The sequence below is a fragment of the Rhinolophus hipposideros genome (genome assembly GCF_964194185.1).
Source record: "Rhinolophus hipposideros genome assembly, chromosome: X".
Classification (NCBI taxonomy): Eukaryota; Metazoa; Chordata; class Mammalia; order Chiroptera; family Rhinolophidae; genus Rhinolophus; species Rhinolophus hipposideros.
In genome coordinates this window covers 118,301,000-118,589,357 of record NC_138046.1, presented here as the reverse complement: position 1 = coordinate 118,589,357, position 288,358 = coordinate 118,301,000, and the positions used below count along the sequence as shown (strand labels likewise).

The 288,358-nt window shown below is 38.7% G+C and overlaps 1 protein-coding gene across 4 annotated transcripts; it reads left to right on the top strand.

Annotated features, from left to right (window-relative positions):
• The first annotated feature begins 54,472 nt into the window (after nt 1-54,472).
• On the top strand, nt 54,473-248,357 carry GLRA2 (glycine receptor alpha 2). Of its 4 annotated transcripts, none has more exons than XM_081043156.1 (9): nt 54,473-55,267; nt 57,437-57,570; nt 98,813-98,880; nt 107,188-107,411; nt 125,927-126,009; nt 129,094-129,231; nt 130,902-131,116; nt 214,321-214,470; nt 246,819-248,357. In XM_081043156.1, the coding sequence occupies exons 1-9, from the start codon at nt 55,200-55,202 to the stop codon at nt 247,095-247,097; spliced, it is 1,359 nt and encodes a 452-aa protein (XP_080899282.1). In that variant the 5' UTR covers nt 54,473-55,199; the 3' UTR covers nt 247,098-248,357. The 4 variants fall into 4 exon arrangements, with proteins under 4 accessions (XP_080899282.1, XP_080899283.1, XP_080899284.1 ...); XM_081043157.1 differs by lacking the exon at nt 98,813-98,880 and adding an exon at nt 98,976-99,043 and having other exon boundaries at nt 246,819-248,349; XM_081043158.1 differs by lacking the exon at nt 98,813-98,880 and having other exon boundaries at nt 246,819-248,349.
• Nucleotides 248,358-288,358: the final 40,001 nt, after the last annotated feature.

Sequence of the window (288,358 nt, the reverse complement as noted above, 5' to 3'; positions counted from 1 at the left end):
CGAATATACGAGGTAAGACAATTAAGTTCGCGAACTCATCCTAGAAAAAGTGCTACATGCCTCATTGCTGAATATCACTACAGTCACCTTCGAAGTACTCCCCTTGGGAAGCTGTGCACCAAGGCCAGCGCCTAGTCCACCCTTGAAAGCAACTTTGGAACTCTTTTTCTGGAATGGCCATAAGAGCTGTCGTCAAATTACCCTTGATGTCCTGAATGTCATCAAAATGTCTTCCTTTCAATATTTCCTTTCTCTTCAGGTAAAGAAAGAAGTCATTGGGGGCCCGATCAGGGGAGTAGGGAGGATGTTCCAATATAGTTATTTGTTTCCTGGCTAAAAACTCCCTCACAGACAGTGCCGTGTGAGCTGGTGCATTGTCGTGATGCAAGAGCCATAAATTGTTGGGGAAAAGTTCAGGTAGTTTTCCTCTAATTTTTTCACGCAGCCTTTTCAGCACTTCCAAATAGTAAACTTGGTTAACTGTCCAGTTGGTACAGATTCATAATGAATAATCCCTCTGAAAACAAAAAAGTTTAGCAACATCGTTGCAACAAATTTGTGAACGTAATTGTCAGAGCTTGTATGGCTTGTGTGGGAGAAGGAAGAATTTTCACAATTTTTAGAAATTGATTTTATAGTCTATTCAGTCTTTTAAACTCTACTTGGGTCAGATTTAGTAATTTTTATTTTCTTTGAAAAATGTTCCAATGGTGTGTGTTTTCAAAGCTATTGGCATACAACTGTGGAATTCTCTTGCAAGCTTTTGAATACCTTGGGCAAAGCATGATTTGAAAATACTTCTTTATACCAGCCATTATATCAAAAACTATCTGGATTTAGGGAGACTAACATCTTTACCTAGAAATAGGAAAATTAGGTCTCAGTCTTTAAAGTGTCATCTACTTTCAGTAAGTCTTGCCTTAAACAGAATTGGCAGTTTCCTAGATGACATGTATCGAAGGGAATCAAAGGCCTCTTTGCCCCCAATTCTTTATTACTTTTTGATTTACAATAAGGAGGAATTCCACCAGTTAGTCACTTCTCTAGATTAAGACTTTCGAGGTCCCATTTAAGTAAAAATATGCTCTATGGAAGGAGTGTCACATTCTCCACTTTACCTTATGACAATTTTGTTCAGCCCTAACAGATCCTTGGACATCCTGTTGGGATGTATGCCCATGGTTTTCAAATTCAAATATAAATGGCCCCAAGCGCTTGCCCTGGAGAAATATATCAGTGCTTATTGTTTTATTCCAGACTTTGTATTCTAGATTTTATTCCATGCCAGGCAACCTCCACCTAATTTCCACTTCAGATGTGCTTGCCTGTTTAATTTTGGGTGTTTAACCCTATGATTAAACAGGGCTGTGGTCTTTGGTTAATAACTAAGGCACAATCCCTCTGTAGCAAAAGTCAGAATCCCCACACTAGCTGCAGATTTGAGGATGCATGGAGGTGCAGTGACCACAGATGCACTGCTGAAAAGTTAACAATTAACAGCCAAATCAGGGCCATCCGCATGCATGGAAGCAATAGCTTGGAAACTCAGTTATTCATTACCCTTGAAATTTGTATCGACTAAGATGCATCTTCCCGGCTTCTTGGCATTCATCTACTGCTATATTATAAACTAAGAGGATGGTTAGGACAACCTAATAGTAAACCTAATAAAACTAAGAAGTTGGTTTTCCTTAATTCTAACAATGGAGTCTGGGGACACCACTACCTATGAGTAGGGTATTTAGCTAAGAGCTAGTAGTCTGAAATTCAGCTTACCATGTTTAGTTCTCTCCATGCATTGTCTCCATCTGCTCTAAGACTGAGCATAATAAATATTGATCCCTTTACCTCACAGGGATTTTTTTTTGCAGTATAATGAGCTGCTTGTGTAAAGCTCCTTAGAGAAAGCTACTGCTAAGATACAGCACTTCAAAATGCATGAAAAAAGAAATCAATCACAGCCTTATCAAATGAGATGAGTACACAGTCACACACACCACCTCTTAGTATCCTGAAGAAAGTCACACTTTTTATGGGGGGGGGGGTTAGTGTAAATCAAGGAAGCGTTAAAGACTTGATTCCCTTTCTCCATTAGTCCCAAGAAGTTAGCTGCAGGGAAATAACAGAGTGGAAGTGCCCAGATAGAATAAAGCCAGAAACTGATTATATCTCTGAGTTGCATGCTAATGCCTCACCAGGGTGGTTCCACATGGGGAAGTGAGGGGGCTGCATTCATTCCATTAATACCCCTCTACAGCTCTAGCTGATGCTGGGCTGTACTGTCCAGTTCCAGTTATCAGTTCCTAGAGGGAAGAAGGCTGCCTGCTAGCTTGCTTTCTATGAATAAAATCAAGGTGACTAAATTAGTACGTGGGCTATATTTGATGTTCTCTTTCAAATGTTTCAGAAAGTCTCCAGGCCTGTTTCCTTTTCACAAAATTCAAAGCTCGTACACCTAATACTTAGCTTTGGTGTGTATTTCAGAACAAAAAAGAATGCTTGAGTTCAGAAGGAGTTAGCTAGCAAATATAATTCTTTTCGGCTTCTGCCTCACAAACGAAATCCTTGCTTTGTAACATACCCTCGACCAATGTTTCCCCGGTTTAGAGTGTACACAATCCCATGAGGATCATGTTAAAATGCAGAACCTGACTCAGCAGGTCTGGGTGGGGCCTGAGATTCCGCATTTCTAAACAACTCCCCAAATGACCAAACTGCTAGTCTACAGATCACAGTATGAGGAATGGAGCTATATTGTCATACAGATGTGATAACAATTCTTTAAATGTCTTAGAATATTAAAAAAGAAAGAAAAATATAAGAAAAAGAGAAAGAAACCAGGTAATAAAGAAAATATGGGAAGGTCAGGATTTTCAGACAATAAGTGAACAATTTCCTACCATTGGGCAAAACACTCCAAAATGGAGGTGTGGTGATGTGATAGGCCTGCATGCCTAATCATTTAGCTACGTACAAACAGAAAATGGAACTAGTGGAGATAAGCAGAAACTGTCCTGAACATGTATTCCACTTCAGTCCCCAGATGGATAGAGTTTTACTCTCTCATGATTCCTAATGAGAAAATGAGAAAAACCTCCTGAAGTGTGACATAAATGGCCTTCAAGAAGCATCAGTGTTTAAAGAAAAAAAAATCTTTTCCTTCAAGGTTACTGGGAGAAAAGGAGCATTTCAAATTAGCAGAAATGGGTCTAACAAGTGGTGAGGCAGAATTTTCCTTAAGTGCATCAGTTAATGAACTATTCAAGTCTGTTTATAATCATCCAAATATTCTAAGGCATGAAGGTGTATCGCAGTGTTGAGTTGACTTGAATCTTGGGAAGAAATGTCAGATAGAACCTGCCCTGCTCTGTTTCCTTGAGGTGAGAAAAGGACTGTTGGAAGGATATGGAAGGCGAACTTGGCACTTCTTCATCTTTGCGGAAAGGTGTTGAACATTTGGCTATAATAAAAACAAGCACTAGGCAGGGAGTCAGAATATCCGAGTTCCAGTGCCAATGCTGCCATTAACTAGCTGTTGGACCTTGGGCAACAACTCTCTGAATAAATTTCCTTCTTGAGAGATTTCATCTAAATTTGCATTTTCCAAAGTGCGACAGGATGCTAACTGGAGTTATGTGGAAAAATGCTATCTGTGTTCAAATGAGGTTGATATTGGGTTCAATACAGATTCCATTAGAGGCAAGCTTCCTGGATTCTTTACGTGGAGCCTCTGAATATGGAAAGCAGTATTTCCCAAACTTATTTGATTGTGGAACCCTTTTTACAAGGATTATCTGACAGGATTAATATTCCATGGAACTTCTTTTGGGAAATGTAGATGTTTTTTAAGGCTACTTCCACTTTTAGTACAATAGCATCCTACTGCCAAAGTTCAATCAGGAATATCCAGAAGTCTACCTATTAGTTTTTATGTACAAACTTAAATTAAAAAACAATGAGGTTCATACTATTTGTAATTTGTTGCTGTTTTAACTTGATAAAATCTGTTTCTAAAAATAATCTCTTGATCTTATTTCAAGGTCAGTCAGTAAACTGTTATTGTAGAATTTGATACAAAAACTAGAGAAGTGCACAAAAATTTATACTCATTAAAAGTCACAACCATTGATATTTCCACAGAGAGCCTTCTAAAAATCAAAGTATTTTCTAAATTAACTTTATTGTTTTCATCCTTAAGTCAAGGTTTTTATCTCCCATTTAGCAGGTCGCATGTTCAAGTTTGCATATGGCCATGCCACTTTCACATTTGACCCATTTTTTAAAAAAAGAACCTTAAAATATAAAAATTTTCTGATACAAGGTGGAACATGGAAGCTTAAAAATATCTTCAAAATGGAAGAGTAACAAATTGCAAAGTAGAAAAGTAGCTTCATTATTATAGTCAGGTACATTATTCTCATTACAATATTCTAAGGCTGTATACTTGTTATATCTGAATATTACCTGACAGTGGTATATTTATACCCTACCTTGTTGCAAACATAATTTATGATGACTAGTGTCTTTAAATTGACTCCAAGAATTAAAACTCACTGGCTTTAAGATACTAGGAACTCAGAGCCTCTCAAATATCTCTGAGGGTAGGAGATGACGATCTTCATTTTATAGATTCATCAGAAGAGCAGGATTAATCATAATACTTGACTAATAGTCTTCACATTGGCTGCTTTTGTTGAAGAGGCAAGAGCAAATTCTAGACTTCATTTATAACTCTGCCTGGAAAAATGAGGGATACACAAAATGACCTCTGAGGTTGCCTTCCAATTGTTATGAATCTTTCCATTAGAAAAACAAGTTATTCAAGAAAGAAATAATGAAAAACTTTTCCCTTAAAATGTGTTTTCTCCTTAAAATTATGCAGTCATTTTTTTTCTGAGAAGCCTATCTTACAATGTCATATTACTGATATTTAAGGGACAAATCACAGGCTTTTAACTAGAGAGTTTTATTGACTTTCTATGATTCAGGGATAAAGAAAAGATTGTGCAATGCCAGCCTTCCTTTGCCAGCTGCTGGTATTTTGATTGTAAATATCAATATATTACCCTTAAGTACTCTTTAAAAAATAACAGTGAATCTAAGAATTAGAGCTAGTAATAGTTCAGATGATTTGCCACCAGCTGACACCCCCAGATGGCTTAAGGGTGAATGATCAGGCTTTCTCCTAAGAACTTTTACTTTTAATAACTGACACCAAGTATGTGTTGCTGCCACTGTTCCCCACTTAATTTCTTTTTGATCAAATACATTAATGAAGAGACCTAATAAGTCATGTGCAAAAACAGTAAAGAGCTTAATTAACATGTGTTTCTCTGATTGATGGTGATAGAAAGCCATAGCAGTACTGAATAGGCTCACAAGGTCACCTTCAACTGACGTGGTATCTTGAAAAAACACGAGGCTGAGGGCATAACACATGAACTCCATTCTCACTTAAGAACTAGCCGTGACAAGTACAGGTCACAAAGTGATTACAATCCTCCTTCTTTTTGACTCAGAGGCTCTGTGCTCCTGGCCTGGGGGATGTAAACAGTATTTGAGAAACAAAACCAACGAACGCTGGGATAAGCTATTTCTAATACTAACGGCCATTATTTATCGAACACTTACTATTCTAGGTACTGTGCTATGTGTTTTAAAAGATTGTCTTATTTAACTCTTCAACATAGAATTTAGCTAGTGATCATTACTATTTTCATTTATAAGAAAAAAACGGATACATATAAATGGTAAGCAATGGTCCAAAATGCATGGCTAGTATGCAAGGTAGCACAGTCAATTTTACCCCATAGCCTCATTTGATTGGCTGGGAATGTTTTCCCATGTGTTTCCAGTTAATTGAAACTCTTTACCAACTACCGTAGATGTCCCCAGAATGGAATCACCTGAGAACCAACAAGGGTTGAAATAACTGGATTTTATCTATCTACAATAAAAAAAGTAGACTACATTGCATGATTAGAACACAGCAACATCTTAATTTTGGCTGTGTGAGAATACTAGATCGGGGTGGAGCTGGGCTTTTTAGTTTCTTCTTTATCTTATGTTCCAATTTGTGTGTGTGTGTGTGTGTGTGTGATGTGGTTTTGATGTTTTTTGTTTTGTTTTGGTTTTTTAAATGAGAAGCAAAGGAAGCCAACAAATAAATCCCTCTTCTACCTCCATCAAAAGTGGACAGGTCCCACCTCACCTTGATCTGAAGTTTCCCAGGAATGGATGACCAAACCAGCTTTACTGTGAAAATAGGTTGTCTATGTTCAAATCAGCTTTGGACTCTGCAATCCAGTTTGCTGATGGCTGAACAACAATGCCCACCTCCTACTGAGGTTCCCGCACTGGCCAGTCTGTCACTGAAAGATATTCATGACGGCTTTCATCATCCCCTGCTTCCAGATCCTCTCCAAGCACGTCGGGGATGGTAAGATAGAAAACCTTTCAACGTCCTGCATAGCAGCTCTTTTGTGACGGGTTGCTGGGTGCATTTGGTCAAATGACACAAGTAGGCATTGTCCTGAACTCACAGAGATTCAGATGAAGAAGGGGACTGGTTCTTTCTCTGTACCATCACCCCTCACACTTGAGAACCTTCACATCAGGTCAGTATAGCTTGAGATACTTTACAGCTCAGGCTGCCTGGTGCAATAGTGCAGCTTGTGCCCTGAGCAGATGGTTGGGCTCAGGGGACTTGAATAAAGACAATTCGAATCAGAGCTTACTGGTTAAGTGTCTCATTGGCCTTCACTAAATACTCAAATACTTAATGACTTAAAAGAATAACTCTTTTTTTTGCTCATGGGTATTATAGGTTGGTAATCTGGGTTGGGCTCAGCATGGTGGTTCTTCTAGGCGTGGCTGACCTCGGCTAGCTTGCTTTTTCATCTATAGTCAGCGGGTTGGTGGGCTGGAGCTGGCTGGTCTAGGATGGCCTCGGCTGGGATGACTGAGATCTCTCCCCTTACAGACTCTCATCCTCCATCTGGCTAACCGGGGCTTGTTTGCATAGTAATAAAGATTACTGAGAGCCACAAGAGGGCAAACCTTATGTATAAATCTTTTTCAACTCTCTGTTTGCATCATGTTTGTTGATGTCCTCTTGGCCAAATCAAGTCTTAATGGCAGTCCAGAATTAGTGTGGGAGGGCAGAGAGTATGGCTAGGAGAGAATCATTTGTGGCCCTTGTAATTTGTGGCCTGAGCCTACAAAAGTGTGGAGGAAGAGGCAAAGTTTTCTAGATGGTCTGCCTATTAGCTGTGTCTTTTCCTAATTCATTTTCTGAGAGTGGGTACCACTTTTCAGTACTCACAAATGCAACACATGTGCTAGCAGAGACTCCGATTGCCCCAATGTATGTTTTGTCTTACTAACTAGATTATAAGTGACAAATAACATCCCCAGGGATATTTTACCCTTTATCTGTTTTGCACACTTTCCACATCAGCCAGGCCCAGCAATAAAGACTGCTTCTTCAAATGTTTTACATCTTTGAGGGAAGGATTCATGTTCACTTCAACTTTGTAAACCCCACAGCCGTTAGCCTGGCATTCATTTGGGCTCGAAAATATTGAATCTGAATTGCTAAACTTTTATCATTAAGACCAGTTACAATCTCTACCCTAGAAACATACTGCTTGGGGTGGATCAGAATCACCTGGAGGGCTTGTTAAAATGCAGATTTCTGGGTCCCTCCTCAGGTCTAATATACCAAAATCTCTGCTTGGGGCCTGGAAATTTATCTTTAACCCACCTGGGTACTTCCTGTGTATATTAAAGTTTTAGAATCATGGTCTTAGAGTAGTGGCTTTTGCAACATTTCTATTTATTAGAAAAATTATTTATTAGAATAAATAATTTCTACATCTCAATCTCACACACACACATACACAAAAAGACAGACGACAGAAAAAAAAGATTTTGAGAAAAGAATACACTAAGTACAATAAATATTTTCTAATCATTTCAGTTTTCTAAATGGAGATCAGTGACTTGGATGTATTTCATGACCCAATAATGTGTTGTCATGCAGGGTGTCATGCAGGGTGTCAGCTCCTGCTCCCCACATAAGAACGTAGGACATGGTGAGGCCAAAAAGGAACACCCACGGAGCCATAGATAGGGGAGTCATACCACTATATTCTCGCTGGCGGCTGGGTTGGAGACACAGGAAGCAGGAGCCACACTATCCGCAACCTGCTGTCTGCTTCTCTGCCAACCAACCCCACTTGCTAGCTGCAATCTGCCATGCTAACTGCAATCCATTCTTGCTAGCTCAGCCACCATCTTTTTGCTAGCCCCCATTTTTCTGCTAGCGTAGTCACGGCAGTTATATTACTGGCCAATGGCTCACTGGTTAAAGCTGACGGCCAACTAGCCACAGCTGATGGCCATGCAATCACAGTTGATGGCCATTTACTACCCAAGTGAGCACCTTTCCACGTGAGGGTGAAAGCTTGGAAACTGCACTCCTGCCTCTGTCCCCACATGTGTCATGACCTGGCTTTTGAAAAGCAGTTCTAGTAAATATGTTCATAGTACATTTATTTAAACATATTTTTGTCTCCCATCTATACACCGCAAATATATAATGCTTTGCCCTGTATACTTAATAAATGCCTCTTAATATCCAGTTTCTGATTTATTAAGACTAGGGTGAGGCTGAAAATCTGCATTTCTAACAAATTCCCAGACAGACTAATGCCACTCCTCTGGGGTCTAACTTTGAGAACCACTGCCATATATATTCCAGTTTCTTTTACTTGGTCCACAAATCCGAAGAAATCGCGAAGTTTCCTGACTGATTTTTATTACTGTTTTCTAAGCACATTTGCACCATTTCCTGATTTTTTTTATTACTGCTTTCCAACTACATTTGCTTCAGCTGGGTTTCCACTCACTCAGACTTAGCTTTGCATTGTGTAATGAACATATTGCATTCAGCTGGCATGTCCCTAATGCCTGCCAAGTGCACTCTAGCCATTGTCTTACTGGCATGTTTCCTGACTAAGATTCTAAAGCTGTTCTTTTAGTTCCTCCGTTTCTTCGGAACGCACTAAGGTGGCTCAGGTCCCAGTCTAGCAGTGCTGTTTGTTCTGTAATGTTAGATTATTGTCATCTCAGAGAGAGCAAATCAGTCCCTTGAGGACGGCATTCTAATACTATTAATCATTTCCTCCCCCAAGGGTCTGTCTGATAGTCTCAGCCTGAGTCTGCTGGCCCGTGCTTATTACCGTGCCTCATGCTACTGGAAATTCGCTACAACAAGCAGACAGTGAAATATTTCTGGATATTTTATACATTTGCTGGGAATTGAACAAAGTATCCAGTTATTATATTGTCTTCTCTTCTCCTAACATAAGAACATAAATGTGACTTATGTTCTAGCCATTCTATCCAGTTTGTTTTGGCTGTGAAGAAAGAGGAAGGAAGACACAGGTAAGTCTAGACCTCCCGGGAAATTCTGTTACCTATGATAAGAATGGACCACCTTTGAGTGTTTCAGAACAGGGACTAAGGGGCTCATTCCCATCCTGTGAACGCTGCGTGCTAGCCCCATGGTAGGCAACTGTCTGCACTTAGTCCCGATAAGCAAATAAACACAATGTCATCATGAAAGCTCTCAAGAGAAAACCATTTGGGAATCTAATGTCATTACGTGTTTTCTCTCCCTCACTTGTGACTCAGATATTCTGCAGGGCCTGGATGGTGTTATGGTGCTCATGGCAGTTGACCCTACAACATCCCTATAAAATGTCCAAGGTCAAAATGACCTTGTCATTCAGGATGTCATGTGGGGTCTCTGGTCCCGCTCTCCACATAAGAACGCAGGACATGGTGAGGCCAAAAAGGAACACCCACGGAGCCACAGATAGGGGAGTCATACCACTATATTCTCACTGGCGGCCTGGTTGGAGACGCAGGAAGCAGGAGCCACACAATCCGCAACCCGTCGTCTGCTTCTCCGCCAACCAACCAATCCCACTTGCTAACTGCAATCCATGCTTGCTAGCTCAGCCACCATCTTCTTGCTAGCCCCCATTTACTGCTAGCGTAGCCACTGCAGTTATATTAGTGGCCAATAGCTCACTGGTTATAGCTGACGGCCAACTAGTCATAGCTGATGGCCATCCAGTCAGTTGATGACCATTTACTACCTGAGCCAGCATCTTTCCACATGAGGCCGAGAGCCTGGAAACTGCACTCCTGGCTCTGTCCCCACAGACCTCTTCTATATCCTATGGTCTGTTTATGTGGGGAACAGGGTGGGACACATGCAGGATTTTGGGAAGGCTTTAAGTTCTTTTCTGAGGACAATTTGGACTCTGTGCTCAGGTCTATCTGAGGCCCTATTCCATTTAAAGATAGGCTGACTTTTTACCTAAGTGAAAATACAAATCAGGTTCTTTAATTTTCAGAAAAAGGATGTTTATTGAACCTCACCACATAGTCATCTGAAAGTAAAAGCAGATGGGTCTCATTTAATTCAACAACACAAAACATACATATCAGGCACTTATTGGAAAGCTTATTTTTGGACTGATATGTGGCTTTGGACAAAGTCAAGGTTGGGAAGGGTTATACTTGCAAGAGATGGTCTAGGTTACCCAGCAATGATTCTAGGATGTCTTACTTCCAGCTTTGTGTTAAGTGTTAGATTTCCTGAAAGCAATGCATTATAATACTATTACTATTACTAATACTAATACTATTACAGTATTACATTATAATACTGCAGTAGAATCCTCTCCAGGACATTACCCCACTAGCACCTAAAGGTAACAGCAGCCCCCTGGCCACCAGTTTCTGTGACACGGACTTGACTTTCTATGCACAGCTGACTGGTCCAGGCTTGAATGTGTGACCCAGACTAGACAAAAGAGAGGGCCTTCCCTGACACTTAGGAATTAGGATTGAGGTTGCAGTTTCCATCAGGACCGCTTATTAAAAAGGAGGCGCTAAAGATCTGTGGGTAGTGGTGTGATCCTGCTTTTCCCATGAGGACTGGAGAGCAGAGAAGCCCAGGAGAAGGAGAGACAGAAACCTAGAGAAAAGAGTGAAAGAAATGAGGAAGATCTGTAGAGTGATGCAGAGAAGTGAAATGGAGAGAGTGCAGATGGTATCTTAAGCCCTCCTTCTAGTCTATTTCCAAGGCCTTTGGTATCCATGTTGTTATATCTTAATAATAAATGGCGGCGTTTTTGCTTACACTCGTTTGGGTCCCCTTGAGTCTATGTCTGTTATATGCAGCCAAAGGAGTTTTAAGTAGGATCTCTATCTTCTATGAACTACTGTCTAACGTTATCTCTCAGCTTGTACTGGAATCCTTACAGAAAAGACGTCTGTGTTTTACACAGAGACATGGTTGAAGCAGCCCCTTTTGTACTGCTAGTTGGCTGAAAAATACACACAGACTTAGGTCTTCTTTTTGTGTGTTTCTGTGTGCATATAATGTTACATTTTCTCTATGAAAATGTTTACCTTCTTGTAGTCATTTGACAAATGTTTATTGAGCACCTAGTATGTGTCTAACATTATGATAAGACCTGGTTTTAAAACAATGGCAATTTCTGCACATCACATCCCCATGACTTATTTATTTTATAACTGGAAATTTGAACCTCTTATTCCTCTTCACCTCCCCCCCTTTTTTAAATTTTCAATTACAGTTGACATTTAATATTATTTTACATTAGTTTCAGGTGCACAGCATAGTGGTTAGACATTTATATACTCTACAAAGTGATCAACCCAATAAGTCTAGTACCTACCTGGCTCCATATTTATTACCATATTATTGACTATATTCCCTATGCTGTACATCCCTGTGACTATTTTGTAATTTGTACTTCTTAATCCTTTCACCTTTTCCACTCAACTTCCTTCCCATCTGGCAACCACCTGAAACTAATATGATATTGTATGTTAGCTATATTTTAATAAAATATTTTTTAAAGAAAAAATAAAACAATGGCAATTTCTTCTATTAGGTAGTGACAGTTTTACGATTTATAATGTTTCTCTAGATATCTTGCCTGCCAGGAAGCTCCCAGCTCAATTTACATGCCAGCTAAGGTGACTATTTCATTTGATTATTTTATTGCTGTTATACCTACAGTCTCACTTTCTTTATATGATCCCTGACCACAATTTAAATTCAGTTTGACTAGTCTGGGTTCACATGTCTATACATTTTTATTTTAAGTTGACTTCAATACTTTTGTGAGAAGGTATGCACAGATTATGTGGAAATTGTACTAATGAAATTTGAGTCCATTTGGGTTGATCCTTGGAATAAAGATGATATTATCTCAGGAGTCCAGTCATGATATCACCATTGTTTTGTGTCACATGGATGGAGGAGGGGAGGTTATCAGTCGAGAGAGAGGAGAGAGAGAGAGAGAGAGAGAGAGAGAGAGAGAGAATGCACGAGAGAGAAAAGATAGAAGTAGGCATGCAGGAGATCAGAGAGGCCAAGTGGAGAATTAACACTAAACTGGGCTTTCAACATTCACATTCATTCTTTCATTTATTCTCCAGAGCTTTATTGGGTGCTTAAAATAAAGGGTGCTGAGTACTGAATATCAGAGACAGAGTTCACTAGCAGTTTTTACACCATATCTGAGGGATCATCATTTAAAACCTCCTTTAACTGAGTCAGATTTCATATTGCTGACCCAGGATTTTTCCTTTTTTTCCTTTTGCTTCCAGACTAGTTTTCAGTGGCCCTTCTGGCTTTACTTCTGATCTGTGTTGCTGAATTCCAATTTTCACTTACTGGCCTAATTAATACTTGGGTGGCCTCTCCCAGCCTTCACTAAGGCCTTGGTATTTACTGCATACCCCAAAGCTAGGGATAAGTCAGTATTCGGCTCGCACCCAATGGTTCATCTCAGGGGTCAACTGCGAATCATGAGATGGGGATGAGCACTTGATATTGGCAGTTGGCAATGCATGCAAGCTAGCAATTTAGAGTGAAAATCCAGCTGCCCGTCCCTTGAGCTCTTTCACATTTTAACAATGGATGTTTACTGGCAGGGGAAGTGAGGCCTGTGCAGAAAGAAAGAATGGAAGATAGAAAATCACACAATCTTCATTACTAAAATTAGAGCTTTGTGACTTCTTTTTACTAGATATTCTAATATTTTGATCTGGAGATTTTTCCCCCTTCACTGTGTGACTATAAATGAATTCCATGAGATCTAATACTCTTATCATTTCAGAGCCTGAAGGGTGATTACAATGCATGGGATTAAAAACAGCACACACGCATACTCACCCTCTTAATAGTGAAATTTTCTTCCAATTTAATGAAATTTGGTTCTATTTAGAAGTCTGTGTTTTAGCCCACTCTCACATCTAAGAATACACTGTAAATATTGCTTTAGAAAGCTGAAAAAAAATCAACTAAATGTTTCTATTTTGTGGAATTGAGTACAGTTAAAATGCATACACACACACACACACACACACACACACACAAGAGCAAGCAGGACTAACCATTTGAGTTCATTATACATTCCAGAGTTTTTAAAATGTGCTTTCACTCCCAACTGGTGTTCTAAAATCTGAGAGGAAACTTCTCGAAGAAGCCTTTCATGATGTCTCATCATTGATCACAAAGAACACATATACTCAGTGAACACAATTAGAAATTAATTTAGATAAAGAATGTCCAAGGAATTATTTATTGAAATTCAATGTGACTTGTTAAATGGACTCTGTATTGGAAGTATATGTATGCATAGTATGTATAATGAATTAGGTGAGATATTCCATTTACAGGTAACATCATCACACTATTTCTTTCATCTCCGGGAATGCTCTAATCTGTTCACAAGATTATTCAGAATCATATTCTGCAAATTCTAAAGCTTGAGTAATTTTTGCTTTTATCTAAGCAAAACTCCTCACCCAATTTTGTCCAAGTCAACTCTGGTTATAGGGCAACTGGTAAATTTTTCTTTCAAATGCTCTTATAAGGTCTCCGAGAGATGGCAAAGATAAAGCACGTAAAAGCCAGTAATGAACTACAGAAAAGCTCATTGAGAAATGTTTCTAATGCTAAATATCATATTCATAAGTATAAAACATAGAGCATCTTAGCCTAGCATCCTAAAATTGAAGGTTCTAAAATTAAGCATGCCAACAGCAGAGTTCTTATCATCATCACCACCATCACCATCCCCATCACCATCATCATCGCCACCACCATCATCATCATCGTCATTATCATGGAGTTTTCTTTTTTTATGTGCCAGGCACAACTTTAAGTATGTTACTCTCAATAGCTCTTTTAACCTTCACACAGACCCTATAAAGTAGATATTATAAGCCTTTTACCGGGGAGCAAAGTAAGTCTTACAGCAGCTAAGTATATATCACTGAAGTTCAAATTCTGCTGTTCATTCAGTTATTTGCCACTATAGAGTCAGCAACCCTGTGTTTTTGATTTGATATTCTTAAGGTAACACATTTAAAGTCTGAACTATAAACATTTGCTAGACTGAAGGGCAACCCTTTTCCAACGTAGAGCGTGAACAAGATATCTGAATGTGATTTAAAGATCCTTTACTAGATCTGACCAGTCAATAAGCAGCTATTTAAATATTATCATGACTTCTGCTTTCCAAATTTGTAAAAGTTTTGCACAGATAGACCAGGGCATAAAATCACAAGCTCTCGGTTTTCACTCAACTTTTGTTACAATGGTAAGTGGTAGAGCCGATTTTCCCATCCAGACATCAGAATGGCAGAACAACACAGAGGTTGTGACACAGATTCTGGAGCAGGACTGCCTGGATTCTTCCAGATTCTGGCTGTATCACTTGCTACCTGTGTGACTTGGGGAACCTCCTAACCTGACTATAACTCAATGTCCTTGTCTGCAAAATGGTGATAATAAAAAATAAATCTTACTTCATAGGTTGTAATAAAGCTTAAATGAGATGATACATGTAACACTCTTAAAACTACCCATATGAGATGAATGTTAATAGCATTCATCTCTTACTCACTACTAAACTGTCCCCTAGAAGTGATCATTGGGCTTTTGCTATCTCGAAAACCATTGGCTTCTAACTCTGTCTTCCCACAATAATCTACTCCTTCATGGTGGGGACATTTGTTATCTCTTTACATCTCCTGGTGCCTAGGACAATTGCTGTTTTGTGTGTGAGAACTTCATAGTGTCTCACTGCATTAAAAAAGTGTGGGTGACAGAGAAAACCTTTTGTTTTGTACTCTGGCCCATTTTTACACTACTTTTACAGATTTCAAAAGCTACAGTCATGATTATATAAAAATAACTGCTGTACTTGACTAATGATGCAAATGGAAAGGATCTTCAAGTCACGTTAAAGCATCTCTTAACATTCTTTGCATTACTTTAAAGGAAGGGTTTTGCTTCCACCCAGTCAATGTTTACTCTTGGTTAGTACCCTGGAGTTTCCTTTTTATCTTAAAAAGAACACCAAGTCAAGAACATGTAATGCTGCTGACCTTACATTTGCAATTAACCCACATGGATGGATAGTAGAATATGAGCATAATCGTCTGAGTCCTTAGGGATCTGAGGGATGTTAAGTACAGAAGGCATGAGAGTGACACAGGAGCATGTAGTTGTTGGCCAACTCTTTTGGTTAGACATCTATTATAAACCCATGGAAGGAGAAAGCACAGCTTCTGTAGCAAACACACAGATTAATTTGGTGTTGATAATGTTAACCTGAATAACAAGTGCCTGGTCCTGGCTTTGCAGATGGAGATGTATGTAGAGACACTATGTCATGTTGATGGGGTCTGTCATTTCTGAAGGTCACATAGTCAATCAGGTCATATCAAGCCATCCATCTTAAAGGACTGAAGCAATTAGAACAGCATTTGGAAAACATTGCACTGGTCATGAGCAGCAGAAAATGATGGTCATCTTGGCAAATGCATAAGCTTTCTTCCAAGGGGCTCAAATGTTCTATTTATACCTAGGAGACACAGGAATCTCAAAACTCTAGGCCCACATTAAAATAGCACTTGATCTTAAAAACATTGTCCTCTTGGAAGCAACATCATCACAGCTCTCTCGTTTACTCTGGCTATTTCCCAAGGTGGGCAGTGGAGTTACTGCCTATCAGTTGCCTAATCAAGGTTTACAGATATTACTCTTTCATCTCCACTTCATTATCTGGCAAACATAACCCAAGGTCACCACTTGAATGGGAGGGTAGCTCTAGCTTTAAGGAACTATAGGATATTAAAGTCTGAACTAGGTTGTTCTTTATATTTATGCCCCATGAGGGATAGAGAGGGACTACTTCTTAAAGTCATATCCATACCATCTTCTAAATCTCTACTGGGCACTATGTATGTATGTGTAGTTTACATATATTCCAGCCCCAAATCTTTTTTTTTTTGGGCAATTCTAATATTTTAAATGTAGATTCAAATATAGATATAGATATATAAATATAGACATATATAGATATGGGAGGTATGATCACAAAATATGGTGAATGTTTAAATTTAAAAAATTATTATTACAGCAAAAGACACATTGCCACCAATCCCCCCCAAAATACCCCCCTCGCCTCCAACACACCCACCCCATCACCCCTGCCACCCCCCGAAGCAGTGCCGGAAGTCCCCCTTCGAGAATGCTCCTAGTTACGCCGTCGTGGCCGCCTCCACGCCGCGAATCGATTCAAAATGTTTATCTTTCATGGTCATTTTGACCTTGGGGAAGAACCAGAAGCCACACAGCGCCAGATCCGCTGAACAAGGTGGATGAGGACACACAGCGTGCCTCCATCCGACAGAAATTGCCACACCAGAAGCGATGCGCAACACACCAGCCCCAAATCTTAATGTGTCACACTTGATACCTCTATTCATCTTTCGATGCCTCTCTTCTCTTAAGCCTCACAATGGATTCATCAGCAAATATGATCAGCTTTACGTTCATAATATACCTGGAATCTGACCACATGTCACTACCTCTAGTGCCACCACGATGGTCCCATGTGCCATCTTGTCTCACCTGGATTATTGCACTGGCCTGGTAGCTGGTATCCCTGCTTCCACTACTGCCTCACAGAGATCTATTCTCAACTAGGCTCCAGAGTGATACTTTGAAGACCTAAGCCAGGTCATGTCAGTTTTCAGCTGCAAACCTTCCAGTGGCTTCCATCTTTCTCTATGATCTGTTTCACCTACTACATTTCTGATATTATCTCTTTCCCTTCTCTATGCCTCACTGGACATAATGCGGAGCATTCTGTTTTGAGTTTTATATAAATGCAAGCACAGACTATTGTTTTGTGTCTGGCTCCTTTCTTTTAATATTATAGTAATTAAGAAATTGTGGTATCATATCAGGGTTATACAAACAGACTAACAGAACAGATAGGAAGGTCTGGAATTGTGCCCACGTATACATGAGAGAGCTGAAAAGAGCTCAAAGATACACGAAAAGAGAGGTCCTCGAATTAACCTACATATATACAAGAGCTGGTATGGGAAATCAGTGAGTAAATAACCCATCTATTCAATAACTAAAACTGGAATGAATAGTTATCCCTATGGAAAGAAATGAACTTGTATCCCCATTTTATGTGATAATGAAAATTAATTACAGTTGGATAAAAGACTCAAAGGCAAGTGAAAAATAAAAACTAAAAGAAGAACATATCAGAGAATAGTGTTATAACCTCTGGATGGGGAGGATTTCTTTAAAAAGATGACAAATTCACAAGCATAGGAAATACTGCTAAACTTAAGTACATAAAAACTAAGAATTCATGTTCAATAAATAGATGACAACAAGTAAAATACAAACCACAGATAAGGAGAAGATATTTTCAGTACATATGACTGGCAAAGGATTAACATCAGAATATTTTTAAAAATCCCACAAATCAATGAAAGAAAAAAAATAAAAACAAGCAGGTATTTCAAAAGAAAAGATAAATGAATGAAGATATCCTTGATTCCATTAATAATCTGGGGATGCTAAGGAAGGAAAAATGCGATGGCATTTTATGCCTACCAGATAAGCAAAAATTAATATGTCTGACAAAGATGATTATTGCCAGAATGCGGAGAACCAAACATTTCTTGAATTATTGGTGGGTATATAAATTGGTATAACCACTTTGGAAAACAACTCGGCCTCACCTCATAAAGTAAAAATATGTGTACTGTTATTACCTAGCAGCTTGACTCCCAGACATGTACTTAGGAGAGACTCTTCCTTATCTGACCCTAGAAACATGTGAAAACTATTCTGAGTGTTTGTAACAGCAAGAGAATAGAAACAACACTGTATTATCATTGACTGGAGAATGGATAAAAAAAAACTATAGTACATTAATGCACTGGAGCAGGGCACAAAAGAATGCCTAATGTGTGCTTCCATTTAAGTAAAGCATATCAGTATATTAATAAGAGCAGTGAGAATGAAACACAGCTATATCCATCAATAATGGGTGACTGTTAAACAGAATATTGAGTACGAAAGCAAGTCACCAAAGAATGGACACAGTACAATTCTGTTTATCAAATGTCCAAAAACATGTGAAGTGAAATACAATTTTGTTTAGGAATGAATAAAATTTTTGGTAAAAACGAAGTAAGGGAATGATAAACACAAAATTCAGGATAGTTACCTCTAGGAGTAGGGCAAGATATAAAGCGATCAGGCAGGGGTACTTGGGGAACTTCAGAGGTTTGGGAAATATTCTCTATCTTAAGAAATGTTAAAGGGTATGTGGATTATTTTATTATTTCAACTATATACTCGTATGTAATATACTCTTTTGTGTCTATGGTATATTTAATAAAATATAGTACCCATGAATGGAAACAGTTCTTCTAGAACTGTGCTTTCCAATATGGTAGTCCTTAGGCACATGTGGCTACTTAAGATCAAATTATTTAAAATTAACTTAAATATTCAATTCCTCAGTCATACTGTCACACTTTAAATGCTCAATAATTATATGTGGCTGCTGGCTATCATATTTGACAGTGCAAATTATTGGGCGGCACCATTCTAGAACATTCTTATCTCCTTAGAGTTAGATACTGTTTTTATCCACTTTTTATAAAATCAAGCAATTCATTGGCTTGCTGCAAATATATATATATATATATATATATATATATATATATATATATATATATATATATATATATATCTCCATAATTCTGTCAATAACAGCAGCAGGAGATGAAGCAAAGATTTACTTCCTATGGATTTTGTTGATCCTCTTGGTTAAAGGAAATTCCATTAACAAATTTGTCAGACTTCATATTTCAGTTCACTTAACTCATCAAATGCCAGCATGAGCCTGATTATTCTTCTGCTTCAGAAAGTCAAAGACTGTTTCCATGCATCTTCTTGTGCCAAAAAGGTTGTGGGCAGAATTTCATCTACCAAAAAATTTCATTGTGTGAAGATTTCCAGAGTTATATATCTTCCAAGGTAGAATTCATAAGTGGACAATGGTATTCTAGAATGAGAGCCATAGGTACTACAGAGAAAAAAGAGGATCTCTGCCTTTCCCACCTGCTTTCTAAAGCAGCTGTTGGTAATCCGAGTGGTTCAGATTCTAGTACTCTAGTGTGTGTTTGACCCTGTGTGTTAGAGGGTCAAGTATATGGGTGTATGTCTCTGTTTCTCTTGCCCGTGTGGAGTAGAATCTGTCTTTGGGCTCTGACTTCCTTCCCTTCTTTCCTCTCATATACACTTGGAGGTTCTAAACCATGGCCTCATATGCCTAATACAGTTTCCATAAAGGTGGTAAAATTTTGAAGGTGGGGCTTGGGATGAAGGGAAAGATGAACTCTCCCTCCCTCCTTGGGTCTAAGCCATGGATTTTAGTCCAGTTGCCTAGAAAACTCCGCATCGGAGTTTCAGGCCCAGGCTCACTGAAAAGAAATGATGTCATTCTTCCCTGGTCATTGTCCTCTGTGGGTACAGTGACTGTGGGGACTTGAAAAAGAAGAGAGGGGCTGAACCAAGATAGGATTCAGGTGATGCTTTATCCTTTGCTCAAAATTCCATTTAATGGCAACTTGAGTCCCCATCATCACCCCCAGAGATCCTAGGTAGGGATTTGTGCTTCAGAGTTGAATGGGAAGTTAGAAAAATAGTAGTCCACAAGCCTGTTCTTAGCTATAGCATGGCTCTGCTAGGACCCAACATCCCTCTTTAAACGGCTGTTTCCCTCACTTTATGAGTGGTCATCATCCCATCAGCACCAGAGGCGGTATGGTAGGAGGCATCCAATTACCTTCCATCCTCGCTCAGGGCACTTAGGACATGTGTATCCATCCTGGCAACGTTACATCTCAAAGCCCTAAATGTTTGCGTGATCTGCATTCCTGAATACCTAAAGAGAGAAAAAAATCTTCAGAATCACCATTTTCATAGCTAAAATTTACTTCTACAGAAGACTTATTTCATCTCATTGCTCTACTAATACAGTTTGTTGACCCAAAAGCAAAGAGTGCCCCTAAATTCATCACAGAAGTTCATAGTAGTAACATGCATTATCACAAAATAATTAACCAACCAAAATTACTGTAATTCCAGACTCAGTGAGGAGGTCTACTTCCTTTTGTTTTACTAATCAGTCCACATTTGTTTTTCCCCCTATTTATTTATTTCGTATTTATTCATTCATTTATTTGATAACATTCATTGTCTTAAGTCACTGGTTTCAAATCCATGCTTTGTGGACACTCAGGAACTCTACGTGCTATGCAAAGGGACTCTCTATCCCCTCTACTCACTAAGTATCAGCTGCATAACGAATAAAAATAGGTCTTTTTACATATGGACTGCTATTTTCAAATGTCTGCAGGTGTTATGATGAATCAAATACAAAATCATTTTAAATTGTTTTTGAAACTAGTGTCATTTTTTTGTCCTAGTACAGATATTCTCTCAATCAACAAATACTAGGAACAGGTAAAATCGTACAGTGATTTAGAGGTATTTCTGATGGTACAAGGGGTCCTCAAACCCGAAAGGCTTAGGAAAGTCTCATCTGAGTCATACAGAGCTGGGCCCTCTCCCGTTGTGAATTAATATCTGCCAATGGACTCTCCAAATCCTTGAGCAACAGGAGCCACTGCTGATCGGTGACGCCATTGGAATAAAGCTGGAACAGACGCCTGGGCAAGTAAACAAAGCCCTCTCACGACCAAAGAGAAATCCCTTTTGCTTATTGAAGGTGATTGTTTCCATCCCCTTTTTCTGAAAAAAGTCCTATAGCACCGCCATTTCTTTCCAAACGTAAGGAAATTATCAGAGGGAGCAAGATGAGATGTCAAGAGATCCCAGGCATGTAGCCACCCAGCCTTTCATCCAAGCATTCCCTTTTCCGGCTTATAAGTTCCTCTGGCGTTCCTGAATGGAGACAGTGCCCAGTTGATCTGTTCGTCAGCACTGTCACCTTGTAAATAATCCTCTCCCTCTTCTCAGCTGCTCATCTGCCTGAGATTCAAGCCCGAGGAAGATGGGTAGGCAGCTATGATTCCTCCAGGGGCTGCATGTGCAATGTGACAAATATCTGTGCGGTTCCAGTTTCAGAGCCAACATTGTCCATCCTTCTTCAATAAGCAGCAATTGAAGTCTGGGGGGCAGAGTGGGGACTAAAACTGGTGATGCACCTGGGCTCCAGTCCCAAGTACAAGATGTGATGACTCATTCATTGCTGATGAATTTTTCATAGAGAAATTAATCGGGAAAACAGTTAAAACTATTATATGATATGTAACTGGTGCTTACAGTTTGAACAGCAGAGACAGACAATTCTCCCCAAAATAAATTCCTTCTGTATAATAATCTCTTTAGTTAGTTCCACGTCCACACTTTGCACCTCAGATTTCAATTCATCAGCTTGCAAAATGCATGCTGTTGGTAATAACTGGGAGTGGGGAGGGTGAATCAGAGTCTCCATGGCTGGATGAAACAAAGAAACAATGAAAATTCTGTGGCCCTGATGCTAAATCAGTAGTATCAGCTTCCTGTGGGAAAAAACACACGTTGGTAAAGAGTGGGAGATGGGAGTGAAGTTGGAAGTATCACCTTTTATCGCCTACATGGGTTTTGGTGGACATTTTATAAGGTGACTTATCATACTTCCAAATTGGTATAATGATGGTCAGCTTCAGTGCAAAGCACACTCTGCACATAATTAAGTACTCAATAAATATTTATTAACAGCATCTGACCAATTCGAGACCAATTTAGAAGACAGCTTCTGTCTATTTTGCCAGTTTGCCAGTTGACTTGATTTCAGTTCTCAGAATGCCTTTAACTAGGCTCAAGACTGAGATTATAGTGAGAATTAGTACAGAACTTGCTCACTTTGCTATGGCATTATGCTCAGAAAACAATATCTTTCCTGAGGGAAATACACCACAGATAGCTTTGCTTGTTTTGTCCTCATGTTTTGTGAATATTATTTTTTAAAACATCAATTATAAGGAAAATAAGTAATTGTCTTCATTTAAAAATTACTTTATTGCGTGCATTTCCTTTAAGATAGTTTGAAAATAGAGTTGTATTTTTCCTGACTCTGCACAATAACATTTTACCACCTATGAATGGAAAACGAGTTCCACACTCTCCTGGAAGATGGGAGTCTTGTTCACTGTTGTTACTGAAGCCATTTTAGTTCTTCTTTATTTAGGTATAGGTTTAGGGACGTCTGGTCCTCAAAGAGTAATAGATCAACACTCAGTAGAAATTTGAAAATATTGGGAGAGGCAGCTCATTTCCTCTTCCTGACTTCGAAATTCAGTTTCGTGATAAGTATGTTCCAAATCAGTGGTTCTGCAACTTCAGAATGCATAAGAATTCCTTGGAAAGCTCAGTGAGATACAGATTTCTGTGCCCACCCCCAGAGGTCTGATTCAGAAGGAGTTGCATAAGCATCGGGATTTCTCACAAGCTTCCAGGTGATGGTGATGCTGCCATGTTCAGGCCACATTTTGAGTAGTGCTACTCTAATGACCTGATGAATTGATGGAGCCATTCCAAATACCAGACATCCTCCTAGAATAGTACTTGCGGGTTCAAGTAATCCTGCCTGATAAGTGAGGATGGATGACAAGACTTGGGCATCTTTTTAAAATTAAATTTATTAGGGTGACATTGGTTAGCAAAATTATATATGTTTCAAGTGTACATTTATATAAAGCATCATCTATATATTGCATTGTGTGTTCACCACCCAGAGTCAGTTCTCCTTCCATCACCACATATTTGACCCCTTTTTCCTTCTTCTTCTTGGGCATCTTAAGAATTCAGCTCTGGCTACACCAGAGATAGTACATTTTGAGACCAGCTCCAGTTTGGCAAATGTATTGTCATAGCTGATCATTATGACCCATGCCTACCCATTCTGTTCTTAAGGCAGCCTGAGAAGCCTAAGTACTTTAGAGAAAGCCTGTTTCCCTACCCCGAGAACTACTAGGTCAAATCAAACTTGATGTCCTTCCAGTAGAATTATGCAAAAGGACAAAGCACAAAAGCAAACCCAAGTACTTTCTATGGTATTTTAAAATACCATCATCTAAGGGGAATGGGTGAATTTGTGTCCTTAGAAAGCAAAATGGATTGATAATCAGAAAGCAGGTGTGGGGTGCATTTTTCATTAACTCACACAAGTTATTTTGCCCATTTGAAGTTTGTAGGGGCTTATCACATAAAATACAGGTTCTCAGTGAACTGGGAGACATGATTGAAAGAAGAGGTGTCCTTGAGATGCATTCATCTGATCTGGAGTTCTCATGCTGTCAATGTCCCATTTGGTTGCTGTGCTGTCTAAAGCATGTCCTCCGAGGAATATACTAAAATTCAATTCCATAGGTATTGCGGACTTCCAGGTCTGGCTGAGATGGAGTAAGTACACTTTACACTATCCTGCCACGAATTGCAACTAAAACCCTGGATAGAATACATAAAGGAATTATCTGAGGACAGCAAATAAGCACATGAAAATATGTTCAACATGATAGTCATTAAGGAAATGTGAATGAAAACCACAATCAGATATCACTGCACAACTATCAAAATGGCTTATAAAATAAGCTGACCATACCAAGTGCTGGTGAGGACGCAGAGCAACTGCAGCTCTCATATACCGTGTTTCCCTAAAAATAAGACCTAGCCGGACAATCAGCTCAAATGCATCTTTTGGAGCAAAAATTAGTATAAGACCTGGTCTTATTTTACTATAGACTGGGCTAATATAATATAATATAATATAATATAATATATAATAAATACAACTAATATAATTAATATAATATAATGTACATAATAAATATAATTAATATAATGTAATATAATATAACATAACATAACATAACATAACATAACATAACATAATATAATATAATATAATATAATATATATACCAAGTCTTATTAATTTTTGCTCCAAAGGACGCATTAGAGCTGATTGTCCGGCTAGGTCTTATTTTCAGGGAAACAGGTTATTACTGATGGGAAGTCGAAATGGGACAGTCATTCTGGAAAACAATTTTGCAGTTTCTTATAAAGGTAAACAAAACACCAAACACACCAACATTCCTCAGTGATTATCCTAGAGAAATGAAAAATTACCTTCACACACAAACCTGTACGTTTATAGAAGCCTTAAAGGAAAAAAGGAATGCCTTTCAACAGATACATGAATTAACAAACTGTGATCCATACCATGGAATGCTACTAAGTAATAAAAAGGAATGAATTAAGTACACAGAAACAACAAAAACGAATCTGAAATATACTGTGCTAAATGAAGGGAAGCAGTCTAACAGAGGTTACACACTGTATAATTCCATTTACATGACATTCTGAAAAAAGCAAAACTAGAGAGAGTGATCAGTGGTTTGTCAGGGCAAAGGGTGGGTGAGGGGTTGAGTATAAAGGGGCAAGATGAGGAAACTTGGCGGAATTTTTGTTTAATCCTGATGTCGTAGTGGTTACATGACTCAGTGCATTTGTCAAAACTCACAGAACTTTACACCAAAACAAAATTTACTCTATGTAAATTAAAAAATAAATGAAATAAAAACCAATATCTGCTAAGGCTGAACATATGCATATTCTAGGATCCAGCCATTCCACTTTTTTTGTTTATAGCCAACAGAAATGCATACAGTTATTCACTAAAAAACATGCATGAAAATGTTTGTAGCAATAGTATTCACAATAATCCAAATCTAAAAACTACCCAAATGTCCATCAATAATAGAATGGAGAAATAAAATGTGGTATGTTAATATAATAGAATACACATGGGAATTAATGCAATGCAACTACACATAATTTAGTCTACTCTCACAAACATAGTATTGAATTTTTAAAAGCCAATATAAAAGTGTACATACTAGATGATTTCATTTATATGAAATTCAAAACCAGGCAAAAATTAATTAAGGTATTAGAAGTTGGGGTAGCACTTATCCCTGGTGGGCTTGTAGTGACTGAGAGGGGAACGAGAGGCCTGACGGGAAGCTGGCAATGTCCTATTTTTGATTTGAGTACTCTTGATCTGGGTATGTTTGGTTTGGGAAAATTTATCAAGTTGTAACCTTTTGATTAATACACTTTGTGTGTGTTATACTTCAATACAATATGAATATGCATACATTTTCTTTCTAGGAAGAGGTTCCACAACTTTCATCAGTTTCTCAAAGGAGTTCCTGCCTCAAAAATAATTGTAACCACTGAATTGGAGAAGAGCAGATCTGGAATAGCATTAGGATTGTGGGTTTATCAGAAAACTGTTTTTTTCTGGATTTTTCTAAAGTGAACGAATCAAGGTCTTATACTATTAGGTGAGTGCAAAAGTAATTGCGGTTTAAAAGCTTAAAATTGCAAAGACCGCAATTACTTTTGCACAGACCTAATATTTAAAGAAGTTGGTGGTCATGTGACATTCCCCACCCCTGGCTATATGTATAAGGAAGCTGTTCTGTGTTTTCCCAGGACTGCAGGGTTTTCCAGGACTAGGGGATGCTAAAGCCAGAAAAGTCCTGGGCAAACCGGAAGGAAAGAGACCCTGTTATGCTGATTATTTTAAATAGAAAAAGAAAAGAGCAAATCTTCAAAGTCTCATTCCACTGGAGTTAGTGGACTATGGGAATCACCTGCCCCCATAGCAGCACACAGGTGGGTTTTGTGGGGCAAGACAATGAAATTTCCAGCAGTTCCTGTATTTGAAGAAAACTCATGTGGGTCAGGGCAGTGTTTAGAAATTCCCTGGTGTTCTGAGGGTGAGTGCACCACAGTACTTGTCCTGCAATCAACACTGTCTGATTCCTCCTTTCATCTTCCATGCTAAGTGCAGGGACTTGGTTTCCTACCTCACTTCAAGTGGCTGCAATTTCAGCAGCGGTTTCAGGCCAAGTGATTAAATGAATGTCTTTCTGAGTCCTTGCTGGTGGATCAGATTTAGCCAAGGCAGTCGTGTCTCTGTACAATGAGCTCCCTGATGTCCAGAGAGAAAGCTCAAATGGCCCAGGAACCCTGGAGAGTTTTGTGTGTAAAGTGGTCTGTCTCTCTAGGATTGTGGCTTTTCATGTTTTTCTCTTATAATAAGTGAACACTACATAAAAATATTCAATATAAGACAATTAAAACTTGTCCCCTTAAGAAAGAACCAAGGCATTCTTTCCCCTCAAATGCAGAATGTTTCTTTGCCTTATTTCATAATGTTTGCACTTGCGATTAACAAATGATCTCAGCAAGGAGTAAAGAAACAGAGTGGCTGGATTCTCTAAATATTGTACAAAATTGTAATGCAGCTAGTAGATGATATGTTTTACTTTTTAACCTGATTTCAAATCCTCCCCAAAGGAATACATCCGCATATATATTTTGTTAGGTGATAGTCCCATTGTAGCCTCTCCAAAAGCTGTCCTGATTGGCATAAGAGCTAGAAAAGGGGGAGAGGAGGGACGGAGGGAAGAAAGGAGAGAGGGGGGGCTTACGCATGTGCTTGAGTGCTATCAATATAAAGCTTGAGCACTGAGTATTTATGGAATTTCTGTATATATATATATATATATATATGTATACATATGACCATCTATATCTATGTCTATACTTACATGTAAAGATATATGTGTATACGTGTACATATCCATTTATTATACATATATATCCTTATTTAATCTCAAAAACCTTTGAGTGTGTCATTATCTGTTCTACAGTTGAGCATCTAAGATTGAGAAAGATGAAATAATTGGCCTTAAATATACGCAGAAAACAGCAGAGAAAAAAATTCAACCTTCTTGATGCCTGGTGACATTTCAGGGGCTTTATGACCACTGTGGGCCTGAGAAATAAAACAGTCCATTTTACAAAGAAGGAGCTGAGCTGGGACTTTTCAGTATCATTTTGTTTCTGATCATCCAAGAGAACTATGAAAAAAAGGCAAAAACAGAAGTTTGTGAGCCTTCACGTTTGCAGATGTGAAGAGTTCAGCGTATTTGGGGAGAGGAGAAACAAACCAGCATGAAGGAAATGCAAGGTCTGCATGGGAAAATGGGGAGAAGGAAAAAAGGATACTCAGGTTGCAGGGGGACGAGAGGGGCTTGATCCCTAGGTAAGGTATGTTGGCTCAAATGACCCCAAATTCCACCTCGGCATCGACAGAGGTGACTGAAAACCAAATGAAGCCATTTTTATATTGTGTTCATGGCACTATACACCTTGTACATGAGTTTCTACTCCTTCAAGGGACAGACTTCTCTCAAAAAGATTAGTCAGATTCACAGTGAGTAAATTCCACATGCGTGGATTGGCCTCACACTATAACTCAGATTGTCTTTGAATATCTTGATACATTTTCCCTCAGTTTTCAATGCATTTATCACTATTTTCTGTCTTTGAGGTGATTATAGAAACACAGTTATTTCATCTATAAGGCAAGCAGGAAAGCTGACATGACTGTATTTGCCTTAGAATCTCGAAGTTGGCAATTTAGCTGATCCAATTTTCCAACATTATCTTTGTGCTAGCACCAAATTATTATAAATCCAATATATTTCCCTTGTGCATTTATTCTGAAGGATTCAGACTGTTTTCTGGATGCTTTATTAACCCTCACAGTACGTGTGAGAGGGACCCACTGTCAAATGTCAGACCCATTTTACAGATGGAGGATTTGAGCAGCTTAACAAAAGATGTGTCAGTCACATCCTCAGAGGAGTGTGGATCCAGCCCATCTGTGACTGTACACCTGCTAGCTCCTGGCTGCTACTTTCTTTATTAAGGAACGTGGCTTCTCTAGGTTCCACTCTGGCGCTGGTCTTCAGCTGGTTACTAGGCAACTCGAGCTATCACAGCCAGCTGGTTGAAAATACCAGAGCATCAGAGTCCCAGAAAAATGAGGCGAAATCTTTTCATTGTACACATGTTAAATTTAGTTTAGTGCCATGCCATTCTAGCCAGGATCAGCCCGGAGAAAACAAAAAATTCTGAAGGGCGACCTAACACTGTGCATCTGATGGATTGGGTTAATTTTAGGCTGATAATTATTACAGGTGTCTCAGAGCACAGCAGAGGAAAAATAAAGTACAGCTTCTTGCTCTACACAGCTTAGAGCCCAAAGCACTCAAATAAATACTTGTATCACATGCAAAAATGATGTAAAGGAGATGGTGTGCGGTCAAGATAGAAGAGAGAACTCATCTGATAACTAGGGCGACTTGACCTTGCTTCTCTGAGCTTAAATGGTGATTTCAAAACAGGAAAGGTGAAGGGAGAGGGAGCAAATTGCCCTCGCCACTTATTTCTAAAGCATCAAAAGAAATTCCTCATAAGAGTAAGAGGAGGTAAACAAGCTCTGTGTTATCATTGATAAACTTTGGTGTGTGGATCCACGTGGGCCTGGTTATGTGAAGCGGGTTTTGTCATTGAGGACAGAGACATGTGCGACATGTGATCCTCGGCTTTGCAAACAACAGCAGGGCCACGGGCCTACCACACAGTCCTGAGACACAGTGAGGGAGTGGCAGACTGAGCCTCCAGCTTCCCATCGGGCACAGGATACGTTGTGGGCAGCATTTCACTCCACTCTGCTTAATGAGGAGACATTCTAACCAGACCTAAAAAGTGAAAAACTCATATTTTCTTTGTTTCCAAAAATTCTCCTACAATTACTAAAAATTGTGAAGGGCAGCTGACCCCTGGGAAGTACTTCACACCCTGCTGGGCTTGCTTGCTTCCTTTCTCCCCTTCCCCCATCAACCTCACAGCTGGGCAGAACAACTGTGAAAACATGTCCCTAAAAACCCTCTGACTGCATGTGGCTCTGCTCAGGGAGGTGCCCTGATCCAACAATATCATCCTGAATAGGACAGGTAGCAGGAGGGATTACATGTGAAAAACCTAGTCACAATTACAACTCTAACAGTAAACACTAGCCGACAGCTTATACTCTCTCAAGGAAGAGATCTATTTTCATTTCTTCCGCGTTCTAGTTAATGCCGTAAGCCTTAAAAACTAAAGAAGCATGTAAATATTGCAACTGAGTGGCAAATTATATGATGGTTTCCTAGGAAATCTAACGTGCACAATTAAAAGTGAACTACTGGATCACAAGTAAAATAATTTAGTAAGCTACTGGTTACCAGGAAATATATTTTAACAATCAATTCATTTACTAGTAGAAACCAAATAGAAATGAAGATGGGACAAAAAATCACACACACACATCCCGTTAACAATAAACACAAAAACTATAACATACATACTCTATTTCCCCGAAAATAAGACCTAGCCGGACAATCAGCTCTAATGCGCATTTTGGAGCAAAAATTAATATAAGACCCGGTATTATATTATATTATATTATATTATATTATATTATATTATATTATATTATATTATATTATATTATACTATATACCCAGTCTTATAGTAAAATAAGACTGGGTCTTATATTAATTTTTGCTCCAAAGATGCATTAGAGCTGATTGTCCAGCTAGGTCTTATTTTCGGGGAAACATGGTAGGAAAAAATTTAACAAAGAAAATACAAGATTTATTTGAGAGAGCTATAAATTTTGAAGGATGTGAAAAAAGACCCGAGTAAATGTACAGACATACCAAGCTCCTGGATTGAAAGTCTTGATATGACAAAAATGTTAATCATTTCCAAATAAATATATAAATTTCACACAATTTCACTCAGAAGCATAACAAGCTTTCTTTTTAAATGGAAAATAATGTTTTAAGAGTGTATATAAGAAAACAAAATATGCAAAATGACCAAAAATGCTTTTGAAAAGATAGAAAATAAGGAGGGATTTGTCTTCCCTGCTATTAAAATTATAAACTACTGTATGCCACAATCTTCCTCTCAGCGTCTGCTGTTGGGGAACCCAACAGGACACAGTTATGATCTGTTTGCCACTCAACCATAGTTGCTCTACACAGCTTGGTAGAGCTGTGGGGAGGTCAGAATTTAATTTGAATGTAATCGTTTTTATCCAGACAAAGGAATGTGAAAGGGAAGTGGGTTTAAGCTTTTTAAAGCTGGACATTCCTGCCAACTGGGTCTCAGGTGGGCTATGATTCCAGAAAGCAGTCCTCATGATCCCTTTCCCATTGCCTTATGCCTTTGGGCTTTGCTTTTTAAACCTTTGCCTTTGTGACCTGGTCCTTCTTGACTGGGTCATTTGGCTTGTTTCTCATCCAGCACAACTCCTCCGTGTTTTGCTTGTAATTATATGACTTGGCAGCCCTCCTGCTGCTTTGTTCTGGTTTTGCCACCTTTACGCTCCACTTGGCTTTGGCCCAATATCCAGCACTTTTTCTCGCTTGCTCCATTCTTGCAGGTAGTTAAGAAATACAGATTTATGCACAGCCTCATTCACAATTATACTGTTCCTTCTCTGGGGAAAAGTGATTCAAGAGGGTCATAACAAATGGCTATACTCTGAGCCATTTGGAGTCTGGGGCCATGTCTTATTTATCAGCCAGGCATTGAAGATTGTAGTTATGGGCTAGGGCTTCCATAACAAAATACAATAGTCTAAGTAGCTTAAGCAACATAAATGTCCTCACAGTTCTGAAAGCTACAAGTCTAAGACAAAGGTGGTGGCAGGGTTGATTTGTTCTGAGGGCCTCTCTCCTTGACTTGTAAAAGGTCATCTTCTCCCTGTGCCTTCACATGGTCTTTCCTCTCTGCATTTCAGTGTCTGAATCTCCCCTTCTTAGAAGGACACCAGTCATAATGGGACTGCAGCCAATCCCAATGACCTCATTTAACAGAATTACCTCTTTAAAGACTCTATCTCCAAATATAGGCACACTTTGAGGTACTGGGGAGGACTTCAACATGTGAATTTTGGGGGGACACAATTCAGCCCATAATAGTGGTAAAGCTACCTGGGTTCAAATGTGTATTTACCTCTTTCTAACAGAGAGACTTTGGGTAAGTTCCTTCATTTCTTTGGGTCTCAGTTACCATCTCTGTAGAATGAAGAAGATAAGTGTTTGCTTCCTAGGACCGCTAAAAAGATTAAATAAAATAATGTATATATGAGGTGTGATCAAAGACTATGGTGAATGTTTAAATAAAAAAATTATTACAGTAAAAGACACATTGCCATTAATTCCCCTCAAAATACTCCCCTTCACTTCGAGCACACTTATCCCATCATTCTTGCCACTTTCTGAAGCAGTTCTGGAAGTCCTCTTTCGTGAGTGTCTTTAGTTGCACTGTTGTGGCTGCCTCGATGTCCTGAATCGATTCAAACATCTTCCTTTCATGGTCATTTTGACTTTGGGGAAGAGCCAGAAGTTGCACGGTGCCAGATCCAGTGAATAAGGTGGATGAGGACACCCATAATGCTTTTATTTGACAGAAATTGCTGTATCAGAAGAGATGTGTGACACGGACCATTGTCATGATGGAGGATGACTTACAGCACACTGTAACACACACCTTCTCTCAACTGCAGCTAACATCTGACTGACTGCACCAAACAAGTTGAAACTTGTCACACACTGTTACTAAGGTTTGACACACCTACTTCCCATATTGAAGATTCCTGCCTTTCCATTGCATAGCACTCGGCAGCAGCATTCACCATATTCTTTGATCACAACAGAAAGGCTCCATGTCACACATCGCTTCTGGTATGGTAATTTCTGTCAAATAAAAACATTGTGGTGTGTCCTCATCCACCTTATTCACCGGATCTGGAACTGTGCGACTTCTGGCTCTTCCCCAAAGTCAAAATGACCATGAAAGGTAAACGTTTTGAATCAATTCAGGACATCGAGGCAGCCATGACAGTGCAACTAAAGACACTCAGGAAAGAGGACTTCCAGAACTGCTTCAGAAAGTGGCAGGAATGATGGGATAAGTGTGTTTGAAGCTAGGGGGAGTGTTTTGAGGGGAATTAATGGCAATGTGTCCTTTACTGTAATATTTTTTTTAAAGTTTAAACATTCACCGTAGTTGTTGAACATACCTCATATATATAAAGTGCCTGATTCATAGTCAGTGCTCAATAAAGGTTAGCTATTTTTGGTGTCATTGAGGCCCCAAGACCAACAGTGACTCAAATACAGATACACAACATAAAAACTTTTATACACATAAAAACATGCAAATGTGAGATTTTTATTTAGTTTCTCATTTGCCTAACAAATATTTACTGAGCACATACCAGATGCAGTCATTTGTCATTATTTGCAATAGTTATGTTCGATAAAGTCACCATGAACACTGAATCAGCAAATATGAAAACATTGCTCCTAGGGGAAGTGCAAGGTTAGGTTCCTGAGAGTCTCTGGTAACACTGTTATCAACTAATGAAGACATAACCTTGTTTCATGTGCACTTCTGTTGAAGATACCTTATTGAATACATATTGTTGGTTCATTAACACGGACCTCACGGCCAGTACCATCATAACGCATGCGTGAACAAAGATGATGTAACATGTGCTTTCTCCAGAAAGCAAACCACAACCTTTTTATGTTTGGCAACACTAGACAGCACCTCAGTATTACACTTGGGAGCCATTTTAAACAGCGAAATTACCAACAAAAAGCACAGAAAAACTTTAAAACACGGCACTAAATTGACTCGGAAAAGAATACTTGTTTACAGAGTGAGAGCTAAAACAAGTAGATAGACTTTTGTCTGGTTCAAACTCAGCTGCATGCACACGTGTGCTACGGGAGGTTACGTTTCTTTTATTGTCCTGCGTATACCCACCAATGACCTTGAAAGCACTGCAGCTATTGATGGGGGGGATAAATTTTAATGAATTGATGAATTCACAAATATGGAACCAGCAAATAATGAGGATGGACTATATGTCAAGCACTGTATTAGCTTCTAGAGCACACCGTAGAGCAAGGCAGATTCTGTGTAGCAGGGGACAAGATGGTAAGGTGGCAAAGGAGGGCCTTACCAAATGACATACTGACTTGGGAGAATGACCTGCCTCCTACAGAAGCTCCATCATCACCCCCTTTGCTGAATGATTACTACCTCTTTACAGAGGGGACCACAATAGGGTAAGACCCTACTGAAGTCCAAGCTGAGTTATATAATATATCAGCATGTCCTTGTGTGTCCTGTGTATCCTGGAAAATGCTTGTACTTGACTTACAGGGGACTAGCATTCTGCCTCTTCCTCAAATCGTCCCTGGCCTCAACATGTTCCATTTCCAGTGTGGCCGGAGCTCACCTCCTTTCAGTGCTCTCTGTAATGCCTGCAGCCAGCATTCTGCAAGATGGGCACCTCTCTGATCTGGGACACACATAGCATTGTTCTACTTCCCAATCTGCCACTGAGGTTTAAAATGGGGATTCTGGACTTTGGTTGTGTATGAGAACCGCCTGAGGGTGGCTTTTAAAAAACCATCAATGCCAGGCTCCATCCCTGACCAATAAGATCAGCTCTGGAGGTGGGGCCCAGGCATCCCTGGTTTCTAAAGCTCCCAAGTGGAGTTAATGTGCAGTCAGAGGGGAGAACCACCACTTAGATCTCTTTGAATCTCACTTTCCTCATCTGTACAAATAGATGCTGGTATCTGATGAGTCCCAAGGTAACACACTATGAGCTACAATCTTAAATTCTATTTCAAGCTTACTGGACACTTCCCCCTCCAGGCCTTCTTCCACTGACGTAGCTTCTATAGGAAATCTGTTAATTAACAGATTTTCTTCCCTGTAGCATGTTTACAACATAATTGGTGTCTGTCTCCTTATTTATAACTTTGGAAAGAAGTAAAGTGATTTTCCCCTCCAAAGCAACAAAAAACCAAAGTGGCAAAAGTGTAACTCAGTGTTTACTGAACAGAAAGAAAAGTACCATGATCTTTCACATGCTAGCTGAGCTAGAATGCTCTATGGTGTGGATTTTGATGCCATTTCACATCTTTAATAGCATCTCTTGAACACGTAGGTCTGAGTGCCATCAGTGTAGCTGGAAAGAGCAGGAGAGACACAGAAATGAGCCAAACTGGTTTTTTGTTTTGTTTTGTTTTTGAAAAAGAACATGTCTGGGACTCTGAAAAGCAGTTCAGATCAGAACCACAAAGTAAGCCTAAAATAGATTTGAGTGGGCAGGTGAGCAGAGCTGAGGCCACAAGCTCTCCCCACAGGCCTAATGCTGAGTGAAGTAACAGGGGCGCTTGGGCAGAGTGCTCACCAAATCACACACTAAAATGCCATGCTTGAGTTACTTAAACCCTCCTTGGAGGAGACATAGCAAGTATTAAGGTAAAACTAGGTGGTGAGAACAATTTAGATATACTGATCAGCAGTGGTCCAAAGAGACTCTTTCTAGCTGTTTGATAAATGGATTTTTAAAAACATCATCCCCTGCTAATCTGATAGGTCTGGGCATTCAGTTAACAGGCTGCACAGGGGGATAACACGTAGTTAACTCCACCAGCCAAGATACAATGTTTTCCAAAGCTGTCAGCAGTGAAGAGAAAAGAAGATAGAAAGAAGTTCTACAAAAGTCTGAATTTGGGTCCAGTGGCTTCCAGAATGTACCAGAAGTCTGGCAGGATTGATTAAGAAAGTAGCCAGCAGTTATTACATTTTACATGGACAGCAAGTGACACCCAGTGACATCTTCTTCAGTGACTACATGTAATCAGACCCCGGGGGGGTGGGAAGAAGGCTGGAGAGAGGGTGTTGTTCGTGATGGAGAGAAGTAAGCAGTAGAATGTATCCACACAGGTGTGAATCAGAAATCAGGGGTCAGGAAGCAGAAATGAGGAAGCTAGGCTCCAAAATTGGGTTCCAAAGAGTGAATGATTCTGTGAGACTCTAAAGAGAGACAGAAACTTACTGCAGCTTCCAGCAACGAAAACAGAGTGGTGAGTAAGGAAAGATCTGGCAATTAAGGCCTTCTTAATTGGGTGACCGACTGTTTGTCTGGGACTTTCTTCGTTTCAGCACTCCAAGTCCTGCACCCAGGGCAACCTCACAGACTTGGGAAAGCACGGATGGTTGATTACCTTATTCCTGTAGAATCCTGAGCCAAGACCAGATGTTTTTTGAGTAAAAGGAGGCCTGTTATAAAGAAGACTACAAAAGGATATAGCTGATTTGAGGGGGAATGGCAGAGAAGGGCTTGGGAATGAAGAATGCTCCTTTTAGCCAGCATACCTGGCCACAGGATCTTGTAACTGTCCTTTCATCTCTTGGGACTTTAGTTTCCTTAATCAGTATTAGAACAATGGCTTTTAATCGTTTTTATTTTCCTTTTTGAAAAGCAGCAGAATCCTTTCTTCAAATGAAATCTTACCCAGACAGGAATACATACACAAAATAAAGCAGAGCCTCTGGGTTGAAGCCAGGTTGGGGGACTTATAACCTTGACCACTTTGCTGTACACTCAACCCTCCCCTATGCTGCCGGCCAGACAACCCCTGAGGTCTCTGTGTTAAACCTATATATCTCAGAAGAACAGAATTTTAAAATCACCAGCTGGACGGTCTTCAAGTTCTCTCTGGGTCAGAAATCCATGATGCGTTGGCCATCTGTAACATTATCACTAGTTTTCAGGACTGGCTTAGCTGCCCCTCTTTCAGACTCCTGGCCTTGATAGCGCTCCCTCTCTCCAACAACACACGACTCACAATGCAGTCAGGGAACCCGCTTGGTTGGGCTTTGCTTACTTTCAAAACAATGTAAAGAAAACATACTGAAATGGTCATCTCTGGGGTGTTGGAATATGGGTGACTAATATCCTGTAGTCTGTGTGTGTCTGGGAGTGCTTTTCTGTATTCCCTACAATTTGGATGAAATACATATTTGATCTTGTGCCAAACCCTGGGGCTTGGACACGCTCTGGCCTTGTCTGCCATATTTGACCCACTACCTCCCCTGCACAGAATCTTCTTGCTTAGTTCCCCCCCCTTTCGCCTTGCATCCCTGCTTTGACAGTGCACTTTTTTCAGTTTCTCCTGTATCACTTTCCACCTTGTATCTCTTCCTCCTACTTTAGCTTTCAACGTGAGTTTCTAATATTAGGTTTAATGTCCCCTGCTCCCAAGAGACTGATCCAGCCCTAAGACGCCACACTTCATTTCCAGTGGGTCTCCTAGGAGCTAATTCCCTGTTTCCCAGCAAAGAGCTCAGTAATCACCCTGTGCCCGCCTCCCAGCCTTAGGGACTGATGTAGCACTCTTCCCTGGAAAATGCTAATGCTTTCTTTCGACTACAGCCACTATACCTTAACATGAAAAGAATTAAAATTTCCCCTCTGACTTTTAATTATCCAGGTTCTGTTGGCTTCACAGGACATGCCTCCCTGTGAAGAGAATGTTCTGACAAAGAGGAGACAAGTCCTTGAATCTGATGACTCTGGATGGTATACCGTTTGGTCTGAGGATAAAGGCTCTCCAATTGAGCCTCAAAGAGGGCCAAAGGACGTGTTCCTCCCTTTGCCATGTACAGTAAAGCTTTATGGACAGAAACTGATGACTCTATCATCTTAAAAAGATCAGGACCACTGAGTTATAGTGAGACACAGACAGACAGTACATTGAAAGGTGATGGCAGAATCAAGGTGACATCTATTAATAAGAATATCTTTGGTTACTTTAGGAAAAAAGGGATGCCTAACAAAAGCAAAATCCTTTATTCAGTGTTTTTTTTTCCCCCATTGGGGTAGTTGCTTACAAGGAACACTCCACAGTCCAGCAGCCAATGCAGTGTCAACCATCCTTATCTTCCATTACCTAGGCCCCTGACATCGCTTCTGGTACTGTGATTTCTGTCAAATAAACACATTACAGTGTGTTCTCATCTACCTTATTCACCGGATCTGCACTGTGTGACTTCTGGCTCTTCCCCAAAGTCAAAATGACCATGAAAGGTAAACATTTTGAATTGATTCAAGCCATCAAGGCAGCCACAAACAGCGCAACTAAAGACACTCAGGAAAGAGGACTTCCAGAACTGATTCAGAAAGTGGTAGGAACAATGGGATAAGTGTGTTTGAAGTGAGGGGGAGTGTTTTGAGGGGGATTAATGGCAATGTGTCTTTTACTGAAATAAGTTTTTAAAAAATTAAACATTCACCGTATTTTTTTATCACACCACTTGTCACCTACAAAGACATTCTTAAGAAATATTCCAAGTGGCTACCAGATGATAAGAGGGTCAAGGGATGGATCAAGAAGGTAAAGGGGGTCAAATACAAGGTGACAGAAGGAGACTAGACTTTGGGTAGTGAACACACAATAGAATAGTGCGATGTTATATTATAAAGTTGTACATGTCAAATTTATATAATGTTCTTGACCAATGTTACACCAATAAATGTAATTGAAAAAAGAAAAGCAAATATCCCGTGACCTCTCCCTGTTCTGCTGGCCAATTACCTTCATGGTATTGTTAATCCTTGCAAGTCCTCCCATCACACCATCATATTCGTGAAGGGCTTATTTCCCTTTTCTGCTCATCTGTTGGTGTCTGTTAAGGAAACACAAATTAACCTTAATATTCATTGAAAACATAACTCAGAAGATCTGTTTCAAAAGCATGCAGGATGCATTCCAAAGCCAACTGGCATTTTTGATTTGTGTTACCCATGCCATTTCCCAAAGCTGTCAGGGGATAATTAAAAATCAGAGAGAAAATTTAATTCTTTTCATGTTAAGGTATAGCGGCTGTAATAGAAAGAAAGCATTAACATTTTCAGGGAGGAGGGAAGAGTACTTGATTAAATCTAAAGAAAAACGATCAATTCTAGGCATATGCTGTGGTCACTTTATCCATTAGCTGCAGGACAAGAGCGGCATTTGGAGCGCAGTCTTTTCAAGGCACTGGCACCAGGCCATTCCTGAAGCACAGTCATTATGGAGACATTTAATTAGTGCATTTTGCATGATTGCCTATGGACACAAGAGGGGCAATGTGCCATCTAGCCCTTTTAGGGTCAATTTATGGCTGGAGAGAAGGCCAGTCTTTGCAAAGTCATGATAAATCCTATGAGGTTAGAGACTTCAAATTACTTCCATTTTTAATATCTCCCCATGTTCAGAATAGGGCCCCGAACATAGTAGGCACTCAATAAAATATGTGTTGAATGAATAAATGATTTTAAGGTCACCAAAGCTAAAATCTCTCTAGAAACTTATTTCCATCACTGGTTTAGTCCAGTACGTCCTGGTTCTAGTAAATGACAGAACCAGGATTCAAACACAGAGCTGTCCAACTTCAGAGTTCAATGCTCATTCTACAACAGCATGCTGCAGGGATGACTTCAGAAACAAACGCCATACCCTCCACCATTGGGGTGGCTCCAGAATGTTTGATCTGGATCTCCTGTTTCACACACTCCATTACCCAGAGTGAATTACCCCTCACTTATCTCACTCCTCTCTAAAGAGTGGTACCTCTTAAGCTTATTACCAGGAAAATAAAATGGACCCTTCTACTGTGGGCAAAAACTCCTCTCTCTATATATCTTCATCTACAGAGTGTGTTCTGGCCCTGTCTTGAAGAAACCAAGCTGGTCCGTGGGGGTACAAAAAGAGACTGTAATAGATTGAAGCATAAAGCCAAAGTGGAATCTGGTTCCAAAATTCCATTCCAGTCTCGTCTTTATTTATCCTCCCTGGTCCAACAGCCTCTTGACAACACACTATATGACCCTTGAGCTTCCTTTACTTGATTTTTTTAAAATAAACTAAAAGAACTAGCAACAGTGTTTAGTTTAAGTAAACAGGATAGCATTTCCAAGTAAATTGACCTCCTTTCTTTGATCAGACAAAAACCATTTTAAGATGAACTCTGTATTGTGCCTTGAAGGGTGGAAAATACACACTATTATATTAAGAGAGCAGAGGACTTTCAGACTCACAGACTCAGAGTCCTTTGATTTGTCATCAATAATCTAATTTAGTGGCTTTATAAAGGGGGCCTCTGGACTTATACTGTTATAAGAATTGAGTTCAGGAAAAAAATAGGGATGAAGGTGTTAGTTAAGATTGAAAGAAAATAAGAAAGGCTAGAAAGGAGATGAAGCAAAGCAAGAAATAATGACTTAAAATTTCAACCCAGCTCCTCACTAGTGCCTCTTCCAAGACTGAAAGCTATGAGAAGTATGAAGAATGGATTTCTGTGTGATTTTTAGGGAAAATATGTCTTACTCTTAACTAAGTTATTATATTTGAACTTAAAACAAAGTACAAAGTCAAAATAGAGCACAGGAAATGTGTGCTAGAGGTGGTATGGAAGAAGAGACAGGAATGATGAACCACGGCTTGCAACCAGGGAATTCAAGGTTAGACAGATGGGTTTGGACATGTTCTCATGAGCAGTGGTGGCTTGTATGGGAAAGGGTCCTGGCTGGGAACAGAGGGTGTACTCAAATGGATTACTTGAGGGGTGTTTAGTAAAAAGATTATTTATGAAAATCTGTGCTCAGGATTAAATGAAGCCAACTAGGGATAGTTGGAACCCACAACAGCTGGGAGCTGTTACCATCCTAGGCCTGAAGGCACAAGAGTGGAGCCATTACTGGAAACTGGAAAAAGCTGTAGCTGTAAGAGACAGCCACCTTCCGGGAACTGTGGATCTTTCTTCTTCTCTCTCTCTCTCTTCGCCCCCCACCCTGTCTATTTATATTAATTGACATAAATGATATATTTTTCTTGGTTCGTATTTTTATGTTATGATTTCAGTTTTTAGTGTGTCTTTTAAAAAATTATCCATATTTTCTTTGATTTGTACTACAAAAGTTGGACTTGAAACTTTTCTATTCATTTTTTATTGAGGTATAATTGACTACAACACATTAGTCACATTAGTTTCAGGTTTACAACATAATGATTTGATACTTTTATATACATATTGCAAAATGATCACTACAACAAGTCTAGTTAACATCCAACACCACACAGTTACAAATTTTTTTTCTTGTGAGAAGCACTTTTAGGATCTACTCTATTAGCAACTTTCAAATATACAATATTACTATTGAGTATAGTCGCCACATTGTACATTATATCCCAAGGACTTATTTATTTTGTATCTGGAGGTTTATATCTTTTGACTCCCTTCACCCAATTCATCCACCCCCTATGCTCTTTGCCTCTGGCAACCACCAGTTGTTCTCTGTATCTATGAGCTTCGGTGTTTTTTTTCTTTAATTCTACATATAAGTGAGATAATGTGGTATTTGTCCTTGTCTGTCTAATTTTTTTCACTTAGCATAATGCCTTACAGTCCATTTGTGTTGTTGTAAATAGTAAGATTTCATTCTTTTTATGGCTGAAACATATTCCATTGTATATTTCCTATCAATTTTTAATTGAGATATTATTCACACATCATAAAATTCACCATTTTAATATGCACAATTGAATGGTCTTAGTATATTTGCAAACTTTTGCAAGCATCACCACTATCTAATTCGAGAATACTTTTAACACCCACCAAAACCCCATATCCATTAGCAATCAGTCCCTATTTTCACCTCCCCCAAGTCTCTGAAAACCACCAACCTACTTTTTGTCTCTTTGAATCTGGCTTTCAACAGAAAAAGCAACTATTAATACCAAATTTCTGCTTAGCTGGGAGGGAGCTGAAGGAAAGAGGGAGCTCCTTCCCAACTCTGATCTCCTGCTGGTGCCTCCTATTGGCTGAAATCAACTGGAAGCCAGATGTCAAGAAAGCCTAATTTGTGCAGTGCCTTGATGTCAGCCTCCAGACACATACAGCAGGATGAAGGGTGGTGAGGGAATCTGTAGGGACATACAGGGAAAACCAAGTGCCCAAGGGCACTATAGATTCTTGATAAGAAGACACTAGGAAGAGAATGGATTGCCAGAGAGAACTACAAAGTAGAAGGGGTGTATAATCCTGGTGGAAGGAGCTGTGACTCCATGATGAAATGACATACCCCTGGGGATAATGGGTCTACTCAAAATAATGGAATCAAAGGGTCTGATGTCCACAATAATATTGTTTTCAACGTCCTTATGTAACAAAAGATTAATCATGGCATCCTTTCATTTTAATTTTTAAGTGGCTTCTGGAAATGCGAGAAAATGATTCATCATACATTATTCATATTTCATTTTCATTCTTATCTGTATCAATGTGATTTTGTATAGATGAAATTGAGAATTGCATTTATCCTTCCTTTATGGTACCCTACAAATAAATAGAAAAGCTTATTTTCTAATTATATGATGGAAACCTGTTCAACTAGATTTGTCTCATATATTTACTTAAAAACTGATTTAGTTTTGCAAATTAATTTGGCCTTAGCTTCAAGACATTGCAAGTCATAATAAAAATAGTTGTCCTTAAAAGGAGAAAGATGAATGGTTACTCAATTGTTTCATTCTCTTTAGCTGAATACATTTCTTGGTGTCCTGGTCAAAAAGCAAACACAACTCAATATTTTCCAGAAGTCTTATGGTTACATTAAATTACCTCCACCTCCCTTCAAAATTTTTTCTCTGAAATCTATGTAAATTTACTAACAATTGTCACCCCAATAAATTTAATTAAAAAAAATTTTTTTTTCTCTGACAAAAAGACCTTTCCTTTGCATCAGTTGAATTCTCTCCCCATTCACATTTAGCAATTTATCTAAGTCATTTGGCATGATTATTAGATATACTTTTTACTGCTGAAGTTAGTAACTTAAAAGTTGAATTAGGTATTCTTTCCAGAAACTCATATAATTGTCCACCTGAAAAATAACATGATCATGTTTTCTTCACATATATTTTGCATACATAATTCCTCATCATTGAAAAACACATCTTTTTTCATATTTTCCTAAATTAATGTGAAATGTTGAATATAAATTATAAACCTCTCAGAATTAAGGAAATCATTAAAGGGGCTATTACATAAATAGCCTCATATGATTGTGAGAATGAAAGCATTTATTCAAAAATAACAACAACGCACTGCACTGTACAACTGAAGCTGAAGCTGAACAATGAATGCCAACTAAAATTTTATACACACACACACACACACACACACACACACATAGTTACAAGAAGCGGAGTACAGCATTAGGAATAGAGACAGTGGAAATGTAATGGCTCTGTGCGATGTCAGAGGGGTAGTGGATGGGGAGAGTGGGGTGTCACTGTCTGAGGGATATAAATGATAAATGTCTAACTAGTACATTGTTTTGTGCACCTGAAACTAATTTTTAAAAATGTTAAAAAAAATAATAACAACAAAGTATATTTATTGGAGTCCTTGAAGTTTATATAGCCCTGTAACCCATGTCATTGGATCCTTGTTCCAAGCAGGGGTGACAGACAAGGAAGGTGATTTTATCTCCCATTTTACTGAAAGGGAAATTGGAGCTCAGAGAGTTACTAATTTGTCTAGGATTGTAGAGGTAGCAAACAGGGGAGCTAGAACTTGGATGTATTAGGTTGGTGCAAAAGTAATTGCAGTTTCTGAAATTATTAACCTTTTAAACTGCAACTACTTTTGCACCGACCTAATGCATCTTCTAAATTTTCAATTAATATTATGTGCCATAGATGCATAAGCCTGGAGTGGAGCAAGTGGGTTTATGATAGACTCACATGTTTTTTAAACAGCTTGGTTGATGGAGATTCCACTCATTTCTTCCTTGCCTGGTCCAATAGTCAAACATTTAGCAGAAATTCCCATCATTTACATATTGTAGATGCATGGCCCTTGTATATGGCTGTCCAGAAAGGAGATGGGTTTATGCTAGTTTGGTGTATTTTATAAAATGGACTTTATATTCTTGAATGCAACAATTAAATTGTCCTGTAACATTCCCATATAAAGTGAACTAATTCCAGCATCTTGGTTTCTGAGGAGAGGCGGGGGGGGGGGGGGGTTAAGTGAGTGAGAGAGAGAGAGAGAGAGAGAGAGAGAGAGAGAGAGAGAGAGGTCATATTTAACTTTTTCTTCAGCATTTAAAAACTTCTCAGGATGCCCCTCTGGCCTTCTCCTTCCTCTATTGTTCTCTGTGCTCATCTTCATCTATCTTCCTTGATTTTTCTTTCTGCTCTATTCCAATGAGGTATCAAAGTATAGCTTTAATTAGATTGATCTGGGTACTATCCCTGACTCTCCCTAGTAAGATTCTTTTTTGGCCTTAAACGTACTTTTGTCTGAAATTAATACATATTGTTATTATTTATTCATATTTACCCATTTGTATAACACTTTCTATGTTCACTACCTTCCTTCTGGAAGTCATTTTATACCTTCCTTCTGGACTCATTTCCCTTTTTCCTGAAATAGTCTTTCACTCTAAGTTTTATTTTTCTTTTATTCCTTTCTTGATGTTCCATTGTTAATAAACACTCTGTTTTGTTTGCCTGGAAAATATATATATTTTTTCTTTTGAAGAACTTTGCAGGTATATAACCCTAGGTTGACAGTTATATTCTGTCAGTATATTGAATAGTAATTTATTTCATTATCTTCTTGTGCTTTCATTATTGCTGAGAATTCAGCTGTTCATGTAACTGTTGTCACCTAGTAATTTTAAAAATCAATTCTGATTGATCTCAAGGTATTTTCCTTGTCTTTAGGTTTTTAGTTACACTGTCAGTACAATTTATTTAAGTGTGATAATCTTTTCATTTATTCCTGCTTGAATTTCATTGGAATTTATGATTCTGATGATTCAAATTTTTTCATCAATTCTAAAAAAATTTAGCCATTGCCTCTTCAAAAATCACTGCTCCTGAAATCTATTATGTCTTTGAAACTTCTATTTGACATGCGTTAGATCTCCTCTCTTTATCTTCCGTGTTTCTTAACCTCTTTTTCATGTTATCAAATTCTTTGTCTGCGTGTTCTTTTCTGAATAATACTTTTGGTCTATCTTCCAGTTCAACAGTTATCTCATAAGTTATATCCAATGCAATATTTAACTAGCTCACTGACTTGTAAATGTAAATTATGATGCTCTTCATTTTTAGATATTCTATTTGGTTATTTTTGAGTCACCTATTTCTTACTCATTCTTTGATTCTGTAATTGCTAAACACAATTAATGCATTTGTTCTAAGTCTGATAATTTTAATATCTGAAGTGCTGGAGTGTCTTACTCTATTACTCATTGCTTCTTCAGGCTCTTACATATGGGGCCTTTCTTTGTCATATGTTCTGTGATTTGTGTTTACAAATCATATCCACTATAACTTTAGCTGAAGGAAAGCTTTGAGGTATATGTTGAAATTTGTTTCACCCAAGTGGATTAGTATGGCTTCCACCAGAGATACTTGACGTTACCAATTTAGAACAACTTTAAATACATTCTTGGTTTGAGGTGTTCGCATTATATAGTTAGGATCACAGGTCCATATATGTTTTCCTGTGGTTACACATTCTCAGGTTTGTTTTAGTTCCATTTAGAGTCAAGTTTTGGGTAGGCAAATGCTTCCATGCTATCTCTCCTTTTGTATGGTTCACACAGAGAGTCTCCAAATAGACCATCCACCTTGCCTGGGCTCTACGCTTTCTCTCCCATTCTCCCTGCACCCCCCACCCCAAGATGCCATTAAAACTGATGTCCTGTCTTGGAAATCTAAAGATACTCTAGGGTACTACTTGTCTTTAGCATTTGAATTTTACTCTGGATTCATATTCTCTTGTTTGGGGTCTCTGAGAATTTCTCTTAGTTATGGCCAGTTCAACTTTGCTTTTAAAAACATATTCTAATCTACAAATTTTGGGTGTTTTGTATTGAGAGGTTTTATAGTCTATCTGATCTCCTTTGTTGACTGAATTAGAAGATGACACAGCACTCTCTGTGAGTGTAATAGTGGAAATCCTTTGACATGGCTGTTGTAGTTAATCTTCAAAGAGGACTGCCCAATGAACCATACTCTCTAGTATTCACACCCTAGAGAAATCCCTTTTTATATTGAAACTGAACTGACCATGTGCACCCAGTAAAATGCAGCAGAAGTGACACAGCATGACTCCCAACACTATGTCATAAGAATCCTTGCAGCAGCATCTGACTTGTTCTCTTGGAATGCTCACTCTTAGGATATACCTTCTCAGAACCAAGGCACCATGGTGTAAGAAGCCTGAGCCCCAGGGAAAGACTGTGTGGCTCATTAGCCCAGCTGAGTTCCCATCCAGTATTTACAACCAATATCAAATACCAATCACGTAAGCAAACCATCTTGGAAATCTGACCCAATTACGCCCTCAAATGACCCAAGCCTTCCATATAACAGCTTGAGAGATCCCAAACAAGAATGTCCAGATGAACCCACTCAGCCTACAGAAACTTGAGAGATGGTAACAAATTCTTGTTTTACACCATAAAGGTTTTTGAATAGTTTATAATATAGCCCTACATTATCGGAGCTACAGTCAAGTCTTTTTAGATTAGAAGTCATTTTATCACTTTGAAGTGACTTAGCAAATCTATGCTATAATATGCTATATTGATATTATAGGGCATTTTAATTTCCAAACCCTTAGAAGGAAAGCAACTAATTGCTGTTTTCATATATGATCTACACACATCAATTAACAATTCTAGGTGTATGACAGTCACGTAAGTAATTAAAATAGACAATATTTACTCTAGGTATTAATTATTTAAGTGTGAGTGATACTTTAAAAGCCTTAGAAGATAATGTAGAAACACATCTTCATAATCTCAATATTGACATTTACAAGACAAAAATAACAAAAACCATGAGGAGCAAAATTAATAAATGTTATATTAAAAATACGATCAAGAAAGTGAAAAGCCACGAACTAGGAAAAGATATTTGTAAAACACAACTAGCAAAGGATTGCTATAAATAGCTTTTACACATAAATAAGAAAAAGGAATCAACCTAATTGAACAGTTTCAAAAGAAATAAACAGGTATTTCACAGATAAAACATAATGGCCAGTAAACATACTGAAATGGTACTCAAGCTCATTAGTAATTAGATAAATGCAATCAAAAACAACAATGAGATGCTATTTAACATTTTCCAGATTGGCAAAATTTAGAAGTCTGACAACACCAAGTGTTGATGAGGAAATAAATTAGAACTTTTCTACATTACAGTAAGAGTATAAATTATTACAACATGGTAGGAAACAACTTGGCATTCGCTAATAAAATTGAAGCTGGGCATACCTTAGGATTCAATAATTCTCCCTCTAAATATGCACATGTACCACAAAAGAAACATACAAGAATATTTTGCAGCATTATTTATCATAGCAAAAAAACGGGAAACAACCCAAAAGTCCATCAGCAGTGGAATGGATGAATAAATGGCAGAATTCTCATAGAACGGAGCAATATAGTCTGAAAATGAATGAATACTTGCTATGTGCAATAACGTAATATTCACCAAACAAAGCAAGCCACAGAAAAATATAAATAATCTCATTCAATTTATGTACAGTTTAAAACATGAGAAACTAAACAATAAATGTGTGTGTTTTAGAATAATAAAGCAAAGCAAGAAAATGATAACAAAATATTCAGGATTAGAAGTTAACCTAAGAGATACATTCAGGGGTTTCAGAGGTGTTGGTGATTTTCCACGTTTTACGCTATATGTGGTTGCATAGAAATTTGTTTTATTATTATTATGCATACTTTACATATATTCCATATATATATTTTTATAAGTATGCAATATTTCATAATATACCATTTTCAAAAAGCAATGAATATGTCAATTAGCAGTGGAGTTGATTAGAACTAGAGCATAAATAAGACTGAGAGGTAAACCAAATCCCAATCCAAGAAATGAGTAATGAGAACGCATAATACAAATATTCAGTTTCAAGAATGGGTATTCTGAAGTTGGAGATGTTTCTGTCAGTCTATTTGAGAGAGATTCTACTCAACTTTCTTACATTTCAACCAGAGTCAAGTCCTAAAAACTGTACCTGAAGCTTATATGTTATTAACCAATGTTACCGCAATAAATTTAATTTAAAAGTTTTAAAAATTTGAAAAAAAATTAAATCCTATTATTCTAATTTCATGTTAATCATGGGATCTTTCCAGGCAGTGAGCAGCCAAGGAACTTATATGATGCTGAGCCTACGTGGGTTACTTGCCAGCCTGAGAGCTCTATTTTCATTCTGGTTTCTATGTCAGGCTTGTAGGTAGTATTGGGTCAGTATGTCACATCCCTGACTAGTAACATCTTTGAGACACTGACAAGATCAATTTTGTGAACCTGCCAAGCTAAGAATGAAAGTCTAGACTGTGAAGGCTACATAGGTGAAATGTCACATTTTTTTTTTAATTTTTTTTTTTTAATTTATTGGGGTGACAATTGTTAGTGAAATTACATAGATTTCAGGTGTACAATTCTGTATTACATCATCTATAAATCCCATTGTGTGTTCACCCCCCAGAGTCAGTTCTCCTTCCATCACCATATATTTGATCCCCCTTACCCTCATCTTCCACCCCCCACCCCCCTTACCCTCTGGTAACCACTAAACTATTGTCTGTGTCTATGAGCTTTTGTTTCTCGAAATGTCACATTTTGAAGCCTTGAGTGTCAGGAGGCCAATCTCCCTAGATAATGCCCTGACCTAGAACCCCACTTCTTTAATATTTTTCTTGTCTTAATAAATAGATAATAAGTCCCTAGAAGGCAGAAATAATGGCTTATGTTACTTTGCGTCATCTTCAGAGGAATACACACTACTTTGTATACAGTAAATGTTCAATTAATATTGGAAGACTGGTTGATTGGCAGGACTGTTGATTACATATGCATCCATACTATGCTTTAGAACAATAAGCAAAATGCCATCATTGAATACAATGAATAGAATTCCGCTTCAACTACCAAGGACTAACTTACTTGCAAATGTAAAAACTATTGCTATTTTTCAAATTAAAATAATTCGCACTTTCAAAATCAGCTTCTTTGAAGACTTCTGTGAACAAAGAAAAGGAATTTTAGGGGAAGGAGGGGGATAAACATTATTTTTTTAAGTCAATAACAAAACATTAAAATGTGAGAATTCCCCAAAATAAATTTTCAGCAAGAGTATTATGATAATGAAGGTGATGTCAAGACAGCTTTCCCATCATTTGCAACACCAAAGTTTGGAGATTCTAAGACAAGAGATACACAACCACCAATCTTTTGTTATTCATTATTTTCAACTTTAGAATTGTAGCAAAGGAAGAACATTTTTAATACATTCAAGTGGTATTACACTTGATTTACCCTTCAAATTAACGTTTGCCCACTTGATGTTTATGAAAAGAAATGCTGCATTTCTCACATTAGCCAACAGAGAAGCAATCACTTATATGAATCATTGCTGGAAACAGACATTTTTTCAAGTGCTGGACAACATATGTGGTCTGTGAACACTGAACACTAATAAACAAAAGAGTTGCAATCCTAAAATGAATTTTCTGACTTTGAAGTAATTTAATCCAGAAATGCTCTGGACAGACCTCCAGTTATCTGCATGGAACCTAGGAGAGCAGTGATTTCACAACTTAGACTTCATGGCCTGGAAGCTCGCTTCTCTGCATGCTGAGCATCTTTATTCATTCCACAAGATAAAGAAGAGAGAAGCAAACTGGATTTTTAAAAATGAAAAGGAATAAATGGGGGGTGAGATCAGCTCTTTAGGCATCCTTGCTCTGTGGACAACGCTGGCCATTGAAAATAGCTGGTTTTTTTTAATTGTTGAATAATAAGTTTATTATTTATTTAGTTTTTAAATTAAATGTATTGGGGTGACATTTGTTAGTAAAATTATTATATAGGTTTCAAGTGTACATTTCTATAATACATCTCTAATTTCATTAGTAGTAGTGCTTGCAGCTGCCTGCACAAATCAACATGCAGGAACTATACTTCATTTTTCATCCTCCTTTTTAAATCTCTGTCTTCCTGACAACTTATTTAATCCAACAGAGTGGGCTCTATAGTGTATCTTTCATTACTAATACAACCATTGCAAGGAGATAAAGGATATGTGGGCCAGTGAGTGGCCATGAAAGTTGGGTCATTTGTTGGTTCTGCAGTGGTAGCTTAGAGATCTCAGATTTAAGAGACAGGCTCTGTACCTGATCTCTGAGATACTATATATAGTCATATAATGGCCAGCACTAATCGTGAATCTCACGAGCCGCATGTGTTAACCAATATCATAATGACCACACATCCTCATGTCAGAGGGTTTTCTGACCCAGAAATCCATTCCAACCTTGGGCTCTAAAGGAGAAGAAGGTCTGTGTGAGAATGGAGACTCTCTCCTAAAATTCAGAAAGTACATTTTATCAAGATGAACTTTGCTTTATTGTTCTCTGTGAGGAAGTAACTAAAGATTTGGTAAAACAACGTCTTGCCCTGTCTAATTTGCCTCAACCTTCTACTTCTTGGCTGGTATGAACTGTAAATTAATAAGTCCTTTCTTAATCTTTATTTTTTCAAGTGGAAGCAAGAATGTCCATATTTTAGGAGGGCCATCTCTCCGTAGGACGACCCATTAAGACTTCACAAGGAGACCTGATAAAGAATGTTGATATATTAGACATCTTTCAACTCTTTCCCTAAGGAAATTGACTTTGAGACTCTTAATAATGGGCTTTCCATTTATGATTTGTGTATATGTGGATCGCAATTTAATGGAGACCAAAATGCCATCAAGAAAAAGGCACTTACTGCACTGGAATCATAAATACAGTTATTTTAAAAAAGTTGTGGGTATAGTAGATTTTCAGTGACTTAAAAATAACATCAATCATACATATGATGAGAAATGTTATTTACTTAGGTAGTAAATATAAAAAGTATGACTTTGTCGGTTAATACTCATGTGGACTTGGGAAAATTGATCAACTTACATGAACTTTAGATTCCTCATTGGAAAAAAAGATGGCAGTTAATCATTGCTCTGCCTACCAAATCGTGTGGGTATTTTGAAAACTGTAAAGCATTATGTATATGTTAGAGGTTTATCAGTGTCAGTAAATGATACTGACATTCAAATGATACTTATATTCATATGAAATGTCTCTATTTGTTTATATCTATTTAGAATTTTTAATATGTAGCATCATCTACACCAAATATTGTGTATTGACCCTTATGATATCATAGCATGGGTCAGAATCTTCTTATTTCTCTGATAAGAGGCGTACAAAATGAGGGTACCACATGCCTCAACAAGTTGTAATTTAGTGAATTAGAAGATTAGGTGTTTTCAACTTCAGTATTCTATTACATTGCAAATAAGACCTTTCCAAGCTCCTGAGACTTACTGTACTTGCAAGTGGAATTGCCCAAGGGATAAAATCAAAACATGAATTTTAGTAGTCAATAGATGTTAAGAGCTGATTTTAAGAACCTAAAACATATCCTCAGCTATGATTTCATATGACTTCCAAGATTATTCCATATAGAAGTAATTTATGTAGCAATATTATCAACTGTATTTTACATATTATTAAAATAAGGCTCAATGGGATAAAATAACTTGCCTAAGGTCACATAATTGATTAGTGTTAGAAGTGGAACCTGAGTCAAGGACATCAGATTCATAGTTTCCTACTTGTATTTTCCTTTTATGCTGAAGACTCGCCACTGAGCTTGATTTTCTTCCAAATAATCATAGATCTTAAATTGTTAATTTCCCTAACAAGTAATTTTTGACAGAAATACACATATTCAATCATACTGTTTTGTTTAGGCAGCACTTCTGGGTGCATTTAAAAAATTGTACCTTAATCAACATCAATGACATTATGATTATTTCCATTATTACTGAATGTATGGAGATACAATTACGGACCAAAATAGATGCTGTTCCTGTGCATTACAAAGCTCATTAGCTAAGCAATTCATCATACACATGTATACATACCATAACGACAAGCTCTTTGAATAGGAGTTGCTGCGTGTCAAGGGGATGTGTGATAGGGGGAGTTGATATTGTTATGCAGGTCGGGGAAGGCCTTCTTGAGGAAATAACCCATGAGCAGAGATTTGAAAAATAAGCTAAAGTGAAGAAGACAAAATGGGAGGTATGAGCATGCCATGAGATTACACAACATGGTAAGCATGAGAGGCTAAAAAGAGACCCATATGGCTAGAGGGGAAGGAATGAGATGAGTAGAGGATGAGATGAAGGACAATGTAGTCAAGGGCCAGACCATGTGGAACTTTTAGGTCAAGCTAAATAGTTTTCTTGTTCTATGCAAAGATCAATGGAGAGTCATAGTGTTAATCAGGGGGTGTGACATAATCAAGTTTGGATTTTTGGACAATCATTCTGGCTGCAATGTAGAGAATGAGGTAGAGGATGATCAGCTAGGGACAGAGGAGAGGGAGAAATGGGGAGTTATTAATCAATCAGTATAAAATTTCAGTGATGCAAGGTGAGTACATTCTAGAGATCCACTGTACAATATTGTACCTATAGTTAACAACACTGTACACTTAAAAATCTGTTGAAAGAGTAGATCTCATGTTAAGGGTTCTTATCACAATAAAATAAAATTTTGTAAAAAAGGGAAAAGAGACCGATGATGTTCAGTGTCATGGAACTGTCAAGTAAGACGACAACAAAAAATATCCTTAAGTCTTAGTTACAAGGAATTCACTGGCAGACTTAGTGAGAGCTACTTCTGTGGATCGACAGAGCTGGAATCCAAATTGAGGAGAACTGAGAAGTAAATGAGGAGGCTAGACTAGATCCCCTCTGAAGACCCTTCCAACTCCAAAATAATAAATGCTATGAGTTCATGCTCTAGCCAGAGTCTCCCTTTGTCACAGGTCTCCCTACACACTCTACTCCTGGTTAATAACAAGACTGCTGTTGAAAGAAATGATTTGTAAAGACTGTAGTACTTTAAGCAACAGTGTATCCTCAAACTAATTTGGGACAAATCCATCTCTTCTACTTTCACATATATATGTTATCTTTTCGAAAGAATCTTGAGCACAAAAGAATCTTGTATGATTTTTCCATAGCACCAACTGAAGAAATATATTTCCAGGAATTGATTTTATTTTTTGGGTCAGGAGTGCAGGGATAAAACCAGGTTTACAGTTTCCATGTGGATGAATTAGGAAGTGAGCGGATTCAAAGCTGCAGTCCAGGGATGTCTTACACTACACTACACTACACTACACTACACTACACTACACTGTCTTCCTTTTAAATTGAATCACTTTTTCTGGGCTTTGAAAGTTAAGAGAACACATCCAAAGAATTGATTTTGTATGTAAGCAGAATGCTTGGGCACTGCTGCTTTTCATTAAAGAGAAGTTCCTGTATTCTCACTGTCTTGGTGGAATAGAAATCCGATAAGAGGGCGTACAGACCATTGCTGCTCAAAATGTGATCAGTGGGTCAGCAGCATCAACCTCCACTAGGAACTTGTTAGAAATGCAGCATCTCAAGCACCACCTCAGACCTACTAGATCAGAAACTGCATTTCAACAAGATTCTCAGGTGATTTATATTAACATTAAACGGTGAAAAGAACTCCCAATTTTTTTTCTCAGAAAAATTTTTTTCTATTTAAAAAATAGAACTCTTTGTTATTCTGTTATGATATTTAAACTGATCCAAGGGCAGATTCGTCATTTATGCACTAAAAAATTAATCACATTACTTTGTTTTAAAATTAAGACCTGCAGTGGAGTGCCAAGGTGACTACCAAGCTATATTTCACAGACAATAGGTTACTCACCCAGCTTGTGGTCAAACGTGTTTCTCATTTCCCCTTACCAGAAGCCACTAATTACTTGCATTGAACTATGTACCCTTCCTCTTTTATTATAAAAATTTATAAATTTAATTTGAAAGAGTGACATTATTTGTCATGCTTTTGTACAGGATTTATAAACTTTCACTAGTTTGTCTCTTTAGCCAATTTAGGAGAACATCTACACTTTATTACATGACCCTCCCTGGTGATTAGCATCTGGAATGGGCAGATGAAACACAAGCAGCAGTCTCACCCTTTCTTGCTCCATTTTTTTTTATTAGTTTCAGGTGTACAAAACAATGTACTAGTTAGACATTGATCATTTATACCCCTCACACAGTGATAACTCCCCTCCCCCATCTTCTATCCCTCTGACATCGCACAGAGCCATTACATTTCTACTGGCTCTATTCCTAATGCTGTACTCCACTCCACTTCTTGTGAATATATATATATATATATATATATATATATATATATATATATATATATAGTTATATATAGTTATATATAGTTATATATAGTTATATATAGTTATATATAGTTATATATAGTTATATATATACACATATATAACTATATATATTTATATATACACACATATATGTATAATTATAGTTGACATTCATTATTATTTATCTTTCTCCATTTTTCACATGGGGCCCTACTCTAACCTTTAACCAGGGCAGAAAAAGATTGCTACTGCCCCCTTCTGGCCCATTTCTTCTCCTCTGCAAATGTGCGACTTGAAGAGGATGCCCAGGGATTTTGAGCCACTGAAGAAAGCTCAGCGGAAGGGGCTTTCCCTAGCAGAGAGATCCTTTGGAAACAGGCGGCGAAAATCAAAGGAAAACACTCAAGGAGTGAGGAAGGCATGAAGGGCTTCTAAACTAATTTATCGATACTCATGAACCTTCCTTCCCCCTCTCTCCGCACGCGGGCTTCTCTATGCCACAGAAATGTCCCCTCTTATTTAGCACAGGACTCCGCTTTTGCCTCCAGGTTTCACTGACAAGGAGTAAACTTCCCACTCCCCTATTATAATTTTAGTACTCCAGATCCTGTGCTGCTCTGCTTCCCCCAATTTCCTGTTCTCACACCTAGACTTTATTCCCTTCGCTTTTCTGCTTCAAACTCCCGTCCCGCCCACCCACCGACAGACTTGCATTTCCAGGAGTTCAGACTCTAGCCTCCTTCACCCTCTCCGTCTACCCTGACCTCTGCTCTGCCCTGGTTGTCATCGCACCCCCTTCAGGACCCGTTCGCTGAACGGCCTGTCAACTCTTTGCCTTTGAATGGCAGGCATGTCCCTTCTTGAATGCCTCTCCCCGACCCCCGCCCCAAGCTACTGAAAAAGGAAACATGCGCACTTCAGAGCTAGGAGCTGTCCGAGTGCTGAAATTTATAGGCTGGGTAAGATCACGTCTCCGTCTCTTTCTGTAGCCCTCATTCCAGCACAGGATCTTAGTATTTCTGCCCTCTTCTCCCTACCCACTCCAGCGCACAAAGTCCTTTCTCATTTACAACTTCTTTTTTAAAAGACAACATTTTCTAGAGAAAAGGGATTTGCTAAACAGAAAGGACATAAAACAAAAGCCACAGCAACCCGAATTCCAGCATGGCATTGTCACCAGCCCCCTTTGCATGGTGATGCGATTAAGGTAGCAGCGTTTTTTTCTTATTCAGGAAAAGCAGCTGGAGGATCCCTCAGTTCTAAGGCTTTGTCTTTCCTGGGTTAACTGATGGTCCTGAGCCCCAGTTTGACCTGACCATGATGCCTAGGACTGGCACTTTTTGTTTTTTCTCAGCAAACTGTACAAACCCAAATCTCTTTTTGATTTTCAAGGAAATTAGATTTCTGCCAGGTTTTGAATCTGGACAATAGATAGATACTTTGTCCTAGCTTCTTTCTGGAATCATTTCGGGGATATCTTCTACAAGCATCACAGAAACAGGAATGAACCGGCAGCTAGTGAACATTTTGACAGCCTTGTTTGCATTTTTCTTAGAGACCAACCACTTCAGGTAGGTGAAAAGACTTTGCATGCTGATATTTTTCACATGAAAACTGAAAGAGAACGTGTCATGCAATTTTTATCTATTTTCTATGCCATGGACCACATTATTTTAATTTTATGTAGGACAATTAGATTTCTTTTGTTCTTTTAAAAAGCTTAATTATGGTGGGAGGGTGGTAAATTTTCAAAAGGCAAGTTTTATGATGCAGAAGCCCACTCTATGCATTTCAACACAGCTCACAGCCAATGTGGTATTAAAGTAGTCTGATGAGTTGCATGCTCTTTACATTTCTATATAATGGTGAGTTTTGGTTTTTGTTTTTCTTTGTTTTTTGCTTTTAAATTCTTCTGGGAGTCATTTAAAGGGATTATTGGATACAATGCTTTTCATATGGTGGAAGTGATTGGATTAATTTACCAGGATCATGCTCATTTTATAAAAAAAATATGAAAGAGCCCTAATTCTTAGCCAACTTGGGACTTCTTATTATATCTCAGCAACTAGATGCACACTATGAGGACTAGAATTCAGGAAATTTCTTGAAAGATCAGAAACATTTGAAATCTCATTTTGTCACTACATTCTACTGTTCAGTGTATTTGGAAATTGATTGTCTACTAAATGTAATTAATGTGATATCTTTGTATGCATGAGAAATGGACTATGCATAATTAAAGTAAGTGAGAAATCATTATTTGTATGCTGGCATTTTCTACCTAATTTACAAATTGTCAAATCAATTGATACTTCAAACTATCAGATTATTACCAGTAAGTAAAATAGCCATCCTAATGGAAGAGTTTCTAAGACAAGATAGAGATAGGAGATGTTCATACAACAAACTGTAGGACTCTTCATTTAATTTTAACCAAATTTTATGGTATTTTTTTCACAGAACCAAGAGAAATGGAACATATAGCAGCAATGCTATGAGTACTGGGAAACCCCACTATGTTCCTTTCAGGTTCACACCTCCTACTATGATTAAGAAAAATTGTAGGCTGGGTGTTATTAAAATTAGAATCATCATCATCATCATCATCATCATCATCATCATCTTCACCACCACTACCACCATCATCACCGTCATCCTAATCAAATAATACTTGATTAATCAGATGATTCTGCATATGGGAATGTGAGTATTTCTAGATGATTACATCAATTTTGACTCCTACCAAATATTTACATTATCTTTGCACTTATATTTAATACTTCTTCTTTGAAAAACTGGCAAGAATGTGGTATTTTCTTAGTTATAGAATGAACAGGTTTATTTGTTAAAAACAAAGCTTGTAAAATGTATACTTTAGGGAATAAATCAACATTCAGTCACCACTACGTATTGTGAAAATTCATTTTCACTACAAACTAAATATGCTCTTTTTATAAGCCCTTTAATGAAAATAAAAATCTGAAAATTTTTCTAATCAACATTTAGAGTTTTTGATAATGCTAAATAATATAATTTAGAAGTTCTTTTCTATGAATACTTTATTGGAGTCCACTATTTAAATGCTAATATAGAAACAACTGATAATAGAAGTACAGACATGCTCATTGTTGACCTATTTTAGAATGAAGTTAAATTTCCAAGTGAAGATTTTCTTTTAGACAATACAGTGAAAAGTATTAACAGTTGACAGTTGGAATAGAATCTAGTGGGTGAGAAAATAAGCGATGAGATAATTAGTTCATGTTTACTTTGTTCTTCCCAACTTATTACAGATTTCTTATAAAAAGTAGAGGACTTACATTAACGTCTGAGATGCTGGAAGAATTTTTTTGAAATTCATGGGGAAATTATTTTAAGACAATCATAAATTTTAGAAATTGTCATCTTCATTTTTCTGATAACTCTAGAAATAAATAGCTTTAACTATCTATCCATAAAATCTACAATCTAAAATTATGCATGTTGTGTCATCTTAAGTATCTTATGTATGGCTAAAGTTTGGAGACTTAGGAGATATGATTCAGGATTTATAGCTCTTATTATTTAAAGTTAATTCTAGACCATGCACAACTTCAGAAGTTGACCAAAGAGTTTGTAATTTTCTTTTTCTTCTTACTGACATAGCAAATATATTTATAAAACACGAGGTCAAACACCTGCGCATTAGTTCTCGGTGAGAAGAATAGAATTGTTGCTAAAAGAGTTAATGTTGTGTTTAGGACGGCACTGTGCAAAGACCATGACTCCAGGTCTGGAAAACAACCTTCGCAGACCCTGTCTCCTTCAGATTTCTTGGATAAATTAATGGGAAGGACATCAGGATACGATGCAAGAATCAGGCCAAATTTTAAAGGTAGGTTTCACTTAAACTTATATTAAGTCTGTGGGAAATCTTCTAGACATTTAAATACTCTGAAAAAAGTTTTCAAGGCTTTTTATTATAAAATGGAAACAAGTATGGTATTCATTTTGGCACTCTTTTGAACTAGTAAATTTAAAAACTTAAATGTTATGTGTTGCTTGCCACTTCTGAAAACTTTCCTCATTTGTGTTCTATTCTACAAAGAAAACTAATGTCAGATGTTATTGCCACATTCCCTATTTTATCTTAAGTGAGAGTGTGATTGGAAATAAATGAGAGCAACTGATGGGCTTCACTTGTATGAATGTCTATCAAGCCTCATACTAAGATTCAATAGTTACACCAAAAGGCTTGGTTTGGATTTTAAATACCCACTCCCAAAGGGAAGATTAAATCTCAATATAAAACATTCCATTTTACAGAGATTCAGGCCTCTCTCATTTTTAAATACTGTGAGAAGAGGCTCCAATAATACATCAGAAATTTTTGGTTTCCTCTTGCTTATTCTATTTATTTATTTGAAGTTATTTATCTGAAATTAACAAATATAATAGAATTATTAAGTGCACATGTCAAAGATGGTGGATACTTTCTTTGTTCAATTAGAAATAAACCAAAATTTTGGTGCTTTCATTTGTTTTGTTAACATTACAAAAATGTAATTAACAGTCTGTAGAAATTAATTTTTAACTATTTGCTTTATTTTTATTCTAAATCAGAAAAATACAGTAACAACAAGCAATTATTAATAACTGAATTACTTTAATGCTTTAATTTTTAAATACACATTAATATTTTAAATGACAATTGCATTTTATTTTGCAATTTAATTTGATATAATGCATTGTGAAGTATTTATAATACTTTGTAAGAGGAGAAACATGTCATATTCTAGATGTCATATCATAATTCATGCATTGCTTTGGTTTTGCTTATTAGCAATTTAATTGGATTGCTTTCCTTGAGGTTTGATTAATTTTTATTATTGGCAAATAAGAGCAGAAAAACTAAATTCTAAATTCATTTCTTCTTTAAATGCCATACCTCTGAATATACCCAGCTAAGGGAATATTTCATAAAGAAATACATCAGAATTTTGGCAAAACAAATGTTTTTGATTTATAGAGTATTTTCCAATAAGACAACGGAACCAAGTTCAAAGCTCAATTTTCCTAAAAACAATTTTCATGTTCATCCCATTTCATATTAATTTTGTGATCATTGCTTTGCAAGTCCATATTTGAAACAAAATCCTAAGAGTAATAATTCGAGAATCAACTTTCAATGGGAATACTCATTCATACATTTACTCACTTAGCCATTCAATAACTTTGGAATCTGAACTATATGCAAAATATTAACTACTGCATACATTAAGAAGTTGAAAGATGAAACAAGTTTGAGTGCAACCATCAAAAATTTCAGTGGGGAGAGTAGATGTTACATGAATACTTACAAAATAATATGAAATATATATTATTAGATAGCAGTAGTTAAAATTAAGTAACATAAGGAAGTACAGATAAAACACTACAGGATTCCAATAAATGGAGAGATGGTTTCCTGTTAAGCTATTCATGGAAAGCTTCATAGAGAAGGTCCAGAGATGGAAAATTATTTCAAGTTTATCAGCATCTTGTTTAATAGTAGTTATTATTCATTATTTTCTAGCTACAATTTTTCAAAAGGGCATAAAAATGAAAAGAGTAATAAAACATCCATGCTGCCATTGCTACTTTAAGTGACCTCATAGAATGGGCAATTATTTCCACTCACAGCTTTTTTTTCTGGTTCTTCTGGGGATGTCACTCTTTGGAAATGACATTCCTCATGATTCTAAAGGATACATAAATGAGGAGAATATCAAGTGTAGCAAAGTATGGCCATGTATTTGAGATCTATGAGCACAGGATGTTTTAAAGACTTACAAAAGGGAAATGGGATGGACATCATTTAAGACTCTAACATTAATGGACTTCACTGAGTTTTGTCTTCCTCACCCTTTAACTCTCCACTTCAATGAACACTGGTACTTTTTTTGTAAATTTTATTTACACAGACCATTTATATGAATTACCTAACAGCTACCACAATTTTCTTTACTCTGAGAATCTTGGCTTTTCCTGGATATAAAACAGTCCCCATTATTTTAGACTAAAACAATTTTCCCTCCTTGGTGTTCCTGTGAAACTTTATATGTCTAATATGGTAGTTTTGCATATTTATGTGTTATCAACCCACCTCCCCACACCACATCTGAGTGGGCAATGAGTTACCTTATTATTCATATATATCACATTCATATATATCACTTTTCATATATATCACATATATATATATATATATATGTGATATATATGAAAAGAAGTTATCCTTTCTTCCAGAATGAGGAAATAAGAACCAAGAAAGGAACATGCAGATCAGCTGTTAAGATTAGTGTGTCCAATCAGTGGTAGTAGAAGTTGAGGGAGGGAACTTTTGAGGAATCACCAGTGGTCACAGTGGCTAGCAAAGGTGATTTTGTTGAGCTGAGGAGAAAGAAATAAAGAGATAACAGGGAACTTGTAACAGTGAGAAGGCTAGGAAGAACACTATAGTGCTTACTATAGTCAATTAGCAATGTATCAATGACAGATTTTATATAGGAGGTAGAAATGAAGGGTGATTAGGAAATGTGATCGTATCTGGAATAGTGACAGGTTCCCTGTCAATGCCAAAAAACAAACTGACTGTGATAACAACAAACATGATGACAAAGATGGTGATGTTGAAAATGACAATAATAGTGATTAATAAGAAGACAGAAGGGCAAGATTCTACTACAAGAATAAAAGCAAGAGCCAAATATGGGCTGTTGAGGTAGAGGGAATGGCTTTTCTAGAAGTCTTACTAAATATTAGCATATTTCTCTGTTTCCTTGCTGCCATGCATTGGCAAGGGAAAAAGAAATGCACATCCATAATTTTTCTTATCAGAAGGAATTTTTCCTGCATACTTTCAAGTCAGTAAAATATTTCACGTCAATTCCATGTCTGTAATAGACTCTGAAAGATGTCATAATGGGCACATATACAAGAAGGAAGATGGATGTAAGCTAGAAAAGGGAACCAGAAATGATTCAGAGTTAGGTCTGTAATTGAGAGCCATTCTTAGAAACTACAGGAAAAAATAACTTTTCTAATGTGCTGAAGCACAAGTATATAAACAAAGTCATGAGTCAGAGTTGCCAATTGCATTCCATCTATATGATCCATAGAGACCTGGGTCAGATCTTGTCAAAACATAAATTTTCAAAATCCTCAGTCGCATAAAAACAGAAGCTATGTCCATTCACCATTACCTGGTTTTGAAACTATGGTAAATGTCAAGTGTATGTCAACAGAGGAGGCTCTTTCCCCACTTGGGTGTTTTGTCTCATTGTCAGCTGATTTATCATGGTATTATTTCATCATTCTATCAGATATTCCTTTGTCAGTATTAGTGTATCTTGAAAATGCCACTTTAAACATTAAGCTTTTAAAGAAGCCAAATGAAATGTTCAAACCTGGGCAAAATGCATTAGTTCTAATTTTCTCTCTTTGAAACAAAGCCTTTATCTATTGTAATGAAATTGTCTTTGAACATAAAATTAATTTAGAGTTATATCCTAAGTTTCATCCCAATGTGAGTATATACATTTCACCATAACATTTATTTTGGGATAGGATCTGGAATAGATATTTCCAGGAGATAATTATTCACTCCATTTTTTTGTGCATGCTATGCACACTAGTTTTTTTCCACGTCTGGAGACCTAAATTTGAAAGTGTGATGTGTGACATTAAAACCTACATTTGCATGCAATATGGCTTCCTTCATTTTCCAAAAAGTTATCAGCTCAAGAGGTGTTTCAGATATAAGTAGAACTAGATTCACTTCCAAAAAACTAGAGGTCTTCAGGTTTCTCCACTTGGAAATTCTCTTGTCTGTAGACTGTGGAGCTCAAGCTCAAATGTTGTACATACAAATCCCTACAGGGATTGGCTTGAGCACAAATGTCCAGCAGGGACACGTGGAAAGTGTGATTTTCTCAGTTAGTGATAATGCAGCCTCAGCATGGTCACTTATTTGATCACCCTGGTGGATGTGGAAATCAGATATTACTGTGGACCCTGAGAAAAACAGTAGAATGCTTGCAAGCATAACAAGTATTTGACATGAGTACAGAAAGCAGCAGAAGCCTCCAGGCACATGAAAGGGTACAGCCATTTTAGAACAAGACAATAGGTGATAAAAGGGGGGGAAAGGCTATTGAAAGAAGAGGTTGGGGGTAACAAGGGGAAATTTATATCTGACAGTTTTGTTCATAGATGATATAGAGGAAGATTTTTGAACACCTGAAATCCATGTCACAATTTATTTTAGCTTTTGTGTGCTGTATGGACACCAATCAACACATCTGTATATACTAGGCTGCTACTATGGGCCTACAAGGTACTTGTCAGGGATTTGAGCTGACATCAAGAAATAGGTATCTACAGCATTCTAGTGCACTCTGGTATATTCCAATAAGTTCACCTTCCTGGAATGTCTTCCATTCCATGGTGACAGAGTAGTATAGTGGAAAGAGCCCTGGGTTTAGAGTCAAAGAACTGAGGTTCATGCCCTGGTTCAGCCACTTTTAAGATAAGGTATTTTCACCTCTCCATGCCTCAGGTTTTCTTCTGCCTTTCTCACCTCATTTGGATTGTTTTGAGCATCAAGGAAGATCATGCATCTGAATGATTTATTTTCAACTATGAAGATTATTACAAATAATTTGAATATTACTAGTCCCTCATTTCTCTTTCACAGATGACACTAGTCAAAGCTTACCCTTCATGATGATTAGGTCCTTATAGTTGTTTGATTCTTTTTTATAATAATAATAAAAAACAAGTCAAAGAAGTTCCAACATCTCAGAAGTTCTAGCATCTTAAACAGAATGTAGATGCCATGTGTCTCTGCTGGTTCTCCTTTTATTAGTTTGGGGAGAAGATTTCCAACCTGAAAGGGCTATTTCTATTCCTAAATATGAAACAAAGAGGGAGTCATTTGTGGGAAACAATTTTCTTTATCCATTTAAATTCCGTCCTTGATTATTTTCTTGGACTGTTTTTCAATGAACCAAGTAAAAGACATAGAACCAATTTCACTTGGTCCTAGAAAGGGCCCTAAATTTAACTGAAGATATATGACTATCATTTCTTATGTACTTTCTTGTCCAGTTACTGCAGTTGCAAGGGTCGCTGCGCAAATGCGCTGAATTGATTTCCTGTTTTAGAATAAGTATTTCTGAAAGAACATTTGGTCACTATAAACATGGCAGGCTAAGAGCACTGGAAATGGAAGCCCATGATTTAGTTTTTGAGAATATATTGCACTGCTCCTTAGCTGGTTCTGGGTGACTTCATATCTTTAATTTTCATTATTGAAAGAGCCTAAACATTTTATCCCGAATTCTATAGTGCTTGCTGTTCCTCCCCTTCAAAAAAGACAATTCAGCCCATTTTGCTGATAATCTGAGACTTAATTTTTTATAAAAGATAATGGCACAGTGATCAGGGTATCTCAGTACTTAATGACTGGACATTAATTATAATGTGTCCAGTTGGGGTGATCAGGTTTAGGATGACAAAACAATAGTCATTAGTTTGTTCTCTGTGGTGTTAGACATGTTTCTTGGTGTATTGATCAGGCCCATTTGTAATAGGGTCCTAAAATGGAACTATAATTGATCAAGCCTCATAACAACAAGGTCATCAGAAGCATTCTGGGTTCTTCTTGGAGTTAACACATAAGAGGCTGTCCTGACTGTGGCATGTTCATTGACTTCTTTCTTGAGAGAGCTACTCTGGAGACTTGTGACTGATTGCAGACACTTTTATCCATGTGAAATCCACTAAAGGAAGGACACGAACAAAAGGAATAGATCTCTAAGTGCTATTCTTAAGTGTACAAGACGTTTAAGAATAAAGTCCCTAGGTCACGCCTTGGAGCCTAGTCTTGCTAGCCAGCCAAGTGTGGTCATGGGGAAAACAGAAGAGTGAGTTTGGGCACTCTTTCTGACTCATGCCTTGGGCTGGATACTCACCGTTCCCTTATGAGTATGAGTATACCGAATGGTGGCTCTGTTTTATTCACACATTCATCCAAGAAGGCAGAAGAAAATCCTGAATTGAGTCCAAAGTGAGTCAATTTATTGAATCGATAATTTGCAATTATCTTGTTTTCTATTTCTTCTTTTTCTCTGATGGGAAGGGGGTCAAATTTTCTTGAGAAAACTAAGCTATAGTTGCCCATGCATTGTCAAAGCACGGAATAAATTTGTGACAAGGGAGCACATACGTGGGTACAAAAGTTACATGTAAAGATTTTACATCTTTATAATGGAGTCTAAATATACAATTCATTTGTTTATTCTTTTAATAAAAAATAGTGAAAAATTACTATGTGCCAAGCGCCATGTTACTTGCTAAGTATATAGTGGTAAACAGAAATTTAAGCTTTTAAATGTCAGTTCTCATTTCAGTAAAAACTGGAATAGAATTTGTAAGTTGAATGCTGTATCATCCGGGATGTTTGCAGGTAAGAAATGGCATACTCCAATGGGGTGTGAGAGGGATGGAAAACCAATCTCTGGAGGGAAAGTATAGCACTCTGGGACTATCAACAGTGGGCCTGATGAAGCGAAGGATGGGATGGTTACCTGAACTGAACCTGGAGAAGGTGGCTATTTAGAGAAGCCATCTAATGAGACCTGGGGGACAATGTATTCAATCTGTGCTGTCCTAGCAGGGAAGAAGCTAGGGAATAAATAGCCTGACTTCACTCTCCTCCTGCTTTGCATTTTCTTGTGGGAGCCTCTCATTGGCCAAATCCCACTAGAAGTCAGAGGGTAAGTCAGAGGGCAAGTCAGAGGGCAAGCTCAGTGATTCAAACCTACAAGGTTAGCTTCCTAGGGTACAATGAAGAACAGAAAAGAGAAGAGAGTGTCTCTGGAGGGAAATGGAAGATAATCAACACAAAATCAACTAACCTATGAGCAAAGCCACCCCTTAATCCTCAGGTGTTCGAGCAGACATCGCCAAAACTGATGATCAGTTCAGTGAGCCTTCCTTGATGATCAGTTTTGGGAAACAATGAATGGGGGTGGGGGGTTAGAAGAGCATCAAGACCAGAACAGAAAGGAAACAGCAAGTCTGAGAGACAGTTGCTTGTTTTCCACTCTTGCCTGCTTTGGTTACTGAACCTGAAATACAGCTGCTTATGGCAATTCTGCTACTTGAGGAAAACCTCAGAACCAGTTTACCACATAATTTTTCTTTTATTTTTAAAATCCAAGTGCAAAGGAGAACTGATTCCGGGTGGTGAACATGCAATGCAACATATAAATGATGCATTATAGAAATGTACACTTGAAACCTATATATGTGTATATATATATATATATATATATATATATATATATATATATATGTGTGTGTATATATATATATGTGTATATATATATATATATATATATATATATAGTTAACCAATGTCACCCCAATTAGTTTAATAAAAAACCCAAGTGTACATAGAACATAATATAATTAATCTTCTTTTGATTTATTTACATTTAAATACTCCAAGATGCTGATTTCTAGAACCACTTCATTTACAACAAGGTGGTTGAGATTTCTCTCATCAGGCTTTCTCTTAGAAAAAAAAAGCATTCTTTGCCTCCCCCCAAAAAATGTATTAAGAAAACAAGGGGTCTGTTTATTAAGCTTTGAACCTTGAAGTCTCTGAAAAGTGAATGATGCTCACATTTGACAAACCACACTGTTGGATGATGTGATTCAGGATAATTTATACATATTCTGTGCAATGTCCACAATGGATTTCTTATATTCTACTTTTTCCTTTGCATTAACTCTGGTTTTAGTACTTGAGTACTGTATAGAGTACGGCAAATCAAAAGACTTAGGATTTAATACTAAACCAAATTAGCAACCAGATGTGCTTCTCAAGCCACGTTTTTCAGAACACCTGCTTCAGAGCCATTTGAGAGTCCTGTGAAAAGGGCACATATCTGGGCCCCACACTTCTCCAGCTCTACATCCCCAGAATCACTGAATGATGGGATCCTGAAATAGCCACTTTAACAAATTCATTACTCCTTGTAGTTTAAGCACTACTGGACTAGAATGAGAAAATGTTGCTCCTGTATCTGAAGGATAATACCTTCAAGGTATTTTACCAAGATACTGCGTACTGATATTGCCTTACCAAATAAAGGGGGGAGGATTCCACAAGAGATATGTAAATCTAAACTGAGACTCATGAGACCTGGTTTGGACTCCAGTTTTGCCGCCTGAGACCTGGAGCACGTCACCTCACCTCTCTGGGATTCATTCGCGTCATCTCCAAAATAAAGGACTTGAACCAAGATGTCTCGCTCTGTCATTTCCAACTTTGATAGTCCCTGTCTTTATAATCTAAATTAACATCTTTGGGTATGTTCTTTTGTCAATTATTGATTCACGCACAGAAGAATTTGGATGCATACAATCTTCCTAGAGAATTGGTCTATCCTCTGAGCAATGCTTATTTCTGTCCAGAATTTGTTTGCAGTTGTTCATAATTTATTTTAACTCCCAATATTTCAAGGATGATCAATATTCTCTGGGAAGACTCTGGAAACTTATGAGTGGATTACTGAAGAAATCAGCCACTTACAATTTTTGCCTTGCTTTTGGTCTGGAGATAGCAAATTTCTATACAGTGGCTGTCTGGGAAAAGCAGCTAACATACTTTTTTAGTTCAGCATCTGGCCAAAGATGTTTCTCGAAACACCAGTCCCATGAAATGTTCTCAGATGTAAGGTTTAAAATGGAAAATAAGAATGGGAAATTCTGCAAAACTTCCCCTGTGATAGTTCCAATATTCATTAACAGATTAAAAGGTTTTGAGAAAACTTGCAGTAAAAATACATGAATAAATATTTTAAAAATGTTTTTACACAGGAGCTTACCCTGTACTTATTTGATCATAGATTCTTTAAATAACATGCTGGGGAACTGGCATTTTATTTACACTTTGGAAAATATGGTCTTGGTAAAATCCATAAATCTAAAAAGATATTTTGCCATAAAAATATGATGACGATGGGAAACCTAAATATATATAAAATATGATGATTTGCTAGAAAGATAATATTCACAATAGAAGCCCCCTGCATTCAGCAAATGTGGCTTTCATATTGATACATGGTCAACATTAGCATTCCAATGCCACAAGAAAATTACTCTACAAGTTAGATTATCATTGCAGGTTATTTATCTCCTGCTTCATTTACATAAATAAATAAGCAAATGGTGGTTTGAAAAAACAAACATTGAAGACAAAAGAAAAATTAGTCAAACTACTTTGATCTGATAATTACCTTCTGTTTTACTCTTTATGATTCTTGAAGGCTGAGTAGCAAATGCACATTTAAAGAAGTGAGCTTTAACCTTGAACAAAAGACATATCTTCAGCAGGATGTGACAGTTTCATGACTGTATGAAGAATTTCCTTTTATATTGCCATCTTCTTTTTCAGGCAGTTTTCCAAGATGGATAAATATTGTGGTTGTACAATTTCCATTCAAATGTTTGTCAAAAAATTTTTCCCATCCTTGAAATCCAACTTCCTTGAAAGTTTTAAAATTTGAATCCATATTTTAAAAAATCCCTTATTTTAAAATTGAGATTATGCAACACTGTGTTTCCCCGAAAATAGACTGGGTCTTATATTAATTTTTGCTCCAAAAGACACATTAGGGCGTATTTTCAGGTGATGTCTTATTTTTTCATGTACAACAATTTACATTTATTCAAATACAGTCATGTCATCTTCTGGAACATCGTCATAATGTACTAAATGTGTCCGTCTGGCTGACGATCTTCACTGGGGTTTATTTTCGGGGTAGGTCTTATTTTCGGGGAAACATGGTATTTATCTTAAGAAATTTGTTTAGATTTAAGATTAAGGTCTTCCTTTATTAATATTAAAATATATTCCAAGTTAATCTGCTCAAAATTGATCATGTTTCATATACTTAGATGTATAAGTTCCCAGGAAAAACTACTGAAAAATTGTTTTCAATGGATGGATACAGAAAGAGAAATATCTTTGAAATATCACTAAATGTCTTGGAGAAAAAATTCATATATAACTCCTTTATTACTAGTTCTTCTCCCATGCTTTCTCTGAGAGAATTTGCCAAATTAGGAAGTATGATTTTTTTCCTTCCTCTTTCTTACTCCAGTGCCATAGGAAAATACAGAGAACAAAGTAGGAGGAAAGATTAAAACTACGTTAGACTTAATCAATGGCTCATGATCCATGTCATTTATTTCATACAGTAGATGAAGACACATCGATGATGGAACCACTACACATTTTGTATCAAATTAGTCCATTATTTGAACCATTGTTTCGTGGTATCCACAGTGATGGTATTAGCATTGCCCACATTCCATTGTATAATCCACAGATAATAGAACACAAATTGTAAAGATTTTCTGGTGATTGAGGGTTGGCAGTCTTAGCTATACTGAGCTTTGAAGAATGAAGATTAACTATAAAGAAGTTATTTAACATGCACACAGTTTGCTTACCCTGTTTTCGAATTTTGTTTTATATAGTCTGGATGTGTGGTCAGATTCCTTGTTATCATTTGCTTCTGATATCACTGCTTCTTCTCCATTTCTAGGAGGCACACCGTGGCATTAGGTCCTGGGGGATGGGAGATGGCTTTGCTGAATCCTTAGTTATAGAAGTCATTGAATAAAACAAGAGGATACCCTTTTTTCCCTAAGATTCTGAGATTTGCTTTCAAAATAAAGTATATAGTGTCTTCCCAAACTATAAAAATTTATGAAGAAATTATCCCTGTTTGAAAGCAAGTGTCACATATGAGTAGGCTCACTGCCATGCCTTGTGACTAGAAAGCCTTGGCACCAAAATTTCCTTTTTGTTTTCAGGAGGATTTTTTATAGATAAAATGCCACTCTGCTTATTCTAAAGTTTGAGGTTATAGCTGGTTAGGAACCCAGCTGCTATACTATTTAGTATTTATTTTCTTTGGAATATTACTATTTCATTTCCTGGAGTGAGTGACCACTCTGTAACCAGGCGCATACCTGACAGGATCCTTACCAAAGTAATCCTCGATTATCAGACGCATTTTCTCTAGCCGTCCAAAAATAGGAGGAATTACCCACTGTCTTGGATATGCGCTCCTTTTATTTCCCCCAAGCACCTACATTTCCAATATTCACATTTGTTTATCACGCACATATGCCTCATTGAAGCTCATCCTTTATTCAACTCTTCTGAGCAAATATTCCCGCTTAAAACCCAGCAGGTGGCTTCCTGTTCCATGTCTCCTGATGCCAACCCAGTTTATAACATGCAGGGCTTTCAGCAAAGTGTGTAAATTGTGCCTTGGGGCAAATATCCCAAAGCCCATTAAAAAATAGGATTTCCTCAGCAAGAGAATATACTTATCTCAAGAAAAATTCCACACGTTCACCTGTCAACCAAATTCCGCAAATAGTATGATTACATGCACAATTATTTCCTGTCTACTTTTGAAACTGGGTTTGCGTAGGGTCCCTGGGGGAAGAATCTTTCACAGTACCCACTCACCCCAACTGAGTTTATTTAAGAGGCATCAACGTATAGTTAACAAAAACATAGCTTGGCTAAAGACAACTTTGTGGAGCTCAGTGGAAGTGGATTGACATGTGAAGCTTCCATGATTGACTTATGAATCCTTCACCAGTGGGACTTTCTCATTCCTCCATACATTGAAAGAACAATTATTACGTAAGAATCTGGAACCAGATGCTAACAATATGTGTCATAATAAACTGTGCATACATAAAGTCTCAAGGGAGCAGATATCTCCTCAGTGTCTAACTTTTCATATAAATGTCTGAATAAATTATGTGCTTCAGTGATAGAGCAAAGCAGATGAGGGAGTTAACAAAAAGTGCTCATCAGTGACATCACACGATATGTCACATAAATCACAGAATGATCCCTTTGAAAAAAGTTATTGGCTTCTGAGGGGTGATGTGACAGGTGCAAAGAAGACAAAAAAAAAACATATAGAGTGGATAATAAATAGATCCCAAAGGAACGCTAAGAGCAGAAATAAACTCCTGTACTATTTTTAGAAACTCCATAGTGCAGCTGCTCTGGGGTGCCTGATTGGCTATATCTTTATCCAAAGGCACAGGAAGAGCAAGCTGAGCTGTCACCCAAGGGAGTACAGAGCTCAAAATACTAGTATCCTTGCTGTTCTAGGCGCCTCATGACTCTTAAAACTCTCCCAGGACTTCTTGTCACTTTCTGATAAAGTTCATACATCTGCAAATAGCTTACAAGTGTCGTCGTGGTTAGGTTTTTTTAACCATATATGTCTGACATTGGGTTTCTGAGAAGCACACCCTGTGTGCAAGTGATTTATTAAGGATAAGTGGGCAGGGGAGAGATAAGAGAGTGATGAAATCAGCAAATGATAGGGAAAGCCCAGGAAGGGTGTGATCTCAGGCAAAGTCCAACAGAGGGTGGGTTCACCCTAATCCCTCAGGGGAACTCTGGAATGTAAAGTACACCCCAGAATTGTCATGACTGGGGGCAACAGAATTGGCTTTTCACATTCCCTTCTGTTAGCTATTGAGTAAAGATGGCCCTCAGGGTGCACGTGGAATAGTGGGGAGAGTAAATTCCCAGATGCTTCTGTCTGTCCTAATCTGGGCAGAGTGAGCTCCAGTAGCACCAGGACAGTCCCCTGGGAAAGATCACATGTGCTGGCTCCTGGAAGCAAAAGCACACTGAGGTGAGGCACAACATGGTAAACGAGATCCAAGCAACCTGGGTAGAGCATCAATATTGTCCACATTATCATCATTCCACATCTCAACCATGCTGCCCTCTCATTCTGTCCTGCCTCAGTGCCCTGCTTCCTGTTTTTCAAACATTTCACATTTCCGGTGGTTTGCATTTTCATTTCCCTTCACCATTCTTGCTTTTCCACCAGCCTAATGCCTACTCATCCTACAGACTTCAGCATCAATATCATTTCCTCTACAAAACTTCTCTTAAAGTAGTCAGTCCATGCTCTCCTACATGCTCAGTCTACAATCTCTTTTGTGATTGGCTGCTTCCATCTCCCTCCTAGACTACTTCAAGGAGGCCAGAGACTGGACTTATCTCATTCTCCATTGTGCCTCCAACATCTGACAGTAGGTAGGTGGCCAACAAACACCTATCAAGTGAATAGAAAAACATATAATACTAATCATTTTTACATTATTGAGAAATAATTAAAATACATCATTGTGTAAGTTGAAGGCATACAGCGTGATGATTTGAATTACATTTATTGTGAAAATATTACCGTAGGAAGTTCAACTAACATCCGTCTTCTCATACAGATAAAAAGAAAAAATTTCCTTGTGATGAGAATTCTTAGGATTCACTCTCTTAACAACTTTTCTGTATGCCATAGAGCAGTGTTAGCTATAGTCACCATGCTGTACGTCACATCCCTAGCACTCATAACTGGAAGTTTGTACCTTTTCATCACCTTTCTTCAACTCCCTTCCCCACCACACTCGACCACTGGTAACCACAAGTCTGATCACTTTTTGCATGAGTTTGAGGTTTATTTTATTTTATTTTAAGATTCCACATATAAGATCATACAGTATTTGTATTTTTCTGTCTGACTTATTTCACTTAGCATAATGCCTTCAATGTCCACCCATGTTGCCAAATGGTACAATTTCCTCAATTTTTATGACTCAGGATATATATACATGTATACACATATATACATATATATATGTTCAATCATGTATATACATACATACACGTACACATACATATATGTATGTGTATATGTATATATATGTATATGTGTGTGTGTATATATGTATATATGTATGTGTGTGTGTATATATATATATATATATATACATACATATATATATATTCTTCACCCATTCATTCATTCTTTATCCATCCATTCATTCATCCTGTGATACTTAGGTTGTTTCCATGTCTTGGCTATTGTTAATAATGCTGCTATAAACATGGGGGTGCAAATGTTTTTTGGAGTTAGTGTTTTCATTTCTTTGAATAACTATCCCAGAAGTGGAATTGCTAGATAATATGGTAGTTGTATTTTTACTTTTTTGAGGATCCTCCACACTGTTTCATGGTGGCTGCACCAATTTACACTCCCATCAACAGTGCACAGTTCCCTTTTCTTACATCATTCCCAGCATTAGTCTTGTCCTATTTTTTGTGCATTTTTTAAATTAGTTTCAGATGTACAAAACAATGAAATAGTTAGACATTTATCATTTATATCCCTCACACAATGATAACCTCCCCTCCCCCATGTACTACCACTCTGACATCGCACACAGCAATTACATTTTCACTGCTTCTATTGCTGATGCTGTACTCCGCTTCTTGTAAATATATATACATATATATATATATATATATTTATTTATTTATTTATTTATTTATTTATTTATTTATATATATATTTATATAAAATTGTAGTTGACATTCATTATTGTTCAGCTTCAGCTTCAGGTGTACAGTGCAGTGATCAGGTATCTACATCATCCCTGAGGTGGTCTCCCTAATGAGACAAGTGTCCATCGGATACCCTACAAAATCTTTACAACATTATTGATTATATCCCCCAAACTGTCTTTCATATCCCTGTGGCAATCTTGTGGTTACCGATTGTGCTTTCTAATCCGCTCACCTTCTCCCTTGTCCCCATCCCCCTCCCATCTAGCAACCCTCAGTTTTTCCTCTATATCTCTGAGATTGTTTTTGATTAGTTTGTTCATTTATTCTTTTCTTTAAATTCCACATATAAGTGAGATCATATAGTATTTGTCTTTCTCCGTCTGACTTATTTCACTCACCATAATGTTCTCTAGGCCCATCCATATCGTTGCAAATGGTAAGATTTCATTCCTCTTTATGGCTGCATAATACTCCATTGTATAAATGTACCACAGTTTCTCAATCCAGTCATCTACCGATGGGCATTTCGGTTGTTTCCATGTCTTGGCTATTGTGTATAGTACTGCAATAAACATAGGGGTGCATAAATTTTTTCAAATTAGAGTTTTGGATTTCTCTGGATAGATACCTAGGAGTGGAATTGCTGGGTCATAAGGTAGTTCCATTTTCAGTTTTTTGAGATACCTCTATACTGATTTCCATAGTGGCTGCACCAATCTGCAATCCCACCAACAGTGCACAAGTGTTCCCTTTTCTCCACATCCTCGCCAGCACTTGTTGTTTGTTGATTTATTGAAGGTAGCCATTTTCACCGGGGTAAGGTGGTATCTCATTGTGGTTTTTATTTGCATTTCTCTAATGATTAGTGAGCTTGAGCATTTTTTTTGTGTCTGCTTGCCATCTGTATGTCCTCTTTAGAAAAATGTCTCTTCATGTCCTCTGCCCATTTTTTAATTGGGTTGTTTGTTTTTTTGGAGTTGAGTGATTTTTTTTTAATAAATTTGGGATATTAACCCCTTATCAGATATATCATTGACAAATATCTTCTCCCATTCAGTAGGCTGTCTTTTTGCTTTGTTAATGGTTTCCTTTGCTGTGAAAAAATTTTTAGTTTGACACAATCCCATATGTTTATTTTTTCTCTTACTTTCCTTGCCCAAGGGGATATATCAGTAGAAATCTTCCTCCAGGTAATGTCTGTAAACTTTCTTCTTATATTTTCTTCTAGGAGTTTTATGGTTTCAGATCTTATATTTAAGTCTTTAATCCATTTTGAATTTATTTTCATATATGGTATAAGGAGGTGGTCCAGCTTCATTTTTTTGCATGTGTCTGTGCAGGTTTCCCAGCACCACTTATTGAATAGACTGTCTTTACCCCACCGTAAATGCTTGCTTCCATTGTTGTAGATTAAATGACCATATAGGCATGGGTTTATTTCTGGGCTCTCTATTCTGTTCCATTGATCCATGTGTCTGTTTTTATGCTGGTACCATGCTGTTTTGATTACTGTAGCTTTGTAGTATAATTTGATGTCAGGTATTATTATACCTCCCATTTTGTTCTTTCTCAAGATTGCTGAGGCTATCCAGGGTCTTTTATGGTTCCATATAAATTTTAGGATTATATGTTCTATTTCTATGAAAAATGTCGTTAGTAGTTTGATAGGAATTGCATTGAATCTGTATGTTGCCTTAGGCAGTATGGACATTTTAACTATATTAATTCTTCCTATCCACGAGCATGGTATGTGTTTCCATCTATTTGTATCTTCTTTAATTTCTCTTTCAGTGTCTTATAATTTTCTGAGTAAAGGTCTTTTACTTCTTTGGTTAAATTTATTCCTAAGCATTTTATAGTCTTTGAAGCAATTGTAAATGGGACTGTTTTCTTAATTTTTCCTTCTGGTATTTCATTATTGGTATATACAAATGGAACTTATTTCTGAATATTAATTTTGTATCCTGCTCCATTTCTAAATTCATTTATCAGTTCGAATTGTTTTTTGGTGGAGTCTTTAGGGTTCTCTCTATATAGTATCATATCATCTGCTTATAATGATAATTTTACTTCCTCCTTACCGATTTGGATGCCTTTTATTTCTTTCTCTTGTCTGATTGCTGTGGCTAGAACTTCCAGCACTATGTTCAGTGCATTCTTACCATAGTAGAAAGAGGCAAGGAAATGAACCATTGGATGTGGTCACTGGGACTTTTTAAAATTGGGGTGACAACGGTTAGTAAAATTATATAAGTTTCCTCTAGAGTAGTGAGACAAAAGCCCAGACTGTAGCTGGTTGTAGTATGAATGAAATTTGAGACAGTGAAGGAAAGTGAATATTTAGACTTCTCATTTAAAAGACTAATGCCAGGGAGAGAAAAGGAGATCAGATATTAGCTTACAGAGTTGGAGGAAAGGTAGATTTTCTGTTTTGTTTTGTTTTCTTGTTTTTATATTAAGATGAGAAGAGTATGCTTGTGAAATTAGGGAAAAGGGAGATTGAAAGTACAAGAGACATAGAGAATAATTGATGGAGGATAGGTCTGGAATAGGAAGGAAGGCACGATCTCATGAGGCTAGATAGATTACTCTTGCCCTGGAGGAGAAATATCACTTCTATGCTCCGACAGTAACCTTTACAGGTGGAGGCGAAAGTAGTCTGGGTGAGTTCACATCCAGTGGCCTGTATTTTCTTGGTGAAGTTATGCTCTGTCACCTGCCACAGAGGGGCCACTGCTACAGGCACAGGCTGGTTCTGGGCATCGTTACCATGAAGCTGAAAAAGCACCAGGCTCTTAATGTTTTGTCCTGATGGCCCTCTTTACCATCAGGACAGACGATCCAGACATTCAGAAAGCATTTATAAACTGTAAATGCATCATAATAACATAGTTTCTACTAAAAATATACTGCTTAGTAGGCTTATTGAGTAGGGAGATTTTTTTTTATGTATTCTAAATGTAAACTACAAGATGAAGCCAGAGGTATCATGTACAACACTCAGACAAAGATGAGGGTTAGCGAAGGGGCATAGTGGCCAAGTTACCCATCATCTGTTTTCTTGGCCAACCCTTTACTCCTCACTGCACGCATCCATATATTTTACACCATTTTAATTGTAGGGGCCCAAAAAGAGTTAATCATAATATTATTATTAGTTTACATCACTTGAGTCTTTATCATGTGTCATACATTCTGCTAAGCACTTTACATATTAATTCATTTAATCCTCTCAACCTTATAGAGAAGTACATGCATGTAATTATTATCCCCATTTTACATATAAGGAAAAAGAAAAGACAGTTCTGTAGTTGTTCATGGTCACATAGCTATTGAGGGTGCAGAGCTAGCTTTCAATGCCACCAGTCGGTTATGAGTCCACCCTGTCAGCATTAGTAGGACAGAAAAGGCCTAGAAGATTTGTGTGGTTGTACATGTTCATGAGTTAGACTTGTATCCATTTCTTAATGACAGCACCGTGCTAGGGATTGTGAGCCTGGAGGCCGGTGAGAGCCTTTGGGGAGTTTTGCCTCAGAATCTGTTTATTATTCAATTCTGCATCCTCAGATTTGAGCATATTTTTAATCCTCCATAAATATTTGATAATTAAATGAATGAGTAAAGCTGATTTCTCTCCAATTACCCAACAGCTTTCTTCTTGGAATGTATTAGAACTAGCTTGTAGACCCTGGCAGGAGGCCATTAGTGACTGAGGAAAGGAGAAGGGATGCAGCGACTGCTACCTTCATGGGTTATACATTCTGTGATTTTGCCTCTGACTAACGGCATTTTGTAGTCTTTCTTTTTTTTTACATCTTCTTTCAGTACAAATTTGTGATGTATTTAAATATATTCCACAGAATTGTTGACTATGACATACCGAAAGCATGCCCTTCCATCTGGCATTTTCACTAGTCCTATAGTTTACTCCGTAGTGCAGTTTACTATCTGGGCTTTTCATTCAGTGATCTTCGTCATTTGAGCATGATGGGAGAAAATGCTAAGTCTGAGACTTAAAGTCTGCAATTTGATTATCTTTATGGTTACTTTCCAACATATATGAAAAGCCCAAGCTTGAAAAGTGAACAGGAGAAGGTTTTGAGTACTGCTTGCTGGAGTAGCATTCTTTAAGAACCAGGAGACTGCTCTCTGAAATAATGTACGTGGTCTTTTCTTAAGCCAAGGAAGTACTTACTGCTTATGCACAAAGTCAAGTTTACTTTGTAGCAAGGTACAAATTAATCGCAAAGTGTTTGGGAGAAACACTTATGATATGCTTATAGGGACTTAGGGAACATACTGAAAGCAGTAACAGACAACCGCCTTCTAGCAATGTGTTATCTTGCTGAGCAAATTCAATAACACACATAAAACAAGTCTGAGCAACACAAGCCGATCCTCATCTATATAAACACGCAGCTATGTATGGAATCATGTTGTAGTGCCTAGGACTCTGAGTAAGCAGGGTTGCTGATGGCTGAAAGGCAAGGGAAAGGTGCAAAGCAAGTGAGGACCTGAAGTACAAGTTTACAGAGACAATGTGTGCATCGTGATGTGCCAGGCAACATATTAAGTGTGTTCCATGTGTGATCTCATTATTCCCCGTAGTACTGATAAGGGCTACTGTCACCAATTGCCTTTTTAAGGTTCATAAACTAATGTTCAGAATCCTGACGGCTGGCACAGCTGTGAGAAGCAGAGCAGCTGGTCAAACCTCGGCTATCTGGTGCTCGAGTCCAGAGCCACAGCATGTTTCTTGTGGCAGCCTAGGCAGGCTATGAATGTCTGTGTTTGCAAATGCTCAGCGCATCTGACTGGAAGGGGACTTCTGGAGAGGGGGGCATCAACCCGGGCTAATCCCCAGAAAGAAGACTCTCTTAGGGAGATTCTCACCTTTTAACTTGGGGGACTTTCTACCTCCATTACCTGAGAGTTTGGGAATGGGGCCATGTATCATCAAAGGACTTTCTTTTCTACGATGCCACTCCATTGTTTGGTACAACACATAAAATTAGAGCCTTCTTTACTCTTGGAGGAACAGCTCTACTCAGCTCAGCCTCAGACATCCTGTCACACTGAAATGGAGGTGGAAATAAGTGACATTAAAATCTAGACATAGGATAGTTCCTACTAGTATGCTTTATTGTACTTAATTATACGTCAATAAAGTTTGTTTAAAAAAATAACAAATAAAAATAAAATCCAGATATAGGACAGCTCCTCCACCACTTTAAAAATTCTTTAATCTCAATGCAAAATTTGGGGTCCTTTGAATTTCAGGGAGAATATGAAATACAAGGAGCAATAATGCAGGTTCAACCTTCAATTGCTGGTTACACTTTGACTAGTGATATGTGCTTTTCATAAAAAAAGAGCCGTATCTTCCCCCTCCTCTAAATGTAAAGAAATACATCAACCTCCCTACAAAGATTCTCTCTTCTCCTTTCCTTTTTTCCTTTTCTCATGTACAATTTGTTGCCATCTCTGCTATATTCCCTTAAAACATTAGTCTTATTATCACATTACATTACAGTTAGTCTAACTCCTGTCTTTCTGCCAGGATAGATTGTGAATGCAAGATTTGAATACATTTTGGTACTCCTGGCACCTTATGGGCACCACCATCCCCAAGCCTGCACCACATCAGTGCACCATCTGATTTTCAAACGCCAGCAGTTGCATTTCTTTGCTTGAGGGCTTTCTCTGACCCAAGCCACCTTACCTACACTTGTGGCAGATCAGAAGTGAAGATGAATTAATGCGCCCTGAGAATACTCTCATCTAATGACTGGTAGGAGTCGATGTAAAATACCCCAACTCCTGCTCTTGGGCAGAAGAGCTCAGAAGAGTGTGTCTTCCAGAGTTGCTTATGGGATAAAGCTTTATTTGCCCCTAGGGGATAATGGACTTGCTAAAGCACCTTTTCTTGATTTCCTTCTCTACCCTGTCTCTGTCCCCCACTTCCCAAATGGTGTATCACTCACCTCCCTAATAAACTACTTTCACCTGAATCCGACTCAAAGGTAACACAAACTAAGTAAGCATCCAATATACAGAAGTCCAATAAACGTCCTTTTAATTAATCTGAAAGACAAAGATGCATAGTGTTGGATGAGATAGGAGATATGGAAGTCCTATGCTATACAAGTGGTAGGGCCTGTCAGTCAAACTGGAGCACATGTAAACACAAGAGGCATCATGATTTCAGGGTTTCCCTCTGCAGTAGGGAAGCTGCTGTCCTAGTTGTTAGTAGAGAAGAGCATGTCAGGAACTCTGGCTTCTATTTTTAGATCTCTTGCTGACATAGAAAACCTCTGTTTTCTAACAGTACAATGGTGACCTTCCTACCCTCAGAAAAATGGTGCAGAATGCCTAATGATGAAACAAGTCCCCATTTGTGGAAGCCACAGAGGAACAGAGAAGGGAAATGAGAGCATGGATACTATTCATTGGCAGGCATGGTGCTCTAAGATCTCTTTTGACAGCGAACCAGCAAGTGCTGAGTTGCCCAGCAGTGCAATGGCCTTGAACAGGATTTAGATGTCCAAGTTTGCAAAGCCTGGCTCTGAGTCTAACGTTTCCAAAGGGTAATGATTTCTTTTTTTAAAAAACCTTGCATTAAAAGATAATTTAAAAAAAACGTAAAATCATGACTCTCATGCAGATATAAAATGAATACGTGTTAAAGATTTTATTTAACTCATTAATCACTGAGGGAATCAGGCAGACGGTGTAACCACTTCTAAAGAAAGTCTGAAAAACAGACACATTTATAGCTCAAGAATATTGAAATGAATGTGCAAATGCAGCAAAACTAGCCTCTTCCACAGTGGGGGAGGGAAGTCCCTTGAACCTCAACAGGACAGGACAGAATTTGCATGTCTCTAAGTAAGAGATATTCTACATTTTAATCAATTATACAATTCACAGAGTTGTAAAGCAGCCCCCATAGAACCAGAGTCAGGTAACATGGAAGGGGGTACTATAGATAAGGCATAGTTTTCCACTGAAGTACAATTATTCCCTACACTCATGAGTGTTAGATTTAATAACACAATCCTTTGCCAATAAGAAGGAGATCTTTTTTTCTCCTAGAGCCTATTTATACTTTAAAAATCCAGGTCTTTTTCTTAACACTGTGAGTAGGGTGAGTATAATAAAATGGAGGACAGAGATATGGTGATTGAGAAAAGTGCATTTGATTGTTAAATAAAGGTGTAAATCTCAAGGTTTAGGAGGAGGATCCTTCCTTGAAAGGGGAAGGAAATGGTAAGAGAAAAGTAATAGGTGGCATTTCATACGCACTATCACATTCAGTCCTTCCAATGAACCTGAGAGTTAGGTGAAAATATTTCTTCTCTTATGGATGAGGAAACTGGAACCCAGAGTGATTAAATAACCTACCGAGGATCACACAATTACGAGTAGTACGGAGCAGAGATAGGAGTCATATCTATTTCTTCTAGCTCCAAAGATTATGATTTTTCCTCCATTATTCCTTGCTTCACTGGTCAGGCATGATGTCAGGAGGAAGGGCAACAGTCAACTCCACCTCAAAGAGAACAGCAAAGGGCCATGTTGCAATGCTACTCATTGGTGACTGTCATGTGTTTGTCATAAGTTTATCATTCTGTTGAGTGTTCTGTAGAGAAAAACAGAATTCACTTCTGATTTAACAGGCGTAGATGGGACAGTTGATTTACAAGTATGACCTTTGAATGAACTACCCTTTGAAACTGAAGGGATGGAAGCTGACTGATGTGATGGAGTTAGAATGTTTTGTATTGAAAGTTATTCTGAAATGAAATGGAAATGCACAGATTTCCTGGGATACCAGGAAATTCCTTACCCCAGAAGGCTTATATTCTGATTAATAGCATTCAACGAGTGTTTGTTGAATGTCTACTATGTGCTCAGTACTATACTAAAATGCCTTGGGAAACATTACATGAATCAGATCTGAACAATACTCTGTCTAGAGCATACTAGAAAAGATTAGACACATTGGAAAATCTGACTATAATGCAACATGGTAAGGATTATGGGGCTAGGGAAGTGCCAAGAAATATAATGTTCAAGTGGGGAAAATCAAGGAAAATTTCATCGAGTAGGTATCATTTGAACTGGACTTTGAAGGATGAGAAGATTTGAACATGGAAACATGTATATATAATAATTCTATTATTATAATCCCAAATACAGCATAGTTCCTACTTTAGAATTATTAATGCAAAAAATATATTTTTAGTTTGTCAGAACCTAACAAATTGATGAACTTGCTATTTATTTTGTGATGTAGTAGAGGATTCAATTATCATGAGAGAAAGTTGTCTTTAATTCTATTTTTTCATACTTCCTAAAATGAAAGGAAGTATCATTTGGGTTCATGAGAAATTCTTGGATCTCTTCATTTCAAAACTAATTCCAAATGAAATTTAAAATTGTCATCTTCTAAGATTAAATGGCCCTTTATTTATTATCCACCCCAATCCTGAGATAGCAAGAATTTCATGTGTTCCAGTAATTTTCCATCCGATGACATTTTATTATAGCATAAATAGAAATATATGTAGATTACACTTATAAATTACTCTCAATATGAATGTTTCCATTTAGTCTCTGAGATCTCTAAAATGGAAAATGAACCTTCTCACCACAAGCAAAATGCCCTAAATCTCCCAGAACATAAACTCCTCAATTTAAGGTTACTATGATCCTGCAATGAACAAAAAAACAGTTCACCTATATTAGAAAGAGGCTTAACAAATAAATGTTCTCTTCATGATGCTTGGCTGGGTATACCGTTTTCGTTTCATTTGACTTTTCTTACAGAATGACTCAAGGGCTTTTCAGAAAACTGTTTCTGATTTGTCCTTAATGACTGATTTTCTTATATTTAGTCCCATAATTAACTATCTCATTATGAATGATATTTAAAAGACCAAGCATATACCAGGCACATAATGGGTACTCAATAAATGTTTGTTGATTTAATGAATGACTGAAGATTTATAAGGTGGAAATGCACAGAATTCAGCAAATACTTGCAAAGAGGCACCAAATTAAATTTTCTGATGAACAAATCCCACAAAGGAATATAAATTCAATAATCCTACCATGTTTTCACCCAAAATATGTTTGAATATTTTTTAAAATCCACATCTTGTTGAAATGTATGAGATAGATGAATTTTGCCAATCACATGACTAAAATATTTTAATATGAAATTTAATATGATATTGATGATTTGTTTGGCTGAGCAGAAAAATAATTTGAAGCTCACTTCATTATCACATAACATATAATCCTTACTGAATAACCTTTTCATCCAGCTTACCATTTTTACCTTCTTTTTATAATGCAGTGGTTCTTAACCGAGGTGATATTTTGTCCACTAGTGGACATTTGGCAATGTCTGGACAGAGGCTACGGGAGGTGGGTGTTACTGGCATCTAGTGAGTAGAAAGCAAGAATACTGCTCAACATCCTACACTGCACAGGACAGTCCTTACAACAAAGAATGATCCGGCCCAAAATACCAATAGTCCCAAGGTTGAGAAACCCGATTTTAAATAAAGAAGCTAGCAGCAATTATCTCAAACCCACGACACTACGTGGTTGTTTAGACATGAAAAAAATGTTTACGCATCACTGCTGGAAGCAAGAAAGTTGTAAAAGGTGGTTGGATCCTGCTAAAAAGTTCTACAAATATGAGGAAAAAACAGGAGTTTATGGAGAGATGAGAGAGGAAATTGGATGAGATGGGCATTATTTCAGTAAAGATTAGCATCGAAAATGTTAGGAGATCTAAGTTATAGTCTCAACAATTCAGCGTCTGAGTTGTATCCTTTCTAATAAAAATGTAATCAAAAGTAAAAAAAAATGTGTTTAATGATGTATCTTCTGCATAAGCATATTTTGACAATCCAATGAACTTGTAATAATGATAGCAATACTGCTACTATTATTATAGACTATAATTTAATGAGCAACTATTATAGACTTCCATGCATTACTAATAATTCTCACAATTAGCATCGGTAATCATCAATTTCATTCTACAGAATTAAGAAGCTCAGAGTTTCTGTAATCTGTTTGAAGTTCACAGATTAAACAGAGCTAGTGGCAAAAATAGAGCTAGTAGCTCTGGTAATAAGCAGAGCTAATGGCAAAAACAAGACAGATTTGTAGTTGCCCTATTTCAAATACATCTTTGAGTAGTATGACCCAAAGTCTAGGTCTTCTCAGGACAGCCCCAGTTTATGCCTGGTGTTCCTGTGTAATTATTAATAGCACCCAATTTCTCTCTTAAAAGTGATCCTCCTTTATGAGATGAAGGCCCCTGTCTTATCCCTTCTCTTTAAATCATGAAGAAATCCTCAGCGTGAAAAGACAGAAACTTGCCAGCATTCTCAAAGCCCTCTGATATGGGTCAGAGCTGTGTGCACATCCATCTGTTCACTCATCCTTGTGTGAGAGCAGCTGACTGGTAGCCATTAGTAGGAAGGACTCACAATGGCTGCCATTTGGTTCTCTATATTTAAGCTGCCTTAGGTGCTGATTAATCACTCTGGCAATTTCATCATTTTATCAACATGTCTGGTCCAGCAAATAGTTTACTGGACAATCACATCAGGCTGTGGGAATCAGTAAATGTCTACTATCTTTACCTCTTGGACTATTTTGCTCTTTGTACAGACCTGGATGTCAGCAACCAAACTGAATGTAGTAGGACTGGTAAAATGATTTTGACTTTGGGTTGGGAAGAAGAATCAATGGTATATGATTCATCATTTTTTGTGAATTTTCAAGAAGGTTAAAAGCAATGGGCCACTTTCTGTGATTATTTCTAATTACAATTATAATATTTTAAGAAACTTTCTCCATTCTTTCAGGTTAGATGGCTCAAATCACCCCTCAAAAAGGGAGTATCATCATAAAAAGCCATTCCCCACTCTGCCCCCTGCAATCCTCCCATCTTCCAAGGTTCTCTCTTTCATGGGCATCAAAGCAGCATGCAACACAGAAAACCATCACAAGAAACAGCACTTCCCCATGTTAAAATAGCAAGGCTCTGACCCTCAACTTTATATCTTCTTGCTTCCTCTGTGTGCTTTATTTTCCCCTTTGTCTCTTGAGCTAATAACAAGAATCTTCCTGCTAGACAAAAACCTTATTCCAAAAGAAATTTAATTTCTGTATAAATCAAGCACGTATATTTAATATTCCATTCCCTTCCAAGGGCCCTGTACTAAAGCAATTGTGGTACTTGAGGACACCTGAAATGCAAAATGAAAATGCCATTCGGGTCTAGTTGTGACAAGAGAGAAAAAAAATATCATTTTCATTTTGGAACTCAAAGAATGCCCTCTACTCTCAAGTCTTTTGCCTTAAAATGAGGTTGGAAAATAACATTAACTGAGGCAAAACTAACAAATAGTGACTAGTTGTTTTGGGTGTTACAGAAGATCCCCTATTTATTTCTAATGCTTATTTTTAAAAATCTTTGTTGTAGCCCTCATTTAAATTTCTTCCAGCTTTATTGAGATATAGTTAGCCTAAAACATTGGGTAAGTTTAAGGTGTACAGAATGTGACTAATACACTTATATATTAAAAAATGATCACCACCATAGTGTTAATATCACAAAATGGTTACCACCGTAGTGTTAGCTAACACCTCCATCATGTCAAATAGTTACAACTTCTTTTTTTGTGGTGAGAACATTTAAGATCTACTCAGCAACTTTCAAGTATACAGTACTGTTGTTAACTACAGTCTCCATGCTGCACATTAGATCCCCAGAACTTACTCATATTACAACTGGAAGTTTGTACCCTTTGACAAACACCTCTCTATTTTTCTCAGCCCCAGGCCTTGGTAACCACCACTCTACTCTCTATTTCTATAAGTTCGGCTTTTTCAGATTCCACAAAGAAGTGATGTCATACAATATTTATCTCTAACACTTATGTTTTAAACTGAATGCAACATGAAGCTTAAAAAAAAAGCAATATTTACTGTTGCCTTAGAAAGCTTTGGTCAACACATACATATATCTAACATGTAATTATATATTATATATATATAATACATATTATATATTACATATAGAAAATATATATAATATATATATATGGATTTATTTCAATATAGTCACTATGGATAAGATAAAATTTTCATTACCATGGTAGAAGTTATAAAAATTGGTTCCAGGTTTTAAATATGCAGGTTACGGAATGCTCTTACCATCGATCCATTTTTATGAGCAACGCCTGAGTCCTATTAAATATAATGACTGAGTCAAATATATTAAGTATCTGTTGTCTGGAGTGACGCCATGGTACTTACATACTGCCTCCTAGCTCTTGTGATAACACAACAGTCTAATTCAGACTTGATGGTTTTCACCTGGGACCACTAAAGTGCAGCTGGCCCAAAGGACATCATTTAACATCCAACCTTTCTGCTAAAGTGGATTTTGTTCATGTTCGCAGAGCACAATATTAAACTCATGGTAGACAGTCCTTGAGATAGCCTCTATGCTCCTCCGTGTTCATGGCCAGTCCTCACTTCCATGCATGAAAACATTATGGAATTCCAGAAAAATTTCTGTGGTTCTCCAACCTCCTACTCTAAGAGTCCAAAGGAGGGCTCGGCCAACTTGGCCCATGGGCCAAATCTGGTCCACCACCTGCTTTGTAAGTAAATATTTCCTGGAACACACCCACACCCATTTGTTAACATACTGTATATTGTATATGGCTATTTCCACTATGAAGACAGAAAAGTGTAGCTGTGACAGAGATTTTACGGCCCATAAAGCCTAAAATATTTACTATTTCGTCCTTTAAAAACATGTTGTTGACTCATCACCTAGGGAACTGAATTTTTTTATTATTAGTTTCAGGTGTACAAAACAACATAACGATTAGACAGTTACAGCCTCACAACGTGATAACCCCCCCAACAAGTCTACTATCCACCTGACACCGTACATAACTATTACAGTACCATTGATTCCCTATGCTGTACTTTATATCATGTGTGTATGTATAAATATATATATATATATATATATATATATATATATATATTATAGTTTTCATTCAATATTATTTTATATTAGTTTCAGGTATACAGTGCATTTATATAATTTTTGAAGTGATACCCCTGATAAGTCTAGTACCCATCTGACACCATATGTAGCTTTTACAACATTATTGACTATATTTTCCATACTGTATTTCACATTCCTGTCACTATTTTGTGACTACCAATGTGTACTTCCTAATCCCGTTACCTTTCTCACCCTTCCCTAACCCCCCCTCCCATCTAGCAACCATCAGTTTGTTCTCTGTATCTATGAGTCTATTTCTGTTTTGTTTGCTCATTTATTCTGTTCTTTAGATTCCACATATAAGTGAGATCACATAGTATTTGTCTTTCTCAGTCTGACTTATTTCACTTAGCATAACATCCTCTGGGTCCATCCATATTGTTGCAAATGGTAAGATTTCATTCTTCTTTATGGCCGAATAACACTTCGTTGTATAAATGTGCCACGGTTTCTTTATTCAATCGTCTATTACGGGCATTTTGGTTGTTTCCATATCTTGGCTATTGTGAATAGTACTGCAATAAACATAGGCGTGCATATATTTTTTTGAATTAGTGTTTTGGATTTCTTCAGCTAAAACCCAGGAGTTGAATTGCTGGGTCATAAGGTAATTCCGTTTTATTTCCCAATCTGCAATCCCACCAACAGTGCACCAGGATTCCCATTTCTCCACATCCTCGCCAACACTTGTTTGTTGATTTATTGATGATAGCCATTCTGACAGGAGTTAGGTGATATCTCATTGTGGTTTTTAGTTGTATTTCTGTAATGATTAGTGATGTCGAGCTTCTTTTCATATGTCTATTGGGCATCTGTATGTCCTCTTTGGAGAAATGTCTATTCAGGTCCTCTGCCCATTTTTTAATTGGATTGTTTGTTTTTTGGTGTTAAGTTGTATGAGTTTTTAATAAATTTTGGATATTAGCCCCTTATCAGATGTATCATTGGCAAATATCTTCTCCCATTCAGTAGGATGTCTTTTCATTTTGTTGATGGTTTCCTTTGCTGTGAAAAACTTTTTCATTTGATGTAATCCCAGTTGTTTATTTTTTCTTTTGTTTCTCTGACACTGAATTTTTATGAGAACTCATCTAAGAATTAATACATTTATCAAATCTGATTACTAGCAGAGTTTTTTCACTTGCATCCCTGAGTTATATCTCTAGATTACAAGATCATTACATAAATTTAGCCTCAGAAAAATAACTTGGAAAGGTTAAACTGATCTTTTCTGATTCTTTATTCCTCTTCCATTACTGCTCTGTCCCAGGCACCTGCCCTGCAGCCCCCAATAAAACATTCCCTCTTTGGCAGGAGCACAGGGTTTTATAATAACCCTATGATTGCTGTTAGTCTTATTCATAGTTCTGTTACTACATCTAGCATATTTACTGTTCAACAAGAATTTGTTAACTGAGTTAATAAATTAATAATGTGGATCAGCATTTTCAAAACTATGTTTGGCAGAATGTTTACCATCTTTCTAATGTGCTCCATAAAAAGGATGGTCTATTTTAAAAATCTCCTGTAGTCAAATAAATTTGAGAAACAACAAGACGTACTATGTTTTCCCCTTCAGAAACACCATAATTCACACGAGTGTATTAAAGTTTTGGGAAGGGGGAGGCTGATGTCAACAAAATAGCAAAGTAGGCAGCTCTAAGCTCTTGTTCCCCAACAGAAACCAAAAAGTACAAACTGTCAGAACTAACTTGGTCAGAACTCTGGAAAACAGTCAAACATTTACAGCAACCTAGAGATTACTGAATCAAGAAAAAGCCAACTTCAAAATAGTAGGAAAGTTTTTACTTCCCTTGCCCCATACCCTCCCAGTAGTGGTTTTGGTTTTGAATCAGTGACAGCCTACATTCTCAATGTAGAGCCTGGGTCCCTGTTTCCAGAGAGGGCAGACAAAAGATTATTCACAAATTATTGTGTCTATTCTAACATGTCTGTGTACTACCAGAACTACTGATGCAAGGCATTTGTATTAGTTTTCTAGGGCTACCATAACAAAACACCACAGACTGGGTGGCTTAAATAACAGAAATTTACTTTCTCAGAGTTCTAGAGACGAGAATTCTTAGATACAGGTGTCAGAAGATTCAGTTTCTCCTGGGTCTTTCTCTCTGGCTTGCAGATCGCCACTTTTTACTGTGTCATCACATGGTCTTTCCTCTGTGCGCACATATCCCTCGAATCTCTTTTCTCCTCTTCTTATAACGACACTACTTATATCATATTATAGCCTACTATCATGACCTCATTTAACACTAATTACCTCTTTAAAGACCTCTCCAAATATGTTTATATTTTGAGTTGCTGGGGGTTAGGATTTCAACATATGAATTTGACGGTACATAATTCAACCCATAACAGTGCTCATCTCTGTTCCACCTAAATTGGAACTCAGGATGGAAAAGCAGCAGGTCTTGATCAAAAACACTGCCAGAAAAAAAAAAAAACCAAAGAAAAAAAACACTAAAAACCTTCAGATGCCGGGGGCAAAAGATTATAGTTGAAATATACAATAGATCATCTAAGTCCAGGGATCAAAAGCTGAGGAGAGTTTCTTAAGGAAATTAGTTAATTCAATATCAGTCATGTATGCAGGGGAATTCAGAAAGCCACATGCATGCTCAGGGCAAGATGCATGCTCAGGGCAAGATGTATGCTCAGAAAAGACCTGAGCAGATCCTAAGATTTCATCTTGGGCTGATCCCTAGTTTAGTTCAAGACTGGCTAAGTATTGAAGGAATGCCCCAGCACATAGATAATCTGCAAAGACTGAGAAAAGTGTACTTGGTCTGTCTGTTTGTTTGTTTAGAGTATTGGTTGATATTTTAGTTCTTAGTGTTCAAGGAAATCCCTGTCAAAACTCCAGCTAAACACAAGCTAAGGAACACAGACTGCAATAGCCACACGTGAGAAGGAATATAGTCTTTGCAAAAATAGTTTGGGAAAGTCAATAAACAAATGGCCTACTACAGCCTTCAACAATCAAAACATATTCAGAAAACTCTGGGGAAGGGGGAGAATCTGATTTCCAGTTATCATATTATAATACTCAAATGTCCAATTATTTTTTTTCCCTTTTCACCTTTTTCCGCCGCCCTGCGCCACTCCAGTTCAAGCCGTTATTTCTCAGTTCAGTTGTGCAGGACACAGCTCCCTGGCCCATGCTGGTATTATGAGCCTTTCATTCCCCCTGGCTGAGGCAGTCAGCCGGCAGCTCATGGCAGCTCTCGCCACCTGCCGGCCACTCACTCTGGCCACCGGCCACTCATAGCAGCACCCAGTAGCCGATGGCAGCACATGGCAGCTCACGCTGACCTCCAGCTGCTCATGGCAGCCCAGCTCCAGGGAGAGCCGTTGTTCACAATCTTAGCTGTAAAGGGTGAAGCTCACTGGCCCACGTGGGAATCAAACTGGCGACCTCAGCATTAGGAGCATGGCGCTCCAAACACCTGAGCCACCGAGCCAGCCCCCAAATATCCAATTATTAATAAAAATCATAAACATACAAAGAAACAGGAAAGTATATCCCATTCTAAGGAACAAAATAAATTGATAGAAATGATCCCTATGGAAGTCTCGACATTGGATTTACTAAACAAAGCTTTTGAAACAACTGTCTTAAATATGCTTAAAGATATAAAAAGAAACAAGGACAAAGAATGAAAGAAAACCAGGAAAGCAATGTATGAATAAAATGAGAATACCAATAAAGATCCAGCTATTATTTAAAAAAAAAAGAGAGAGAAGAAATTCTGGAGCTGAAAAGTACAATAACAGAAATAGAAAATTCAGTAGAAGAGTTCAACAAGAGATTTGAGTAGGCAGAAGAAAAAAATCAGTGAACTTGAAGATAGAACAATTAAATTATAGTCTGAGGAGCATAGAAGAAAAAGAATAAAGAAAGCTAAACTGGGCCTAAAGGACAAATGGTACACCATCAAATGGACCATCATACACATACTGGGAGTCTCAGAAGGAGAAGAAAGAAAGGGGCATAAAGAATATTTGAATAAAGTATTTGCAGAAACTTTGGCTTCCCAACTTTGATAAAATACATAAATCTATAAATCTACTAACACCAATGAAGTCCAAATATGAAAGCCAAAGAGATTCACACTGAGAAACTTAATAATCAAACTGCTGAAAGCCGAAGACAATGAGAGATTTTTAAAACAATAAGAGTTAGATGGGCGGGTGGGTGGGGATAAAGGGAAAGGTGAGGGGATTAGAAAACAGTTGGTAACCACAAAATGGCCTCAGGGTTTTTGAAAAATAGTTTGGGGAACGTAATCAATAATGTTGTAAAGATTTTGTAGGGTATCTGATGGACACAGGTCCCCTTTGGGAGACCACCTTAGGAAAGATGTAGATGCCTGATCACTGCACTGTACACCTGAAGTTGAACAATAATGAATGCCAACTATAATTTTATAAAAATAAATAAATAAATAAAAATAAAGATGAAGTTTTACTTCAAAAAAAAAAAACAGTAAGAGAAAAGTGACTCATTACTTACATGGGATCACCAATAAGATCATTAACCAATTTCTCATTAGAAACCTTAGAGACCAGAAGGCACTGGGATGATATATTTAAAGTACTGAAAATTAAAAACAAAACAAAACAAAAAAACTGCAACTGATTGTTTACATCCAGCAAAACTGTCTTTCACAAATGAAGGAGAAATTAAGACATACCCATGTGAACAAAAACTGAGAGAGTTCATAGCTAGACCCGCCCTACAATAAATGATAAAAGGAGTTCTTAAGGGTTGAAAAGAAAGGATGCTAGACAGTAACTCAAAGCCTAATGAGGAAATAAAGGTCTCTGGTAAAGGTAAATACGTTGGTAAATATAAAAGCAGTATTATTGTACTTTTGGTTTATAACTCCACTTTTTATCTACTACAGGATTTAAAAGACAAATGTATTTTAGAAAGTTATTAATCTATGCTATCAGGCACACAATGAATAAAGATATAATTTGTGACAACATAAAGGGAGAAGAATGTAACTGTATAGGAGTGGAGTTTCTATATGTTATTGAAGTTCAGCTGGTATCAATTCAAACTAGACTGTTGTAAATTGGGGGTGTTAAATATAATCTCCATGGTAACCGCAAAGTATCTTAAAAAGTATACAAAAAAGGAAATTAAGGAGAATTCTTTTTGCTTTACTGCAAAAAAGTCAACTACATACAAAAGAGAGTCGTAATAGAGAAAATGAGAAACAAAAAGCTGTAATATATACAGAGATCAAATACCAAATGCCAGAAGTAAGTCATTCCTTATCATCAAGTGCTTTAAATGGAAATGGACTAAACTCCCTAGTCAAAAGACATAGATTAGAAGAATGGATAAAATAAATATGAACGAACTATATGCTACCTACAAGAGACTCACTTTAGATACAAAGACACAAGTAGAGTGAGAGTGAAAAAATGGAAAAAGAGAGACCAAAGAGAGTAACCAAAGAGAGCTGAGGTGGCTATACTAACATCCAACAAAATAGACTTTAAGTCAAAATCACTTAAAGAGCCAAAGAATGACATTATATATTAACAAAAGGGTCAAATCATCAAGATGATATAAACAATTCTAAAAATATATACACCAAACAACAGAGCCCCAAATATGAGGTAAACCTTGACAGAACTGATGGAAGAAATAACACTTCTACAATAATAGTTGGGGACTTTAATATACCATTTTCAATTATGGATAGAGCATCTATAGGGATCAGTAAGGAAATAGAGGACATGAACAATACTATAAACGAACTAGACCTAACAAACATAGAATAGAATGTTCTGCCCAGAAACAGCAGAATACACATTCTTCTCAAGTGTGACATATGAGACATTCTCCAGAACAGACCATATATTGGGCCAAACATCTTAATAAATTTTAAAAGATTAAAATCATAAAAGGAATATTTCCAACCGTAGTGGAATGAAGCTAAAAATCAACAATACAAGGAAAACCAGAAAATTCAAATATTTGGAAGTTAACACACTCTTAATCAATGGGTCAGAGAAGAAATTACAGGGAAAATTAGAGATGAATAAAAACAAAGACACAACAAAGAAAAACTTATGGCATACAATAAAGGCAGTGCTAAAGGAAAATTTATAATATAAATGCCTGCATTAAAAAAAACATCTAAAATCAATAATCTAATAGTACAGATTGAGACACTTGGAAAAGAAGAGCAAACTGAACCCATAGTTCTCAGAGGAAGCAAATAATAAGATTAGAATAGAGAAAAATAAAAAGCAATTAGAGAATTAACAAAACCAAAAGTTGGTTATTTTAAAATATCCACAAAAATTACAAATCGTTAGCTAGACTGACAAAACAAAAAAAAAGAAAAAAAGAGAGAAGACTCAAATAACTAAAATCAGAGATGAAAGTGGAGGTATTACTATTGACCTTACAAAAATAACAAAGAATCATAAAAGAAGATTATAAACATATTAGATAATTTAGATGAAATGGACAAATACCTAGAAGCACACAAGTTGCCTAAACTCACTGAAGATGAAACAGAAAACTTTAACAGACCTGTAACAAGTAAAGAGATTGAATGAGTAATCAAAAACCTTCCAAAGAAAAGTTCAGGTCTGTACAGCTTCACTGGTGAATTCTTCCAAACATTTAAATAAGAATTATCACCAATGTTTCTCAAACTGTTCCAAGAAATAAAAGAAGAAAGAATACTTCCTAACTCATTGTATGAGGGCAACATTACACTGATAGCAAAACCAGATAAAGATACTACAAGAAAAGAAAATCACAGGCCAATATCCCTTATGAATACAGATGTAAAAATCCTCAACAAAATATTAGGAAGACAAATTCAACAGCATAATAAAAGAATTATACACCATGACCAATTGGGATTTATCTCAGGAACACAAAAGTAGTTCAATATAATAAAATCAAAGTAATACCCCACAATAACAGAATGAAGGAAAGAAAACACATAATCATCTCAACTGATGCAGAAAAAGCAGTTGACAAAGTCCAATACCTTTCCACAAGAAAAAAAAAAACACTCAGAAAAACTAGGAATAGAAGGAAACTTATTTATCCTGATAAGGGCATTTATGAAAAATTTAAAGCTAACAACATGATCCAACTATATGCCATTTATAAGAGGCATACTCAATGGTGAAAGACTAAAAGCTTTCTCCCTGAGATCAGAAACAAGGTAAGGATGCCAGCTTTTACCACTGCAATTCAACACTGTGTTAGAAGTTTTATCTGGAGCAATTAGACATGAAAAAGAAAAAGCATCCAAATTTGAAAGTAAGAAGTAAAACTATTTTTATTTGCAGATGACATCATCTTATATATTTAAAACCCCAAGTAATCCAAAATAAAACTATTAGAGCTAATAAATGAATTCAACAAAAATGTAACATACAAGAAGAAAACTTAATAAATGGAAAGACTTCATCTTGGTAAAATGTTGATACTACCCAAAGCAATCTATAAATTCAATGCAACTCCTATAAAAATTTCAATTGCCTTTGGGTGTTTTTTTTCTTTCAGAAGTGTAAAAGCCAATCCTCAACTTCATATGAAATTGCAAGGGGCCTTGAATAGCCAAAACAATCTTGAAAAAGAACAAAAAAGTGGAAGGATTAACAATTCCTGATTTCAAAACTTAAAACAAAGCTACAGTAATCAAATAATGCAATACTGGCATCAGCATAAACATAATGACGAATGGAATAGAATTGAGAGTCCAGAAAATAAATCTATACATTTATGGCCAGTTGATTTTGACAAGGTCAACAAGTCCATTCGAAGGGGGAAGAGACTAGAATCTTCAACAAATAGTGCTGGGAAAAGTGGATTTCCACATGCAAAAGAATGAAGCTGGACCTCTATCTCACACCATACACAAAAATTATCTCCAAATGAATCAACTGCCTAACGACAAGAGGTGAAACCAGAAAACTTTTAAAAGAAAATATAGGGGTAAATCTTCATGATCATGGATTTGGTAGTTGATTTTTTTTTTTTTGATAATACCAAAGCATGAGCAGCAAAAGGAAAAGAAGATAAACTGGACTTCATTAAAACTGAAAACTCTAACTTCTCCTTCCCTTAATTTCCATTTCCCTTCTATAATAATGCTTTGTCTCAGGATGCAGGCCAACGTATGCACATGGCTTGCCATGGCTGCATGACTGGGTTGCAACCTTTTCTTTTTCCTGAATAAATCCTTTTTGGTGATGAAAAAAAAAAAACACCCTAAAACTTTGGTGCATTGAAGGACATTATCAAGAAAAATAAAGAAAACCTACAAAATGGGAGAAAACATTGCAAATCATATATCTGATAAGAGTTTAATATCCAGAATATATGAACTCCTGCAACTCAACAACAGAAAAACGACCTACCCAATACAAAAATGGGCAGAGGACTTGAATAGACTTCCAAAAGAAGATGGCTGATAATCACATGAAAAGATGCTCAATGTCACTAGTCATTAGGGAAATGAAAATCAAAACCACAATGAGAGACCACTAGGATGGCTATAATCATAAGATGGAAAATAGGTGATAGCAAAGATGTAGAGAAATTGGAATTCTCATACATGGCTTGTGGCAATGTAAAATGGTGCAGACACTGTGAGAAACAGTATGGCAGTTCCTTAAATAGTTAAATATAGAATTAGCATCTGACCCAAAAATTCCACTCTTAGGCATATATCCAAAAGAATTGAGAGGAGGAACTCAAACATTTCATTGCAGCTTTACTTACAATAGCCAAAAGGTAAAAACAACTCAAATATCCATGAACAAATAAACAAAATATAGTATATACATGCAATGGATTATTATTCGTCCATAAAAAGGGAAGAAATTCTGATGCATGCTACAAGATGGATGAACCTTGAAAAATATAATGCTAAGAAAGAAGCCAGACAGAAAAGATAAATATTGCATGATTCTATTTATATGAGATATATTGAATAGACAAATTCATAGAGACAGAAAGTAGATTAGAAGTTGCCAGGGGCTGGGGAGAGAGGAGAACAGGGACTTATTGTTTAATGGTTACAAAGTTTCTGTTTGAAGTGATGGAAAAGTTAGAAATAGACAGTGGTGATTGTTGCACAACTTTGGGGAAACCTATGCTAAAGAAACTTGCCTAGACTTATTCCAAAGGGTTTCCCAAACTTGTTTGACCTTAGAAGTTTTGTTAACAGACTGCAGTTAACATTTAAAGGAACACTCATGAAATACTGAAGCAAAATACAAGTGATCTGCAGAAACAAATCCCCTCTGTTAAAGTGCAGGCTGCTTCAGCAGGACTTGAATGGGGTCTGAGGGTTTGCATTTCCAACAGGCTCCCAGATGGTGCTGATTCTGCTGATTTTCCAATCACAGTGTGAATAGCAGGAGATGTAAGTTGAAAGCACTATTTATCGTGAGACTATGCCCTCTTACAGCCATTTGATCAACTGATCCAAAAATAAAGATGTTTACAGACAATAATCGATAACTCTATTATTCCTTTCAAGTAGCATAATTGTAATTTTACTTGGGTTACCAAGACAAATGCCTCATTCCAAAGAAGACAACCTGAGAGAGTGATATATAGCAACCAAGACATTCAGTATGGGATTAGGCTTGTCATACTTTGTGCTGGGGGTCAAGGAGAGCCATTCTTCCAAATACATTTAAAGTATTAAAATCTATTTTTTATTGAGGTAACATTGGTTTATAATGTTATATAAGTTTTGAGTGTACAACATCATAATTCGACATCTGTATACCCTAAGGTATTCTCCCCACGAAAAGTCTAGTTTCCATCCATCATCATATAACTGACCCACTTTACCCATTTTGCCCTCCTCATATCCCTTTCTCCTCTGGTAACCACCAATGTGTTGTCTGTATTTATGAGGGATTTTTTTGTTGTTGTTGTTTTCTTTTTATATTCCACATGTGAGTGAAATTATATCCTATTTGTCTTTCTCCATCTGACTGTTGTTGGGATTGTAAATTGGCATAGTCACTCTTGAAAATAGTATGGAGATTCCTCAAAACAATAACACTAGAACTACCACATGATACAGATATTCTACTTCTGAGTATCTTTCCAAAGAAAACAAAAACACTAATTCTAAAAGATATCATCCCAATGATAATAGCAGCATTATTTATCATAGCCAAAATATGAAAACAACCTAAGTGTCCGTTGATGGATGAATGGATAAAGACACACACACACACACACACACATACACAATGGAATGCTACTCATCCATTAAAAAAAAAGGACAAAATCTTGCAATTTGGGACAACATGGATGGACCTTGAGGGTACTATGCTAAATGAAGTAAGTCCAAATCTATTTCTTATTTCCTTTTATATTTGAATTACATACTTGACTTATGGAAATATTGCTCTTTCTCATAAGAATAAGGCAAAAAAAAATAAAGTAAGAAAGAGAACAAGAGAGGGAAAGAAAGGGAAAGGGGGAGGGAGGGAAGAAAAAAGATGGGAGACAAAGGAGGAAAGAAGGAAGGGGAGGATAGTGATAGAGACAATGTCTACATAATTATTTTTTTCCTAGTCAAATCCTCATCCAATTCACTTTGGAATAGCATAACTTTGTTGATAAATCAATTAGATGACCTTAACTAGTGTTAACTATTTTTCTACAATTTACAGAACACATTCATTCATGTAAGAACATGTCCTTGTTAATTAGAACACCTTAGCAGATTATTGGGCTAAAACACAGATGAAAGGTTGTGCTGGCACATATCAGGATAACTCTTAAAAGTGTAAAACAATCTTATCATTCAACCCAAAGGACTCGCAGACTGAGTCCCATATTGAGGTAGCTTCTATCATTAGGATAATTCTATTGGCCTCAGTCATTTTACCCCTATAGTTTAAAAAAAGTGTCCCTAAAGTTAGGTAATTTCTGCCTCTTACAAACTCTGTGACCTTGGGAAAATTAATTAACCACCTCTGTGCCTCAGTTTCCTTATCTATAAGATAGAGGACATGGTAGCACCTAATTACTGAAGAATGAAATAAAGCACTCACTCTCACCCAGAGAAGTTTTAATATGTGTCAGTTCTTATTATGTGCATGTGCTAATCCCTTATCAAAAACAGTTACTTTTTTTCTTTTGATACTTTTATATCCAAATGCAAATGAACCTTGAGACAATGCCAAGATTGAAGAAATCGGATGCGAAAGGTAAAATTATCCCAGAAACGTACAAACCAATGGAAAATACTGTTGTATAATGAATGCAGTGGAGCAAAGTGGCTGAAAGTTTAGATTTCTGGAATCAGAACAATGAGACACTATCAGCTTTTCTAATTACTGTGGCACAACTTTAAGCCAATTACTTTACCCCTCTAACCCCCAGTTTCCTCATCTGAAAATATTTACTGGAGCAGTAAAACAATTCCTCTTTTGTGAGGCTTAAAATAGATACATTTTTAACATTCTTCGTGTGTCAATATGTGGTAGCTTAAAAAATATTTTGAGTTCCACTAATACACCCACACTACCATTTACTGAGAAGGATAAAAACAAATATATGATGGTATGACCCAGCCTTCTAAATGCTTTCAAGTTAGATGAGGAGGCCACAAAGATAATGTACAGTACAAGATAACCTACATTTAAATGTTCAGATTCCTCCTGTTAAGATGACATTTCTCTTTTTCCTGTTTCTTTCCCCCATCATGTACTTTCTCTCTATCTTGCATGTAAAACATTATGACAGTTTTCCATCCTGAACTGGACTATTTGAAAGGAAACATTTTATTGTAAAAAGAACAAAAAAAGCAAACATATAGATTTCTCATGACTTGCCTCTACCTTGTCTAATTTATTTCTTATTAGCAGAAAAAATGTATTTGTTGTAGAATAGAATTTTACGGCTAATAAAGAGACCCATTTTTGTTTTGTTTTGTTTTGAGTAACCAAAAAAAGAGAAACAAAATCAAACAGAGTAGGAAGTGACCATGGAGGTCATCTTGACAGATGCTAAAATGGAAGAGGAGGAGATAAAGGGATGAACCACAAGACTTGGAGGCTGAAAAATGTTTTGGTAATGTGGTCGTGCCTGTGGTTCACCATCTGCAAATATTTTTTTAAATAAACACATTTACTATTTCATCCAAAACTGAAAAAGTTAGGTTTTTTTTTTTTTTTGAAAAAAAAAGAGCTTAACATGTCTCTTTTACCAAAACTCCTTACTCCTTCTTTTAACAAAAGTCCTTGCCTGGGGATTTAAATTAGATTTTCAGCCCAAGTTTCCTTTCCTCACTTTGAGAATCCAACACAGACTGGTAGGATTTAATGACAGGAGGCTCCAGGTCTGTGTTTTATCACCAGCATTCGAGGGAGGTCTCAAGCCAAATTCATCCTCATTCAGATCCCACTGGCTGGTTGGGGCTACAACTGGGTGTAGCTTGAACCAGCTTGTTCAGCCTTTGAGTGAAGACAGACAGACTTCCACAGGGGCAAGCAGTGAGTGAGTAGATGGCTTATGGTAATCTGTTCTTATCTGAGACAGCATTAGGAGGAAACTAGATGAGGTCAATAAACATTCCCCAGCAAAACGAGACTGGAAATTATCAGAGAGTCATTTGTCTATTGTCAAAGAGCACAGAGTCCGTCGCCATCAGCCCTCAGCACACCTGATCTCATCTGATCCCTGAAACTAAGTAGTCTGTCCTGGTTAGTGCATGGATGGGAGCCAAAGGGCAAGAGGAGAAGAGAGTTAGTCCCTGGTTCTCTGGAGAAAAAAAAAACAGCTTCTTTGTTCGAAGCACATCTAGCATTAATAACTCTTGCTTGGTACTATATTTACTGAGACAACAAACTGGACAGTAAGTAACATTTTTGTGTTTATTTCTTAAAATGAGCTAATTGTCTTTGGTTTTGTATTTCGGTGCATCATTTTTCATCAGGGTTCAAAGGATTATTGAAGGAATGGGGTAAATTCAGAGGTATCGAGAGAATCAAACTATATCTACTGATTTAAAGGGTGTCATGCAAAAGGAGGTGAATATTCCTGACCCATCCACAGTTGAAAATGCAATTCCATTTAAACTCATGACCCAGGTGATTTCATCACCCTGGGGTGCCCACTGTTGACATCTACAATGCTGTTGAGCCTAAAGTCAAGGAAAGACACCCACCTGAAAAGCTATTTTGATAGCAACTACTGAAAATGAATTCAGTTTAATAGTCTTCAGCTTATATTTTCCAAATCCAAAACTCTTCAGGGTAAGTTATTGCTTAACTGTCATTATTCAAAATACTAGTGGGAATGTTATCACTATGAACCCCTGGGTAAAACTTTTCTTTTGCCATCTCACCACCATTTTTATTTTGTGTACATCTCTAGTCATTTGCACAGATGTTGATGAAGCTGTATTTTTGCCTCCCTGTCTATCGCAATATTCTTATTGCACTCTGCAGGTCCGCCAGTAAACGTTACTTGCAATATTTTTATCAACAGTTTTGGATCAGTCACAGAAACCACCATGGTAAGTGCTGCAATGCCACTGGCAAGAGAAAATCGTGACTTGAGTATGCCATGAACGCAACCTGTCAAATTTTCTATTTATTGTTCAACTTGCAGGGCCTCCTGTAAATGTTACCTGCAACATATTTATCAACAGCTTTGGGTCAATAGCAGAAACTACAATGGTGAGTGGGACTGAGCATTGAAGCCATGGTGTGAAGGAATGGGATACGGCACCGAAGAGCAACGTTGTGTATTTGTGGGACATTTACTGAGTGCCAATTTCCAAGTTCACTCACCTCTAAAAAGCAATTATTTATACTGTTTGACTTTAGAAAGTCATTAGTCAACTGTTCATTACTTATAATTCAATAACCTTTTATCCATTATGCCAGAGACATTTTGGAAACACTTGATGTTTGGTTAGATTTAGGTAGAATTATCAGCAACAAGTATGGTGTATAGTTAAGGATATTCAAATATTTTCATCTCCAATGATTCAGAAACATAACTTTCAAATTTCGGGAGATATTTTTTATAGCCAGTCTTTTTCATGTAATGGAAGTTTTAACATAGTCAAGCCTAGGATATGCAGCATTTAAGATATATGCGAAGGGAGCTGACTTTAAAATACACACACACACACACACACACACACACACAATTTTCTGGCAATGAAAAGTAACCTTAAGTCCATAGCAATTATGTTACATGCATGATTTTAATAAATAACGAAAACATAAAACTATTAAAAGCTTATTATAATGTACATGCAAACATGTTTCATGTACATGATAAAGATTTTAGATACTATAAAATTCACCAAGATTCCTTATAAATATCATGGTTGTGGTGTTGCCTGGGACACAGCCTATTAGATCAGTGGCCTTACAGTGCTAGGATATAGTGTGGAGATTGCACTTTTTTTCCATTTATTTTTTTATTGAAGTTTGGTTAGTATACAATCTTATATTGGTTATATTAGTTTCAGGTGCACAATACAGTGATCTGACACTTTTATTCCTTGCAATGTGATCACCCCACTAATTCTAGTAATCATCTGTCACCATGTGGACTTATCATGATATTATTGACTAGATTCCCTTTCCCCTTTTCACCCATCCCCCATCTCCTCCCTTCTGGTAACCATCCCTCTGGTCTATTTCTATGAATCTGTTTGTTTTGTGTTGTGTGTTTTTTTGGGGGGGTGAAATATTTCTTGATCCCAATAAACAATTTATTTTACACCCTAAGTCAATTGGCTGGTTTTAATTCTCATGACTATGTAAAGTATATTGCTGTATTATTGGATGAGATTAAAATAAAATATAGTTGAGCTTGATCAAGTACTATGATGGCTGATGTCTTAGAAACACTCAAGAAGTGAAATAATGAGCATAATGCCACTGAGAAGTAAAAAACAGTGTTCCCGTTTTGATGAATTTTCTCTTTTAGGCTACTGGGATCATGTTTAACAAATTATTGTTCTTTCCAGTGTCCTTGATGCTAGAAATAACTTACCTTTTACCACTCCTTTCCACTGGCAAAATTAGAAATAATGCAACCCCACTACCTATTTTAATATTACTCTGGTACAGCATTGTCAAGTAATGAGACTTCTGGGGCTTTGACAGGATGCAGTGCATTACGAATTTTACCCAAGTAAGATAGTTTTGGTAGTTACTAAATGATTCATAAGAAAAGCGGAACATGGAAAGAATAATCCAACTCTGGGCTTGGCATTCAGTTTCTGTCTCTTGTCTCTTGGTTTTATCGCCTGAACAGAGGGGCAAATCTCCCAGCAGCCCAAATCACTGTCACCAGCTTTACACAATGGCATTCAATGACAATATTTGCACGACCTAATGCTGATTGCATTAATTAGCCTCCTATTGCTTTGATTAAATCTCCTTATTGCATTTTACCCTCAATCAAAAACATACATGTGCACCTTTTCAATGTTCATTAATATTAAGGAGATGAAAACGGAAACTATGGATATAACAGCTACTGAAGGTGTATAATAAATGGGCTGCTTAGGTGCTTCTTGGTCACTTATTAAGGTGTCCTTTGTCATGTTTCCTATGAGACAATTTGGAACTCATTGCTCAAGTGTAATATCAGTGGCCTGTCTATTCTGCTGAATGAGATATACTGAATCGCATGGTCAGAAGAGTGATGCATATTATGCTTCTTTTATTTTATTTCTTAGCTTTTAAAGTAATGATGTAATAAAAGGTATCTTTTATTTTCTTTAATTATGGCTTTTGTGTGAAATTTTAAAAAATATTTTCTGAAAGTCTATCATGCTTAAATCAAAGAATAAATCCTCATGCCACATAAGGTAGGGACTGGAAAAAGCTTTTCTGTAAAAGGCCAGACTAAATACCTAAGACTTTGAAGGCCAGACACTCTGTGTCACAAGTACTCAATTCTGCCCTTTTGGCATGAAAGCCGCCATAAACAATAGTAAGAAGTAGGTGTGGCTGTACTCCAAGAAAACTTTACTTATGAAATCATGCTGTAGCCAAATTTGACCCACAGGTCATAAGTTGTCAAGCCAGATATAAGGTATCACATCAATATTTAAATATTCACATGCTCATAAGAACGTGAGAATTGTTCCACCTTGAAAGGTTTTATCTTTCCAGATCCCCGAGGCCCTGCCTGGGGACCTACCTGATACACCCACAGAGGGTCATCATTGTCCAAACTGTCTTTATCAAAACCCTGAGATTCGATCACCAATGAATTTGTCCACACTTGCACAAAATTTGGCTCAAAAAAATCGGTTGAAAAAAGTTAAACAGAACCAGGTTCTTCCCTGAACTGTCTTTTAGTTGGAATCAGGACATCAGAGCCTTGGTTTCCATGCACAGCAATGTATGTATGTGGTCAACGAGGACATCGACTAGTGCTCTTTGGGGGGACAAGAGTTTTGCTTTCTCTACATTTTCTGGTACAAATTTTTCCAAGAATACCTCAGAGTTTTGAGTTTCTAAACATGATTTTACTCTCTTCTCTCAGGTCCCCCTCTCCCCCCGTGATCCTGATAGCATTTTTGAAGGGTTTAGTTTGGGTGCTTGTTTCTAATAAGAAGCAAAGATTATCTGTTTTAAGAACCCAACATGACTTTCTTTTGATGCTACCCATTCTGCCCCTCTTGTGTGTGATGAACTCCCACTAAATGATTGTCAATGATAATTGCCCACAAAATATAGGCTCACTATAGAGTCAATAGGACCTTGAACACCTTTGATACGTTACTGTTGAAGATGTGTGCTCACAGGACAACATACTTGTGTTATTCTAAGGGATATTTTCCCGGATCATTATGATGATATACATTATGCCAAAATATACACTTTTGTTCATTAAGAGCCAGGGATCTGTTAATGGACTCTGTATTGATATCTATAATTGACCCTGTGTTAATATTCAGTGGAATATTTTTTGTGTGGGGGTGGTTCCAAAAGACTAGTAAGGCATGTAGAATGAAACAAGTTATATATTGTTTTGGGGATGTCAGTTTACCATTCCCTTTTCTTTCTTACCCCCTTGTCTTTAGCTGCTGATGGCAAGAAAATTTACAGAATTGAGAGTGTATTTGCTACTCCTTCTTTCCTGATTTAAAGGCATAGTTTGGGAATATTAATAATGTCAGTAAATGGCCAGAGGATTTGCATGCCATCTGCAGGCAGTTCTCCCCAGGGCTGGGCCATCAGAAAATGGAGACAAGATAGTCTCCTCAAAGCTTTGCAATGATTGCCTGGAATGACGTAGGTACACAGAGTGTGATTTAGACCTGTGGGTGATGGAACACTGCCCAGGTCACAGCATCAGATCCTGACACCCTCCTTATTTAACAGACTTGGGGGAGGGGAGGAACAAGAGCTGAAAGTATACATAATTTGTCCACTCAGTGAGAGTGTCCATATTATGATTCCGGCTCCCCCAAACTCTGTCCCAAAAGATAACTTCCAAGTGCTCTGCTGGTTACTGCTGCAGGGTGAACAATTGTTCTATCTCTGATCTGAAATCGCATTCCTGAGGAACTGGATAAGAGGTAGACAGCTCCTTATAAGAATGCATGCTGTGCTGCACTTGCTGAAATGACACTATGGGTTTCCTTTCATTCAATAGCTGCATAAGCAATTTGTAAGGAGATGCTAACTTATCAGGAATAGCAGGTAGCTACATTTCTTATTCCTGACTTTTTAAGGAAGAACCAAGAATCTACCACAAGCCTGGCATTTTGTTAAACTGAGATATAAGGTGACCTTGGTCTCTAAATTAACAATGCAATGTTAAAGCCTGGATTCATCACAAAGTAACTGCCACCCCATAATTTTAAATTCAAGGCTAACTTCCTCTATCAAAGCTAGCACAGACTCAAGATGATGAAAACTGTACTGCTGTGTAGCCAGAGGTTAAAATCAAAGTGCCACATAGGCACTATGGGGAATCAACAAAGCATACCCTTGTCTTTGATAACATAATTGGATTAAAAATGCATACATATATAATAAAAGAGTACTAGTAAGGTTTAATACAAGTATGTATGAGGCAGAGTTGAAATCTCTATGTACAAATGTCAGACTAAATATAATAGTACCAAAATAATTCAATTTAAGGAAACAAACTTTGTGGCATGGGCATAGTATTAGAAGGTACCAGAAAAAGTAAAACTTCAGTTATTCTAAATTTTATATGAAATAATAGTATGGAATGTAGGCACCTGCATTGCCTGTGTTAAGAATATAATAAAGATTAGATGACTTACATGTAGCTTTTGAAAAATTAAGATATGTGTGTATGCATTTACATCCATACACACATATATACTAATCTGAATTTTCCATCACCTAATCCAATACCCAGATAGTCAATCTTAGGAAAACAAATTTTAATACAAGGAAATTTTTATTTGAAGTAGAATCTGTCTCTGGAGAAAGAAGGCAGTCTAAAAGAAAACTCAGTCTGCCTTGAAACATGTCTCTCAATATTTACTTCCCCTTTAATATTTAATTAAACCTAGAAGCAAAAATAAAGACAAAGAAAGACTACAGAACAATCGAACTATCTCCTGTGGTTTGGAATAGCATGAAATAATAAATCTGTCTGTAAATACACAGAGATAATGCACAGATAAATCACATGTGTGAAATTTCTACCCTACGTTGAAACTGATAGAGAACTGAAAGAATTACAAGCCAACAGCCCCAGGAAATCTTTTCTTTGGCTATCTACTTCTTTAGATTCTTGGGTGTCCTTTCCTATTCTAACAGGTTTTTTTTTTTAATTAATTAATTTATTTATTAGTTTCAGGTGTACAAAACAAGGTAATGCTTAGACGTTCATCATTTATATCCCTCATACTGTGAACCCCCCTCCCCCCATCCACTATCCCTCCGACCTCACACTGAACCATCACATTATATATATAAAATTATAGTTGGCATTCATTAATGTTTAGCTTCTGGTGTACAATGCCATGAAACAGGTTTTAACAGTTGCTATTTATTTTAGAAATAGTGTATATCATCATAACCAAAACTATGGAAAATTTTAATGCCTTTGTATTAAAAAGAACAAATCCTTCCAAAGATCTAATAGAGACCTTATTTCATATAATTCCTGTCATTGTCGCATAAAACCTATTTTTTCCTCTTAGTTTTCCACTTATCCTTGTTTACAAATAGGAGGATTAATTTATTTTAAATTAACTGTTAGACATTTAATGGTTCTATTGTGATATGATAGATTCAGTGATCTGTTTAAAGTTATAATACTGGGAGAATCTGTTTTATTGTTAACTCTCTATATAAAATTCAAAATAGAAAACTGGGAAACACTGGAGAATAGTCATGGGAAAGACTTTTTTTTAAAAGATACACATTAGTTGTGAAAATTTATATTGAGATGTTTTTACAGGTCAATGCTTTCCTATTGTATGTTACTAATGTAATATTCTCTAGAGTCAATATGCATCTTTAAATCATTCTCAGGCTCAAGGGAGGATTCCGTTGGTGATTTTGCTGCCCAATACTCTCTGTCTGGCTTCTCATGGTCTTTCTCATCTTATGGTTACCTCCTGGGCGGCAGGGGAGGCTTGTTGGCCTCCCAATGACCTAAGATATTTAATTCATTTGCCTCTGTTATTTCCAACTGTTATCATATATCATACTTAGAGTTTCTGGACCTCCAGAATTGGCTAAGGGATGAGATCGTCTTCTCTCTTACTTCCTACTGAAACAAGCTCATAGACCCTCTCCCCCAAAAAATTGTTATGGATAAGTGGTTCTCAGTCTAAGGGAAATAAAAGGGGTGGATATCAAACACTGGAGAAGCTGCATTTTTTTTCCCTATAAGGAAACCTTAAGAAAATCTCACAGTTATGTATTTATTTCATCCTTATATTGGATATTTTCAATAGCCCTTTTTTGACTTTCTACAAATCACACATTTTACTCTTTACTCACACAAAATTCCAAAGATTCAACTCCTGTTGCCAATGAAACATAGACCTGGTAATTTCTTTCCAGTTACAACCTTCTGCTCCTTTTGGACAATTCCAAAATTGGTGATGGGGAGAACTTTGAGGTTCTGCCATTTCCTGGTTCTCTCAGGGGGTGGGAGATGGGTTGGGGCCAGTAAACACATAGAATGGGTTGAAAGCATGGCTGGGCCCACAACATTGCCCTCCTAAGTATGAGAATTTGCTGTGCAGACCTAGTACAATCCCAGATAAAAGTCAGCTGATAAAATTTTCCAAGTCAGAAAGTTCTTATGTTGTACAATGGAGAACTTTAAAGTTATTTGTTTTAATATTTCAGCCTTTCCAAATGAGCTGAGTTTTTATGACTGATTTTCAGAAGTTAATAACTATTTGATTATTAGCATTCTTTAGGCCTACTACACTGGGCATGCTTTCTAAGAAATACCACCTTCAAAATACTCTATCAGGCTGATCATCAGGCTGGCTGTTTTTCAAAAGAAGTCATGGGAATTTGGAGAGTTTAGTAATAGCTAGAAGGAACTGGATTGAAGCTCTTTTCTATACACACTGATCTTTATAACTTAGTTATTTTTTTTCTTTTGGCCCTAAGAGAATTAACCAAAACTGACCATCCTGAGGTTGTCTCCACTGTACCTGGTAAAGTAACCAATCGTCCTGGTTTTGCCCAGGACTGAGTGGGTTCCCTGAAGGTGGGGCTTTGGGGACTAAAACTGGGTAGTTCTCAGGCAAACCAGGACAAGTTGGTCACTATTTGAAGAAAGTAAACAATGACCAAAAATTCAAGTGCCAAAAGTATGGAAATAGAGCAAGTGATGATGAAAAAGGTAAAGGAAGGAGGTTAAGAAAGAATGAGAATGTATCACCCTAAGTGACCACAAGTGGCAGGAGTGGACAACTATTATCCCTGAACCATACTTCCTCCTGACTAGGGAATACTGTTCAAGCCTCTACCTGGGTCCATTCTACCAAGTGAAGCAACAATTGACATGAACCTAAAGACCTTTGAGTAGAAATCCCCAGGAGAGCAGTCACTCTCCTAACCTGATTCATTAGCACAGAAGGAAATTCCCAGATCAAGTGGGAATGACAGGGTATACCTGAGGCTTCCATAGGGAGGAACACCTTTGTCAGAAGGTGCTCAGATTAGAAGAACATGAAAAAGATCTCTTTTGGTGAAGCATCAAGTCAACTACTATAGATATAACCCATTCGGAGAAATGATAAAATATTTAAGAATTTCAAAAGTTAGTAGCTGTGAGGGAATTATCTTGTCAACATGAAGCGTCTTAATATTTATGTTGATGAATTTAAAAACTATTGCCCCATCATGTCAGAGTTTTATAATAAGATTTTCACTACCAAAAGTACAGAGTGGGTTTTCTTCTGCCCAGAGCATCTGAGTAGAATGAGAAAAGACATCATGTCATTTCTGATTTGGAAAATGAATCTGTTTTATTTGACAATCTTCCATCACAGACTGACTTCTGTACTCATCGTTACCTTTTTCTATAGCAAAATCAGCTTGACTTAGTATTATTTCCTTCCAGAATGAATAATTGAAACATTTTAAAAAATCAACCAAGTCAATCTATTCAATTAGTATTCTGGTTTGGTTGAGTCTTCTTTCTTTCTTCCTTTTGTTCCCACTCCTAGAACTGAGTGGTTTATTTTTTACCAAGACATACACACAGCCTGGTTTCTCAGACAACAACACTGCACCAAATCAGGGAGAAGAGTGAGGGGAAAATATAGATGGACCTCTTCTGTTGATCAGGCAATAAGTAACTCTTACGCATGGCATTTCTGTAGGATTATCGAGTGAACATTTTTCTGAGACAACAGTGGAATGATTCCCGGCTGGCATACAGCGAGTACCCTGATGACTCTCTGGACTTGGACCCGTCAATGCTGGACTCCATTTGGAAACCCGATTTGTTCTTTGCCAATGAGAAGGGTGCAAACTTCCACGATGTCACCACCGACAACAAACTGCTTCGGATTTCAAAAACTGGCAAAGTGCTCTACAGTATCAGGTAAACTTCCTTTGGCTGCCCCTGCTCCCGTTTCCATTTTTCTCCTGGCCTAGACTGGCCTGATTCTGCATGGGAAGGTGTATATGAACATTTGACTCTTGGGGTCTCTTGTTTATCATTTGAATCTTAAAGTTGGTGAGAGTGACAGAGGTTCCCATGGTCTCAGAAGTATGATTCTCTACAACAAACATATATTTGGTAGCATGGTGGGTAAACGATAGTACTGTGTAAATAAGAAACCAAGAAAACAAATGTGGTTTTGATTGATTCAATAAAGGAAGTACAGGCCTTTTAGTTCAATTACAATTGAGCATAATGTACAAATTCTCTTTCAAATAGTTCTGCCATTCTATAACATTTATACACACACACACACACACACACACACACACACACATTCAAAACATTCAATGGCTCAGCCTGGTAACCAATAGCATACTTTGGGCTAGGTGAGTGGAAAACTGGTCTTAATCCCAGATCTAATGCTAACTAAACATGTGAACTTGATCTCTGAACTTTTCTTCAGCTTGAGACAATTCCTGAGATCCATTTTTCCTTTTACATTTAAATATGATCTGCTTTAGAATCTTTACCACCCAAGGCTCAAAATAATCTCTCTCTTTTTGGAATTCTAGTAGCAGTTTCTCTGTGAATCTATAAGGCTCTTGTTTCTTCCTAGCTCATATTTTGGCTATTTCTGTACATGAATATAGCATAAGAACATGGATTTTTGGAATCAGACAAGTCTAAAATAAAATTCAAGGTTTGCCACTTACCAAGTTATATAACCTATAACCCTCAGTTACCTTAGTTGTAAAATGGGAAACACCATATTTATCTCTGAGTATTCTTGTGAGACTGAATGATATAGAGCAGAAGTCAGCAAATACTTTCTGTAAAGGACCAGACAGAAAGTATTTCAGTTTTGCAGGCCAGATTGTCTCGACTCTGTCGCAACTACTCAACTCTGTCATTGTAGCACAAAGGCAGCCATAAACCACACTCAAACCATTGGGCCTGTCTACATTTCAATAAAACTTTATTACAAAAACAGGCAGTGGACTAGACTCTGGCCATAGTTTGCTGACCCTGGATATAGAGTACATGAAAATACCTGTCACAGTGCATGACACAGACTAAGTGCTCAATAAATGAAATGATGGCTGTCTGTACTTTAAAGTTAACATTCTTTCTAATTAGTAAGTTCTTTAAAGCCCAGATATTTGGAATTTGCATATTCTGCAGCCCCTCCCAAAGGGCCAAGAGAATGTACTGTATATGAGAGATATATAATACATTGAATAAATACTGACATTTTAAAGATCCTTTATAAAATTCCCCCTTTCTCTCCAATCTTATTACCTCTCTCCCCAAAAAGTGGACAGCTAGTATCCACGCGAACAATTTTCACAAGTTTGCAGACTCACCACCATTAAAACCTCATTTCACAACTCGATATGCAATTTAGGTCTGTACTGTATATTCCATTCTTAACCTAGTAATTGCACAGCTTGCTGATGGATGACAACCCCAATGTCTTGTGGATCAAAAGAGGCTGCTCATTTGTAAAAAGTAGCAGAGTCACTGCTTGCACAAAGAACCAGGAAATTCCCCTACTTTATTTTTAAGGAACTCTACTTTTGCTGTTATAAAATTTTTGAGGAAACACAGACTATTTCACATGGTGATGCATGTAGAGTAAGATGCAGTACTGGGCACAACCTAAGTTTATATGACCTAATGAAATGGGATATATGCAGAGTATGATACACAGAAAGAGAGCTATAAAAAGCAGCACAGGGCATCAGCTGCTCCAACTAACCCTCTGGGCTTTGGGTGGCATTTGCTCTAGTAAATACAGTAGTACCTCGGTTTTTGAACGTCTCCTTTGATGACCATTTCGGTTTACCAATGCCATAAACCCGGAAGTAAGTGCTTCGGTTTTCGAACACCCCTCGGAAGTCAAACATGTCATGCGGCTTCCGCTCAGTGCAAGATCCTGAGGCCTAGCTGTCGGCTGTTTTGGAACATTTCAGAACTCGAATGGTCCTTCCAGAATGGATTATGTTAGAAAACCGAGGTACCACTGTACATGGCATCTTACCCTGCTGAACTAAAACCAGGATTTGTTCCTTTTGTTCTATGAAGGCCTTTCCATTCTAGAACCATGAAGAATATAATGTTCCCTAGTTCTTGACCCAGAGGCAATTCTTCTATTTCTGGTTCCAAGTGTAGCATATTACAGGCTCTGAAATACCCTAACAATTGTTTTGGATTGAGTGGAGGTTGACCTGTGGCAGGCTGGGTTAGCTTTTCCTTCACTGGGGGTATTCTATGAAATTAGAGGAAAAACCCTTGGTATAGGAGAACTGGGCATGTCATTTTAGGGAAACACAGTTCTTGGGTGCAGTTTTGAACTGCAGGAATCTAATTGTTTGCCTAGAATGGTTTTCAATGAGCCAGACACTGTACTGGGCCTAGAGATCCAGAGTTGAGTAAGATGTGGTACCTGCCCTGGAAAGGCTCCTGTTTAACAAGGCAGGCAGACATAAGATACGAGGTGTGATCAAACAATACGATGAATGTTTAAATTTATTACAGCAAAAAATTATTACAGTAAAAGACACATTGACATTAATCCCCCCTCAAAATACTCCCCCTTACTTCTAACACACTTATCCCATCATTCTTGCCACTTTCTGAAGCAGTTCTGGAAGTCCTCTTTTGTGAGTGTCTTTAGTTGCGCTGTCATGGCTGCCTCGATGTCCTGAATCATTTTGACTTTGGGGAAGAGCCAGAAGTCGTGAGGTGCCAGATCCAGTGAATAACGTGTAGGAGGACACACTGTAATATTTTTATTTGACAGAAATTTCCATATACTAGAAGCAATGTGTGACACGGAGTGTTATCACAATGGAGGATGATTTATAGCACACTTTAAAACACACCTCTCAACCGTAGCTCACACCCAACTGACTGCACTGAACAAGTTGAAACTTGTCACACACTGTTACTAAGGTTCTAGGTGCCGCTTCCTATATTGAAGATCCCTGCCTTTCCACTGGATGGCACTCAGCAGCAGCATTTACCATATTGTTTGATCACAACAGAAAGACTCCATGTCACACATCACTTCTGGTATGGCAATTTCTGTCAAATAAAAACATTATGGTGTGCTCTCATCTACCTTATTCACTGGATCTGGCACCATGTGACTTCTGGCTCTTCTGCAAAGGCAATATGATTCAGGACATTGAGGCAGCCATGACAGCGCAACTAAAGACACTCATGAAAGAGGACTTCCAGAACTGCTTCAGAAAGTGGCAAGAATAGTGGGATAAGTGTGTTCGAAGTGAGGGGAAGCATTTTGAGGGGGATTAATAGCAATGTGTCTTTTACTGTAATAAGTTTTTTTTTATTTAAACATTCACCATAGAATTCACCATAAAAATTCACCATAAATTCATCATGAATTTAAACATATCACCATATGATAACACCTCATAAATTAAGTAATAGGAATAAATAAAGAACAAGGAAAAGAAAAGTTCAACCTTATAAATGAACTGTGTTACTCAAATATTGTTAGAATTTGGGTTTTGGCATCCACACTCCTATTTACTTGACTCACTGGATCAATTTAACTAGAGGGCAGGGAGTAATTAGTACTAATACATGTCCAAGTGCATATGCCCAGGTCCAAGTTTAAGGCAAAGTGGGCTACAGTTTCTGGTGTCTTAAAGGTGCTGGAAAGTCCCTTCTGACATTCCATTAGGATGCTTTCAGGTTTATAATGCAAATACTCCTGGGAGAGAAAATCCACTGGCCTAAATTCATAGAAAGCAATAAAGAGCTGATATAAAAATTTCTTTCTGATACCGTGTTTCCCCCAAAAAAAGACCTAGCCAGATCATCAGCGCTAATGTGCCTTTTAGAGCAAAAATTAATGTAAGACCTGGTATTATATTATATCATACCTGGCCTTATTTTAATATAAGATTGGGTCTTATATTATTTTTTGCTCCAAAAGGCTCATTAGAGCTGATGGTCCGGCTACGTCTTATTTTCGGGGAAACATGGTAGTAGGTTTAATGTCCATGAATAATAGTGAGAACTATCATGTTGGATGCCTGAGAGGAGAAATCAGATAGCACAAAGAGGGTTAAGAAAGACACAAGGAAGGGATACCACAGAAGTACCAAAGATACACTCATGATTTACCTCCATCCTACACATTTAAGTAATTACTTAAACATTGGTCTACATTTAAAAAATGTTGTGTGGTGATCTTTTATATTTCCATTTTCCTAAAACCTAAAGCAAATAGATGAGAGCATTTCATCCAGGAACAATTCCATGCTTTCCTAGCTTTGGAGGAGCAGAGGTAGAATTAACTCTGCATGGGAACCAAAGCCCAAGGCTTTGATGGCCAAACAAAACACAAAGAGAGCTATGCAGTGCACTGACTTCATTAACAAGTAAGCACACACTTGCCGATTTTATACCTCTATTTCCCAAAAGGCAGGGGTTGAAACAAAGAGGGGACAGCAGACTAGAACTCTATAAGTATTCTGCATGTTCAAACTTGGGTCCCTTAATAAAATCCAAACAAATCTTTAAATAGGAACCAAAGGCCTTAGAAAATCTCTATCCAGTGATGCAGGACACAGTCTTTGTTGATGAAAATGTATCAAATCTATTTCTGTCCATTCTTCTTCTGATTTCCTTTTTCATATTCACTTCCCTGATATGTTTTAGCTTACTGTTTATTTTATTTTAAGTTTTTTTTAATTAGTTTCGGGCGCACAAGACAAAGTAATACTTAGACGTCTATCATTTATATCCCTCACACTGTGTAAACCCTCCTCCCCCCATCCACTATCCCTCTGACATTGTGCAGAGCCATTTAAAGTTTTTTTGTTGACCTACCCCACTAAGTATGGATCATCCCTGACCAAAATGTAAACAAGCACACACGTCTTGCTTTGTACACCCTCTTCAGAGACAGTCAAATTCTAAATTCATGTTCCTTAAGAAGGCCTGAATCCATAGTGGAATAATGAGGTGACCCTTGAGTCTCATATTTTTGATCAAACAATATATGTTGAATTGAACATAATAAATTGCAGAAGTCAAGGCATCATGGCATATGATGTGCAATATTAAAGATAAAAAGAGAAGGTGAGCATTTTTGGAAAGAAGCACCTTGTCTCACATGTCCACAACGTCTTTGCTGATATTTGGGTTTTTCCTTTTTACTTCCCATGGCTTCTGAGAATTTTCTGCCGGAATTCTGACTTTTTATAGAAGCATAAGTTTGTTGTTGTTGTTTTCTAATTTGAAGGCATCAGATTACAAAATATATAATCTAACACCCTTGTTTTGCTGATGAGGAAGTGACTTCTTTCAGAAATCAGGAGAGCCAATAATGGAGCCCATAAAAAGGAAAGCTAGGACAAAAAGCAAAGCTCTTGACTTCTGTTTCAGTGGTATCCATCTCCTACCACACATTAATTCTTCATTTACTTCAACTCAAGTCCAAAGACACAAACAAATACAATTCCAAAGACATGTTGTTTTGGAACCAGCCTTTTTGGGACCCATTTTTAAAGGACTATTGGAGGAAGAAGGTAAGATTTAAGATGAGAACATAAAGTATCTTCAAATTTTGCAGATGTCTGAAAAGACTGTTTAAATTCAAGGTACAACAATTGACTTTCGAATAGGAAGATCTACTGGATAGTTTTATATAGCAAATGTAGCTTATATAGCATGTCTACTTTCTGAAAAATTTTACTATCCCAGGGATCAAAGAAAGGGCTAAAGAGACTCATTATGTCAACTCTCTACCTTTAGCCAACCTGTTGAAAACTCATTCTATTTTTAAAGATGTTCAGAGGAGGAGATTTTATATTCTCTCTTTGGATCCTATAATGCTACTCTGACATTGTGCAGAAATTCTTCCTTATACAGCTCACCTCACATTTGCTGCAACTTAGATTAGTCGCTTTTCCCTACATTTGTTAACAGGATAAACAAATGGCTACCATTTTTAGAAGGATGTAGGTATTATGTCACAGTGTTTGCTTTCACACAATTTTGTCCAATTGGAATTAGTGGATATATGTTTGGTCACCAGCACTATGTTGTTGATTTAATTTCACTGTGTGTTCTACTTCAGTACAAAATGAAGGTGCTCTTCATCTTGCAATTTTTAGCTTGTTGTACAGTTTGGAGCCTCTGCTCTGAGCCTTATGATGTTGAATGTTACCCTGGTTACTTCTGATACTGTAGGATGCATGGGTATTAGAGTCAAACATCCTTGGGCTTGAGTCTCTGGCCTCAGAACTGGTTGTATGACCTATGGACATTTATCATCTCTCTGAACCTCTATTTCCTCAGCTTTGAAAAAGAGATAATTCTGTTGAGAGAATCAGAACACAATATATATTATATGGATAGTCAAAAGTGGCATTGCCATTATACACTAGGGCCACTTGGTATTTTCTTGTAATTTAACGATTGTGTTTTCTGTTCCAGCCTCTAAGACAAAGAGTAAACTGATCAAGATAGATCCTTACAAACTCCAAACATTAAGGATGGGACTGACCCATTCCTTGAGAGGTGCTTAATCTTTGGTTGAGGTAAAAACTCCAGGGGGGTCTTTGAATCCCCCTAAAAGTGTATGCATATTTGATGTACTAGAGAATTTAAACTCTTTTTTTGTTTGTTTAGAGTAAAAGGTTCTATCTTTCTTAAAGAGCTATGACTTTCCAACTGGTAACAACTGCTTCCAGTTTTATTGTATGCCTCCAGAATGGGTATGTCTTTAGCAAAGTTGTTAAGAAAATAGTTTGCCTTTGTGTCTTCTTATTTGACTGACCAGGTACCTGGGGGGGCCTTATGCTACCTTCCAACTGCAGAGAGTCCTCTAAACCATAAATAATTATGGGATTCTCCCTCCACAATAGCACCCTATATCACCAAGTTTCCTGTTCCCCTCATCATCAAACTATCTGACCTGAAATGTATTCCTTTATGGCGTTCAGAGGTGATTTGTTTGTTAACCCCTTTTGATTCCATTCATAATTCCAGGTGTGGATGATTCAGTGTTCTGCCTTCCAAGTAGTACTTAAGTTGTAACAGAGAACTCTCGGGGATTGACATGTCTTCTCCCTCTAATGATAGATTGCAGGCACCATTGACAGTAGGTGGAGAGTAGATTTCTAGACAGACATCCAAAGGTGTTCTCCAAACAATCCTGTCTAATGACCAACTCCACCCCCACACGAAAGGCCAACTTTTCTCACACAGCCTCCCATCCTTGACTCACCCTATGGCCTGATGCAAGAACTTCAAACGATGTAACTTCAGTTATAGAATGATTTTTATAGCATAGGAAAAAAGAACATTCTCGATTTAGATGTCAGAGCCAAAAATAAAATGCACAGTGAACTAAGCCCTGCCTAAATGTTACCAACGGTGATACTTTGACTATCTTACTCTCAGTTTTGATGAGACACATAAGCCTGTATTTTCTGTTAGAAAGCAGCTCTGAAAAGCTGTGATTTCTTCTCTCTGTGCTTATTTGGACCATGTTTATATTTATATCCTATAATCCAGGCAAAATTACATTCTCATTTTCCGACTCTGTGTCCAAATCCTCATTAGTTTTGTGACTTGATTTAATGCAGTAATTAATGATTGTAACATAAGCGCCCACATCAGAATTAATCAGTGAGGCTTCAGAGAAGTGCTGGAAAATGCCATGGAAACCACAATGATTCCGTTCTTCCTAGAGGCAAGCATGATCAGGAGGGTGGGAGGCGCTGGCATGCACATTCCCTGCTGGATTCAGCAGGAGCGGAGCTAAGTGGTGCGGGGGAGGTACTTCTGGAGAGTGGTTTTCAAAAAAAGGCGTGGCTCAGGGCAGAAGCATTAAAGTCTACAAAGTGTGATCTGTACATGACAGCCTCTCTTGAAGTGCTGAAAATCTCTGTTGAGCTCCTGATTGGGTTCAGAAATACACATACGTACACTCAAGGGCACAATATTGGTTCAAACACAACAGAGTAAGGATCTTACCCTTGTTGAAAGAAACGAGGGAATTGTGCAAAGGAATGCATGGCAGCTGGCATGCCCACCTGTCCTTGGACTGTTTACCTTATTGGGCTAGCAATAGTAACCAGTAGGTTTTCCTCCTTTTGGAGGTAACTTCCCACTGCATTAACATTCATCAGAGTTTGCTCTGAAAGCCACGGTGCAAAGACCAGAATACTGAAAAGGTAGCAGAGGGCATCAGGAGCCCCACACTTCCTTCCATCATTTACTGTATCTTCCAGGCTCATAGAACAGCCTCTCTAATCCCATCAGTTTATCATTCTGAGTCTCACTTTCCTTATCTATAAAATGAGATTCAACCAGGAGATCAGATGAAGTCTAAAGCTACTTCTAGTTCTTATCACAAATCTATAACTTGAAATGATCTCTTCCTTCCCAAATCACAAAATTCCTTCTAGTTCAGGAAATATAAGAGTGGGTTCCTCATGTCCCTTAGGGCTTGGGAGTCAGCAAGATGAGATTTAAATTTAAGGTGCCTATCTCAAACTACTTATACATCTTTGAACCTTGCTCTCCCATACTGAATATCCAACTCCTGAGGAGAAGAACCTAAGTTTGGAGTAGGGCAGGGAAGATACGACTACCTGTAGTTTAAGAAGCAGCGTTACATTCAACATATAATTTACACAATGACAAGTACTCGATACCAAACTCCCTACTGAGGAATATGCCAATTGCAAACTACATCATTTGTACCCTCTGATTCAATCAGCAGGAGTATCCATGAGACTTTATTTTAGAATGCGCTCATGAAGTATGGGTTTATATACTTTCAGAAAATTATACAAAAATGGTTGGTTGGGACAATTATTAACGAGATGCGCAGGCTAAAGGAAATCACATGGTAGATTTGAGCCAGCGAGTTGAAGGGCTAATCTGCTATTACTCATTACCTGAATTTTCCTGTGGCAGGAAGCCAAAGGAAATGCATAGGTCCTGGTGAGCCTGCTCAACTTATGTTGTCATGGGCTTCTCCCTGGTCTACAGAACTGCTTTTGAAGGGCTCTCTAGATGGCTATAATCCCCAAATAAACACACATAATATCACCATGGCTCTTATGAGACACATGAATTACTTCACTACATTCTCGTACTACATAATCTAAAGGAAAGGCACTCCATTTTAAAATGGGGAAAAAATTGTCCATCCTCAAAGCTCAGCAGTCTTTCCAACAAGTCAATCCTTGCTCATGGCATTTAAAATTACAAACGAACATCTGTACTGAAGAGGACACAACATTTATCATTGGACAGTCATTCAAAGACAATTAAGGACATATATAATTATGGGAAGTTCCATACGTGACACACACTCAAAGCACGGCCGATCCATAGCTGACTGATCATTCCTTTGAAAGGACAATATGACAAATGTTTTACTTGATGCTTCATTTTAGTGGGTATATTTTCCTAAATTTGAGCAGTTAGATGAAGGGTAGAAAGCACTAAGGGACCTACAAGGGATTAAAGATATTAATAGAATGGAATGCTATGGGGGTGGAGCAGATGTCAGTTCTATGGTTCATGAAGACTTGAACTCAAATGCAGTCTTACTAATACTAAGTGACCATGAGAAGTCACATAACCCTGCTTCGATCTGCAGGTTTTCTCAGTTCCAGATTCATACTAAACGTTTAGTGACTGTTGAAATCACACTGGGTTGGCTGTAGGATACAGGGGAGGGAGGTGGGGAGACAGCTCTCCCTCTTCTTCCTAACCCACACACAGACATTTCCTTATTCAGCACCTGTTACACTCAGGCTCCACTCCCCTTCCATGCGTGGTCCCAAGCAGATGGGTTCCCTTGCCTTGGGTTATCCTCCCTTTGGAAGGCATGTAGCTCATAACACAAGTGACAGTTGCAAATTCTTTCAGATAATGGCTTGGGTTTCCTCCTTAGCTGCTTGTTAAGAATAAACGGAGGAACTGTGCTTAGTTTCAGTGTTATCTAATCAAGGATGGACCATCATACCATCTGACCAAGACTCTGTTCTCTCTTCCACCTTTGCCACCAGAAACATGGCCAGCAACTCTCTGCAAGTTACCACAATAGAAGTCTTAATGCAGCAAAATACCAGCAAAGTAACACAGTGTTGCTCTCAGCTGTCAGCAGACACCCAAAACAATTTACTCTGGTTTTCTTAAAACCACATTTGCAGTACCCAAGTACTTGTTCTCCTCCTGTTTTGCCAGAAGTAAAATAATCCCAAATAAAACATTAAGAAAATTGCCACATAGTGCTTTTCTCTTTCTTCCCCTCAATGTCAGTATTAAATGGCTGTGAATTTAGACACACAGTGACCATGGGATGGACAAGTCAGTCCTTATTATTTTAATGTGCTGGCTAATAACATTTTATCTTCATGAATAGTTGTATCTATAAATAAATTCTTGATGTGAAATGACTTTGAAATTTAAAATGTCACAAAAATGTGAGCAGTATTGGTTATTTGAATCTTGAGTAATTTGAGCTCTTCTTTCTGGTGGTGTTCAGTTTAGCCCTCTCCTATTCGACACCTTCAAAACATTTTCGTTCAGGAAATATCAAAGCATTTGGAAAAGTTTTAGCTACAGATTCATCAGTTGAATCCAATTCATATTTGGACTTAATTAACATAGGCCAACCATATGTGTGCACATTTTCTGAAGGGACCAGGCACAGATGGAAGCAGATATTGTATTTTTGTCCTTCCCAGCTAGTATTGCTCAATGCATATGGGTATTTTCTGTGATGCCTTTATAATGTTTGGTAAACATGGGCCTTCCTAGTCAGTCACTGGCATTTGCGTCAGGGAAGAGGAGTAGAACAGTTGATGAACCAGCAGTGTTGCCATTTATCTCCCCCAAATCCCAAGGTCAACAGGAAAAAACAGGTCTTCAGTTACTTGGAATTAGCTAAGGGGGTTGAGTCTAATCGTACTGCTTAGGACCAACCTAGGGTTTAGGTTCAGCCCTAGACAATATTGAAAAAAAAATGATTTCTTCCTGGTGCCACAGCCACAATGTTCTGAGCCCTCTTTTCCTACCAGGCTCACCCTTCCATTTGATACTCTCAGCATCAAAGTCTGCTCTTGCGGATATCCGTCAGGAATCTGGGAATCTATTAATTCATATACATGAAGGAGGAAATGACTAACAGTACTTGAAACACTTGTCTCTCTGTAGATTTGCATCTTAATACTCATGGGAGCCTTTGACTAAATGACTGTTCGTTGATTATATGCAACAGTAAGAGGTGGAAGGTGTTTGAGCAAGGACATGCATTAGGATCTTTCTGGAATAACTAACACAGCATGAATTTTCAACCTTAACTTATGTGCAAAGCCTTCCCAGGTACAGCCACATCTGTGCCTGCTCATGGACCAGGTGAACAGCTCAGAGCTAGAGTGAGGACACTCTCTATGCTTTATATGAGTAAGTTCAAAGCAGCCATTTAATTACAGAGCTTTCAGAAGATGAGTTTAAAATTTTCATTCCTTGCCTGCCTAGCCAAACTTGGGTTTTGTTCTCCATGAATCATGATCCCTTTGTGGGTACCTTGGGTTTTGATTCAGGAGCACTGAATGGTTATTGCAAGTCCTACCTCCCTGATAGACCCAAAGGGCTCTCTCAGGATCTAGGTCTGTAAGGAGGGTAGGTTATGTGCTCTACCCAATCAGTGTGAGCACTTATCCAGGTACCAAGGGAGTAATTAGAAGGCTTTTACTCGATTTAGCTCATGTCTGTTGGATTTACATAATCTGGAAGGATTCTTTAAATGGGGATTGAAAACAACTTTAAAAGTTGAAGAATAAATGCACAACTCCTGAGATATATTCCATTAAAAGAATATATATATATATATATAGTACATTATATATAATATATATTATATATATGTCTATAAATATGACATTAGACTAGGAGTTCCTTCAAGATAGAAACTCTTCTTTCAAGTTTATGATATGCATGGTGCCCAATAAATGCTTACCAAAAATTGCTGAATGGATATACTACATTACAACTCAGGTGGAGTTCTGTTTAACACTAATGCCATGTCACCAAGGATCTGGAACGGTCCTCTGTGTTTTGTCCTCCTCCCTGACCAGCATCGTGAGCTTTTGTAACTTTTCAGATGTGGTCAATCCAATGCATGGTCAGCTAGCTCTGCAACTTCCTTTGAAATTCCTCCGTGGCTGATTTTCTAGCCAGAGATCAGAGACAGTGTCCTGATACACTGCCACTGCCTTGCAGAGGGCCATTGCCTCCCTTTGCACAGTCACGTGTTGATAGGCATGCTGCTTGGTTTCCTCTCTGCTGCACCTGGAAACAGCCCTCCCACCCCTCTTAGCATCTATCTCGCCAGTTTTCTAGCCATGCCCACCAGTCCTGGCTGCCAGTGGACTAACCTTGGTTTCACTGCCCTGACTTTACCAGCATGCTTCTCCATTGTGACCAAGGCTCTTGATTTACACCCCCTTGTCTCACTACCCCTGGTCCATCACTAAGAAGCCTACTTGAGCCTAATTGTCCTGCCCTCGTTTCCAATAGAAAGTAATATTTCGTGCTACAGAAAAATTGCAGACCCATTTATCAATCCTCTTTCCTATTTCCCTTTCCCAATTTTCTCCTTTTAGTCTATCATGTTGACTCCTAGGACACAAAATCATCCCTTGACTCCTAGTAATCAAAGTCATCCCTTGGCACATATTGAAACAGTGTGTCTTAAAATGTGCTCTAGGACATGAGCATCAGTATTACTTGGGCTGCTTATCAAGAGGGCCTGAGAATCTGCATTCCCCTCAGATGACACTTATGCCCACCGGAGTTTGAAACCCACTATGTGAAAGGATATCTTGATCAGACAACAGGACTGACAGTGTCTTTTAATCCACTGACTCCCTAACTCTTCCCTCGTTCTTCCCATGTGTGGGTTGTATTAATGATGCACTTTTCACTTGATTGCTAAGTTGCCCCCAGGCTAATTTCACTTAAGGTCTCGATGGGTTAAGATGACACTCTAGTTTGGTACTTGATGCATCCTGTCAAATCTCTCTGACATTGGAATGTCATATGGCTCAGACATTTCAAGGTACAACTGAGAGGAGAGATTCAACAGACCTACATTGTACAATAAGGCTGTCGTTATGTTCTTGGGGAAAGAGTGAATTGTGTTCTAGAATGCTGGATGACAAAACCCTATAGGGACAATAAATATCCCACCTATCCACCCAGATTCCCAGAAAGTTCCTACTTTCAGAAGAATTATTACTTTCACTTAAGGGCTTTTATCAGAGTCAAGAATGCAAATTCACTTATAATAGGGAATCCTTTCATCTGGTCACCTTCACTTATAGTTCAGAATCATAAGTTTTAAACAGCATGGGGTTTAGGGTGAGGAATGAGGCCCAAAGGTCGAGTCAACATCCAATAGCTCTTTCTGGGTAATCTGGGTCAACCACCCAGTTCCCTGAATCCAGTCAATGATGCTTCTACTACGTGGCTGCGGGAAGAGTGGAGGGGTTTTTAAAAGGGCAGATCACAAGAAGTTTGGATGCCTGAAGAAAAATGAAAGGGTATCCCTGAGCAGGTACAAGGCAATTTAAGGCATCTATGACACTCTGCTGGCTTCAGAGACAAAAGAGGCTGATACGTTAGTAAAGGATTCCTTTTCTAAGGAGGAGATATGGTAGAGTGGGAAATAATCAATGAACTTTGATGTCAGTTAAAGTTGGGTTCACATCTAACTTTGGTCACTTGCTGGTTGTGTGACTTTGGGAAAATGGCTCAACTTCTCTGAGCTTCAATTGGCTTATCTCAAAAACAGAGAGAGCGCGCTCTGCCTTGAGCGGTGGTACTCTGTGACTGTAATGACAGTGCTTAAGCTACAGCAGGTGCTCAGAGAATTGTGACTATCAATGCTATCATCATCATCATTTGGAAAAGTTTCCTTATTAGGTATCTGAATCTTACAAGAACAGCACAGGTCCTGCCCTTTCCGATATAGCTGCATACTGCTGAGGGTTTGTAGTACGCTACAGTGTGCTAGACGTGGTCCCCAAACAAAGGAACAACAGCAACATACTCGAGACTCTCTTGCGTCTCCTGAAAAAAACAGAAGCATTCCCTTGTCCTTCCTTTCCAAACAAGACAGACTACTGTAACCATTAGAATTAACTCTTCCAAAATAGTACGTTGGCAACAGTTGCTTTAAGCAAGCTCACTTATTGTATATCTACCTGCAAATTCATTTTCTCTCCAAATGGCTTTTTTTTTCTCTCAAGGATCTTTCACTGGGAATGGACTCCCAATGCTAATACCACTCAGTTCCTTATGAACCAGTAGTTCATTAATGAATCAACGTGCCTTCTGTCCACCATAACACTGTAAAGTTAAATGGTTAATTTGCATCCTTCTAGTAATGTGAAAACAGTCCCGGCCAACACAGGTGGACCAAGCTTCCTGGCTTTCCTCCAGTATGATTTGCTTTATGTCTAGTGGGAATCTGCTAGCAACTTACAGAAGGGGCCAGGCAAGCTTTGCTGGCTTCCTTTGCCTGTCTTGTAATTTGGCAACATCCTGTGGGTTCTGATGACCAGGCTCCTCTCTTCTGAATCTTTTATCCTTTCCCATTTCCACAGGACAAAAGCTTGAAATTCTCCCACAGACCTTGAGGACACAGATTCATTCATTTGTTCAACAAACATTTACTGACTACCTACTCTGTGCCAGGCACTGTTTTAGATGGTAGAGAACAGCGAGTCCAAGCTTTCATGGGTCTTGCATTGTAATAGGGGAGAAATAAGTAAACAAAAATATAATATTTGATTTTACAAACTGTAAAAGTAACTGGAACAGTTTACAATGTCTGCCTCTATCAGTCATTTAAATTTTAAGTAAGGTATAAACTCGAGAGCTGGTTTTATGAGCAAAGTGAACTGGAGAGTACTAAAGAAGGGAAGAGAGATTTGGGGGAACTGACTTCTTATGCTTTGTCTTATTCTTCTGCCTTTAAAATCGAAATGTTTGCTCAGCCTCCTTACTCTCAGTGAAGAAGCAGGGCGCCTCTGTAAGGAAACTTGGTTCCTTCTCCCGTGCAAACGGGAGCAGAGGCCTCTTGAAGGCTTGTATGTCGGCCACAGTGACAGTGGAGGAACGTGTGATAATGCTTCCGGAAATGAGTTCTCTAACAGAAATCAAATGGAAGATGGGCAGCCTCGGCTCACTGCCTTCAGGTGCAATGGCCTTAATATTTTAGACTGTGGGAAAGAGGAGAGCAAATCTGACATGCTGTAGGCAGTGTCTGCCAGCGAAAAGTCTGAGTTTCAATTAAAATACTTTCTGTGAGACCCACCAAAAATAGATGGAGATCCAGAGTAAGGAGATAAAAATTGTTCACGTTTTGGTATAATGCTCCATGTGTCAGTCTTATTTGATGCAATTTCTGCATCTCTGTACAAAATAATAAGCTCATTTCCCCCTTTTGAAGGTTTTTCACTGCGAAGAGAGCAAAAGGGAACGTTCTGGGGTGAATGATGGGAATATTCTAAATCTGGATGCTTGTTAAATGGGTAGATATAGGATGTAACAAGTCATCACGCCTCATCTTAAGATTTGTGTGCTTTTACTGTGTTTAATAGTAGCTTCAATAAAAAAGGAAAAAAATAATTAAAGGGCAACTCTGCATTTTACACCTACAGATGTGTGGTGAACTAGACATCATAAACTATGGCCTGCACAGCCCGTGAAGGGACTGATTAGAGCTTTACAATCACTTCCCATTTGTTCAGCTGACAACAGATTAGCAAACCATGGAACTGTTAACTTTCCTTATTGTTACTGGCACCCATTGGGTTCCAACACTAAACCTATCTAGAAAGGAAATGAAATAACACTAAGGAGGAAGGGAAATACCCGCTGAGTTCCCAGCTGAGATAAAATTCAGGGACAGTTTCATGCTTGGTGGGAATTTCTCTCAGTGGGGTTTTCCATGCTGGTAATTGTTTTGACCTCAAAAATTCTGGGTCCCTGTAGGATTGTTAGATCTGCCACAAAGGCAAAAACAATTGTGTGTGAGGCCTCTGCTCCCTAAATAAATGTGAAAAGTTCACTTCAGAATAAGGTCATATTCAAGAAACATATAGTTAAGAATATTAAAATCAGATTTTTTCAATAGGAAACAAAATACAGTTGAATTCCATGATTGCATGGTTTTTACGTTGGATTCATTTACACTGTAATTACTTTGTAATTTCTCAAAAGTAGGAAATTTCCACATTTTCTGATTTTGATTCACTTAAATTATGAACACACTGATGATATTTGTATGATGAACATATTTTTGTTTGATGAAAAGATTTCCTCTTTTAAAAATAGGAAAGAATAGATTCTCACTGTGTTAATAACAATTTTAAACTCATAGATACTTTTGCAGTTATTTCCCCTCTTAATAAAGCGTCTGATTTTTTAAAAAAAAATTTAATTACTAAAGATTTTCATTTTAATCCTTTTACTCTCCCTTTATTAAAGAGTTTGTGGTATTAATCCCAATAAAATTGTGTTTTCAAAAAAATAAAGTTTTTTATGCTGGGAAAAAAATCTAAATATCTATATTTATATCTATGTATCTAAATGAACTCTTTGATTGACAAACATGATTTTTCTTGTCTAAAATGCTATTTTTAAGTCAGTTGTTTAGAACTCAAAACTATTTTCTTTTCCTTTAGAAACATGGTATTTGTGTTCTCAGAATAGCCCACAGAAGCTAGGTAACTTATTTAGCAATGAAGGTGAAATACTGTATGTTTATGGAAAAATTTAAATAATAAGATTATAATAATAGCAGAAGATTGCTAAAACAGAATTTTAGAATTCTACCTTTCAGCTATTATTTGAAGGCACGTTGAATTACATAAAGACATCTTCAAATAACCTATACTTGTCAATACAGATAATGAAGAAGAGTAAAAACAAAACATGAATCATCCCACCAACCAAAAATATCTAATAATAGTGTTTTGCTTATTTTCAAGAATGAAAACACATTTTTACACAATTGAGATTATACTGCACTGTTTTGTATCTTGCTTTCCCCAATCATTGTTGTATTTTAACCATTTTGAAGTTTGTCAGCATAGATTCTTTGTCAAATCTCACTTCAAATCCCAAACCTTTTCTTTCTTTAAAATATGTATGCCACTACTTTTTGTTTTGTCTTGGCTTATATGGAATGTATAAAATGAAGCAGAGAAAGGAAAGAGAAGAGAACCAGGAGGGGAGGGCGAGAATGAGCATGACAGCAAGGGAAAGTTTAGGTAACAGTGCCAGAGTCAGAGGGGTCTATGGATATAAAAGATTTTTCAGAGAAAATGAACAAATATCGGAGCAGTGAACTTTAGAATGACAGGGATTCCAGTATTGGAGCTAAATGGGAATAAGCATCATTTTACCCCTTCCCATCATTTGACAAGGAGATGCATATTTATCAAGTTTAAGATCTTGCTTAGGGAACAGAGACAGATTGAGGCAATACTGGGGAGGGAACCCAGATATGCTGATTCTCAATCTTAATTTCCTTCCTGAAAATCTGAGGTATAGAAAAATGGAAGAGCAAGAAGTATGCACCATCTCCTTGAGGACTAGAAAATGAAATGCTGTAAAAGAAATTGACCATACGGATGGCGGCTCAAACAAAATCCTGATATGAGGCTTGGTCAGAGCTGGCTGGAGCCTGGAAATGGAAAGAGGCAAAGGGGAGCAGAGTAGCCCCTCTTGGGTGCAGAGAGGTGAAAACTATGTACAAGCCACTATCCTTAAGTGTTTTCTTTTTTAGCTCAAGGATTACTTGCTCCAGATTTGTCAATATTCTAGAATGAATGCTACAATATATTGTTAACCCATCCACGTAGATGAGCAAATGAAAACAGTGGAGTTAAGCATTTTCCCATTTGATGGAAGGAGAACCAATGCTTATCGCAACCAATTATGCTCATCACATCATTTATTGTCCTTGAAGCAAAGTCCACCTGTCCAAAGTATAATTCTAAAACAGTATAAACTTTATGTCTTTTGGACATCAATATGGGTAAGAGCCCAGTGTCCTTGTTACACTATTTCTCAATGCTCTTGTTGATTCTAGAATAAACTTAAGACTGGTGCCACTGGGGAGGTGGGAGTCAGAGGCTGGAAGATAAGAAATAGAAAGGGATTATCATGAAATTCTACAATATTTAAAAAATTTACCAATGACTACTGTTCATTTGAAAAATGCCCTGAGAGCTTAGATTTCATTATTTGAATCAGTGTCACTTTGCTTTAGTACTAAATGTAATTTTGGTTTCTTTCTCAAGAATCAGACCTCACAGATTAAAAACTTATTTTTATTTCTTTCTTTCTTCATTTTCTTTTCTGCTAAGACTCACCTTGACCTTATCCTGTCCCATGGACTTAAAGAATTTTCCAATGGATGTCCAGACTTGTACAATGCAGCTGGAGAGTTGTAAGTCACCACTGTTGAAATGACTGTCTGCTCATTTTAACCAATAACCTGGTTCTTTTAGTGTGTCATTAAGGAGAAAAGACCATAAGACTCATTTTCTACCTACTTCCACCTGCCAAGGTCCTAATGAAAGGACAAGCAAAAGTGTGTGTGTATGTCTCATACCCAATAGAGCATAGAGAATCTTTCAAATAAAAATGCCAAATAACTTACCCTCCCTCACGAAACAAGCCTGATTGAGTAAGCTTTTCTTTGAAATGAAAATGTCTCCTGGGAAAATTAAGATTGTTAGTTATTCAACCTCTATAATGAATTACTCTCTAATCAGAAAATTGTATTTCTTTCTATTTTATGCTCATATAGACCACCACCCCAAAGGAATTTTGGCAAGAAGGGGGGTAATTGATTTGAGGACAAGATACAGGAGACTTTGTCAAAGGAGGATGGAAGAATGAGGGACATGAGATGATATGGAATAAGGGCATCTCCCTTAGATGGGCAGTGGATACACAAAGGCATGGTGAAGGAAGTAGAGAAATGCTGTCTACTTTGCCCTGTTTATGACCTAGCCCTGATGCCACTGAAATCTTTGACATATGCCATAAGATGCTGATGCCTCCAGGGTAGTGGGATTTTCAGACAAGAGCCATGAAATTTTTTTCTGGCTTGCTCTGTCAGTTTCTCTGTTTGTGAAGTGCAGAGAATAATAAGTCCTATTGACCTACAGGGACGGAGGGAGATTTAATGAGGCCAGAGCAATGAAACAGTTTTAACTTCTTGGTTTAGAAAAATAATAAATAATATTAAAAGATACATCAACTATTATTAAAAAAGAGTCAGTGACAGGGTTTCCTTCTGATCATTAAAAACCACCATAGATTTCCCTTGAAACTTCCTACAGAAATAAACAAAATAACGAAGCATCTTTGTTTTAAGAAGTTGTCAGGGATAAAATGAAAATTTCTGATTTACAATAAACTTTATGTATTCTTTTTCCCCCTATTACCCCTTCTCTTGAGAAGAAAGTTAAGAAAAACAGTTTCTTACATAATGATTCCTTCTTATCTTCTCTACTGCTCCAAACTCACCCCTGCCTCAACCCAACATTTATTTTCTCTATAAAACAGCAACCATAGCTGTCACCTGAGGCTTCACCAAGGCTTAAAAAACTCTAATTAGTAACTATGGTTGGTCCTTGCAGGATCTAGACGTAGTAGAATCAAAGAAGAAGAGATATGTGTTTACCACTGACTTTGAATGTGAAGCATAGAGACTACTCTTTACTTTCCACTCCCACCTTCCCCACCTCTTCACGTCTTCTGTCTGCCCCAGGCCAGGGCTTCAGGGTGGCTGACGAGGACTATTACTGTGGTGGTCAGCAAGAAGCTTGCCAGACAAGGACGTGGGGTGCTTGATGATGAGCTTCTAGTATTTGTTGGAGATGCCCATGAAGTCCTCATGCAGCCTTGGAATAAAAGAGATAGGGTTGGCCATCCACTCCTTAGAACATCAATGCTTGTATAGGGTCCTCTTTGTAATTCCTTGCTGTCCATGTTATTTTTTGGCTTTGAATGGAAAAGATGGTCCAAAGACAGAGGAAAGTAGATTCCAATTAACTTTGCCATTGATTTCTGGGTAGCTTTGGTGAGTCACTAATTTGCAGTAAACAATTATAAGAATCTATAAACTTAATAAACATGATGAGATTATTGGCCAACCAAAAGCTCACATAACATCCCTGTCTTTCTCACTCTCATTTTAGAGTTCACATATCACAAACAAAGGGGGAGGGGAGAGAAATGATGCCTGAAGGAAGAGCAGCCTTCATTTCTAGGGTACAAAAAGATCCAGAAGCGCTTGACAGATAATGACCTAGTTAACAGGAGCTTGGAGACTTAGAGCTGACTTGGGTTTAGAAAACTGGTAACAATCTTATTTTGGATGGCTCAAGAGTCATAACAATATCACCTTTACATAATGGAGAATGTTTTACTTCACGTTAATCACTGTGATGAGTAGGCCCATTTAGCAACACATTAGCACAAATGAATATGCTTGATTTGCATATTCAGCAACTCCCTCTTTTTTATTAGTTTTATGTGTACAAAACAATGTAATAGACATTTATCATTTATATCCCTCACAAAGTGATAACCCCCCTCCCCCTATCTACTACCCCTCTGACATCGCACACAGTCATTACATTTCCACTGTCTCTATTCTTAATGCTGTATTCCGCTTCTTGTAACTATATATATAAACTTGTAGTTGACATTCATTATTGTTCAGCTTCAGGTGTACAGTGCAGTGATCAGGCATCTACATCATTCCTGAGGTGGTCTCCCTAATGGGACACGTGTCCATCAGATACCCTACAAAATCTTTAGAAAGCACAATCAGTAACCACAATATTGCAACAGGGATACAAAAATCAATTTGGGTATGTAATCAATAATGTTATAAAGATTTTGGAAAGCAACTCCCTCTTAAGTTACCTGCCTATAGCCTTCCCTATTGTTAACGTAACTGAGGATTAACCATAAGGAGTTCAACAGAAGCTTTCTGAAAACAAAGCTAATACAGCCAAGAAGAGGGGCCAAGTTGCAATGGGAATGCTTTAGGCAGGTCTGAGATGAATGCAATCTCATTAATAAATAAATAAATAAGAATGCTTTTCATTCGAAATACTAAGACTGGTCCATGAATTGTATTGTCTCATTGGATTGTCACAGACATAGCTCTTTCAAGTAAAGACAGTCTTCAAAGGATTTTCATATTTGTTTACTTGTTTGTTCTTCAGAAAGATTTAGTGAATAAAGAAGGCAGAAAAAAATGGACTATAGATTCTACTCTCTCATTACACAGAAAAAGTCATTCAGAAATGGCTCGCTGTCTTCCATTTCTTTGGCTCCAGTAACAAGTGGTCGTCATGATGATTGCAGCTCTTTTATTAAGAATGCTTTTGAGTTGATTGAGCATGTGTGTGCTTTAGACCATCTTCTGATTTCTTTACATGGATAGCTAGACTTTCAAGGGTCTCTTGGAAAGATGTATTCAATTTCCACTATGATTTGCTTACTACAGTTGGGTACACGATGAATGACCTGATATTTGAGTGGCTAAGCGATGGTCCAGTTCAAGTTGCTGAAGGATTGACCCTGCCCCAGTTTATTTTGAAGGAAGAAAAGGAACTCGGCTACTGCACAAAACACTACAACACTGGTAAGTTTTCTTTCAGCTGCTAAACCTAAGTGAACTCCGTCTGCAGCTTGGGGTATATATCCCATCACTTTAACTGCTACATACTCATACCATATTTACCAAGAAAATGGAGCAACAAGGCAAGGACCGGGGCTCGGTTCCAAACCCCCTCAACAGATAAGATACCTGTACCCTGTGGAGTAGGTCAGTGAGCACAACAGAGAATTTCTCCAAAATAGGGAGAAAAGGAAAGAAATGTGGGAATCTTTTGCTGTTCTCTTGGTGACCGTCTGCTGTCAAATGAGTCTGAGGAAAGTTGTCTGAGACCTTCCTTGTAAGTGGTACAGGAAATATATAAATCCTGGCCGGTTCCTGGCATCCACTTTTGACATTGGATTCTCATGTCAATTTGCACTCTCTGCCTTAGTGAAAGGGAGGAATAACAGGTCTTTGTAAACCCAGAAACTCAGCTGTTGGGCTCTCCGGTCCTGGACGGCGAAAGGAGCTTGGATGAAAATCAGCTGGCGGGAATTCAGCTGGCTCTAAAGTCATGCATTGTCAGCAGTGCTGACAGACACATGAGGTGGCGGGGTCACTGGAGGTAGAAGCAACAAGTGGGCATCTGTTGTTACCTGGAAGATGATGTCTGCCCAGTAAAGCTGATGGCTTTTCCTATGAATGTCCCAGTGTTGATACCACACAGCAGATCATGGAGAGACCATCGAGATATGTTCAGGGCTCCAGGTCCCTCGCTGAGCAGAATACTCCAGGAACACTTGTTTCAGCAGTCAACAGTGCTTCCTATGAAGTAACTAAAACCTGATTCCAAGGTGTTCCCCCTGAGCATGAAGAACCCAACCCCATCTCTTATAAATTGTGTGGGCTCAGCCAAATGGCCTTCTGAGGTTCTAACTCCAAGCCAATTAAAAATGGAAAACCATGGCAAGGTGAAGTATACTAATATACTTCCCCTTGGACATAGTATATTAAAACTTTTAATGGCTTTATATGCTCTCTTTTTATAGGCAATGTAACACTGTAAACAGATTCTAGAAATATTCTAAATGTCCTCAAACAATTACCCAGAAGGCTAGGAAATTTTTATAATGACTGGATGGTATACATGGCTTATAAAAATGAGTATTTTTCTCTTGCTATTGGTAACACAAAAACATATACACAATCACCCAAATACTCTGGAAGCTCCATGTCAACTTTACTACTTAGGAAGGAATGGTTTCAACTATTACATATATTACATGTTATATGTTATATGCTGTATATTATATGCTATACATATGTGCTGTAGGTTATATATTATATGCTACATATTATATATTATAACCCCACAAAATGTGAATATTTTGTTTCCACTGGTCAGTTTATGACAGTCTTGCAAATTCTGAAGCTCTGTCTAAATAATCAAGCTGCAACAAGCACAGACTTAGAAAATTAAATACGCCATGTGATTTTCATCCAGTGACTCTTTGGATCACTCATTCTCATTGTCATTCCATTACTGGTTAAATTGGAAATGGTTATATAGGGTGAAGGTTTTGTGCAATCTTCCAAATCCACCTGTAATACTCTTGGTTTTTTGTTTGTTTGTTTGTTTGTTTTAATAAAGTCAGAGGCTAGAATAGGAAAGATAAATTCAAATTGGATTTTACATCATCATTTCCTGCTTTCAGGAAAGTTTACCTGCATTGAAGTTAAGTTTCACCTCGAACGCCAGATGGGATATTATTTGATCCAGATGTACATCCCCAGTCTGCTGATAGTCATTCTGTCCTGGGTCTCCTTTTGGATAAACATGGACGCAGCCCCTGCCAGGGTGGCACTGGGCATCACCACAGTCTTAACAATGACTACCCAGAGTTCAGGCTCCAGGGCATCTCTGCCAAAGGTAAGAAATCTCCTCACTTGACAACAAGTGACCTGAGAGTTTGTAAAAGGTCTTGTGGGCTGGAGGATTCTGGGAAGACAGAAATATTTGCCATCCTGTGGCTCTGTTGTAGATACAAATGCAGTAAGAGAATCAAGAGCTGAGTTTGAGAGAATCAGAGCTCTGAGGATGTGGGGCAACTTCATAATCAGATCAATTAGTGGAAAGAGGAATCGGGGTTGAGAGAGAGAGGAATGACCAGAGGCAGAGGAATGCTCAGGAATTTTGTCTGAGAAGCCACTAAGTGCTTTTGATCTCACGCTGTTTATGAACCATGAAGCTTGCAGGAGTTGGAATAAGAGTAATGCACAACTTATGTTGTACTCTCAAATATTTATTGGTGAAGCTATTGTGATTTGTATGCTTAGTAAAGTCACTTACAGTAATAAGTTTGAATTAAGCTCCTAGAAGTTTACACAGAAAAGCTATACCTATACCTGTATCTATCTATCTATCTATCTATCTATCTATCTATCTATCTATCTATCTATGTCTATATCTATATCTATAATGAATGTATAATATCAGGGTGCAGCAAATCAGATACATGAATCTTTGCTATGCCTTAATTTACTTTAATGGCGGATACACTACTATTCTTGAGTGACACAGTTGCCTAGAGAAGGAACAGTGGAGTCATCCAAGCTGGTGAAAAGTCCAGCAACTGTGGCAGGTTGACAGAGAAGTGTGGGATGGATATCAGGGACACACAGACATTTTTTAGCACATCAAATAATAATCCATAATGGCTGCATAATCTATTTTTATGTAAAGCAGGCCCTTTGCATTTGTAAATATTGCTTAAGCAAGTAATGATAAATGTCCTGCTTGTGAAATTCCCCAGGTCCCCAGAAGTGTGCCTGTGTGTGTTTCCCCCTTTCACTGAGTATATTGAGCAGTTGGCTTCAATTTTACAGGAATGTGAGTTCAATTTAGTATTCAGTGTACACTGCCTCATACTGGTTGAACAGTCTCTCTAAAACCCAGTTCCAGAAAAAACCGTGAAGTAATCCCATATCTTTGCTGGCTTGGCCTCTGTTCAGTTGTGCTACATTTGACATGATGTGAAATGTTAGGTTGTGTTCTACATTATCTCCTGTGTTGGAAGATAAGATGACATGTGGAGGAGGTCGATGGCCATAATGGAGATGGACCAGGTACTGGGAAAATACTTATGCAAACTCTTCGAGTTCCATGCCTCCAAAGATAAATATTAGATTGTGTATGCTAATAGTGAAAGGAATACATCTGTCTTTGACACTGTTTTATTTTCTAGAATAACAAATAGTACAAAATACCTGCGTGATATTTCTATTGGAATACAGATGCCAGAAATACTAAGGTTTTTTTCCTGCTATGCAATCACAAATCAATTTTACCTAATAGAAATTCTAATCCACTCTGTGCCCCCTCCCAAACACGTTCATTTGCTTATTTCTCATTAGTTATTAATTATTGACATCACTGCATGCCAGGCCGTTAAACTTCAGGATGAACAAATATGCATTTTACAATTTAATAGTTAAAGTACTGGTGACAAATTGTAAGCAGATAGTGTTGAAACATAAGACATTTAGTCTCCAACCACTTATTGCTATGAAAATAGTGGCAATTTATTTTCAAAATGGGAGTTTGCATTTTCATCAATTTGTTATTCATTAGTATTAGCAATTATGATTCTACATCAATGGTCAGTACTGTTGCTAAATAACTGTTCACTGATCAGTAATCTTTGTACATAGAGACAATCAGGAGCCAAATGAGGGTATAATCAAAAATCATTTTATACTGGGCACTGAACTCATGGTGGTTATTTTTTTGCCACCAGGAGGTTTATATTCCTACCTGAATTTTTCTTAGGCTATTATTAAACACGGTTGGCTGTCAGCTGACTGTGGGTAGATGTGACTCACATGGATGACAGTGAGAAAGAAAATGGGATAAAAAGTGAGTCAAGGAAAATAATGGACCATACACTCACTTACACACACACACATACACGCACACATATAAAAATTAATTTTAATTTATAAACACTGCAGTCCCTGAGCAGATACTCCACTATGCTGATTGTATAAGTGTTCCGGGGTTTTTGGCAACAACCTTTTACAGAGTAGGCACGCATATGACACTTCAAAAATAAGACATGCTTGCTATAGAAAAGATAGAAAACACAGAAGATATTATGAATGTTAACCATCCAGTAAGTAACTCTTAAGATTTGGGTATATTTCCTTCCAGCCTTTTTCTTAATATGCACATTTGTAAGCAAACCCACACGTGTGAACACATAGAAAATTGAGATCAAACTTTTACACAGTTCTATACTATGTGCCATTTCCCATGGCATTAAAAAATCTATCATGAACATAATTTGCAATGACTTAATAGTCTGATGTATTGACTGTCATTTATTTTACCATTGTGGATCTTTTTTGCTTTGTACGATCATCGTAACATATTCGTATATGCATTGGTGTCTCACTGTGTTCTAGGAGACATGCATATATAGTTTTAAATCTTATTTTGCAATGTAAAAAAGAAAGAACTGAGAATGATTAGAGTGAAAAAGGGATAATCTATGGTAAGATGCCCAATGGGATGCATGTTCCATTCAAGCAAAAACTTTGTCTTGGTTACCGTGTTAACTTCAGCACCCTGAACAGTGTGTGAGTTACACTAGATCAATAAATCCTCATTAAATGGATATATTACTGAACAGCCATGTATGACCACGTAGAAGACAGACTAGAAGGAGAATCTATGGATAAAAATTTTACAGAAAAATATTAGAGTTTTCATATATGGAAGAATCCCATAATAATAGGTAGGTCTGGATCTAAATCTTAGAACCTTCACTCAACCTCTCTAAGCCTATTTCCTCATTTCTAAAATAAGAATATTATCTACCCCTGTCAAAAATTAAATGAGGATGATATGACACATTCCCTATATAGTTTAGCCCAGTTTTTGTACATGGTAGGCACTCAATTCATTCTAATTGTTTGATTTTATTGTTCCCTGTCCATAATGTAATAGAAGAGACTTCCATGTGATGGGAGGTTATATTACAAGACTCATAAAAAGCGCCTTATGAATAGAAGACACCATGTTCTTTGAGTGGTCCATTATTTGGTTGTAGTCATACTGTCAATGAGAGGAGCCAAAGTTTATCATATGCATGTGTGTACATGCGTGGCAATGTTTTTCATACGTAGGCAGTTCATTGAATGGGTTAAACTCTAGAGGGTCTGAATAAACAATGGCTCTGATTTTTTTTCCAGTCACTGCCATTAAACATCCTCGGTTGGTTCTGTTTTCCCTGCCCCTGGAGGACACTGCAGGAAGATTCCAGAGACTCTCAGTCACTACATGTCATGCCATTAGACCCAAAATGAACAAATGTATATTTTACAATTTAATAGCTAGGTAAAGTATTGGCGATAAATACTTTAGATTTATCTATTATAAGATTATAAAAATCCATTATAAGATTTTTCAAAAGTCATCTACCCTGAAACAAAACTTCAGTCTCACTCAATCCAGTGCCCTTTCCCCTCTTGCCCCCAGCTCAGGCTGACCTTAGGCTTGAAGATGTGCAGTGGTGGGCACATTTTCTGTTCCTTCAGTTCCTCCCCTTGGTTTTCCAATTCTCTTCCCCATTCGTGATGCTGACTACTGTTGAGGGCTGAGGGTGAAAGGGTGGATGGAAAAAAGTTCCTGGTGACTGACACTGTTATATTCTAACTCTTGCCTTCTCTAATGGCAAGCCTCCAAATGCCAGCCTTCTTGTGAGTTGAACTTGAGTTCTTTGGAAATCACTGAGGATCCCACACATTACACCATTCCTGGATGAATAATGCACTCTTTGGCTGTTGTCTTACAATCTCCTCTTAGGTGTCACTTCCTAGCATCGTATCCCATACAACTCCTGGGGTCTCCTTACTCAGGTAGACAGCCCTCCTTATTGACATGTTTGCAAGATTATTCACATCTGGCTATCTTCCACACCATTCATTTGGCCCATCAAGAACATGCATTCTTGTCTTGCTAAATAGTGGAAATGCAACTTAATTGTTAACCCTCCTGCCTTCACCTTATCATCTTGGATATCCCAGCTGTCCTATTGCCTTCAGAGTTAATCCAGGCAAGAAAAAAGTATTGGCGTTGATGTTTTCATACAAAACTCAAACTACTGAGGACACATGGCAGGTTCTCCTAAGAACTCCTTTATTCTCTGATCCAGGGAAACTTGTTGGAATTTCAGCAGCTCAGCAGATATATGACATGTGGGGGAGATACTAGTCTCTTCTCTTATAGGGGTGGCGGCATATCACCTTCTCCCCATCTTTAGGAGAGAAGGGAAAATGCCACAGCACTGTCAACATCCGCAATTTGTATTACTTCAATTAATTCTTTTCAAATGTCTAGTCCTCTACAATGCAGGGTGTTGGGTGTAGTGGTCTCTAGATAGCTTCTTCTTTCTTGTAGAAAGCCCTGCATCCTGCATGCATATGTTTAGAATCTCTCTTCAGAATGAGGCTTTAGGCAAAATTCCGAGACAGTAAGAATATCCCATTCCCATGCTGTTGTACTTATAAAAAACATACTTAATTTTAGAGTTTTATCCTTATGAGGGCAAGGACTCCATTGATTTTGCCCATGTTTACATACCCACCATTAGCACACCTGGCTCATTGTAGATGCCCAGTAAAGAGTCAGATAGCGAATGAATAAACAGTGTTGAAAAGACTTGTAGTCAAGTGGTATTCCACGTGCAATTTAATTGGCACGTAATTCATCCATTAATTTAACTAACATTTATATATCTGTGCTAGAGGCTGGGGAAATAAAAGATAAATAAAACATACTCCCTGCCCTCAGGTACTTGAAATCTGGTATGCCAGAGACAGATACTTGGAATGGTGATTATTAAACAATGTGGAATATAGTCACACGTCATATAACAACGTTTTGGTCAATGATGGACTGCATATATGATGTGGTCCCCTAAGATTATAATGGAGCTCAATTTTTCTGTAAGAAAGGGGGGGATATGTAGTTCAGAAGGAACTTTTTTTCTCTAATGGGAGCAATACATGTGAGGTTTGGTAATAGATTCTCACTCACAGCACCTCAATTATGAGCACACAGATGACATCCCAATCAGTCAGCCACTGACCTGTTCAGCACAGAGAAGACTGTCTCCTCACTCCTCCCAGATTTACATACTCACAGGGCACCACAGCCCTCCCGGATCTAGCCTGATGGTCTTCAGGGTACATTGCTGTAAAAATCTTTGTTGAGGACCTAAGATCCTGTACAAGGACACAGGTCCGTAGAAGAGACTCTAACAAGAATTAAGTGTCACTGCTAGAAAAAGCTTTCTGTGGTAGGGTGGAGCCAGCCTGCCCCAATATTTTGGAAATATTTTCAGGTTGTAATGATGTAAAGCATAGATAAGTTTTATTTCTTCCATTAGTTCAATGCCAGAGAGAGCCCTTTGTGCCAGATAGGGTCAACAGAACCAAAAATTTTTTCCAAAGTCAAAATATTGCATTCCCAGTTGTACATCCTCTCCATGTTAAACACTCTTTTTTTATGAATACCACAAAGTTCCTTAATCTGACCACTACTCCAACATGCAATAGCCAAAACTGCATTGCCATGACTATCCTCTATGTTCCTTTGTCTCTCCATTTTAATTCCTTATTCCTACTGATCCTCAGGTCACCTTTCACTCTCTCCTAACAGTCACTATTATGATGATCTATGCCTTATTGATAACTTAAGATATGCAGATGACACCCTCTTACTGGCAGAAAGTAGCAGTGATTTGAAACAACGTCTGATTAAAGTGAAAGAAGGAAGTGCCAAAGCAGGACTGCATTTGAACACCAAGAAGACATAAATCAGGACTACAAAAAAAAAGTACAACTTTAACAGACAATGAAGACCTCTAAATGGTTAATTTTGCCTGCCTTGGCTCAGTCATCAATTCAAACAGAGACTGCAGCCAAGAAATCAAGAGAAGACTCAGAAGGGCAGCAAAGGAAGAATTAGGGAAGATCACCAAGAGCAAAGAAGTGTCATTAGAGACTAGGCTAAGGTCACCCACTCCCTCACATTCCCAGTTATGAAGTATGGATGCGAAAGTTGGACAGTAGAAAAGGCTTATAGTGAAAAAAGTGATTCATTTGAATATAGTGTTGGGGGAGAGCTCTACGGGAACCCTGATCCACTAGAAAGATGAACAAGTGGGTCCCAGGGCAAATTAAGCCCAAGACATCGCTGGAGGCAAAAATGACAAAACTGAAGCTGTCCTCCTTCGGGCACATCATGAGAAGACAGGGCTCTTTGGAAAAGACAATAATGCTGGGGAAATAGAAGGCAGCAGGAAAAGAGGAAGACCAAATATGAAATGGACTGACTCCATAAAAAAAAGCCATGGGCTGAGTCTACAGGAGCTGAGCAGGGCTGTGAGGACAGGACACCATGGACGTCACCCATTTACAGGGTTGCCAGGAGTTGGAACCAATTCAGGTGTGTTGCACATAAGAGCAACACACCTTACCCAGCCAGTTTCTCCTAAATATTTCATCAACCCAGCCCATATCCCCGTTCATGGAGCAGCATTGACATCTCTGATGTTCTATTTCCAACCCTGTAGGAAGGAAACACAGGGAGGGCTTATGGGACAGTGTCTATAAAGTGTACAGCAGTGGACACTAACGCCCTAGTCCTTCACACTCACTCACTCACTTACTGACTCACCCAGAGCAGCTTCCAGTCCTGCAAGTTCCATTTATAGTAAGTGCCCTATACAGGTGGACCACGTTTTATCTTTTATACCATATTTTTGCTGTACCTTTTCTATGTTTAGATATGTTTAGACACACAAACACTTACCACGGTGTTACAGTTGCCTACAGTATTCAGTACAGTACATGGTGTCCAGGCTTGTAGCCCAGGAGCAATGGACTACCCCACACAGCCTAGGTGTGCAGTAGGCTAGACCGTCTAAGTGTGTGTAAGTGCTTCTATGATGTTTACGCAGTGATAAAATTGCCTAATGATGCATTTCTCAGAACATTAAGCAGCACATAAATGTATAAGAACATCAAAGAAGATGCCTAACCTATTAAATGGAGGAGGAAGAAAGGACAAGGAGAGAGGGAGAGAAGAAAGAGGAAGCCAGAGAAGGAGGGAGAGAAGGAGCAGTGTTAAGAAAATGGCCTGAAGGAGGGAACCTGAGCTGAATCTGTGAAGCAGATTAAATAGGTGAAGTAGGAGGAGGTAAAGGTCATTCCAGGCAATGAGGACTTCCTACTCAAATAAGCTTTTCTAGAAGACAATCTGGGCAGGTTTCCAACAAACTTCACAAATTTTAAACACATTTCAAGAAAGAAACGTGTGTCTATTGATTCCAAGTTAATTTCCTGCCTTCCTGCCAACCAAAGCTTTTTGTGGTTTTTGCTTTGTTTGGTCTGCTTTTCAGACGTTCAATCTTTTCCCTAAAAACAGGAAAAATGAAATACCAGCATAATATCTGTTCCATAGGTACCTTCCCATTTAAAGCTGTAAAATTGGTTTTTAAAATATATCTCTGCCAACCTCCAAGAAGCTGTTCTGCTGATCAAGTTCTAAATGTTTGGAGCACAAAATGCCTAGTGGCAAAATAAAGGCTGGGTGTATTGCTGTCTTTCCCACCTGTACGAAAACATCAGGATGAATGGAATAGAAGGCTATGAGACATCAGGCAGGGTTTGGGTGTGGCCAAATAGGGTTAAACAATTATTTTCCTCACTCTGCTATTATAGCTGAATGAGTTGTGGCCCCTCCTAAATGTGTCTTCAGTCCTCATCTGTGGCAGCGGCCCGGAGGCTGTAAGGTGAGAGCACGCATTGGTAGTGAACAGTTGGGATGACACAAGGGCACGGGTGACTCTGACAGGTCCATAACCATCTTTTTGGAGCGAGGATCCAGAGGCATTATCTTTAGCCATTATTAACTGAGATGCCCTATTTCCTGTATAAGGAAATTTCCCCTTACTTTTTAGCCATCTGGTCAACTAAGACCAGCTGGACCATTTCAAGCAGCTGCCAAACCCAGGACAGCTTGGAATTTAAAACAAAAGAGGCCATAATTCTGTCACATTTGGTCTTGTTTTTCCCCCCACGGGAATGTTTCTATCTAGAGACTGCAGTAAGAGAAACTATGAAAGCAGTGAGACCAATACCAATATAGAAGTTGTGAAATAAGCACTTGTTTGGATGTTTGTTTTAACTCTAAAAAATAAAGATGACTGCTCCGTGAATAAGGTACATCCCCAGCTAATTGGAATGAATTTCCTAGGTCAGATCAGTATTTCTGAAAGAGGTTGGGAACCATATTGTTTTGTAAAATCAGGACTTCACTAAGTTCTTGGATAAAAGATTGAAAAGTCAGAAATCCCAAGCTTTGGCAAATTGATCTGCAGGCATGCTTGCTTTAGCCAGATGTCTGCATATGTGAGAGACTTCATAAACCTTTCCTCTGACATTTCCCGAGCCACAGCAAATTGAAGAGTCATTGATGTAGTGAGTGTGTGATAAAAGTATGCAAAGTGATGATGTGCATGAATTCTCTCGGGACAGAGCTGGAGCGCCACTGGGCACTTGAGTTCAAGAATTTCGTTGGCAGCCTTTACAGGGAAGCTGACAGTCGGAGAAGCTACCCAGGTTGTGCTTCTGCTCAAGTTCTGGTGAGGCTTATAGATTTGGGGGGAATAGCATTTTGAGGTTCAGGATAATTTTGAACTCTCTTTCCATTTCACTAAAATGGATAACTCTACCTGGCTCATAGAGGCAAGTGTCTTCAGTTCTTATAAATGCCACATGGTGAGGAAAAAGCTGAATGATTATGGAGCATGTCCTACATACTCAAGATATAGACATAAAGAAACAGAAATTCTGTCCTTAAGAGGACTGACATATACATAAAATAGGAGATTGAATTCAATAAAGTAAGGGCAATGGGGTAGATTTTTTACAAAAATGGCTGTACTAATTCTCTCTGTATCAATACCCTTTGGGTAATAGCCCTCTCTCATTTGATTGTCAATTTGAACATATGACTTGCCTTGGCCAATGGGACAGTGGCAAATATGACATAAGCAGAGACTTGAAAAATGCTTATAGCTAGCTTTCTCTTGTGCTTGGGACTCATATGAACACCACCATGTGTATTCGGCCAGGCTACCCTATTAAATGATGGAAGACACATGGACCAGTTATTTCATTACCAAGATAACCATCACCAGCTAACCATCACCTCCTTGCTCACTGCTCCAGACACACTGGCTTCCGTTGTGTTTTCCAAATATGCAAGGCACGTGCTGTCATCCCTGGGCTTTTGCAATAATTGTTCTCTGTGCCTGGAATGCTCTGCCTCTTGATACTCACATAATTAAATTTTCTACTTTCCAAAGTCATTATTCAAATCTTACCTTCTCAATAAAGCCTGTTCTGGCCACCGTGTTTCCCCAAAAATAAGACCTAGCCAGACCATCAGCTCTAATGCATCTTTTGGAGCAAAAATTAACATAAGACCCAGTTTTATTTTAATATAAGACCAGGTATAATGTAATATAGCATAGCATAATATAATACCCAGACTTATTTTAATATAAAACAGGGTCTAATATGATATCATATCATATAATACAATATAATGCAATACCAAATCTTATATTAATTTTTGCTCCAAAAGTCACATTAGAGCTGATGGTCAGGCGAGGTCTTATTTTCAGGGAAACATGGCATTATCACTTCACCCATGCCCTCATCAACAAGTTGACCCAACTCATCCTTTTAACTTTTGTTTCCCCACCAGACCTTATCACCTTATAGCAACACTATGATTTATATTGAGCTCTATTATTGATTATGTTTACTATATACTGCCTGTTTCTTTTAGCTTTACTGAGAGCTCCACATAGGCAAACACCTTTATCTAACTTGTTCCCTATAACAGCACCCAATCTATAGTATCTGCTCAATAAATGTTTGTTGATTAAATGAATGAATATATACATCTCTAAAGTCTAGTGTCTGAGAAAAATCCATCCAACCTTTCTTAGCATACTTTAACTGGCGAATCTATACCATAGAGAATCCTGGCTTCCTACATTATGTTACTCTAACATAACATTTTTATAAAGCTTCACTTCTCTGATTGTATCGAGGAGTATTATATTCATTTTTTTTAATTAAAGTTTATTGGGGTAACAATTGTTAGTTAAGTTACATAGGCTTCAGTTGTACAATTCTGTATTACATCATCTATATATCACACTGTGTGTGTTCACCACCCAGAGTCAGTTCTCCTTCCATTACCATATATTTGATCCCCCTTACCCTCATCTCCCTCCCCCCTTACCCTCTGTTAACCACTAAACTATTGTCTGTGTCTATGAGTTTTTGTTTCATCAGTTTTCTTGTTCCTTTGTTGTTTTCAGTTTTATATACCACATATCAGTGAAATCATAGGGTTCTCTGCTTTTTCTGTCTGCCTTATTTCACTGAGCATTAAATCTCAATATTCATCCAAGTTGTCGCAAATGGCACTGTTTCATCTTTTCTTATGGCAGAATAGGATTCCATTGTGTATATATACCACATCTTCTTTATCCAATTATATATCGAACGGCACTTTGGTTGTTTCCATGTCTTGGCCACTGTAAATAATGTTGCAATGAACATTGGAGCACATATATCTTTACAGATAAATGTTTTCTGATTTTTTGCTTAGATATCTAGGAGAGGGATTGCTGGGTAGTATGGTAATTCTATTCTTAATTTTTTGAGGAACACTGCCTTCCATAGCAGCTGCACAAATCTGCATTTCCACCAATAGTGTATGAGGGTTCCTTTTTCTCCACAGACTCTCCAACACTTGTTACTGTTTGTCTTGTTGATGATGGCCATTCTAACTGGTGTGAAGTGATATCTCATTGTGGTTTTATTTGCATTTCTCTGAAGATTGGTGAGGTTGAGCATTTTTTTATATGTCTATTTGCCATTTGTATGTCCTCTTTAAAGAAATGTCTTTTCAGGTCCTCTGCCCATTTTTCAAGTGGGTTGTTTTTGTTGTTGTTGTTGTTGAGTTGCATGAGTTCCTTGTATATTTTGGAAATTAGCCCCTTATTGGAGGCACTGTTTGCAAAAATCTTCTCTCATTCAGTTGGTAGTCTCTTTATTTTGTCAATGGTGTCTTTTGCTGTGCAGAAGCTTTTCAGTTTGATATAGTCCCATTCATTTATTTTAGCTTTTACTTCCCTTGCCGATGAAGTCAAATTCATAAAATCCTCTTTGAACCCAAGTCCATAAGTTTAGTACCTATGTTTTCTTCTATGCAGTTTATTGTTTCAGGTTTATGTTTAAGTCTTTGATCCATTTTGAGTTAATTTTTGTACACAGTGACAGGTAGCAGTCTAGTTTCATTCTTTTGCACATAGCTTTCCAATTCTCCCAGCACCATTTATTAAAGAGGCTGTCTTTTCCACATTGTATGTTTTTGGCTTCTTTGTCAAAAGTTATTTGTCCATATTTAAGTGGGTTTATATGTGGGTTCTCAATTCTATTCCAGTGGTCTGTGTGTCTGTTTTCTGCCAATACCATACTGTTTTGATTATTGTTGCCCTGTAGTACAAGCTGAAATCTGGGAGTACGATACGTCCAGCATTGTTCTTTTTCTTAGGACTGCTTTGGCTGTTGGGGGGTCTCATGTGGTTTCATAGAAATCTGATGATTTTTTGTTCTATTTCATTAAAAAATGTCATTGGTATTTTGATGGGGATTGCATTAAATCTGTATATTGCTTTGGGTAACATGGCCATTTTAACTATATTGATTCTTTCAATCCATGAACACAGAATGTCTTTCCATTTCTTTGTGTCTTCTTCAATTTTTTTTTTTAAATGTCTTACAGTTTTCAGTGTATAGGTCTTTCACATCCTTGGTTAAGTTTATTCCTAGGTATTTTATTTTATTCTTTTTGTTGTAACTGTAAAAAGAATTTTTTAATTTTATTTCTTTTTCTGAGGTTTCATTGTTAGTATATAGGAATGCAATGGACTTTTGTACGTTGTTTTTTTAGCCAGCAACTTTACTGTATTCGTTTACTGTTTCTAATAGCTTTGTGGTGGAGCCCTTAGGGTTTTCTATATATAGCATCATGTCATCTGCAAAAAGTGACAGTTTAACTTCTTCATTCCCTGTTTGGATGCCTTTTATTCCTTTCTCTTGCTTGATTGCTCTGGTTAGCAATTCCAATACTATGTTGAAAAGCAGAGGTGATAGGGGACAGCCCTGTCGTGTTCCTGAACGTAGACCAAAGGGCTTCAGTTTTTCACAGTTAATTATGATATTAGCTGAGGGTTTGTCATATATGGCCTTTATTATGTTAAGGTATTTTCCTCTTATACTCATTTTATTAAGTATTTTAATCATAAATGGATATTGTGTCTAGACAAATGCTTTCTCTGCATCTATTGATATAATCATATGATTTTTGTACTTTATTTTGTTTATGTGGTGTATCACATTGATCAATTTGCATATATTGAACCATCCTTGTGCCCCTGGGATGAATTCCCCTTGGTCATGATGTATAATCTTTTTAACACATTGTTGCATTATATTTGCTAGAATTTTGTTTAAGATTTTTGCATCTGTATTCATTAGAGATATTGGTCTATAATTTTCTTTTATAGTGTTATCCTTAACAGGTTTTGGTATTAGGGTAATGTTGGCCTCATAACATGAGTTAGGGAGTATTCTCTTCTTCAATTTTTTGGAAGATTTTGAGTAGGGCAGGTATTAGATCCTCTTTGAAGGTTTGGTAGAATTCACTAGTGAAGCCATCTGGTCCCGGACTTTTGCTTTTGGGAAGGTTTTTGATGGCTGATTCAATTTCCTTATTTTGATTGGTCTGTTTAGATTTTCCAGTTCTTCATGGTTCAGCCTTGGAAGGCTATATGTTTCTAAGAACTTGTCCATTTCTTCTAGGTTATTGAATTTGGTGGTATATAGTCCTTCATAGTATTCTTGGATGATCCTTTGTATTTCTGTGGTGTCCGTGATAACTTCCCTTCTTTCTTTTCTGACTTTGTTTATTTGTGTCTTTTATCTTTGTACCTTAGTGAGTCTAGCCAAGTGTTTGTCAATTTTGTTAATCTTTTCAAAGAACCAGCTCTTTGTTGCATTATTTTTTCCTATTTTTTTTTGTTCTCTATTTCACTTAGTTCTGCTCTGATTTTTATTATTTCCTTTCTTTTGCTGACCTTGGGTTTCACTTGTTCTTGTTTTTCTAGTTCTTTAAGGTGTAACATGAAGTTATTTATCTGGGATTTTTCTTCTTTCTTGAGATAGGCCTGTAATAATATAAATATCCCTCTTAATACTGCTTTCGCTGTATCCCAAAAATTTGAGTAGGATGTATTTACTTTCTCATTAGTTTCTGTGTACCTTTTGATCCCTCCTCTTATTTCTTCATTGACCCAGTCGTTCTTAAAAAGTATACTTAATCTCCACGTATTTGTGTTTTTTTCTGCTTTGTTTTTGCAGTTGATATCCAATTTCAAAGCCTTGTGATCAGAGAATATGCTTGGTATGATTTTAATCTTCTTACATTTGCTGAGCTTAGTTTTATGTCCCAATATATGACAATGTTCCATGTACACTAGAAAAAAATGTATAGTCTGATGTTTTAGGATGAAGTGCTCTATAAATGTCAATTATGTCCATTTCATCTAATGTGTCACTTAGGGCTGCTATTTCATTATTTATTTTCTGTTTGGATGATCTATCCATAGCTGTCAATGATGTATTTAAGTCCCCTAGTATAATTGTATTTTGGTCAATTTCTCCCTTTAGTTCTGTTAGTACTTGCTTGGTATATTTCGGTGCTCCCTGATCGGGGGCATAAATATTGATGAATCTTATGTCTTCTTGTTGTATTGTTATGAAATGTCCATTTTTGACTCTGTTACCTTTTTTATCCTGAAGTCTGTTTCATCTAATATCAGTATGACTACACCTGATTTTCTCTGGATACCATTTGCTTGGAGTGTCAATTTTCACCCTTTCGCTTTGAGTCTATATTTGTCCTTGTAGCTGAGATGTTTCTTTTCGAAGCAACATATGGTTGGAATTAGTTTTTTGATCCAACCTGCTACTCTGTGCCTTTCTATTGGTGAGTTCGGTCCATTTACATTTAGGGTGATTATTGATATACGATGATTTACTATCATTCTATCGTTGGTTTTCTGGTAGGACTGTGTCTGCATTGTTTCTTTGCCTTTCTGTTGCTGTCTATTATTTCAGTGTGGCGGTATTCTATGATTTTTCCCATTTCTTCTTTTTCTATGTTATATATTTCAATTCTGGATTTTTTTTGAGTGGTTGCTATTAAGTTTATGTAAAAGAAAGTTTGATATTTAGAGTATTCCATTTTCCACAGCATGCTTACTTTCTCCATTGCCTCGTGCTGGTTCAGCTCTTTACTCTCTCCCCTTTTATGTTTCTGTTGTTACAAATTATCCCTATTTATGCCGTGAGTTGAATTTGAATTCTGTGCTGCAGTAGCAAGTTGTCTTTTTTCCTCTTTTTATTTTTGTTTTTCTTCTTTACCCTGTATGTTAAGTGTATAATGTCTTATTTGGTGGAGAGGTTGCCATGTCCTGCTTCTGTCAGTCTGTTCATAATACTACTCATGATTTTGTATTCTTTTGCTTTTTTGTTTCAGGTCGAATAGCCTCCTTCAGGAGTTCTTGTAATGTAGGTTGTGTGTTAGAAAATTCGCTCAGCTTCTGTACTCCTAACAGAAAGGTCTTTATTCCTCCTTCATATCTAAAGGATATCTTTGCTGAATATATTATTCTGGGCTCATAATTTCTCTTTTTGAATAGTTTGAATATTTGAGTCCACTCCCTCCTGCCTTGTAAACTTTCTGCTGAAAAATCTGATGATATTCCAATAGGCTTTCCTTTGTAGGTTACTGTCTTCTTTTCCCTGGCTGCCTTGAGGATTCTTTCTTTGTTGTTAATTTTTCACAGTTTCAATACAATATGTCTTGGAGAAGGTCTGTTAGGATTGAGGTAATTAGATGTTATATTTGCTTCTTGGATTCGAGGATCCAGTTCTTTCCACAGGTTTGGTAAGTTCTCATCAACTATTTGTTTGAATATACTCTCTGTTCCCTTCTCCCTTTCTTCTCCTTCTGGTATGCCCATTATTCTTATATTGCTCTTTCTGATGGAATCAGAAAGTTCTTGTAGAGTTCTTTCATTTCTTTCAACACTCAAGTTACTCTCTTCTTCCATGTGTGCCATTTCCAGATTTCACTGATTCTTCGATGTCACTGATTTTTTCCTGCATCTGGTCAGCTCTATTACCTAAGCTGGCTATTTCATTCTTCACTTCTTTTATTGAGTTCTTCATCTCCAGAAATTCTATTTGGTTCTTTTTTAAAATTTCAATCTCTTTGTAAAATGTTCATGTTGTTCTTTGATTGTGTTTCTGAGTTCATTAAACTGCCTTTCTGTGTTTTCTTGCATCTTGTTGAGTTTTTTCAGAACTGCAATCTTGAATTCTCTGTCATTTAAGTCATACACTTCCATGTCCTTAAGTTCATTTTCTGGAGACTTTTCATTATCTTTCTGAGTTGCCTTGTTACCTTGGTTATTCATAGCAATTAATGAATTATATTTCTCTTCCTAGACAGCTAAAGGAGTGGGTTCTACAACAGGTTGATAGGAAGATGTCTGTCTTTTGCTTTCCAGTAGGTGTTGGTAAAATGCTTTATTTTCTCTCCCACTGCAGCCTCTTATTTTCTCTCACACTGCAGTGTTATATTTTCTCTGCACTCTTCTGGCTTCTTACACAGTGGGGGGATTCCCTGGAAGGTGGGCTTCTCCTCTGTGAGCAGGTTGTCTGGGTCTTAGGGCACCACCTCCGTGGGGGGATGTGGAGAGCTTCTGAAGTTCCAAAGCACTTTCTGCACCCTATTCAGGGCCTGTGTGTTTCAGTGGCTCTGTTTACTCCTGCAGGGATCTGCTCAGATAGCTGGGGACAGGGGCGGGGGGGAGGGTTGTGAGAGGTGGCTCTGAGCAATAGCGGCAACCACCAGCACAGCCAGTCCTACACCCAAGGCTCCCTCCCCTTTGCTGAAACTAGTTGGGCTGCAAGTGTGTGGCTGCAGGCCACAGTTCTCAGAACTGCAAATATTCTGTTATTTTGATCTGACACTGCTACTGTTCCTCTTCTAGTACTCGGAGGGTGGAGGTGGGGCAGCTCTGGGAAGGTAGGGAGGGGGCTGCTAGTCTCAGTGCCTAAGTCATCCGTTCTCTGCTCGGCAGTGAGGGCTTAAACCACCATTTTCAGCCTTCTTCCCTCAGTCTTTTCTCCGAGGTCTCTGCCATGAGTGTTGAGTTCAGCCGTGTTATATGCTGAGCCCTCAGGCGGGACTGTGGGCCATAAAGAGCACTAGCACTCGGAATTCTTCCTCTTCTGCAAGTGCAGTAGCTCTGGAATGCAGCGAGCTTGGAGCACTGAGCTCCAGTCTGCATCCTGCACCTGTGCTGCCAACATCTCTGCACTTCCCGCTTCACTCCACCCCTGCTGGCGCAATTCACCCACCTTTAGATGATTTCAGTTGCGCACCTCTTAGTCTTGCCTGTCTGCTGTGCGGGGAGTCCTTTGTGGAATTATAGCTGTTGAAATTTTTGTAAATTTCAGGGGAGATTTCAAGAGGCTCACCTCATGTTGCCATTTCTATGACATCTATCTGTTTTTCTTTGATAGCTATTTCATATAGAGCAATCTACCCAAAGAAATAATAATAATAAAACAGTGATGGTTTAGATGAGAGGGCATCCAGATAGGCTATTTGAACTCTGCTTTACTTCCTCAGCACTGTCACAACTGAGTTGGAGGTTTCTCAGTGTGCCAATGTAAGCATCCATCTCCCCTTCTTGCTCCTCCAGTTTGGAGGCAAACAGATTTTGGAATTCTGATAAGGATATCCAGGGTTCTCCTCATCTGAGCTCTCTAAAGCCACTCTGGCCAGGGGTGCAGCACCATAGTTTTCCATGGGGGCCCAAACATCAAAAGATACCCCCCTTTTCTTTTCTTAATGAAAACCAAGCGAGTTTTTGTTTTTCTTTGATTTTAATGTCATCAAAGACTACCTGTGCATTTGAACCTAAGGACTGTTTTGGACTTGAGAAGCCAGGACTTCCAATCTAAAGTAAACTGCATGATATGGCTAAGCAAACCATTTTCCATCTCTCACAAAAAAAAAGGACAGTGACTCCACTTTGCTTTCCAAAATTGACTATGCCTTAACAAAACTGGCATGTCAAAACATTTTACAAACTACACATTAACTGATCTTACAATATCTTAAACTTTTGTGTTATTAGCAGAAGAGGGGTCCTCAGCAATCCTGTTAGGGATGGAAAAACTGATGACTATGAAGGTTAATTTAGTTTCCATTTTTCAAAGATCTGCTTGAAGTGGATGCCACTTCTTACATGAAGCCCTCATGGATCTCCATCAAATGTAAATGGCCTCTCTCCCTTCCTGGCCTCTGTGGCATTTTTTGGATGTGTTATATCAATCATTGCTTTCAGACATGCGGCCTGGTGACCACAGCCCATGTGTACTTCCCCTAATATATTGCAAACTCTTGCAGAGAGGATCAAGTATTATTCAACTCTATATGATCACATGACTTGCATGGAAGAGGCCCTCAGTAGTTATTGTTGAAGTACTGTAAGGGGACCGCATTCAACAGTTCCTGATGTTCTGTGATCATGTAAGAATTAGTGCTGGAGCTTAGTTAGCCTCATAAGGAAGTGTCATTAAAGCAGGGGTGTCTCAACCTTTGCTGTACATTAGAATCAGCTGAGGAGATTTTAAAGCTTCCCTAGCCTCCACCACAAATTAAATCAACTACTGTGTTTCCCCGAAAATAAGACCTAGCCGGACCATCAGCAATAATGCGTCTTTTGGAGGAAAAATTAATATAAGACTCAGTTTTATATTACATTTTGTTAGATAAGACCCAGTTTTATATTATAGTAGAAAAAGACTGGGTCTTATGTTAATTTTTGCTCCAAAAGAAGCATTAGAGCTGATGGTCCGGCTAGGTCTTACTTTGGGGGAAAGACGGTATCTGGCAGTAGGGTCCAGGTATCAGAATTCTTTTTTAAGCTGCCCAGGTGATTTAAACGTGTAGCTAGGACTGAGAACTGTGTGGCTCTAAATTTTGTTTTCTGGGGAAGTGTTTTCACTATGTTTATCAAGTACCAGAATATATATTAACTTAAACTTCACCACAACACTATGAACTAGAGACTATTATCCTCACTTTGTAGATGAAGATACTAAGACACTGAGGGGTTAAATAAGTTGTTCAGATTCACACAGAGCTAGACCTTGATGCAGGCAGTCTGAGTCTCAGTTGGTATGATCGATCACTGTGCATGTGATCAGTCACCGCCTTTCACAGTTACCATGTACCAGTGCCTTCTACATGCCTGGCACTGTGCTAAAGCCCACGTGGGGACAGCGCCAGGAGAGCAGTTTCCAGGCTCTCGGCCTCACGTGGAAAGGTGCTGGCTTGGAGAGTAGATGGCCATCAGCTGTAACTAGTTGGCCATCAGCTGTTACCTGTTAGCCATTAACCACTAATATAACTGCCGTGGCTACGCTAGCAAGCACAGATTATGGCTAGCAAGTGCAGTTAGCAAGCGTATTGTGGATTGTGGATTGTGTGGATCCTACTTCCTGTGTCTCGCCCGGCCGCCAGTGAGACTGGGGTGCAGGAAGACCCCTCATTGGGGTACTGGCGAATGTTTGCTTTTTGTATCTTGACCAGCCGCCAGTGAGAATATAGTGGTATGACTCCCCTGTCTGTGGCTCCGTGGGTGTTCCTTTTTGGCCTCACCATGTCCTGCGTTCTTGTGTGGGGAGCGGGAGCTGAGACCCTGCACGACAGCCTGTCCTGTGGGGCAGCCTGCGGGGTCTCTGCTACCGCTCCCCACATAAGAACGCAGGACATGGTGAGGCCAAAAAGGAACACCCACGGAGCCACAGAGAGGGGAGTCATACCACTATAGTCTCACTGGCAGTATCCACCTCTTTGCAGTCCGCAATCCACAATCTGCCCTAGCTAGCCCCAATTTTGCTGCTAGCGTAGCCACAGCAGTTATATTAGTGGCCAATGGCTCATTGGTTACAGCTGACGGCCAACTAGCCACAGCTGCTGGCCATCTGATCACAGTTGATGGCCATTTACTACCCGAGCCAGCACCTTTCTATGTGAGGCCAAGAGCCTGGAAACTGCACTCCTGGCTCTGTCCCCACACAGCCCACACATAGGTTATCTCATAGCAAACATATGAGGTAAGTACTACTTTGTATCACCAATTTACAGGTAGGGAAACTGAAACATAAAGAGGTTAATCAATTTGCCCACATTTATGTTTCTAGCAAGTGAAAAACCAAGATTCAAACCACTAGTCAATTCAAATTCACCCAAAGAAAGAACTGAGAATCTTAAGTTTCATCACAGAAATTCCATACCGTGTTAATTACAGGGGGAAGCTTTTGACTGGGAGATAAGTTACTTTCCAGGTTCTGAAACCCCTGCCTTTCGTGCATATTGCATTTGCTGTAGATCACATGCAGTTGGCATCTTTGTTCATCATTTTCATGAAGAGACAATGCTTGCCTGATTGCCCTTTTGCTTTCATATTAAGAATAACTTATAAATTGTTCCTGAGGCTTCCATTATACATTCTCCCTCAGCAGATTTTCTAACTGAACTCAGTTGATGTTAATTGCTTCTATCAGCTGTAGCCATTTTAACCATCATTTTCATCAACTCACATGTGTGATTCTATTAAAAGCCCAATCAGGTATAAGCCATTATCTATCATTTAATGGCAACTAAAATGTTGAACAAAAGCAGACTGCACCAGCAATGAATAAACAACAGAGAATACTCACACACTTTAGACAGTTTCCTCTTCTTTTTCAGAATAAAAATAACAAAAGCTGATATTTACTGACTAGTTCCCAGACCCGCTACTAAGTGCTTTTCATTTATATATTATTTAACCTGCTCAACAACTCTGTGAGTTAGGTATTATCGGTCCCATTTTCTTGGTAAATTTTAACTCAATGTTATGCAATTAATAAGTGCAAAAGCTAGAAATCAACGTTAATTGTACCCTAAACTCCATTCCCTTCTTACTATGTTACTCTTCTTCTCATTTTTTAATCACGAATGTCCCTTCAGCCTTTAAAATGGATGTCCCTTTATGCCTGTTGCAGTTCATATGCTTTACTGTTGATTGATGGGACTCAAAGAATTAGGTAACCTCAAGCATCCTTCCATATTCTTAAATTATGGTTCACAGTTTTGAGTAATCTTAATGAATTTTCTATCCAGTTCTGACTTCTCCCTTTATTTTGCTTCCCACTACTGTTTCCAGCTCACTTCCTAAACAATCTTTTCTTGTGGAAAGGGAAATGAACAGCTTTCTATCATTGGAGAGAAGCTCAAGGTAGAAAATACCAAACAGAAGTTGGTACATAATGATGTTTCTTGCCCAATGTAACCCCAATTAAAAGATCCCTGAAAAAAAAATGAATTAACAGTCTGTAATTGGTTCAAATAGAAGATCATTCCCCTTCACCCTAAATTTTATTATTGGTTCCAAACCATGGAATTCTTTTTTGGTGGGACTCTATAGAAGGTACGCTCTGCAAATCTGGAAATGTGTTATAGGAGTAATCTTTTCTCATTCATTCGGTTTATTTAATATTCACAGTATATCCTGTATTCAAAGACACACTTTTTACTATTCTCATAGCTCTGAGTTGGGTTGCAGCTTAAAATTCAAGACAAATCACAGTTTAATTGAAGGTGTTTTTCTTCCTTAGCGGTGTGTAAAGTAATGGTGAATCTTACAATCACTGGTATCTTAAATTTAATGAACTACTATACTGAACTCCTTTTAGAGCCAGCCGATATGCAGTGTGAGTAAAACAGACATGCTCCCAGCACTCAGAGAGCTCATATCCCAATGGAGTGACAAATAGGAGCATGTAATTAGCTGATGATGCTTATTAAGAAGTAACCCTCAGTCCCAAGGGAGCACGCAACAAAGAAAGTGGTAATTGTCCAAGGGTCAGCAAAGGCTTTTACAAGGAAGTGAAGTCTGAGTGCGACTTGAAGTCTAAGTAATAGTTGACTGGATGACAGTGGCAGAAGATGATCCCAGAGGAAGAAAGAGCTGGTCTGTAGGATTTGAGGTTGGAAAGAGCCAGTAAACTTCAGGAAATCAGAAATAAAGAAAACATGGCTAGAATGTTGAAAAGTAAAGGAGAGGTGGCAAACACAAAGGCACCCGGATCCCACAGGGCCTGTAGTCCTTAGTGAGATGTTTGAGTTTAATTATGGAGATGTAACATGATCTCATTTATCTTTTTTAAAGGGCTATGGTAACCACTGTGTAGAAAAAGATTTGAGAGGGGTCAGAGTGAAGGGAGACTAGCACAGCAGTAACAAGGGAAAGATGGCTTACATAGGGTATTGGCTGTGTGAATGAAAAGAAATGGATATATCTTTCTCTTGTCTGATTGCTGTGGCTAGAACTTCCAGCACTATGTTGAATAGAAGTGGAGAAAGTGGGCAACCTTGTCTTGTCATCCAAATTGGTAAGGAGGAAGTAAAATTATCATTATATGCAGATGATATGATACTATATAGAGAGAACCCTAAAGACTCCACCAAGAAACTATTAGAACTGATAGATGAATTTAGTAAAGTAGCAGGATATAAAATTAATATTCGGAAATCAGTTGCATTTGTATATACCAATGATAAAATAGCAGAAGGAGAAATTAAAAAAACAATTCCATTTACAATTGCTTCAAAGACTATAAAATATCTGGGAATAAATCTAACCAAAGATGAAAAACATCTGTACTCAGAAAATTATACAACACTGAAGAAAGAAATGAAAGAAGACATAAATAGATGGAAACACATTCCATGTTCATGGATAGGAAGAATTAATATAGTTAAAATGTCCATACTGCCTAAGGCAATATACATATTCAACGCAATTCCTATCAAACTACCAACGACGTTTTTCACAGAAATAAAACATATAATCCTAAAATTTATATGGGACCATAAAAGACCCCGGATAGCCTCAGCAATCTTGAGAAATAAGAACAAAGTGGGAGGTATAACGATACCTGATTTCAAATTATACTACAAGGCTACAGTAATCAAAACAGCATGGTACTGGCATAAAAATAGACACATAGATCAATGGAACAGAATAGAGAGTCCAGACGTAAATCCATGCCTATATGCCCATCTAATCTACGACAATGGAAGCAAGAATGTACGATGGGGTAAAGACAGTCTGTTCAATAAGTGGTGTTGGGAAACCTGGACAGACACATGCAAGAAAATGAAGCTGGACCACCTCCTTACACCATATACAAAAACAAATTCAAAATGGCTTAAAGACTTAAATGTAAGATCTGAAACCATAAAATATCTAGAAGAAAATATAGGAAGAAACTTCATGGACATTACCCGGAGTAAGATTTTCACTGACATATCCCCTCGCGCGAGGGAAGTAAGAGAAAAAATAAACATGTGGGATTATATCAAACTGAAGTTTTTTCACAGCAAAGGAAACCATCAATAAAACAAAAAGGGATCCTACTGTATGGGAAAAGATATTTGCCAATGATATATCTGATAAGGAGTTAATATCACAAATCTATAAAAAACTTACTCAACTCAACTCCAAAAAAACAAACAACCCAATTAAAAAATGGGCAGAGGACTTGAGGAGACATTTTTCTAAAAAGGACATACAGAAGGCAAGAAGACATATGAAGAAATGCTCAACCTCACTAACCATCAGAGAAATGCAAATAAAAACCACAATGAGATACCACCTCACTCCAGTCAAAATGGCTATCATCAATAAATCAACAAACAACAAATGCTGGCGTGGATGTGGAGAAAAGGGAACGCTAGTGCACTGCTGGTGGGATTGCAGATTAGTGCAGCCACTATGGAAAACAGTATGGAGGTATCTCAGGAATCTGAAAATGGAACTACCCTATGATCCAGTAATTCCACTCCTAGGCATCTACCCGGAGAAATCCAAAACTCCAATTCAAAAATCTGTATGCACTCCTATGTTTATTGCAGCACTTTACACAATAGCCAAGATATGGAAACAACCGAAATGCCCATCGGTCGATGACTGGATTAAGAAGGTGTGGTACATTTATACAATGGAGTATTACGCAGCCATAAAGAAGAAAGAAATCTTATCATTTGCAGCAACATGGATGGTTCTAGAGAACATTATGTTAAGTGAAATAAGTCAGAAAGAGAAAGACAAGTACCATATGATCTCACTTATATATGGAATCTAAAGAAAAGACTATGTGAATGAACTAATCAGAAACAGTTTTGGGGACACAAAGAAAAAACCGAGAGTTGTTAGATGGGTGTGGTGGGGGGGTTGGGGATAAGGGGAAAGGTGAAGGGATTTGGAAGCAGCTGGTAACCACAAGATGGCCTCAGGGTTTTTTTGAAAATTAATTTGGCGAAGGTATTCAATAATGTTGTAAAGATTTTGTTGGGTATCCGATGGACATGCGTCCTATTTGGGAGACCACCTCAGGGATACTGTGGATACCTGATCATGGCATTGTACACCAGAAGCTAAACATTAATGAATGCCAACTATAATTTTATATATATAATATGATGGTTCAGTGTGAGGTCGGAGGGATAGTGGATGGGGGGAGGGGGGTTCACAGTGTGAGGGATATAAATGATGAACGTCTAAGTATTACCTTGTCTTGTACACCTGAAACTAATAAATAAATAAGAAAAAGAAAAAAAAAGAAATGGATATAGTTGAGATAAATTTTGGAGGTAGAATTAATGGGACATAGTAAATGATTATATGTAAGGAATTGCTGAAGACAGAAATAAAGCCAAAGTCAACTACTGGAGGAACACTCATCCTAAGGGAATAAAAAATGAGGGTCCACAGGCTTGAGCCAAGGACAGCATCTCAGGATTGGAATAAATAGGTGTTTTGAGTTACAACCTGAGATCTGTAACTCAGACATGAGTAGTACGGAAGGAAGGCTGGGAGGAACTATAGAAAGCATCCTCCGCAAGGCACTGGGAACACAAGAAAGCACTGATTTATAGCTTACACATCAAAGAATAGGGCCACTGGGTGCTAAAGCATACTTCCCCATTTGTGGTTACCATGAGAGCCAATGGATTGAGTAGTGCCCATCAGAACCAGAGAAGTAGTGGGAGAGCCCACTGCCTATGGCTGGTATCAACAGTAACTACAGGCCCAGTGTTCATGATCACCACCATGAGGTTCATGATCATTAGGCCTTGGCAGAAAACCCCATCCAGGAGTTTCTTAATTAGGAGGTTTAGACCATTTATATTTATTATGATTTTTGACATGGTTAGGTTTATACTATTTGTCTTTGATTTGTCCCACCTGTCCTTTAAGCTTTCCCCTCTTTTCTACCTTCCTTCTAATTCCTTGAAGTTTACTGGCTCTTTCCACCCTCAAATACTACCCTGTGAACTCTAGCTTCTGTAGACTCTCCAGACCCTCAGCTCCATCTCTTCAATTTTTGGAGTTTGTTTGGCTCTGTTTAGGTTCCTTCTCTCTGCATCGTGACCTGAAAACTCTCTCAAGACAGTAATCTGGAGCGACAGCAGGACTGACCTCCTTTGTCTCCCATGTTTCAGGGATCACTGTCCTGTCTGCCTACTGTCTAAAGCTTTGAAAACCTCTTTTTCATGTTTTATCCAGCTCTTTTAGTTGATTCAGGACGGAGGGTAAATCTGGTCCTTGTTACACCATCTTGACCTTCACTGGAAGTCACTGCTATGGTTTTGAATCTTTGATTTCTTTCTGAAATTGTCATGGAATTTAAATAAATTGAATGTGACAATTTAGATAATTGAAATAATTATCAGAACTAGCATTAGCCTGTAAATGCTAAGAGTACAGTTGTACTAATCAATGAAGACTGCATTTATTAAATAACTGGTCTATGAACTCTAAGAGAGAGAACAAATGTCTTGTAAAAAATTAATGACTGGTATGTGTGGGCACAAATATTAATATTCTAATGAGAAAATCAGCTTTGCTCTACAAAAGGTTTCATCAAAAGATTTGCTTCAAAGTAATATATTCCAGCATATTTAAGTTTATAATTGACTACTTCTTCTTCTATTTCTTTTTTTTTAATTGAAGTTTGTTGGGGTGACAATTGTTAGTCAAGTTACATAGATTTCAGGTGTACAATTCTGTATTACATCATCTATAAATCCCACTGTGTGTTCACCACCCAGAGACAGTTCTCTTTCCATCACCACATATTTGATCCCCTTTACCCTCATCTCCCTCCCCACTCCCCCCTTACCCTCTGGTAACCACTAAACTATTGTCTGTGTCTATGAGTTTTTGTTTCTCATTTGTTTGTCTTGTTCTTTTGTTGTTTTTGGTTTATATACCACATATCAGTGAAATCATATGGTTCTCTGCTTTTTCTGTCTGACTTATTTTGCTTAGCATTATAATCTCAAGATCCATCCATGTTATCACAAATGACACTATTTCATCTTTTCTTATGGCAGAATAGTATTCCATTGTGTATATATACCACAACTTCTTTATCCATTCATCTATCGAAGGACATTTTGGTTGTTTCCATATCTTGGCCACCATAAATAAAGCTGCAACGAACATTGGAGCACACGTGTCTTTATGGATAAATGTTTTCAGATTTTGGGGGTAGATACCCAGGAAAGGGATTGCTGGGTCATACAGTAATTCTATTCATAATTTTTTGAAGAACCTCCACACTGCCTTCCATAACAGCTGCACCAGTCTGCATTCCCACCAACAGTGGATGAGGGTTCCTTTTTCTCTACAGCCTCTCCAACACTTGTTACTATTTGTCTTGTTGATGATAGCCATTCTGACTGGGGTGAGGTGATATCTCATTGTAGTTTTTATTTGCATCTCTCTGATGATTAGTGATGTTGAGCATTTTTTCATATGTCTATTTGCCATTTGTAAATCCTCTTTGGAGAAATGTCTCTTCAGGTCCTCTGCCCATTTTTCAATTGGGTTGTTTGTTTTTTTGTTGTTGAGTTTCATGAGTTCCTTGTATATTTTGGATATTAGCCCCTTATCGGAGGCACTGTTTGCAAATATCTTCTCCCATTCAGTTGGTTGCCTATTTTGTCAATGGTTTCTTTTGCTGTGCGGAAGCTTTTAAGTTTGATATAGTCCCATTCATTTATTTTAGCTTTTACTTCCCGTGCCTTTGGAGTCAAATTCATAAAACGCTCTTTGAACTCAAGGTCCATAAGTATAGTTCCTATGTTTTCTTCTATGCAGTGTATTATGTCAGGTCTTATGCTTAAGTCTTTGATCCATTTTGAATCAATTTTGGTATATGGTGACAGATTGCAGTCCAGTTTCATTCTTTTGCTCGTGGCTTTCCAATTCTCCCAGCACCATTTACTGAAGAGGCTGTCTTTTCTCCATTGTATGTTTTTTGCTTCTTTGTCAAAAATTATCTGTCCATATTTATGTGGTTTTATTCCTGAGTTCTCAATTCTATTCCATTGGTCTACGTGTCTCCTTTTCTGCTGATACCATGCTGTTTTGATTAGTGTTGCCCTGTAGTACAAGCAAAAGTCAGAGAGTGTGATACCTCCAGCATTGTTTTTTTTTCTTAAGATTGCTTTAGCTATTCGGGGTATTTTGTGGTTCCAAACAAATCTGATTATTTTTTGTTCTATTTCTTTAAAAAATGCCATTGGGATTTTGATGGGATTGCATTAAATCTGTATATTGCTTTGGGTAATATGGCCATTTTAACAATGTTGATTCTTCCAATCCATGAGTACACAATGTCTTTCCATTTCTTTGTGTCTTCTTCAATTTCCTTTAAAAATGTCTTATAGTTTTCAGCGTATAGGTCTTTCACATCCTTGGTTAAATTTATTCCTAGGTATTTTATTCTTTTTGCTGCAATTGCAAAAGGAATTGTTTTTTTTAATTATTCACTTTTCTGAGATTTCATTGTTAGTATACAGGAATGCAATGGACTTTTGTAAGTTGATTTTGTAGCCAGCAACTTTACTGTATTTGCTGACTGTTTCTAATAGCTTTTTGGTGGAGTCTTTAGGGTTTTCTATATATAGGATCATGTCATGTGCAAAAAGTGACAATTTAACTTCTTCTTTTCCAATTTGGATGCCTTTTATTTCTTTCTCTTGCCCGATTGCTCTGGTGATGACTTCCAATGCAATGTTGAATAGCAGAGGTGATAGGGGACAGCCCTGTCGTGTTCCTGAATGTAGAACAAAGGGCTTCAGACTTTCACCATTAATTATGAGATTAGTTGAGGGTTTGTCATATGTGGCCTTTATTATGTCAAGGCATTTTCCTTCTATACCTATTTTATTGTTTTAATCATAAATGGATGTTGTATTTTGTCAAATATTTTTTCTGCATCAATTCATAAGATCATATGATTTTTGTCCTTTATTTTGTTTATGTGATGTATCACATTGATGGATTTGCGTATGTTCAACCATCCTTGTGTCCCAGGGATGAACCCCACTTGTTCATGATGAATAATCTTTTTAATGCATTGTTGTATTCGATTTGCTAGAATTTTGTTCACGATTTTTGCATCTGTATTCATCAGAGATATTGGTCTGTAGTTCTCTTTTTTTTCTTTATTTCACTCATGGCTTTTGCTTATGTTTTATTAGTTTCAGGTGCACAAGACAAAGTAATAGTTAGACGTTTATCATTTATATCCTTCACATTGTGTGAACTCCCCTCCCCCATCCACCACCCTCTGACATCGCATAGAGCCATTACATTTCCACTGTCTCTATTCTTAATGCTGTACTCCGCTTCTTGTAAGTACATACATATACACACATATATATATATATACATATACATGTATGTATATATATATACACTCATACAAATACATACAAACTTGTAGTTGACATTCATTATTGTTCAGCTTCAGCTTCAGGTATACAATGCAGTGACCAGGCATCTACATCATCCCTGAGGTGATCTCCCTAATGAGACAAGTGTCAATCAGACCCTAAAAAATATTTACAACATTATTCATTACATTCCCCAAATTAATTTTCAGAACCCCATGGCCACCTTGTGGTTACTGACTGTTTTCTAATCCCCTAACCTTCCTTCTTATCCCCATCCCCCTCCCATATAACAACCCTCAGTTTTTGTAGTTCTTTTTTTTGTGTGTTGTCCTTACCAGGTTTTTGTATCAGGGTAATGTTGGCCTCATAAAATGAGTTAGGGAGTACTGTCCCTTCTTCAATTTTTTGGAAGAGTTTGAGCAGGATTGGTATTAGATCCTCTTTGAAGGTTTGGTAGAATTCACTAGTGAAGCCATCTGGTCCCGGACTTTTGCTTTTGGGAAGGTTTTGGATGACTGATTCAATTTTGTTACTGGTGATTGGTCTGTTTAGATTTTCCAGTTCTTCATGGTTCAGCCTCGGAAGGCTATATATTTCTAAGAACTTGTCCATTTCTTCTAGGTTGTTCAATTTGGTGGCATATAGTCCTTCATAGTATTCTTAGATGATCCTTTGTATTTCTGTAGTGTCCGTGATAACTTCCCCTCTTTCTTTTCTGACTTTGTTTATTTGTGTCTTCTCTCTTTTTATCTTAGTGAGTCTAGCCAAGGGATTGTCAATTTTGTTAACCTTTTCAAAGAACCAGTTCTTTGTCACATTAATTTTTTCTATTGTCTTTTTGTTCTCTATTTCATTTAGTTCTGCTCTGATTTTTGTTATTTCCTTTCTTCAGCTGACCTTGGGTTTCACTTGTTCTTTTTCTAGTTCTTTAAGGTGTAACGTGAGGTTATTTATTTGGATTTTTTCTTGTTTCTTGAGATAGGCCTGTAATGATATAAATTTCCCTCTTAAATCTGCTTTCGCTGCATCCCAAAAATTTTGGTAGGATGTATTTTCATTGTCATTTGTTTCCATGTATATTTTGATCTCTCCTCTAATTTCTTCTTCGACTGAGTCATTCTTTAAAAGTATGTTGTTTAATCTCCATGTATTTGTGTTTTTTCCTGCTTTCTTTTCGCAGTTGATACCCAATTTCAAAGCCTTGTGATCAGAGAATATGCTTGGTATGATTTCAATCTTCTTAAATTTGCTGAAGCTAATTTTATGTCCCAATATATGGTCTATCCTTGAGAATGTTCCATGTACACTAGAAAAGAATGTATAATCTGATGTTTTAGGATGAAGTGCTTGCTCTATATATGTCAATTATGTCCATTTCATCTAATGTGTCACTTAGGGCTGCTGTTTCATTATTTGTTTTCTGTTTGGATGATCTATCCAGAGCTGTCAATGATATATTTAAATCCCCTAGTATAATTGTGTTTTGGTCAATTTCTCCCTTGAGTTCTGTTAGTAGTTGCTTGGTATATTTCGGTGCTCCCTAATTGGGGGCATAAATATTGATGACTGTTATGTCTTCTTGTTGTATAGTCCCCTTTACCATTATGAAATGTCCATCTTTGTCTCTTGTTATCTTTTCCACCTTGAAGTCTGTTTCATCTGATATCATTATGGCTACACCTGATTTTCTCTGGATACCATTTGCTTGGAGTGTCAATTTCCACCCTTTCACTTTGAGTCTATGCTTGTCCTTGTTGCTGAGATGTGTCTCTTGGAGACAGCATATGGTTGGGTTTAGTTTTTTGATCCACTCTGCTACTCTGTGCCTTTTTATTGGTGGGTTCAGTCCATTTGCATTTAGGGTGATTATTGTTATGTGAGGATTTCCTGTCATTCTATCTTTAGTTTTCTGGTAAGGCTGTGTCTCCATTGTTTCTTTGCCTTTTTGTTGTTGTCTATTATTTCTGTGTGGTGGTATTCTATGATGCTTCCTTCTGTTCTTCTTTTATTACAGTATATATTTCAGTTCTGGATTTTTTTTAGTGGTTACTACTAAGTTCATGTAAAAGAAAGCTTGATATTTAGAGTATTCCATTTTCTTCAGCATGCTTACTTTCTCCATTCCCATATTCCAGTTCAGGACTTTACCCTTTCCCTTTTTTATGTTTTGATTGCCACAAATTGTCCCTGTTGATGGTGGTCGAATAGCCTCCTTTAGTATTTCTTGTAGTGCAGGTCGTGTATTAGAAAATTCCCTCACCTTCCTATGTCTGGAAAGGTCTTTATTCTGCCTTCATATCTAAAGGATATCTTTGCTGGGTATATTGTTCTTGGTTCATAATTTCTCTCTTTTAATAGTATGAATATTTGGCTCTATTCCCTACTGGCTTTTACAGTTTCTGTTGAAAATCTGATGACAATCTAATTGGCTTTCCTTTGTAGGTTACCGTCTTCTTTTCCCTGGCTGCCTTGAGGATTCTTTCTTTGTTGTTAATTTTTCACAGTTTCAATACAATATGTCTTGGAGAAGGTCTGTTAGGATTGAGGTAATTAGATGTTATATTTGCTTCTTGGATTCGAGGATCCAGTTCTTTCCACAGGTTTGGGAAGTTCTCATCAACTATTTGTTTGAATATACTCTCTGTTCCCTTCCCACTTTCTTCTCCTTCTGGCATGCCCATTATTCTTATATTGCTCTTTCTGATGGAGTCAGAAAGTTCTTGTAGAGTTCTTTCATTTCTTTCAACACTCAAGTTACTCTCTTCTTCCATGTGTGCCATTTCCAGATTTCACTGATTCTTCGATGTCACTGATTCTTTCCTCCATCTGGTCAGCTCTATTACCTAAGCTAGCTATTTCACTCTTCATTTCTTCTATTGAGTTCTTCATCTCCAGAAATTCTATTTGGTTCTTTTTTAAAATGTCAATCTCTTTGGTAAAATGTTCATGTTGTTCTTTGGTTGTGTTTCTGAGTTCATTAAACTGCCTTTCTGTGTTTTCTTGCATCTCGTTGAGTTTTTTCAGAACTGCAATCATGAATTCTGTGCCATTTAAGTTACATATTGCCTTATCTTTAACTTCATTTTCTGGAGGCTTTTCATTTTCTTTCTGAGCTGCCTTGTTACCGTGGTTATTCATGGTACTTAATGATTTATTATTTCTCTTTCTAGACATCTACAGGAGTGGGTTATGCATAGGTTGATAGGAGGAGGTCTTTGTTTTCCACTACGTGTTGGTAGACTGTTTTATTTTCTCTCTGACTGCAGCCTTTTTTTTTACTCTCTCACACGGTAGTGTTATGGTTTCTCTGCACTATTCCAGCTTCTCACAAAGTGACGCGATTCCCTGGAAGGTGGGCTTCTCCTCTGTTAACAGTTTGCTTGGGTCATCGGGCGCCGTGTCTGTGTGGGGATGCGGAGAGCTTTGGAAGTTCCAAAGCACTTTCTGCATCAGATTCAGAGCCTGTGTGTTTCAGCAATTTTGTTTACTCCAGCAGGGATCCGCCCAGATAGGTGGGGCCAGGGGCGGGGTGAGTTGTGAGAGGTGGCCCAGAACAATGGCGGCGATCACCAGCATAGTCAGTACTGCTTCCACAGCTCCCTTACCTCTGGTGGAACTAGTTGGGCTGCGTATCTGTGTCTGTGGACCACAGTTCTCAGAACAACAAATATTCTGTTCGTTTCATCTGACACTGCCACTGCTCCACTTCTATCACTGGGCAGCTGGGGGTGGGGCGAGCTCTGGGAGGGTATGGAAGGGGCGGCTAGTCTCAGTGCCTAAGGCTTCCTTTCTCTGTGTCAGTGAGGGCTTAAACCACCGTTTTCAGCATTCTTCCCTCAGTCTTTGCTCTGAGGTCTCTGGCATGAGCGTTGGGTTCAGCCTTGTTATATGCTGTCCCCTCAGCCCTGTGGGCCATAAGCAGAGACCTAGCAGTCTGAATTCTTCCCTCTCCCGCAGCTGCATAGTTCCAGGATGCACTGAGCTCGGAGCTCTGAGATAGGTCTGCATCCTGCGCCCAAACGGCCCGTCTCCACACTTCTCTCTTCCTTTCCCCCCTGCTGGTGCAATTTGCCCACCTTTTGGTGAATTCAGTAGTGGGCCTCTTTGACTTGCCTGTCTGCTGTGCAGGGAGTCCTTTGTGGAGTTATAGTTGTTAAATTTGTTGTAAATTTCAGGGGAAATTTCCAGAGGCTCATCTCACGCCACCATTTTGATGACATCACTTGACTAAATATTTTTTTTTTTTTTTTAGTTTCAGGTGCACAAGACAAAGTAATACTTAGACGTCTATCATTTATATCCCTCACACTGTGTGGACCCACCTACACCCCATCCACTATCCCTCTGACATCGCACCGAGCCATTACATTTCCACTGTCTCTATTCCTAATGCTGTACTCCACTTCTTGTAAGTATATACATACATATATATATACATATATATATACATATATATATATGTATATATATATATAAAATTATAGTTGGCATTCATTATTGTTCAGCTTCAGGTGTACAGTGCAGTGATCAGGCATCTACATGTTCCCTGAGGTGGTCTCCCAAATGGGACACGTGTCCATCGTATATTCTACAAAATCTTTACATTATTGATGACATTCCCCAATTAATTTTCAAAACCCCATGGCCATCTTGTGGTTACTGACTGATTTCCAATCCCCTCCCCTTCCCCCGTATCCCCACCCCCACCCCCGCCTATCTAGCAACCCTCAGTTTTTCCTCTTTGTCTCCAAAACTGTTTCTGATTAGTTCATTCACTTATGCTTTTCTTTAAATTCCGCATATAAGTGAGATCATATGGTATTTGTCTTTCTCTGTCTGACTTATTTCACTTAACATAATGTTCTCTAGGTCCATCCATGTTGTTGCAAAAGGTAAGATTTCTTTCTTCTTTATGGCTGCGTAATACTCCATTGTATAAATGTACCACACCTTCTTAATCCAGTCATCGACCGATGGGCATTTCGGTTGTTTCCATGTCTTGGCTATTGTGTATAGTGCTGCAATAAACATAGGAGTGCATAAAGATTTTTGAATTGGAGTTTTGGATTTCTCCAGATAGATACCTACGAGTGGAATTACTGGATCATAGGGTAGTTCCATTTTCAGATTTTTGAGATACCTCCATACTGTTTTCCATAGTGGCTGCACCAATCTGCAATCCCACCAACAGTGCACAAGCATTCCCTTTTCTCCACATTCGCGCCAACACTTGTTGTTTGTTGATTTATTGCTGATAGCCATTTTGACTGGGCTGAGGTGGTAGCTCATTGTGGTTATTATTTGCATTTCTCTGATGGTTAGTGAGGTTGAGCATTTCTTCATATGTCTGTTTGCCATCTGTATGTCCTTTTTAGAAAAATGGTTCTTCAAGTGCTCTGCCCATATTTTAATTGGGTTGTTTGTTTTTTTGAAGTTGAGTGAGTTTTTTTTATAGATTTGTGATATTAACTCCTTATCAGATATATCATTGGCAAATATCTTTTCCCATTCAGTAGGATCCCTTTTTCTTTTATTGATGGTTTCCTTTGCTGTGAAAAAACTTTTTAGTTTCATCTAATCCCACATGTTTATTTTTTCTCTTACTTCCCAAGGGGATGTATCAGTAAAAATCTTACTCCGGGAAATGTCTGTGAAGTTTCTTCCTATATTTTCTTCTAGGTATTTTATGATTTTAGATCTTACATTTAAGTCTTTAAGCCATTTTGAATTTATTTTTGTAAATGGTGTAAGGAGGTGGTCCAGCTTCATTTTTTTGCATGTGTCTGTCCAGGTTTCCCAGCAGCATTTATTGAATAGACTGTCTTTACCCCACCATACATTCTTGCTTCCATTGTCGTAGATTAAATGGCCATATAGGCATGGATTTATTTCTGGACTCTCTATTCTGTTCCATTGATCTATGTGTCTGTTTTTAGGCCAGTACCGTGCTGTTTTGATTACTGTAGCCTTGTAGTATAATTTGATGTCAGGTATTGTTATACCTCCCACTTTGTTCTTGTTTCTGAAAATGCTGAGGCTATCCGGGGTCTTTTATGGTTCCATATAAATTTTAGGATTATATATTCCATTTCTGTGAAAAATGTCGTTGGTAATTTGATAGGAATTGCGTTGAATATGTATATTTCCTTAGGCAGTATGGACATTTTAACTATATTAATTCTTCCTATCCATGAACATGGTATGTGTTTCCATCTATTTGTATCTTCTTTCATTTCTTTCTTCAGTGTCATAATTTTCTGAGTACAGATCTTTTACTTCTTTGGTTAACTTTATTCCCAGGTATTTTATAGTCTTTGGAGCAATTGTAAATGGGATTGCTTTTCAAATTTCTCCTTCTGATGTTTTATCATTGGTATATACAAATGCAACTGACTTCTGAATATTAATTTTGTATCCTGCTACTTTACTAAATTCATCTATCAACACTAATAGTTTCTTGGTGGAGTCTTTAGGGTTCTCCATATATAGTATCATATCATCTGCATGTAATGATAATTTTACTTCCTCCTTACCAATTTGGATGCCTTTTATTTCTTTTTTGTGTCTGATTGCTGTGGCTAGAATTTCCAGCAGTATGTTGAATAGAAGTGGAGATAGTGGGCAACCTTGCCTTGCTCCTGGCCTTAGGGGAAATGTTTTTAGCTTTTCCCCATTGAGTATGATGTTAGCTGTGGGTTTATCATATATGGCCTTTGTTATGTTGAGATATGATCCCTCTATTCCCACTTTCTTAAGGGTTTTTATCATAAATGGCTGCTGGATTCGATCAAATGCTTTTTCTGCATCTATTGATATGATCATGTGATTTTTGTCATTTTGTTAATGTGGTGTTAATTGATTTGTGGATGTTGAACCACCCTTCCATACCTGGGATGAATCCCACTTGATCATGGTGTATGATCTTTTTAATGTATTGCTGAATTCTGTTCACTAATATTTTGTTGAGGATTTTTGCATCTATGTTCATTAGAGATATCGGCCTGTAGTTTTCTCTTTTTGTGGTGTCTTTGTCTGATTTTCGGATCAGGGTTATAGTGGCTTCATAAAAAGTGTTTGGAAGTCTTCTCTCCATCTGGATTTTTTGGAAGAGCTTGAGAAGAATAGGTGATAATTCTTTTTTGAACGTTTTGAAAAATTCATCTCTAAAGCCATGTGGTCCAGGGCTTGTGTTTGTTGGGAGATTGTTGATTACTGATTTAATTTCCCTGATGGTAATCAGTCTATTTAGGTTTTCTGTTTCTTCTTGAGTGAGCCTTGGAAGGTTGTACCCCTCTAGAAAATTGTCCATTTCTTCCAGATTGTCAAATTTGTTGCCATATAGTTGCTCATAGTAATTTCTTGAAGTTTTTTGTATTTCTGCGGTGTCTGTTGTCACTTCTCCTCTTTCACATCTGATTTTATTAATTTGGGTCCTCTCTGTCTTTTTTTTAATGAGTCTAGCTAAAGGTTTGTCAACTTTGTTTATCTTCTCTAAGAACCAACTCTTGGATTCATTGATCTTTTGTATTGTTTTTCTGGTTTCTATTTCATTTATTTCTGCTCTGATCTTTATTATCTCCTTCCTTGTGCTCCCTTTGGGCTTATTTTGCTGCTCTTTTTCCAGATCCCTTAAGTGTGAAGATAAATTGTTGATTAGTGATGTTTCTTGTTTCTTTAGGTAGGCCTGCAATGCTATGAATTTCCCTCTTAGGACTGCTTTCGTGGCATCCCATAGATTTTGGTCATTGTGTTTTCATTTTCGTTTGTCTCAAGATATGTTTTGATTTCTTCCTTGATCTCCTGCTTGACCCATTCATTATTTAGTAATAAGTTATTCAGCCTCCATGAATTGGTGTGTCTTCCAGTTTTTTTCCTGTAGTTCATCTCTAATTTCATAGCACTGTGGTCAGAGAAGACAATTGGTATGATTTCAATTTTCTTAAATTTATCAAGACTTGTTTTGTGGCCTAACATATGGTCTATCTTGGAAAATGTTCCATGCACGCTTGAAAAGAACGTGTATTCTGCATCTTTGGGGCGAAATGCTCTGAAAATATCAATTAAATCCAAGTGGTCCAATGTATCATTTAAGGCTGTTGTTTCCATATTGATTTTCTGTCTGGAAGACCTGTCCCTTGTTGTCAGAGGTGTGTTGAAATCCCCTACTATGATAGTGTTACTGTTGATCTCTGTCTTTATGTCAGTCAGTATCTGTTTTATATATTTAGGTGCTCCTATGTTGGGTGCATAGATATTTACTAGGGTTATGTCCTCTTGTCGGATCGATCCCTTTATTATTATATAGTGCCCATCTTTATTTTTTAATATGTTCTTCATTTTAAAGTCTATTTTGTCAGATATAAGTATTGCAACTCCGGGTTTTTTCTCATTTCCATTTGCATGAAATATCTTACTCCAACCCTTCACTTTCACCCCGTGTGTGTCATTTGATCTGAAGTGAGTCTCTTGTATACAGCATATACAAGGGTCTTGCTTTCTTATCCACTCAGCCACCCTATGTCTCTTGATTGGAGCATTTAATCCATTTATATTTAAAGTGATTATTGATAGGTACATAGTCATTGCCATTTTTAAATTTGTAGTTACATTGTTTTCATCTTTCTTCTATTTACAGAAGTCCTTTTAGTATTTCTTGCAATGCTGGCTTGGTGGTAATAAATTCCTTTAGCTTATTCTTTTCCAGGAAGCTCTTTCTCTCTCCATCAACTTTAAATGATAGCTTTGCTGGATAAAGCAATCTAGGTTGTAGGCCTTTGTTTTCCATCACTTTGAGTATCTCCTGCCACTCCCTCCTGGCCTGCAATGTTTCTGTAGAAAAGTCATTTGATAGTCTTATGGAAGTTCCCTTGTATGTAACCCTCTGTCTTTCTCTTGCTGCTTTTAGGATTCTCTCTTTGTCTGTAAGCTTTGCCATTTTAACTATCATGTGTCTTGGTGTGGACCCGTTTGGGTTTATCCTGGTTGGAAGTCTCTGCACTTCCTGGGCTTGTAAGTTGGTTTCCTTCATCAGGTTAGGGAAGTTTTCGGACATTATTATTTCAAATATGTTCTGAATCCCTTGCTTCCTCTCTTCACCTTCTGGTATTCCTATGATGCGCATGTTGTTGCGCTTGATGTTATCCCAGAGGTCTCTTAAACCATCTTCATTGTTTTTTATTCTTTTTTCTTTCTGTTGTTCAGTTTGGGTGATCTCTGCCAACTTGTCTTCTTAGTCGTTGATTTGATCCTCTGCTTCATCTAACCTGCTGGTAATTCCTTCAAGTGAGTTCTTTTTTTTTTTTATTAGTTTCAGGTGTAAAAGACAAGGTAATACTTAGACGTTCATCATTTATATCCCTCACACTGTGAAACCCCCTCCCCCCATCCACTATCCCTCCGACCTCACACTGAACCATCACATTATATATATAAAATTATAGTTGGCATTCATTAATGTTTAGCTTCTGGTGTACAATGCCATGATCAGGTATCCACAGTATCCCTGAGGTGGTCTCCCAAATAGGACGCATGTCCATCGGATACCCAACAAAATCTTTACAACATTATTGAATACCTTCGCCAAATTAATTTTCAAAAAAACCCTGAGGCCATCTTGTGGTTACCAGCTGCTTCCAAATCCCTTCACCTTTCCCCTTCAAGTGAGTTCTTAATTTCAGTAATTGTGTTCTTTAGTTCTAACTGGTTGTTTGTTATGATTTCTACATCCTTCTTTATGTCGTCTCTAAGCTCCTTAAACATTCTTATCACCAGTGTTCTGAACTCTGTCTGATAAGTTGGTTACCTCTGTTTCATTTGGTTCTACTTCTGGAGGTTTCTTCTGTTCTTTTATTTGGGACATGTTTCTTTGTTTCCCCATTCTGGCTGACTCTCTGTTTGCTTTGATGTATTAGGTAGATCCCCTAGAGTTCTTAGTTCTTGTTGGGTTATCTTATGTAGTATGTGTCCTTTATATTTGACTTGCACTACTTCATTCTTCTCCTCTGCGTATTCTCCAAAGGTGACTCTTGTGTTGTGTATATTGTCCTGTTAAAGAAGATCTTTAATTGCTTTTCACTTGTGAGTAGGTGGGGTTAACTCCTAGGATGACTAGTTGTGAGACTTGGCTCTGCCCACCGTAGGGTGCTCTGCTGCGTGAGGGTTGACCGCTTAAATGTGGTTTGGCCTCTATGGGCTCTTGTGCTTGTAGAGAATTCCCTCTGGGTGTGTGACTTTTAAGTCAAAACTGGTAGTACTCTGGTTTGGTCTGGAGTTGGCCTCTGGATATGTTGGATCTTGTGCCTCTTAAGCTGGGCCCTGACAGGGCAATTTCAGAACATAGCAAATCACCAAGCACAACAACAACAACAAATAAAAAATCAAATACATTCACAAGTAAAAAAACAATCGACAACCCCCACTCCACACAGGCAAAGATATCAAAGATATAAAGACAGAACAAAGCAAAACAAAAAGCAGCTCCAGTGTTGGCTTAAGCCCACCAAGTAATCTCCAGGTTGTCCTCTACTGTCCCAAAGAGTCCCCTGCTTATTGTGCAGGCAGAGCCGGTCACCTGGTGCCCAGAGTGCTGTTGGGACTGCAGATTTAGATGCATGGGGCTGAGGGGTCTGGATGGTAGTTTCTACAAAGTCAGTGCAGTTAGTTTCTGCCCTTGCCTGCACATATGCACACTGAGAGTAGCACCACCAGCCCTGTGTCCAGTTCTCCTGCATCTTAGGGCACTTCTTCCGTGTGTGTGTGTGTGTGTGTGTGTGTGTGTGTGTGGTGGGCGGGAGATTTCTGAGCTGCTGAAAGCCGGGAGCTGCGTCTGCCGCCTACTGCTAATCCCTGGGAGTGCCTCCACAGTTGTACTTTCCGCACCCTAGGCAGGCCAGAAAGGTAGGGGCTGGGGTGGAGGGGTCTTCTCTCTCCCAGCCCAGCCATGTCACACTCCTCCTGCAGGCTAGAAAAGGTGGTGGCTGGGGGTAGAGGAGTCTCTTCTCTCCTAGCCCAGCCAAAATCACACTCTTCCCAGCCTCTTCCATGGGTCAGAGCTGCCTGCCAGTCTTCCCAGAGCCTGAGCACAGAGGCTCCTCTGTAATCTGACACTATTCCTTAGTTCAGGGGCCAGTTTAAGTCTCTGGAAGGGCGGGGGTAGGATTGGAAGAGTGGGGGAGAGGGGCCCAGGTATGGAGTTTTAGTGTCCTTTGTCCGACCTAGGGCCCACCTAGTTGCCCCCTCCGTGGGAGAGATCAGCTGTGGGACGCAGGGAAAGAGCCCACCTCCTGGCTTTTGTGTTCTATGTTCTATCCTGGGATCCCCTGCGTCTCTGCAGCTGCGGGTGCTGGCTGCGTTTCCACTGCAGCAGATGCGGGCCGTGTTTCCACCACCACAGACACCAGCTGCGTTTCCACTGCCGCAGGTGCAGACCACGGTTCCACAGCCGCAGATGCGGTCCGTGTCCCCACAGCCGCAGATGTGGGCCTCGTCTCCACTCCACTCCCTTCCTTCTTCCCCTGCTCGCCCAATTTGCGCACCTTCAAGTAATCCTTCCACGAGTCTCTTAGCTGTTCTGCGTGATGAGCAGAGAGTCCTTTGATGGGTTATATGTCCCGTTTGTGATAAGATCCGGAGAACTCAAAAAGTGCATCCCGCTTCTGCCATTCCTATGACATCCTGTCTAATTATTGTTAATTCCTTTTTATTGTAACACACTCTGGATTGCTTTGGGAAGAGGGGACCTTATCTCCTGGTCAGCAATTTCTGTTCACATGTCAATTTCTCTTAATGGTTCTTGTTTGCTCCCCGGATGCACTCACTTAAATCACAGAGTTATTTACTTTAAGAGGGTTTGATTCAACTCAATAAATATTCAAGATGCATCTACTTTGTTAGGCATTAAGTAGGTCAAAAGATAGTAAAATGGTCCCTGCCCTTGAGGAATTTATGATCTAGTACAAGAGTCAGCAAATATTGTCTACAAAAGGCCAGATAGTAAACACTTTAGGTGTTGTGGGTCATATAGTCTCTGTTACAAGTAACCGAATGTGCAGTTGTAGTGCAAAAGCAGCCACAGACAATATGTAAACACGAGTGTGGCTGTGTTCCAATAAAACCCTTGATCTAACAGGAAGAAGCAGAGACGTACATAGAACGATACATGTATTACAAAGATGACTAGATGTAAGTGCTATGGGATGTCAAAGAAGGGAGATTGATATCTTAATACCTAGCTTATAAAAACAATAAGTGATTTAATAGAAGCAGCAATACTTGAGCTGATGTATTATGATTTCATAGAGTTACAATAAGCAGATATGACAGGGGGAGACCTTAAATAAATATCAGAGATGAGTAAGCACTGAAGATTTGGGGGAAGAAATTCTATTTAGCTGGAATGTTGATTGTACACAGGAGTGAGGTAGAAAATAAGGAAATGTAAGGCCCTTGGATCTCCCTAGACAGAAATAATGTCTTCCTTTTCTACACTGGTTAAGCTCCTTTCTTTGGTCCTTTATCTCATTCTGCCTTATATTGTGGTTATTTTTGCACTTCTCTTTGTTTTCCTACTAGACAACCCTCACATTTAGGACAATGATTATATATTGCTCATCTTTGAATCTCCACTGTTTCTAGCACAGAGCAAAATTATTTGTGGAATTAATAAATGAAACTATCCACGTCAGCCCAAACCATCTGGGCTCACTTACTAGACACTGAGGCCCCATAGACATAGTTTCAAGACTAGTAGACTGACAAGGAGTGGAAATGCTCACTCATTACAATAGTAACACCTTTATTTTTCAACAAGGGTTTTCATAAGAGATCTTGTAATTGTTCATGGAATAATTCCTTTAATTCCTCCATCATGTAGATTTGACCATAATTAGTAGCCACTTGAAATAAAGCTTCTAAGTTGCAATTCTCCACAGTCTATTTCAAGGGGAAAATCCATATAGATAAGTACTGGGGTTTTATTTTTTAATCAAAAGGTTAATTAAGTGAATAAATCTTTATATTTGAATTCATTTTTGCATGGAATTTGGAATAAATAATTTAAATGGGTTAAAATCAAATCAGTGTAGTATTAAAATGAATAATAAAGTTTAGGAAATGAGTACAAATCTTATGTGTTCTATTAATTATTCAACAGCAGACAAAATTGCCTTCAGCAAGTTTAACCTGAAAAGACAGGAAGGCTGATAAAGAATCTCAAATCCTCCTGCAATTGCTAGTATCTCCATAGAAATCATTTTGTAAAATGTATAGTGTTTCACAAAGACATAGTTTTTGAGCAGTTCTTTAAAGAAAAACACTAGGTGGTTAGCATTTAAATGAACCTTCTGAATTGCAATGAGAGAAAATAACTGTAGAATTATAAATTGGCTTTGTAATGTCCATTGAGAAAGATGAAGATATACAGCAAAAATGGAATCTGAGTCCACATGTGTGGCTGAGAGAAGAGGAGGCCCAGATCATTTAATGAAGTTTTTCTAGGAGCCAATAGCGCCACCATCCATCAGCAGGATCTGTTTATAACACCTGTGTGTCTGTGAGACTAGATAGGTGGTAGCTTAGGAGTAGGAACCTTTCTTTTGTTAGTAAATGTCACCAATAAGCAAATAAGAGAAATATGAGGGCTGGAGTCTGTGTCACTATTCAAAAGTAAATGGATTGTATAATACAGATAATGTACACTTAAAATATGAGAACGCAAGACAATTTCTGTCATGGTCTTTGAAGGCCTCCAAAAAAGTGTTAATTTGTTCTTTATGTGAAATTAATCAGGTCATGCAAGATATATGTGTCTCGTGTTATCTCCATTTGAAACAATTCCTAGGGAGGAGTTTTGAACATGGGCTCCCGTCCCCACATCATGGGAATCAAATATTACAGTTTAAACTGAGAGCAAAGAGATACTCTCCCTAATGACCACGTAGAATCACTGCTCCTGGTCCTCCCTGGTCATACTGAGACTGGGTTAAAAACAAACAAAAGAACATAACAAGAGGTGTGTGTCAAAGGGACTTAGGAACCACCTGAATGAGTTCCCAGTGGCCAATGCTGGAACAATTTAAGAAAAATAAAGTAGAATTGAATTATAACTCATATTATAAAATAAATACCCATGAATCCATACTGATATAAATGGTCAGAGAAAAATAGTTGGGGATAGTAGACAAATCTCCCATGCAGAAGTATTCTAAATAATTTATGTAAATATTTTACCATCAAGGAAGTGGAGCATAATTCCCCTCTTCTTAAGTGCAGACTATGCATAGGGCCTTTCTTCAAAGAGGACAGTAGGGACACGGGGGAAAAAGAATAACTTCGCAGGAGAGAAACCTGACAAACACTACTTTAGTTAGATGATCAAGGTCAATATCAACAATGATGTTTTACTGATAGTATGTACCTGATATGATGTGATGGGAAGGGGAATTTAACTCTGTAGTCTTCTTCCCCCAAACCCATAGCCCCGGTCTAATTATGAGAAAAACATCAGACAATTCCCAATTGAAAGGCATTCTGCAAAATGCCTAACCCGTACTCCTCAAAACTGTCAAGGTCATAAAAATAAGAGAAACTATCACAGACAAAAGAAGCCTAAGGAGAGACAGTAACTAAATGTAATATGGTATCCTGGATGGGATCCTTGAAAAACAGCAACAAAATTAGGTAAAAACTAAGGTATCAATATTGGTTCATTATGTGCAACAAATGTACCATACCAAAATAAGATGTTAACATTAGGGAACCTGGTCTAGGGTATATGGAAACTATCTGTGCTATCTTTGCAACTTTTCATATATCTAATATTATTCTAAACTTTTTAAAGTGTTTCTTTTAAAAAGTGATACCTATTTGAAAGCAACTGAAATGTCTTATAGAATCTAAGAATTCAGGTATGCCTGGGCATCCAACCTGGATTAGAGGCATGGAAAACGCTATGGGAATCCTCTCTCTGTCTCTACATGAGACCTGATTTGTTCCCGTCTCTCTCACTCTTGTCTCTTATCCACACAGGGTAGAAAGCCTGGCTGCAGACAGTGCTGGGGTGTTCATGTTGTATAATTCCAAGTACTTAGAGGAGGAACTGCTCTGTCTTTCTGGCCCATTTCCGAATTCCCAGAGGAAAGGAATTTTGAGACAGGAGTCCACCTGTGTTCCCATCAGCTGTGACAGGCAGGGTTGGGGAAAGGACTCTGATTAGCCTAGCTCAGGCTGCCTGTTCTCCCTGGACAAATCAAGTGCTATGATGGGAATAGAGTGACATGTGTGTACATGGCTTCCCAGAGACCCACCCTTGTGGATAGTGGGGAGCCCTGGGGAGGTGGGGCGAGGAAGAGGAAGAATTTCTCACAGGGTGGAGAGCACTAGAGAGGGCAGGGTAGCTCCCACCCAATAAAGGAATGGCCATAAAGCATCTAAGATTGAGCAGAAAAAGCAGACTTAATATAAAACATAAATATTTAGCACTTCTGAAAACGTACAGGTGCAGAATCCCTTATTCTCACTTCTGAAATCCCCAAAGCTCTGAAAACCAAAAGATTTTCTGTAGCTTATCTGGCAGCAAACCTGCCCTGAACTGATGGGAAGCTAATTATAGGCTCGAGGTATTTAATGTGAATCGTACTGTTTGCCAAAGAAATATTAATGTGTTTGATTACAGGGTCTTCCCTAAGCCCCACTAGGAGTAATAGGCAATAAATTGTACATGTTACAATATTGCCTTAATAAAATCTGAAAAAACTCTTAATTACAGTGCTTAATAGCTCCCACGAGTTTCATATAAGGGATACATACATAATAGTACATATATTGAAGAATATAAATGTCAATTTCTATGTAGCTCTGAAAACAAGAGAAACAAAAATAAAAACCATACATGAAAAAAATTTTAAAAACTTTAAAACATTGAAAAGAAAATACACAATATCTATATGAGTTTGAGAGAATAGGTTAAGCCCATTAATAACAATACTCAATTTTTATGTAATATTTACAGTCTTCCAATCTCTTATGTTTTATCAAAACAAGTCTTAGACATAAACAGGGCAAATATTATTGCCTTTTATGGATAAGAGCGTGGTATCTAGAAAAAATTTTACTAGAGGAAGGGTAGGGTCTCAGTTGCGTGTCTCCTAACCGCTAAACCAATTCCCTTGAACTCTGGTTCTCTGTGTCAGATGCAAAGGGGTTGCTGAATTGGCATTTTCAGCAGAAAGGAAAAGCATACTAAAGCTACTTAATATGTGTTTCTTTGAAGTTTTGAGGACTATGAAAAGGAAGGTTTGCCAAGGATACTTGGGAAGGGTGGTGGTGAGGCAGCTTTCTGCAATAGCATAAAATATCCAGGGTTCAGATTTCCTTGGATCTGAATCCCTTGTTTCTGTAAGTGGCCTTGGTCAAGCCAATTATAATGTTAATAGCTACCTCTTGAGACTACTATGGGGTATAACATAGTCCGTAATTAAATTCTTGCATGGTATGTTCCATAAAAGGTAGTTCTCTCCTTCAAACTCCTATCTTTCTCAGTATGTCACCCAAACTTTCCTTCCCAGGTGACTCTTAATGGGAATCACATCCCCAATGCCGAGAAATATGACACTGTAGACCATACACCTCATGAAGGCAGATACCCACTGCATACCGAGCATAGCACAGAGCTTGGTATGAGCAGCTGTTCTATATGTATCTGTCAAATGAATTTAACTAGAAGAAGATTGGGAATTTTCTATTGGAGGAAATCCCACATCAGAGGCAAGGAAAGCCTCAACATTGCTTAAATTGGGTGATTTAACACTCTTAGAAAAAAAAAATCCCTCCTGCATTATAATTATTTATGGTTTTCTCTATTCAGTGACAATGCTTTCCTATTTTGGGGTCAGTATGCGAAACCCAGGGACAATTGTTAAAATGAGCTCTTCAGTTCTGTTTTCTGTTGCTGCACATCATTAGTAACTCTGGGACCTGTATTGCCTTTGTAAGATTCTAAATTCTTATAAATGTCTGAAAACACCACAGAAAAGACTAAAATCTGTCTAAACCTGAGGAGAGTTTAATCCTATTTAGATAAAGCTGCATTTGTTTGCTTGCTATATTTGCTCTTTTTATCTTTCCTGTGAATGTTTTCATATAATTTTTTAAAAACTTGTATTACTTTGCAGAGTATTTGTAATAAGAACTGCTGAAACAGATGTCAAAATATTCATAGTAAAAAAAGTTTTACACGATATATAGAACAAGTACATTTTTTATGTGAATTTCACATATCTGGTGATCCAATCAGTACTTTAGTATTGAATTCAACTTTAACTCCTAATTGGAAGAATATTTTGCAAATCTGTTTCCATACCATTGCATGGTTTCTTCCTCTTTGCATGGCCATAGATTAGTAACACCCAACCCAAACCACAGTACATGTACACACATTTTAAATGGATATAAATTTTAATGCTTGCTTTCCTTAAAGATTTGTGTTTGTGGTATGGAGGAGGAGGAGGGGGAAGAAGAGGAGGAGGAGAAGGAGGAGGAGAAAGTAAAAGAGGAGAAGGAGGAAAAAGTGAGGGAGAGGTAGGAGGAGGTCTCAAACTGCCCATTGCTTTGCCAAGAGAGAGGCAATATATAGCAGACACTTTTAAGGAAGGAAATGTGTGATGCTCCAACATTTTTGCTTGGAAGATGCCAAGAATTATGTGGTAAACTCATCGTAAGAAAAATGGTCAATAAGTGTATTGATTGCACCATAAGGCAAGGAATCAGACAAATGAAAAGGAAATGAGAAGGAGCTAAGATGTCCTGTTCATTCACCAAGTAAAAAATTTCCCAGGCATGAATCTTCTTTTCCTTTTCATTGGAGTAAAACAACACATACATTTAAATTCATAAAATGCCCTAATGTCAAGGGTGCCACCTAATGAATTTTTACATGTATAGACAATTCATATTTGTACATGTATAGACAATTCATATCAAGATATAGAATATTTCTAGTACCCCAGGAAGTTTATTTTTCTTCACAGTCAAAAATTCCCCCCACACCAGAATTAACCACTGTTATTTAACTATTGATTTGTTTTGCCTCTTCTTGAACTTCACATAAATAGAATTTTACATTATGGATTATTTTATGACTGGCTTCTTTCACAGAACTAATTTCTGTGAGATGTACCCATGTTGTTTGTGCAGCTGTAATTTGTTCCCTTTTGTTGTTCATTATCCTGTTGATGGGCATCAATTCCAGGTTTTAGTCCATTATGTGTTAAATCTGCTATGAACATTTGACACATAGTTATCCATGGACATATATACTCATTTATCTTGAAAATATATCAATGAGTGGAATTGCTGGGCCACAGAATATATTGCTTGGCTTCAGTATATATTGACAGCTTTGTTGATTGAGTGAAACAATTTACATTTCCCTAGCAATGCATGAGAGTTCCAGTTGGTCCACATCTATGTCAACACTCATTATTGTCAGTCTTTTTCATTTTCGCCATTCAGGTGGTATTCAGAGGCAGCTCATTGTGGTTTAAGCTTGCATGCCCCTAATGACTAAGGATGATGAGCACTTTTTCATATCCTTAGTGGTCATTTAGTTCTCTTTTTTTGTGAGGTGCTTATTCCAAGTTTTTGCTCATCATGTTATTACCCAACCACAATTTTTCATTTGAACTCTGTTATCCGAGTACTCTTTGTTGAGTTCTACATAATTTTAGTAAGCCAATCTAATGAAGTTTTTCAGGGGTAACAATTTTTGCCTTTTTTGAAGTTCTCTGCAGTGTTTTCAAAATAACCATTTTATTTTCACATGCAGAATTCTACATGGTAGGATTCCTGTCCTGCACATATTATCAGAAGAGAGATGAAATCCCTCACAGTTAAGTGGTTCAGAGCATAGACTCTGAAGTGAAGATGTCTGGGGAGAGCTATATGATGGTGGTTTTATTTACATGCCTCTGATACCTCATTTGTATAAGGGGTATCACGACAGAACTTGCCTCACAGTGTGGACATCACTGGAGTTAAGCCATGTAAGGCTTTTAGGGCAGTGTGTAGCATACAGGAAGTCCTCAGTAAGTACTGGCTATTTATAACATTGCTCTTGGTATCAGATTAGGCCCTCGTTGTGTCTGTTCAATCAAGAAAAAGTTAGAATATTATCCAATGAATTGGGGAAGCATTCACATGTGGATCTAGACTTCTCAAACAAAAACTGGGTGATTGGGTGTGAATCTCCAGAACTCGCTGTGTGAAATGACCAGTGAAATGATCACTGAAGTCTGCTGAAAATGTTCTTTCTGGTCCATTTGGCTTTCAGGACCCAGCATATGCCTAATGGCTCCATTGGTGTATGAGTTAGGAGGGTCCAGGCCAAATTATACATATTCATGACTTGTAAATTGTTCAACCTGGCTCTGAATAGGAAATAAAAGATTTAGGAGAAAAAGAGCAACTCCCCTTCCAGGCAGCCCAAGACACAGTAACACTTTAATAAAATGGGAACGTGGGTTCCATAAGAATCATTTTGTAAAATCTGTGATATACTTCTATAAAGGTTATATATTCAAGGACATCCATGTGGCCAGGGAGCACAACCCAAATGTGGCAGGAGAGAAATTTCCCAAGTGAGGGCACTTTCTCTCTGTCAGTGACTTAAAGGGGGTCATGGGATTTTTCTTTTATTAAACCCATCTGCCTAGGCTTGGTGCCTGGCAGTTCTTTTGCTAATGAGAATCTGCTCTTCCTAATACCGGAAGAACTAAGTCTTTATCTCTATCCCTTTGCATGTGCAAGTGTCATGTCGGAAACAATTTTTCAGGAAAGAGACATATTTCAGGGCACAACCAGGTATGATCATTCAGTCATCTAGCTCCTCAGTTATTTGATGGAATGAGGACAGAGGACAGTGCTGATTGACTGTCTTTCCTTTGCTGACTCATTAGATTCATAAGGGAGTCACATTGTTGATTATCTGATGTCACTGGGATGTTCACTTCCCATAAATGCTCACCTAAGACTGTGCAATTATTTGCACTTGCTTATGATTTTTTTCTGTACAATTCATTAAGTTATAGCTACATGGGTGCTTGCTATTAATATGACCACCGAGCAGAAAAATAATTTTTATTTTGCTTAGGTTTTTTAAAAAAAATTTCTACTTCTTGGATTTTGGAAAAATGATTCTTGAGAATTATTTGGCTCAGAGGAAAGAAAAGAGATCCTTTTTCATACGCTTTTCGACCTGGTATGGTCGGCAGAATTCTAAAATTGCCCTTTCCTATCAAGACTCCCTGTCCTTTTCCTCCAGAATCTGTAAATATGATGAGATTATCACTTCCGTGATTATGTCATGCTGTAAGGCACGGTTTTTCCGAACACAGGGAGATAATTTGGGTGGGCCAGATCTAAAATCACAGGAGCCCTTAAAAGCAGAAAGCTTTCTCTGGCAAGTTGCAGAAGAGGAAGTCAGAGAGACTGGAAGCACAAGAGATTCAACTCTGGCTTAAAGTTGGAGGAGTCCATCAGAGGAGTGTGGGCAGCCTTACAAAGCTAAGAGAGGCCCCTGACTGACAATGATCAAGGAAACAGGTAGCTCAATCGTACAACTGCAAGGAATTTAATTCTACCAATAATAGATTGAGTTTGGAAGAGGACACAAAGTTCCAGATGAGAACACAGCTGGCTGACACCTTGACTTCAGCCTTGTGAGACCAGACGTAAGCAGAGAACTCAGCCATGTTGAGCCAGATTTCCAACCTACAGAAATGAGCTAATTAAGTCAGTGTTGTTTTAAGCCACTAAATTGATGGTCACACGTTACAGGGCAATAGAAAATGAATACACCTCATTTCTTCTCTTTGCATTCTTTTAAATGGCCAAGGAATAGAGGTAGAGAAAATGAAAAGGCCTGAGAAACACCCAGGGATTCGCTCAGGTTATTAGAGACCATGGGGTCATCTCTGGAAGAAGAGGCTCCAATTGACACCATCTTGATAGTAGTTACCCCAATATAATTGGGGTAAGGAAAAGAATATTGAGTCTTCCAGTGGAAGCCTAAGAGACTTCACTAGGTGCTGGGTTTGACAATCATTTTTCCTCACATTTGAACCATACTAGGAATGTCATTTTTCTTTTTGTGCTTCCCTTTTCTCCTTGGCTTAGAAAGGCTCTTTCTCATTCCTGTAGCAATATGGCCAAGGTCAGGAGTGCCAAGACAGCTCCATGAATGAAATGGGAACATGCTGACATCGTGCATCATTGTCACAAAATCCATTACTGAAACATACACAGCATAGATGTCACAAGGTATTAGAAAAGTGGAAGGTGGGAAGTGGTGATAAAAATATTTTGAAATTTCCAGAATTAGAAGAAAGTGTACTATGTAGATTCGGGAATCTTGGATGAGAAAGAGGATTGGCCTATGGGTCCCGTGTGTATTTAACACAGAGCTAAAGTAGGAAGCCACTGAGAGAAGAATACACTTCTCCATTCTCTCCAGCACCTGGGAACAGATCGGCAGGACCTGTGCTCTGGTGTGGACCACCCCGCTGGGTTCTGCTTCCCCAGGTGTTCCAGTCTTACTGGATTTTCTCTATACTCCTCACCTTCTTTGCCCTTCTTCTATGGCCAACAGGAGAGCCATAGGAGAGCAACAGGAGAGCAATCTGTCCTTCCAGTTCTTAGGACAGATTTGTTTTTCAGAGAGATTCCCCATGATAGTACCCAAATGACAGTCTTATTTCTGATTTCCAGAGTCTTCTCCTCACTAGAGCTCATATCTCTTGCTTTGTTTAATGGAAATTGGCCTTTAGATAGACTAGTGGGTAATCAAATAAAGAAATGAATCACTTCTCGTCCTTTTAAGATCAAGTGTAGAAATGAAGTGGATTTTATTTTTTAGGAATATAGAAATTGAGGGCCGTGGATTTTAATAAACTAATGGGACCATTTAGATATTTGGAAAAGACCTCTTTCAAATGATATCCCAAGCTTTCTAAAACACAGAAAGTTCCTTATGGGGAAAAAAAAATGTGGATTCAAAGCCTGCTAGTTCAAGCAAGGTAAAGAAGTATGGCATTCCCTACAGCCAAAATCTGAAAAGGAAAAGCCCAGAGCATTGGAGCAGGGTAATTTATTTTATTATCATAACTTAAAGTGTTTGCTGATATAAGATTCCAGAGGATGGATTTTATTTATCTTTTTAATTACTATGCTTAAAAAAAAAAAAAAACAAGAAAAACAAGAAAAACCCAGATGTCTCCTTGGTCTACCAAACAATAAATCTTACTTCCTACTTTGAGTGATTCTAAATTGTTGAAAGCATTGCTCTATCTTTAAACATCGTTACTAGTCAAATTAAATGCTGATTTAAGGGAATGAATAGAAGATAATTCAATTCAGTATTGGATTTTGGCTTTATAGTTTGATAAAAGCAATTTCTCTTTTGCTTATTTATCCCATACCTTTCTAGTGCTAACCTCTGATATTAATCATGGCACTTTAATGGGTGTAGTATATAGTGTTCATTGTCTAATCTCTAAAAATATATTAAAGCTTAAGGCTTCATCTTCATGTGAAGAGTTTTGACGGTGACATACATAAAAAAATGGCCTGAACAACTTTCCTATGTGGGCATTAATAAGAAATATTGATTCTATACAACTAATATAACTTCCATGATCCATAGCAATGGTGTAGGCAGATAAAAGTGAACAGCAACTTCCATGTTTGCTCTGCCCATGGTTTGATTGCTTGGCTTGGATAGATAAAAGGTAATTGCAAAGTGGAGGATGTATATTTTCCTTGATTTGAGACACAGATCCACATTACTTACAGATCAAAGTGTCTAATAAATATTATTTTTTCCTTGTACTAGTAAAGATGAACACTCCATTGACACCTTCATTTTTCTCTTCTCCATTTCTGATGGCTGTTTATTCTTCATACTCCTATTGGGTTATATTTCCCAATCTCTTCCTCTGGGATGGGAATTAAGTTATACTTTTAGCAATAGAAAACTGAGAAAAAATATGGAGAAAGGACTGTAAACTCTATTTTTGGGGGGTCTTTTCTTCTTTGAGCCCATAGACACTTTGTATGAATATGTGTGCAAATGGCAGAAGGATGAGCATGTAGACATGTGACAGAGAAGACTGAGGGTGACAGAGTCCAGAGGGGGAGGTTTAACAGAGATGGGCAGGGTTCATTAGCAGAGGAAGATGAGCAGCCCAGTTACAGTAACCTCACAGTTTTACCTCAGGAGGCAAGACCCTTTGATGGTGTTGAAAATAGGAAGTGACTATTTACTTGGCTTCAGCTTTCTTTTCCTGCCATCTGTATCCTGGACCTCATAAAAGATAATGACAGCTACTTTTCTGGGCTGGGTTTTCACAGTTACAAAAACCTGAGTAAATTGGGCAAAATAAGTCATCATTTCCCTTCACATTAGCTGTAGAAAGCCTGATATGAGGAAGTGTGAACAAATGTTGGGCATTGCCCAGTGGGATCCAAAAGCATCTAACTAAACATAAAGCAAAATGCAGGAAGGAACAAGAAGGTGGTGTTCAGGGCTCACCTTGGCCACAGGGAGACTCAGGAGTCAAGAGCCATTTTGAGAAAATGCCAAAAATACACCTGCCCTAAAACATTCCTCCCAAACACATTGGTCTTCATCTGTGAGGTTGAGAGATGAATGCATTCAAGCTAACGGTTGATTTCAATAGTTTATACTTATGTGGCATATTAAATTTACAAGTGACTTTCCCATCCGCTGGGTTATTTAATTTCCAGAGCAGCTTTCAAAGGCAGGCAGGACTAGATCTCCTTTGTAAAGGTGACTATGAAGAGCCCAAGCCCTGCTGGCAGTGCCTGACGGAGCTAGAGTTGGAAACCAGATCTCATGACTCCTGCTCTGAGGTTATGTGAGACCAAACTGGGCAATTTGGAGGGAGGAGCAACAGGAACCTACTAATAGAAGAGAACGTGCCACAGCCAGAAGAGAGGTACCAAGAGAAAAATGGTAGAAAGCGAAGGAGAAACACTATCTCATTTAAGATAAGACAGATGGAGATTTGTGGTGGTGTGACTAAAGGGGCACTCATATTTACCTAGTCATTTATCTGGTCAGACCTTGGGAAGGTACATAAAAGTGTTGGCTTTTGAGATGGGTAGGATATTCTCAAGCAGAAATGGGGTGGAGAGAATTTTAAGGTGGAAGACACAACTTGAATGAATGTGAAGAGGCAGAAATCAAGGGCACAGATGAAGAACAATGAATTACCCAGTCCAATTGTTGCATTGGATATTTGAAAGGGACTAGCAGAAAATAAAGCTGGAAGGGGTTGAGGGGGTATAATACCATAGACATTTTTGAATGTCAAGCTAAATAGTTTGATCTTAATTTATTAGGCTTTGGAGAACCAATAATAATTTACAAACATGGAGATAACACAATGTCTGCTTCATGGGTTTCTTGCGAGATTTTAATGAAATGCTCATTTCGAGTTAAGGAAATAATGTGATATAATTGCATTCTTTCATTTATTCATTCACTTATCTCACAACTATTATTTGAGGGCCTATTACATATCGGCATGGTCTAGGCATTTGGTATTCATAAATGAACAAGACTTATCACTATGCACTGAAGCTCACTGTCTAGTGGGGGAAAGTGAACACTTCAATAATTACAATTAAGTACTCCGAGGTAAATGTGCGTGTGGTGCTGAGAAAGCACAGAAGGAAGGTCGGATGAACACTTCCTGGAAGAGTCACAGGGGAAATGATATTTGAACTGCATTTTGAACAACAATAGATCTAAATGTAGGAGCTAAAACTATTAAACTTTGGAAAGAAAACATAGGAGAAAATCTTTGAGATACTGGATTAAACAAAGTTTTCTCAGACAAATCACAAAAAGGACAAACCATGAAAGAAAAAGAAATGCTAGAATACTATTCGGCGGTAAGAAAAGATGATATAGGAACATTTGTGACAACATGGATGGATCTTGAGATTATAATGCTACGCGAAATAAGTCAGACAGAGAAAGCAGAGAACCCTATGATTTCACTGAGATGTGGTATATAAACCAAAAACAACAAAAGAACAAGACAAACAAATGAGAAAGAAGAAGTCATAGACACAGACAATAGTTTAGTGGTTACCAGAGGGTAAAGGGGGGTGGGGGTGGGAGATGAGGGTAAGGGGGATCAAATATATGGTGAACACACAATTGGGTGGTGAACACACAATGGGATTTATAGATGATGTAATACAGAATTGTACACCTGAAATCTATGTAATTTCACTAACAATTGTCACCCCAGTAAATTATAGTAATAAAAAGAAAAAGAAATGCTAACATGGACCTTATTAAAATTTAAATTGACTTTAAGCAAATGAAAAAGCAAGCCATGGACTCAGAGAAAATATTTGCAAGACATATAACTGAACGGAAATCTTATATCCAAAATATAAAAAGAGCTCTTACAAGCCAATAAAAAGAGAATACACAATAAAACGAAAGGCCACAAAGTTTCAAGAGACACTACAAAGAAGATACACAAATGGCCAATAAGCACAAGAAAAGATGCTCAACATCTTTAGTCATTGATGCAAAATAAAATCATTATACACCTACTAGAATGGTTCAATTAAAAACACTGATTATAACTTAATGTTCGTGAGAAAGTTGAACAACTGAAATCCTCATGTATTGCTGGTAGGAATGCAAAATGTTAAAGCCCATTTGAAAATAATATGGCATTGCATTATAAAATTAAAGAGACACTTAGCATATAACACAACAATCCCACACTTAAATATTTTACCCAAGAGCAATTAAAACATACGTCCACACAGAGGCTTGTATAGAAATGTTCTTAGAAGTAGTATTCAAAATATTCTAAAACTGAACACAACCCAAATGTCCATCAACAGTTGAATGAATAAGCACACTGTAGTATATCTGTACTATGAACTTTAAGAGTATAATTGCTGTTGGTCCTTATTTCTTTGTACAATTAAAACTAAATTAAGGCCATAAAGGAGAAAAAGTACATAACGGATTTATGCATTGACAATGTAGATACAGGACAGCTAGCAAAAATTAGAGGACAGTAAGAATACATTCATTGCTCAATTATTTAAAAATACTTAAGCAACTTTAAATAAACTTTATTTTTAATGATGAGAGATTAAAATAATGTTTAAAGTAAATAAAGTCCAAGATAAAATATGTCACCTTTCTCCCTAACATTTACGTTTTCTCTGACCTGCCTAATGAGATTTCAAACATATATTCCTGTCTAAGTCTTCTTCTCTATCTCATCAGGGATATACGGATTTAGGTCACTTACTCTAAAAAAAAGAAGTACAGCTAAAAAAAATTAAGCAGATATGAAAAGTAGTATCCTAAAAGTTGATCATTAAAACTCTTCATTGTTTTGAATAAGTTAGTTGACAAATATGTTAACAGTTGTTCGGTTCCAAATTTCTAAACAAGCCAAATAAAACACCAAGTTACAGATGCATATGAAAAACGATATGCTAGCTCCAGGAATATTATATTGCATATATTAAAGAATAGGAATATTTTAGTCTTTAATTATCACAGGACTACTGCACTAATCACCTTCAAGAACTAATAAGACACTGGTGCAAAGAAAACAAAATCTAACATACCATAATGACTACAGGGATATCTCTGATGAAATATTATTATATATAATAAATGACAATTTTGAAAGCTTTCTCAAACTGTGTTTTAATCATGGTTGTCTCCATTAAGCCTCTAAGTTAATTAAACAGGCAAACCAACTTGAGACAAGGAAATTGATTTTCTGCGTAAGACACTCTCAATAGAGTAGCAGACATGAAAAGGATCAATTTTTCTTCGTGGTGTGCAAATTAATCTGTTCAGAAAAAACATTAACAAAATCTTTGTTCCCTTCTGTTCTTTTGTGACACGTTAATCAAGTAAATATGGCAGGAAGGGAAAATGCATCTGAATGTTTCTTGTACCTTTCACCGTTGGGAAAACAAAGAAGTCTCCTGTCTCATTAGAGAGAGCCTCCAACCACTCCTTCCAGCCTCCTCCCTAATGGAGCCTGGGCACTGAGACCTAAGTGGATCTCAGATCCTTTCTACCCATCAAGGAATTCTAGTAGCAATCTATTCAATATGGACCAAAAAAAAAAAAAAGTAGCATGTAAATTGCATTTTTTAAATTATAAAAAAGATAGCCTACTCCTTTGCCTTCCATTTCATCACAATCTCCTCATCTCCATCCCAATGCCACCAAGTACACAAGGATCTCACTTTCATTTGAATCCCCAAAAGAGAAATCAGGAGAACCCACATCTGCTTGTGTTTGTAAGGCCAGAGAATAGCTGTGGTATCCCTAGCTTGAGCTCTTTGACATAGGATTTTATTGTTTTACTGACTTCACCAATATCCATTTATATTCTAGAGTAAGTGAATGGAGGGTTCTCTGGTATGTTACTTAACTAAAAATCAAAAGAGTATCCTTTTGTGAATGTTGATGCTGAGAAGCGTGGTCTTGGATGGAAGGTAGAAGAAGGGATTTTTCCTATATCCTTTTGCTTATTATCTACATAACATCAGTAAAACTCTCTATATTGCAGAAGATATGTGTCAACAGTTTAAATATCATAGTGTGGTAGTCACTGTAGAGCATTCCATCTGTGAGATAATTACATGCAAATGTGAATATATTCTTTATTCTTCTCCTGTTTAAATTGAATAGCACCAAAACCTTAATCATTGGTGAAGTGGTATTACTGTTTCATGAGGGAAGAATTTGCTAATAAGTGAAGTTCAATCAGGAAGTTTTAAATAATTCCAGAGAACTGTTTTTCCCATACTTTGTAATTCTAAGCCTGTGGATAGAGAGAAAAGTGCTTTTTTAGATGTAAGGATCGAAGTGTTGACAGATTTTAAAGTAAAACTATGCCTGATATTATAATTGCTTGATATTATAAAATTATATTATATAATTTAAAATATAATATGTTTAAAGGTAAATTGACATTTTATATTATATGTCACCCAATTGTAGCTTAACTCCATGTTACTGTATTCAGATATCCCACTGTAAAGTCAGGTGGGCTGAAATGTAAAGTTCCAAAGAACACACCTAACAGAACAAACGAGGTATGATCAATTAATATGGTTAATGTTTAAGTAAAAATATATAAATACATATTATATATATGTAATATATAATGGATATATATAACCGTAAAACACATATTGCCATTAACTCCCCTCAGAATACTCCCCCTTGCTTCGAACATACTTATCCCATCATTCTTGCCACTTTCTGAAGCAGTTCTGGAAGTCCTCTTTTGTGAGTGCCTTTAGTTGCGCTCTCCTGGCTGCCTCGGTGTCCTACATAAATTCAAAACGATTTTGTTTCGTGGTCATTTTGACTTTGGGGAAGAGCCAGAAGTTGCACAGTGCCAGATCTGGTGAATAAGGTGGATGAGGACACACCGTAATATTTTTGACAGAAATCGCTGTATACCAGAAATGATGTGTGACAAGGAGGCTTTCTGTTGTGATCACAAAATATGGTGAATGCTGCTGCCTTGTGCCATCCAATGGAATGGCAGGGATCTTCAATACGAGAAGCAGCACATGGGACCTTAGTAACAGTGTGTGACAAGTTTCAACTTGTTCGGTGCAGTCAGTCAAGTGTGATCTACGGTTGAGAGAAGATGTGTTTTAAAGTGTGCTGTAAATCATCCTCCATCATGACAACGCTCCATGTCACACACCACTTCTGGTATACGAAAATTTCTGTTAAATGAAAACATTATGGTGCGTCCTCATCCACCTTATTCACCGGATCTGGCACCATGCGACTTCTGGTTTTTCCCCAAAGTCAAAATGACCATGAAAGCAAAATGTTTTGAATCAATTCAGGACATTGAGGCAGCCACGACAGGACAACTAAAGACCAAAAAAAAAAAGAATCTTGAAATTTCATTTTGGAAGTCGAAGAAGCTGGGTAACAACAAAGCAGCTGAGATCAGAGCCAAGCTGGGTTTGGGAAGCATCTGTGGATCAGGGAGCTGGGTGCTTGCTGAGGCTCTCTGTTACCCTTGTGGTGGTGGCTTCTCCTTCTCCTTCCTGTCCTCTGGAAAAGGACACCTGGAATGGGCCTCACTTCATTTTTTTTTCAGCCACCCCTGATATACTCCCTGCGATATACCTGAAAATCTGATGACCCATCAGATTCCCATGAGAAATCTGTTATCCTTGGTGAAAATAATCCAACCTGAGGGTTCCTGTACAAACCCTTCCTGACTCTTCCATCACCATTGTTCCCTACAGCTGCACTTTTAGATTTGTTCCATTCTCAGAATTAGTCCAGAGGAGGTCTCTATAGCTTGGTACTTATTTTCATTCTTAGGATATTTTCTTAATTGCTTCCCTCTGCACCCTCCCAGTACTCGTGGGCTAGGCTTTATACTGGGCCCAGTTGCTTCCTTTTTTATGCATTGTTGTTTTTCAACATTTCCCCAAATATAATGGAATCTCACCACGTAATATGAGTTCCATGGCACAGATCCATCTGTGTTATGACATGGCTCTCTGCATATATATTTCAAAACTGAACAGACTTTATTTTCTAACACAGATCACTTCTTACACTCAGAAACCTCCCCACCGTGGTCGACGACCAGCGGGATGGGCATCTCTGGGGAGCTTGTTAGAGATGTACAACCTCAGGTCCTGCCCCAGCCCTCATGTATCACATGGACAATTTAACAAGATCCCCAGGTGATCCATGTGCACCTTACAATTTGAGACACCTTGGGCCACAGCAGTGTTTTTGAAGCAGGGGTTGCACATTAGTCACATGGAGAACTTAACAGTATTATTTTTTAGTTTCATATTTGTTTTAAAGGACAGCCACAGCGGGGAAACACTTCTCCAGAATAAACAATTATTAGGTAAATTTGTATCCTTTTAGGTGTACGTGTTGTAAGGTCAATGTTAGACTGGAAGATCCTTGAGGGCCAAATCTACCTCTTGTTTTTTATGTGTCCTCCAAATTTCCCTTTGTGCAGAGCTTAGCATATGGTGGTCACTCAAATATATGTTCATAGTTGACAGAGTACTAAAGCAGGAGAGAGATGATTAGGGTTCATGTCCTGGCTCTGCAAGACTTGACATCTTTGACCTTGGGCAGACCACTGAACTTGTTGGGAAGTCAATTTCTTTGTCAGTCAAATGTGACTGAATTCCTATTCTAGTAGTTATTCAGTCACTCAACAAATATTTAGGAACATCTATTCCAGGTACTGATCCAAGCACTGAGGATGCAATCGTAAATATCTAAGACAGAAAAAAGCTCTTGTCCTCATAGAACTTATAATGAGACATATGAATAAAAAACAAACAAACAAAAATATAAAGCAGAACAGAGGCATGGGTAGTAATAAGCGCAAAGAAGAAAAATAAAGCATTGAAAAGTATTGCAGTGGTAAATTTTTAGGTGGGAGTAGGGAGAGCTAACTCAGCTTAGTGATCAGAAAAGACCTCTCTGAGGAGGGGGCATTTGAGCAGAGACTTGAATAATGGAAGAAGCAAGCCAGGCAAAGATAGGGAGAGAACCTGCAAGAATACAATCCCTAGGCAGAAACAAGCTAGGACTGGTGCAGGGGTAGACACAGGACAAGGGTGGTTGCAGCAGGATTCTGTGGAGATGTCTCTAGTCTATGACTTAAAGGATCAGGTAGATTTACTTAAGTCTTGAAACTCCCTAAAGTACCTGAAGGCAAAAATAGCGAATATTTGGGGCAGCAGAAATGTAACAGAAAAACAGAGCATCATCATCGTTGGCTCAACTTCTCTGCTTTTCCATATAGTAATTTACTTTGGAGTCTGCAGGACTGTGTGCCCAAACACATGCAGAGATAGTATTTACTACTCTTGGCGGTACCTTGACTTCAGTAGATTTACTCCTGTTCTCTTGTGTGATGAAAGGTCCATTTAGGCACTCCTCTGCTTTTGGCGTTTCCTCTTTGATTAATCAAAGCTCTGTAAACTGCTCATAAAACCAGGATCAGGAGAAAGCCAGCCCTGTGGGCCAGGTGTCCAGAGCACGGGAGCATGGCTCTGGCTGCAGACTGTAGGAGTCGAGTTCCAGCAAAGAAGCAGAACACCATTATTGTGTTGTGGTCTTGCTTCTCGAACCACTTTGTTTTTTCAGATGTCATGATTTTATTCCTACAATTTAACTGCCAAAGTGCATCTAAGGTTTTTTTGTGTCCCAATTATAGGAGGCTTAACTGCAAAATCTTGAAGAATCTAAGCCCCCAAAGAAACATGCTTGCTGATGATGACTGGTGAGGATGATTAGTGCATCCACAAAAGGCTTCCTCTTTTCCACATGCTGTTTGGCTCCAGTCGTGCAGGTTAAATACTCATAACAACAACAACTTAACTAACACAAGATAACCTTAATTACATTTCATCTTTCTTCTAAGTGCCTTGGATGGGTTATCAAATTTCATTCTTACAATTTACTTGTACATTAGTTACTGTCATGGTCATTCCCAAGAACCTGAGTCCCATAGATATTGGGCAACATATCCAAAGGCATGCAAGTGATTGCACCAGACTTCAAAGTCCAGACTTTCTGGTTCCAAAGCCTGAACTCACAGTCCTATTGCTTACCAGTTTGACAAACACCTACTTATCTCATAAAATTCAACTTAAGACTCTACTCTATGAAGCTTTCCCTTATCTCCCCCTCATCAAGTATAAACACCATAGTAAAAACAATGTAATTACCATTTTAAGTTCTGTGTTTAGTGCTGGACTTACATAACCCTTATAAACTTAGGCTGCCTCTAGGCTAGGCAATAAAATGATTTTATACCAAGTCCTACACTGTAAAATTAAATTATAGTTTTAGCCTTTATTGCATTCTCTCTAAAAACTCCAGAAGGACAATTACATCATAACACAGAGCAACACTTCTTAGAATCCCTCTCTCCCTCCCTCTTCAGCCCTCCAGTCTACAAAGCAGGGAACGAGAGCTGCCTCTAATCCCACTTCTTCTAAAGTCCTAAAACTCTCTCGCTGAAATCCATCTCAGAATGGCTTTTCTGCTCTCTCTCCCTCCCCTCCTCCTCCTCCTCCTCCTTCTTTCCAAATCCATTGTTGTTCTCTGTAGAGTAGCTTTGTATTCTTTCCAGCATAAATAAGTCTACTATGTTTTAGGCTTCTTTTGCCTTGGCCTCAGTTCTATACAGCCAATAACATGAATGCTAAATTAGCTGACCTCATCGGAGAGCCCTGGCAACAAAGAAATCTTCTTCCCAGAAGAAAAGATGAAAAGAAAAGACCAGGGCCATCCATGTTTATATTTTGCCCTTGTCATATACACTTTCTCAATTTGTTTTCATCACTCTGAGATGGGATTCAATATTTGCCATTTTAAGATTTAAAAAATGAGGGTTAACTCATTTACCCAATAGGACAGTATAAATGAATGCAGATCCAGAGCTTGAATATAGTCTGAGTACATAAAAGCCCTGAGTTTAGCCAGATCAGATACTGGGTATATGACCTGAACCCTTCTATCTGCCTTAAGGGCTCCAGTGTTCTCTAAAGCAGGGGTCAGCAAGCTATGGCCCATGGGCCAAATCCAGCCCTCTATCTGTTTTTTACAAATACAGTTTTATTGGAGTGTAGCCATGGTTATTCATTTACATAGTGTCTAGTGCTGCTTTTGTAACATAAAAGTCAAACTGAGTAGTTGTGGCAGAGAATGCATGGTCCCAACCTAAAATAATTACTATGTGGCCCTTTACAGGAAAACTTTGATGACTCCTGCATTAAGAAGACTCTCACACCACATCTAAGGAACTGGAAACAGGCCAATTCACCACAAATGCTTTTAAAAAGATTTGGCAATATAATAAATTGCAATTATGATAAATTGGTCATTGAAGAAAATGAAACTTTTTGTTGCAAACTAGGTTCTGGAAAATTTTTTCAGTCAACAAATTCATTCAAGAAATGTTTATGGAGTATATCTACTATGTGCCAGGTTCTCTTGAAATTTATGAATGAAAAAGACCCACATACTCTTATAGGTTACATTCCAGCAGAGGGAGACAGATAATAAACAATATATATAATAAGAAAATTATATGGTACTTCGGAAGGAGATATGTGCTGCGGGGTTTAAAAAACAAGAACAACGAGAGATTAAGAGCACAAATAGAGGGATACAGTTTTAAATAGTGTAGTTAGAGTAGACTTCATTGAGAAGATGATATTGAGCAAAGATTGAATGGAGTGAGGAGAAAGGCACACAGATATCTAAGAAAGAACATTCCAGGCAGAGGAAGCAGTCAGCATGAAGACTCAAAGGCGGGAGCAACACAGAGGACAGTGTGTCTCGAGTAGAGAGTGAAGGGAAAATTAGTACACAAGGTCAGTTATTATGGCGGATGGCCATGTAGGTCCTTGCTGACCATTGGAAGGATTCCAGCTTATATTCTAAGTGAAATATGGGCCATGGATGGTTTTGAACAGAGAAGTGACATGATATATGTTGTAATAAGGTTACTTCAGTTGCTCTGTTGATGATAGACTCTGGGAGAACAAGGGAGGGAGCAGGGATACTCGTTAGGAGGCTATTGTACTCATTCAAATGAGAGATAATGGAGAGTGAGACCAGTGGCTGACAGTAGAGAGATAAGAAATGGTCACATTCTGCTGGGTGTATATTAAAGTAGAGCCAAGAGAACTTCCTGATGGATTAGATGTGAAATTTAATGAAAGCAAGTAGTTAAACTATTTAGCATAGCCACTGGAATGATGGAGTTACCAACTAACATGACCATGGGAAAGACTGCAGGTAGAACAGGATAGAATAGATGTCCATTGTACCTCAAAGTAGAGTTACTGAGTTGGCATTGGATATACAAGTGTGGAGTTAATATAAGGTTTTGGCTAGAGATGCAGATTTCATTGATTGAAATACAGCTCATGGCATTTCTTTGTTTCTTCTACTAGACTGTAAATTCTTTGTTTGGCAGGACCTTGTCTCATTCATCTTTTTATCCCTAGCCTTTAAAATGGTGCCAGGATCAAAATGGGTAACACTGCACTTTACTGATATTCAAAGATGCTACATGGATGAATGAATGAATGAACTTATACTCACATGAGACTATTTTACATACTTTGAGAAAGGGATATTTTCCTTCTGTGGAAGAGAAGATCTCAAATTGTTTATTTATCTTTAATGGTATTTAGAAAGTCAACAAGTAGGTGTCATGGTAAAGGACCAAAAACGACCTTCAAACTCGGCAGTGTGGTGTCTTTCCTATCATTTTAGTTGTATGAAGAGATAATAAATGCATTGGCAGTCCTACTTCTTGTTATTCTTGAGAGAAGAGATTAACTCATATTGATCAAAGAAGAGTTGTCCAATTCTGGACTAGACGAATGATCAGAGAAATTAAATTCCAAAGAAAGAAGGCAGTAAAATTCATCCATCTGGGAAAAGCTCTATAGTTGAAACTATGCCAAGTAAAATACAACAAGTTCTAGGAAGTAGATAACTTTGCTAAAACTTGATTTTAAAATAGAAAAGATTCGTTAATATCATCCAGTCTGAATAAAGTACATTTTCACAGATTACTAATAATTTTGAGATAAATAATATCTCCAAGCGTGTGATTTATTAAAATTTGCAACTCTGTCCAAATAAATGTAATACTAATATAAATATTTGATCACTTTTAATTTCCAGATATTTGAGAAAGGGGGTAGAATAGTTAGGGGGATAGAACTGAAGTGCCAGGACATCTGGGGTTTATTATTTTCCTGACTACTTCCCAGTTTGACACTATAATTCCTTTTGTTGCCTTGTGATAAATGAGGATGAATTATACATTCTAAGATCTCTGTCTCTTTAAAATTTATGAAGAACACACATGCACTCACTCACATGTACACATTCACACACAAAGACCTACTAAGGAAATTCATGATCAATACTACAATTTTACTTAAAAGGGCAGATATAACTTGATTTCAGAGTTCCAGAAAGCTCAGCTCATATTTTTCCACATCAACTTCAAGTTACATATTACTGCACAGGAAGATGAGCGACACAATTGACTTAAGTTGACTCAGTTTCAAAACTGTATTTCAGATGTAAATGATGACAAAAAAAAAATAGAGAAATTATTCTAGTAAGAACTCCCACCCCCAAACAATATGTGTATGAACGTTCAGGCTTTAGGGGTTTAATTGCACCTGATTTACAAAAGTGTTTATTTAATTTTTTAAACAGGTAATACATTTACATGAATGCCCGTACAAGGTATTTTTTAAAAGTCTCCCCTGACCCCATCTTCCATAGGCTCAGTTCCTAAGTTTGTATTCCTCTCAACAGGTAAACATTTCATATATGTATCAGGAACACATCACGGTTACAAATGTAATCTATAAAAGGATTAAAACATATGATATTGAACCTTCCTATACAAGTACAAGAAATAACTTTTCATTTGTTTAAATTAACTCTTATGTTCTGGCACATTTCCTGTTAAGTTTATCAAATATTTTATTCTTTTCTGTTGCTGCTGTGAATTATTTTTATTATATTTTTATATGAATAAAACTTTTGATTTCTATATATTAATTTTGTACTTTGCTGCCTTACTGAATTCTCTTACTACTTGTAGATTTTTCAGTTGATTCTCTTGGGTTTTCCAGGTAGATTGTTATATCATTCACATGCAGTTATAATATTACTATCTCGTTTCTAATTTGTATGCCTCAGTTAAGTTCTTTTGCCTAAATGCCTTAATGTCTACCTCTGGTCTAATGCTGCATGATAATAGTAATGTGTGCCTGCCTGTCATGTTCCCGACACTAGTTATAATTCTACTTGTGTTTCCCCATTAAACATCGTTGTGGCTTTTGCATATTTTGCATAAATTAATATTATTGAATATTTTATCAAGAATTTATGTTGCATTTTACGAATATCTGTTTAGCATATCAGTAGATGATCTTATAAATTTTCACATTAGAGTTCCAGGTCCAGGTGGTTTCACAGAGGACTTCGAGTATACCTTGAAAGAATAAGTAATTCTAATTTGTTTTGTCTATTCCAGAAAAACTTCTAAAATATACAGCAAATGTAACCCTGATACCAAAATTCTTCAAAAAGATTACACACACACACACACACACACACACACACACACACACACACACGAAAGATAACTGTAGATGAGGCTTACTTAAGAAAATGGATACAATAACTCTATGTGGCAAACCATTCAGTAAGTCATTAAAAATAATAAGTTATGACCAAATGGGATTCATTCAAGAATGCAATGATAATTTGCTATAAGAAAACCTATTGCTAAAATACTTTACATTAATTTGTCTAAGAAGAGAAATCATGGTTATCTATATGCTGAAAAATGTCTCTATTTCTTCTAGAGAAATGGTCTGCTTAATTTTTTTTTAAATTTCTTCTGGGATCAGTTTCAGTAAATCATATTTCTTTATAATATTGTCTACATCACCCAGGTTTTGAAATATATACGTTTAAGTTGAACAAAGTAGTCTCTTATGAGTCTTAATTTTATTTTTGTTTTATTCCCTATTATCATTTATTTTATGTAGTTATATTTTTCTCTTTCTTGATTAGTGTATCTAGCGATTTATCTTGTCATTTTATATAAAAGGCTAGTTTTCCATTGTATTTATTTTTCAAATAATTTAGTTTTTGCAAGTAATTAATTCCTACTTTTATCTTTATAATTCCTTCCTTCTACTTTCCTGTAGTCTATTTTTGTTGTTTACTGGTAAAAATATTAAATATAAACATCATTCTGAGTACTGCTGTAGATATGCTTTATAAATTATGACACATATTGTTTTATTACTATTTTCTAGAAACTGTGCAATTTCAGCTTATATTTCCTCTTACATTCAAGGATAAAAAGAAATTCATTTTCCCCCAAAAAATGTAAAAACTTTTTATTTTCTGGGTTTCGTTGTTCTAGTTTTTGTTAGTCCTAGTTTTGCCTTATCATGAGAAAATGTTTGCTGTACTATTTCCAATTTTCGAAATTTATTGAGATTGTCTTTGCAGTCTAGGATGTAGTTGATTTCTATATATTCTATAGGTATTTGCAAAGAAAGCATACTCTTTACTTACAGAGTTCAGAAAATACCAGTTAGATCTCTCCCATTAATTATGTTATTAGGTATTCCATTTGTGCTCAATTCAAGTCTCAACTCACTGGACATTTCCTCTGATACATGTTTTCCAACCATGCACATCCTAAGCTCATACTGGCTCCTCTCTGCTCCTCTAGCACCTGTACTTCCTGCTATTTTAACAATTCTTGCAGTGTAATATAATTGTTTATTTACTTGTCAACACATGCAAGGTCCTTGAGAACAGGGAGCATGTCTTGTACAGTGTTGTATCCTCAGGACCTGACAGCTCTTGGCACCTAGAAGGTTCTCAGAATCAGTTGTTGAATGAATGGATGAGTATCTCCATAGCTTTCCCTCATTTAGAATTCCTCTTAGAAAAGAAGAGTGGAGAAAGAGAGAGTGATACACTGGAAAGAAAATATTAAGGATAGATTGGAGGTGCCTGGCAAGTAGGTAGTCTTCCAAACAAGTCCTGTGATTCCCTTCTAGACATTAGCAGCCTACCATATTGGTCCCCAGATGTGGCCAGTAGCATACCATCAACCCAAGTGTACCAGGAAAAATGGCAAAGTGGCCCGTGTTTATCACCACCATTTTTTACTTCCTTTATTCTGTACCCTGCCCCTGAAAAAGCCACTAATCCCATATGACTCTGGTTCCAAGTTTAGAAACCTCCCCAGTCCTTTATTTTCCCTTCTGCAATGGAAAGTCCAGCCAATTAAGTCTTAGTTGAGTATTGGTTTCATTGAAATAATTTGCAATGAGTTGTGACTGACTCTAGCAACTTAATTTTTCAGGACATATGTTCATCCCCAAATAGGAACCTGCTAATATAAATAAAATTTTAGTTAGTTGTTACTTATTTTTTCTGAATAGCCGCCTCCACCTTCATGCTTAATTATGCCTTCAGAATGCATGAAATCAGCATAGTCTAAAGCAGTCAGCCATATACAATCTTGCCCTTTTCCATTCCTTTCCTTATCTGAAAAATGAAGGAATTTGATTAGCTGATCTAGAAAGGTGTCTCATCTAGCCTTTGCAAATTACTCTAAATAACTCAATCACCATTGGAGAATTAGTAAGAACAAGCAAGGCAAATATTGAACTCATGATAAATCTTAAAATTAGAGAAGGAGGTCATATAGTGAGTCTTTAACCACTGACAGCACTGAGGTGTGGCACAAATCATTGTAACACTGAATAACCAAAATCAGTTACCAATGGGCTAGTATCCAAAGCATGTTAAAAATTCATGCAACTCAACAACAAAACAAACAATCTGATTTTGAAAATGGGCAGAGGACCTGAATAGATACTTTTCAAGGAAGACACACAGATGGCCAACAGATTATGAAAAGATTCTCCACATCACTAGTTATAAGGGAAATGCAAATCAAAACCACAATGAGATACCATCGCGCACCTCTCAGAATAGCTATTATTAATAAGACAAGAAATAACAAGTATTGGAGAGGAGATGGAGAAAAGGGAACCCTCACACACTGTTGGTGAGAATGTAAATTGGTACAACAACTATGGAAAACTGTATGGAGGTTCCTCAAAAATGAAGAGTAGAGCTACCACATGACCCAGCAATCCTTTTTCTGGTTATCTACCTCAAAAATCTGAAAACAACAAAAAAAAAATCTGAAAACATTTACTCATAAAGATACATGTACCCCTATGTTCACTGTAGCATTATTCACAGTAGCCAAGACATGATAACAACCATTGATGAATGATTGGATAAAGAAGATGTAGTACATACATATTGGAATATTACTCAGCCATAAGAAAAGATGAAATACTGCCATTTGTTGCAACATAGGTGGATCCTGACAGTATTATGCTAAGCGAAATAAGTCAGACAGAAAAGGACAAGAACTGTATGATTTCACTCATATGTGGGATATAAAACAAAAAGCAACAAATGAACAAACAGAAAAACAAACTGAGAGATACATACAACAGAATAATGGTTACCAGAGGGGGAGGGGTAGTGGACAAAGAGGGTAAAGAGGGTCAAATACATGGTGACAGAAGACTAGATTTTGGGTGGGAGCACCCTATACACAGATGTTGTATTATAAAGTTATATACATAAAATTTATGTAATGTTATTAATCAATGTTACCCCAATAAATTTAATACATTTTTTAAAAATTTGTTACCAATGATCAAAGACAAATAAAAGAATGGGGAAGGGTCTAAGAGATCATCTGGTCCAAACCCCTTCCATAATCATAAACCTCCTAGAGAGAGGTATTGTAGAAAGCACTCTGGTTAATTAAATATTCCACTTAATTGTTAGATCTAAGATGCTAGGAAATATGTTGAAAGAATTAGAATACAGTAAAAATGTTCCAAGTGTTAAAAGTAGAATGAATATGTGATGCCATAATGGATATAAGGTGGGATTAAGAATCCTGTTCCAGGCTTGGCTTTGCTCTTAACTAATTCTTTGGCATTAGGAAAATCTCTCAAGCTCTCCGACCTCAGTATCTGCACAACTGTGACATGTGAAGATAGAATGAATTATATATTGAAAAATTTTTGAAAGATCAATGTACCCTACACAACATACGTAATAGTAATTTTTGATGGTGACAACATGCTTCAGAATATTAGAGAAAACTGGGGAAAATTATGCAAATTTAGTATTTTCATAATGTTTCTCACAAACGAAATGCCTTCAACATTACCACCATGAGTCATAATACTGGATAAAGCTCAACAAAAGTTTATGGAAAAGATCAAATTCAATTATGAATTATAAAAGCATAAATGAATCTCTAAGTAGCATTTGAGAGAATAAACAGTTTGCATCCTGTTTATCTAAAATTCCACAGGAATGATTTTGCCCAGTTTTCTGAAATTAACATTTGGGGATTTAAAGGTAAAACTGAGCCATTTCAGAACAAAGGATAATTTTAAAACAAGAATAGTAGCAGGAAAGCTTGCCCCTCATTGATATCATTGATTTCAAAATACTGTAGTTGCCTGAAATTTTTCAAGTGCTTCCATCTAGGAAGAAGTCACACGAGACTGACTCTCACATTTAACTTTAATGAAGATCCTAAATTGGATGAAACCATTAATTAATCTAACTAATTTGCAGTACTCTAATGGCAAGGCGGGAGTACAAGAGGTCAACTCTACTGTGATGACAAGAGTTAACATGTTTGAGCATTTACAAAGTACCAGGCCCATTTCTAAGCACTACTCACTTATTATTTCATGATTATCTCAATCCTTACAGCAAACCTATGAGATGGGTTCCATTATTGTCCCCATTTTTCAGCTGAGAAATCTGAGGCACAGAGTGATTACATATCTTGCCCAAGGTGCACAGCTAGGAAGAGGCAAGGCCTGATTTGGATCCTCAAAGTTGAATACTGGTACAAATGGGTTTTACCACCATGCCAACCCAGCACTGATTGAGAGCATGGCCATCATCTATTTCCTTTACCTCTATAAAACAGGTTGCTCAAGGGCAGGAAGCAAATCCTGTCTTTGTGTATCTCTCAGCATCTCACACATGGGAAACAGTTTACAATGATTTGTTGACTGGCTGCTAAAAATATGCAATTCATTTTGGGACCCTATATCTATACATACAATGGCAACAAGAAATTGAGACAATTTAAGGGATTCCGGAGAAAAGGAACCTTAGAATGGAATGCTTTGGAATACAAATTATCCAGTTTTACATTCTATGTTGATCAAAATATAGAGAACATTTCTTAATTCAGACTGCCACAGATAGTGCTTAGTTTGAGTTGTAATATATGATTAGATCAGGAGTTCATAAAAATGTTTTGTTGTTTTTTTTTTTCTGTGAAGCGCTAGATAGTAAATATATTAGGCTCTTTGGGCTGTAAGATCTCTGGTGCAAGTATTCAACTCTATCACTGTAAATAGACTAGAGAGCCATAGACAAGATGTAAATGAATGGATATGGCTGCGTTCTAATTAAACTTTATTTACAAAGAAGTTAGCAGGACAGGTTTTACCCATGGGGAGTACTTTGCCAATCCAGGATTCCAGCATAGGTAAATTAATTTTGAATAGCTACTTTATACATGTTCAAGCAGGGAGCCTACTTGGATGAGTAGATTAAAAATAAATATATGATGCTTCTTAGTCTCTTTACAATTTTCATAAAAATATAGGTAACATACAATATTATATTAGTTTCAGCTGTACCCATAGTTATTCAACATTTATATACCCAGAGAGGTGATCACCATGATAAGTCCAGCAACCATCTGACACCGTACTATGCTGTACAATATTATTGACCATATTCCCCATGCGGTGCATTACATCCCCATGACTCACTTGTTTTATACCTGGAAATCTGAACCTCTATTTTCCTTTAGCTTCCCTCCATCCCCTTTTCAATTTTTCAATTACAGTTGACGTTCAATATTATATTAGTTTCAGGTATACAGTATAGTGGATAGACATTTATATAATTTCAGAAGTGACCCCCCTGACTAGTCTAGTACCCACCTGGCCTTACACATGGTTATTGCCATATCATTGACTATATTTCCTATGCTTTACTTTACATCCCCGTGACTATTTTGTAACTACCAGTTTGTACTTCTTAATCCCTTCACCTTCTTCACCCAGCTCCCCAACCCCCCTCCCACCTATCACCCCAATAAACATAGTACCTATGTGACACTATACATAATTACAATATTATTGACTATGTTCCTTATGTTCCTTATGTTATATTAAAGTTCTTATTCTCTTATACTGATTAATTATCCTCACAGATAGCTTATCTATTATTTTTAACTAAACTGTGCTCTTTAAAAAGTCCAAAAATAAACCACCAAACTTTAACCAACTTCTGGGTTCCTGAGGCCCAAAGTAAACAATTTGTCTCTCAGCTCTCTCCCTCCCTCTCCTAGAGATGACATTTATTAGTTATCTATTGCTGCACAACAAATTACCCTCCCCCCATAAACTCACTGGCTCAAAGAACAACATTTTAATCTCACAGTTTCTAGGCACAACTTAACTGGGACCTCTGTTCCAGGGTCTCTCAGGAAGCTAAAATCAAGGTGTCAACTGGGAGTGCAGGCACACTTGAAGCCCCAACTAGAGAAGGAGCCAAGGGTATGAATAACAGGGTAGAAATCACTGGGAGCCATTTTAGAAGGCTGCCTCCCATGCACTATGCCAACTAAGTCTGCATTGATCTTTTGGTGTAATGCTGTTAACATTTTAAATTGATGTCCTGTCAACAGGAATAATTTGTACCTTCATAATTTCTACATCCTTAGAGGCTCAAAATATACCTGGGACTCAATCTCCCTAAGAAACTTCATACCTAGCATGGAACAGCTTATTTATATGATGTTTCTGCAAATAAGGTGCTCCAGTTATTTCCCTGACCCCAGGGGGTTGGTATATGCTGAATAATTCTTGCATCGTATTAGATAGGAAATGTTTGTTTTTGTTATAGTTCCATAATTCTAATCTCATCCGTCTAAAACTAGCTGTGCAGAGCAAAAAGGGAAGTGATGGGTGCTAAATTACGTGAGTAATATAGATCCCAAATTCATTTCATAGCTACCTCATCAGATTAGTTTTTGAACCATATCGACACCCCATTCTCACTGCTGATGTGCAAACCAGCCAGATATTGGGATCTTGTCAATAAGAAAGGAATTTTTAGGAGGGTGTGCGATTTGTTTGCCAACCTTATTCTGAACGGTGCATGGTGAGGGACGCATCATTTTTGTGTCAGCCTTCCCTGACCTAATATTGGATTTAAGTCATTTCTTTCAGTAAACTGCAGACTCTACAACAAGTATTTAGATGCAGATAGTTCATTTGAAATATGGTCTCAGAAAGGTCAAGTGAGAGTGTGTGGAGCGTAACCAAGGAAAGGAGAAAAGCCAATCAAGTGTATTACTCAGCTGGTTACCATCCATGGAGGGTAACTAGGGTTCAGTCCTGCTGGGGATCCTCTGAAAAACCATACAGAATTCTCATCCGACTTGTCCCACCAAATAACCGGAAATCGGGGGTCTTTATATACCAACTCCCACCCGTTCGTGGCTGAGGCCTCCCCCTGGGGAGTTCTAGGCTTCCTTTCATGCAAGTTGAGAAAGTTATTCAAGTGCCAGAAGAATCTCTTAAGCAGAAAAACAGAGGGGTACAAGGGCTTGGTGTGAGTTGCTGATGGTTTACAGGAGACTTCCCCACTAAATCTGCAGGTGAACTCAGTGCATCTGCTACACATAGTCTTACACATGTAAATGTTTTTCATCAGTACAATTTGTTTCTAAGCAAGGAATTCATCATTTTAGGCAAGTTCTGCCTGGCACACAGAGACACTCAATGAATTTGCATTATTGCATGACACTGAAGGCACAGCAGAGCGCCGGAAGGCTAGTGCTGGGACCCAGGGTCCTGGTCACCCTGAGACTCGGACCCCATCCTGCTACTGACTTAGTTTCCTCTCTCATCACTTTCTCTTTCCTCTGAGTCACAGAACCATAGAATTGCAGAAACCTTGTATATTTTCAAAAAGGATCCTGTGGCCCAGAAAGGTGAGATGATGTGGCCAAGTCAGCCAGTGGCAAAGCCAAGACCCACCCCCCTGGCATAACCTCACAGCTCTCTCCATCACAGTCCTGCTGCTTCCTCCTAGTTTATAGAATCCTACGGGATTGATTTCCACCAAGGGACTAGATTCATCTAAACTCTCTGAAGCAGGTATGTGCAAGTGACATATTAGAAACTGATGTGTTCAATGAGCCCAATGAAAATCTTTTCACATTTACAACCTTTTTTAGCAGTCGGTACACCTCCATACTGAAATAGAATAATGCCTCCTGATGGCATGGCCTTTTTTATTTCTTCAGAGAGCTTGCACATCTATTTGTGTCATTTTATTCAAGAGGCCGTAGGATTCCTTTTTAATTAGTAACAGACTCCTGCAGGCTAATATCTACTGCAAATAAGTATCTAATTATTAGTGGGTGATTTGTGCTTCTGGTTTTAGTGGTGAGGAAAAAGGCATGGAGGTGCCTTGCATCAAAATGCAGCTCAGATACAGGAAATGGTCACCTTGGAGGCCAGATCTTCATTCATTTACAGTAAGAAAAAGTGGAATGACCAGCCCAGCCAGAGGCTTTAGTACCACATGAATTCCCAATCTTGGATTGACCTGTAGCTCCGCTTCTTGTTTCCTCCTCCCCACACGTAACGTGGGGCATGATGGGGGCCTGAAATCTGTCCATTTTCACCTTACTTTGGATGCTATGAAACAGTAGGTAGCTGATTAGGTTCAAGAGCTTTAGGTTAGCACTCACCAGGCATGAGTGCCCAGGGTCTCATGTGAAGGAGGGACGGTTTCTGTCAGGGTGGTCTCATGGAGAAGCCTCACCAACCTGCTGCCTCCACTGTGAGCTCACATTCAAGTACAGAGCTGATGTGGAACCAGGCCGCAGGCAAGGCGTGGTGCGGTCAAGCTTCTTGGCCACCACTGACTTTGCCACTCAGTGAAGTAACTATCTCATGCTATATTCTCAGTTGCGAAATATTCTTTGGCCCTCCACCAAAGAAACACTTGTCCTTGTTCCCAGGATGTAACACCGCAGTGCTCAGAGGCTTCAGGGGCACAGCGGGGAAGCTCAGCACCTGGAGAAGTCTCTTTGTACGCTGGAGTCCTCACAGGATTCTAGCTGTTCTTGAAGAAATGGCTTTTCTATCACTGAACTGGGCTTCTAAAGGCTGCCACCATTTTGTAGCCCAGAATCACCCATTCCTTACCTATCTTACCTACCTACCAGTCATCTCAGAATCAGGATATACCATCGTGATTGCTGTGGGACAGTGAAAAGCCTACACACCCTCACTTAGCACTGGCCTGCCCACTCACTGATAAAGTTCTGGGTTTCAGAAATGCCTGGGGGGCAGAGGTTTGGCCAGTGCTGCCTTCCTGATCTGGCCTCATCTGCTCTAGGGAGCATAGCCAACTTGGAAGTCCTGTCAGCAGGCCCAGCCTGGGAAGTGGGGACTCCTCAGCTTTTCCATACTCCGCCTCCCATGAAGCCCCCTCTCTGGGGAAGCCCAGATGAGAAGCAGGAGGAAAACCTTTGTCATCACAATAAGCCCTCTCCATCATTCCAAGGCCTTTCACTCAGCCTTAGCCCAAAGAACAAGACTGGACTGTTTTCATTAGACTTCCCTCCTTCCTTCCTTGCTCACAAGTATGACATTTGAACCTGGGGATGGGGGTGGGGGGTGGGGAGGAGTAAATAAAGAAGTGCAAACAGCACTTGTTGCTGACTCAGACAGCAAATGAAGAACAGTGTGATTAGCTGGCCACCTTTAATCATTCATTTTCATAGTATCTGCCTGGCTGCAGGTGCAACTGCACTGCTGTTTCTTACCTGCCACCCCATATCATGCTCTTTCTCACCTCTCACCTCTCACATCAGATGTTGTCATCTCATGAAACCACAGTCTCTGAGAAATTCTCCTGACTCACTCCCCAGAGAGGGAGGTTTCCACAGGGGTCGACAGGCCAGAAAATCACAGAGTGTGGCGGCAAGCCAGAGGAGACGTGAATAGCCGCTCAACCACTCTTTCTCTGCGTGATCTTGGCAAAGTTAACGAGTAAACTCAGTTTTCTTATATATATATATATATATATATATATATATATATATATATATATATATATATATATATATATATATATATATAATGGAGACAACTCATAGAGTTGTGTTGTTGCAAGCTTCCTGTTGATGGTGGTGATGGTTTGTTGTTTTGTTTTATTTCTGTAACAGCATATCTCAGCCCCCCGCACCCCGACATACAGGAGTACTCGTGGCAATGAGGTTCCATTTTATGTGAACTTAACTCATGTGAATTTGAAATAGGGCAATAGAAAAACACTAATAGTCTTAATGCATGCATAGAACACGAAATACAACTGATTCTACTTTACATTTTTCGCTCTAAGGAAAATTGCCTTGAATTACTCAAGTTTCGAATTATGCAATGTTTTCAAGAGCTCATCCCTGGCAAACCAATGTGACTGAGTATCTACAATCTGCCAAATGAGTGTTAAGATTAATATAAAGTGTTTTATTCACTCCTTCAACAACCCCGTGACACTGGAATCCTTGGGCGCTACTTCAATATGAGGAAACTGAGATTCCAAAAGGTTAAGTTATTTCCCCAAGTTCACTGGCCATTCGGCTAGGATTCAAATCTAAGTTGGCCTGGCCCCAAAGCTGTTCATTTGCTTCCTTTCTTTCCCAATAGCCATCCGCAACACACACACACATGCATGTGTGCACGCACTGACTACACAAATCTCTACTGAGTAGAACATCAACTGATTATTTACTCCCGGCTCCTTCTCCCTCCTCACTCCTGCTCTGGTTTGAGAAGCAATATACTGCACTTGTGTTGTCATTGAAGGTGCAGCCACAGTAAGGAGACTAGGGAAAGAATCAGCATTCCTATCTGTCAGCTGAGAATGTGGTGAGACAGGGGGCAGATGCAGCACAGGGGAGAAGATGCCCCAGGCCCGCTTCCTCCCTTTCCTCCAGATGCCACACCTCCTCACCTTGGCTTCCTCCCCCAGGTGCCTGCATTGGAAGAAGGCTGACACTGGGGGAGGGGGTACCTCTATGCAGATTACCCTGATGGTATCTCTAATGGTCCATATCACCTAGTATTCCTCAGGCATTCTGAGGCTGGCAGTTCTACCCTTCTCTCACTTCTCCACTCACAAAACTCACATGGGTAGTGTGCTTTGGCAGGCTACTTTGAAGTTTTTTGACCACCATAATGGAGAGGAATAATATCAGCTAATGAGGCCTGTGTGCCACCCAACACCCAACAAACTAAGTGGTCTCCTAAGGTTGTTCAGATCCTGTCCTGATGAAAGTGTTGTCATCTAAGGAGCACCATTTGTAACTAGTTGGCTCCTGCAGATACCAGGCTTGGAAGCACTGCCACCCAATGGCTGTTTCTGCAAACAGCACCCTCAGAAAAGTTGTGTTGACTCACCACCCCAAACCCAACAAGAGTGTAAGACATGGAGAGAAAATGGAGTGCGAGTGGTGACACTGGGTAGGCCAGGTTGTTAGTGCTGCCACTGTCCCTCTCTGCCAAGGACATCTGATTTTTCTGGCATTAAACAGCAGATATGAGCTCTTTAATTAGGCAATAAAGATAGCAAGTTGGCAGTGGAATTATAAAGATAAAATTGTACAACACCATGAATCTTTGGCACTAGGATTCATTCAACTGTCTATATTTTTTTCGGATATTTTTACAGTGACTGAATGTAGGTAAGAGACAAAATGGAAAATCAAAGCCAGAATTCTCATTTCTACCTTGGTTGATGACTAGCTATATACGATTTAGACATGCATTTAATAAACTTATTTTTCTCTCCCATAAAATGAGAATGGAGAGGGTGGTGGTGTACTTAATCGTGCTGAATAAAAGTATTGATGGGAGCTACTAAAGGCTTCCGTTCCATGTAATGAAAGCACAGGTCAGTCTACTGTGACCAACAGGTATCTTTCATTTCAACAGCTGCAATAATCAGGGTTAATTAAAATTTTTCCTTCTAAATTAGATAAAAAGAAATTGTACTGTACAGAGCAAAAAAAAACTTCTATTCTGGTTTAGCAATGGTTTACATGCACAGTTGGTGAATAATTAAATACTGACTCAAGCAGGTGGGTGTGAAAGAGCATTCCACTTAATAACAGAAAAATACCTTAGTATTTTGAGATTGCCCTACAAATTTCATTTTGTTGCTTTTCTATTTAAAAATAATACTTGGTTGATCAGTCATGTGTAATTTTTCTCCACTGTAGAGAACTCAATATACATGTTCGTAGCCAATCCTCCCTGATTGGCTGCTGAAGGAATGTCACAGCTCTCTGGGCCTAAGGGCTGGGAATGAGCATATATTTCAGTTGGCACATTGTCACATAGGAGTGCCTTGCCCATGAGGGATGGAGAGGGCATCCAAGCTGTAGGAACAGTTAGGCAATCCTATCCAATGATAATCTACTCTTCTGTGCTGGGGATAAACACCAGGTAAAATATGGCTCAACCCACAGGTAAATTAAGAAACAAAATGGCCTGACCCATGAACTGGCTTCATGACACAGGAAATGGCATAGTTTTTTAATACAAACAAAAACAAATTATGGGACTAAAGTAAATAAATTCATGGCTTGATTTTCCATTATATATATAATATTTATTAATTTATATATATATATATATAATATATACCATGACCTGAATATATAATTAATGAAAAGTAGCCTCAAGAAAACTTGCTAAAGTTTTTTTTTAAATGCCCAGATAGTGTTGAAATTACATTAATGGAAATGTCAACATGATACCACAAGTGAGCAATGAGCTAAACTCCACTACCTAACTTGATCTGTTCAAATATCAGCTAAATGTTTCTTTAGTGCCACAAAAACCTAAACCACTCAACTGGCTCTACTTTTTACCAGATATGTTTGTAAACTACATGAATTGTAAAGTCATGAGAATAATAAGCATTCTTTTCCTTAGTGAAAATAAATCAAGAGTAATCTGAACATCATCAGCTACCAACTTTAAAAGACCTAAGCTAATTTTTCTCCTTTTTCTTTTTGGTAGCTGAGTCTTCATATAAAGCAGTAATTATGAAAAGAATCTGAATTTATATATGGTTTGAATAATGTGTCGATCAACAAAAATTATGGGGCACTTACTATATGTACAAAGATTTGTCCTTGGTGGCACAGATACAAAAGACATGACTGGATCTTTATCCTCCAAGTATCCTATCCTTCAGTTGGGAGGATAAAACATGCATGCAGGAAGCATACTACACTGGATGATCCTAATTGTAAGTGAATTACAAATTCTAAAGATGGGTAAGACCACTGTGGGCTGGCACAGGCAGAGGAAGCATCCCTCTGGAGATGGAATTTAAGCTATTCCTTGAGAAATTCTCTGGAAATACACAGGTATAGAAAAGAGAGGAAGAACTGCTATGCTGGGAAAAGAGTGTAGACCAGGATTTCTCACCCTTAACACAATGAACATTTGGGGCTGGGACAATTCTTTGTCATGGAAGCTGTCTTATGCATTGTTGGATGTTTAGCAGTATCCTTGGCGTCTACCCACTAGAAGTCAGTGGCAAAACCCCGCTCCCCAGTTGGGACAACCAAAAACATCTTGAGACATTGTGAAAGTCCTCTGAGGGCATCATCACTCCCAACTGCAAACCACAGGAGTGGACACTGATACCTGAGTTGGGGCGTGGGAGCTTTCTCTGTCTCAAAATCACTGACATTTGGAGATGGATGACTCTTCATTATGGGGCCGTCCTGTGCATTATCGGATGTTTAGCAGCATTCCTGTCCTCTACCTACTAGATACCAGTAGCACCTCCCCCTGGTTGTGACAACCAAAATTATCTCTGGACATTGCCAAATGTCCCATGGGCTACAAAATCACACCTACTTGAGAAACACTGGGATTCTCAGTAGGAATGGACTTGGCTTCCTCAGGAGTAAGTAGAATTGCTTAAACAAAGTACAAGGTTTGTGTTAGGAAAGAGTAGAACAATATTGAATAACTAGGGTCGACACATGCTGTGTGAGATCTTGGATACTAGAGCCTGTAATAGGCAGCCAGAGTAGTTCTTAAGCAGGTGTGTTGCAATATAAAATTGGAGTTTTAAATTTAATCTTACAGAAGCAAAAGGATAAAGTGCCACAGGAAGGAACTGAATACATGGGGTTCAATTAGGAAGTTGTCATAATAACCAGGTGTAAGTGTTGATGGCCAGAGTTGTAATGACATCTCTGGAATGGAGACAAAAGAATAAACCCAAGGGTGCTTTGCAGAAAGAAATGGTGAGCTTTTGCAACAGATTGAATATCAGAGATAAATGCAAGGAAAGAACCAAGGGTGAAAGGAGGGTTGCTAGTGAGAAGAAAGATTCAAATGAGATGAGTGGGAAGGAGGGGCATTTAATGAGTTTGATTTTGCAAATGCTAAGTGCAAGCATTTTAGAATTAGCACAGGAATGCTGGCGAGAGGTCAGGTCTGAGTGATGGATTTAGGAGTGTTGGAAACATAAAATCCTAAAATCTCTGTGGCTTAATACAATAAAAGTTTCTTTCTCATTTACATTACACTCCACTGTGGAGTGCGTGGCCCTGAGTCTTTTAGGGATTCCAGCTTCTTCCACTTTATGGCCTTGCCATCGTAAACGGGTGACATCCAAGGTGGCTGCAGAAGGGTTAAGTCCCAAGGACCTAGTGGGAGACTTTAGAGGTCCTGAAGTGGCATATATTCCTTCTGCCACATTCTACTGGGATCCAACTGAACTGGAAAATCTAGGTTATTGGTGTCCCAGGAAGAGGAAAAGGGATTCATGAGAACTTGGCCAATCTCTGCTATAGGACACACACACACACACGAAGAAAACCATAGAAGTGGATGGATTCATTGAGGACATGAACACAAAAGTGAAAACTGAAGAGGAAAGAGTACAAGGAACACAAATAACAAAAAGAATATCCAGCAAAGGATTCAGAGATGTTAGAAAGCTTGGAAGAGAACCGGACCTGTGTAGAGTACAGAATGGCAAGAGGAGGGGAAGTAAATTTCTATAAGGAAGAAAAATGTCTGCTTTTGCTAAGACTCCTACTTTTGAAAACAAAGAAATTCACAATTACTAGAAAAGGACTTACACATCAATCCCCCACCTCAAAACCATCATCAGGTTAGTTTTACAAGCAGTCTGAAACTCAAACCCCCCTGCCTGGCCTTCAAGGTGTTGGCCCAGCCTATTTGCCCACACCTCACCATGCACTTCCCAGGTACCCAGCATGCCTTGGTCCCTGGGTTGTTAACCATCCCCGAGCCCACTTATTCTCTCTCATCTTCATGACTTTGCTTTTACAGCTTCAAAGTCCTGGCTTTCCTCAAGTCCTAATCAAATGCCACGTCATCCAGGAATGAAGCCTTTTTCTGATTTTTCCTGTTCAACCTCCCCAGATTCCATCAGTGTTTTGATCTTTCCTCTACTTGGGCACATTGGGCTAGCCACTTTGCATCTATCAGTTATATGTTTACTTGACTGTCTCTCTCAGTAGACCGTGGGTTTCTCCAGTATCAAGGGCCACTAGGATCTACAGCCCCAGGACAAACCAAACACTATAGTCTAGTTCAAGGGCTGGCGAACGTTTTCTGTAAGGGCCACATAGTAAGTACTTTAGGCTTTGCAGGTCATATGGTCTCTGTCACAACTACTCAACTGTGACATTTTATTGCAAAAGCAGCCATAGACAACATGTAAATGAATGTGTATGGATGTGTACAATAAAACTTTATTTATAAAATAAATAAATAAATAAATGTGGTGGGTCAGATTTGATCCATAGGCCATAATGTGCTGCTCCCTGACCTATATGAATGAATGATACTTTCTGGAGCACAGTGTGAATGGGGTTTCCTAGAGTGTAGTATGGGAAGTCCTAGAAAGAATCGCTGTGTATCTTATCCTTTTACCTTCTGTCTCATCTCCCACTAGTACAGTACCTTCCACATAGTAGGCCTGCAGGGTTTATTTTTCTAAATTAAATATGCCTGCAAGTCATAATAGCATTTGAGAGCTTAATTACCTTTGAAAAATTTTGCAAGATTATAGTAAAGCAGTTTAGGAAGGGATCCTATAAGCCCAAGAATCATAAAAAGAATGTGATGGAGAGATATGAGCTAAAAACATCTAAGGACTAGCAGTGAAAGAGAGAGAATCTGACATCAGAGCTGGGTAAAAGCAACAAAAAGACATTTCGACCCTGAGAGACCAGCACCAAGGGACATCACACTGTATGTAATGGATGTCTCACAACACCCTCTCAATCCGTGTGAATAATGCATTTAATAACAGCACTTCTATGCTGGAAAGATGTTCGTGATTTGGAGGAAACTCGGAGACCAACCAAAATGATTAAGAGACTGAAAGGATTCATTTATGAGCAGCTATAAAAGAAGCCAAATACGTGCTTGGCCTTCTGATGGCCAGAACGAAATGGGGAAATGGTTTACAAATTACTGAATGCTGTAAACACCAGGAAGGAGAGGAATGACAGTCAGCTCTATTGGACTTAGCTCTTGGGATGGACACATCTCAGGCATTGGCAAATTCCTTTCATTATTGGGTCTTAAAATATTTATGGGCCATCTGAATAATATATAACTGGGAATGCTGTGATTGGTAATGTTCTATTATAATAGGATTTAATTATTATTATAATTAAATGTTCTATTATTACAATATAATGCTGTGATTGGTAATGTTCTATTATTATAATAGAGCAAATACAAGACAAATTATCGCTTATTAAGGAAACAAACATTCCAGGAATGCTAGGTGTGCCGAGAGAATTAAAATGCACTAATAGTTGATTCTTAGAAATATCAAATATATGCAATTGTGGGTAATGTTACATAGTACACCATTATTTACATTAAAGCACAAAAATGGAAAGATGGCCAGATATATCCTTCCTCCCATCATTCAATCATTTATTCATTCATCCCACATTTCTAATGCTTACTCACTATTTGCCAGATCTTATAGTCTAGTGGTGGGGTTAGGGAAGCTGGCAGACTAAGAAAGAACAGCAGAGAGGTTCAACAGAAAGTGTTAAGGGAGCTAAGAAAAGTGGCCCTAACCCAGATGGAAGAGAGCAAGAATGGTTAGGGAGGCTTCCCAGGGGAGTTGGTATCTGAGCCAAGCCCTGAATGATTCTAAGATGTCTGTTAATCAGAAAGAATGAGAATAGCATCCCAGGTAAGAAGAGTGATAATGCACAGTGCTAAAGATGACAAAGTACTGACCCACTTTGTCACAACTTATGTGGGACTGACAAGTAGTTCTGATTCACTGAGACAAACAGTTTAAGGAAGGTGGTAGCCTTAAAAATAATAATTGGAATATATTAAGCTTGTGGGTGATTTTTATTTTCCTTGTTGATTTTTCTGTCTTTTCCAAAATTTCTCCATTGACAAAATCATACCCTTATGTAGCCAAATAATTGCGAACATTTATATAGCACTTATTCTGTGCCAGACACTATTCTAAGTGCTTTGCATATATTAAGTGATTTTATCCACATAATTCTATAAGACAGGTACTATTACTGTCCGGTATACAGATAAGGAAGGGGGCAGAGAGAGGTTAGACAACTTGGCAAAGTTATAGAGACCAACAGGAACAGAGCAGTGTTTCTAATTGAGGCATCTTGCTCTGGAGTCTGCTTTTACATCCTCTGTGCTGCGACTAAGTCAAGAGCCTACTTTCTTATCATTTATTCCCATAGTCCAAGTCTAAAAATTGATCTAACAAATAATCATGGATACAGTCAAATATTTGGAGGGAAGAATGTTCATAGCTTCCAAATTATTGTAGCAAAAACCAAAACTAAAAATCACCTAAATGTCCTGTAATATAGAATGACTGATCATGGTATGGACCCTTATGCAAGCATTGGAAATTATGATTTAGAAGAAAGGTAAATGACACAGGAAATACTCACTGTAAAGGTCAAAGGGAAATGCAAGATACAAACTGTGTATCCGGAAAGGAAATCCACTAGTCAGACTGGGTCCCCATTCCAATCTTAGCTCTGCCACTTAGTAGCTTTGTTATCTTGGGTAATAACTTAACTCCTCTGTACTCCAGTTTCCTCCTCAGAAAATGGGGGTAATACAGTTTGTGTGATGGTTAGAAAATTGGTACACCTAAAATGGTTAAAACACTGGTTGGCAAGCACTCAGTGTCACCTATCAAAAAATAGGAAACCCCATTTAAAAATTAGGACTATATAGTACACATCCAGCTGGCAGTTTGATAAGCATCCTTCGTAGTCTGGGGTCCAACAGATTACAACTTTATCTAGTTATTTTCCCCCTTATCTTAAAAAATAATTGGAAGTTGAGTGAGATGAGTGTCACTTTCTGTCCCAAATAAAACGTATTTGCTTTCAGAATCTGCCTTATCAAATTATAAGTTATACTAAAAACTCAAGCAACCATTGAAGGGTTATATAAATTTGCTTCTTAACTATTAGGTTGGTGCAAAAGTAATTGTGGTTTAAAAAGTTAAAAACAACTACAAAAACTACAATTACTTTTGCACCAACCTAATAGATACCTTCCAAGGCAAGAGCACTGATGTTTTATTTTGGTTCAATATTCTTGAATTGTGATAGTTTAAAACCATTTATGAAATGTGTTTTCATGCCAGTTAGGGTCAACAAATCAGTGAAAATGACAGATTGGTTTTTGAAGGGCCTAAGACCCTACCTAGTTTATTTCTCATCCAAGTTTTGGAATTAACTTAATTATATTCATTTTTAAATGTTAAGAAAAAATAGAAGGAAATGAACAGTTTCGAGAATCATGTCCACTCTATTTTACCTTGAAGTTTTGTTTTTCTTTTCTTTTTTCATCGAGGAAATTCTTGCAATAATCTTTGGAGCTGTTCTGGGGGATGAGGCTACATGGGCAGGCGGGCTACACTGAAAGAGATGGAACAAGGGCCCAGGACGGTGGGGGCGGGGAGGGTAGGGCTGTACCTCTCACTGCTCTGCCCAGAATCTACAAATCAGGTTACTGTGCTGCTCACAACATTAGCAACCTAGTCTCCCCACAAGTTTCATGACGCCTCTCTCTCCGTCCCTCAGGTCTCCTATGTCAAAGCGATTGACATCTGGATGGCAGTGTGCCTCCTGTTTGTGTTTGCCGCTTTACTGGAATATGCAGCAGTGAATTTCGTCTCCAGGCAGCACAAGGAGTTCCTGCGGCTGCGGAGAAGACAGAAGAGGCAGAACAAGGTACAGCTGACCCTCAATGCGCATAGTCAGGTAGAGCGTAAGGTGGTTAACCAGTCAATGGGATTCAGGAAACAGAGGAACACAGAATGAGCAAGAAGCTAAGCTTAAGTGCGGTGCTCATCTGTCCTACTCTACTGAATTACTGCTCAGGTCAGTCGTTTAAAATTGGGGCAGAGTTGTCACACTTAGCAAATAAAAATACAGGGTACACAGTTAAACTTCAATTTCAGATAAACAAGAAATAATATTTAGTACATGTATGGCATGGGACATTCTTATATTAATAAATTAGTCATTGTTTATCTGAAATTCAAATTTAACTGGGAGCCCTGTGTTTTTTCTGGCAACTCGAATGAAAGATGTATACTCAATCTAACAAAATTACTTTAAAATCCTGTTGTGTTCAACATTGATAATTTGTATGTGTGTGTGTGACTGTATACATAACTGCTTTAACTTTTTCATCAATTGCTCTGGTTTTATGTAAATAAGGTTCCTTTCCATGTTGATTGCAACTTGATAAATCCAGCCAGATGGGCCTCATCCTCTTGACTTACACTTTAATGCAGAAACCCAAACTTTACACTCTGCAGAGGTCTGAGGTATGAAATACATGGCTCAAAATCTCCAGTTCAGTGATTCCCAAGCTTGCCTGCACATTAGAAGAGCCTGTGGAACTTTCAAAAGTCCCAAATTGGAGCCACACCCCACACCAGTTAAATCCCAGTCTCAGGATGGAGCAAGGAGTTGGTATTTCTGAAGCTCCCAGGTAATTCGTGCGCAGACACGTTTGGAAAGCACTGCTCTGGTACAGAAGCCAATTTCACAGAGGACACCAGAAGCCTTGCTCTTGTTTTCAGTTTCAGATGCTGGGAGAGAAACACGGCCTTTGGTATGGAGAATGCTAGTGTGAGAATGCTTTGGTATGGAGAATGTAACAATATCATTGCAATACTAAAGTTGAAATTTTATACACAGGAGATGAGAGATTGTTTTCAAAATCTCCCTCCCCCCAAATTGATAAATTAAACCTGCTGATAAAGCCATAGTTATATGCTATCCTATCAGATGTTTCACTGTGAAGCATAATGCTTCCAGATACCTAGGTGTAAAGCTGAACATTTGCTGTGATTTAGATATCTCTTACGCTGATGACCATGTACGTGTGTAAGCTCACTGAGTCCTCACTATATCTACAATGTTCCTGCACATACTCTGGGCTGGTATGCTGCTAGCTGGCATCTTTCTCTTCCCTACCTCTCAGGAACATTTTGTCCTGCCACAGCCTGAGGAAACCGAAACGGAAACGGAAACACATATACGCACTCCTTGTTGTACACTGTTGAACGTGCAGCCTTTCTCAATTTTCTCTGCCCTGTTGGTGACAACCATTTCTTCAACCTTGTCCACAGGAGTCTAGCACAAAGTGCACCCAGGAAATCTTACTAGAATGTGAGGGTACTTTGGCACATAAATTATGTTCCCGGAATTCCCTGGATCAGCATAATAGGTGGCCACCGACTGCACGCTCTCCTAGACCAGAGATGGAAAACTGGTTTCATTTTGCTTCTCAATTCTGAATAATTGGGGCGCTGTGGGGAGGATCCTTCGGCTGTGTCTGCATCTAATCTTACCATAAGAATCACCTGGAGTGCTTGTTAAAAGTACAGATTCTTGTGTTCCACCCCAAAACCTTATGAATCAGAGTCTCCAGAGAGATCATTGTGAATTACTGTAGTACTTTTCACAAGAGTCCCGGTGAGTCTTATTATGATAAGGAAAGCTGGGGAAAATCTGGGCGGTATTAGAGCAGGTGGTAACAAATGAGAAAGACAAAGTAGTAAAACATGAGGTTGGAGGAAAAGCTAATTTCAGGTTCGTATAGATTTGGCAGAACAGTGGAAAGAAACAATTTTATTCCGAGTAAAATCCACTGGTTAGTTTCAACATAGCAAATATCGGGCTATGGAGTGGATAGTCCGTGGGGTGAGGTAGTAGCAGCAGATCAATTAGGAAGCTATGATAGACATATAGGTGAGACATATTGGTGGCGTAGACTACGGTATTGGTCATGGGAATAGAGTGAAGAGTCAGATTCAAGATTCAACCCTTCATTCCACAAATATTTGCTTCCTACTATGTGCCAGCCACTGTCTGCCTCCTTAGAATATATTCTTCAACAGGACAGACAAAACGCAATTTCTTGATGAAATTTATATCCCAATGGTTTATCCTTTGGAGGTAAAACTGACAGGTCATGCTGATGCATTTGATGTGGGAAGGTGAAGAAAAGAGGACTGTGGCTCAGATGTTTGAATTAAACAACTAGGTGGGCAGTGTACCTATTTAAAACGGGGACTACTGTGACAGAAGCAGATTTGAGGTAGTACTCAAAAGTCATATTTTGATGCTCTTAAATTTCGATGCCTAGGAGATATGCCAGTAGAGTGGGCAAGTAATTAGATATACGTGGCATCTCTCGGAGTCTCCCTTTGATGTCCACCACTGGCAGCCACATCAGGTGTCCTCCTTGCTCCTCACTGGGATGCTTGAACTATATCTTGCTTTTCTCCTTCCTCAAACCCAGCTCTTTTGGAGCCTCTGAAGTTCAAATTGTCCAACTTCATCACTGATTTCCCTGATCACCGCTGGTATCTACCGGCCTCCAGCCACACTCCTTACTAGTTAATGACTTTAGCGCCTACTTCACTATCAACCCAATACTCTTCTTAATGTCACCTTTCCTGAAGGGTCTTCAATATCCATATGGATAACCTATCCTGTCCTTGGCCTCCAAATTCCTGGACTGCCTTGCTCTCCATTTTTCCTCTCTTCAACCTTACCCATATATTTACATGATGTACTCACTGCTTTGTCTTAAAAAAAAGTATTTGAGACATCCAAGCCTACATGTTTTTTATGGAGACGTTCTTGAGTTTGACTGTACATCTCAAAATGGCTGTACAAAGTATGAAATTTAATTAGCAAAGTTAAGAGTTGAGGGGGAGGTGGGGAGCAAAACAAATCATGCTTGACCTTTGCAATCAAGGTTGTTATTGTCATTGATGATTGAATTTTGAAAAAAAGAGTGTGAGACATTTCCAATTATTTGTCCCTTTGGATACGGCATCTTTCTCTCTAAGGCAGTGTTTTTCAAATTTTCTGAGTCTGAACCATGATTAGAAAAAAAAATAGTAACAAGAACTGACACTGCTCGAGTGCTTATTATATATACCAGGAACTCTTCTGGGCACTTCTCATACAGTAATTGATTTAATCCCCACAACACCTGTGTGAGTAGTGTGATCATACAGCCTTACTCACCACAGAAAGTCCTGGGCTTGCCTATTTTCCTGATGTCCTGTGTGATTTAGCATTTGTCCTGGATTAATCATTTTAAACAAAACACTTATGAATACTTGCATTAAAATAAACTGAGGTGGGTTTGGTTGACGTCCACCTTGTACACTCGGTGTCTGTCGTGGTATGATCTTCTAGGGTGGGGGTATACACGTGCAGTGTGCAAGTTCTCACTTTAACATGTGGTGAAAATGACCATCATCACTATCCCTGACCTCTTCTCTTGACCCTTTCCAGAAGCAATGTCATAACTAACACTCTCTTTCCAAGATAGCTTGAAGGAAGCTTGCTGATCAAATGAAGTATACTCGGACACAAGAGGCTGGGGACAAATGATTCTTTGTCTTGGTCTCTGTCGGTGGTGGGTCTCTGCCATCCTGCTGGCCACTTTGATACCAGCTTTGGTCCATGATATGGCATGCAAAATCCATGAAGCCATCAGGCCACCACTTGTGGGGTCAGTGAAAAACATGGAAAATCATAGGCTTCGTGAACATGAAACCAACAAAATAGAGGCTAAGCAGTCTTGCTGTTGAACATCTCAATGTTCATGATTGAGTCAGTTTGTTATTTTTTCGCATGATATAAATCTGTAACTGTTTTGTTATTTGATAGGTTTTTTTTACTTTGTAATAATTAACATTATAAAGCTATACCAGTCTGTGAATGCCACTTTCCACTATCAAAATTGTCTTTGTTTGGATAAATTAAGTAGTCATCCTGATAAGAAGGCAGCATTCTTATCTCCATCTTACAAATAAAGCAACTAAAGCAAAGAGAGGTTAAATACCCCAAGCCACACATGTAGGCAGTCTGGCTCTAGCATCTGTGACCTGAACTGCTGAGGTTGAGGTCACATTTTACATCTTACATTATCACTCTCATTCTCTCTCTCTCCCTCTCTCTCTCTCTCTCTCTCTCTCTCTCTCTCTCTCTCTCTCTCTCTCTCCCTCTCTCTCCCTCTCTCTCCCTCTCTCTCCCTCTCTCTCTCTCTCCCTCTCTCTCTCTTTCTCTCTCTCGTGCACACACAAAACACCTCTAACACACTAATATTTTCTATAATACCTTCTATTCCACATAAGTATAGAATCAGATCATTTCCTGAGATTACACTTACTTGCATGGAAAGAATGCCTGGTGTTTACTGAACAATCAAGTTATGAAATGGGGTCACTTTCAAGGAAGGCCCCGGCAATTTGCGGCTAGGTTATTTGCGTTGATTATCTTTTCTATATCTCAAAAAGCAGCCACTGTCAATTTGATCAAAGCAGAGTTTCCCAGACACAATCAAGCCCAGCTCTTCACTGACAGAACTTGCAAATCACTGTGGTTGGGCCACCCCAGTCTATTAGAAGGTGATGCCCCAGGTCTATGCAATAAAATCCTACTTTTATGTTATCTCCTTAGCTCCAATAAGAAGTTTTCACACTATGTGATGGTTATAACAACTTCCCCCAAGAACTTGAAAGCCTCACATGCATTTCTCTCTCCCTTTCCTTTTATATCTGGCCACAGTGCATCTGACTTCTGGCATTGTGCCTGATTACAGATGTTTCCAGTTGCCCACATAGCCCTTCTTTATTTTCAGAGACAAAACAGAAACTGTGGCTTCTTGGAACATGGTTATGGCTTTTAGACCATCTGATAATAAGCCACCTTTTAAAAGGAATAATGTTACTATACCGTTTAGACTTCAACCTCCCCAAGAAGAAAATAAGAGCCTCTTAACCTGATTAGAAAACAGTAAGAATGGGAGTCCCTGATCAAAATGTCTCAGATGATGGTAACTTGGGAAAGGAACAATTCAGTGCTCATTTTTGTGCATGTGTGATCTTTCTCTCTGCCTCCTCCTTTGTCTTTCCTTTAAGTCTTAGCTAAATTGCTAATTCCCCAAAAGATAATTTCCTGATCCTACACAGGGCTGAAATAATCCCACACTTTCAAGCACCCATAGTACCTAATTTGTTCCTTTCCGTAACGTGTCACTTCTACCCATTTGTTGTACATGTGTTACAGAAGAATATAATCTTGAAATGGTACTGGGAGATATTACTTAGACACTTTACTGATATCTGAATTGTGCTTTCACCCAATCATCTACCCATTGGCGTACTGGAAGGAAATAAACCTATAAGGACAATGAACTAGTTGATTTTCGTCCAGGCTTTAGCCTCAAACCCCCATGCAATGGCCCTGGAGGGGCGCAACTTAGAAGGAGCCCTTGTCCCTCTACTCAGTAGGTCCGGAAGCCCTGCACTATCTATTTTCTCCCCGACATTCCAAGGGGACACCAGGCCCCACTGGTGAAGAGCAGAAGACAAAACCCAGAGCAAATGGTCACCTGGGAGTGGTTTATTTAAACCACGGGGTCCTAGAATGTCTCCAGTTAGACCGGCACTCCTCTTCCTTGGAGGTAAAAATCTCCTACTCTCTTCCCGGAAACATCCCCTTAAACATTTCAGGATGGTGAGCTGGTAGGTCTTCTCAAGTCTTCTGAATCAATAGAACTAGTCCTTCCTACGATATGGCTTATAGCCCCTCAACACACTGATCAATCACCCTTTCCCTAGTTTGCTAGTGAGCATCTTGAAATATGAGTCACAAAATGTGAAAGAACATGATCAACACGTAACACGGAAGAGCAGTATTATCCTCCTTCTTTATCTGCACTTTTTAATAGAGCATTCAATTATAGCAATGCTTTTAAGTAGTCATATTCCATTGGCTCATTTTGACCTTGCTAATGCTTGTACGTTTCCCAAGTCTTTTTTTTCCTATTATTAATACGAATAGCTCTCAAGTTATCTCCTCTTGATTATGTGCTTGGGTGTTTTTTTCTAACCTAAATAAAGGACTTTATATGTATTCCTGTAAATTGTCACCTCATTGGATTTGGCCCAATTTCTAGATTGTATTAACCTTTCTGATACTGATAGAAAATTGGCCACCACTGCTAGCTTTGTAACGTTCATAAATAGGTGTCAATGCCCTCCAGCCAAAGACCACCAGGAACAAGCCTGTCATTGGGTTTACTACTCTTTGCAGTGAGCGAGAATGCACACCATCAGGAGCCATGGAGAGCGGTGTCTCTGTGAACTGGGAGATTTGAGAGAAAAGTCTAAGGAAGCAGGGCTTTGCTCTAGATTGGATGCTGTCAGAAAGCGGGGAAAGTCTACGACTGGGTATCTCAGTAAATCTTATCTTCAGGAGGGCAGACTAGATAAAGTGAGGATAAAACTACAAATGGTAAAGAAGCAGCAGTCACTCATCTTAACCGAGAGAAGGAGATTTAGTATTTTGTGGGTGGCACAGTGACCTTGTTTGTGCCTGTGGGTAGACAAAAGTATGAAGTAGCCTTGCTGTTTCTTACTTTAGCACTGTCTCAGATGGCTTGAACTTTTGGAGTTGCGTTTTTCACCTCCTAAAATGATGGGCTAAGCTACAAACATTCAAATGGAGCCCCTGTAATTTACCAGTTCTGTGACCTTGGCGGATTACTTAAAACAAAAACAAAAACACTCCCTGTGCCTTAGTTTCCTCATCTGTAAAATGGACGCTTCATAGGATAGTGGTGAGAATAAAATGAGCCCCATGAGTAAAGAAAGCTCATGAAATAGGCCCTGGCACATGGTAAGTCCTATTTAGTGACTGCTCATTTTAGTATCCACTTTCTCCCCGCAAAGGTGTGTAGCAGACTCTGGGTCATAAAGCTTTTGCTCAATTTGTCAGGGAACATGTTCTGCAAATTAAAATCAAATTATCTTAGAATGGCTACAATAGGCTACCTACAGACCCCTTCTATTTCACTCTTCTTCTTTCTTCCACAAAGGGAAATTAGATTGCACAGCAAGATGTGACCCATGTACAACTATTTTTATAATCATAGGATTGAAATGAGTTCCTACATTTACTCTACTGTGTCTAAACAAGAGAAGTGGAACAAATTAGGGACAAGCTGAATTCTTCCATTTTACCTCCCACTGATTCTGCTTGTGGCTAATCTACATCTTAAGTACAAGGGCACTTTTCCCAAAGGTAGAGAACCCATTAAGACCCTTCCAACACAATTAAAATGTAAACTGACTTTGAAAGAAGGCTGTTGAAATGCAGATGCCACTACAGCTAAGCCTAATCAACCAAACAAACCTAAGCAAATGAGGAACCCACTGAACTATAATCAAAGGAGGATCAACCTTGGAGAATTTTGCTTAAGTTCTCTCACCTTTTGGTCTTCCTCGCCAAAGGCTTAGAGCAGTGGTTCTCAGCCTGGGCCATTCAGCCCCCTCCAAGGCACACGTGGCAAGATATACAGAGGGTGGCGGAAAAAATGTACACACATTTTAAGAAAGGAAAAAAACTGTATTAATTGTAATATTCAATATATACCGATAACAAAAGATGAATACAAGTCACGTTTGACTTCGGCAATTATAGGAGATGCTCAAAGTGGTTCCCATCAGCGTCCAGACACTTCTGATGACGGCGAACTACTGCTTGAGTGTGGATAACATCTCTTAAAATGTGTATACATTTTTTGGCACCCCCGGTATGTGGTTGTCACATCTAAGGGAGGGGTGCTACTGGCATCTAGTGAGTAGTGGCCAGGGATGCTGATAAACATTCTACAATGTACAACACAGCCCCCATAACAAATAATTATCTAGCCCTTCATGTTGAAAGTGGCTCACATGGAGAAAACCCTGGTTTAGAACACTGTTAGGCAACATTTCTCAATATGAAACTGTCTTGATTATTTTGTTTCTTGTATGCAAATTGTGTCCCTTGCAAAACAGCTGCCCACTAAGCCAAGAGAGTGCTTTCAGTTCTGCTAATTTTAGTCAGAGTCAATTCCTGCATAATTCATATATAGGTGGGGCCCATTGGGTGATGGCCAGTTGTCTTTCCCTTACATTACAAAAAGGCAAATTGTATCCAGCAACCTATCTTTGAAAATTTCATTTATTTTTGGAAATGCACACTCAGTTGAGTATGAAGGAAAACTGAATCTGATTGGCTTCATTCATTAAAACATAACCATGTGGATCCATGCCCTACCTAGCTAAGATCTATAACGCTATCTATGCATAGCTTCACGCATGAAGGCAGGGTCCACATCTAGGAAATATTAAGTTTAGACTCTGAATGAATATGCAGATTCTGGTAGAGGAAGATGCTTGTATGTGGGTAGGAAAAAATTAAGTTCTTTATCACGCCTATTTAGAGAATGTACAGTGGTGCGAAGAGTCATAATGAAAACTTATTTTTAGGCTTAGCACCTAAACATGTGTGGTTCGATAGGCACACACAATGTTTAGTGTTATAGGAAGAGGGGAGGCAGTAAGACAGTGTTAAACAAAGAGAACAACGATTTCTTCCATTCTAGAAAGAATCCAGTGGGAACTTTTCTATTGGATTTGTTACTAAAACTGGGAGAATGCATGTAAGAATCCTGGCTGGGTAGACCAGCAATAAGCACCGGAACTGAGAGTAACCAATAACAAATGCACTCATCCAGTCGCAGACTGGTACCTTGTATGGACCACATCTTGATCTTGATCTTTCTAGTGTAGATCAGGACTTCTCAAACTTTGGTGCACATGAGAATCACCTGGAGGCCCAGGTAAAACGCAGATTCCTGGGCCCCAGCCCGAGAGTCTGACTCAGTAGCTCACAGCCCGGGACCTGACTTTTCCAAGTAGGTGCCAGGTGGTGCTGATGCTGCTAGTCCAGAGAAGCACACTGAGTAGCCAGGGTCCCCAGGACTCCGAAAATGGCTCTCAGTGATAACGGTGCTCTAATTACATCAGACCTTTGCAACTAATGTATCCACAGTCATGTCCAGGACATTAACCCCAGTCACTGCACCCTGCAAAACTAGCCATTGAGAGATTAACAAACAGAAAGAAAGATACTTTATAAAGACGTTTGTAGACTGGAAATCCCTACAGATCTCCTTTTTCTTTGTCCTTGGCAAGGAAAACCCTTAATCTTAGCTTCTCTCTCTCTCTCTTTTGAGAAGAACACAGCGTAACAGTGCGTGCTTTCTGTTGTCATTTGGCATTTTTTCATGTTCTGCCACATTGTTTGCACAAGGTGTTTAAAGAGGATTTCATAGATCATTAATTAAGGTAACAACTGCTTCCTTAGCAAGCTGGATGTTGAAGAGGTTGTAACTGCTTCCCCGGGGAGGAGGAAGCATGTTTGGTTTTTGTCTTAAATGTTGAGAGGTGTAAATGAGGCTTAAACAGACCTATGTGGATTAGGAATTTGGACAAAACTATGGAAGCCAGCAAGAATAAATAACTGTCATGGTGCTTTGTAATTCCCCTATGCCACCAGGGTAGAGAGCTGGTGCTTGTGATGGATACAGAGGCCTGAAATGTTTTTAAGGTGTTTTCTCCCAAGCTTGTTCCCTTTTGCTAGGTATGATGACAGGCTGTCATTTTAGGGCTTGCAATATGGAATTCTCTTTTGCAAGATGCAGAGTGATTTGCAGAAGCAGCCCTGCCAATGAAATCCCTTTTTAGCGTCTCTCCAATTCTTCCTTTCATCTCAGGTTATTTCCCATTATCTCTATTTTCTTCACTACGTTCCTTCCTCCTAGATCATACTTTTCTGTCTGATTGTCTTCTTTTCATAATCTTCTCTTTCCCTTACCCTCAATCTCATTTTTTCAGACCATCTCATTTTATTCATTCAGTCATTCATATACTCAGTGTACATGCATTGCAAACCTACTACAAGCCATCCACAAAGTCCAATAGACTCGACCCTTGAGATGCTCTCAGTCCAGGGAGAGACGGGCTAATAAGCAGATACATTTTCTATGTACATATGACATGCGTGATAGAGGCCGTAGGAGTGCTATGGGAACACACCCGAGGGACCCTGTTGTAAACACTGTCGCTGCCCCACCCATATCCCCGTGGCACTCACTGTTTCCATATACAATGATGGTTTCCTACTACGAGCTCCACTCTGCCTTGGTGTAGGGAGAAGGAGGGCATCTTACTCAGGCCCTAGAAGCATATTCAAGTTTTACAGGGCAAGCTGGAAATACTGAGGACTTACTCCAGGCACAGCCCTCCACCAATAATAGTTGGGGGCTGGGAATACAAACTGCAGCTTCCCTGTGCCTCTGAGGCATGTTGTGTACTGGGTCCCAGTTACTCCCAGTGGGATTGAGCCCAAGTCGCCCACATTGTAACCTGCTTACCAATGCACCTTGAGTTGACGTTGTTTCTTCCCCTGCCTCATTTTCTCACTCCTCTAGTGGTGCCTCCAGAGATCACCTTCCAGATAAACTATTTGCACTCAAATCCTTGTCTTGGAACTTTTTAGAAAAAGCCAATAAGACAAGCACCAAGCCAACACCTCGCTCCCTCAAAGTTGAATAACAAGACAGGAGAGCTAGGCAAAGAAAGGCTCACACCATGCTAAGAAGGCTGGACTTTCTTCTCAAGGCAACGGGGAGATAGCAAAGGGTTTTTAGATAGCGGGGTGGTATGGTCAAATATGCATTACGGAAAAAAGAAATCAATCCAGTCGGGCACCGTGGAGAATGCTTCAAACAGAGCAGGACAGGAGGCAGAAAAAGAAGATTCTTGTAGTAATAGAAACCAGGAAGAAAGCTCATAGTGTCTAAAGATGCAGATTTCGAATAGGCTTGAAGCTAAGAAGCTGCCATGGCTTTTAGAAACTCAGAGGATGGTGGCAACCTCAACAACAGCAGGGTCAGTGGAGAGATGGAGGCAGACACAAGATTTCAGGGAGTGTAGTTGTGAAGGGAGCAGTGGGGAAGTGAGGACATTGAGTATAGCCAACCTTTCCAAGAAAAAGAGAGAAGTGATGGAAGAGGTATACGTAGACCATAAGTTTGTTCACTGTGTGTTTCTAATGAGAGACTTGAGGAGCCTTTCAATGTTGATGAGAAAGTTGCTGAGGGAGAGAATCCTTTTCCTTCCAGGAGTCTCCTGGGAAGGTGAGAGAGCGTGCTTGGGCGGAGCCACTAGCCCGACCCTACATCAATGAGCCTTTAGATTTCTATAATGATCCAACTCAGTTCAACTTCTAGTTTCGTACAGAGACAATTTTTGCTATACCAAAATTTTAAAGGGAATTCAACATTAAAATGATAAGGAAAACTTGTATCAGCTAGTCTCCTTTTATTAACTAGTTTCCTTTTAGTGCTGTTTGTGGGGGCTGTTTTGTTTGTGTTGGGGGCGTTGCTAGGATGGACAGACTAGCAGACAAATGATTTCAATACATAATGTTGTGGGTTACATGAGAGGGTTAGGTGCAGGCTTTGGGGAGGAGCAAGGATGGCGCATCTCCTCCACTTAGCAGCACCAGAGAACTGACCATCCAGCTGGGTCTTGACACAAGAGTAGGAATTTAACAGATGAGAAAGGGGTGGGGAGGACGGTTAAGCCAAGGGAACACTTATGCAAAGGCTCAGAGGCGAGAAACAACGTGGCAAGGGGCTGGGGACATGGGGCAACTGGGCCTGAGAGGAAGTACGACCAATTGCTCATGAAGTGGTAGCCACCAAAAAGTTTTCAAGTTGCTATAATCAGAATGGAACTGTAGCAATATCACTCCATATAGAAATGGTTAGGGTGCAATGAGGCAAGATCAGGAAAATACTGCTTCAGCATTGCTATTTAAATACTTTTAATTGTGTAATTAGTCTACACTTACCTGAAAACCCCTTCCGAAGGGCATAAATCATTAGGAATACACACTAGGTCATCTTTTGGTAATGTTGCTGCAATTCCCTTTCCAAATCTGGGATACATGCTATGACCTTAGCAAAGCTTGTCAAACAAATGTAAATATAAAAATGGCTTTGTGATTTGAATGATTTGCAGTAACAAATGCTTCTTATCATTGCTATAACATCAGCACAAACTTTATATATAACAAGATGAATTTATTACTTACAGTTTGGAAGTCAGAAATCCAATAGGGGCCTCTGGGCAACAGTCAAGGCATCAGCAAGGTTACGCTGCTTCTGGAGGCTTGTCGGGGCTTGGGGAATGTGGGGACTGATCAAAGAAAAAGGTAGGCCCACCAGAGGCAGTAGCACACGACAAGCTGCGTGGGATGGGTTCAGGCAGAGCTGTATGAGGGGAAAGCACAGGACGGTCCAGAGGCTTACAGCAAACAGCTACCAGCCAGCAGGGAAGAGGGCATCAGAGAGGGGACTTAACCGTCTAGGTGACATGGTTCAGCAGTACATGGGGACTGTCACAGTGTTCCAAAGGGCAGCAGCAGCAGCGGCGGCTTGGGGGTCTTACAACCACAATGCTCTATCTTATGACTGGCTAGCAAGTGCTGGGCAGAGCGTCATAAGGTGTGCAAAGCAGGCAGGCTCGAGACGGCGAAAAATCTGCTTCTTGGGTCCATTTTAAAAATTATGCAATGTGTAAAATTTGAGTTTGACTCCAGCAGGTTTTTGAGCTAACGGAGCTCAGCCTGGAGTGAAGAAATAAACAACCTGCGGGCCAATACACAGAGGTCCCCTTTGTCTCATTTCTGTAGCAAGGTTCTAGGGGAGAATCTGATGTCTTGCCTTTTCCAACTTCCAGAGGCCACTCACATTCCTGGACTTATAGCCACTTTTCTCCCTCTTCAAAGCCAGCAATGCTGCCTCTCTCTGACCCTTCTTCCATAGTTGAGTCTCCCTCTGAGCACAGCTGAGAAAGGTTCTCTCGCCCTTTAAGAGCCCTGTGATTAAACTGGCCTCACATGTGTAACCCAGGGCCCTCTCTCCATCTCTACTTCCTTCACTTAATCACGCGTGCAAACTCCCTTTGGCCTATAAAGTAACATGCTCCCAGGTTCCATGGATTAGGATACAGACATCATTGGAAGCCATTATTCTGACTACCACACACAGCAGTGGTTTCCCACAGGCCACTCTAGCATGGTCCATGCATACTCAAGGCAGGCCAGAAGCGCCAGGAGGTGAATGCCCCAGGAGTCACCCTCAATCAGTGAGAGCTGGGGGGTTGGTGGCCTAATACCAAGCGCCCTCCCCCATTGGTATGTCAAGTCTGAGTCTCTCAGGGGTTCTAGCCCCATTTGCCAGTGACAGTGGTAATCTGCTGGTGATGCACACACGCTTACCGGACTTTCCTCCTTTCCCTCGCCGCACTTCCGATGCTGTCTCCCCAGCAAACTCCTTGCGCACGCAACGCCTCCTGGGCCAGCGGCCTGATAATGATCACCATCTCATTTAACCCCACCCCCTGCCTCCTCCCCAAATACCAAGCACAGCCGGGAGTACCCTTGGTGCCCAAAGTGTGGAAAAAGAGGGCTAAGGATCTAGAAGGAGCAGCGAGTGCCACCCCTAAAGGCAGAATAGTGGTTTCTCCAAATTACAGATAAACAATTGCATTTCCCCTATTGCAACTTCCAGTTGACATTGCTAAAACATTTTTGTGCTTCTGAGTTTTCCAAACAACTTGACAGGTTTCATAATGCAATTCTATTAGTTTACATCTCTGGAATCAAGCCTGTGCCTTCAGCTCTATTACTATCTTAGAAAGGCTATGATGGCAGTTATCTTAACCCTTCTCCTTTTACTGTCCAGCTCTTAATTACAGTAGAATTCTTCATAGTGACACAAGCTGTAGTTATTTCAACACAACTGGACTCATACAAAGATCCGACTGAATAAGAGAGAAGTCTGGTGCTTCCCTGACATTACATTAAAGAGATGTGGGTTTGCCTAATCACAGTATTAATTTGTCTTCCATCAATATTATTCTTGTTTGTAACAAGCTCTTTTGGGGACAAAACATTTTAGTGAAGCTGGAGTTATTTCCCACCTAATTGATGAATTATCATCAGAAGCAAGTATAACCATTCAGAAAGTAAATGATCCTTGCTCTGTGGAGAAGTGGGTATAGTTTTCACTCTAAGCTGTGGAATTCATTTGTTCAACAAATATTTTATAGAACGCTTGCTTTGTACAGAGTTCTGTTTTAGATAAGGAAGAGTGAGGATATAGAAACTGCTTAAAAACCTGTTTTCATGCAGCTTTAGATCAATAAGAGAAAAAAATTAAGTGCAAAATTTTTCTAATGTGGGGTACAGAACGTTACCCATACTAGTTGTAGTTGGAGCTGTGGTGATTCCTAGGGAGGGAAAGTACCTCCAGCTGATGAGGAGCTCTTCTCAAGGAGAAAGTGGCATTTGTAAACGTCTTTTCATCATGGAATGTTAACTGTAAATTATTCTAACCTCATTTTGTCATTGTGAATAAATAAAATACAATTAAATAATTCAGTAGGTAATGAAAACTCCACTCTGTAAGGTGGCACTCAATGCTCACCAGAGAATGGTCTCCTCCTGCCTTGCTCATTTTTATCAGCTGAATCCGGAGAGCTTCCCACACTGACACCCGACACTGAGACCCCAGACATTCAAGATGAAAGTGAGAGTCAGTGATATGGAAACCTCCTTTGATCTAAGGCAGTGGTTCTCAAGCAGGGGCTATTTCTCCTCTGCCCCGGGGACATTTGGCAGTGTCTGGACGCATTCTTGGTCCTCACAACATGGGAGGGTGGAGGACTGTGTGTGCTACCGGCATTGAGTGGGTAGAGACTGGGGGTGCTGCTAAACACCCCACAATGCACAGGACATCGCACCCTCACCAAACAGTACCAAGGTTGAGAAAACCTGATCTAGGGGACGGAGACATGCTGTACACACAGATGACCGAGCATTTTCAGAGAAAAAGTTTTAAAAGCTTAGCTTCATAATCACAACCTGCTTACAAACAAAGATCACTACCGTCAGGAGTAATTAACGAGAGCTAGTACAACCGAGAAGATGACATAGCCAGAAAATCCTTTTAATTACAAATTTCCTCTTTAGATAGTTCGCTTTTTACTCTATACAAGCTTTTGTGATTTACACCAGAAGTCAAAAGGGGATCGAAAGTCTGGTTCTTTGCACTGGTAACAGAGGTGTGAATTTTGTTGGGCATATCATTTCATTGCTTTTCAAGAAGTTGACATGGGTGTAAGCCTCAGTAGGCTAAGTTACTGAATGTTCCCACTTCATTTCAGTCTGTCTGCTGTTGGATTGATTCAAAAGCAACAAGTCACACCAGAAATGAACCCTCATATTTTCTAGAGACCAGGTAACCCACTGGAGCAAGGTTCTCAATCCTGGCTACATGATATAGTCACCTGGGAACTTTTTAAATCCCCATGCCCAGACCCCACCCTAGCCCAATTAAATCAGAATATCTTTGGGGATAGAAAAACATCAAGACATCTTGATTTTTTAGGGCTTCCCAGGTGATTCCAAGGTGCAGCCAAGTTTGAGAACCACTGCTTTGGATCCTCGCTTCCTGAAGTGTCACCCGGAGCTTGTTAGAAATACTTTCAGGCCCCACCCCAGGCAGGAGTCAAAACGTGCCTTATAACGGGATCCCCAGGGGACACACAAGCACACTGATGCTTGAGAAATGCTGTGCTAGAAAGTATTGCAAATAGCCCATTTAAAAAATGTACACAATATGCATAGTGTGAAACAAGGCACATTATCAACGCATTCAAAAATGCCCCAAAGCTCTAAATAAAATTCATTTCCATTTGATGAGAAATGTTAGGTTTATCACTATGGCTGCTTGTGCTTTTTAAAGTAAATTTTAAAAACTGTTGACATAGTTTTAATTATGAAAGATTTCAATCATATAGAATAACTTAATCCTATGTTGCTTGTCGTTGTGTGTGTGTTTTTTTTTTTAAAAAAAAGCTTTTTATTTATTTTAAGTGTGCTTTTCCAAGACCCATCAGCTCCAAGTCAAGTAGTTGTTTTCAGTCTAGTTGTGGAGGGCGCCGCTCACAGTGGCCCATGTGGGGATCGAACCGGCGACCTTGTTAAGAGTACTGCGCTCTAACCAACTGAGCTAACCAGACGCCCCTGTGTTGTTTTTCTTAAGAAGAATAGCACTAGCTATTCAGTGGCCTAGGATTATCACTCTGGCACTGGGAGCCAAATGGGAAGCCCACACACCACCTTTTCCTGTAACAGAGAAGGTGTCCTCTCGGCTGTGTTCACACATACAAGGGGGAGACAATTGGAAATGCCATCCACTAGAATCCACGCCAGGGTGAGGAGTTTCACCTTGGTTAACAGGACTGAACTGTGCACGCATGTATTGCAGTAAAACAATAATTCTCACTAGTCTTACGGCTTTATTCTGAAAAGCACAAAATGCTTCCAATTAAGGTAGTTTGGCAGCAAGATCTCCACAGGGAGTTTATGAGGTTTGCTAAATGTCATACAGCCAGTTCCTGGCTGCCAGACCTTAGATGCCTTAATTCATCATAGAATCATTGAATGCTCTTTCACACTTCCTGTGATGGAAAAAAAAAAAAAAACGTATAAAAATCCCTGTCGTAAAGCCAGGTTTCTTCATCCCAGCCAAGTACCCCATCACCATGTTTCATTACAGCACCTTTTTCTGAATAATTCTGCCATGGGAATTCCTGTCCTCTTAAAAAATATATACCTTTTCTCTTCAAATCATATGAATAAAGAAATGGGAGGGAAGCATGGCATAATGAAATGAGCTTCATCCAGGAGTCCAGCTGGCTGAATTCAAATCCTGGCTGGTACTATATTTTCTGGGTAATTTGGAGCCATGGTCTAACTGCTCTGGGTCTTAGTTTCCTCATCTGTAAAAGGGTCTAAATAAAGCTCTTTCTCGTGGAATTACTATTAGGAATAAGAAAGATTTTGCATGTGAAAAATGGTGCCTTGCACACAGCCCACACTTATCGAATATTTCTTTTCTCTTCCCTTCACCTGTTTTTTAAAAACCCTCAGGAAAATCTCAGAAGTTTTCTAAACAGCAGAGGCTATTATTCATCTTTCAATCTGAAGAGCCTGTCACATTGTCTGGTACATACTAGGTACTTGAGAAATGTTTGCTGAATGAATTGCTGCTTTCTACTCAGGGCTCATAGCACAGTGGTCTGAAAGTGAAAACCAGCCAGCATGAAGTCATCAGAAGTCATGCCATTTCTTATATGGGGCAGTTTAAATAGATAGCAATGTCTTCTTCAGAATCCAGCCCAGTGGCATCTAACTTCTAGCCCGATGCACAAATCTGTGGGAAAAGGAATGGACAGCTACCTGGAATAGTATAACTCAGCTCTTTATGTAAACTTACCTTCTCGTGCTCACGTAAAATGTCTTCTGACTCTAGAATGATCCTATGTATTGTTTTGATTAATTTAATTGCTCACTGTTTCAGTGCACAAGAGACTCACAACTGTACTGTTAAAATCCAACCTAATAAATGCAGGCATTTAGAAGAGAATAGAAAAAAGGTGTGGCTACTGCTAAACCGAGGTGACGGAAACCAGGAGGAAAGAGCTTCCGGAGGGAGCTATAATTTGAGCTAAGGATGCAGGATGTCTCGGGCCTAGCACCATGCCTGGCACACAGTAGGCCCTTTCCCAGACTCCCTGTGAAATCCCAGTACCTTCTCAAGCACGGTGGTGACAGCTGCCATGAACTGAAACAGAACATCTGACTGTTCCTCAGGCCTCTCCTGTGTGTTTGGAAGCCTCTCTTTGAGATTTCCCCAGGACTAGCACATGGTCAACAGGCAATAAATACTTGACGAATGAAATCAATGAAGACCATTAAACACAGTACCTTTCAAACTATGGGGTGTGACTGACTTGTGGGTCATGAAGTGAGTTTAGTGGCTCGCCACCAGCTTTTTTGAAAAATAAAAATTAGAAAAAATAGAAAATATCAGAGTGCATCCTGCTTTGGAACAGTAAATACCACTTTGCGAAACTTTTGTTTCTGTTAGGCATATTCATATGTGAGAGAGTGTGTGTGACCTGGTTGGTGATGGAAAATATATTTTCTACTTTGGGTCATGGTAAAAAAAAGAAAAGTGCTTTCAGGGTGTATCAGGCCAGGCAAACAAGTTCACCCGAGCTTCTCTGGCTTAAACCCTCTCAGATACCCTTAAAAGTCAGTCACAGGTCCAGTAGCAGGGGTCCCTATTTGGTTGCTAAGACGGGGAGACGAGGTGTACTTGCACTAAGTATTGTGCCTCACTAAGGCTCACGGAGCCCCTCTCCCTTGCCTTATCAGTCCACACCCCTCCTGTGATGGCCGTGACCCTCTGTGCTGAGCCTGCAGTGTAGAAGCTCTGCCATCTTCAGCTGGGCATGACATCTGCCTTGTTTACAAGGAGGCATACACGGGGATGGGGGTCGGGGGAAGAAAGAGACACCAACCCAGGACTTAAGTCTGTTTTCTATGAAAACGTATCTTCTTATAACCACCTAAGGTTTCCTCTTTGTCCTGATTATAACTATTGCATCGACATTTTTGAAAAGGAAATGAAGGCAGACTCCCCAATAGGTGCCAAGTACTGTGCTCGTACCTTCATGCAACTTCTAAACTAGAAACTCAATTGGTCAACAATTAGATCAACAGGTACTGTACCGTGTTTTCGAATTGTGCCCAATCTCTCTGTCTTCTGCGTTTACTCAATCAATCTTCCCTCTGGACCTACAGACAGGTTTCTGTCTGAAACCGTAAATCTGGTAACCATAGTAATGAGAGAAGAGGAAATCTTGGACATGCACTGCAGACCTTTACAAAAAAAAGCTCATTTTATCCATTATTATCCATTTTCCTTTAATTTTTTTTTTGCAAAAGTTGTTTACAAGAAGCTATAGTTGAAGTGCTAGTGAACAACGGTTGCAGGGGAAGTAGGAGAGAGCTAGGGCATAGATGATCTGCAAAACCAAATAATAAACCAGAATAATGAAGCATAGACTGTTTCTGGTTCACTTCGCTGCTTTGAAAGTCCTTGGGAGAAGCAATAGGAAAGTACCTCCTGATGGTTTACAATGCTCATCTGCTTTAGTAACTGCTAATTTTAAAACAGCACTAACAGTGCATATTCATCAGAGAAGAACCTAACTTACCAGGAGCATTCAAATTCAGAAGGAAATAAGATTGGCCGGAGAAGGCAGGTTTACAGTTTTTCATCTGTAGAAAACATGCTTGTTCTGCAGCTGTGGACAGCAATGAAGTGATGGTCCTCAGACATCTCCTTCCTCAGGATATGCCTCACTGCCCCTCCTAATGCTTCTCCAGGTCACACCTGGGCGATTTCATCATGACATTAACCTGTCTCTTCAAAGTTGATAGGAAGGGATCAAGGACAAGGCCAAATATAGATCCAATCCCATTGATTGAATTCTCAGTTCTTGAGTTTATTGAAACAAACAGCTTACCAAACTTTGGCAGCCAACAGTGTCGACTCCTCTCTCTCTGAGTTCCTTTCAGTGGAAATTGAACAGTGGGAGGGAAAGAAAGAGATGGCTATTTGGAAGGTTGACATTATTGCTTGGGGCCTCCAGGTTATCAAAACTGGATGTAATAAACACAGGCCTCCACGAACATGGTGTGTTGACCTGTAAAAATACATCCATTCAGTGCCTAGTTCTTTATATAATGTGAGGTTCCGCTTTTAGGGTTTTTGTTATTCTATATTATATATTTAATGTATTCTATATTAGAATTCTCTTCAGAATGATAACAACAGCAAGAGACTTGCTGCTTAAATGAAACTCATAGAAATGGTGAAATTAAATATTTTGCAACGCAAAGATAATTGAAAGAGAAAACACACCTGAACAAAGCTGTTGCTGTGGGTTGATTATTATTAGAGCAAGGTTTCTCAGAACGGGATCAGAAGGACTAGAAACTTCCAGGAGGTCAAGGAGGGTCATGGCAGGGCACAGCTTGTTGACTACATCTTTCCTGACTTGGGTCAGCATCGTCAATGTGCTTTGCCCTCTGGACTTCTTACCTTAGCAATGTGCATGTACAATCAGAGACTTCCACAATTTTAAGGGACATAAAATGGTCGCCTATTCCCCTAACCCACACATTACATCCATACTCAACATCTCCAACAGACGATGAATTACTTGACTATCTCTAGTAATAAGGACTTCATTATCTTCCAAGGTGTTGTGCGCCATGTTCAGTCAGAGTTGTTAAAAGTTCTTCCTCATAAGGAGTTGAATTCTGTCTCCTCATAATGTCAACCAATTGTTTCTGATTAGCAAGCTTTGAGCCACTGGTAGAAATGCTTTTCACTCCCTTGAAAAGACCTGCCATATGAGCCAGGCTCATGTGTTTTCAGGCCAGTCTCTCTCGTTCCTTGTACGGTTCCTCTTGAGGTGTGCTTTCAGGAACATTCACCATCCTGGAAGGAGTCCCTTGCCCCTCACCCTGCCCTAGGCTGTCCTGATGGTATCTCCTACCCCTTTTCCTATCCAATGATCCAAGGACAACAGTCCATAAACTGGGATACCAACGAGATTCTCTCTTTCAAGAATTTCAAGGAAGAGTTTCTGTTACTCTAACTAGATGATAATAAAGACTTGAGTTGAAAAGGTTCCCATAGGGTTGGCCCAGTTGGAACATGCATTAAGTACAGGAAGCTGAAAGGAGGAAAGCAGAACTGGGAGAGAATACCAGCCCTGAGAGACTGATAAGAATCTCATTTTCAGACTTGCTCATTGCAATTGCTGAGCTGGGGAGCCCTGCTTACACCATTGTCAATACTGTCATCATTGCTAACATTTATTGAGTACCTACTATATACCAGGCATGGTTATAAGCCCTTAATGTGCATTATCTCACTGAATCCTTTCAAAAACCCTATAAGGAAGGAATCATTTTTTCCATTTTTACTGCAGAAGACATTGAGGCATGCAGAAGTTTCAGTGACTTACGCGGATCCCACACTGGTTAGTGGCAAAGCCAATATTTGAAACTAGGAATTGTGGATCCATAACTCAGGCTTCTTCCCTGTACAGAGCACTGCTTCCCAATCCTTGGAGACACAGAAGATTTTCTTCCAATAATTTTTATAGTAATTTCTTTTTTAAATAATTTTTTAATTTTTCAATTACAGTTGACATACAATATTATGTTCGTTTCAGGTGTACAACATAGTGATTACACATGTATACAACTTACAAAGAGATCCCCCCAATAAATCTAGTACCCCTCTGACACCATACATGGTTATTACAGTATTATTATCATTATTATTATTATTTTAATTTATTTATATAGTCATTTGGGTTTTTTTGTTTTTTCAGACAGATGTATCAGAATTGTTTAATTCTTGTAAAATACAGACAAAAGTACACTTACTAATTTCCTCTTTCAGATTCAGGGAAAATAGCATTTGAAATTAAAATTGCTTTGTGAATTGCTGAAAATACTCCAGAAAAAAACAATATCAAATTTAGTTTTAAATTATTTATGGAAGGTGTTAATCTAATCTAATCTAATCTAATTCATCTATCAACGTGAATTAGTCATTTGTTAAATATGTTTATTTAAGCTACCATGAGTAGGTTTCTGTTCTATAACAAATCCTCCTTGATTAAGAATACAGGAAGATGAAAAGATACTGACTCCTGGCCAAAAGGCACTGGTAAGTGCCTCTGAGCTGCTCTGTAGCTGCACTAAAAAGCAGGCTCGGTTAACAAAATGAAGCTGCCTTTCCATGGGTTGCTTTTCTGTAACATACTGTGTTTGCCCGAAAATAGGACCTAGCCAGACAATCAGCTTTAATGCATCTTTTGGAGCAAAAATTAATATAAGACCCGGACTTGTTTTACTATAAGACAGGGTCTTTAATATATATAATATAATATAACATAATATAATATAATATAATATAATATAATATAATATAATATAATATAATATAACATAACATAGTAATGTAATGTAATATAATATAATATAATATAATATAATATAATATAATATAATATAATATAATATAATATACCGGGTCTTATATTAATTTTTGCTCCAAAAGACGCATTAGAGCTGGTTGTCTGGCTAGGTTATTTTCGGGAAAACACGGTATAGATTGAAGTGTGCACATATATCTATAGATTGAAGAACAATAGTGGTCTGGAGAATTTGGCAGTCGTGATTCTCCATGGCAGAATGCTTGCACCGCAATGTTTGCGGTGACTTGTTGCTGCTGCTATCATTATTATTGCTTTTAGTTTGGCTGCGTGCTCATCCCCAAATCACCTACCCCCGCCAGTGTGTGCTATGTCCACAGTCTCAACAGTCACTTTGCACCCTGAACAGATGGCAAACGATGTTAATAATCGAACAGCTCATATTCCAGATGGAGGATGTTCGCCTTCGTGCTTCTTAGAATGTACTGTGTCTTCTGAGCATTCTAGCTAGACTAAAATTAACAAAGAGTACTAGAGAAAATTTGCATATACAACGTATTACTTCCCTCTTGAGGAATCGAAATATCATAACCACGTAATCGATTTTTGAACTACTCTCTCAGACTGATATTAAGTGAAAACATTTGTGCTATATAGATATTTGAGCCAGAACTCAGTTATTTTAAATAATTACTTCTAGTCCATTTAAAATATGGTGTGGTCCAAAGTACAGTGAAGTACATATTTCACTTTAGAAAATTAGATTCAAAATATACGTTGAAAGACGTATGCTTCAAAGACTGTGTGGCCCATGGCGTCTAAGATATTTACTATCCGCCCCTTTACAGAAAATGTTTGCTGACGCCTGGGCTAGAAGGAGAACAGCAAGAGGTGAGGTCTGAGAGGTCCAGGGGACATTAGAAGGACTTGTCTTTTACTGAGTGAAGGGAAAGCCATTGGAGTTTTGAGCTGATGAAGATCTGACTTGACACACTTTAAGACAGCGGTGTCCAAACTGCGGCCCGCGGGCCAACTGCGGCCCGCAATCCATTTTTTATTGGCCCGCAGCAAATTCCAAAAACATATTTAGTCTACTTAAATAAACCAGGTGAGGCAATATGTACTTCATCTCAAGTAAGTGGCCCGGCTGTTTGTGTATTTTACCACATATGGCCCTTGGTGAAAAACATTGAAAAAAGTCTGGACACCCCTGCTTTAAGAGGATCCCTCTAGCAGCTGTGTTGAGAGCAGACCTCACTGTTGGGAAGGAATACACAGCCCAGTTGCATACCACAAAAAATTACCTGGTCCCAAATGTCCACAGTGTCGCGGTGAAGCAACCCTCAGCTAAAGGAAGATCGACCACTGGCCAAAGAAAGCAACATGGGTTTGGGGAGGTCCCTGAGTCCCAACGCTTGCAATGTGTTTGTAGGCTGTGGCAATATTACTTCTGGGATCCCTGATCACACCACAGCTGAATTCTGTTTGTCCTCCCTTGTCCACATATTTTCCCCTTGTTCTTGGAGGTAAGCTTTGTCCTGAATAATAGGCTCTGCTGGCTTTCCAAAACAGGGGGAAAAAACGTAACGTCACTTAACATGGGTGATCAAGGCAATGAAGGAGATTTTGTGTAATGATAGCTAAGTGGTAAACAGCACAGTACAGGTATTAAATAATGAGCTTTGTGGGGGCACATGCTTCATTAATTAGAATTTCAAGACTTAAAACTGGTGATCACCATAGATTTATAGGAACTGTACTCTCTTCACCAAACTCAAATAGATGGCCTATGGTTCAAAGACCCTAATGTCATGCAAACACTCCTTAGTCTTTGCTATGGATAACAACTGGTAAGGTCTAACTTATTTGGTGAAATATTTGCATAGAACTAATACATACTGACTTTTCATTTACCTAGCTTTATTATTTTGATTTGCCAATGGATACATAAATGACAAAAATATTTCTTTGTGTTCTAGAGTGTTTGTATATTCTATTTATTTGCTTGGCAAAGCAGCAAACATTTTTTTCACTTAGTTAATAAGGGGGATCTAATGTTACATATTTTCACACTATCTGGGCTGCTCACTAGCTTAACACTGGGCAAAAAAACTGGCCAGTGTTTCAAATATAGATCATAAATACCTCAGTGGCATTAATTTTAGGTTGGCTCTAATATGATATAAATTCAATATGCAAAAATAAGTCACATAGTCAATAAGCAAGGAAAGCATTCTTCATATTGCAAAACAATTTTTTTCTACTATTCATTTATAAGAATTTATATATTCAATATAGAAAGCTTCAGCCAAGTGTTGTTCTAGGTACTGGGGCTATCAAGACACGCAAAACTGGATCCCTGCACTTGAAGGTTACACAAAAGAGGCTGACATGTAAACAGCTGATTTTAATATGGTGCAGCACGTTCCATTATGGAAGCACATACCACATACTACAGGAGCTGAGGAGAAACCCATGGCCCAGGCTCAGGGGTCAAGAAAAGACATCCTGAATGGGATGATGGCAGAGTGGAGTCTTGAAGGACATACAGAAACTTGACAGGTGAAGAGAGGTGAGGGGCAGTCTATACAAAGGGAGGCAGTCGACTAAAGTCAAAGATCATGAAACCCTGAGATGTAGGTAAAAGGCAGGACACAGGTTATCCTTGAATGTCACACACAGGAGCTTGGGAGTGGTCATTAAGGAGATGAAAAACTTTTGAAAAGTATTAAGGCTGGAAATGGAAGCAATCGGCCAATGGCATTCCATCAATTCTACTACAGCAGAAAGCAGGGCTGGCTTCAAAATTTGTGGGACCCAACGCAAAATGAAAATGTGGGGTCCATATTCAAAAATTATGATGAATTTCAAGATGGCTACAACAGAGCATTAGTGCAACTGCACAATATGCATTCTCTTGAAGCCAACCCTGGTAGAAGGTATCAGGGCAGGAGTAGGATAAAGACATTAAGATCTTATTTGCATGCTGTCTACTGTATGGTTGGGAAGAAAAGTCATAAACATATCAAACAGCTAGGGATTAGCCTTAAGGCAATATGCTAGCCAGCATTATAGGACTATACTCAAACTCAGAAAATGGACAAATGGCTAATCTCTTCATTTTAAAGACTGAGAAAATAGAAGAACAAAAAAGTTGAGGAACTGTCCTAAACTCACAAATCTAGGAGGCAGTGAAGTTGTGAATTCAACCCAAGCCTTTCTGATCCTATCCCCGTGTTTTCCTCTGCTCCTCTACAATATCAAGGCTGAGTCTGTAGTGAGAGCGATAGAACAGAAGTTCTTTGGGGAAGATTGATCCAGAGGCTGCAGAAAGGACTGCAATTGCCAAAGAGAGAAATCAGCTAGGAGATAATCGCTGTCCCCTCCTCTCCCACAGGGAGCACAACCTTTCTGAGCCATTACTCGAGATCAAGAGGGTTATTCCAAGCACAGTTACTGAATAACTACCATTGGGCCAGAGTTGTACTAGGAAATAGGGCTACAGAGATGATGTGGGCACGCTCCCAGCAGCTCACCCTCCAGTGAGTAAAGACAACTGTGGAAATCAGCTATCAAAATCCAGTCCCTGACTACCTATTCTTCAATAGGATTGGGAAGCAAACCTTTAAAAATAATAGTAAAATGCAAAATTAGAAATGAATACTAAAATCCAACAGATAGCTACAGAGTCTTTTCCAAATTAGGGTAATCAGATGATTTGTATATCTCAGCAGTATAACCTCACCAACTCTGGAGACTTCAGGCTCATCTAAATACCAACAAACCTCTGTACATACCTCAAGAATATCTCTCTTCAACTCTATTTAGTTCTCTATGCCCCCCACCCCCAACAGCCAAGGTCTCATTCATCTTTTCCTTCCCTTAGTTCTTAAAATCAAGCTCCCAACAGGCAGATGGTTTGCAAGGCCCTACACAATCTAGCCCCTCGTCATTTCTGAAACTTCTCACCCCACCTTCCTCCTGCATTTCAGGAGCCATACTACCATCTCTCAGTTACAGCAAACCCTCCCATCTCAGACATCTCCCAACTCTGCTTTCACTTCTTTAATGCCTCTCATTTTTCACATCTCTAATGAAATATCACTTCCTCGGGGAAAAGCTTCTATCTGTCAGATTAGACCAGGACCCCCATTAATAAGTTCTCATAGCACCCTATAATTTTCCTTCAGAGCCCTTATCATAGCTAGTAATTATGTATTTGTGTGATTATTTTATTTTTCTCTTCATCTCGAGGTTGCCAACTCCTTGAAGGCGAGAATCTGATTTATTTTGCTCACCACTGGATCCCCAGCACATGGCATAGCACCTGGCATCCCCTTGGACCTTTTCTGACCACTCAATCTAAAACATCCATTTCCCTGCCACTAACCTCTCTCAAGTCTCTTTGTTTTTCTTCAAAGTATCCATCATTATCTCTGTGTGTGCATATGTGTGTGTGTGTGTGAGTGTGGCATTGTCTTGTGAATACATATACACATGTATGTATATATGTGTTTGCATATGTGTGTATCATTTTTTTACATGTCACTATCTGTGTTCCCCACTAGAATGTAAACTCCCAAAAAGCAGAGGCTTTGTCTTCTTGTTCATTGCGGTATCCCCACCACAAACCTGGCACATCATGGACACCCAATGAATATCTGTTGGAAATATAAATACATGGATGGCAAGTGCTCAAGAAATGAATATCAGAAGACTCTTCTTCAAAAATCAATAATAATAATATCCTTCAATGAAAAAGAGACGATCCACCCATATACTTTCCTTTGGAGAAACTGTGTTCACTGTCTTCCCAAAATGACTCTTTGATCGTTTTAATTCATTTTACCACACATCGTTAAGCAACAAGGGGTTATATTTGGTTTACTTTATTTCAACTTCGATATTCTACAAAGTTCAGTCAGATCTTCATCCATAATCTTGAATGGAAGCCTTCTGGGATTTTATAGAGGCAAGTTCATAAAAATCAAAGACTTCCAGAGTCTTTGGAATTAGACAGACCTGGATTTCAATCTCAGCTTCAATATTTATTAGCAATATAACTTTAGGAAGCCACGTAACTTCTCTAAGCCTCAATTTCCACAGGAAGCATGTAATTTGTAGAGTAGGTTTGCTGATAGTATTGACTGCAGATTTAAGTGCACGGTATACAGTCATAATCAATAAACGATATCTATTTATTATTCACATCTATTCCCAAGTCCCCGTGATACAGCGGCTGAAACTGAGGCTACAAGAATGGCACATTGCTCAAGGCCATCCCACTTCCCCAAGTCCAGGTGATAGAAACTGGCAGGCCTACGATTAAGCATCATCCAGCCTTCATTTGCTCAGGGGCCTTTTTGTGTGTGTGTTTGGACTCATACTGTTTCCTAAAGAGGGCTGGAGACCCCTTCATGTCGTGGCATTGATCGAGGCTCACTACAACCTCTGTTCCAACTGAGAAATTTCTTATTCCAACAGAAGGGAGACTCAATCCAATGATAAAATCTGGGTGAGAAACGTGATGGAAAGAATTTTCCCTTACCCCAATTTTCAGGAGTCTTTATTTCCTTCTCTCTAGCACATGAAAGAGTAATTGAAACTATGCGCTCTGCTAAAATCTTTCATTTTATAAGTACCAAATTTTTAAATTATATTGAAATCATTTTCTTTTTTTAAATTAAAGTCTATGTGGTATATAAAACTGAAAACAAAGGAACAAGACAAACAAATGAAGAAACAAAAACTCATAGACACAGACAATAGTTTAGTGGTTACCAGAGGGTAGGGGGAGAGGGGAGTGGTAGATGAGGGTAAAAGGGATCAAATATATGAAATCATTTTCTTTTAACAAACAATTCACTACAATGCAATTCTGGTGATGCTTTAGGTCCAATTTCACATCTAGACAAGAGTTATTCCAAACACAGGAATGGGTAAATTTTGCAATAAGTGAAATTGCGTAAAATAAACAAGTCTCAAACAAATTGCATAGTGCCATGGCAGTGCTTCATACAGCAGACAAGATTTAAGATTTTAGCAAAGTGGGATATAGAAATTGTATATATTGAAATTTTGACTGGATGATTCATTTCCTGTGGGAATTTAACCAGTGACTAACAAAACAGAGTGAGCCAGAAATGTTTTCTAGTTAAAGTTACTGAAGATGGCTGGTCAGCAGCAATAATTAACTAACTGGTTTCCTGGCTAATTAGAAGAAATGGATAATATATGCCTAAAGTTCTATTCTTACTGAGAAGATCTAACTGACTCTCCCTGTGAATATGTTCAACTAAGCTGTGCCTACAGATTGTTTTTTATTTTAGCTTCAGTTTATCCGTGACTCAGGCTCATCTCCATTTTGCCCTCATATAGGAATCTTGCCATATTACCATAACATTTTATTCTGAACCTGCTATAAAGGCAATTAGTCCTTCATTATAACACAAAAATTCAAATTGGTTGCAATTACGTTTTCTGAATCAAAACCATACCCTTTGATGTGGATAATTTAAGGTTCCATATTTAAGGCACTGAATGAGTCATAGTGGTAAATAAGAAGACCTTAAACTAGCATTCATATCTCCTGTGTATGAAACATTAAATGGATAATTTCTACCTACGATAGATTTATTTTTGTGGTGAAGAGTTTTAAAGAATTGATTTAATTAGCTGCAACTATGCTAAGATGCATAATTTGAAATAATGTTGAATGAATAAGGAAACTATTTTCAACCATAGAGCAAAACCTCTTTAAATTCCCTTTTGTTCATTATTCAACAAATACTTATTAAGCACCCACAGTTTGCATGGAAATATACTACATAATGATAACCTAACCTGGCATCATTCTATTCTAGCTCTGGTAGTTAAGTGAACGAGTTGACCTCTTCAGCTGCCCGTTCATAGTACGTGAAGAAAGACCATAGACATTAAATGAATGAGTCAATCTAAAAAGAAACACAGACATGTGTATTTGAGTTTCCTTTTGTTTTATATGCTAAACACAGGTCACCAGTTTACTACCCTTTCTATTTCTTCAGGGGCCCAGGAATTTTAAAATAATCTTATCTCACTCAAACAGTAAACTATATGCTTAATCATGAGTTTCTAAATGTTTATAGAGGTGAAAAAGAACAGCAATTTGCAAGATTCTATAGCTATGGGAAAAATAAACAGCTGGTAAATTTAGGCAGATAAGGGGAAATGTTTTTCGAGGGATTGTTTCCATTTGAAAAGTAATTTTAGACTCAGTAATATAGAGTAGGTTCAGCATTTTAGAGCTGGACATCAGAGCTCATGTAGGCCACTGGTTTCCAACCTTTTGCATTAGAGTCACTAGATTTTTAAAACTACAGATTCTCAGTTCTCATTCCCAGAGATTCTCATTCAATTGGTCTGGAAGGGGCTGAGAGGGGAGGCAGGCATACGTATATTCATAAAAGTTCCCTGGCAGCCAAAGCTGAGACACACCGATCAAGTCCAGCCTCAACATTTTGGGAATGAGATCCTTGAGAGAATAAATATCTTCCCTAAGATCAACACAGCTTATAACCCTTGGAGCCAGGCCTAGAACCCAAATACCCAAAATTCCTAGTGTGGATCTCTCTTTACTAAACCAACTGGCACCATTTCTACTTCTCTCAATGGTTGAAACTTAATTACCAATTAGTAACAGGATGTCCAAGAAGGCCTATAACCCATGTGATAAGCACATGCCCTCCCCCTAATGATCTCTGTGCTTCCTTTTTCACGAAGTACTGAATACGTGTTCCAATGACACTGCAATGATTAATATCTTTTTATTCCATCTTTTGAAATACTACACTAAATTGAAACTTTTACATCCATGAAATATCTCATTCAGATTTTAAGGCAAAGAAAACCGATTGAATACCTGAATCTGAGTCCAATTTACATCTACATTATTGAGCTTGTATAGCTGAGTACATGGAAGAACTCTAATGTCAGGCTAGTCTTCTTTGCCAGCTTCCTTTCATGATAATGCCTTTAGGTTGCTTCTTCCACTGGTTTCTGAAAGCTCCATGCAGGTAGGGCCCTTGTCCAACTTCATCAACTCTCTCCCAGCACCTAGCATAATGCTTGCCATAGATTCAGCACTCAACAATTCATTGTTGAATAAAAAATCTCTCAATAAATTTTGTTAAGAAATGAGACAGAGTATCTTGAACCAACTTGTATAGGACAGTCCCATATAAATAAAAGTACTGGGCAGATGGTTTTATAAAGTAGTTTTACAGTTACTTTATTATAAGAGCTTTGGCCTGATCTTCCTGGCATACATGGGCTGATTGAAAGTTATGATTAATGTCTGCTATTGGTAGTACTAGATGCATTCATTGATAAGAACTAATCAGGTAAATGAGCCTTCTGTTTTCTAGCCTGATTTTCCTAGAGATCTGATCTATACAGTGAAGGGTGACATGGAGTGTTTGGCAATGATTCACATCTGCTATCTCTCCAGCTCAAATCCCCCCTAGTCATTGGCAGGTTGCAATGCAACATCTAGCCACGTTTAGGGCTGGCCTCATCAGAGGTACTGTATTATGGGGGGCAGTGCCGATAAGCCAAAGGCCTCAAGGACTCTGTTGGATTCTCCTCTTCATGTTCAGGCTACGTGTAATCTCCCACAGAGGGAAGTGGCCCCTGGGTACTAATCTAGCTAAGAGAGCCACATGGAAGCCAATCTGTCTTTCCTTCCAGGTTCTGTAGTCACCATCCGAGTACATATACTATAACATAGTCTAACCATTCTGAAGTCCTTGTACTTCTTTAAACCATATACTCTCTTACTCCCCATTTTGTACAGGATAAAGTATAATTAACTGAAATACTCTTCTTACTTTCCTTACCTATCCATGGATCTCCTGTTGACCTTACAAAACTCATTTCAATACACAAGATACAATTTGTCCTTGCTGTACCATTCGGATTACAGTTGGGTTGTCATTCATATTATGTTAATAGTCCTTCTTTCATTATATATTTTATCTGTGGCCTAAGGCACTATTGACATGAAACAAACATTGATGAAATAAAACATGAATACCAATTTTTTATGTCTTTGGGGAAATATAACCAGTATTATTATCTGGCAAGGTAAAGAGTGCAGTGCCTCTGCTTATTCAAAGGATTTGCATAGTGTCGTGGAAGGCAATAATCTAGTTGCAGAAGGAGATTCAATTGATGGCTATTTACAACTAAATTTTTATTAAGTAGGTCATTTCAATCCTGCCTTTTCAACTCCACCATTTTGACGCAACCTCACACCAAGATTCTATACATTTGTCTCTACTAAGGGTATTTACTCTTTACTCCCAGGAATAAATGCAATTTTTCAGTCTTTTATTCAATTCATGTAGAAATAATCAACACAAAATACTACTGACATCAGCTAAAATGTTTAAATATGGTAGAGATAAATAATCAGCCAAAGAATCAATGATAAAAATCAACAGCAGAAAAATTAGCCATGGTAGAAATATTCAACAGCAAATAATGACTATTTAATCTCTGTCATATAACCAAAATGAATTAGAGGGTTGGAGGGGAAACGTATACATTTAAATGGCTAATCTTATATCTACTATTAAAGTCAATGTTAATAGATAGAACTGGGTTGTGAATGGGTGGGCCATAGTACTAGAAATTTCTAGCACAGGGCCAGGTACATAGCAGGGGTTCAGTACACGCGTTTTTGAAGAAAGGAAGGAAGGAAGGAAGGAAGGAAGGAAGGAAGGAAGGAAGGAAGGAAGGAAGGAAGGAAGGAAGGAAGGAAGGAAAGAAATGAACAAGTGGTCCTCGAGAGATTTAGAGTGTACTTTTGGGATTTGGAGACTTGGCTTTAAAACAGTGTATTCAAAGCTATGGATTAATAAACATGATTTTGGGAAAGTCAGTGCTAAATATAATGTAGGTGTTTCTGTTTGTTAATTAATGAAAATGACCACAAAGTCATTAGTCTTACCCTTAATTTCTCAGCCTGAAAAGTTAATGAACTGTATCTGTTCCATGAATAATAGAGTTAAACTTGAAAGAAAACTACCCAGCCCAAAAGCCCCCCATGCCACCAGTTAACTGTGATTTAGCCTTTTACTTCTGAAGAATTTTAAGCATCTTCCGTCTGATTTGACTGACAACCAATCTGTGCTTCCTTTGTCTTTATTTTCCCAGGAAGAAGATGTTACTCGTGAAAGTCGTTTTAATTTCAGTGGTTATGGGATGGGTCATTGCCTCCAAGTGAAGGATGGAACAGCTGTCAAGGCCACACCTGCCAACCCGCTCCCAGCACCCCCAAAAGATGCAGATGCCATCAAGAAGAAGTTTGTGGACCGGGCAAAAAGGATTGACACAATATCTCGAGCTGCCTTCCCATTGGCCTTCCTCATTTTCAACATCTTCTACTGGATCACATACAAGATCATTCGGCATGAGGATGTCCACAAGAAATAGATGTGCCCTTCAGACCCTGGGACCTTCTTGCCTAAAGTGTTGTGCTTGTATATACACAGTGAAATTGTCTTTATATCACTTTGACAGAGGAGAAGACTGGGGGATGGGGGAGGGAGGACAATGGGGCAGGTTTCCTGGCACCTGTAAGTTATCTGGCAATGAAGGAAAATGTTTGCACAAAATTGAGGTGTTGCAGAATCACGTGAGTGTAATTCCGTTCATAGTCTTTAGCATTGTTCTCTCAGATGATGAATCGATTAGACATGATATGCAAGGCCAAGTTCTCGAGTGCAATTTGTCTTTTGGTTTGGTTTTGACGAATTCTGGTACTGAAAAGTTGGCTTAAAACACACACACACACACACAAACACACACAAACACACACACACACACACACACACGGAAAATGCTTACCATCTGACCATAGTGACTAGCCTACAGTGAGCTGAGGACCAAACTTTTTTCAGGAAAATGCTGCCTCATTTTTAAAACAAGCCTCCTGAGCTAAGTTCTTTACAATGTCTGTAATCAGTGTTTCACCAGAGAAATCCTTTTGTGGGTCACAGATTATTTCTACTTATCAAAAAAAGCAACAACAAAAAATAAACACCAATCACAAAGAACAGATTTCTATTTTACTGTCTGTGTGGGTGTGCATTTTATTCTTTTTCTTTCCTAGATGTAATTTTGGGGTTTAAATTGTGTCTCGTGTAATTGATTTGATAGTATACCCTCTTAAAAATGAACGCCCATTTTATTTTAGATCCAGTTAGCGCACTATGTTTTTCGCTTTGGCTGTATTTACGTGTGAAGTGCTCAAGTGTCATTTAGCCATCGCAACCTCTTGGCCACAGTATTTATGGAGATGGTGTGTCCTGAATGGTGTAGCTCATATTAGCCTGAACTTCCCATTACTGCTCTCATTGTAGGTGTAACTACTAGTCCTAATGTCAACTGACCCATGATTTCTACTGTCAACCCAAGTGAATATCGTTTTAAATATCCTTAACTAACTTAAAGAATTTTAAAATTGTACTGTGATTTTCATAACCCGTTGCCTTTTTGGTACCAGAGCTACGTGGTTTGAATCCTGGCTACATGTTTTAAGTAAGAAAAAAAAAATAAAAGACATATTTTTGCTTACTCAGATAAAAGACAACCTGTAAAAACATAATGAAAAAATTAAATTTTACATGTGCTGTAAAAGGGATTATTTAAAAAAAGTACTTGTTCAATTTCAATAAAGCTGAGTGTGCCACAAAACTTCTCCAAGAGTCTTTCTCTTTTTGCACTGCAATGTGAATAATTTAGATGACAACAGTAGCTTGGATTTTTGTTTCTGGTCTTCCTCCTAAGCTTGAAGAATTTATAAGGCTATTATATTATTCTTGTAATATAATAGTAGCTTAGAGTATCCCCATGAAGAAAGAAAAAATATGTATTCTCATTGTAGAAATAGGGACATGGAGACGTGGAAACATTAGCAGTTATTGTAAGCAGAATCTAACACTGGATACTTCATATGAGATCTGGAAATGTTCCAAGAATACTGAGGCATCACAAAATCTCAAAGTGAAAAGAAATACAAAAGATCAACCTGTCCACCTACCCATCTTGATTTTGTCAGGAATGAAGTTCCAAAATGAAAAAGCTTTCTGAGAACCCCAGTGAAGTAGAGATAACTCATCTTGACCTAGATTTTCCTTAACCAAAGATATCCATTATAACATTTTCAGAAAGATGTGAATTCATAAGTCAATATTTATGGCCATTTAACCCTATTCAAATATTGATCATTTCCATAGGGAGGAATATTGCAGAATGGCTAAAAGCATGAATTTTGGAGATAAGAAGACTAGCCCGGTCACATATCAACAGTTTGATCTTGGATAAGTTACCTGACTTTTCTGGGTAGTTCCTGTTTCATAGATTTTGAAGAGGATAAACTGAGAAAAATGCAAGTAAAGCCATTAGCTCAGAGTCTCACACATAGCAAATTCTCAATAACTAATAGAGAATAACAAAATTATTGTTATTATGACTAGTGTTAGTTATCCACTGGGTAAAAAGCTTCACAGTGTCTAACCCTGGCGAGATTAACGCCAGGCTTTTTGTGTCATCCTTTCTGAAACACTATTTCTGTCTTATTGCACATTCCTCTCCCCAAAAATAAGCCAAGTCTTTGATGGGTCTCGAGTCTCTTCCTCCCACTACAAAACAGTAACACTGAGGCTAAAATGCCTCCCAAAAATGGGCCTGAATCCGTGAGCGACCTAGGAAGAGCTAGGTCACTAGCTTGTGATGCTGCATATGGCAGAATTGGGATGTGCCTTGGGGGGAAATCCTCAGCTAAATGACCATGTCTACTCAATGTATATACCATGTAATTTTCTGGGAGCCATGGCCCCCACATTAGAAAATTTTAAAAGTATTCACCTCTAAACATATCTGTCAGCGACTTAAGTAGGTAAAGTTGTCGTGGATGGAAGAGGGATTCTTGGCTTTCCTCTAATTCTAGTCTGCATTCAATGGAAAGAACTCTTGAATGTACTGATTTGGATTACATAAATAAGATAAAAATCTCAGGGAAAGGAGTTTGAGAGTCACATAGTCTGATGAAATAGATAATCCCCCTATAATGTTATTGGAGATTTTATTTAAGACATTTTCTTCATAACAGGATTTGAAGGAAAATAGTTTTAAGAGTAAAATCATGGCTCTGAGGAAGAGAACGTGCCTCCTGATTTCACGAGATTGGAAGCTTCTGGAAGAAAGCTTGTTGTGGCTATGTTTTCATGGGCTCTCTGCAATGCCTGCCAAAGCTCAAGTGCCCAGTGAATATTATTCCTATCACCAGGGAAAAGTTGGTGAAGGAGGATAAGCTGTGCCTATTGACAAAGTTATGTAAGTTTTCCCCACTCAAGCAATAATATGAGGTAACCAACGACTGCCACCATTTATCAGATAATGGGTTATTGGGGGATTTGTCTTTTAAACATTTTTCAATTCCCACCACTGGGCTTTAAGAACACATCAAGATGACTTAAGGCTTAAGATTCTTTATGGTATTTTCAAACACCTTGGCTCAAAACTGATGCTACAAACCAGACTGGTTGTAGATTTTAAAAAATTCTTTAAACAGTGTTAGCATTAAGCTCCTCATCCATGCCACTGAACAGAGCTGCCAAAATCTGAAAGTCAAACTTCCAATAAAGATTAAATGAATATTGTCAACACAATAAACTTTAATTTTAAAAAATGATTAAATGAATATCATTTTACATTTTGCTTACTCCATTAATATAAAACAAGAAATTTCTAACTAAAACACAGCACAAAATTCCATACTACATGATTCACAGCTTTGGAAAAAAATCTATTTGGCAATTTTATTTTAATTTATGCAATTCTTAGTTTAAGCCTGAAGCCAATTTGTGGGATGAATATAAATCATATGTCCGCCAGATATTCTTTTGTCAACTTTCAACGTCTCCTTTAAGCTTTTCTTTATTTTCACCAACTTGGTTTTTGATTTCTTTTTTTTTAAGTATAATTTGAATGATTCAAGTAATGCATGCTCTTCATAGATCACAAACTAGAACTAAAGATAACACGACAACCTCATATTGACATAGTACTTTCCACATATCAACATGTTATGGTATCTATAACAGCATTCAATTCTAATGATCATCCAAGGTGGCCAGATTACAAAGAATCAATATCCATCCATATCTATCAATAGATAAACAGAAGCTCTACGAGTTCAATACCTCACCCAAAGTCACCTACCACGTTAGAAGTTGAACATTCAGCAGTTTCCTATAGCCGTTCACTATAACCACACTGTCTAGGAAAATGAAAGCTTGGAAATAAAAAGTCACAGTACCTCTGACCCACCCTCAGGGATGATGAAATAAATTGGTAAAGGAAGGCATATAATCAAGTATTGCTGTTGAAAATCCATAAGAGATATAGCTCAAAATTGTCCATACAGCATGAAGAACACCTTCAGTCACTATGTTATGTGACTTAATGGCCTAAAAGATACTGGGGTTGAAAAAAAAGACCAATGGAATTCAATTTACAAGGTTTATTTCAATTTTTGAAGGAGGGACCTTCATAGGGTCACACATGCCCCCACATAAGAAAAGATGCAATAGTCCTACTTTGGTGAAAATGCACTTTAGAAATAACAACGAATATAGTTTCCTTCAAGCTGAGGGTAGTGTGTATTAGATGTCTTTAGACCATGAGCCAGCATTTAAAAGTACATTATCACTTTGGCACAAATGAGTTATAAATAGGTGAATGCACCTCCAAAGAGGTGAGCAAAGCTTGGTGGTGCTCTTTGTGAAGCATGTAATCACACTGGCCTTCCTCTCCGAGGACCCAGAGATTCCAGAATGGTTGTAGATTTGAGGCTTTCTACCAAAATACTCTCAAAGCATAATTTTCAAAAAGATAAAATCATGATTCTCATGCAAATATAAAATTAACATGTCAAAAATTATATTTAACTTATGAATTGATTTTTAAAAACAGTAAAACGCTAAAACCAACCAAAAAAGCACTTGAGAAATTAGGTATTTATAAGCAATGTTAGGATAAGTTTCCTGGGTTAGATACAAAAGTGGTCGATGTCCATCAAGGCCATAAACAGTAACCTTTGGGGTTATCTCTTCTTTGGACAGAAACTATTTGCATTTCCATTGAACAAAATTCGACACATTCTCTTCTGCCTCTACAGAGTAGTAAAATAGCCCAGACAATACAATGTCAAGCCCAATACCGCACTGAAAGAGTACCTGTAAGCTTTTTTTTGCCTATTTCTAAGTTTCAGATAATTTTTCTAACAAATAGCATTCAAAGTTAATCCTCACCTAATATCTGACTGTTAATGTCATACCTTAACAGGACCAAGACCCAGAGCGATAACATGACGTGCCCCGTATCACACAGTGTGTTCATGTAACTTTGGGCTCAGAACCCAAATCCCATGAATTCTATCCTGGTTCTTTTCTAATTACTCCCATGAGCTTTTTTCCATGTATCCCAAGTAGAGAAAGTTAGAAAGGGCAATTTCTCTCCTTTAAATTATTCTATGTCCACATGATTATTTGCCCATTCTTCCAGTAGGCAGGTGGCATGGTGGTAAAGGCATAGTTTGTGGGGTCAGATGTGAGTTCAAATTCTCCCTCTGTCGCAAATTTGCAGGGTGTCCTTGGGCAATGCTTTAATGGCCCAGGACTGAAGCTACTGTAAAATACAACATAGTAATATCTACCTCATACAATTGTAGGTCAGGACTAAATTGATTGGTTATCTGCCACTTAATGGGTATTGAGTAAATATTAGTTCTCATTTCTCTTCCTATCCACCTTAATTTGTTTGTAATCTGAGGTTTGGGATCCTCTGGCTCCGGCAGTAACCCACAGTTCTGGGCCATGTTTCCTCTGAAGGCTCTAGAGAAGAATACTTCCTTGCCTCTTCCTAGCTTCTGGAGGTTGCTGACAGTTCTTGGCATTCTTAGCTTGTAGCTGCATCACTCTAATTTCTGCCTCCATCTTCACATGGCTGTCTTCCTTCTGTGTATCTGTCTGTTTGCAAATCTGCCTCTGCTTATAAGGACAATTTATAGGGTCCACCTTAATCCAGTAGGACCTCATCTTAACTAATTTTAGCTGCAAAGACCCTATTTCCAAATGAGGTCACATTCTGAAATCCCGAGTGGACATGAATTTTGGGGGAACACTATTCAGCCCAGTACGGGTATCCATTGTGTCTAATTTTGTACCACCTTCCAGGTACCTAGCCCAGTGTAAGTACATACAGATTCAGCCAGATCTCGCTTAGTGGTTGAGCATGCAATTGCTGGTGTGAGATTGCCTGGGATCAAATCTCAGTTCTGCTTTTACTAGCTGTGAGCCTCTGGGCAAAGGTTCAAAATTGTCTATGCATCAGAGTTCTAATGTGTAAATAATACCTATTTCACAGAATTCTAAAGAAATTTAAATTAGTCAATTCATGTCAAGTGCTTAGAACAATTATTAGCCCTTAACAAGTGTTCAACAAATATTATTAGCATTATATCATTTCAGCAAAAAATGTTTTTAGGCAACACAATGAATATTTGTTAAACAAAATAATGAAAACAAGGAGTGTCAGAAAGCACTGAAAACAGCTTATATTCAAGCTGTTAATATTAAAAATTATTTTCACATCTGCCCTTTCTCTGTGCGTAGTATTTTTAGAGCATCAATGAACATTCAATTTAAGAGAGATAAGGGCTGTAGGAGCAAGGGAGGCGAAAAGGAAAGAGCTTGCCTTTCTTTCTCCCTGAGGGGGGAAAATTTCAAAAGAACCATGGAGAAGCAGTATTATTTCTAAGAGACCATGCTAGGAAAATGGAATTGCTTTTCTGAAACAAAGCAGAAGATTAATACCTGGAGGGTCTAAAATGTAATTTATGGTATTGATTGCAGGAAAGCCTTGGATGGATCTAACTTTCTTTTTCTGTTTTGCTCTCCAGTATCATTAAAATGGGCTCACATGTAAAGGTCTGTAAACTTAAATATCTGAACATGACACATCAAGACAGGCAAAAAGGTCCTGTTGGCGGATTCTGGGAGGTATCTCTCAAGGTAACCTTCAATACTGCTCACATTGTTTCCCTCTCATAAGAAATAAGGAATTTTCTTATTGTCTGTGGGGACTGACTTAACAAGCCGTTAATGGAGTGGCAAGGCCACAGTAGGTTACAAATCAACCCCAAGCTACTGTGTCCCAGCTCTCTTCAGCCTGTGGGTTACTGCCGGAGCCAGAGGATCCCAAACCTCACATTACAAAGGAATTAAGGCTGATTTGACATCACTCCTCTCTAGCCTCACTGAGGAGACTACTCTTTCTTCGATTGCAGTTATACCTCCTCAGCTTCTTTCCCTTTCAAGCTGTTCAGAATTCGGCAACAACAGTCACCTTTCCTGCTTGGTTGGACAAACACACAACTCGGTGTTTTGCTGGGAGTCTCTGTTTACCTCCAAACCCAATGACAGCCTTAAGACTGATGACTGGGGACTCTGGGTTTTTAAGAAACAGTCTTAGCAACAACTCACTATGAATATATTTGGGTTCCTTCGGGGCTTCTAATAGGGGACACATTGGAGATATATTTGCAGCCTTCTGGGGATCTCTGATTCTATGGGTGTATGTTTACTAAATCATTTCAGTCAAAACTCTTGGTGTGCCACATTCTCCTTCACAGAGAAACGATGCTGGCTGCAGATAGTTTCAAACGGTTGGATTTTATTCTGGAATAGAAATGAGAAATTAGGCTGGAGAGCAAAGCAGGGATAAAAATATGAAGTCCCATGCCTGGTTAAGGATCTTGGGATTTCTCTTATAAGTAATGGCACGTCCTTACAAGGTTTTAAGCAGGAGAAGGCAAGATTGATTTTGCATTTCAGAACGTAATTCTGGCTACAGAGTACAGAAGAGATTAGAGGGAGATAAGAGAGGGGTGAGCTCTGAAGTTTTAAAATTAAATATTCCTGTTGAAACCTGACAAGATCCATATACTTCTGAACAGAACTTACGCAAAGAAGAACTAGCCTGGACAAAGACAGGGGCAAAAATGGACTCTAGAAACATGGATAAAAAAGGTTACCGGTTAAAAATGTGTCCAAATTCACCAGGTTACTAGCTACAAATTCAATAACATTGCACGTGCAGTTACAAACGAGAGTTAAGCATAGCATGCCAACAGTAAGGTGTGATCACCGTGGTTAAGAGCACAGGCTTTAGCATTGGACAGGCCTGGATTCAAGTCTCCAATGTATCACTTTCTGTGCCTGTTCCTTCAGCTCTCCGAGTCTCGGTTTCTCCATCTATAACAGCAATAATGAGAGCAGCACCTGACTTGCAATGTCATTGTCAGATTCATGCATGTAAAGGGTTAGAAACTATATTCCAGGGCTTGTGGCGAGGGTCATGTCTCCCAAACGGAGTGGTTTCTTTACACGTGGAGAGAGCCCAGGAGGGTATTCCTTCTGGTGTCTCTCACTTCCCCCCACCCCGCCCACACCCTGACCTCAGAAAGTAAGGGACTGAGTCTGATTGTGGTATTTGAAGGTGTTTTCCTACCCCCTCCACTTTCCTTTGGGGGGGGGATGGGCAATCCTCCAAAACTGCATGTTATGCTCTGATCTTGCCATATGTTTTCAACATAATGGAACTCTTTTATACATGGAGGTAATGTTTTCAACGTTTCCCTTCAGGGAAAGCCCACAGTTCTCCAGGACAGTCTGTGAGTCAACAGAGAAATCTGACTAATTGTAGAGCACAGGATTTTAGAGCCTGCTCGCCCACAGATATAAACCACATTTTCCAATATTAGCACTATTTACAATGAAAGCGAAACAGGTATGCCCTATAGAATGTGCCCACGGTTAATGTTTTCTCAGGAAAATTCCTCTTGGTTTTTAATATCCAAATCACCTAAGTACTTTCTTTTCAGGCAAATAAGGGTTGTATTCAAAAATTACATTTATGTCTTAAAAAATCAATACAACCTTTTTAAGAAAAGAGCGTGTGGGAAACATCCCACGTTTCACTCCTAATACAATTGGCATTTAGAATAAATCAAGTTTAGATGGATCAGAAGCATGTACAGATATTTTAGTGCTCCAGAGTGTGAATCGGCGAGAATGTTGCTGGCAGTAAGATATGACTGGAGACAAAGCAACTGCTTGTTAACAACCATCTTAACTAATTGGCATCAAGGAAGCAATGTTTCAAGCATTTTACCTTGTGATATAACAGTTTGTTCTTTATGTACGGGCATTTTCATGTGTTTTAGTTGGTTGAGGGTTTGGGGTTGATTTGTAATGCATAGTAATTTTTCCCATTTAAGATAATTGAAAAAGGTCTCCTTTATCATTTTCGTGCAGAACAATTGATTTCATTAACAGAAAAGCAACGTTAAGAGATGTCTGCATTTTGGGCCTCCTATCTGACTCACCTATTTATCTGATTTCTCAACTAGTTCACAACTCAATGGAAAAAGCAGATGGCTACTTGTTGGTCTCCACTAAGAAACAGAATACAGCAAATGTGACCGGATGTCACTTGTGACATGAGGTTACGAAAGACAGTGCCTTCTGTCTTGTTCTCTCCAGCCCCTATTGCCTGCTTGCTCTGAAGGCGCAAACCACAGTATGTTGAACCACCCTATGGTGAGGCCCGTGCGGCAGGAACTGAGGGCACCCTCAGGCCAACAGCTGGCAAGGAACTAAGGTCTCAGACCCACGAGGCCTGTGGAACTGAATCTGCCAACAGTCACGCAGATGAGCCTGGGACAAATCCTCTGCCTTGAGTTGACTGCAATCCTGGCCAATAGCTTGATTGTAAGATATTCTGAGCCAGGGCACTCAGCTAAGACATGCACAGATTCCTGACCACAGACACGGTGCAATCATAAATGTCTGTTGTCTTAAGCTGCTAAATTCTAAGGCAATTGGTTGTGCAGCACCAGACAACTAATATACTCAATAAATGTATGCTAATGAAAGAATACATGCATGATTTAATTATTCCTCAAAGAGTTCAATTGATTTGGATCCCTAGGTACTTACTGCCAGGAAATAGACCAAGACTTTCTGAATATGTTCCGATGTTTGTGGAAAACTAAACAGGGCATGTACCAAAAACTTGGCTTGATCCCATTAGTTTCAATCAAGCCGAAATTCAGACAACTGCTACCTGAAAAGAAACTTTGAGGTCATTAGCCAAATGCCCTCATTTTGTAGAAATGGAAACGGAGGCTCAGAAGAGCTAAGGGATTTGCCCAGGGCCACAGGGTCCATGAAATGTCATGCCAGAACACAGGGATTGTGATTTCTCCCCCAGGGCTCTTCCCCAGCATCCGGTGGCAGTGTTGAGAGGACGGGAAGATCACAAGGGCTGGAGGGAACCTGAACGTAGAGTAAGGCTCAAGCAGGGCTCGGATGAGTGAGAAGGCTTAGAGACGGTATTCTACATGAGGGATCTACAGGACAGAAACACAGTGATGAGGTGTGGCGTGTGTGGAGAGTACTGAGAATCAAAGTCTCCATGGTTGGATCAATCGTCTTGAAGTTCATAAAAAAGGTGAGGATAGGGAGGCCTTAGAAAGTCATGGGATGTACAAGAAAGACAGGTGAGCAGAGGAAGGAGGACAAATCTTGTTAGACAGGCAAACCAAGGAGAGAACATTTGCACAAGGCCTTATGGCAAGCATCCAGAGTGAATCTGGAAATAAGAAAACCGAGCATCCAGGAAGAGATGGTGGGCATCCAAATTTGGGAAACTTGCTAGTTCCACAGTCTTGAAGCAGAAAGAAAGAAGAAGGGCTTACACTTATAGATAGAGGGCTCAGATCTGTGCTTAGAATGTGCCAAAACCCTTACCTGGACCTTGGGGGCATTCCTATCATCCATTGTATGAGTATATGAGCTGCCAGAGATGGTTGTGTAGTGTTCAATGTACACAGCTGTACATTAAATCCTTAGAATAGGCTAATAAAACTTGGGAAACTACCATGTAAAATTAGCCCACAAGAAATTAACTTTCAAGGACTGATTGAGAAATTACCGATTTCTTTAAGTAACTGACTCCTCAGACCCAGACAGAAGAATCCCAAGTGTAACAGCCCGTTAGAATGTGGTTTGGGAAATTCTGTGATAATTCCCCCACTCCTGATGCCTCCAAAGGACAGCAGACTGGAATCACAAGTCTGGGTTTAGTCCAGCGTGACTGAACCTCTCTGTGCTGCATTTTCTTCAGCTGCCCAATAGAGACAATAAAAGCTGCCTGTCCTATGTCACAAAGCTTCTGCGAGCCTTGAAGCTTGAAAAAAGCATAAAAGAGTTGTACAAATGCATGGCTATATATAAAAAGAAGTTCCACTAAATTTTCCATTGTTGCCATGAAAAGGCCTTTTTCTATTCTGTAATGGCTTCCTTCACAAAGAACAAAGAGGTTCAAGGGCTAAATTACATCAAATTACATCACATTGTCACAGCAAATGCAATAAATGATGGGGCTAAAGATGATTCACAAAGATAATCGGATCAAGACCCTGCAACGCAGTGCATTTAATTCCAATGATCCTGGCCAGAAAGGAGGCAGGGAAGTAAGTCTTCAAGGTTTTAGCCATGGAGTAAGTACCAGAATCCAAATGATGGAAGCGGAGGGAAACGGAGGCTAAGTGTGAAGACTCTCCTGGCATATTAGTTAAGGTAACGAACACAAGCTGCTATAACAGAGAAGCCCCCAAATCTCAGAGGCTTAATACAATTGAAGTTTATCATTCACTCATACAAAGCCCAAATACCGGTCGGCGTTTCTGATTGGCATCTCCTGTCTTCCAAGCAGTGATTTGGGACCGAGGCTCCATGATGGCTCCAGCACGGGACTTAAAGGCCCAGGCTGAATCCTGGTATCTGTCTGGTGTGCAAAGAAAAGACAGGGAGAAGAAGAAACCCCTGCTTTCAACTGCTTATGCCTGGACATGACACACATCACTACCACTCATGTTCCTATGGTGAGAACCTGTCACGTGGTCCCACCAGATACAGTGGGGACAGTCCCGATTTGCCAGTAACAACTTAACACTGTAAAAGGGAAGCGCAAGTCTTGGGGAGACAGGTAAGCATCTCTGCCTCACCTGAAAAGCGGGAGAATACAGATCTCTACCATTTTGCATTTTTTCCTTTTGCCAGCAACTCTAGGCCATACAAACATCAAAGGTTTTTAGAGCTAGGAACATTGCCAATAAAACAGAGAGCATTTCTTGGAAAGCCACTGTCATTTGTTCTTAAATCATATTAAAATAGCCCAGCATGGTTCTAAGTGAGCAATCAGAAGCTTATGGGAGGACATCATAAAAAAAACTATATAATGAAAAACAGGCTTTGAAGTCAAGTTAGGCCAGGTTTTAATCTCTGCTCCAGCCCAAACAATAAGGGACCTTGCACAGTGTATGTAACCCTTCTAAACCTCAAAGTCTTCAGCAGGAACACAATAAGCTCAGTAAGATCCTGAAAGGATTTTGTACAGACTCACTGAGACGGCATGGCAAGTGCTTGGCCCATAAAAGACTCACAAACGAGCGCCCTCACAACATCTCCTGAAGTGGAGCACGTACATCTCCTACAGCCCAGCAATTCCCCTCCCAGGTACACCCCCAACATGTACACATATTTACCAAAAGTCAAGCACCAGAATGCTCACAGCAGCACTGGTCATAAATAGCTGCGATGCAAAAACAGTACATATGCCCACCAAGAATAGAGTGGACAAATAGATTGTGGTATATCTCACATGCAATACTACACAGCAATAAAAATGAACAAACTACAGCTACGGGCATCAGTATGGATGAATTTCACACATATTGAGCAAAAGACAGAGAATACCTACTGTGCAATTCCATTTACATAAAGTTCCAAATGGACAAAATTAATCTATGCTGTTGGAAGTCAGAATGGTGGTTACCCTTGGAGGGAGCTACTGAATGGCAATAGACATGAGAAAGGCTCGTGGGACGCAGGTAATGTTGTCTTTTGAAATGGGGGTGCTGCTTACAGAGTGCATTCAGTTTGTGAAACTTCATTAAGCTAAATACTTACAACAATAAAAAGTTTTTTAAAATCACGACCTTCCAATAAGAGACTCCCAAAGTGCTTAAAAATTGATCAGAATGGCCACCACATTTTGAAAGGGAAGAAAAAAAAGAGTGAAAGGAACAGGAGGGGAGAAATGTGAAAGCAAGCCATAAAGAGGGAGAAGAGGTGGTGAGGGAGCAGAATAAGGCTGCAGGGTATCAAAATCCAGAGATATCGACCACTTTTTTAAAAAATGCCATTTTATGTTATACGCCCCAAATCCCTTACAATAACAAAAGGGTCCAGGACATTTTTTTCACAGTGACACTGGTATTCTTATTTGGGTTAAATTTTAGTGCTGCTAAAAATACAAGTCTTCCCTATGGGCAATCCACTACATGTCTCCCAGATTATAATGTGTCTTTCTGTTCCATATGCTACCCTGTCATTTCTGTCATGGTGATTTTTCTTTCCTGGGTCATTTTGGAGAGTTAAGGTTATGTGTGTGTGGGGGGGTGTGATTTTTACCAGTCCCAGCCCTTTCAATCTCTATCACTTTCTCTGATCACCAGTGAGGGCTTCCAATACCACTATCATGCAAAAACCACTCTCTGCTAATACATCGCAGATAGTCTAGCTTCTACAGGGGCAAACATGTAATAACTCGAGCCCATGCTCACTGCACTTCTACTATACTTCTATTTAACAAGGTACCCATCTATAGCCATAAATATAGGTCGTGTACATATCACATAATAGTAGCAAAGGAGCACTAAGATTACAACACTAGAAGTCATTTATCAACACATTTGGTTTCATTTTATATAAGTATCTCATAAATGGTAGCATCAGTAGGAACCTTAAGAGAGTATCTTCCCATTTAATCTAGGAAGAAAACTGAGGCCAAGAGAATAGAATAATATGCTTTAACACATAAAGATAGTTGTAGCAGAACCAAGACAAAAATCCAGATTTTCTGTTCCCTATCCAGCAGCCTCTCCATACCTGTAAAGGGCTTCTGTTTATCTCCACATGTATTTGGCATAAAATGAACATGATTCCAGCATTTTCCATTTCCCATTTCAATCATAAGCCCCCAAGTCTGATGTCTACATAAATAAATGTCTTGGCTTTTGTTTAAAACAAATGTATTGAGATATAATGTTCTTAGGAAGTTTCTGAAGGAAACTAGCTAATTTATTTCCTCAATTGTAGAAGTTTTTCTTTTTACTTTATTTAAAATGTTTTTAAATTTAAAGAAAAGATACAAAATTAGTATAAAGAACCCCTATATAACTTTACCAAGACTGATAAATTTTTAAAATTTTGCCATAGTTGCTTTATAATTCTCTCCTCCTCCCACTTTCCTCCTCCCCCCTTCTCTCTCTCTCTTCCTCATTCTCACACACACGATTAGTATTTATTCTCTGCAAGAGAATATTATTACTGTTATTTTTCTCACAGAGCAGGTTGCATAAATCATGCCCCTTTCAGCATGTATTTCCTAAGAACAAGGATATTTCCTTCCATAACCACAATATAATTATCAAATTCGAGAACATCAATGTTGTCACAATACTATTATCTATTCTGCGGTCTACATTCCAAATTTTTCAATTGTCCCAGCAGTGTCTTTTAGAGCATTTCCCTACCCAGTCCAAGACCCAATCCAGTACGACATATTATATTTGATTTTCATACCTCTTTACTCTCCTCCAACGTGGAATAATTCTTTGGTCTTTCTCTTTGTTCATGATATTGACATTTTTGGAAAATGTAGGTCTTCTTTCACACTAGTATTCTTTTACACTAGAATGCTCCTTAATTTAGGTTGTATCAGTTAATTTTTGCCATATAATAAACTAGCACCAAACTTAGAAGCTTAAAATGAAAATTTATTACAACAACAAAATCAGTCATTTCTCACAACTCAGTGGGCCAGCTAAACGATTCTTCTGGTTTGGGCCAACTCGGTGTAGGAGGGCCTGGGATGACCTCACTCATGTGCCTGGCAGTTGGCTGAGTAGGAGCTGGCGTGATGAGGGTGACTGAGCTGTGGGACTCACCAGCCCGCAGGCTGACCTGGGCGCATTCACATGTTGGTTGTCACAGTTTTGAAACTCAGCAAGAGAGCAGGCCCCAGTACACACGTGCTTCCAAAGCCTTTGCTTGCACCATGTATGTTCATGTCTCTCTGGCCAAAGGAAGTCACAAGGCCAGCCGAGGGCCCGTGTGCGAGAGCACGCCTTCACAAGAAGGAGAATCATTGATGGCCATCTTTACAATCCAGCACAGCAGTTAAAGGCAGGGGATAAAATATTTTTTCAAAGAAGAAAGACTGTGCTATTAATGGAGATAATGAGAAAAGACAAAAGCCTCCAAAAAAGTGAGGGATGTACACTTAAACGTCTAGCCTTGAAAGGGTTTGAAATCAGGATGCCACAGCAGTGCGGGAAAAGGGCTTATAACACAAGCTGACTAGTAAAGAATTTGTCATCCTGGTTTTCAAAACCTGCTCAAAGGGGTCAAATCTAAAAGCCTGGAAACGAACTACAGTGCTCACTCTCTGGAGCGATAATGCAACTAACGCAAAAAACAGAGTGACACACGATTCTGTGCACAGTAATAGGTCACTGTTGTAAGAAAACCGAGAAAATGATAATAAAGAGAAATTGGTGAGCTTTGTCCCTCCCGGGGTGATGATGGAGAAAGTGATGCCGCGCTAGAGCCTATACCCCTTTTAAAGACGGCGGCGGCAGCGCCTTTGTTACTGCCTAGCTCTGCTACGCGGTAACACAGGCCCCGCAATGGCACATTTACCACTCTCCCCAGAAAATATGAAAATCTAGATTTACATGTGACATTTTCAGGTTTCTAGACGTTGGCTTAAGTATTTTAAAAGCACATTCCCAGGCTGAATTAGACTCAAGGGCCATGAATTTGAAAACTCAACTTTTCTAACCTAAAAAAAAAAAAAATCAAACTATATGAACAGAAAAGTTTTCAAAACTGAATAAATGAAATGCTTATCCAATCCCTTTTGATATCATACTTTTCTTATCCTGTGACTATGTAAAACACACCTTCATTTATGCTCAATAACTACAAGATTTAGCATCATATATACCTAGGATGTCAAAAAATGTATACAAGTGGACACTTTGGTCAGCGTTGCTCAAGCAGTGGTTCGCCGTCATCAGAAGTGTCTGGACATTGATGGGAACCACTCTGAGCACCTCTTGTCATTGCAGACGGCAAACCTGACTTGTATTCACCTTTTGTTCTTGGTATATATTGAGTATTACAATTTTAATACAGTTTTCCTTTCTTAAAATGTGTATACATTTTTGGTACCCTCTGTATATAGCATGGATACATCTTTATGCTTCATAACTATTGTCTGTAGCATCATATATCATATATAGCATAGACGATTGAACTCTGCAATACTGGAATATGCAGACATTCAAAAGATAATGGAAAACTGACAGAGGATAGATAAGACTATCACACACTCTTGAAAAGCAAAAGCCTGAATTTATTTTTTACTTAAGTAAGGGAGAGTTTTGCTGATCAGGCAGCATCGCTTTTAGCAAAACAAACCACTGATTTAGGGAATGGGTTTATTTTGAGGTTACATTTAATTCTCTAAGGGATGGGAGTAGTCAGCTTTAGACACATGTTCAGTCAGCAGCTTCCCATCAGCTGACTATCAAAGTGTGAGACTGTCACTGATTGGCTGACTTTCAGAGAGTAACCAATGACAGATGGGGTAGCTTTAGATCCTGTTCTGGGGTTTGATTGTTACCGGGGCTAGGGAATAGGCTGTCTTTCCCTAGTAGTATGGGGCCTTTTTGTAAATTCTCAGAACGAATTGTGCGGAACTAACAGGCAACACAGCAAAGTTACATTGTCATGGCCTCACATGGGCATAGAGGCCGCTTCACATTGGGCTGTGAGTTTATTATCACATGGAGTACAGCTCTTCTGGGAAGTCGTGGCCACACAAGTATAAAATCGGGGTGTCTCATCTCAACCTAAGAAAGGCTCTCTCGATGCAGACAGGGGCGTCTGGCTTCTCTGAAAGGTACTGTCCCCAGCCTCATGAACTACAAAAACCTTAAGTACAAGAAATGGTATTTCACTGAAACCATAGTCCCTCTCATTGCCCTAATACAAAGACAAAGGGGAAGAATAAAAGAAAGTATGAGATACGGGAGAGGAACAGAAGCGGAAAGAAAAAAGTAACCACGTTACAGATAGTCTTCTGTCTTATTACAACTATGTTTGCAATCAGATAACAAAGTCCAGGCAGCTCTATAGCATTCATTTTTTATATACTTCTATGAAAGAATTCCTAACTGCCATGATTGACTTTTTTCCTTATTAGGAGCATGTTCCTAGTTTTAAATAAAATAGGACGTAGGGTATCTCTATAGAAATACAAAGTGCAAGTTAGACCTCGCGTGAGATTCCCCTTTCCTGATTTCTCATGCAAACACGGGCATGGCAGCCTCAGAGAATTGGAAGGTCTCCAAAAAAATGCCACAGGGAGGAGATGAAACAAGAGAAACCTTGCTGCTTTAGGTCTTTTATCCATTTTAAGTTAATTTTGGTATATTGTGACAAATAGCAGTCTAGTTTCATTCTTTTGCATGAGGCAAAATTCTCCCAGCACCATTTATTGAAGACGCTTTTTTTCTCCACCGTATGTTTTTGGCACCTTTGTCAAACATGAGACCTGAAACAATAAACTGCATAGAAGAAAACATAGGTACTAAACTTACAGACCTTGGGTTCGAAGAGGATTTTATGAATTTGACCTCAAAGGCAAGGGAAATAAAAGCTAAAATAAACGAATGGGACTATATCAAACTTAAAAGCTTCTGCACAGCAAAAGAAACCATCAACAAAATAAAGAAGCAACCAACCAAATGGGAGAAGATATTTGCAAACAAAGCCTCCAATAAGGGGCTAATATCCAAAATATGTAAGGAACTCATACAACTCAACAACAAAAAGACAAACAATCCAATTAAAAAATGGGCAGAGGGCATGAACAGAAACTTCTCCCAAGAATACATACAAATGGCCAACAGATATATGAAAAAATGCTCAACTCTACCAGCTATTAGAGAAATGCAAATCAAAACCACAATGAGATATCACCTCACCCCAGTCAGAATGGCTATCGGCAACAAGACAAATAGTAACAAGCATTGGAGAGGCTGTGGAGAAAGAGAAGCCCTCATACACTGTTGGTGGGAATGCAGACTGGTGCAGCCGTTATGGAAGGCAGTGTGGAGGTTCCTCAAAAAATTACAAATAGAATTACCATATGACCCAGCAATCCCTCTCCTGGGTATCTACCCAAAAAATCTGAAAGCATTTCTCTATAGAGACACGTGTACTCCAATGTTCATTGCAGCTTTGTTTACGGTGGCCAAGACATGGAAACAACCAAAATGTCCTTCGATAGATGAATGGATAAAGAAGTTGTGGTATATATACACAATGGAATACTATTTGGCGGCAAGAAAAGATGAAATAGAACCATTTGTGACAACATGGATGGATCTTGAGATTATAATGCTAAGTGAAATAAGTCAGAAAAAGTCAAGAACCATGTGATTTCACTCATATATGGGATATAAAAGTAAAAGCAACAAAGGAACAAGACAAGAAAACAAAAACTCATAGACACAGTTTAGTGGTTACCAGAGGGTAGGGGCTGGGAGAGGGGTGGTAGATGAGGGTAAAGGGGATCAAATATATGGTGATGGAAGGAGAACTGACTTTGGGTGGTGAGCACCCTGTGATATATAGATGATGTATTATAGATAATGCACACTTGAAACCTGTGTAATTTTACTAACCATCATCCCAATAAATTTAATTTAAAAATAATAAAAAAAGAAATACCTTGCTGGTTATTCAGTACCAAATGACAATGCCATGTGTTTCGATCAGTCTTACATCTATCTGACCCTTGCAGTGAGAAATCTATCTCCCCTCTCCACAAACCTGATGGGATACAAGGAATAGCTTTAAAGCTATATGACAAGATAATGTGTTGCTTCTCATAATTACTCATTCATCCATCCATTCCACAAACATTGAGCATTTACTAAAGGCATAGGCTTCAGAGCAAAATAAAATTCATTCCTGTGCTCAAAGCACCACAATCTTAAAAGGAAAGGAACAAATTTATGTACCAAGTGAGTACAGAGATAGGATCAGTGCCTGAAGGGGGAAAGTATTTAAATAACACTCCCTGAGGGTTTAGAGAATTTACTGAGGTGATATTTGAATTGGATAAGGGAGGAAGGGAAAACATTTGCTAGGTGAAGGAAATGACATGTCCAGGGACTCATTCACTTTGGGTAAACCATGGGATGAAGGCTTATGGTGGGAAGTGGAAATCTGAAAGTAGTTCTGGCTTTGGATTTGGCAATAGATTCTTAGTGATGACACCAAAAGCACAAGCAATGAAAGAAAAAATAGATTAATTGGACTTAATCATAATTAAAAACTTTTGGACATCAAAGGACACTATTAGGAAAGTGAAAAGACAACATATAGAATGGAAGAAAATATTTGCAAATCATATATCTGATAAGGGTCTTATGTCCAGAATATATAGAGAACTCTTAGAATACAATAACAAAAAAAAATACAAACAACCCTATGAACAAATGAACAAAGGGCTTGAATAGACATTTCTCAAAAAAAAGGACACACAAATCGCCAATAAGCACATGAAAAGATGCTCACCATCATTAGCCATTAAGGAAATGCAAGTCAAAACCATAAGATACCACTTCACATGTACTAGGATGGATATAATTTAATAAAACAGCAACAAAAACCAGAAAGTAACAAGTATTGATAAGGATGTGGAACTACTGGAACCCTCACACATTGCTGGTGGGGAATGTAAAATGGTGCAGCCCCTGTGGGAAATAGTGTGGCAGTTCCTCAAAAAGTTAAATACAGAATTACTGTATGATCCAGCAATGCCACCAACAGGTTTATACCAAAAGAACTGAAAGCCAGGTATCCAAATAAAAACTTGTACATGAATATCCATAGCAGCACTAATAATAATCACCAAAGGCTAGAAACAACTGAAATGTTCATTTACTGATAAATGGATCAACAAAATGTAGTCTATCCATGTTATTGAATCTCATCAAATAGCCATAAAATATACCATATTCTTATAGCGGTCATCTTAAAAGGCTTTTGAGTGACATAGCAGTTTAGTATTTGAGAATAAATTTGGATAATTGTGAATAAATTACGGAAGGAAGGGAGGGTGACAAGGAAGTCAGTTGCAAATGTCTCTAGAGATGATGAGAGTTTGAGTGAAGGCATGGCAGAAGAGGTGGAGAGAAGAGACTGCCGTGAGAAGGCTTTGAAGGCTTTGAAACAGAATGGACAACGGTTCATGAATAGGTAGAGGGTAAGAGATTATGAGGAGTTTGGGGACACAATGCTGGTAGAAATACACGGTAAGACTCCTCATGTTGAGCAATACACTAGGAACAGGTTTGAGGGGAGTCCTAAGCCTTGAGCACCTACAGATGGGGGCAGAGTGTATAGACAATGCACTAGCAGCGATTATGAGACAAAGACTAAGCTTTTAGAGGATTAAGCAACTATCACCAAGGAATGTGGGTCCATTGTGAGCCCGTGCATCTCATTAATTTCCGGAACAGTGACTGTAGGTTTTACAGAATGGGCAGCAAGAGTCTCAGAAGCCCCAAGCGTGAAAACCTGATTGTGGCTGTAGGCAGAAGGAAAGTGTCAAAAAGACACTACTTTCTGGACATACGGGGGGAAAATGAAGTAGAGTAGGGAGAATGGGCAAGGGAGTCAGTTGGAGTCATTCAAGAGATGCTGAGTGCCTGAAATAGGGGTGGAAAATCAGTAGTAAGTGTGGAAGGAAAAACTGGTCATGAGAAGGTTTTCTAGACGGAATGGATTGGATTTACTGAGTAGATATAGAGCGGTGAGAAAGATGATGACTAGCTGGGAAAATGAGTGGAAGGTAGAGAGCGGATGGTGGATACATGGGGAAGAGACAAGAAACAGGCTTCAGCCAGGTACAATCCTTGCTGGAGAGGACAAGATATACCTCTTTAGAAAGCCAGCTTTCTAGAGAGGGAAGGAGGGAGCACTACGAAGGTGTGCAGGTGTAGACACTCAGATTAAGCCTGGGCGGGATGGAATGGCTGAGCAGCAGGAGTCAGTGAGGGGAAGCCCAGTCATAACACAGGGAGGGAGACATTCTGGACGGAACTGGCTCAGTGCAAGGAGGAGGGTGTACTGACTACACATCTCCAACCAGAGAGAACCAACAATGCCCACTTTGCTCAAGCATTAGCCTGCATTTCCATCACCAAAGTGTTGGAATCACGCTTCTCTCCACAGCTAGCAATGTTGCTATGGTTGAAGGCCCCCATGTGAACAGTGGCCTTCATGCTTTTCCTGTTGTTTGTTTCTTTTTTACAGTCAATGAAAACAAACCAGCAGCTCTACCACCCTCCCCATTTCTTCCGTGAAAAGTGCCAGCTAAGTCTTCTGGTTTATCCAGGGGAAAAAAAAGATGATTAAATGCAAGGTAGTACTTCAGCAAACATCAACTCCAGACTCAATAAACTCTTCTAAGATAAAGTCCAAATTAAATGTGGCTTTCAGGGCAGTGAGCAATCTAGCACTGGCTCACCTTTCTAACATCTGTTTAGACCACTCTCTCCTCTGAACACTTGTATTGCAGGAGGTGGCCTAAACCAAGCGTGGGAAGGCAGGCTGGTGCTAGGTTGCTTGGTCCCCTGTACACGACTTAGATGTCCCCCTCCTTGACTTCAGAAGTCCAATGCCTTTATCTGATGACTCAGTTCCACTCCTAGGCATCTACTCAACGTGTGCTGCTTTCACCAATCACGCACAGGGACGCTCAGAGCAGCACTGGCCATAATAGCTCCAAACAGGAAACAACCCAGATCACCCACATTGGCATGTACAAATGTGGTTATCTTCTAAAAAGGGAATACAATGCATCCATAAGACAAAAGGAACTTCAGCTCTATGCAACATGAATGAATCTCAAACACAACATTGGAGACAAAATGCCAGGTACAAAAGAGGACATAGTGTATTAGTCCAAGTATATAAAGTACAAACAGAGTCAAAACTAAACTATGGTGCTACAAGTCAGGACAGAGAAGGAGAGCAGGTTACTCTCTGGAATGGGGCACATGGGGGGCTTTGGGGAGGCAGGTAATATTGATCTGAGCAATAGGTGCATGGGTGTTTGCTTTGTGAAAATTTGTCAAGCTATAAACTGAGAATTTATGCACTGTTTTGTAAGTCATAACACAATAGTTTATACTTTTGAAAGATTCTGTTTTCATACTCTGCACCTCTCCTTTCCGCTTAAAAATCTCTCGCCCTTCCAACTTTCAACATCACTTCCTGCAGAAGCCATTTCCTGAATTCCTAGACTGTGTTAACTCGTCCTGCTAGGTGCTCCAAGTCCCCTGTTGTTCACTTATCTGAACAATTCTCCACATTTAATTACAGCTATTTCTTGAATCAAGTTTTGCAAATTGGCTTTATTTATCTCTTCAGGCAGATTGTGTAAGTGCACAAATGTTAATAGAGTTCATGTGAAGAGAGTAAGATTTACTAACACTCTCCCAAAGGTAAAACATCAGCCCCAATGAAGTGCAAAATATAGAAGGATGAACGAGTTGTGTATTGCTCTGTAACAAATGACCACTAGTTACCAGCTTAAAACAACACACATTGTGTCAGTTTCCAAGCATCACAAGTCCAGGCGCTGGTTAGCTGGGTCCTCTACTTTAGGGTCTCCCAAGACTACAATCGAGATGTCACCGGGACTGCATTCCTTTTGGAAGCCTCAAGGTCCTCTCTTAAGCTCACGATTCTTGGTGGAATTTAGTTCCTTGCCACTGTAGGACTGAGATCCCCACTTTCTTGTTGACTGTCAGCTGAGGGCACTACCTACTCCTAGAGTCCACCGGCCTCCTTGTCACGGGCCCTCTAACAGGCCTCTCAGCATGGCAGCTTCTTCAAGGCCAGCAACGGTGAGTCTCTTGCTCCCGGAGGCTAAGAGGGACTTGTACATGTAAAAGAATTAGGAAATCCCATCGCTTTTGCCATAGGAGTATAACGTAACCTAATCAAGGGAATGGCATCCCATCACCTTTGTCATGTTCTGTTGGCTAGAAGAAAGTCCCAGGTTCTGCCCTTATTCAAAGGGAGGGTGTTATACAAGGATGTAACTCATTAGGGTCTACAATTCTGCTTACCATAAAAGGATAATATCTGAAGACTGAAGAAGATTTTTCCCAGCAGCTCTCAAATCCCACAATATAAATGTGGGAACCAGCCTCCAAGACGGCACCCTGTGACGACACCCTTGTATAATCCCCTCCCACACTCTATCAGAGTGACCAATAGAAACTGGCAGAAATAATGACATGTGACTTCTAAGACTAGACCATAAAAAACAATGCAGTCTCCACCTCCCTGTCACACATTATCGGGGAAGCTGTCCATCATGCCATGATGATACAAAAACAGCCCTTTGGAAAAGCCCACATGGCACGGAACTGAGATGTATTGCCAATAAGGTAGTCAGATAAAAATAAAAACAAAATGCCAGTTAAATTTGGATTTCAGATAAACAATGAATAAGTTTAGTAGAAGTATGTCACAAATATTGCATGTGACATACTACAAAATTATTCATTGTTTTCTGAAATTCCAATTTAAGTGGTTAGCCTGGGTTTTACATGTATGTGTGTTGGCTTTGTTTTCTGGAATCTGGTAACCCTACCTGCCAATAGCCATTTGAGTGACACAACTCCCCAGCCCAGTTTGAATCAAATCTTCATCTGACTGCAGCCACAGCTGACAACTTGACTGTAACCTCAGGAGAGAACCTGAACCAGAACATCCTGAGGAAACTGCTCCTCAATTTCGGACCCACAGAAACTGAGATGTATGCTTGTTATTTAAAGCCACTGAGTTTGGGGAGTAATTTGCTACACAATAAGTGATGACTAATACAATAGGTAACTGTTAACCCATTCTCTTGTTTTTGTTTTTATGAGGCACAACAATCAAGAATGGTTCCATTATTTAAGAAGCAACCCCCCCTTCTCTAGTTAAAGAGTAAGAAGCTCAGAAATGGCAGTTACTGTCGTCCTTTATTAATGAAATGCCTCAGTATCTATTTGATTGAATTAAATCTGTCAACCAGGACTCTTTGTTAGGGAAGTCAGAAAATATTTGTAGTTGTTTTTGCTTACTGAAGTTGGCAACAGCAGCTTCAACATAACAGAGCCTGACAGCTTGATTCAGCCCCAAAATGCTGGTGACATGCAAGTGATGTCTGTTCTAAATATAAGGTCCTGCAGTTCTTCAAGCAAAGATGGGAATGGCAAACGCACATTAGATAACTGAGAAATCTGCCAATATCCACTCCGCTGCTGGAGGAAACAAAGACGTTTAAAAATGATTTACACATTATTAAACATGTAGCTGGAGAGAAGCGAAGAAATGGAGAACCAAAGGATCTTAGGAGCTATGGTTCTCAACCAAGGTCAAGTTTGCTCCCGAGGGAACACTTAGCAATGCCTGGAGAATTTTCCTATTGTCAAAACAAGGCGGGGGGGGGGGGGGGGACGGGGGGAGGGGCGGGGGTGGCATCTTATGGGTCAATGCCAGGGATGCTGCTAAACATCCTACAATGCACAGGGCAGACCACCAAATCAAAGAATTATCAGACGCAAAATGTCACCAGTGATGAAGGTGAGAAAACCTGCTCAAGAGAGATAAATTAACTATTTGTTATACTGACAAATCAGATAGCTAAAATTCTCTGGTGTTTGGGAAATTTTTACTTTGAAACAATTTAGTTCATTGACCCATTCTACAGTCTTTCATTTACTCTTTTTCTATGCATTCATATATTCATGCATTTTTTTGTTTATTCCATAAATGTTTATCGAGTGCTTCATTATGCCAGGTGCTTTGGGAGAAACTAATATGTATAAGAAATTCATTCAGTGATGAAGTAAATTGGTAAGCACCTGGAAGTGATATGTGGGAAGAATCAAATGTGTGTTCTTCCCTCAAAAAACATAAAATTTTGAGTTAATTCTAAAGCAAACAGTGGAAAAAAAAGCAGAAAGAAATAAGGAAACCCTGCTGACTTAACAATGAAAGCTTTGTGCAATTCTAATAATGGGCATTTTCTTTGGGCAAACATTTAAAATGCAGTTGTCATAAGACCATTGGCTAGGTGAAGGATGCATCATTGGGCTAATGTGTGAAATCACCTGCTCATGTGTGTTTTCATTGATTCGTCTTCAATTTTCTTTAATCTAATACAGCATACGAGGTCTGACAATTAAGTTTGCGAACTTGTAACGATGTTGCTGAGCTTCTTTTGATATCAGAGGGTTATTCATTGTGAATTTCTACCAACTGGCCAGTTAACTAAGTTTCCTATTTGGAAGGGCTGAAAAGGCTGCGTGAAAAAGTTAGACGACCTGAACTTTTCACCAACACTTCATGGCTCTTGCATCACAACAATGCACCAGCTCACACGGCACTGTCTGTGAGGGAGTTTTTAGACAGTAAATAAATAACTGTATTGGAACACCCTCCCTACTCACCTGATCTGGCCCCCAATGACTTCTTTCTTTACCCAAAGATACAGGAAATATTCAAAGGAAGACATGTTGATGACATTCAGGACATCAAGGGTAATATGACGACAGCTCTGATGGCCATTCCAGAAAAAGAGTTCCAAAGTTGCTTTGAATGGTGGACTAGGCCCTGGTGTCAGTGCACAGCTTCCCAAGGGGAGTACTTCGAAGGTGACCATAGTGATATTCAGCAATGAGGTATGGAGCACTTTTTCTAGGATGAGTTCGCGAACTTAATTGTCCGACCTCGTATATTATATCATCACATTGTACATCATAAATATTCACAATTTTTTACTTGTCAATTATATCTCAATAAAGCTGAGGGGGAAACCATCTTTAGCAAAATAATATTTTGTGGTTCTCATAACCAACAAAAGTGTGATTCTAGTTAGAGACACCTGAATCAGGAGGTCCACATCACCAGAACACTCTGTAGTTGTCAGCTTTCTTCATTCTTGCTGTGTTCTCCATGAAGTGAAACCTTCCTTGCTTACAACTCTGCACACAACCTCACACCTGTACACTCAATAAGATTCCTAATTCAAAGAGATCCCAGAGAAAGCATCCGAGTGGCCCAGCCTGAGCCATAGATCCATGTGTTGTACCAACTACCAGCACATGATGAGGTTCTTTGTTTAACAGCCCTCACCCAAATCATATGATTAGATTGGAAAAGGAGCAATTACCCAAAAGGAGGGCAAATAAAGATCAGATGAAACAATAAATGCCTATGACCTGAATGTCCAAAAATAGTACAATGGTTAGATAAATTAGAGTATATCAGTATGAAAGAATACTAAGTAGCCATAAAAAACTTAATTACATTTTAAAAATTTCACGAGAGTTCAATAATCTCCTATAATTTTTCCAATGAATCTTCAATAATTTCCTATGATTGTACTCAGAGGTAAAGTACAAAAGTTCCAATGCACATTTTCTTTCCTAGCCTTTCACAGGTAGCTAAGGATCTGGTTCCTGAAGCCCTAACCATGTCTCTTTTTTTATAAACTAGAACATTTCCTTTTGGGGCCCTATTCTATTTCTGCTCTGTTATTTCCATTCCTCTAAACCAATCTTTTTTATTTTGGTATTGTAATGATGACTTTTCACTTTTCTTTCAATATGGCAGATCCTTCTCTTTACTTCTCAGCTCCCCTTCCTCTCTTTTTTTATTCATTTATTTTTCTCATATATATCCTCTTTCAAAACATTTGAAGCATATTATGAAAACTAATAGTATGCAATAATCCCCTGAGGATGATAAAACAAATAGAAAATCAGAACAAAGAAGAGGGAGAAAGCATACTAACTATAAAGGTTGATATAATGGCTATAAATATTCATTCCATTAGAACTTGAGGTTCCTAGAAGTCAGGGCATGAACAAAAAAATGAGGTTACATATATTTGGTTTTCGTTAAGGAGAGTGAATACCCGTTCCTCTGAGGACATACAGCATTTTCCTGGTGCTGCATTTTCAAAAAAATTAAAATCTTATAAGGAAAGCAATGCCCAACTGCCAGGGTTGTTATGTGTATCAAATATATACAAGATCCTTTATAAATTGAAAACTATTATTTAACACTAATTACTATATAACCCTCTGTTCTAAACTTGCAGATTTTCCTACTGCTAATCCTTCCCCTACCCTCCTTACTCTGTCTTTCAATAGAATCAAATGCTTGGCCAGTGATTGTGGAACTAGGCTGAGTCGGAAGATGGTTTTATGAGGACACTTGGGAATCCTGGTGCTGATAGGAAGGAGAAGAGAAAGGAAGATATCTATTCCAGACCAGCTCAGTGGCTAGAAAAGAGTCCAAGGTGTAGAAAAATCCTAAGCTGTGGGAATTACTTTTTATAGCATAGTGAAGTTTTAGCTTGAGCTTCCAGTGGGTCACCAAGGGGAATTAAGACTGCCTGGGCAAATCTGTGGGCCCAGTGGCTTGAACCTGTCAGAAATCTCGTATTTGTTGTTGTTTGAGGAATTAAGGGGCCTCCTGGGACAGAACTTGTTAAAACAAAAGAAAGCAAACAATTTTGCACAAGCAGCTCGATCCAGTTTGAGTACCACATAGAATCCATTATTCAGCTACTTTGGGTGATCTCTCTACCCAGCACTTACTACTGGACAAATGTCTGTGCCTTTTGTAGGGTTCCTAGTCACATTCATTAAAACTCTGTAAAGTTCCAGGGCACAGAAGCTGCTAGACAGAGGACAACAGAGAAAAGATTATCCACCCAATCCACACCAGGTCTCTAAGTAAGAGCAGCAGGGCACAGAGCACAGGTCACCCATGGCCACAAACTCAGCTAGCAGAAGGCAGAGTCTCAGACCAGCGGGCCTCCTGGGGATAATAAGGAAAATGGGAATACAATTGCTGATTTGTTTGTGGGCACATTTTAGATCCCCTGATAGCTCTCAAAACCACTGGAGGGGGGAAAGGAAGGTGTCAAGGGCTCTGCAATTGTGGGAAAGGTGAAAATGAGGAAAAGAGATATTTCCTCTTAGAAACCACACATCATCAGCTTGGATATAGCATCTTTTGGGTTCATCGACAATGACAAAGCAAGTAGTTCAGACTGATCCTAGGGAAAATGCCTACCTACTTCAAGTTGTCAAAAATACCTGCTGGACATCTGGCTAAGATAATTGTGAGGGCTGCTAAGGAAAAAGCACTGGGCCAGTTCAACTCTCAGCTGTTGAAAATGAGCAATGAAACTTTGAATTGTTCCTTTACCTTTCTGGGCCAAAGTTCCTTATCTGTAAAATAAGAAGGTTGGACTAGTCTAGTCATCTGCAAACAGTACTGAAGGAAACATTCCAGTCTACAGGGTACCTGAGCTGAGAAGGGAGCCGTGAAGATGGGCTGAGATAGCCCTGGCCCCCTGGCCCTACTACTCCAGGAACAATGGCACATGTGTCTTTCCATGGCTGCTTCCCAAACACTGACTGAGCAAGGCAGTCTGCATTCAAATCCTGGCTCCATCAGAGAATTGAGATGGGAGCTCTCTGGGTCTCTGAGACCCACATGCTGCTAAAAGCTTGGCTCTTCAAATTCTTGCATGTGGAATATGTGAAGTTCCTTTCTTTCACCCTCCCCAATGTCCAAAACAACAACGACCAAACAAACAAAAACCATGCACAAAAAATCCCATTACTTAAAGTGGGGAAGGAGGAAAATATTTCCAGCATTTAAAAGGTGCTGTTGTTTGTTAATTAACCTTCATGGTTTCCAAGATTGAAATGAACTCTGCACAGCTCCTAGGAATTTCTTTAATCTAGTAGTTCTCTACCAGGAGTGATTTCACTCCCTAGGGAACATTTGGCAGTGTCTGGAGACATTTTCGCTTGTCACAACTTGGGGGAAGTGCTACTAGGACGTACTACTAGGAAGTGCTACAAGGATGCTACTAAACAATCGACATGCACAGGACGGCCCCCCATCACAGAGAATCATCCAGTCCAAAATGTCAACAGAGGTTGAGCAGTCCTGCTTAACCCGACTAGGGCAGGACGCATCATTTGCAAGGGTGCTTAACTGTACTAAATAGAGAAGCTCACAGTTCATTCCATTGTGTCATATAATATAGAAAAATTCGAGAATATGGCCAAGAGAGCAAAGGAGAGACTGGCAAAGGGGGACAATTTCAGATCTGACACGTGTGGAAGACCTATCATGTGCTGGTTTCCGAGGTATCCTCTTTAATCTGCAGAGTAATCTTCTGAAGGACGTAGAACTGCGTTCATTTAAAGAAGCACAGTCTAAGAAACTACGACAAGTTTAGACATATAACCACGGTCCCTTGGTTGGGTAGGGAGCCAAGGCTCACTCCCAGGGCTCGCTCCTTCCAACGGTATTTGGAATAGAAGCTGGTCCATGCCACATGGCAAGCATTTGACGAGGAAAATGATGTAACAGACATTGAGATCCCTCTTCCCACTTCTGTGCACCGCCCCCTAGCTTTCGTTTGTGACAGCTTATCCCTGCGACTTGGTCCAGAAGATGCCCTTAGGGCCACACAGTGCCTTAGGCTCCTAATAGGACCTGAGCAGCCCTGAGCCAATGACTCAGGGCTGTGAGACTACAAAAGTCCAGGTCCTGTTCCTCAAGGAAGACAAAGGCTGAGAAGCAACTTCCACTCCATATTTCCCATGCAGGAGCAGGCTGACATCCCCTGGGCGGGATTGCACCTGCAGTCACACTCTTCCCTCCCCTCCTTCCCCCACTCCCTCACATTTTCTCCTGAGAGTACTTCCTTAAGAAATCACTCACACACAAAGCCTTGTCTCCAAATCTACTTCTGGGGAACCTAATGCATGAGAAGAGATAACGTGGAGGCCAAGAGGTTGGGGCTGCTTCTCAGAATAGAGGACATTTAACTGGATGGTAGCGGGATAGATAAGGTCAGAGAGACCGGCTGCGTCCGGATGAGTCTAACTAAGGAATCTGGATGTAGCCTGTCAGCAACGGAAAACTAGTAACGAGTTTTTCAGTAAGGGAGAGCATTCCACAGGAATAGAATCAGATACATGAATAAACCGTAGTTGATACTAAATGTAATTTATTGGACATTTTCCAAGTACATTACTAAGTAACCAGGAACTTGCAAGTATAGCAAAATGTAATAAAGGAAAATGAAAAAAACCTTAGGTGTTGATTACTTTCTGTGTGCAAAGGCCTTCATGCTCTACAAATACATGAATAGATCATACAACTTCAAACTGTGATTATGGCCAACTATAAATAGGAGGCTTGTTTCCCTGTGGCCCAGGACCACTTATTTTACAAAATGAAACACGTATCTCTATAAGAAGCTAATTTTCTATCATGAAACAGGAGAACTACTTGGTATCAGAAAAGTACAGTCATTTTTTATTGTTAAATATTTTACCTGCCTACTGTGTGCCAAGCACCAAATAGATTATTTAAGAAATAAATGTTAAAGTTAAATGTTGAAATAGTTTTCTGGGGTTTTAAACTTTACGTTTTGTACATATAACCAGAAGGGAGTTTACTACATTAAATCTTAGTCTGGGGTCTAAAAAGTAAGTCATTAATGATAATCAGAAATTCTGCTAAAGTGACTGGTGCAGCCGCTATGGAAGGCAGTGTGGAGGTTCCTCAAGAAATTACGAATAGAATTACCATATGACCCAGCAATCGCTCTCCTGGGTATCTACCCAAAAAATTTGAAAGCATTTCTCTATAGAGACACGTGTACTCCAATGTTCATTGCAGCTTTGTTTACGGTGGCCAAGACATGGAAACAACCAAAATGTCCTTCAATAGATGAATGGATAAAGAAGTTGTGGTACATATACACAATGGAATACTATTCGGCGTTAAGGAAAGATGATATAGGAGCATTTGTGACAACATGGATGGATCTTGAGAATATAATGCTAAGCGAAATAAGTCAGACAGAAAAAGCAGAGAATCCTATGATTTCACTGATATGTGGTATATAAACCAAAAACAAGACAAACAAATGAGAAACAAAAACTCATAGACACAGACAATAGTTTAGTGGTTACCAGAGGGTAAGGGAGGTGGGGGGAGGGAGATGAGGGTAAGGGGGATCAAATATATGGTGACGGAAGGAGAACTGACTCTGGGAGGTGAACACACAATGGGATTTATAATTGATGTAATACAGAATTGTACACCTGAAATTATGTAATTTCATTAACAATTGTCACCCCAATAAATAAATTAAAAAAAAAAGAAATTCTGCTAAAGTTTTCAAGTGTCTAAAATATTCTGAAATGATTTTGATGCAACACAGAAGTTTAGAGTTTAGTCTATACTTCACAGACAATGTTAGAATTCAATTTTAATGTAACATTTATGCCTAGATCATGGGTAAGCAAACTTTCACTATTGTCAGTAACTATTTTAGGCTTTGCTGGCCAGATGGTTTCTGTCTCAATTACTCAACCCTGCATTGCAGTGCAAAAGCAGCTATAGATAATATATAAAAATTGGTGTGGCTGTGTTCCAGTAAAACTTTATAAACACTGAAATTTGATTTTCATATAATTCTCATGTGTCACAAAATCTTCTTTTGATTTTTTCCAACCATTTAAAAATGTGAAAATCATTCTTGGCTCACGAGCAGGCTATTAAAGACAGGTAGTAGAGTGGACACCAAAAACTGGTGTCCCAGGGCTTAGGGGTACAGTTAGTTTATTTGGAAGGTGACTCCAGGAAGCAGGAGTAGAGAGAGAGAGAGAGAGCAAGAGAGAGAGAGAGAGAGATTTTCATTGGAAAAGAGAAAAAGCCAACAAAAGGTGTGTTATTGGTTACTGAGGGCAGCTGGGCTCTATCCCACTGGGGACCCTCTAGAAACAGAATATGCCGCAGAAATGCCCCCTCTGAAGGACGAAAGTGTAGGGCCATTACTTACTGACGACAGTTTCTTCACTTCAAGTTGCTCTACCTGTGTGTCAATAAAGCTCTCTCCACTTTGGCAAAAGCTCTGAGGCAGAAAAGTAGAGAGGTGGTATGTGCCAGCAGAGGTAGGCTGAGGGAATGTGGCACAGGTAATAAAACAGTGTTCACCAAGATGGAAATACCTTTATTCTTGTGATATTTTATTTCTTGGGGAGCCTCAAATCACAAATATGAGAAGATTAATATTTTAAAAGCTAGGTCACTCATAGGCTGCAAAGTTTAAAACACAGAAAGAAGCCATCATCTTGGGGACCTTATTCATTAGTCTACATACCAGGAAAGGAATATTGGTCATAAACTGGAGAGCAAACCCTTGAAATGAAAATTGCAACTGTAGGTCTAAGTAGACCAATGTAGAACGTTCCTGAGAAGTTCCTGCATGTGCGTGATTCTGCAGGTTTGTAAATGAGGTCACCAGCAGTGGAGAGGGGACCATTCATGCAACAAAGGATGGGTCCCAACAACTCATTCTGGGAAGAATGGCAATAAAACAGAGTGTGAGCCAGCCTTCACTCACAAGATGAGGAAAAATATCACTGTCGAAATTGAGCTGAGCAGAGAGATATTCAGTGATGGGGCAGAGGCCACCAGGAAAGACAGCTCACTCTCAGTGGGAGCCATCACAAAAACTCACCAATGATATATCTGATAAGGGGTTAATATATAAAGAATTCATACAACTTAACACCAAAAACAAACAAACAATCCAATTAAAAATGAGCAGAGGACCTGAATAGACATGTCTCCCAAGAGGACAGGCACATGGCCAACAGACATAGGAAAAAATGCTCAACCTCACTAATCATCAGAGAAATGCAAATAAAAACCACAGTGAGATATCACCTCACTCCTGTCAGAATAGCATCATCAGTAAATGAACAAACAACGAGTATCGGCAGGGATGTGGAGAAAAGGGAAACTTGTGCACTGTTGGTGGGACCATGAATTAGTGCAGCCGCTATGGAAAACAGTATGGAGGTTCCTCAAAAAATTAAGAATAGAGCTGCCATATGATCTAGCAATTCCATTTCTGGGTATTTAGCTAAAGGGTGGAAAACACTAATTCAAAAAAATATATGCACCCCTATGGTCACTGCAGCATTTCTATTAATAGCTAAGATATGGAAGCAATCTAGATGTTCATCATAGATGATTAGATACAGAAGATGTGGCATGTATGCACAATGGAATATTATTCAGCAATAAAAAGGAAGAAATCTTGCCATTTGCAACAACTTAGATGGACCTAGAGAGTCTTATGCTAAGTAAAGTAAGTCAGAGAAAGACAAACATCATATGTATGATCTCACACGTGCAATCTGAAGAAAACTAAAATAAATGAACAAACAAAACAAAACAGACCCACAGATATAGGGAACAAGTTGATGATTGCCAAAGGGGTGGTTAGGGGATGGTTAGGGGATGGGTTAAAAAAATTGAACTCAATGGAAATGCATAGTAAACAACTGCTGTTTTGTCGGCCCAGAATTTATTTGCCTTTCTGGTACAACAATACTTGTCCAGTCTCCAGATCAGATATTCTCCTGGGATATCCCATCAACTACTCCTGGACAACGTTTGTTGGGCATTTCCGACTGGATCACACCCCTAGTTATAGCCTGGGAGCCTCTGAGCATGGTCAGCATATCTATCTCACGTCTCTGGCCCCAGTGATTGGTTCAGGAAGAATGTGTGACCCAGTTGGAACTATTGAGAGAAATGTGCTTTTTCTAGGTCTCCTTGGGAGAGGACAGCACCCTTTCCTCCTAGGCCTCAATTTGAGAGGATTAAATATATGTTGAGCTAGGCCCAGCGCTTGAAGCCACAAATTGAAAACCACAGGGAATGCAGAGCCAGCAGATGGTGAGAAGCAAAACTCTGAATGCAGCCTGGTTTACCTGTGTAAACAGGGTAAGGTTGAGTGGAAAGTGCTTCTCAGGCCGTAAGGTGACAGGGTCACCTGGGGAGTCTTGTTAAAAGACAAGTCTGGTTGAGCATATTGAGGACAGAGCCTGAGATGACGCATTCTAACAAGCTCCTGGGGGCTGTCCTGCTGCTGGTCTGCAGGCCATACTCTGAGTAGCAAAGGTGGAAAATGCACTGACCTTTCTGTCCATAATCTGATAGTGGAGCCCAGGAGCTCAAACTAAGCAGGTTGATACAGCTAATTAAGTAGGATGGCCGCTCCTGATGGCAGTGTGGAACTTAAAGTGTCAAGAACAACAACTCATATGCCTAAGCTTTCACCTCAAGGCACAGATTAAAATCAAAGACTTTTTATAACATGCTTTAAATTTGTGTCTCTCTTATAGCAAGCAGTAGGAATAAAATGTCCAAAAATCTAACAAAGACTTTGAATCTGATGGAATCCAAGTTTACTTGGTGAATTGCAGTATCAGCTAGATTCACAGCCCTTCCAGGCCTTTGATGTAAGGCAGTGACCTGGAAAGAGTGTGATTCCAGCAATTTGAGTGGCAATACCTGAAACACTTTGAGTACCCTAAATCCCCAACCCCCTAGGAAGTGCCTCCCACGGGGCCTCCTGTGTCTGTAGAGCAGTTCTCCTACCCTTGCTTAGAGAAACTGTTACTTCCTGGCCTGAGTGTGTGCCCTTGCAGAATGAAGTTAACGCTTTGTACCCCACCAGCCAATGTCACTCAGTCAATAACCATCATCAGATTCCCCACATGCCCTGCTTAGTGTGGAATCAGGGGGGCTGAGTGTGGAATCAAATTCAGGAACAGAAGGTTTATACCATGGAAAACCTTTAGGACTTTGTTAAAGTGTAAGAGGCAAAACTCAGGGGAGATATTTGTGGGAACACATCTTGAGGATTTTGAACCCAAAGGAGAGAGTATCTAAAGGAGGAATACAAAAGAATGTAATTGACAATAAAACAACACACATTTCAGTGTGGAAATGCTGCGGCACAACTACCAGAGAAGATCATCTGGACGACTTGGATAGTTGCCCCTATTACCATGAACGCAACAGCTACAAATGCCCAAATGCTGACGGCTGCAGATTTGTTATGTTAGCAAAACATGCCTGTGTTAGTATTAGCTTCTTATTGTTGCCAAAAACTTAATGGCTTTCTAAAACAGTACAAATGTCATCTCTTACAATTCTGGAAGTCAGAAGTCTGAAATGGGTCTCACTGGGCTAAGATTAAGGTGTCGGCAAGGGTGGGTTCCTTTCTGGAGGCTCTAGGAGAGAATCCATTTCCTCACCTTTTCCAGCTTCCAGAGGCTGCTGCACTCCTCGGCTCATGTCCCAACTTCTCCATTTTCAAAGCCAGCAACGGTATCACTTGACTCTCTGCTTCTATCATCACAGCTCCTTCTTCAACTTTCCTGCCTCTCTCGATCCCTCATTAAGACCCTTGTCATTAAATTGGGCCCACTCATCTAATCCATCTCAAAATCTTTAATCACATCTGCAAAGTCCCCCCTTTTTTTTCTTTTTAGTTAGATTTATTGGGGTGACAGTTATTAGTAAATTTACATAGATTTCAGGTGTACAATTCTGTATTATATCATCTATAAATCCCATTGTGTGTTCACCACCCAGAGTCAGTTCTCCTTCCATCACCATATATTTGTGCAAGTTCCCTTTTGCCATGGAAGGTAACATATTGACATGCTCTGGGGATTTGGGGTTTAATCAACTGTTGAGTTTTCCAGTCTTACACAGTATATCCAAGCTATGGTGCCCATTTCTCTGACCCTTTTGATTCCTTTCTACATCATCTGCTAGGACAATTCTATCATTTTTACTTGACTTAGTGCAGGCCATTGTGTTCTCCAAGCTTCTAAGAGCCATCATAATTGTGTGTCAGCATGGTTTCCTTGTATCCTTACCAGGGTGTCAAATCCTATATCACAGAAAAGTACGCCCAAATCAATACACTCTCTTTGACTCCACCTTTTGCTCCCTCCCCTAGTCCAGCACCCTCAAGATCCAGTACCATGGTTCTCTTTTGGAACTTTTGGAGAGCATATATTGGCTAGATCCTGCAGCAATTTGGGGGACAGTCCCCTTTCTCCCTCGGAGGGCCAGCACTTCTCTGATAGTTATGCTGTGATAGCACCCCAGCTTATCCCCTAGTTGGCTGCCACATTTGAAAGTTTCCACAATCACAGGGCTTCGGTATACCAGAAATTGTCTGTACTTCACCTCCACCCAGTGATGGGGTCCTGATGCACCTCCCAAATTCCATTTTAAAGTGAGCTTCCTCAGATCACCCCTGGCACCAAATCTATTAGCTGTAGGAGTGCTCTTGGGAACACCTGTAAAGAGGTGAGGAAAGCAGGTTTAGGCTTAGAGAGAAATTAATTGCAATACATTCATAACAATGGCCTCAGCGGAGCCCATGTGGAGAGTGCTGAAACTGAGATGACCTTTTAAATGGTCCTGCCTGGATGCGGGGGTGGGGGTGTGTGGGGGGGGTTCTACTCCTGCATCAGCTAGTCAATGGCTGTGGCTGTCCCTGAGAAAGGGGTGTGACCCATACCGGGTGGCTCTCTTCAGCCAAGGGCAATCCCCAAAGAGGGTCTCCGAGAGTTGTCAGCCCCCAGTGCCCCCAGGTTGGGGGATGGATGCTTCAGTCCTGCAGAGAAACCTGGGTGATGCACAGCAGCACTTACTACAAGGACGACGGTAAAAAAACTTTTTAAAAGCCTTGCCCAGCAGCTTTCCTATTCTGAGAGAACTTTTTCTGACCCCCATGTGAGGGCTGTGGCATTTTGGACCTATTATCTAAAAGTGATGGCGTCTGGTCCTTCCCCTATCGTCAGTTGCCAAAAATGGAACCTGACAAATCAAAGAACCTCCCCCAAAGGAAATAAACTATTTTTAAAGTCCTATTTGTCTAATGCCGGTTTCACCTAGTCTTTCTTTGGCCTTGGTGGCAAGGGGAGGGAGCTGAGGAAAAGTGTACCTCAAATGAGCATTTCCATGTACCTGGTAAGAAAGTGAAGAGAAGGAGCCTCATAATTAATAGGCAGGAAATAGATTGGGGTAAAACTGTCCAAGAAGTGGCAATATAATTTCTTATTGGGCCACCACTGGTATCACGAAGTTCATTACCACCTGAGAACACCATGGGTCATCCTTGCCCGGGCTGCTACCTCCCTACCACCAAGCTTTCCAGGTTTGTAACACCAGAAGGATTTGTCTAGAATCCAATGATAATATATTTCATAGACCATGGATTTAGAGCCCAATGAGTTGAATGATGTGAAATGTCAACATGCGAAAATGTTCCAGTGAGAAAAATGGGTCAAAAGCAAAATGGGGATTAGGAATCTGAGAAGAAGTAACTTTCAAATGGCCTCAATCACTACATGATGAATTTCTTGGGAGAACATGCCTCACCTAGGCTGGAGGATACATTTTGGGGAGTCAAAGTAGTGCGAGGAAGTGAGAGGGAGCAAAACCTCCATTTCCCTCAGCGTATATAGTATTCTCTCATCTGCCCTTTGGGACTCATTCAGTTCTTATGATCCTTATGAAGAGTCATTTAAAACATATTATGATGCACACCCATGCTGACAGCAGTGCTATTCACAATAGCTAAAATGTGGAATCAACTCACATGTCCAATGATGACTGAATGTGGTACATACAACGGAATATTATTGTGCCTTAAAAAGGATGGAACTTTTTTTTAAAGGATGGAAATTCTGCAATGGGAAAACATGGATAAACCCTGAACATTATGCTAACTGAAAGAAGCCAGTCACAAAAGGATAAATACTATGTGATTCTACTTACATTAATATGAGGTACTTACAGTATCAAAATCATAAAGACAGAAAGTAGAATGGTGGTTGCCAGGGGCGGGGGTGGGGAGAAAATGGGGTTATTATTTAATGGGGATGGAGTTTCAGTTTTACAAGATGAGAAGAGTTACAGAGACAGATGGTGGTGTTGGCTGCACAACCCCAGAATTGTGCATGGCAAATTTCATGTGAAGTGTATTTTACTACAATTTAAAAATCATTTTAAAGCATGCATGAAACAAAGAGAATTAAAAAAGAAGCAAACAGACTTACATCTATAATAAAATTTTTAAAAGCTAATTTGTTCATTTCAAAATTTTTTTTATAAACCCAGTCAGTATAAAAAAACAGAAGGAAAAAAATACATGAAACATATGAGACTTTAAATGAGGAAACCAAGAAGATAGGAGAAAAGCAAAAGACAAAACAAAAACAGTAATAATCAAAATCCCAATTTAAAAAAAAGTGGAAAATTAATATAATATTAAAAAACTGAGATCCAATGAGAAAAGCAATAGAAGCAGAAGGTGAGAAAGGTATGGTTAAAATACAACTTAAATCATTCTGGTTAAAAGGTGAGGTTAAGAATTAGCAGAAGGAAAGGAAACCCTGGCTAGACTGCATCAGAGGTGAAGTCCTAGGTAAAGTTGTGGGGCTGGAGCTGCACTTGGCTGAAGCAGGGGAACCAACCCCCACATGGATTGAGATCCCAGGAAACCTGTATCGGAGCCCAGACAGGAAAACAAACACTGTGCTGGTATATTAACAGAAAATATTTAATCTAGAAAATTGATTGAACTGTTGTCAGACAAAAGACAAAATGAGGAAACTGAAGCAATAATTCACCCCTATGTAAGAGGTTAGGGTAATTGGAAGTTAAAAGTTTGGAAGAAGAGCCCCATGGAATTGGGACTCAGACCAGGACACAGGGGGGGCGGGGTGGGCACTGCCCAGCTGGTCCTGGTTATCTCTGAGGGGTACAGTGGGGCTAGTTCTGGGAGTGTGGCTAATATTGAAACCAACTGCCACTGCCAGAGTGAAGAACCATTGCGGCCATGGTGTTACATAGGCAGAAAGAAGAGGGCTGCAGAGAGAGAGGGGGAGGAAGGGAAGGAGGAAGTGCAGGAAAACAGGAGGGAGGAGATGAGATCATCCTTAAGAAAAAGTACAACAACCAGACCAGCCAGAACTAGATTTCAGTGGCTGAGAGCAGATCCAGGGTGCCATCTTGCCCCTCAAGGTGAACTTTAGTTAATTATAATGGATCATAATATTATTAGCACTGTGGTTAGGGAAAATCTCCACCCCCTGTGCCGCCATGACAGTTCCTACAAGAGCCAAATAAGGACAACAATCCCTCCTCCTGACAGGAAGGAGTAATCAGCGAGGACCCACCTAGGAATGCCTATAACACCACCCCTAAATGTTGAATATTTTGCGCCCACATTTTAGAAGTAATAAATTCCTTCGCCTCTTTGTTCTTCAGCACAGTTGCCCTTCTCCAGGCCTGCCCACTCTCCCTTCTGGAGAGTGTTCTGTCCTTTAATAAATTCACTGCTTGATGGGCTTATTCTGTGCGTCTTTGAATTCTGTACTGTGAGGATACCAAGAAGCCATTTCCCGGCAACAATGGCGCTCACTGACAGGAATGGAAGTTGACGGGCAGGAACAGTCCTTTCTCCTCCTCCCTGAAGTCTCCCTCTGGTGCTCCCTGCTGGCAGAGCCTAACATGGAATCAGCGGGCAAAGGTTTGCAAAGTCCCATCCCCAGCATGACAAAGCGTAGTGCTGTCCCATCTGGTTGTCGCTAGTCACAAGAGGCAATTTAAGTCTTAATGTAAACATATGAAATTTAAATAAAATTAAAAAGGTAGTTCCTCAGTTGCACTAGCTACATTCAGAGTGCTCAAGAGTGCTTAGAGTCAGGTCCTGTGCAAAGCATCCAATATTTCATTTAGTACCACAGTACTATGAGCTAAGTATATTTTTCATTCCATCTTACAGATGTTGAACACGTAATTTAAAGTGGGTAAGAAACTTCTCAAAGTCACACCGTTGATTGCAGAGCCCTCCACTTAACCTCTGGGATATATTGTTTCAGACCGTCAAAAGGAGCTGACATTTCACAAGGAGGAGATTCTATTTGCTTGCCCTTGTCCTACAGAGGACATTATTTTCTCAGAAAGAATAAGTTGAACAAAGAAAACCAACAATTAATAATGGCATTTAATAACATAAGGGATTATGACAAAGAAAGTCATTTTAGTTTAATAAAATTCACTCCCAGCAGACCTATAACAACCTAACAGGTTGAAATAAAGGCTCTTTCTGGTTTAGGACGAGTCATCACTCGATCAGATTCAATGTCTAGAAACCTCGGACTGAGTCCTTCACCTTTTGGTTTATGATGTCTGCAACATGGTTGCTTCATTTATGGGTGAGCTCCTGTGCCCTCATTTTCTATGGCATTAACACTGTAGTTATCTAAGCTATGCTAATAAGAGGCAACATGCTCAAGACATGACTGGGTCAATCAGTAGTTTCGTGATATTGGAATAGTTATGAAATTCCTCTAAACCTCAGTTTCCTTACCTTGGGGAGATATTGTGGTGATTAAATTAGATCATGAATATATGTAAACAATCTAGAACATTCTTTGGCATATGTAATTGTACTATTAACGAATTTTAGGTGGCCCTCTACTAGAAAGCAAAAGAGACAAACAATTATTTCTAGTCTTTTAAGCATGTAGACATTCATTTGTTCACTCAAGAAGTGTTTGTTAAATGTCTACTGTGTGCCAGGCACTATTCTAGTTTCTTGGTATATATCAGTGAACACACCAGACAAAAATCTGTGCTATTATGGAGCTAACATTGTATCTATTTAGCACCCATTCTATGAAAGACATTAACTCCATTTGTCACAAATAGGAATCTTCCCTGTCTTTAAGTTTACATTCCATTACCTTGAAAGTTTGTAAAACACCCTCTGAAAAGAACAACATTTATTAATATATGAAGTAGTCCTGGCAATAGGAATTAAATGTGTAGTGGGAAAACTGCTAATTTAGATATCAGAGAATCTAGGTTCTAGCCCTACTTTGCCTCTAACTTCTTGTATTATCATAAAATTATACTCTCCGAGCTTCAGTTTGCTCACCTGCCAAAATGGGAGTAAGGTCGCAAGGGTATTTTCAGCAACAAAGTTACTTTTTCTATATGTCTACACTAATCATACTAGCAAGGCAGGCCATGTTTATGGAGACTGGAAAAACATACTTTTCCAGAGTCAATATCATAACCACAGGTCATCAGGGTGGGCCCTAATCCAATATGACCGATACATCCTTATAAAAAGGGGGAAATTGGGGCACACATATAATCACACGAGGAGAAGACGATGTGAAGATTGGCGTTCTGCTGCTACAAGCCAAGGAATGGCCAGAAGCTAGGAGAGAGCTCTGGAACAGACCCTTTCCTAGCCCTTCAGAGAGATCTTGGCCTACTAACACCTTGATTTCAAATTTCTAGCCTCCAGAACTGTGAAACAATCAATTTCTGTTTGTGCGCCACTCAGTTCATGGTACTTGGTTACCGCAGCCTTAGTAAACTAATACAGACACCTGT

Bases quoted from the DNA above. Each gene is read 5' to 3' on its own strand.
- GLRA2 (XM_081043156.1), top strand. From the start codon at position 55,200: ATGAACCGGCAGCTAGTGAACATTTTGACAGCCTTGTTTGCATTTTTC. The intron at 55,268-57,436 runs GTAGGTGAAAAG...TGTTGTGTTTAG, and splicing joins TTAGAGACCAACCACTTCAG to GACGGCACTGTGCAAAGACC. The intron at 129,232-130,901 runs GTAAGTTTTCTT...TCCTGCTTTCAG, and splicing joins CACAAAACACTACAACACTG to GAAAGTTTACCTGCATTGAA.